Source organism: Seriola dumerili, unplaced genomic scaffold, assembly GCF_002260705.1.
Source record: "Seriola dumerili isolate Sdu_G_001 unplaced genomic scaffold, Sdu_1.0 BDQW01000002.1, whole genome shotgun sequence".
Lineage (NCBI taxonomy): Eukaryota > Metazoa > Chordata > Actinopteri > Carangiformes > Carangidae > Seriola > Seriola dumerili.
The window spans coordinates 7554141-7829302 of NW_019174257.1; the positions used below are offsets into that span (position 1 = coordinate 7554141).

General features: G+C 39.9%; 16 protein-coding genes across 25 annotated transcripts in view; 5 read left to right on the top strand and 11 right to left on the bottom strand.

Annotated features, from left to right (window-relative positions):
* LOC111236308 (receptor-type tyrosine-protein phosphatase C-like) overlaps positions 1 to 20763 on the bottom strand; it is a 32648-nt gene extending 11885 nt beyond the window's left edge. Inside the window, exons 1-9 of the mRNA XM_022765032.1 lie at positions 20725 to 20763; positions 8189 to 8329; positions 7297 to 7369; positions 5649 to 5663; positions 3823 to 3999; positions 3569 to 3676; positions 3310 to 3312; positions 2856 to 3122; positions 2405 to 2512 (exon numbers count right to left, since the gene is read on the bottom strand). Coding sequence (XP_022620753.1) covers positions 2405 to 2512; positions 2856 to 3122; positions 3310 to 3312; positions 3569 to 3676; positions 3823 to 3999; positions 5649 to 5663; positions 7297 to 7369; positions 8189 to 8329; positions 20725 to 20763 — 931 coding nt within the window. The remainder of the gene's footprint in view (positions 1 to 2404; positions 2513 to 2855; positions 3123 to 3309; positions 3313 to 3568; positions 3677 to 3822; positions 4000 to 5648; positions 5664 to 7296; positions 7370 to 8188; positions 8330 to 20724) is intronic.
* A 10503-nt stretch (positions 20764 to 31266) lies between these two features.
* LOC111221167 (receptor-type tyrosine-protein phosphatase C-like) lies at positions 31267 to 50632 on the top strand. Of its 3 annotated transcripts, XM_022744559.1 has the most exons (31): positions 31267 to 31573; positions 35518 to 35532; positions 37237 to 37413; positions 37560 to 37667; positions 37924 to 37926; positions 38114 to 38380; positions 38491 to 38718; positions 38808 to 38921; positions 39239 to 39373; positions 39493 to 39651; positions 40190 to 40333; positions 41293 to 41507; positions 41613 to 41673; positions 41834 to 41942; positions 42179 to 42216; positions 42519 to 42628; positions 42882 to 42972; positions 43457 to 43533; positions 43751 to 43787; positions 43903 to 44000; positions 44172 to 44297; positions 44540 to 44697; positions 45107 to 45242; positions 46137 to 46286; positions 46588 to 46678; positions 46845 to 46981; positions 47177 to 47311; positions 47459 to 47581; positions 47696 to 47838; positions 48605 to 48740; positions 49733 to 50632. In XM_022744559.1, exons 1-31 carry the CDS (start codon positions 31510 to 31512, stop codon positions 50057 to 50059), a joined length of 3912 nt encoding a protein of 1303 aa, XP_022600280.1. In that variant the 5' UTR covers positions 31267 to 31509; the 3' UTR covers positions 50060 to 50632. The 3 variants fall into 3 exon arrangements, with proteins under 3 accessions (XP_022600280.1, XP_022600358.1, XP_022600414.1); XM_022744637.1 differs by lacking the exon at positions 37237 to 37413; XM_022744693.1 differs by lacking the exons at positions 37237 to 37413; positions 37560 to 37667; positions 37924 to 37926 and adding an exon at positions 37427 to 37429.
* Positions 50633 to 53569: 2937 nt separating this feature from the next.
* On the bottom strand, positions 53570 to 60300 carry abhd8 (abhydrolase domain containing 8). The gene is made up of 6 exons (XM_022765136.1): positions 60277 to 60300; positions 56121 to 56506; positions 55700 to 56069; positions 55417 to 55587; positions 54747 to 54963; positions 53570 to 53854 (listed from the first exon to the last, which is right to left on the bottom strand). The coding sequence occupies exons 2-6, from the start codon at positions 56494 to 56496 to the stop codon at positions 53570 to 53572; spliced, it is 1419 nt and encodes a 472-aa protein (XP_022620857.1). The 5' UTR covers positions 56497 to 56506; positions 60277 to 60300.
* Positions 60301 to 62722: 2422 nt separating this feature from the next.
* dda1 (DET1 and DDB1 associated 1) lies at positions 62723 to 64565 on the top strand. Its single transcript, XM_022738430.1, has 5 exons — positions 62723 to 63037; positions 63612 to 63692; positions 63894 to 63945; positions 64155 to 64216; positions 64414 to 64565. Exons 1-5 carry the CDS (start codon positions 63029 to 63031, stop codon positions 64516 to 64518), a joined length of 309 nt encoding a protein of 102 aa, XP_022594151.1. The 5' UTR covers positions 62723 to 63028; the 3' UTR covers positions 64519 to 64565.
* A 5659-nt stretch (positions 64566 to 70224) lies between these two features.
* ano8 (anoctamin 8) lies at positions 70225 to 103816 on the bottom strand. Its single transcript, XM_022765257.1, has 19 exons — positions 103645 to 103816; positions 85338 to 85448; positions 84047 to 84179; positions 80115 to 80253; positions 79906 to 80002; positions 79494 to 79610; positions 79176 to 79303; positions 78903 to 79064; positions 78590 to 78742; positions 78221 to 78347; positions 77944 to 77999; positions 77749 to 77823; positions 75330 to 75577; positions 74754 to 74913; positions 74207 to 74611; positions 72767 to 72958; positions 72274 to 72405; positions 71406 to 71516; positions 70225 to 70983 (listed from the first exon to the last, which is right to left on the bottom strand). Exons 1-19 carry the CDS (start codon positions 103814 to 103816, stop codon positions 70225 to 70227), a joined length of 3477 nt encoding a protein of 1158 aa, XP_022620978.1.
* Positions 103817 to 106728: 2912 nt separating this feature from the next.
* On the top strand, positions 106729 to 122296 carry gtpbp3 (GTP binding protein 3, mitochondrial). 2 transcript variants are annotated; one of them, XM_022751308.1, is made up of 11 exons: positions 106729 to 107000; positions 107299 to 107570; positions 108130 to 108216; positions 109030 to 109112; positions 109509 to 109628; positions 112446 to 112518; positions 113601 to 113744; positions 115821 to 115986; positions 117987 to 118117; positions 118758 to 118944; positions 119623 to 122296. In XM_022751308.1, the coding sequence occupies exons 1-11, from the start codon at positions 106942 to 106944 to the stop codon at positions 119852 to 119854; spliced, it is 1554 nt and encodes a 517-aa protein (XP_022607029.1). In that variant the 5' UTR covers positions 106729 to 106941; the 3' UTR covers positions 119855 to 122296. The 2 variants fall into 2 exon arrangements, with proteins under 2 accessions (XP_022607029.1, XP_022607068.1); XM_022751347.1 differs by having other exon boundaries at positions 107302 to 107570.
* Positions 122297 to 123544: 1248 nt separating this feature from the next.
* LOC111226335 (plasmalemma vesicle-associated protein-like) lies at positions 123545 to 130742 on the bottom strand. Of its 2 annotated transcripts, XM_022751463.1 has the most exons (9): positions 130295 to 130742; positions 129732 to 129908; positions 129338 to 129428; positions 128549 to 128750; positions 128211 to 128430; positions 126019 to 126168; positions 125638 to 125766; positions 125008 to 125115; positions 123545 to 124516 (listed from the first exon to the last, which is right to left on the bottom strand). In XM_022751463.1, the coding sequence occupies exons 1-9, from the start codon at positions 130496 to 130498 to the stop codon at positions 124508 to 124510; spliced, it is 1290 nt and encodes a 429-aa protein (XP_022607184.1). In that variant the 5' UTR covers positions 130499 to 130742; the 3' UTR covers positions 123545 to 124507. The 2 variants fall into 2 exon arrangements, with proteins under 2 accessions (XP_022607184.1, XP_022607265.1); XM_022751544.1 differs by lacking the exons at positions 123545 to 124516; positions 125008 to 125115 and having other exon boundaries at positions 125629 to 125766.
* A 2360-nt stretch (positions 130743 to 133102) lies between these two features.
* babam1 (BRISC and BRCA1 A complex member 1) lies at positions 133103 to 137745 on the bottom strand. 3 transcript variants are annotated; one of them, XM_022738495.1, is made up of 9 exons: positions 137713 to 137745; positions 135553 to 135998; positions 135391 to 135449; positions 135182 to 135302; positions 134978 to 135056; positions 134833 to 134857; positions 134609 to 134738; positions 134348 to 134434; positions 133103 to 134029 (listed from the first exon to the last, which is right to left on the bottom strand). In XM_022738495.1, the coding sequence occupies exons 2-9, from the start codon at positions 135982 to 135984 to the stop codon at positions 133829 to 133831; spliced, it is 1134 nt and encodes a 377-aa protein (XP_022594216.1). In that variant the 5' UTR covers positions 135985 to 135998; positions 137713 to 137745; the 3' UTR covers positions 133103 to 133828. The 3 variants fall into 3 exon arrangements, with proteins under 3 accessions (XP_022594216.1, XP_022594208.1, XP_022594199.1); XM_022738487.1 differs by lacking the exon at positions 137713 to 137745 and adding an exon at positions 136735 to 136770; XM_022738478.1 differs by lacking the exon at positions 137713 to 137745 and adding an exon at positions 136652 to 136762.
* On the top strand, positions 137105 to 147355 carry mcc (mutated in colorectal cancers). The gene is made up of 14 exons (XM_022738467.1): positions 137105 to 137283; positions 138033 to 138247; positions 138474 to 138610; positions 138941 to 139104; positions 139398 to 139586; positions 139834 to 140081; positions 140544 to 140684; positions 140863 to 140951; positions 141100 to 141235; positions 141530 to 141764; positions 142463 to 142624; positions 143441 to 143538; positions 144378 to 144500; positions 144615 to 147355. Exons 1-14 carry the CDS (start codon positions 137278 to 137280, stop codon positions 144778 to 144780), a joined length of 2109 nt encoding a protein of 702 aa, XP_022594188.1. The 5' UTR covers positions 137105 to 137277; the 3' UTR covers positions 144781 to 147355.
* An 8839-nt stretch (positions 147356 to 156194) lies between these two features.
* On the top strand, positions 156195 to 165000 carry LOC111226460 (nuclear receptor subfamily 2 group F member 6-like). Its single transcript, XM_022751668.1, has 5 exons — positions 156195 to 157789; positions 158924 to 159018; positions 161609 to 161943; positions 162306 to 162552; positions 163408 to 165000. The coding sequence occupies exons 1-5, from the start codon at positions 157521 to 157523 to the stop codon at positions 163680 to 163682; spliced, it is 1221 nt and encodes a 406-aa protein (XP_022607389.1). The 5' UTR covers positions 156195 to 157520; the 3' UTR covers positions 163683 to 165000.
* A 2552-nt stretch (positions 165001 to 167552) lies between these two features.
* Positions 167553 to 185888, bottom strand: LOC111217390 (occludin-like). The gene is made up of 9 exons (XM_022739242.1): positions 185665 to 185888; positions 181534 to 182137; positions 179936 to 180127; positions 178953 to 179120; positions 173672 to 173835; positions 171221 to 171439; positions 170387 to 170558; positions 169376 to 169417; positions 167553 to 169029 (listed from the first exon to the last, which is right to left on the bottom strand). The coding sequence occupies exons 2-9, from the start codon at positions 182116 to 182118 to the stop codon at positions 168931 to 168933; spliced, it is 1641 nt and encodes a 546-aa protein (XP_022594963.1). The 5' UTR covers positions 182119 to 182137; positions 185665 to 185888; the 3' UTR covers positions 167553 to 168930.
* Positions 185889 to 187427: 1539 nt separating this feature from the next.
* LOC111217652 (major facilitator superfamily domain-containing protein 12-like) lies at positions 187428 to 196165 on the bottom strand. The gene is made up of 9 exons (XM_022739655.1): positions 195838 to 196165; positions 194667 to 194877; positions 193441 to 193573; positions 193104 to 193289; positions 192225 to 192317; positions 192017 to 192109; positions 191271 to 191444; positions 189931 to 190025; positions 187428 to 188477 (listed from the first exon to the last, which is right to left on the bottom strand). Exons 1-9 carry the CDS (start codon positions 196112 to 196114, stop codon positions 188339 to 188341), a joined length of 1401 nt encoding a protein of 466 aa, XP_022595376.1. The 5' UTR covers positions 196115 to 196165; the 3' UTR covers positions 187428 to 188338.
* Positions 196166 to 199309: 3144 nt separating this feature from the next.
* Positions 199310 to 236856, bottom strand: LOC111217745 (casein kinase I). Of its 4 annotated transcripts, XM_022740002.1 has the most exons (12): positions 236753 to 236856; positions 232738 to 233540; positions 216165 to 216234; positions 208543 to 208691; positions 207865 to 208099; positions 207074 to 207159; positions 204795 to 204879; positions 204551 to 204699; positions 204199 to 204282; positions 202703 to 202804; positions 201314 to 201420; positions 199310 to 200480 (listed from the first exon to the last, which is right to left on the bottom strand). In XM_022740002.1, the coding sequence occupies exons 2-12, from the start codon at positions 232963 to 232965 to the stop codon at positions 200426 to 200428; spliced, it is 1350 nt and encodes a 449-aa protein (XP_022595723.1). In that variant the 5' UTR covers positions 232966 to 233540; positions 236753 to 236856; the 3' UTR covers positions 199310 to 200425. The 4 variants fall into 4 exon arrangements, with proteins under 4 accessions (XP_022595723.1, XP_022595638.1, XP_022595489.1 ...); XM_022739917.1 differs by lacking the exon at positions 202703 to 202804 and having other exon boundaries at positions 204551 to 204696; XM_022739768.1 differs by lacking the exon at positions 202703 to 202804.
* A 1987-nt stretch (positions 236857 to 238843) lies between these two features.
* LOC111236558 (diencephalon/mesencephalon homeobox protein 1-B-like) lies at positions 238844 to 240873 on the bottom strand. Its single transcript, XM_022765379.1, has 3 exons — positions 240708 to 240873; positions 239818 to 239993; positions 238844 to 239350 (listed from the first exon to the last, which is right to left on the bottom strand). The coding sequence occupies exons 1-3, from the start codon at positions 240871 to 240873 to the stop codon at positions 238844 to 238846; spliced, it is 849 nt and encodes a 282-aa protein (XP_022621100.1).
* Positions 240874 to 249683: 8810 nt separating this feature from the next.
* Positions 249684 to 262917, bottom strand: rexo1 (RNA exonuclease 1 homolog). Its single transcript, XM_022739135.1, has 16 exons — positions 262670 to 262917; positions 259522 to 261392; positions 259304 to 259405; positions 257316 to 257526; positions 257036 to 257184; positions 256354 to 256491; positions 255959 to 256082; positions 255421 to 255546; positions 254395 to 254535; positions 254147 to 254260; positions 253956 to 254029; positions 253370 to 253480; positions 252946 to 253061; positions 252679 to 252817; positions 251573 to 251693; positions 249684 to 251078 (listed from the first exon to the last, which is right to left on the bottom strand). Exons 1-16 carry the CDS (start codon positions 262857 to 262859, stop codon positions 250990 to 250992), a joined length of 3816 nt encoding a protein of 1271 aa, XP_022594856.1. The 5' UTR covers positions 262860 to 262917; the 3' UTR covers positions 249684 to 250989.
* Positions 262918 to 270387: 7470 nt separating this feature from the next.
* Positions 270388 to 275162, bottom strand: part of mknk2 (MAP kinase interacting serine/threonine kinase 2) — a 13933-nt gene continuing 9158 nt past the window's right edge. Inside the window, exons 11-14 of the mRNA XM_022757753.1 lie at positions 272358 to 272552; positions 272049 to 272213; positions 271892 to 271932; positions 270388 to 271766 (exon numbers count right to left, since the gene is read on the bottom strand). Of these exons, the coding sequence (XP_022613474.1) occupies positions 271493 to 271766; positions 271892 to 271932; positions 272049 to 272213; positions 272358 to 272552 (675 nt within the window). The 3' untranslated portion in view covers positions 270388 to 271492. The remainder of the gene's footprint in view (positions 271767 to 271891; positions 271933 to 272048; positions 272214 to 272357; positions 272553 to 275162) is intronic.

Below are 275162 nucleotides of genomic sequence, written 5' to 3' on the forward strand. Positions count from 1 at the left end.
GCTCCACACTAACAGGGCTCTTCCACTTACAGTGATGAATAACAGAGTGCAAGGTACCTTTTTAAATCTTCACTGTCAATTGGTTTGGAGTGTGTAATGGATATACATTTTCTCTTTACATAATGAATGTTGGTATTTGTCTGTGCGAATTATTTGCTCTCTGATCAGCAACATTTATTAAAAAGGACAAACAGAAAGAAAATCTATAATTGTTAATTGTTTTATAAATGAGTAATACAAAAAACTCATTTTCAAATATAATTAAATATAATTAATTAAAGTATAAATAATATTATAATTATTATCAGTAAATATTGTGTTGAAGTTCCAAATTCAAATATTCATTGTAGGGACCAATATTCCTGAACAAGGTGTTTTAAGTCATCAGTACGTCACATGGGATCAGTTTTCTCCAAATACTGAAACAGTTTTCAAAGCTGTTTGGTCCATTAAGAAAGTGTTTCATACAGATACTCTTACTGCCACATGAGTAACTCAATTATTCAAATGTAGTGTGCAGCACAGACTGTCAGTGAATATAGTCCAATATTCTTCTTGTGTCATAGATTTTAGATCATAGAATCAGCTGTGATCATTTTTCATTGGTTACTTTACTTCCAGCCTCAGTCCACTTGTGTCACTGGAGTTTTGTTTAGCATCTTCTCTTGTTGTTGTAGATGGGTTTGACTCCACAGGTGTTATGTGGTGAATGGTTCCAGTCCAGAACAAGACATGTTTCCTCCTGATGGTTTAGCTTTAACCTGTTGAGTTAAAGTTTTCACAAGCTGTTAGTTTGTTTTGTTGAAATAGCAACACAACAGAGACAAAAATTAAGGGTGTACATCAAACAGCTGATTGTTTTTTGCACTTCAAGTGACAAGAAGAATGGATGTTAATCAATCAGTTAATATCATCAATGCATCATTGGTAGATCACCAGCTTTGGCCCTGCAAGCTAAAACTATTGTCCCACATTATGTGCTAGTAGGAAAGCAGACTGGGACCAATAAACATGTGAAAACTGAAAACCTTTGGTTTCCATGGTTTAATAACAATCACAGTGTTATTTCTGTGTCATATTTCATGTTGATTTTGTGAAAGCTGTGTTTTTCTTATTTAACACCTACTAACACTCAGGATGCTGAAGGGTTAGCATGGAGCGACTGTAGCTCCAACAATGACTCAAAATGTTCCACAGTATATTTTACTATTTAGATAACTGAATAGAAAAGGATCTCCAACAACTTCTCAGAAATGAATTCCTGTTAAAAGAATTAAAAACATTAGAGAGTTAAATCTGAATAATTTTTCACTTACTCCTGTTGTGTCTGATGGGAGGGAGTAGGACCACAGCTGCAGTCGTATGAAAGCTTAATCAAGCTCATGAAGGACTTCTTGACACTTGTCACTGGTTGTGCTCCACTTCAAGCCAATAGACGTATTGGTTACTCTGTTCTTTGTGGCGATTATGTTTAAAATCTGTTTGGAACATCAGACATCTGTAACAGACTTGAGTTCTGGTGGCTACACAGTAATTTCACTCCACAGTATCTGAGGATAAAAGCTTTCATTGCACTGAGGTGAAGTGAACATTCAACATACCACCAGTCAATCCTGACGTAAACAGCAGTTGTGGTTTTTAATGGTGACCATCGTTGTCCTTGATCTGAACCAACTACAGCTGTAGTCAGTAAAACGGGCTCCAGCTCCGCTCCAGCTTCGACTCCAGCTTAGGCTCAGTGGACTACCGCCACTGCTCTGAGGAGACACGAGGATGACAGCATTTCTTCAACAACTAGTATTTATACTGCAGAGCTCATGTAGCAGCATCTTTTCAGATTAAATCGAATTTTGACTCATTCAGAAAAAATATAAAAAAATCTTTTTTTAAGAACTGATTCACTGAGAGCACAAAGTAATACTTCACCTTCCCCTTCACTGACAGAGCAATTCAATATATATCTTAAGTTTTATTAAAACAGGGAATTGCAGAGTCAATCTCTATTTATTTCCATGTAAATCATTTATAATATTAGTAACCACACAATGTCTTTTTACTTAGTAGTCCTTTTCACTTACCCCGCAGGTGTAATAAGCAGAGAGATTTTTATCAGTTTTGGAGGTAATTTTGTTTCTATTTTCACTGGAAGTTTAGTGGAAACAATCTGATTGTATTTCACTTGCGTTTAAGAAATCTGTGGAAAAAAAATGATTAAAAATGATGAAATTTAAATCTAAAGCACATGCATTTCAAATAAAGGCAGACTCTTTTATAATACCACAGGGATGAAGCTTTTGGTGAGGCTAAAAGAAGTGTCCGGACACTTTTCTGGATGTGAACTTTGTAGTAAAATCTGAACAAATGTCATTGTAACCGAGTTTGACACAGAATGTTTTATTGTCACATCGCACAGACATTTGTGGTTGATAGTAAAGAGCTGATGTCCCAGTCACTCCGGTAACAAAACAGTGCCAGGGATTGCTAGCTGACATGCTTTCAATGTCATCTTTACCTGAAATACACAAGTGATGCATCAAATGTCTCTCCATTTTACACACAGTCTAATTTCTTCAATTAAAAGAAAGCGAGTTCATGACACCAACATTAAATTATTTTTAACTCACTTATGTCAGTCGTTTTAGTTTTTATCTTTCAGTGTGGCTACAGTGTTTTTCACCAAAAGCACCATCAATGTATGTGTCACATAATGCTCATATTCAGTGCAGGGCTTCAGGTGTTTGATTTCCTGTGATGAGCTTTTGACTGGACTGATGGTACGGTGGATGTGTCTTCCACGTGTCCTGGTCGGCCTTCTTCATTAATGCATGACACCAACATAAATTATTTTTACTCACTTATGTCAGTCGTTTTAGTTTTATCTTCAGTGTGGCTACAGTGTTTTTCACCAGCACCATCAAGATGTGTCACATAATGCTCATATTCAGTGCAGGGCTTCAGGTGTTTGATTTCATGTGATGAGCTTTGACTGGACTGATGGACGGTGATGTTTTTTCCAGTGTCTGGTCGGCCTTCTTCATTAATGTTTATGGTGTAGTTACGTGGGGTAGAGCTTTTAATGTCAATCTGGAAGCCAAACTTGATGGGTGTTACAGTGTAGGAACCTGCAGACATCAACAGAGTTAAGAAAATATGTTAGTTATGCGTAATACTGTAAAACACTGTAAAAACAAACTGTCACTACATTCATTGTAAAGTAAAAGAGGAACACAGACTCTGGATACCAATATAATTACTGCAAGTGTTTGAAAACATACTGTAAACTGGATTATCTTTCAAACTGATACTCACAGGCTGCAGGTGGGGAGGTCAGAGGATGCATTTCAAGGAAATTAGAAAAGAGTAAAACGAAACATTAATATATGATTATGCGACATGAGTCATTTGAAACACTTTTCCAAAGCATCTTGCAAGTACAGCAAGTACCTTTGATCTCTGAGTGACGAGTAACCCATACCTCAGCCGTGCTAATGCCATTGTCCACTGTCTACACTCATATGAATAAGACAATCTCATCATACCCCTGTATAATAAATGAGAAGATTCCAACCTTGCGTGGTAGAAGGCACTGTGGTGGTGGGCAGGGTGACTGCAGGTGAGGACTGGTTTTGAGAGACTGCTTGGATGCTGGTTTTGGGTGTGGGAGTAGGAGTAGTGGCTGCAGGAGGGAGAGCATGCTGGAAGTCATCTTCAGATAGAAATACTTCACTGCCAATAGTCTTACCTGACATGATGCTTAACTATACCATTTCAGGATTTTATCATGTAGCACAAACATGGCTGTATACAGGCTGAATACATTACCAGACGTGGTAGTTGAATTGTACGTCTGATTTGAGGGGAGTGAGTTAGGGGTTGGCAAGGTGAGTGGAGGTTTGAGGTCGGTTGTTTGGGTGCCTGATGTCATGGTGTGTGGAGGTGAGGAGGTGACAGATTCGTTGTTTACTGAAGGTATGCGTGGAGGTGAGCTGGATGAAACATCTGCGTTCCAAGAAAAAAAATAAATCAGGGCAAACACGGTATCACAATACTAGTTCCTATAACATCATAAATCCTGCTTCCTCTTGTGATAAAGGTAGTGTTGCTACTTATTTTTCCTTCTCCTCATTTACATCTACTACACATCTGTTTTCAAAAGCAAAAAGGAAAAGGAGTGATAAAAAAATGATAGCACTGGGGAAGAGGAGATCTGTACTTAGAGGAAGTAAGGCAGTGTTCAGCTGCATGGGTTCAGTAGGCCTCAACAGCTAGTGGAAACTAATCAGGTTGAGCATTAGTTGTGAGTTCAAATATTTCCTGTTTTTTGACTGAAGGCTGTCTCTCTTTGGAAAAACACTGCAAGATTATCTAAAGGTTGCCAACCTCATCAGGAGTATGGCAACAGTGGTAGAGTGCTGGGATGACCTGTCTTCGTTTCTTCACAGAGTAAATTTGAGTCAATATATAAACTAATCATTGACTAAACAATAGAAAACATAAATTATTTATAAATAAACCAGAGTGGTTGAACATTGAAAGACAAGTCTGACTACTCTCGTATATTTGCGTTCACATTCAAGAACATAGTTTTCGTATTAGTGTTTTCTCGTAGAGAATAAATGTTGCAGTTAAATCTTTCAAACCCAGGATAAGTTGGAACAGCACATGAAACAAGTCAACGTCATGTTCAAAAACATAGATTCTTTTTCTTGTCACTAATATTTGCAAGTGAACCCAATGAATAGAAATTATCAGGGTTCATGTTTAACTTGGCTGGATAATCAGTGACTTACTTGTTTCCAAATGATGGCAAAGCCCTTGCAAAACCTGACTCATCTAAACCCTAACATCGAGTCCATGGGACTACTGCTCTTTTCAATTCTGATCCCGTATGTGTTAACTAGAGATTTTCCCTAAATGAGTATTGTTGAATGCATCTAAATACCATTGGAACACATCTAAGTTACAACAATACAACTTGATGTATAACCTGGAAAGCTGTTGAGAGAAAGGAAGCAAATCACATAGCCAGAAGAGTCGGCTGCGTTCTTAGCTCAGACTCCACTTTGCAGGCACTTCAGACCACAGGAGGCAAATACAGTTCATTGTGTGTATGTGTGTGCAAGTAACCAGTTAATCATTATATATACTTAATAAATGTATTATGTATAAACTCTATGTCCCCTTGGCAGGAATATTTTCCTGTGATTTGTGGGTCTAATTTTGGAAAGAAATACAATTGTAAATAGTTTTGTTAATCAACGGTGTGTAGTTGAGGGTAACTGTGGGCAAACGTCATGTTAGGGAATGTTGCGGTACATGAACATCATTTTCACATGTATATCATGTGACTCATCAAGCTATTAAGTTTACTGTGGAATTCTTTCTCTGTGTTTGCAATTAAAGCCTTGATTGAAACAGTTTAATTAAATGGAGATGTCAATCGAACTGTTGAATAAGAGTGAGAATAGATATTTCTGTCACTCCTTGCTGCTGTGGCTATGGAGAGATGAGACAGCATAAAGAATAAGGTAGTGGGAGGATGAGGTGAAGGTACAGCACTGCTTGTGACATAATTAGAAATAAACATTTTATTCATGATAGTAAAATTAAAATGCTATATGTTAGGTAATGTATGTTTTGCCACTCACCTGTTGCACTTTGACCTGGAATTACAAAAAGAGAGAAAAAAAAAGTAAATCATCAATGCATCTTTTTTATCATAATAGTTTATACTGTATATGAATGTAAGGGGAAAGAAGGCAAGTGACATCAACAAACAGTGAATTCTTCATGTTAGGGTTTATTAAAACATCCACTGCCATCTGGCCAATAAAACTCTTCCTGCAGGGCCAAAGCTTTATCAGGTCAAAAAGAGGAAAGCGACCAGTTTCATCTGAGTGTGGTAGAGTGGTAGAGTGCTGGAATGACCTGTCTTAGTTCCTTTGCTTTGTTGAGCCATTCATCCATCCAAATCAACCTCTTACTGACGTGGACTTTGTTGCTCTTTATCCTTTATACTAACTACTACTAAAAGAAATACAAACATTGGATACTGATATAATTACTAAAAAATTTAATTAAATTGCAATAACTGAAATTCATTTGTGAGAACTGAATGTGGAAGTATTTCCACTGAGGATAAAATACAGTTTCAGAACAAATTAATTCAACTTTATTCATTTACATTAGCTTTTAATTTTAAGTTTACTGGAATTCAGTTCCAAGCTAATCTATCCAATTTCAAATTATGCTATTCACACTCAGTTTTTCAATGCAATTATTCAAATCCAACCAAACTATCTCAAATTATGTGATTCAAATTCAGCTTTTTAATGCAATTATTCAAGTTGAGCAATTCAATTAAAAAATGAATGATTCAAATTCAGTTTCTAGTTACACATATTTCTGCCCGTAGGAGTTGAAGATATGTAAATATAGGACAATTTATGGAACAGGTGATAGCATAATTTGAATGAAACATCATAATTATTATTAACTTCTTTGCGCTAGTCAACTGTTTGGTCTTGACTTGGAATTGCAAAAGAGAAAACAGTCTAAAACTTATGGTAATGTTAAAATGCTTAAACACATTGCAGCATTGATGATGTCATTTTTGGTTATAAAGGTACAGTAGCTACTTTTGGTTTAATACAGAAAGAATATTTACACTGACTTCAGACATAATATGCTTTATTACACTTAACATGTCATTCCCCCTCTCTCTCTGCCTTCCCATTTCCTGTCTCTCTCTACTGCACTATCAATAAAGGCATAAAACCCCAAAAAATATACTTTAAAAAAAAAAAAAACCTGAACCTTTCACATTGTGCTTTCCGAGAGGGCCATTTTTGCCCCTACTTTATACCGATCATTTTGCCTCAGCAGATTTTATGTTTAATTAGATAGAGAACGTGTCTGTGCAAATATAGTAGCATTTGTCAGAGTATTAGATCTGATTTAAAACAATTATTCTGTAAAGCTATTTCATCAAATAAAGTTTCATAGCTGTGTTTCACACATGAGCCACGGACCTGATTGGTTTTTATGCCCGTTTAACCCGTGGAGATCTCTGTTGTGTGCTTTACAAAGAGAGTAATCTAGATACTGTAAATATGCATGTAATCATAGCGTGGATTATTCGTTTAAAAAATGAAAATTAGAATTAGAAAAAATTCACTCAATTCACAATGTATAATGCAAATAATAATATATTTTATTCATAACACCTTAAAAGAATACGAAATTATTATTGCAGGAGTGATTTTAAAATAAATGAAATAATAAAGGTTTACTTACAGTTAGCCAAACCAATGAGCCCAGCCCAGAGCAGCAGCATCCTGAGACTAAAGAGACCTGCCATCTCCAGGAGCTGGGTGCATATGTATATTTGAGTGGGGACCCAGAGCAGATATGTCCAGGCCATAAAAAAGAAGAAGTTGTATTTCCTCTTTCCTCTTTAGATGTTAAAAGAAAAATTAATAAATTAAAATCATTATAACTTTGCCTCAAAATAGTAATTCATTTGTGCAATGAGAGGAAGATGCAATGTAATGTAATGTTTTATTCCTCATGTTTCAGCCTAATGAATCATTTTGTCTACTTACGTTTAACTGTGTTCAGTAGAAGTGTTTAGTATATGAGACTTTTAGACACATGTTCTGTGCACAGCTGGACACTGTTTGATTTCACTTTAACAGACGGATTAAAGAGATATTTTGTCGTCTTTTACACACTTCCAGAACAGAATTCTTCTTGTACTTGGATTTTTTTTCTAAGACAGGATTACTCTGGGTTTCAATAGCAAGGACGTTAGATTTGAGACACTGAAACATACAACAGGCAAATATTTTACTGTTCCCTTTTTTTTCGCTGACTCATTAGGCTTACTGTAAAACTAAAGCTTGTACCAGTACCAGCTTGTACTTGAAAACGCACAAGAAGCTGCAGTACCTTCACAAGAAACACACACTCTCTTTTCTTTCTTTTTTCTCAGAGACTAAACAAAGAAAACATTTGCTCCAGAAATGAATTTCTTCATTTGTGCCGTTTCATTAATTTCTGCTGTGTTGTTAGTGTGTTTGAGGTCATTAGTTGAGTGTTTATGGTCTCTTTCCTCCTTGTGTCCCCTGAGTAGCCCCCTCCCGCCACACCCTCACTCCATTTTGTACGTTCCCTCCACTCCACCCACCAAACTAAGCTGTCCCTCTGGGTCCTCTAAATCCCTCTTGGCCGGGGAGCAGTGGGGGTGTTCACTGGCTCTCTCCCTGTAATGAACTCCGCAGGGACTGCTGTTCAGTTTCATCACAGCAAAAATTGCTCCCATGGAGCCCTGAACACAGTGAAAACAAACAAAAGTAAATATCTGGAATTAATACATAAGTTGTTTGGCGCTTCCCAGCATGTATGGCCCCACCCTCAGGGACTCTTCTGCTTGAAAGTATAGAGATAAAACTGGCTCTACATTTTGGGTGTAATGATAAAAAATATTTTTTGAAAAAAAGTTAGGCAGCATGCAGATTTTTTTTCCCGGTTCCCTTACTATACATCCCAAATCCATGCATACCTAAGTCCATCTTGTGGTGAAACGTCCTCACTGCAGTTTTCTTCCACTGCTGAGTCCTTTTAAAATACTGTATTTATATAATTTACGCTGTAGCATAGAGGAGCTTTGTGAAATGTCTACTCAAATCATTTGGCCTCTTGCATGCATTTAGCTTTATATCAGTAACACAATGAAAAATAAACATGGCTTTTTTTGATTTATCCAACCTCATTTTTTCCCAAAGAGCATACACTTAAATATGTCAGTGCAAATGAAAAACTGTTAGATTTCACATGGGAAAATGCGCGTTCAAGTTTCTGCACTGATTAGTTTAGATAACAACCAACATGCTTAGAAATCTAAATGTGAAACCAAACTCTGCTGCAGAATGACTGGCATATTTGTGGCTTGCTCACACTTGAACTTCTTGAGGACAAGATTACAGAAAAAAACAAAGGCCTGCACCCATTCTCTAAATAGGGTTTGAACTGAAAGACATGATGATTTTTAAGTTACTTTATAAACAGCGGGTATGTTTGTGTGTTTATGTGTAGATTAAAGGAGGAGTGTGAAAGAAACAGCAGATATATTCTCTCAGCTCATCATTTGTCCCAGGTGATCTGCGTGTTCTGAGGCATAAAAATGGGGCCATTCCAGAGGACATTGACTTGGATTTTTTTTTTTTCGTTTGTTTGTTTTGTTTTTAGAAGCCTGGAATATCAATATTTTTTTGCACATTTGAAATAGCTTGTGGCGCATGCTTGGCAATGGCAGCCTGAGCATCAAACATATTAGTTTGCTGGGAGAGAAGAATCACCAGGGACAGTCTCCAAACACAAGCGGGAACAGCAGCACAGTCCTGTTCATCATTTGAAAGCTGCTATTGTTTGAACTTGAGTAACTTTAAACAGGTTAAACTCATATTTAGAATGAAACAGTTGTCTTGTAGGCCTGCTCGGTTTTCAGGTTAGAATATTTGTCAGCGGCTGCTCTCCGGGGAAAACGCTGTGAGGTTCAGGTAGAGAAAGACGGTCCCTGCAGTCATTTATCAGTTGGAAGCTACACCCAGCAGGCCGCAACTGGCGTCACTCATCAGCACTGTTCCTGACACACTAACATATGTGAAGGCAGGCACACACACAGTAAACACCACACATAATAAGCATGTGTACACACACAAAACACTGGTGTAATGAGTGACTCTTGCTCTGCATGTCCTTAATCTGCAACCACCAGGCCAGCACAGAGGGGGCACAGTAAAGTACAAGCAGCCTGCAGTGAGCAGAGCCAAAATAAAAAGCAAAGTGGCTCACTAAACCCGTCAGGGGCTCTTAAAAGGCACGCACTGCTTCTCCCTCGTCCGTCCAGCAGCCCTACAGGAGGTTTATAAAACACCGCCCCGCAAAACTAAACTGGGAAGCATCGGTCCAGCCTTCCGGAACGGGCGTTTTCACAAACTGTAAACTATTGGAAACAAATGCTGTCTTAAACGTGTTCAAAAGAAACCTGATCCTCAGAGCGAGGCTTTACAGGTGGCTGGGGGTGTGTCAGATGTGGACAGCCTTGCCCAACACACACACACACACACACACACACACACACACGTTTTTACTTCCTATGTGAGACTGTCATCCAACCTCCTCCCCCCTCTGTGTTGACCAGACTACAGCCTTTAAATAGAGAAAGATGTTAGGTCTGCTCTGGAGTGTTTGTGTGTGTGTGTGTGTGTGTGTGTGTGTGTGTGTGTGTGTGTGTGTGTGTGTGTGTGTGTGTGTGTGTGTGTGTGTGGGAGAGAGAGAGAGCGAGAGAGAGTATGCACAGTATGTAAATGTGTATTTCTACATATTGAAAGAAAGAATATAATGGTGCTGAAACACTATGAGTATTTGGTGCTGGGATACCACTATACACAGTTGTTCACTTCCTCATGTGCAAATTATGACATTAACACACGTGGTCACAACAACATGAAGATAATAACATTTTACTTAATATTATAATTTTTATATGGCTTCATCAATTTATTTGCTTTCGTTTTCTGAAAAATTGTCACTGCATCGATAACAGCACTCAGCTCCCTGTGAAATCCATACAATCCATTTGCGACTGTAATTTAATTAATTTTGGAATTAATTTCCATAATTTAAATTTGATCATCTAAACATTTAAGTGCAAATCAAATCCTAAGATCCTGTTGACAGCATGCTGGATTAAAACCAGGTTTTATTTTTCCCTGAATGATGTTTCAGTGAAACTTTATCATCTTGTGTTCTTGGACAAAACTCTGAGATTTTTTTGGTGATAAACATCAGGCAGGTTTTATGTCCTCTTAAGTCTCCTTTATTTCAACCGTATGCCAGACTTCCGAAAGGATTTCCCTCACTGTCACAGGCACATGTGCTCGGCTCTAGTAAAATAAGCACTCTGGCCATAAACTTGCCAATGAGCTGTCCCCAAATAACCACATCTGTCAGCTCAACTTAAAGAGGCCCTAAAGAGTCACTTTTAAAGATGAAGGGACCTCGCCGGCTGCACACAGACTCAGTCAGAGAAAATTCTTATTTCTGCCATGAAATAAAGAAAAGTAGACATCATGACAAACGATCATCTGCTCCTTAAGATAAGGAAAAGGATTCTTCTGGTGTTAAAAATGAAAAGATAGTTCAAATGTATTATAAACATTAAAAATATTCTTTGTTCTTTAGCTTGAAAAAGAGCTTCACTGATTAAAGTTGCTGTCTAAATCGATCACATTGTAGTTGTTGTTAACCCATACACTAAAGCAACATCATGTAATACTGCAGTTTCTCTCTAATTACCATGGTACTAGAACTGACTCGTTTTTTTATTACCAGCCAAGTTAAATTTAAACCATCACACACTTGCACACAACTTGAGCTCATAGGCAGTTGCTGCATCTCACCTCATAACAGTAAAAAGCGGGACAATAAACTGATTGCTGGTCTCAAATTTAGGCCGTGCAGTCTGCATCTCTGGAGTGATTTAAACACAGCTGCCGTGAGATGAGCTGAGGCCCTGTATGCAGGGGAGAGGAACTTTGTATGAGCGTGTGTTATAAGAGGAAGCGAGGGGGGGATGGGGGTTGTTCTACCTGGCCATCCTGCGTTTGCTTGTTCCCACGGTCCTTTCTGTGCAACAGCCCAACCCTCCACCCCTTGTACCCGACCCCCCTGCCCCCTGAGCACACTGACTGTACCTCCTCTGAAATTCTGGAAACAAAATGTCCTCCTTAAAACTCAGGTTTAAAGGTTGCTGAGGAGGGAGGAGAGGATGGATGAAAGAGCGCACAGGGAGTGGGGGCTGCTGTCAGCATATCCTGGATAACTTTTGGACGTCAACTTTAAGAAGCAGCTTAAAAATGAGACTTAAGACGAGGCATTGTCTGGTAAAATAACGGTAGTCAGTGTATTACTAGCTGCACCTGAAAGACAGGCGAAGAGCCAGACACACTTTTTCATAGTTCAAAAAAAAAAAAAAAAAAGAGGATAAAATAAAAACTTGGATCATTGTGAAATGCCGTCTGTTCTGGATATAATCAATAGCTAAAGAAGAATCCAGTTCAGGGTTGTCTCTCATATTTCAATCCCTTCTCTTCTGTGATCAATAAAAGTGAGCTGAAATCAAAGCAGGCCCTCTTTACTATTGTCTATTCAACGTTAGCAGACAAAGACTGAGGAGCCTTTGATCGCCCTGTCTGCAGGGCCCACAGCTAAACACAGACCCCATCCTCCCACTCCCACCCACCACCTCCAGGTGAGCAGTGTGTGTGTGTGTGTGTGCGTGTGTGTGTGTGTGTGTGTGTGTGTGTGTGTGTGTAAGCCAACTACAATGTTTTGTTTTTTCCGCACACATACACAAGCACACACACAAAAAAACAAAAGCACTTTTTATAGGAATCACAGAGAGAGAGAGAAGCTAAAAGGTTGTGTTGTTAGCTGGCAGGTCATCACACAAGTTGCTGGCCACTGTCTTACACTGTCTTACACTGTCTTACTGTCTGTTACAGTGTGTTGTGGTGTATTGTACTGATCTGACTTTTCTGTGTGTGGTTGTGTGGTGCTGTGCACTTCATGCCTGTACTTGTTGTGCTTCTTCGTTTTGTCCTCTTTGGATTTGTCGTGTTGTGTTATATTCTCTCCCCCTCTCTTTTTACTAATTGCTCCTGTCACGTCTTCTTCATTTTTATTCTCCTTTCTCCTTTATGGGTTTGTCTTCTTTTGTCCTTTTCCATCATCATTTGTTTTGTCTACTTGTTCCTGTCTTGTCCTCTTCCACATCTCTCTGTCCTGTTCCTGTTGCTTTCCCTCAGTGTTGTCATTTTCAGTCACCTGTTTCTTTTGTCTTGTCTCAACCAAATATTTTGTCTTTTTCTGTCTTTTGTTGTCTTCTGTTGAATTTTTGTTGGATTTAGCTTTGTACTCTCCTGTCCTGCCCCTTACTGTTTTTTCTCTTTTTGTTGAATTTGTCTTTTTTTCTGTCTTAAATGCTGCTTCTCTCTGTCTCTGTCTCTTTTTTGATTTAAGATCTCCTTTCCTGTCCTTTCGTCTTCTGGTTTGTCTTCTTCTGTCCTGTCCGGTTTGTTCTGTTCTATCATGTTTTCCTTCACTTGTCTTCTTCCTTCTTATCCTGTCCTCCTCAGATTTGTCCTCTGATCTTTCCTGTCCTGTTTTGTTGAATTTACCTCTTTTGTCCAGCCCATTTGTTCTTCTGTCTTGTCTTGTCTCCTTGAGTTTCCTCATCCTCTGTCATGTCCTTTTTGACTTCTTTTGTCCTGTTCTGTTCTTTTTGGATTTGTCTTCTTTCATTCTGCTTCACCCTGTTTTGCTTTGTCTCCTCCATCCCGTCATGTCCTCCAGTTTTTTCTTTTGTCCTCTACAAATTTATTATGCATTCTTTTTCTATGTCCTGTCCTCTTTATTATCCTCCCTCTCTCTCCTATCCACCTGTGCTTGTTCCCTTGTCCCTGTCATGCCCCCTTCAGTCCCCTTCTCTTGCCCTGTCCTGGCCCGTTCTCTGTTGTCTTTTTCTGTCCTGTTCTGTTTTCTTTCTCCTCTGTCTTGTTATATCCTAGCACTTTCTGTTTTATGTCTTGGCTCTTGCCATGACCTCTTATGTTTTGTCATTTGTCCCCATCTCTTTTTGCCTCCTTGTTTTCCACCATGTCCTCTTTGGTTTTGTTTTCTTCTGTCCTTTTTGGGCTTGCCTACTTTTGTCCTTTTCCATCTCCCCATCCTCTGTTGGTCTCCTTGTTTCTGTCTTATTTTGTTCAGTTTTGTTCCCTAATATTTCGTCACTAATATTTACTGTCTTTTGTTCTATCATGTTCGTCGTCTTCTGTCCCGTCCTCACCCATCTGTCTCTGTCCTGTTCTCCTCAGTTTCATCCTTTTCTGTGTTCTTGTTTACTGCCTTACTCTATTCCTGCAATTCCCTCCTCTGGTTTCTTTAGTCCTGGCTCCTTCTGTCTTGACTTGTCCTCTTCCATCTTTTTCTGTCTTGTCCTCATCTCCTCTCCGCCGCTCTACTGTGTCGTGTGTTCTCTGACAGCTCAGAGGAGACACCAAAGCAGCAGGACCCTTCGACTCTCAACACGCACCTTGTTTACGAGTCCTAAACGACTGACAGCCCCGCTGGAGCCTCCCGTGTCAGAGGGGGGGAGCGGAGGATCGGCTTGGGTTGAACACAAACACACAAACACTGTCTTATGATGACAGCCCAGATGAAGACACACAAGACGAGCTGATTATATCAGGGTGCACAAGTGAACACAGTTGCAGATTAAAACTGATGCCCTCTCCATTTGGCCACAAGTGCATCGCCACAGAGTGAAAGCATCACATATGTGTTGACACAAATGCTGTGGGTGATTAAAACCTCACAAATTGTGCACAGGGGAAAGTTTGTGTATATATATCTGTGCTTTTATCAGTGGTGGAGGAAGCACGCATCTTCTAAGTAAAAGTACTAATATAAGAAGGGTTTTGGTTCTCATGACTGATATTTCATGGTATATGACCTCAGTAGATTGTTAATACTTATACAGCAGTGCACAAGCAGCCTTTTACTGCTGTAGCTCGTTAGCAGCAGTCCAACACTGCTTGTTTGCACCAAATCATTTTGAAAGAGCACTCAGCCATCCAACCAGTGGTTTAACCTTATCACTCAGTCATGTGAGATTCAGCAGACCAATGGTGTAACTTGATCACTCAGTCAGTCAGTCAACCACAGACACATGCGGTCCAGCCAAAAAAGCTATAGCCTATATACCCCTGAAATGTAGTTGAATAGAAGTATAAAGTAGTATAAATGGATCATAATTACAGTTAAGAACATGTACTTTACTACTAGTAAATGTACTTAGTCTCATCCCACTTCTGCTTTTTGTGTATCTGTATGTGAGTTTACATGCTTGTGTAATACTGCATCGCAAACCAAAAACCAAAACTCTTAATTAACACCCTTGTCTCTGCTCTGTCACCATGACCAGAAAATGTAACTCTCCCACCTCTCACCAGCTTTTTCTCACCAGTCTGCCTTCTTGTTTGCTACTTGTTCTCTAACTTGCTCATCTGCCACATTTCTGTGTGAGTCTGTGTTCTCTCCGTATGCTTGTTAAATGTGCTGCCACCGAGGAGCTGAGAAGAGGAACGGACAGAGAGCTAAATTAAAACTGTGTGCATTTCCTTTCACAACCTGGTTTAGAAAAGGTGGAACCAAGTGATGCTATCAAAGAAACTCATAAACAGGAATGTTTAAAAAGTCACGTCCACAAAGCGGGATGGGACTGTTTCACTCATTATTTATGAAGCATGCCGCCAGGTCCTAGAAACACAGAGATGTTATTCAGATGCCTCAAAATTAATAGACGTCGTGAACTTTATAACATTCCTCTGTCGCGTCGTTGTGGAAGTCAGAGTAGATGTTCGGCGCAGAATAAGAATCATATGCATTTATGCAAGTGAACAAACATGAGGCTGGAAGTGTGTTTTGTGAATTTGTTTAAAGGCCAATATTAGCATATAGCGACAGACAGGCAGAGTCCTGACTTCCATTCAAAACCTCCGGTCCACATTGAGTTCTCTATTGCCAGTCAATCACCCCACACCTCTGAAATGAACCAAGGCAGACATGAAGTGAACCTTTCAAAGCTGGGTGAAAGATTATAACCTTTCAGCCACAACTTCTTCCTGTATTGAGGTAGTGGGGGAGCCTTGGCGAGCGAAAGAAGGAAATAAGAAGATACAAAAGTTAAGAACTCTGAGGCAGTGCAAGTTTTCCTCTCTCTCTATACGCCTAACCTTTAAGCCGAGTGCCCCCCTGTGACTCCTGGATTTCTGATTAGTTTACAGTATACTCCCAAATCAGCATAATAAAGCGTGTGATGAGGCTGATGAGATCTAACAGTCTGCTCTTGTTTACCCCGCCGCAGCACCAGCTCCTTCTCTGCATGTGTGTGTGTCTGACCCCGAGGCACCAAGTCACTTGATGCGTCTTGCATCTCTCTCTAACACACATTTACACGCACACACACACACACACACACACACACACACACACACATACACACCCACACAACCCCCCCACTGGTTGAAATCCTAGTTGTGCTGCCGGATCTCAGCGGAGGCCGGGAATCCACATCCCCTTTAGGCTAGTCCTGGGGTGCATTTACTCCAACACACACACACACACACACACACACACACACACAGACAGAGAGAGAGAAACAAACACAAGCCCATAAATACATGCATGTGCACATACACACACACACACACACACACACACACACACACACATACACTAACACAGACACATGCTGTATCTTAATGAGAGAAGGAGATGGTACTATGAAGGCGACAGCAGAATGAAACCTACTCACCAAGGACTGACCTGTGGTTCAGGGGCGGCAGCAGCTCGGCAGGGAGCTCCTCTCCCAGCGCTGATCAGAGGGCTGCACCGCCGAGGCTGCTCACGCTGACGGCACTGGAAAAACCAACTGATTAAACGCCACTGTCGCCTCAGCTCAGCTGCTATATGGAAAGAAAGCTTCCTCTCTTTTATATTTTTTTTTTCACTCACTGTTTGTTTGTCAGTCTCCTTTGTTTTCTTTGTCCTCTGCCGAGACAGCGGTGCCGGTGGATTGGAGCTGTGAGCGTGAGGGATTTGTGCGTAATTAGCTGAAACGCTCACCCAAGCAAGCACAAAAAGTTAAATTTTAAACTTTTTGAACTATACTCCTTTTTAACGGTATTTCACTGACACTGTGCTTCACTTCCAAGATCAAAACCTTGCTTCATGGTAGAAATATATTTTATTTGAGTCTTTGGAGTACGTGGACAGCAAAACAGTGCTGCCAACTTGCAAGTCCCATTAACAAGTTGTGCAAGTTGTGCAAACTTAAAACTGTGCAAAGTGCGTGCATGAAAAAAAGCCATAACTGTGAGAATATATGAATATATTGATGAAATGTGTGACAGAGAGAGTAATTGGATCCGTTGACCAATGTTTTAAAGATTTTGCAATCCCTCCCCCCCCTTTCCATTATGTACTGCTATAGAAGCTATTTTGACTCTTTGCTCAACGGAGAGGCTCAGTGACTCCACTGACATGTTCAAATGTGCCATATTTGTGAAGTGTCTGGGCCACATGAAGGCTTTAGGGATATTGTTTCACATGGTTTCAAAAGTAAATGTGTAAAGCAATACTTTCTAAGATAGAAAATGCAGATATTACTTTACAATGAGTTAGATGGAGGTTCCAGCAGCTGATCAGTAAAATGAGCCAGATTATGATTTAAAAAAAAAAAACTCAGATAAAAGGGTCATTAGATATTTGAGGGACGAGAGATAAGAGGCAACCCACAGGAGACATAGAAGATGATAATGCTCTGGGTCAGAGGTTGAGGGCGTCCTGATCTGGCCTGTCTACCCCACCTCCCCATCAGTGCCCAAGTCACAGTTCTCTGGACCACTGAATAATGATTTTTTTTGTCTGTTTGACCATATAAGGTGTGGATGTAACATTGTTGAATGTGGTGACATTCTGGCACAAATAAAGGGTTAGAAGACTCTGCCCATTATCTGTGCCCTCTGGCCTAGTTGGGCGAGTCATCCAAGGATGGGCAGCGACTCTGCCAGCCCGGGGCCAGACTTCACTGACTGCCAGCCCCCTCATGCCACATGTACAGTGTCAGCAAGCCTTTGTTGGTTGGTCTGTGTGATAGAGTGCAAAACAGTTGAGCTTTTTTTTGTTTTTTTTTTTTTTTACAATATATCATCAAATTAAATCATTACTATCAATGAATTTGAAGTTTGAAATATTGGGATAAGACTTCAGTAGAAATATGTGCTGAGGCCAGTGTTCAGTCAGCTGCCCTCCACCCGACTGCACTGTACCTCTCGCCCTTGACTGCCACAGTTTGGCCGGGACTTCTCTGGCCAGAACTGACAGATCATTGAAGGGCTGGAAGAAAGACAAGATGGGGGTAAACAAAGGAGGATGCTCACTGCCATGCCCTTGAATGACAGAGAGCTGGTCTAACGGACAGACAATAGCCACCTTGCATATCTAGCCAAGTCAACTTTTCATTTATCTTCCCCAGTTTTGTCTCCTTTTTTTTATAATTTGAAAGTTAGCCCCTCTCATTTCAAAGTCACTGTCCACCCTTGCCCTCAATGTGACAGCCAGGAGAGAAGCGAATATCTCTAGGCAAGAGGGAAAGAGAAACTGAGTATTATCTCATCTGGGCCCACTGGCAGCAGAAGGTAGGAAGAATAAGAAAGTAAAAAAATAAAAAAAGGAGGGCGACCGGGCAGGAGCAGCTTCGGGAGGGTAGGGAAGCAATGGCTGGCAGCACAAAGGATGGTTCTCCCTCTGTTTTTCAGCTCCATTAATATCTGAGCTCTAGCCTGCATATATCCTCATTCATTATTCATGAACCGACCAGGAAAGAACGCAAGCGGGGAGGAAGGTGGGAAAGCAAAGGCCAGAGATAGTTCCAATCAGTCCTGGTTTAAATGACACTGAGTGACAGAGCCTGGGGTTTTATGGCTCTCTGTTCAAATGAGACACTGTTCCGTGGTAAAAAAAAAAAAAAAGTCCACGTTTGCCCACCATTAATGACCAGCCGGACAAATTAGAGACTGCACCACTCGTAAAGCTAGCTACCACACTGGGTAGCAAATTTGCTCAAACTAACTTATCATGGTTCTACACAGAAGCTCTGTGTGAACACCACCACATACTGTACTAACCTGCACCTGACCTGAACTAAAGAGAAACTGGATACTGTTTGAAGGCTTGCAAAAATGCATAGAGCCTTCAATTTAAGGTCATTACTAAGACCTTCAGACCTGGCCAAAAGTGTGTTTGCATTCATTTGCCAACACACCTACGGTACACTCACAGGATAAGTAAATTCTATCCCACGAAAAGGCCAAAACCAACAATAAATTCATCCTATTAAAAAGTAAATAAACTGCAAATATGTTGTGTAGGAAATGTAATTGCTGTCTGGATTATGTTCAGAGGCAACATATTTTTTGAGTGACTGAAGTGCTACAAGCAGCAAAAGCAGCAGAGCCCTCAGTAAGCAGTTGGGTTGGATGGCGGGCGTATGAAGCACATGACCATCCAGAGTCCCGTCTATCGTTTGGTTTAGACAGCGTGGGAATTTTGGTTAAGGTCAGGGAAAGATCCTGGTTTTGGTTAAATGTAAATAAGCATGTGTTCACTGTGAACTTTTTCTGTATTAAATTTGATTTGATATATTTAGTACCTAAGTATTTGCAACGTAAATTAACAACATATCCTCGTTACGTTTACAGAAAACATAATCCGGTCACAATTACCTTTCCTACAAAATGTATTTTGCTGGTGCAGTTTAGTTGTATAGAGAAGGATAAGCATAATCTTTAGCAGACAGGGTTGCTTAAGTAATGACAAATGGGCTTGGGGCTGAGAAAAAGCCAAAAAGTACTGGGAGACAAACTAACACATTGTTGACTTTGTTCTTTTTTCGGGATCTGTTGACAATGTCAAAAATGTAGATTATCACAGGCCTATCCCTTAAGCACTCATCAGAACAAACCACTGTATCTTCCCACACAGTTACACAACATTCATATTGTTCCCTACATCCCTAAACTGTTATAACCTGCATAATTAACACAACTGGCAAATTAAACTGAATGTATTGTTTTATTCTTTGGGAGGAGCTCCGACCGAGTGAAACACTCAGCCATACTCCAATATTCTGTATTAAACCCTAACGCTTATTTATGATTATGTATATCGTGCAGTTCATATTAATACAATTCCTTTTCTCCTCTGTGTGTTTAAACCGTCTTGAATTGAACAGAATTTGGTGCTTAGTCAGATCAGTGAAACCGCTGTCCCTCAGGCACTGATGTCACTTTAACAATGCCTACCAGGATCATTGTTCAGAGATTAGTGAACAAAAATAAGCCTTCGATGAATATGTTACAGTGAAAGGGAATTTTTAAGCAGAATGTATAGTAAGCATTTTGTAAAAGACTCAAAAATATTTTATCATCTCATGGGGCATCTGGTGAGTATGCCTTCACTGTCTGTATGTGTTTGTGTGTGTGTGTGTGTGTGTGTGTGTGTGTGTGTGTGTGTGTGTGCTTTCCTGAAGTCTCAGAAATGGTAATGCCCTTAACCCCAATGCAGGGGAGACTTAACAGTTGGTATTGACTTTGTGAACATTTACCATTGAGGATTCAGACTATTCAATTCTATTTCAACTGAGGGCTGCAAACGGAGAGGGAGGAAGTCCCTAGGCTCCATGTTGCTCACACAAACACACACGCAGTCGCATACACAAGCACTCAGCCGCACACACACTCAGACTGCGTGTTGAATGTGTTATTCTCCAGTGATATCGACTCAATCGGATTTTAACCCCTCTCTGCTGGAGCCGTACAGAGACAAACGCTCTCAACATAACAAAGGCTGTGTGTGTGTGCGTGTGTGTGTGTGTGTGTGTGTGTGTGTATGTACTTTTTTTGGATTGTTGTTTCAGATGTGTAGCCCTTTGAATAGCCGTCACACAGGGGAGTACAAATGTGCCACTTCAATCAACACAAATCAAAATAAAACTACAATTTACATTTTTATGCACTTCTCACTTCAATTTCATACCTTGAAATTTACTTTGTCCTTAAAGAAATCGTTCGCCATTTTGGGAAATATACTTTGCTTTCTTGCCGAGTGTCAGATGTGAAGATTGGTACAACTTTCACATTTCTGCTGTAAATATGAAGTTGGAGCCAGTAGCTGGTTAGCTTAGCTTAGCACAAATACTGGAAACAGGGGAAACAGCCAGCCTGGCTCCCTCCAATGGTAACAAATTCAGCCTACCAGCATTTCTAAAACTCACTGATTAGCACATTTTATCTTGAATTCATACAAACAGTGAAGTGTAAAAACATTATTTTGCCATTTTGTGGGGGGTTGTATACTGGACCACTTTTACTCCTCTATTTTTATATGGACCAAAGAAATGAAATATAACATGTTAACTAGTGAGCTTTAGAGGTGCTGGCAGGGTTTTGTTGCTCTTGGGCGGACCTGAGCTAGCTGCCTCGCCTGTTTCCATTCTTTGTTCTAAGCTAAGCTAACCAGCTGTAGCCTTAAATTAAATGGACAGATGTAAAAGTGGTATCTCATCTGGTTAAATCTCTGCTAGAAAGTGAATAAGGATATTTCCCAAAATAGCGACCTGCTGATTTCCGTCAGTTTTTGACTGATGTTTGCTCCTCTCACTTCTCTGAGTGGATTCTGTCGTGGTGTGTGTCCTTGGCCTTTTTATTCAGTCTCTGGCCTGTTCTTACACGCCACCCATGTTCTCTGAGGATTGATTCCACACAACCACATCCTACCAGGACACCCCCCTCCACCCACCCACATCATTTATACATGTGAGCATTAGGACTTGTCAAAGCCTCTCAGTCAGGCCCTTCATCAGTCCAGGCCATAGATTCTCATTAAACGGGTGAATCCCCAGCCCCTGACATTTTGGCCATCACACGTCCACTCTGCCATCTCTCCACCACTGACCATTTGTCCGATTCAAGTGGACAGATAGTAGCGGAGCCACTGTGCTATTGTTTGCCTCTCAGGGTGCTAGTGTGGCATTTCTGTACTGCTATCGTATCATACTGGCAGGCACACACACAAAAAGATACCTCACATTCCGCAGTTGCAGCCAGAAATTGTTTTGCATGCACATCAGTGTATCTCTGCTTACTGTAACTGTAACATAGACTTGACTGGATGACGGGCTAATCAGTTTAAGCAGTGGTCAAACACGGTCAGGAGATAGCCAGCGCTGTGTGGTCACTAGATAAGAGGCGCTACTCCTCGAAGGCTGGGCTAGATGCCTCGTTAGTGCTGGGTCAGTGAACTGCCGTCCAGATTTTTAAATGGCCACTCAAAGCCCAGAACTGGATTTGTGTGAGTGTATGTGTGGGCGTGGGACTGGTGTTACTGCTGTCTCTCTGGACTTTCTCACTGAGGGCTCGCTGTTTACTGCAGTTAACCGAGTCCCTTCAGCATGTCTTCACAGGGTGGGGTGGGGATGGGGGGTGTTTAATAGGGATGTTTGTAAACCTGTGCTGCTGCTGACTGAGATTAGAGTCGAGCTGTGGAGTTTTTTCACCTTCAGCTGGGGATGTAAACACACACTCCTGAGGGGCATTGTTGTAATATTGAAGCAGGTAAATATCAGCAGCATACAGTATTTAGTAGACCTGAATAGAGGAGTCCTCCAGCCCCTTGACCCTGTGTCTCTCTCTCTCTCTCTCTCTCTATCCACACACACACACACACACACACACACACACACACAGACACACACACACACACACACAGACACACACACACACACTTATCTCCATCTCCTGACCCCCACAACAGAGAGGCAGTGAGGTCTATACAGAGCTGCTGCTGGATTGACTGGCAGTTCATGTGTCCACAGAGAGACAGAGCCTGTGTGTGTGTGTGTGTGTGTGTGTGTGTGTGTGTGTGTGTGTGTGTGTGTGTGTGTGTGTGTGTGTGTGTGTGTGTGTGTGTGTGTGTGTGTGCAGTATACAGGCCTAGTCTGGCAGCAGAAAGCAGGATCTCCTGGGACGGAGGGATGTTGGGTCAGGAAGAGAGGAAAACAAGAGCGAAAGAAGGGAAGAGGGGTAGGAGAGAGATATACATGGAAGACATGAATCCAGCTGTGTGTGTGCGTGCGTGCGTGTGTGCTTGTGTGTGTGAAATGTAAAAAATGGATCCATCCTACACCTCCTGCTGCATCAGGTATTTGTTTGGCATATGGGAATCTCTGTCTCCCTCAACCACATACAAACATATAGCGCATGAATGTATGTGGGGTGAATCTGTGATAGATTTTGATTTATACATTCATCCTCATGTGGTGTACATATATATATTTTTGATATTATACATCAACATTTAATGGCAGCAGGAGGGTGGGAGCCTGCACATTTTTTCACCTCGGTTTGAATGCACCAGATCTGTCACTACACGGGGGGTAGAGAGAATGTCATGGAGGAGGTATGTCTTTCTTCATCGTATCCATCCACATAGTATTTTAATTGGGTTTTTTCTCCTCTGCAGAAAAAAAAAGAGAGTGAACAGAGGTGAGAGGAGGGATGAATCATGAAAGGGTGGAGGGGGAGAGAAAGCATGCTGCTCCGGGTTTCCATCTTCACTTCCCCAGCTATGCCGTCTTATCATTGTGGCCCACAATAACTACACACCGACTCACACATCTATGTACGTGTAACTCCAACTAGCCCTTAGTAGTCTTGTGTGGTGTTGTAATGTGTTTGTGTTGAACCTATTGAACAATGGTGTAGCTGACATTCCTTCTGTGCTGGATAAGGCCACTTCATGGAAACATAATAATACTGCTAAACCCCAACCGTCTCCCAGTGACTGTCAAACACTCCCTCACCAATGGACAAACTGATTGAGCCTGAGAAATGGGACAGAGAAAGTCTGGAGAGAGAGAGAGGGAGAGAGAGAGGAGTGTGTGTGTGTATGTGTGTGTGTGTGTGTGTGTGTGTGTGTGTGTGTGTGTGTGTGAATATGGGAGTGAGCATGCATGCGCGAGTGTGTGTGTGTGTGCGTGCGTGCGTTGCATGTTGATGGTTGATGTACAGGCCTGGAGGGCAAACGCTCTAGGCTGCTCTCGTTAAGAACCTGCCAGTCATCGGCAGAGAGGAACCAAAAGGAGTCCAAATCGCAACACTGAGCGGGTGTGTATGTGTGTGTACACGTGTTTGCGTGTGTATAAAATGCATTCAGCCACTTGGCTATTCCCAAAAAACAAGTGAAGAGAGAGACGTGTGTGAAAAAGGGGAACGGCTGTGGTGCAACGTGAAGCCACACTGCCCTCCAGTGGTTTTTAGTTGTTTCACCACCACACACAGCACGGACATGTTGTGAAACTCTGGAGGTGGAGGGCTGACTTTGTTGATTAAGAAACACAGCATGGGGCCTTGTAGCTCACTGTAGAGATTTGATTGATTTGGCAGCAATATAAAATGTTTTTCTTAAGCAAAACTGAAAGATATGGCTTCATGTAAACTGTATTGTCAGTAGAGAGGATGCATAAAGCCTGACTGTGTTACACTGTGCAATGACACAATGTGCTAAAGAGTGCAGACAGGAAGGAAAAAGGGGAAGTGTAAAAAAGGTTGTTCTGACAATAATCTAACACTCTAACACTGCCTTTCTGATAAACACAAGTTGTATGTCTCCATTTAGTTTAACTCTGTGGCAAAAGATATCTGGGGAGAATCAAATTGTGAATGTTGTAGTTGTGCATATCTGTGTTTTTTTTTCTGTGTGTTTACGTGGATGATTTTAATTATTATGTGTTACTTACAGTACAGTAGGCCAAGAACTGACCATACTGGTCAATGTCTACGTTTTTATAGTTTAAGCATGGCTGGTATTGTTTTTTTAAAACTGGATTGGCTCAGTGCTCTTGTTAATTTCAAATGGTGTTGGAGTATTTTTGGAATCAGTAAGAAGAGCCGGATGTTCAGTCTACTGGCTGTAGTAACCAGTGAAGTAATGTGCACACAACCATAAGATGCCATTCAGAGCCTACCAGCTTTATCTTTCTATGGCTAAATGTGCAACAACCACAAAGCGCTTCTATAATTTTATGATTTTCATCATCTTTGACCCAAGTTTAATATCATGTACCTTACATATACTAACTTTATCTAAAATGATGATGGCAGAGGATTGATGAAAAGTCTGCTACAACTTTTAATAAAGATTTTAAGTTTACTCAAAACTTGTTTTCTTTTTAGAAAGCAGGTTTGAACACAAAAGTAGCAGAGTAGGATTGCATACACGGACATCATGGCTGCTATCTTTATAATACCTATCTTTATAATTATCTTTATAGCTATCTTTATAACTGAATGTGTTAGACATGTTCAAAAAACAACAGGCAGATGTTGAAAACGGTAAACTACAGCATGACAGTGACTGAAACCCTCAACCCACATACAAAGTGTAGGTGCACCGTGCAAAGAGTGGAGGAAAGACTTTTTGCATCTGGGTGTAGCGCGCACACACAGGCATACACACGCATCTCTTGCAATCCATTTTTATCTCACCTCCCTGTGGTCACAGCTGCGACTGCACAGAGGAACTATGAGCACAAACTTCAATAGACAGTCTATGGCCTCCCTCCTCCACTGCCCTCACTGCCATTGTAAGGAGCATTAGATATTTACAATAGAGAGGAGAGGAGACGGGAGGAGGGGAGAGAAAAGGAAAGGAGAGTATACAGGAGGAGGAGACAGGGGAGGAAGCAAGATAAAAGTTTTGAGCAACAATCCAAATTGTAGAAATTAAAGAGAAAAAAAAGAAATTGGGGAAGCTATGACACAGTTTCTCATCCAAACCACACCCCTTCCTCAACCCCTATATAAACTTCCATATCTTTAAATAGAGGCCAGAGACACTTTTACTGTTAACACCAGCAATTACGTATGTTAATTCTCACCATACAGTAGCTGAAAATCAATGAAAACTACCTGTCCTAAGTCAGCTTCCCATCTCTGCTTATTTTAGCTGATTGTTAATAGAGGAGGTTTTGGTTATACTTTTAAACCAACACTTTTCAATTCTTTACACACTTGAAGTAACATCAGGAATGTACCTAATCGAAGGTAAAATCAGTATTTCCCCTGAAGTCTTACCAAATAAAGGAAGTTCTGTTATGTGGAGGGAAACACATCGTCTAGTTTCCCTTCACCTTGTAGCCTCACAGGTTTCCTCTGATGGATGTGAAACAGGGAGCTACTAAAAAAGAGCTCACTGAGCCTATAGCAGGTGTTAAATTAGCTTACCTTCACATAATTATAGTTTTAGGTCAGTTATAATGGCATCACGACCTCCCATGGGGTCACATCAATTACATTTGTATGCGCACAAAAAGTACATTGAATATGTATATACTGCACAGACTGTTTATAGAAATTACCATAAGTCACATGTGACAGTCGTAACGATTTGTATCAAACAAACAGTGAATGGCTCCTGTCAAATAGCAACAATCACAGTAACAAGCCTTTATGCGGTGTATACTGTAATGAATCTTCTTCAACACGCTAACCAAACAAAGCTTATTTCCTACTGATGCATGACTCATCTGTGTATCGTCTCTAGTTTGAGCTTCCTGTCTTCCTATTTACTCTGTGTACCGTTTGGCGCTGGGTATGTGCAGTACCCCTTTCTGACAACAGATGCACATATGGCGTGGCTCCACTGCGTGTTAAACCAGCGGACCCATTCATATGAGGGTTAATGTGTGGTTTAACCTGTGACAGTCTGCAGTGTTGTGTAGTGTAGTCATCCACTCTTGTGATGACACTGAATTATTGTGAATAGTTATCAGATAAAAGTTAAGTCTCGGTTATTCATAAGCGTGCTCTTTCTCTTCTGCCCACATGTGTGTTCTTTCTGTTTCTCACGTGGATGTTGATGATGACTTTCATTGAGCAGAATGATGTCCGGTATGTACAGAGTTTGAAACTAGGGGGTCGAGGAGTTGTCACAATGGACGGTTAGCAATTAAACTAAAAGGCAACCAAACCCATTTGGATGAAGTTAGGACAACATGTCCCTTATAATGGAAGATTTTGGTCACTGCTTAATAATACAATCGTCAAAAGTGACTTATACTATGAAACAGTATATAAACCAAAAACACAAATGTTGAGGTCAAATACCTAAGACACCCATGCACAACACCAAACACCCCTTCACTTTTATTGTGTTATAGACTTTATTTTAAATGGATAAAATCGCCATCATCAACCTACACTCAATAAGCCATAATAGCAAAGTGAAAACATGTTTTTGAAAAATTCTGCAGATTTATTAAAAATTAAAAACTGAAATCTCTTATTTACAAAAGTATTCAAGCCTTGTGCTGCGACCCTCCAAACTGTGGTCAGGTGCATCATGTTTGCTTTAACTGTCTACCTGTGGCAAATTGAATTGATTGGACATAGTTTAGAAAAGGTGCACACCTGTGTATAAAAGGTCCCACAATTCATGCAGCATGTCAGGACAAAACCCAAGCCATGAAGCCAAAGGAAATCTCGGTAAACATTCTGCAATATAATTGTGGCGAAGAATAGATCAGTTTCAAGGTAAAAAACCATTTCTAAGTCTGAGTGTTTGCAGGAGCACAGTGGCCTCAATAATTGTGACATGGAAGTACCGGGACTCCTCCTGGCTGTTCCTGGCTGGAAGGGAAGTGAACAAGAACCCAACAGTGACTCTAACCGAGGTCCGGAATTGTTCTGCAGAGATGGGAGATGGCTGTTCACAGCTGTTTCCCATCCAATGTGATGGAGCTTGAGAGGACCTGCAAAGGAAGAATGGGATAAGCTGCTTAAATCCAGGTGTGCAAAGCTTATAGAGACTAAACCAAGAAGACATGAAACTGTAATTGCTGCTGAAGGGTGTCAAAGTACTGAATTCAGGGTCCTAATACTTTTGTAAATGCGAGATTTCAGTTTTTGATTTTTAATAAATTTGCAAAATCGCAGTTTTATCCATTTAAAATTAAATCTAGTGTGCAAAAAGTGGAAGGAAGTGAAACTTTCTGAAGTGACTTATGGAATGAGGAAACATTTAGGAAAAAACGCCATGCCATGTCTTGTCATGCTGAATCTAGCTGTCACACTAGCTGTTTTTCTAGCATCTGCACCAAGAATGTACTGTACATGTATTCCAAAGGAGGCTGAGGGGGCTGAACTATATATTGTGTTATGTTGTCACTAGTGGCTCTTCTCTTGTAACTTTGCCGAATGACATACAACTGGAGTTTCAACTAACAGTCATGTTCATCTATTTGTAGAGTAAAAAAAGTGTTGCAGAGGGATATTGTGGTTAGCTGAGTTTATCCAGTAAGTGAGTCATTTTTCAGGCCATGTGACTTCTGTTTTCAATTTGTGGTTAGTTTGTAATAAGGCAGTGAGAAACGCAAATGGACAAGTGCAAAACTGTCATTTTATCATGTGATACAGATTAAGAAGGAAAAAAGTCTGCCATTGACTATGCCAATTTGTGTTTGGGATAATAAGGGCTAATACCAATTATGCCTTAAAGTCTTGTTTGTCTACCAGGAAGTAAACAGAAACATAGATAGTGTTGATGGTCAGCGTGTGTCATGAGACGTAGACAGTTTCTCTGTTTGGTCGGTGGCGCGTTTCTGTCGACTTCAGTTTCCAGTTGTTCATTTCTGGCATTTTCGTCAACTTCGCAGCAACTTTTTTGATGGAAGTTGGGGCCAAAAGATGGAAGGCTGTCCGTTTTTTTACAGTACTGGCACAGACTGTGACTCGATCCCTAGAGAAGCTTTCTCTCTGGTAACACCAGCATGTATTCATTGTCAACAACACTGTCAACCTCATCCCACACCCACCTCCAACCGCATACACACACACACACACACACACACACACACACACACACACACACACACACACACACACACACACACACACTGTCAAACACTATTTAGTCCCATGACTTTGTTGTAGGGAATTTCCATCATGCACATGTGAATAGCTGAAGGAAAACTGTTGACAATGCTTACATGCTGATGCAGTAGGTATAATGTTTATCAACATCTTAGTTTAGCGTGTTAGCATTACATTGCACATATTACATTACAGGTTTTTGATCCAAAATTGTTGGACCTGATGATGGCGCTAGATAAAAAGAGGATCACCAAAGTCATTAGGATTCATCCACTTGGGACCATTAATGTCTGTATAAAATTTTATGACAGTCCAGCTAATAATTGTTGAGCTGTTTCAGTTTGGGCCACAGTGGTGGACTCACCAACACCTAGAGCCAGGCTGCTAGTCACAACATCCCCGGTTTTAATCCATCTGGGGACCTCATTTGCATATCTCCTAATATACTATTGTTTCTTTACTTTAATCTCTTTAATAAAAACATGAAGCACCCCAAAAAAAATTTTTTTGTCATCATACACATAAAACTATAAAAGTATTGGAAATTTGTTTCTTGCATGCAAATAAATCTTTAGGTCTGATTGTAGTGAAAGAGATCAGGAATGACCAAAACCATCAGGAATCATCCTCTGGGGACCATGATTATCCTTAATGATTTTTAGAAGCACACACAGCAGTTGTGGAGATAGCCTAACATCACAGGGTAAAAAAAATGTTGTCATGTTTGTCAGTATGAACCCTGTCACCGGTTGGCCAACAGCAACTAATGGGAAGTATAGTTGACGTCTACGTTTGCTTTTTCTACAGTGATAACACTCATGTTCTTTTTGACATAACATTAGTTAAGTTAGCTTTAGGAACTGATATGAACCACAAAACTACAAGACTAGAAATGATGAAAACTATTGAATACCTATGAAGTCATCTTATAATTGTATTCACATGCTACATTCTAGATATGGGAACCTGACAGCATTAAAAGACAGGGATGTACGGGGTTGTGTGACTTGACTACATGTAAGGACTCACATTAACCAAAAAAGAGTAAATACAGTTTCATTTGGATTGCATGAACATTATGCTGTTTGCTTAAGAGCCACTTCCTGATTACAAGAGTCTACAGTATACTCTCAGAAGTGGAAATAGCCAAGCAACATGTGTTTCACTGGTCTAGGAGGAAATCCATATTTAGATCATCACATTAAAAATGTGATGATCTTTTTTTGAGAAACACAGTATGTTCCTATTGGGTTTCAGATTCAAACTTATTTCCACTGAAAAACTGTATAAGTTACAGAGAAAGCAGCCGGTGTGTAAACACAAATGTTACTGAAGGTTTGACATGATCTATGTGTTCTTGTCTTTGTTTCTTAGTTTCATATCATCACGCCACACCAACAGTCTACTGTGTAACCGTGGTAGGATTAAGTTAAAACTTCTATCAGCTCAGTACCTAACTGTCTAAACTCAAAATGGGTCTGCTTAGTTTCATGTATTATTTTCATATGACTACATAAAATAGTTGACTGTGTTTCATCCAGATTCACATCAGCTCACCACCCAGTGTGTGAGTCTGCACTCCCTCGAGAATTTCTCTACTCCTCTCCTTCCTCTTTTATCCCCTATTTTCTTGTGTATGTAAACAGAAGTAAAGCATTTTGGGCTCCAAGGCAGGGCACGATGATCAAACACCACGCACGATCAATGACTTTGAAGAGATCTAACATCCCTTATAAATGTATTTCACACAGAATGAACAGCAGAAATGAAGAAATTCACTTCTGGAGCCAATGGTCACATGTTTTGTCTCTTTAGACTGAGACGGGGCCAAGCGTGCGCGCAAGCCGTCGCAGTCAATATGCTGATCCATATCAATCAAGGCGCGTAGCCTCGTTCCTGCTAAGGCGATCGTGTCGAGTCCCTCCCGTGAAGATCGAGCGGGCGTAAGTACCGTGGGCTTCATCCCGCTAGAGAGAAAAAAAAAAAAAAAAAAAATATATATATATATATATATATAGAGAGAGAGAGAGAGAGCGAGAGAGAGAGAGAGAGAGAGAGAGAACATAGTTAAAAAAAAAGAAAGGCTGCATCTCTTTTCTTGCACGTTGCAGTGCTAGCTTCTCATGTGTTTTGGCTACATGGCTGAGCGACTGAAGGCCTGTAAGCGTAAGAGCAGGGAGGAGTCAGTGTGAAAGAAGAGGGGCTCTATGAAGTTTCACTATGCTGTATGTCTCATGTCTCAGATGTAAAATTTCTCATTAAGAGTCTGATTTTGAACAGTCTAACAGAAATTCATCAGGCAGAAGACATTAACCTGCAAGCCTCAATGTGTGTCAACATCACTGTTTTCTTTCATTTCTGTGTCAGTTGATATAGGGTTATACTGTCAATTTGAAAAAAAAGTCATGTATTCAAGATGTTTCCAAAAGCCTAATATGTCAGTCACAACCCTTAAATTAAAAAGCTTCACTCTGAAGCTAAACTTCAGTCTTTTTATCATAAGTACGAGGGTTTTCACACTTGAGCAAAAGCAAGTGAAGATTAGATGAGAGACTTCCTGTTCTTGGTGGCGTAGCTGAAATGAAGCTTCCTGTCACTAAACGTTAAGGTGAAGGCAGGCTCTTTTGGTGTGACATCACTCCTACTTGCTTGACTTGAAACCAGAGGCGAACAAGTCCAGGGTTTGGGGAACAAGTCCAGGAAGCTGCGTCAACCGATAAGACAGAAAACATATGAAGCATAAAATAAGACAACGTTTAGCCTTTTTTCTCTCTTAGAATTCAGTTAGGAATTGGAAATACAGCTTCGATTTGGCGTCAGAACATCTGCCTTTTTGGTTCCTACGAGGACTATACTGTATGGTGTGTGGCCGTACACACCCTAACTCCTGGACATGGCAGGTCTCTGTGGTCTCAAGATCCTGCTGCTCTGGGCTGGGATCATTGGTTTTGGCGAATGTAAGTAACCATCTGCATCATTATTGGGGTTGCAATGCGGGGAGGAAGTGGTATTTTATGAAGTTGTGTCCTTGCATCTGTTATCTAAAAGACATCATGAAATAAAAATTTTAAAAAATGTGTAAATGATGCAAAACATGAATGATAGCCAGCTGAATTTGATGAGGTGTCTTACTCTAAACTCCTAACTTAACTGCTTTTGAAGTTGTAGTATACGGTTGTTGAGGGTTTGATCGTGTTAATGAGAAAAGGTGAAATAACTTCCATGCCCGCGATAGAGACATGAATCTGTCAGTAGAAAAGCTTGACAATTTGCTTTTTTTTTCTTTTTTTTTTTTTTGAAAACCTGAAAAAATCACCACTCTTTAATCGTAACCATTTAAACTAAAAACTGAGGGTAGAAATGACAAAACTACAGTATATCATGTCTTTGAGTTGTGTCTCTGTTTGTGCAACTTTGCGTTTCTTAAACTTTCCAAACCCAAGAACACAAGACAGTACAAGCGCAGACTTGTGATGTGATAAACCCGAAAGTGACAGGTTTCTGAGCCCCTTTGGCAAAAGAATAAACACTTATGTTCAATCAAAGACTGCTGTTAATAAGAAGAGCCTCCTTTAAACAACACTTTCATTTGGTAAAAAGCTATGGGAATTTTTGCAATCATGTTTCTGTTCTGCTTCGACATTGTGTGTGTGTGTGTGTGTGTGTGTGTGTGTGTGTGTGTGTGTGTGTGTGTGTGTGTGTGTGTGTGTGTTTGTGTGTGTGTGTGTGTGTGATGGAGTGATGGAATGTGTGTGTGTGCTTGTGTATTTGTGTATATGTGTAAGTGTGTAAGTGTGTGTGTGGGGGGGGTGGGATGTCTGTCAGAGATGAGAGCATTTTTAGGGTGTGTCCCTGCAAGCTCCTCACTTCAACCCTAGTGGCTGTGGGTGCTGTATATGATACACATCTGAGTGTGTGCATGTGTGTGTGTGTGTTTGTGTGGGTGCATGTGCTAAGTCAGACCCAGCTTATTGCCTCTAGCTTCACTCAGAGTTCTGCTACTGTTCAACACATCAAGCGTTTCCTGCTATTTTCAGTTTAGATATCTGTACATGAGTTAAAATAAACCCTTCACTCTATTTATTTCACTCTGTCATCTTTATAATCAGTCAGGGTCAGTATTTGTTCATTTATCTCCAACATATAGAATTTCTCATGTAGTTTGTGAGGTGAGTCATCATGGTACACCGCAATAACAAACGCTATTTATGCATCTTCACTTTTCCATTGACTAACCATTCTTTTCCATGATTGAAACACTGGTGAACGTTCCAGAAGCACACGTTTTAGAAATGTTGTATGGTACATTATACTTCCACTCCACCACATTTCAGAAGAATATATCTTACATTTTCTACAGTTACTTTTCAGATTAAGATTTTAAAAACCTCCAGTAACCATTTAAAATATGATGCTTTTTTTTTTTTTTTTTTACAGTAAATTAAACCAGCGTTTACATGTAAGAGCATCAGTAATAATTTTCTAGTAGTATAATATCTATCTAACAATATAGGGAGCTTTTCGCCTGAATACTAGGTACTTTATACTTCAGGTAAATGTTACTGGTGATGCTTATGTACTTTAACTTAAATACAGTTTTAATGCAAGCTCTTAACTTGTAATGGAGTATTTTCAGAGGGTGGTATAGCTGCTTTTAACTAAGTAAAGAATACGTCCACCACAGCATATAACATATGATAGCATTTAATTTATGTAGTTATTTTAACATAGGCTGTAACCTATTATTAAGAGGGATACCTGTATAGAGGGGGTGATATTTATTAAGAGTGAATATTAATCATGTCTATAGTGTAAAAGATAAAATAATTTTTGCAATTATTTAATCAGTCTCTTTGAGATGAAAATCACGTTATTGACAACAGTATTAAAATAAAAATGTCCCTTCTTCTGAACCTTGCAATATGTAACAGATTCACAACAAAGACCAACAACAAATATAGTTTAGTCCCAACATACTTAGTCAGTGTTAAATTTTATTCAAAACACTGCTCAACTTGTTCTTCTTTACGACTTTTACCTTATTGTTGTTCAACAGTTTGAACACACTCAGGGTCAGATCAACCCTGAAGGCGGAAGATCATGTGACCACCGATTTCATTTACACAAGCTGGTTTAGAGCTGCTGTGTCCCATTAAGATGAAGATTTTTAAAGCCTGCTTCAGCTGCAGCAGGACAGAGTTTTGTGATCGAAAAAGTTGACCACTTCCGCGTTCCATTCTGAGTTGCCTTCATTTCCTGGCAGAGCAGAGCAGATCAACACGGGCAAAACAGACTGAGACGAAGCACAAGTAAATGACTTGAGAATGTGTGAAAAAAAAGGGGAAGTGCAGTGTCTAAAATGAAGAAGTGAGGTCAGAAATGTTAAGCATGCTGCACAATTAAAGCAGTTTCTGGGAGGAGGGGGACAGTCCTTGTCACAAAGCAGGGGAATGCAAAATATCAGAAGAAAAAAGAGACATAAAAAACACTGATCGAGAGAAAACATGAAAGACGTGAAATGTCAGACGAGTAGATGGATTCAGGGACAGGGATCTGGGGGTATTCGAGCTGCGATTGCCACTTCACTATAACTGCTGTTATCTTTGAGCACTTGAATTTCTTACACTCTGGGAAAATGTTTGTGACCTTGAAGAGGCTGATATAACGGTGAATATCACACCTCTGTTTCTGACTCTCTCCCGAAGACACTGAAAAAGAAAGTACCTAAAGGACCAAAGAGGTGCCACTTAAAACTTCTTTTTTTTTTTTTCTAAACATTATTAAAATGGCGGCTTTTGCTTTACTGGGTTAAACGTGGCTGAAACAGTTGCAATTACCATACAACGACATTAGGCTTTGGATAAAGATTTCTCCTATCTGAATTAGTCACAGAGCACAATTGCATCTTTCAAACTTTTCATTGAAACAATTCAAATTAGTCACCACAAAACATAAAGAGACTGCACGGGGTGTTGAAATGTCACTGCAGAGAGCATGCATCTCTGCTCAGTACAGTGAAACAAGAACGCGCCAAACCACATCCTGAGACTCATTGTTTGACTGTCCCCCATCACCTCCACTCATCGCTCAATGCTACCATTAGAGATAACAAATGGACTAATTGACAAAGACCTCCTTACAGTACATTCATTCTTCAAATCAGAGATATAGTGACACACAATCAAACTCGATTTACAAACTTTTTTTTTATTCCATTTCACTGACTTGGTAAAACTAATGTAATGTCAGATCCAGACTTTGAAAAGCAAAAAACTATGAATTTATAAAGATTCAAGTTTGTTGAATAGATAAGATGTTTTTGGTTTGATTTTTGTTTTTTTGTTGGCTTTTATTGACTGCAGACAACATAAAGCATAAATATTATTATAAACAATATTTGGTGACTCTTAGTTTTTATTCGTTTGCATTTGTAATGACTAAAAACGAGGATACAATAGAGAAAATACACGGTGAAAGTCCATTTGTGTTTCAGTATGAGCCAGTGATATGTCCAAAACTGAAACCGGTTTAGTAAGTATGGGGTTGTTCTAGGTTTTAGTGCAAGGCAGGAAATAGTGGTTTGCCTTCTGAAATAGCAAATGTGGCTCTTCGTCACAATGTCATGGCAACCAGGTTTGTAACAGCACTACCTCATACAGATGATTTCAGATGAAACTGGTCGCTTTCCTCTTTTTGACCTGATAAAGCTTTGGCCCTGCAGGAAGAGTTTTATTGGCCAGATGGCAGTGGATGTTTTAATAAACCCTAACATGAAGAATTCACTGTTTGTTGATGTCACTTGCCTTCTTTCCCCTTACATTCATATACAGTATAAACTATTATGATAAAAAAGATGCATTGATGATTTACACTTTTTTTTTCTCTCTTTTTGTAATTCCAGGTCAAAGTGCAACAGGTGAGTGGCAAAACATACATTACCTAACATATAGCATTTTAATTTTACTATCATGAATAAAATGTTTATTTCTAATTATGTCACAAGCAGTGCTGTACCTTCACCTCATCCTCCCACTACCTTATTCTTTATGCTGTCTCATCTCTCCATAGCCACAGCAGCAAGGAGTGACAGAAATATCTATTCTCACTCTTATTCAACAGTTCGATTGACATCTCCATTTAATTAAACTGTTTCAATCAAGGCTTTAATTGCAAACACAGAGAAAGAATTCCACAGTAAACTTAATAGCTTGATGAGTCACATGATATACATGTGAAAATGATGTTCATGTACCGCAACATTCCCTAACATGACGTTTGCCCACAGTTACCCTCAAACTACACACCGTTGATTACAAATGTGAAAATGATGTTCATGTACTGCAACATTCCCTAACATGACGTTTGCCCACAGTTACCCTCAAACTACACACCGTTGATTACAAAACTATTTACAATTGTATTTCTTTCCAAAATTAGACCCACAAATCACAGGAAAATATTCCTGCCAGGGTACATAGAGTTTATACATAATACATTTATTAAGTTATATAATGATTACTGGTTACTTGCACACACATACACACAATGAACTGTATTTGCCTCCTGTGTGTCTGAAGTGCCTGCAAAGTGAGTCTGAGCTAAGAACGCAGCCAGACTCTTCTGGCTATGTGATTTGCTCCTTTCTCAACAGCTTTCCAGGTTATACATCAAGTTGTATTGTTGTAACTTAGATGTGTTCCAATGGTATTTAGATGCATTCAACAATACTCATTTAGGGAAATCTCTAGTTCACACATACGGGATCAGAATTGAAAAGAGCAGTAGTCCCATGGACTGATGTTAGGGTTTAGATGAGTCAGGTTTTGCAAGGGCTTTGCATCATTGGAACAAGTAAGTCACTGATTATCCAGCCAGTTAAACATGAACCCTGATAGTTTCTATTCATTGGTTCACTGCAATCATTAGTGACAAGAAAAAGAATCTGTTTGAACATGACGTTGACTTGTTTCCATGTTTTCCACTTATCCTGGTTTGAAAGTTTAACTTCACAGTTTATTTCTATGAGAAAACTATAGAAACTTGTTTTTGTGTGAACGCTATAGAGAGTTGAGGTCAGACTTGTCTTTCAATGTTCAACCACTCTGGTTTATTTATAAATAATTTATGTTTTCTATTGTTTAGTCAATGATTAGTTTATATATTGACTCAAATTTACTCTGTGAAGAAACGAAGACAGGTCATCCCAGCACTCTACCACTGTTGCCATACTCCTGATGAGGTTGGCAACCTTTAGATAATCTTGCAGTGTTTTTCCAAAGAGAGACAGCCTTCAGTCAAAAAACAGGAAATATTTGAACTCACAACTAATGCTCAACCTGATTAGTTTCCACTAGCTGTTGAGGCCTACTGAACCCATGCAGCTGAACACTGCCTTACTTCCTCTAAGTACAGATCTCCTCTTCCCCAGTGCTATCATTTTTTTATCACTCCTTTTCCTTTTTGCTTTTGAAAACAGATGTGTAGTAGATGTAAATGAGGAGAAGGAAAAATAAGTAGCAACACTACCTTTATCACAAGAGGAAGCAGGATTTATGATGTTATAGGAACTAGTATTGTGATACCGTGTTTGCCCTGATTTATTTTTTTTCTTGGAACGCAGATGTTTCATCCAGCTCACCTCCACGCATACCTTCAGTAAACAACGAATCTGTCACCTCCTCACCTCCACACACCATGACATCAGGCACCCAAACAACCGACCTCAAACCTCCACTCACCTTGCCAACCCCTAACTCACTCCCCTCAAATCAGACGTACAATTCAACTACCACGTCTGGTAATGTATTCAGCCTGTATACAGCCATGTTTGTGCTACATGATAAAATCCTGAAATGGTATAGTTAAGCATCATGTCAGGTAAGACTATTGGCAGTGAAGTATTTCTATCTGAAGATGACTTCCAGCATGCTCTCCCTCCTGCAGCCACTACTCCTACTCCCACACCCAAAACCAGCATCCAAGCAGTCTCTCAAAACCAGTCCTCACCTGCAGTCACCCTGCCCACCACCACAGTGCCTTCTACCACGCAAGGTTGGAATCTTCTCATTTATTATACAGGGGTATGATGAGATTGTCTTATTCATATGAGTGTAGACAGTGGACAATGGCATTAGCACGGCTGAGGTATGGGTTACTCGTCACTCAGAGATCAAAGGTACTTGCTGTACTTGCAAGATGCTTTGGAAAAGTGTTTCAAATGACTCATGTCGCATAATCATATATTAATGTTTCGTTTTACTCTTTTCTAATTTCCTTGAAATGCATCCTCTGACCTCCCCACCTGCAGCCTGTGAGTATCAGTTTGAAAGATAATCCAGTTTACAGTATGTTTTCAAACACTTGCAGTAATTATATTGGTATCCAGAGTCTGTGTTCCTCTTTTACTTTACAATGAATGTAGTGACAGTTTGTTTTTACAGTGTTTTACAGTATTACGCATAACTAACATATTTTCTTAACTCTGTTGATGTCTGCAGGTTCCTACACTGTAACACCCATCAAGTTTGGCTTCCAGATTGACATTAAAAGCTCTACCCCTCGTAACTACACCATAAACATTAATGAAGAAGGCCGACCAGACACTGGAAAACACATCACCGTCCATCAGTCCAGTCAAAGCTCATCACATGAAATCAAACACCTGAAGCCCTGCACTGAATATGAGCATTATGTGACACATCTTGATGGTGCTGGTGAAAAACACTGTAGCCACACTGAAAATAAAACTAAAACGACTGACATAAGTGAGTAAAAATAATTCATGTTGGTGTCATGCAACTCGCTTTCTTTTCATTGAAGAAATGAGACTGTGTGTAAAATGGAGAGACATTTGTGCATCACTTGTGTATTTCAGGTAAAGATGACATTGAAGATGTCAGCTGCATCCCTGGACGTGTTTGTTACCGGAGTGATTGGGACATCAGCTCTTTACTATCAACCACAAATGCTGTGCGATGTGACAATAAAACATTCTGTGTCAAACCTGGTTACAATGACATTTGTTCAGATTTTACTACAAAGTTCACATCAGAAAAGTGTCCGAACACTTCTTTTAGCCTCACCAAAAGCTTCATCCCTGTTGGTATGTATAAAAGAGTCTGCCTTTATTTGAAATGCATGTGCTTTAGATTTAATTTCATCATTTTTATGTGCATTCTTTTTTTTCCACAGATTTCTTAAACGCAAGTGAAATACATCAGAATGTTTCCACTAAACTTCCAGTGAAAATAGAAACAAAATTACCTCCAAACTGTAAAAATCTCTCTGTTGATTACACCTGCAGGGGTAAGTGAAAAGACTACAAGTAAAAAGACTTTGTGTGTTACTAATATTATAAATGGATTTACATGGAAATAGATAGAGATTTGACTCTGCAATTCCCTGTTTTAATTAAAACTTAAGATATATGAATTGTCTGTCAGTGAAGGGGGAAGGTGAAGTATTACTTTGTGCTCTCAGTGAATCAGTTCTAAAAAGAAGATTTTTTTATATTTTTCTGAATGAGTCAAAATTCGATTTAATCTGAAAAGATGCTGCTACATGAGCTCTGAGGTATAAATACTAGTTGTTGAAGAAATGCTGTCATCCTCGTGTCTCCTCAGAGAGTGGCGGAGTCACTGAGCCTAAGCTGGGGTCGCAGCTGGAGCCGTTTACTAACTACAGCTGTATTGGTCAGATCAAGGACAACAATGTCACCATTAAAAACACAACTGCTGTTGACGTCAGGATTGACTGTGGTATGTTGATGTTCACTTCACCTCAGTGCAATGAAAGCTTTTATCCTCAGATACTGTGGAGTGAATTACTGTGTAGCACCAGAACTCAAGTCTGTTACAGATGTCTGATGTTCCAACAGATTTTAACATAATCGCCACAAAGAACAGAGTAACCAATACGTCTATTGGCTTGAGTTGGAGCACAACCAGTGACAAGTGTCAAGAAGTCCTTCATGAGCTTGATAAGCTTTCATACGACTGCAGCTGTGGTCCTACTCCCTCCCATCAGACACACAGGAGTAAGTAAAATTATTCAGATTAACTCTCTAAAGTTTTTAATTCTTTTAACAGGAATTCATTTCTGGAAGTTGTTGGAGATCCTTTTTCTATTCAGTTTATCTAAATAGTAAAATATACTGTGGACATTTGAGTCATTGTTGGAGCTACAGCGCTCCATGCTAACCCTTCAGCATCCTGAGTGTTAGTAGGTGTAAATAAGAAAAAACAAAGTTTCACAAAATCAACATGAAATATGACACAGAAATAACACTGTGATTGTATTAAACCACTGGAAACAAAGGTTTTCAGTTTTCACATGTTTATTGTCCCAGTCTGCTTTCCTACTAGCACATAATGTGGACAATAGTTTTAGCTTGCAGGGCCAAAGCTGGTGATCTACCAGTGATGCATTGATGATATTAACTGATTGATTGACATCCATTCTCTGGACACTTAAAGTGCAAAAACAATCAGCTGTTGTGTACACCCTTAATTTTGTCTCTGTTGTGTTGCTATTCAACAAAACAAACTAACAGCTTGTGAAACTTTAACTCACAGGTAAAGCTAAACCATCAGGAGGAACATGTCTTGTTTCTGGACTGGAACCATTCACCACATACACCTGTGGAGTCAAACCCATCTACAACAACACAGAGAGAGATGCTAAACAAACTCCAGTGACACAAGTGACTGAGGCTGGAAGTAAGTAACCAATGAAAAATGATCACAGCTGATTCTATGATCTAAATCTATGACACAAGAAGAATATTTGGACTATATTCACTGACAGTCTGTGCTGCACATACATGTTGAATATTGAGTTACTCATGTGGCAGTAAGAGTATCTGTATGAAACACTTTCTTAAGACCAAACAGCTTTGAAACTGTTTCAGTATTTGGGGAGAAAACTGATCCCATGTGACGTACTATGACTTTAAAACACCTCGTTCAGGAAATATGGTCCCTACATGAATATTTGAATTTGGAACTTCAACACAATATTTACTGTTATTAATTATTTAGTTATTATTTAACTTAATTATATTAATTATTATTTGAAATGAGTTTTTTGTATTTATCATTATAAAAATTACAATTATAAGATTTTTCTTTCTGTTTGTCCTTTTTAATAAATGTTGCTGATCAGAGAGCAAATAATTCGCACAGACAAATACCAACATTCATTATGTAAAGGAAAATGTATCCATTACACACTCCAAACCATGACAGTGAAGATTAAAAGGTACCTGCACCTGTTTATTCATCACTGTAAGTGGAAGAGCCTGTAGTGTGGAGCCAGAGTAATTACTGACTTTCTTGGTGTAAAATCTTTACCAAGTGGTACATTGATCATTTAAAAGACATCCATTGATTGATTAAATAACCATTCATGTTAAAGGATGTATTAAAAAAACAACAATAGATAAGCATCAGCAAATTTGCCAAATAATTGATTTCATATGCTGTCTTTACATAATGACATTAAAAATATATCAACATCTAAAACATCCTGATGCACAAGACAACCAGTACAGCAACACTCTGATATTAACAATAATATTGTTGATAACTGTTAAAACTGCTGTTAGAGCAAATTAAAATCACTTTAACGGTGACTATGCTTCTGAAGATAAGTGTGTTTTTCTTCATTTTTCTTACAGTACCAGACGATATTAAAGACCTGAGGACGTCACAGCCAGAGCATAATGTGATTATAGTAACCTGTATTTATTCAGGAAAATTAAACGGTCCTGAAGGCAAACAGAGATACAGAGCAGAACTTCATCATGGTGGTGTCATTGTGAAGGAACTTAAAGAGAAAGAATGCAAGTTTGAATTCAGAGACCTGAGTTACTCTACGACCTACACAGTGAAGGTTTGTATGATCCTATTTTTTAGTTTCATTAGAATATGGTCACTTTACTCTTCATATTCCTCCAGATTCTGTAGAACCTGATGAAGGGATTCTCTGTCTTTCCAGGTCATTGCTTTCAACACAGAATTGGAGAGCAGGCCCAAGACAAAGGAAGTTTCTACTTTCTGTATGTACTGTTTTAATTAACACCACAAATTATCTCATGTTGTTTGGTTAAATCATTTCACTCATTTTGTTCTGACCTATTGTTCACATATCCATTTCTGTACATTGTGTCCTTAACATAGATGCCACCTCTTTGATATTCTTTTATTATCATTTTACAGATAATGACAAAGCTGTCATCGGTTTTCTCGTGTTTCTCATCATCCTCACGTCTTTGGCTCTGCTCTTGGTCGTCTATAAAATCTACATTTTGAGGCGCAGAAAGTCCCAGTAAGAATCATTCTACATACAGCTAATCTCCTGAATCACTTGGTTTCTGTTATTGCTTTGTTTTGTACAAATAAACCTGCAGGTTTTGTGCTACTGAAAAGGCAATGTCATCTCATTTACACTACAGGAATATTATTGTTACTGCATTTGAAATGCATTTTAGACAGACACATCATTACTGTCAAACAACGTTATTCCATTCTGTATTACATATAATTTAAATGGTTTCTTTTCAGTGACCTGAGTGAAAACATGATGCTTATTTCAACAGCAAGTGAGTAGATTTTAGTAGCAGACTTTCGATTTCCTGTCTTTTTTTTCTTCCTGTTGTTATCTTGAAGCAGATGATTTTAGAAGTCAGCTACCATTTTCAATTCATGATTTTTCTAATAATCAGATCAGAAATATATTCCTTGTTAGATAATGCAGAAGCACCTTTCAAGAGACATACCTCATTAATTAAATATATAAATATTTACAATAACTAGGGTAATGGATGATAATATTGATAATAGAAAACAAGGCTTTGCAGAGTATCTAGTTTGTGTCTTAAGTGTTTTTCATTGGCTGCTGTAGATGATGAGGAGAACCTGATGCCCGTCGAGCCGATCACAGCAGAGGTTCTGCTGGAGGCCTACAAGAGGAAGCTCGCTGATGAGGGAAGACTTTTCCTGGCTGAGTTTCAGGTATCTGTGTTCCTTTTTTGGGAATGCTTATTTTTGGTATGTTTTTCTTCATTGGATGGTTTACAATGAGTTGGCAGACAGGGACATGACGTGTAATAAATGTCCAAGGCTGGACTTGAACACAGGAGGCTGGATGTGCTTGTGAGGGGCCTTGGCTGGTTTCAGAGTAGAAAGAGTGGGACTGGAACACATACAATTGCTCTGTGTTGTTTTTTTCTCACTGGGAATTGACATCATTCATTTCTGCTTTCAGAGCATCCCCAGAATTTTCTCGAGGTTCACGGTGAAAGAGGCCAAAAAGCCATGCAATACCCCCAAGAACCGCTACGTGGACATCTTGCCATGTGAGTGGGAGTGTGTCCAACAACACATGAAGCTTTTCAGATAAATGAGATAAAGGAACTAAGCAGATGTGTGTACTTTTATCCACTCTTTGTTTTTTAAAATCACCATCAGTTAGTATAATACAATGTAACTATGGCAGTGTCAATTTGTCAGCCATCATGGATTTTCCATGCTGTATCTAATGTGGTAGCTATTTTGCTTTTAATATCTCTGGATTGGTTTCAAATCACTGTGAGAAATGCTGAAAATCTGCCTTTGATTGTTTTGTGGCAATACTGGACTCATAGGATTTTCACATCAAAGTGAGATATAACCTGAAATTTAGGTATGAAATTTCACATTTTATATCCATAACAGCTTCGTCGCTGAAATTTCAGAAAATTCATCAAATTTCACAAAATTATACACACTGTGAAAAAGGTTTTAACAATATCACCCACATCTAATATGACTTCTCTGCGTGTCTCCTCTGTCTTGAACCAGATGATTATAACCGTGTCCAGCTGACCACAGGAAATGGCGAGGCAGGATGTGACTACATCAACGCCAGCTTCATTGATGTATGGAAAACACCAAGATCGCACTACTTTTCCTATTAACGCTGCTGCTGCTGTGTTTAAGAATAAGGATAAATTTGAGCTTTAGATCATGAAACGAATATGAAATATCTCATTAAAAGCAAAAGCAGTCATGTTAAAGGCAACTCTTGGGGCTTAATAGACACAACGTTCATGACCTCTTTCTGACAATACACCCCTGCTTGTTTTCTTACTGCAGGGGTACAAGGAAGCCAAAAAGTACATTGCAGCTCAAGGTAAAGTCGTGTTCTCATATTCTTTTATACACTCTGTCAGTACCCCTGCATTCCTGTCGATACAAAGTGTGCATGGCTGTCTGTATATATACTGTATATTTTGTGTGTGTTGTAGGGCCGAAGGATGAGACTGTGGGTGACTTCTGGAGGATGGTCTGGGAGCAGCAGTCGTCTATCATCGTCATGGTAACACGCTGTGAAGAGGGAAACAGGGTAATTACAGCAGTTTTTTTTTCCTTTTTTTGACGTTGGTTATAACGTGTCACTATTTGCTGTCTGTGTCAAATATGCATTGTCTGCATATTTGACTTTTGGGTTAAAGTTAAGTTTAGCTAAAAAAAGGTTTTCACTCACTGTCTCTCGTCTCCACATGTTGTGTCACAGGTCAAGTGTGCGCAGTACTGGCCGTCTCCAGACCGAGAGACAGAGATCTTTGATGAGTTTATAGTGAAGCTGAACTCAGAGGACCACTGCCCGGATTACACCATCCGCCATCTCAGCCTAATTAATGTGAGTCTCAATTAAAAATCGAATAGATTAAATGGTGTAAATGTGCGTTTTTACTGCAGAACACATGCACAAATTTGGTGTGTGTGTGTGTATGCATGTGTTTGTGTAGTTAAGGCCAGCATTTCTATCCAGCTTTATCTCAATAAATATACTTGATTAAATATCAATAGATGTGTATGTTTTTATATGAGTCTTTGTGCATGTTTATATAAACATCTCTGTGTGTGTGGCCATGTCTGCAGAAGAGGGAGAAGAGCATAGAGAGGGAGGTGACCCACATCCAGTTCATGAGCTGGCCAGACCACGGCGTCCCAGGGGAGCCGCACCTCCTCCTGAAACTGAGGCGGCGTGTCAATGCTTTCAAGAATTTCTTCAGTGGCCCCATCGTCGTCCACTGCAGGTATACACAAGGTCCCATTCTAGGGTCGGCTAATGTTCACTTCAAAATATCAACATGAGCAACATGCAGTGGTAGAAAGTAACTACACACATTTACTTAAGTACTGCACTTACACATCATTTTGATGTACTTCTACTTTACTTTTATTTACTTTAAACTCAGCTACATTTACCTAATAGATAGCTAATATATACTTTTCATAATAAGATTTAAAAAACATATGACAAGCTTATAAAATACATTCTGAAAGATTAAAGCAGTGGCTGTTGTCACAAGTTTCAGATGTCTATGAAGTTTTTAAGTTAATTCCCATCAGATAGTCTAAGACCCTTCTGTTTGTGTCTCTGAACTTGCCCCTTGTGGCTACCAGACCAAATGTATTAACACAAAGTCATTCTGTCATGTGTAGTGCTGGAGTGGGTAGGACAGGTACCTACATTGGCATTGATGCCATGATGGAGGGTCTGGAGGCAGAGGGCAGAGTGGACATCTACGGTTACGTAGTCAGACTCCGCAGACAGAGATGTCTCATGGTTCAAGTAGAGGTAAAATATTGATTTAGATCTAATTTTTGAAACTCTGCATGTGTGTTTGTGTTTGTGTGTGCATCTGTTTGAATGTGTGTCTTATTAGAATCATAGTTACATTTATAGGCCAAGTATGTTGATACATGCAGGGAATTAGACCAAACTCTTTGTAGTTTTAAATGTGCTCAGCAAAAATCTAACTAACATGAACATACAGGTAAACAAAGAAGTACAAACATATTACACAAGGATGATATACAGTTATTCTTTACAACTAATAGGTGAACAAATAGGAATAAAAATGAACAAGAGGTAGACAAACAAGCATACAGTGAATACTGTATATAGAGCTGAAATTGTAATTGTACACTGCATTTGCAAGATTGTGTTCTGCTGGTAACTACAACATAAAATACAATACAAACAGAGCAAGAGTGCATGGCAATGCAAAGAGCATTTTAATAAAGACTGACAGAATGTACAGTATAAATATATAAAAGGTCAGGCAGGGAAAAAAATGATTGCAGTTTGAGTGTGACAGGTAGACACACAAGCATAGTAACAAAAAGGAAATTGTAAAGGCCTTTATAAAATTATTTATTTGATTCCAGTTAAAATTCAGTTATTAATTCATTAATTAAAGACAGAATAAAGAAATTGAATTATTAACTGACATGTGCACTAAACACTGAAGAGGTTAATAGAGCATGCATTGTTTCCTGCATTGAATCTAAACCATTCACAAAGGAGAATGCAGAGATAACAAGCTGTAAATGAGTTAGAAAAAAAAAAAGTAACCTTGGAGAAATCCAAAATATGGATTGTGCAGCTTGTGCAGTTTGTCTTTTGTGTTCTTATTTTATCCCTAAATTATATATACTTTATTTATTAAGTACATTTGTCCTCACATAGGCCCAGTACATCCTGATTCATCAGGCTCTGGTGGAGCACAACCAGTTTGGAGAGACTGAGATCGCTCTGTCTGAGCTCCACAGCACACTGAGCACACTCAAACAGGAAAACCAAGGCAGTGAACCCACGCTAATGGAAGATGAGTTTGATGTATGTCACTTTCTTATTTATCTTATTATTTATGAATTATTTCTTTATCTAAAAATAAATTCATTTTGGAGGCTGAAGGAAGCATTTTAAATAAAGTTTACTGTTTGATGTAACCAAAGCGAATCACTGATGTGTATGAAATTGTAGCAGATCCCTTTAAAACTTATTTCAAATAAAATATCCTACACTTTTCCATTTTCCTTCTCACCTCTCATTACTTCATAAAGGACAAAATCCAATCCTTTATATATTACTATAAATTACTTAATAATAAAGAATCGTATTTTTTCTCACAATTCAGCGACTCCCATCTTTTAAAAACTGGAGGACATCCAACACAGGGATCACAGAGGAAAACAAGAAGAAGAATCGCTCTTTATCTGTCATCCCATGTAAGTATCAGCTCAACGCAGGGACAAATGACATTTTACACTACAGAACCAGCAGCCACAGTATATTGGTGTATGTGCAGTATGTTTATATACATGCATTCATATACCAGAGTAAATGCGTTCAATGTCACTTTTGTCGAAACCAAATCAAACCTCCCACCCTCAGATGACTACAACCGAGTGTTGCTGAAGCTGGACGAAGGACGCAGTCATGATAGTGACCCTGATGAGGAAGATGAGGAAGAGTCATCAGATGAAGAGGACGAAGAATCCACGAAATACATCAATGCCTCCTACATTCACGTATGTTATTTTGCTGACACTTTAATTGGATTAAAGCCGTGTTCCTGTGGCAGGTGTTATCTCATTAACCCAAAACTAATTCCCATCTTTTATACAGTAAGTTGAGTCATAAAACAGGTGTAATTAAATTCCTCGCATCTTATTTGTCTGGACTACGCAAAACAATGGATGGATGTGTGTTCTTGACCCCCACAGGGCTACTGGGGCCCACGTGCCTTCATCGCAGCTCAGACTCCACTGCCAGACTCCATGGCTGACTTCTGGTTGATGGTTTACCAGAAGAAAGCATCCACTATTGTCATGCTCTCAGACTGCAATGAGGGAGATCAGGTACCTACAGTACCATGTACCATGCACATATAATGATATAGTATAACACTGTACTGTATGTGCCTTACATATGGAATACTACACAGATGCGTTCCCTTGGTACACAGAGTAAAGGGTTAATACAGCTGTTTTTTCTTGTGTTCACAGGAGTCTGACTGTGTGTACTGGGGTAAAGACAAGAAGACATTTGGGGACTTTGAGGTTGAGGTTGTGAGCACAGACACCACCCCAACTTTCATTAGCCGTGACATGCTAATCCGTCACGTCAAGGTAACACAAGAGCCACCTACTCTGTTTCCGTATGTTGTCAGCCTCAGCCTGTGGCGTGACTGGTCATTTCAACATCACAAGCTGCTTTAATCCAAACTCCACTTTTGTCAACAGAGGAAAGACAGTCGCTCGGTGAAACAGTTCCAGTTCCTGAAGTGGGTGAATAGAGAGCTGCCGGAGAAACCTCACGAACTCACAGACATGGTGAAGGAAATCAAGACGAGCAGCAAATCACAGATCACCGTGGTCCACTGCAAGTAAGACAGCGTCACAGTAAAATGTCCTCTGGGAGTCTTACAGCGACAGCATGTGTAGAACAGAAACATATCCAGTTTTTTCATTAGAATGATTCGTCTTTCAGAGCTTTCAAAGCTCAATGTTGGGCCGGTGTTCTTGTTTGGAAGAAAGAAAACTCCTCACCTACCGGAGCTTGATAAACATCATTGGTCATTTGATGAAATTTCAAGCTACACGAAGGCATACCTTTCTGAAATGAAAGTATATAGAAAGAAATACTGTCAGGTATCATCAATAAATTAACAATGATTTACCTTATGAATTAAGGGTAAATTTCTCACTGAAAATATGTTTAATCAGAGTAGCACTCAGTAGTTTGTAGTGTCACCTTATTACAAGGAAGACATGCATTTGACTCCCCTCTGGGCGGCATTAAGAATAATCTCTAAAAGAATTAGAGTGAGAATACTCTGAAGAGGTTTAGGAGTAAAATCTGTATTTGCTCACTATGACCAATAAATAATAAGCATATGCTAAGCTTATTTTATGTGTGTGAAGCAATTAATAACGGCAATATCATATATTTTTTTTAGTAGAGATGGTAGTAATAACAATATGGAAACAAAAGAAAACCTGATTTGAACAGTAAAGAAATTTTGCTGTCAAAAGTCACTTTTAGCAGTTTTATAAATACAGGCCCTGTACTACTGTATCCTCGGTTGTTCTGCAGCTCACTCAAAATGTGTAGTTAGAGAGATTTTGTGTTTGTGTGCTCCCTCTCTGCAGCAATGGCTCGTCCCGTACAGGGATTTTCTGCGCTCTGTGGAACCTGCTGGACAGCGCTCAGACTGAGAAGCTGGTGGATGTTTTCCAGGTGGTCAAAATCTTACGCAAGGAGAGACAGAGCATGCTCACCAGTCTGGTAAGAAAGACGAGCTCAGTATCTGTCATCACACATTGTTTCACTGCTTTAAGTTCCAACATCGCTCAGAGGGAGAAGAATTATAGCAGCTGACTGTTAAGAATGGACAGATGATGTTCCGTAAAGGTTGTTGTAATTAGATTTTATGTAACTCCTTGTATCTGTCTATAGGCTTATTGTGGTTATTTTTTAGCAAGAGATAAAGGTTTCTTAATATGTTGTTAATGTCAATTCATGTGAGCAGCACCGCACTTAAGTCTTACTCTAGCTCACTTTGAATGCTATAAAAAAAATCATCTCTCCACTTCAGTTCAGTTTCTTTGCTTATAATAGTGTTTTTAAAGAATTAAAGACAAAGGCTTATGATTTTCTACATTTCTGTCATTGTCAACAAAGCCCACGAAAGAACCAAAACCAACAATGCAGTAGTCCATGATCCCCCAGGACTTTCTGACTTCCCTGTGTGTGGCTCTCGGACATAAGCCCATAAGTTTCTACTGAAGATATAAATCTATTTAAAAAAAAGTTATTTACATATACCTTAATTTTTAAAATCAGATAAATAAGCAGTACACTCAAACAGACATCTTTTCTGGACTATTTTAGGCTTTAGGTTTTATGCTTTAGTGCGTTTACAGAAGCAGGAGGGCCTATGTGTGATTGACTCAAAATAAATTACAGTGTCCTTGTTCATAATGAAGGAAGATGTCACCCAGTGTGGCTCAATAGCTTCTGGAGGTCTATGTCTCAGAGGGGTCAGGATCAGGGTTTGGCTACACAGATATTACTAACAGTAGGATCAGATTGGTGTTTGTTTTTAATTATTATTTATCATTTAAAGCTGTTTTCTTGTGCTCTTATTTATGTTGATTTTGGAAAGTGTGTGAAAATGTGAACTTAAAGTCTAAAAAGAAAGCTTTGTTCAGATTAAAACCTACAGCGATGCACCATATCTTCATGTTTCCACTCAAATCTGTCTGTGTCACTCACAGGAGCAGTACCAGTTCTTGTATGACGCTCTGGAGGGGGTCTTCCCTGTCCAGAATGGGGAAGTGAAAGCAGTACAGGCCTCTGCAGCTGACTCCGTTCAGATTGTCAATGAAACCAAAGCAGCAGAGCAGCCAGCTGAGGAGAAGGCTGAGCAGCTGGCCAGCACTACCAGCAACGAACAGCAGGGGGCGGCAGAGATCATCTCTCTGGTGGCCGATGGAGGGAAGGAAGATAAAAAAGAGGAGCCTGAGAAAGAGTCCGGCGCTCCCACAGAGACAACGCCACTGGAGGACACCAGCAACGGTCCCACAGTCCCCGTGGAGGTCTGAGAGAGGTGGCAGGTGCATGGCTGTGCCTTTTAGGTTTGGGAATAAGTGCTTCGGTTGAATGCTTTCTTTTACTTTCTTTAAGAATGTATAAAAATTGTAAAGCTTTAATACAGTGTGTGGATCTCGTTGAGACATGCTAAAGAATTTGATCAAATGTTTTAATGTCAATTTCCAAAAATATGATTTAATCTAAGTTATAAATATTTTAGTAGGTCATGTGTAGGGATGCAAACAATCATCTCTATGAGCAAAGTTTACTAGAAATGCTGTCATCAAACTTGAGGCCTTGGATTTACTGTATATCAAGTGATATCTAAGAACTAAATTTTAAATATACAGTACATTAGGTAAGTTGTTGTTTTGTATCTCACTATCAGTGCATGTTGAGTTTGAGTTGTTCAGTGTTGTTCCTGCTGAATAAACAGATGCTATATTATCATTTAAATACATTATATATATCTGGTATATCTGAATAATTTAGTTGTTAAGTTCAAATATTTGTGATGTAATACTGTTGTTTCATTAAAAGAAGCTTACAATAAGTCTTATTTATGCAGAGTACTTAGTTATTAACCATTGTCATTTTGAAGTTTTGCTTCTCATCGTAGATTAACTTTATTAAGCTTGAGTTACATATCATAAGTCAATAATACATTTAACTGCTCTAAAAATAGAGTTTAAGCGTATAACTCTTAATGAGTAACACCCAAAGGTTTTTTTCTTATGAATAATTATTGTCATAGGGAAATGTGAGATCTGAAAGATGTGAAACTAAGCTTGTATTTTCAGGGGCTGTGAAGCAACAATTTGTGTTCTGTATTTTACTTTGATGACTAAACTGGGTCTTAATCATCAGCAACATTTTACTCTCAATTCACATCTGTGCTCATCAGAAGACATGACTGTAACCTAAAGTTTATAAAGGAGAGGAAAAAGAGTTTCCTGTCTGACGCATTCACCAAGAAATATCTGAGGGACTTAGAGAATAACTTACTATTCCCTGTGTCAAGAAGGCTGTTTCTGAAAAATAGGGTTCACATTCAGCAAACCCCCTAAGAACAGTCACTAGAAGAAGGTATAAAAAAAACACACACACACAGCAAAACTATTGAAAATTCACAACATATAATAATTTACTCTGATAAATTGAACATTTCTAAATCAGCAGTTTGTTTATGTAATCATTGTCAAAGGCAAACAGTTACAAAATTTAAGACACACACGATATAAAATGGACAGTTTTCTTCAGTTCAGGAAAGTCACAAGCTAACAGCCTGTTGCATTTCTCTGGTCAGAGCTCAGTGAATTCCCTGCTACAGTTTCTTGTCAATCTAAATATCCATCACAAATCAAAGTACAATGTATAAAAAGTACATTCTATGTATAAAAAAAAAAAACCATCAAATACAATGAACTAAGAGAAGAAAATGAAATCTGTGCTTCATCCACATCTTCTGAGTTTTCTATGTTGGAGGCTCAGAGAAGTTTTGTAAATGTTACAAATACCTGAACCACTGAAGTACTGAGAGCATGTCAGCTCATCTAAAGACATACACGCGCTTTTGCAGTGGTCGAAAAAACAGTCACAGATGTTCATAATAAACTGTGAATAGATACAGAGTGTTATGATACATGGATGCAGTCAATGTACTGCATGGGGACACTTCTCCTCAGCCTAACTCTTGGCCTCTCATGTGCAAATGCTGGACTCAACAATACTTAGAGATGTAACAAAATACAGTTTTCATACTCATAGACTAATATATTTACTACACTTACTACTTCTCAAGGTAAAAAAGATCATTGCAGTTTAGTGAAGTTCATCATTCACATACAAATCAAAAATTTATTATGAGGGCAAATCTTTAGACGGACTATTTCCTGGGTTTATCAAATAATTATGGTATATTGCTGCATACATGATATTCTCTGTGGGAGCTATAGGAACCATTAAAACAAGTTCTCTCTAACACTGCAAAGTTAATAGGTGTCAGTGAACTCTTGTTGTAGTGGGGATATTAATTATCAAAAATATTAAAGCACATGGCTAGATTAAAAAAATAGTGAATGTTTTTGAATATACTGTGTAGTGTCAGCTTGGGTGCAGTTCATGTGGACTTTTAAATCCTGCTTTCGCACATCCCTGATGCATCGCAATACAAACCTCACTATGTACATTTGATTTGTGCAAAATCTTTGGCTCATTCTGTTCACATAAAGTTATGATTCATTGCTGAGCCTCAACTACTGCTAAATTTAGCAGGGCTACACTTCACTGAACACACATTTCCCTGAATTCTAGGAAGTAGCACATTTACTTTCACTTCCGTCCTCATCAGTGCCTGATCATTTTTTACTTTTTCAGCTTGACAAGTCACAACGTAATCACCCACAAAAAACAAAACAAACAAAAAAAACACCCGTTCCTGTTTGCTCTGTTACTAGTGGCAGCTACGTAAATCCCTACAATGAGTCGGATGTAAGGCTACTTACATCTTGTAAGCTTCTAATGCTCCTGGCTCACTTCTAACAGGTGTTGAAGAATTTAAAAATAAAATAAAATAATCAATAAATGTCTGCATTAGTTTTCAATGCTATTTTCTGTGACATGAAAATTTCGTCATTTTGTCATTTTAAAACTCATCCCTAAAAAGGTGAGGTGTGCAATTTATCATTATGTGCAATGGAAAAGCTAGCTGAGAAACATCCCCTGACACACACACACACACACACACATCAACATTTCACGGCTAGGTAAGTGTGTCACTTAGTTTTGATATTGAACCTCAAGGAGACGAATACATGAGGCTTATTAACCATCCCGCTAGTTTTGATAAAGTTTAGGTTCTGCTGTTGCTTTACACAGAGCAGCGAAACAGGCAGTCAACCTAAAGCATGTGTCACACCAACCAGTTGGTTTTTTTTTAATTTTCTTTTCCAAGTTTTGGGAATGGCAGAAGTCAGACCAGGCATTCAAGTGTCATCCTTTTAAAAAATCTACCGGTCTGTGTAGCAGCAGACACGTCTTGACTTTCTCCTTAGATGTCAAATTTAACCACGTTTGCCGCTTCTATAACTATTTTTTTTCACCCTCGCCCTCATGGCTGTATATTACCAAACCCCGTCTCTTGCTTCGCCCACCCTAACATCATCAGCACACACCACTTCAAGGCACAACCATATGTTCCCTGCTGTATGTGGGACAGGGAGCCGTGCACTGACGAACAGACCATCTTTGTCTCATTACATTATTGGAGCTCCTTTTCCTCTGTCCTTCAGCTTTGTAGCTGACATAACTGGAATCAGATTTGAGCTCCCTGTAGTGTCGCACTTCCATTAAGTCCAACCTTTAGCTGGACCATTTCAGATAAACTGGCTCCTTTCATCATCAGGCTCAACAGCTCCAACCAGCTCAGTTCCCCAGGTGATACAAAGTGCACAGCCAGCCATGATTTAGTGTAAGAACCACTGGAAGTTTCAGCTTTAATCTCAGTCAGCTTTAATCTTCAGTCATTTTTTGGCCTTGCTGTCTGGCTTTTCCTCCGCGCCGCTGTTTGATGAGGTTTGCCTGGCAGTTGCAGGTCGGACCTTGCCGGGCTCAGACGAAGCCTTGGTGTCGTCAGATTGGGCTTTGGCAGTCTCTGGTCGTGCTTTGGACTCTTTCTTTGGCGGTGGAGGGGCGGCGGGCTCCCAGAGGATAAACTCATGCAGGAGTGTGTTGACAGCCTCGGGACACTCCATCATGACCATGTGACTGCCGTCCTCCAGCAGCTTCAGGAAGGCCAATAGGAGGATCTGAAGTTGAATTAATACACAAGTCATACACAAAACACTTTATATTTTGTGCCAAAGCAACAGCTTGGTGCCAGACCTCTGAATCACTGCCCACATCTCTGATTTTTCCCCCGCCATTTACATAGTATAATAAAGTGAAAAAAAACATTTTTGTCTAATTATCATGCCACAGAGGTACTAATGTAGCAGGAGGAAATTAAGTTCTAAGTTAGTATGGCTTGTCAAGTCAGTTTGGGAGGAACCCCTATAATTTTAGAGGAAGGCATGTTAAGTTGTTCAGTAAAGGGAACAAGTCCGGAGTCTTTTGTCTTCTGTGATTTTACGCAGCAGCCCCTAAAGCCTAGGTCGTTTTTCATTGTTTTAACCCTGTAGCTACATTTTTTTGGGACATTTTTTCCTTTACTTAATTTTCTACAGTCAAGAGACAGAAAGGAAACACAGAGAGAGGGTGATGGGAAATTACATGCAACAAAAATCCCTTGTTGGATTCAAAAAAAGGAACATTATGCTTTGCATGCATGTGGTAAGTGTGTTAACCCATGGGGGGGGGGGTTTACTTTTATAAACTGGCACTTTTATACTTTATTATTGACAACTGTTGACCAAAGCAGTGGTTGTTAATGTCTTAGAAGAGAATCTGTCAGGAGACAGACAAGTAAACAGAGAAAGAGAGGAGCTTATCCTATACGATTCTTCAGGGCCTAAACCGTCTGGAAATAAAATTATATCTTGGATCAGTTTTGATGTTAATTTCTTATTATAATTATGACCATCTGATTCTCTCAGGCCACTGTAACCAAATGTCTGCCTCATTCTAAGACATTAGTGTTTTTAGTTGGGTCAGTTTCTCAGTTTGGATCCGGAGCTCAGGGGGCTGAAGAAGCCCCTTTACCTCTGCCATGCGCTGGTCTTCTTCAACAGGAACAAACTTGTCGTGCATGCCGTGAACCAGCAGGATGGGCACTGTGAGCTCAGCATGGTAGACCTCATCCCCCTCGGGCCAGTACTGCCCGCTCATCATGGCGCGCAGCACAAAGGACGACACGTTGAAGGCATTGTTCTCTTTCAGCAGCTGTTTCTCCTTGGCACCCTGCCGAGCAAATCCAGCCCTGCAGGGGACAGAGCAGAGGAGATTTACCTGAATTACAAATTTCTAAAAAAAAAAAAAAATTCTGATGACATCAAACTGTGGGTGAAATAAACACACACAGTATCTGGTACTGTGTGTGGCCAAAAACACAAAGATGCCTCTGTCTTCTAACATGTTTATCATGCTTTTACCCTTTTTGTCCACCAAATTCAATTATTTATTTTCATCACTTCTAAATTAATGCTAATCCAAGAAAGTTACCTGCGGCAGCTTTAAGTTACATTCTATCTATATCCATTCTGTATTTGTAAAAAAACAATCAATTAGACGATCTAGTGAGTTCTACATTAAATCATTTGATCAGCCAGGAGACGGATCATAATTTTTGAATGAAAAATGAAAAATGCAACTATTTTGGCAGGTAAAAGTTGTCATCTTGTCTCTGTTGCTGTTCTGTTGCAGTCTGTCTTACTTGAGAAAGCTCCAGGCCAGCAGCGGGGAGAGGCAGTGAAGCACACAGGTGGGCAGGTTGAAGATGGAGCAGAGGCTGGGCTCCAAAGCTGTGGGACCACCTCCGTTGATCATCACCATCTTGTGGATCTGCTCTGGATACTCATGGGCCAGGAACGTGCAGAACGACACACTGTGGAAGCAGAACAGAAGGCTGGTTACAGGACAGGCCGGTAGAAACAAGCTAATCCTAGCTATTTGTTTTGTGGTCCTTTAATTAGAATGTACTGTGATCTTAAATTTACCCATAAGAATGTCCTATGAGAATATTCCTCTTGCGCGCATATCTCTTGAAGATTAGTCTCATATCCTCAGCCAGGGCATAGAAAGTGTACGCTGCGGCTATCTGTGGTGCTGAGCTGGCTCCGTGACCTGCCAGGTCCGGGGCGATCACCTCATAGCCCAGCCGAGAAAAGAAGTCCAACTGGCTCCCCCAGATGTCCAGTGAGCCTCCTACTCCATGGATGAAGAACAGAGCCACATCTGTGTGCGTCCCTTTACAGGATGATATCTTCCTCTCACAATCAATCACCACCGTACGCTTGGGCTTCCGCCTGCGCTTCCTGGGTTGCTGGGACTGGTCAGTTTGTCCAGCAGCAGGTGCCTCTCCTCCTGCTCCTGTTTGAGATGCTCCATTGTTTCCAGCTGTGATGGAGTCTGACCTACCCTCAGGGATGCTGACGGGCGGTGAGGAGTTACCACAGTCTGTAAGTTCAACCTCTACAGTGCTGTTAGGTTCTGTCTCTCCATTCGGACAGTTTTTCAGCTCTGCACTCGCCCTGTCGCCCAGGTTCTCAATGAATAGCTGTCCATTACGATATACTGTGATCTTTCGTTTGCAGCTGACGCTCCCACCCTGCCCGGTGGGTTCCTCCACCACCGCCCGGTCAGGAATGATATGTCGAACCCGCAGGACACGGCCTGGTTTCACCTCCACAAACTCGTAGCCATCGGCAGGTTCGGAGGTTTCTACGGGAACCACAACGTTGGCAGACTTTGAGGTCAGGCAGCAGAGAAGGCCTTCCATAAAGCTGGTCAGCATGGCTGCCAGGCTGGAGGGAATACATTCATGTAAAAACACACATAAGTCAGCACAAACTTGCAAACGTGAGTTAGACAAGGTCACAGAAAACCAAAGGCACATAAATTATAAAAGGACGCACTCTTACAAGCAAGTGCTCTATTTAACTTAAAGCTGTATAGACTATAAAGATGGTAACAGCTGGTAAAATATCGTACGTGGAGCCTGAGAGATGAACTAAATGAATCAACTCCATTTCTGTTCATTATTAACTTTAAATCAGGTTTTGAAAACATTTGCACATCAACAGATCAGGTGAAGTGTATGTTTATTTATTTTGTCAGATACAGTATATCTAAAAATGTATTTATTTAATACTTGTGATGTTTAAAATGCAACTTGAATGCTTCATATCAAAAGAAGTCAACATGAAACATGTACTTTAAAAGTTAAAGCTACTTCAGATTAAACAAAAGAGAAGAGAACCTAAAGAAAAGCAAACGCACCAACTTTATCAAAAATGAACACTACAGATGGTAAAAAAAAACAAAAACATATAGTAATGTATATCAGAATTTGTGAATATGTTGGTTAACGTATGATAGAGCCTGCTAAGAATATTTAAAGTTCAAATTGTGCATGTCTTCGTTTCAGTTCTCTGGTAACACTGTTGCTGAGATAAAAGCTGCACATTTATGTACACTGTACGCTAACTTAAAAAAAAGAGCATCACTCAATATATAATTCATCACATTGTTCTTGTACATGTAATTATTCAGAAGAACTTTAGGTCTCTACATCAAATGTGCATCAGGGAAACTTTACCACACGGAGAGGTAAACAAGTTGTTGTGCCTTTACAATCTGGCGTCTAATTACAATTTAAACCCTTGCGACTTTCTGTCAGACGTAACGGAGCAGCATCGTCCCTCAGTGCGGCCTTTGGGGGTATTTATAGACGGGGGCCAGTAATAGCTCTGTGAGTTAAAGCTGCCCGCCATGTGATCACTCTGCAGCAGCACACACTGCCACACTGTCAGTCAAATCTTCGTCACAGAAGTGTTCATGTGTGAGAATTGTGGAGAAATGCCAAACGTGCACATCGAGAATGATTCGATAATAATTATCCTGTAACAACCATCTACTGCAAACTGCTTCTTTTGAAAAAGAATGACCAATTTACAATTAGACAGGTTCATATCCAAGGAATGGATGAGACTACATATAATGCTTGTTAGTTGATTACCAGCCATGACAACAGCAGAGCAGCCCGGCAGGGTCTGCAAGTCTCTCTGCTGGTGGCATTATCCTACCTTCCTGTTGCTCCCCTCCCTGCTGGAGGGGATTACACTCCCTGTCCACACAACACAATCTGTCTATCTCTCGGTGAAAACAGTAACACTGTACGGCAACAGTTTCACCCTCTGTGTGATTTGTTGCATCTTTTTCTATACTTGCAGCCCATCAGCCACTGCTTTCATCTGGGGATTATGGACACAATGTAATACAGCGTTCCTGCTTTGCTGGCTATTCTCATGCCCTTTCTGCTTATACTTGCACATCCTCTATCCAAACAGCAGTGCTGTGCAGTGCTGTGTGTTTACTGACTGAAGGAGGCCGAGTAGGCCATTTTAATATCACTGGGGACGACACATTCATCTCTAATATTGCTCTTGCGTCAAAAGGCATCCATTAACCAGGCACAAGGTGTGACCTGTTATATATGCAATTCTTTTTTTTCTGTCCTGTTTAACACTGTTTAGTGATACTGTGATTCATAGTTTCCCTTCCGATTTAAAACATTGGCATGACTAAATATGTATGATTTATTAATGTGGTCTAAACCAGTTGAAAACCCTTTGTCTTTCACTAAAAGCTCTCATCCATCCAGCCACTCCCTCTCACTATTAAAGTGCTGTAATACCCTCATAAGCTTCAAATATTATAATCAACTTGAAAACAGACTGATTCTTTATGACAGTGCCCTAATAAAGAGATGGCGTTGTATAATGAGACTCTGCTCTGACATGAATGTCATACATCAGTTTTTCAGCACCCTCTCATTTTATTCAGGTCTGCATATATTATTTAATATGCAGGAGCAGAGAAGCAGGAGCAGAGATGCTGTTATGGTAAGATGCTAAGAAATGCTTGCAGGCTGGCCAATCACAGAGAAAAAGACTCTCCAACACAACCACATAAAATGTCCAATGAATGCTTGTCCCACTTGTAATATTGCCCATCATAATTCATCCAGTGGGGTGGAATACACTTGTCTTTCAACAGATCTATGATAGTAGTTATCAAACCCCACCATTACAAATCCAGAACACATGACATACAAAACTGGGGGCTCCGCAAACAGGGACTCTTTTTAAGTAGCACCTTTTGAAGGTGTATAATCACACTTGGAAGTAACTAGTAATACCTGGAAGCACTTCTAGTGTTTCCTCTGTTGGCCACTGGAGCAGTGTTAAATGCCTTGTTTAAGAGCACCTCAGAGCTTCCCATTCAGTCCTCACTTATCAGGCTGGTTTAATGACTGAAGTGACAACAACCGATCATGAGCCCCGACTAACTGAATAAAATGTTACTTATAGAAAGCATTGTTTTATCCTTCAGCAATATCCCAGAGATATGTCTCATAATTGTGTGGGTGTTCCTCCATGAAATGACATCCATTCAGACATCATGAACGATGCACTGCTGCCATCACCCCTATCTGTGAGTCTGCTTCCTGTTGCATTCTCTGCATGGCCTCTGTTGTCAGCGGCTGCAGGAGGCTGTTATATAATGATTCATGTGTGTCAGACACAATCACAGTAGGGACTGATGCCCAGAAAAGCAGAGCAGAGACTGTCATGGAGATTAAAAACAACTACAGGGCTGTAGCTTCGCTGTTGATAGATCCCGGCCTGCTAAATTATTTGTCACTGAACATTAAAATTAAGAGTATGTTTGACTTAGCTACTGCACTTCCTTGTTAGTATACCATCATTTCATCAATGAATAGTATCTATTTACCTGTGACAAACAGCTTTCTTAAGAACTGCATGGAAAAAAAATGCAGCATGGAAGAACTAGAGTTATGGCATTTTTTGACACACACCTTTAGACATATAAATCATCACTGTCTTGATGTTGCTTTGTAGAAGACAAGAGATCTAGACAGAAGTAGTGAAAAACACTACAGCTTTAAATTAGATAATAATTTATTGGGAATTTAGCCAAAGTTTGTCGATTGATTAGGTGATTAGAGTATGTTCTGCACAACGGAATTTATTCAAAAATAAACACATTTTGAGTCATTTGAGAAATGTTGTGCAAAACTGAATCGATTAGACAAAAACATCGACATAATGTATGATGATCTGACACCAATTTGAGCAAAAAGGAAAATAACTTTTCACAAAAGAAATAACAGTAGCTCGTCAAGGCCAACAACAATAGGCTTGTTGCTGATTTTAGTGGGATAAAACCTATTTTACCTGGCAACGCAGGTGAAGCTCATGGCCCCATCCATTCAATGACAATAAAAGCGAGTTGAATAGGCCACTCACTGTCGTCTAAAGCAGCAAATGAGGCAAGTGCCAGAATGTTTTCCTCTTTAGTTTAGTTTAGATGATTGGCAAATAAAAGTCAATTGTAGAATTTTACACTAAACAGACTAAATAACCTGTTTGTTTTAGCTGAAAGCAGCGACCTCCTTGCGCCTGCTGCCAGAGTGCACGAGCTATGGTGATCAAAACAATCACAGTACAAGAAAAAACTAAAATATGGTACAGTTAAGTAAAATACCTACCTTTATATTCCTGAAAACCCCGCGTGAAATATAGTCAAATTGATGTGGTTTTCTTATGAAGCATCGAGGAAGCAGGAGAGCTATAATCTGTTGCAGTCAATCCAATAATCTAATTTATCTGGATTCTGTTGTCCTTTAGGTGGCCTCCACATGGCGGCCACTGCCAGCCTACTGACAGCATATCTGACTGTGCTTCAGAGGAAGACCCGCATGTCTGCATGGTCCAGCTCTCCGGTTCCACGTAGGGAACAATGGTGACGGTGACAGCCCGGAGGAGACGCACCGGAGCTCAGCAGGATGTCAGGGTGTTTTCAATCCGTCAACTGTGGTGCAGTTTGCGGGTGTGAAGAGCTGCCCCCTGCTGCCATGTGACGCGAGACAACCAGTGGATACGTTCATGAAAAGAATAACCTGTGTTAAGTAGTAATTAAATAGATAAAGAAATTAAAACAACAACAAAAGGTTAGAGTAAAGGGTATCCCAATGAGCTGTAATTAATGGCTTTATTAACGGTTAATAAATAATTGTATGCTTTGTAGATCACTTGTAAATAAGAGCAACTTTTGGGTTGCCAAGTTGTAAAAAAAAAAAAAAAAAAAAAAAAAACTCCACCAGCATGAAACTTTGTTGATTTTTCAGGCCCTTTGAGTTCATAGTTCACAATAGGCTAATTATGTATAATATAACTATTATGGCCTGCTGGACATAATGTAGGCTACAACTTCTGATAGATTATTGTGAAACATCTTTTTAGTGTAACATGTATATCTCTAATGAATTAGTTAAGACAATGAAAAGACAAGCAAAGATGTGCTTGAGGAGGATTTTCCACAATGTGACAACCCAAAAGTTATCAATTGTTTATAACTATAAAGCATGAATAAATTATGTATTAACCATCAATAAAGCCATTAAGTGGGATTAACTCTGGTTCATAATCTTAATTGTTGCTTTTACTACCAATGTTGGTTTCTCACTTATCTGCTTGAAAAACTTTCTGCTGGTAGTTTTACTCATTTCATTGTTTCAGCAATTGCTTACAAATTAAGGTGCATTTTGCAACACTGATTTGGAAAACATAGTGATTGGTAGTAGGACAAAAAATAACTTGTGATTATTCAAACTTGTATTCTTTAAAATATAGTCTATAACCTGTTTTACTTGAATCCTCTCCATAAGCATGCCCAGACTCTCTCCATCTTATCTTAGCACTCCGTTCTCCGGTGTCATAAGGAGCTGGTGCTGTGGCAGTTGCCATGGCTGTTGTTGCTAGGTAGCTACTTGTTAGGAGTCCAAGGATGCAGGTGCCAGGGTGAGGTGAGGGCAGACTACAGAAATCAAGACCCAGTAAACCCACAAGCCAGTTACTGTATTGTTTAGGCCTCCCTCCAGCTGCGGCACATTAAGGTTCATCCCAAAGTTTATCTAGATACTGTGATCGACATAAACTATGATATATTGATATCAATAATACTATGTGTCGTAGCGTGAGAGAGCTGAAAATAGTGGAAATTAAAAGTAGAGTCACAAAAAAAGACGTAAAGATTGTGTGGCTTTAAAGTTCCCCTCTGCTCAAAAATGTGATCTGCTTTTGCACATACTGTACATTGAGAACGGTGTACAACAGTATTTGCCAGTGCATAGATTCTATATTCTTTAAATGAGGACAATCGAGTAAATGTAATATTAAGAATTTTTATCTCTGTAATTGAACTTTATTGCTAAAAAAAAAAAAAGATTGTACACAAATTATTATTCTAAGAGATAATATTGATTTGTCTTAAAACATGTCAGGAGATGATCTCTTTAAGTAAAACTAAAACGTGATGTGTGTTAAATAACAGTGGATCTCCAGGTTTAGGCAATATAATACTGAATTGGTGTATGGAGTTTGACTGCAATTCTCTTTCAGAAACTGACCTAGCATATCTATTCACAGATAGAAACATCTCATAATGTGGTAAACTCACCAGATGACCTACTAAGTTAAAAATACAGAATGTGTCATTATCCTATTCTGAAAACAAAACAAAAAAGGGATAATTGTATCCAACTCCATTTTTGACAGAATATTTCATACTACCTTGATGGTTTATGTTTTGTTTTATATTATTTTTACACTCTGGATTTTTATTCCCTGAGCCTCAGAGAAATTGTCGTTTTTTCAATTGCACTCTTGTATAGCTGGATTAGAATAGAATAGAATTGAATTGAATTGAATAGAAGAAGCCTTTACCATTGGCTTCAATGTGTTCAGATAAAGACCAATATACGTATGGATCAGTAGCTGCTGATGTTTTTTATAATGAAGCTCATCATGTGCACAGCAGATTACCTAGTCTAAATTCTGTTTCATGATTGGCTCTCTGGTCGAGCTGCTACCACGTGGGTGTAATGGTACACCAATGGACGCTCCCGGGGCGTGGCCTAGAAAGCATCGCTACCATCATGCTAGCTGAAGGAGTCCTGTCTAACTAGCTTTGCTAACTCATGCCATGACAACTTGGGTTATTTATTCTGATTGTGTTATCTCTTTTTTCATGGACACTGGGATTTAGAATGGAAACAACTTGTGCGTGAAGGTCGTTGTCTTGTTTGCCAAGAGGAGCCGATAGGATAGTTAACCTCAGTTAACTAGCCAGTAAGCTAGCGCGGCTAACTGTAACATACTCACACTGCCTGCCATCACGACCAGCACAACAGACACCAAGCCAAGCCCGCAAGTCGGCGTTTCGACGTTTCTACCATTATCATGGAGAAGGTACTTATTCCACACACACCACATTTCTAACGTTAACTCAATAAGCTGCTCTACACTTCTCAGAGGACATATAACAGCGAGCTTGCTAAGTAACAGTTAGCTGCTAGCCACACCTGCTCCTCCTGTTGGCATTCATTTACCACGGCCAAGCCGGCATCGCTTTGTGCTCAGCCACGACTCGCTAATTTAAAACCACTTGCTGGACACTCTATCAGATATCATCACCTCCATTAACTGGAGGTTACCGGGGACGTTACAGGGGGAGCAGCGGGCCCGTTGGTGTGCAGGGGTTGTTAAGATGAGGGAACGCCCAGCACCAACCCAGTCAATGTTATCTGGAATCCACAGACATTTGCAGGAACACCTCCGTCTATCTAACGTCTGTATTAGATGACACTTGACACTTACACTGTGGTAATGAAATGCCACAGGTGAATAACAACAGTCTGTTTGTTGACAGTAGAATCTTTGTAGAGGGCAGATAGAGAGACGGTGTGGGCTTGTAGTCTTTACGGTCGCATTACATGCAAGATGAAAGATAAGTCATTTGGTAAACCTCACCCTCTTCCCACAGGCGGATTTCTTGAAAGGACTTCCTGTCTATAATAAGACCAACTTCAGCAGGTTTCATGCAGACTCTGTTTGTAAAGCATCTGTAAGTAGCCTATGATCATTTTTATTTCCTCAGACTGTCATTAATCCCACCGAATATTTGTTATAGAGTAGATGTTTAGCAGTTGTGCTCATATATCAAGATCAAAAATGATGTGATAATTCCCTAAGTAAATACACAAAAACAGTGCATAAGTAGAATGCACAGCTGCAATTTGTAACCTCTCTTTCTGTGCTGTTGCAGAATCGGAGGCCCTCTGTGTACCTTCCAACACGTGAATACCCCTCTGAACAGAGTAAGTACCAATCTCACGGTAAATAGTTTGATAGAATAATCATATAAATATTAAAAGGACAGTCAGCTGTTATTAACAGAAGCCGTTGTTGTGGTTCGTCACTGATGTATTTTCAACAAATACATCATTCTGTGGTTTTGACTGTGCGGTAAACTGATCAGCTTTAAACATAATTTGTCAGTAATATGCTGGCTGTGCTTGCTCTACAGTTATTGTAACAGAGAAGACCAACATCCTACTGCGTTACCTCCATCAGCAGTGGGACAAAAAGGTGAGCATGTGCATTTCATTTGAGTTAATTTCCTAAGTCTAGCTTCATTTATTGACTGTCATTCTCTGAGTCTTTTTCAGGTCTGTTTATTATGAGCCTCATAATACAATGATTAATCTTTGGTCTTTGGTAGCTTGAATGTTATTAAAAAGAAACTGATTTTTACTGACTGATGTATAATCCTTTGTGTCAAACAGAATGCAGCAAAAAAAAGGGAACAGGAACAAGGTGAGGGCGACAGCCCAGCACCCCCAAGGAAGATCGCCAGGACAGATAGCCAAGAGATGAATGAGGACTCATAAGTGTGTGTGTGTGTGTGTGTGGTGTGTGTGTGTGGTGTGTTGTGTGTGTGTGTGTGTGTGTGTGTGTGTGTGTGAGAGTGAGAGTGAGAGTGAGAGAGAGAGAGAGAGAGAGAGAGAGAGAGAGAATGTGTGTGTGAGAGAGAGAATGTGTGTGAGAGAGAATGTGTGTGTGTTTGCGTATACAGGGTATAGCCAACAGAAACTACCAAAAACAAAGGATAATCCCCACCCGAATAGAGACTTCTGACCATTCTGTACTGTGGCAGGATGCCTTTTCTGTCATGAAATTAAGAGTCACTCATAAGAAATTAGGGAAATTCCTATCAACAAAGCAGTCATTAATGGTGAAAAGATTGAGTGCATGAAAACATCTCAAAGTCAGCGTTAGTCACTGACATTGACAGAACCATCACCAGGGAGGGAACTTTATACTGGTGTCTTTTAATTAATATTGGCTATTCCCTGGGTGGGTTAGTGTACGTGTATATGTTTGTATGCATGCTGAGCTGTGAGTGTGTGTGTTTATTGTGTGCTGTACTGTGCATGTGTATGAGGTGAGTGAATAGTTGTCAGAGTAGATTTAAGATCAGAGATGGACTTGACAGATAAAGTCAGACACTACCCTTATAATCAGTCTCATAACTGGTACATGACTTGTGTAGCCTTCTGTCTCCTGGAGAGTCTGTCCTGATTTGTGCAGAGATAACATTTTGTTACTGTTTTAATTTTATTATAACTATTATTGTTTATGTATGGCAATGAGCTTCCTGCCAGCCACAGTGCCCGCCCTCTCAGTTTCACTGCCCACTCTGCAACCACATGGGGGCATTGCAACATTTCTCCACACTGTTTGAATCAACAGAACCAACAATGCACTGTGAAGAACAGCACAAAGTAGAAGCAACTCTTCCCCTTAGATGTGTGTGTATGGTGAATATGCATATCTTCATTCTATTCTGGGACTTGTGCTTGTAGGATTAATGTTGTGTTGGTGTCTCTGAGATATATTTTTACATCTAGCACCACCATCTGGCCAATCGAAGCTAGTAAGAAAGGGTTTGGCCTTGAGTTTTAGCTTCTCTGTCATCAAAGGATGTAAAAGAAAAAGAAGGAAAAAGTTACATCCAACTATGAAAATGTTAATCATATTGTTGGATTTTCAGTTGCACAACTTGGAAACAGCACAGATAATGAAGCAAAATATGTATAGTAATGTATGGAAAAGGGAAAAAGAATACCTTATGTTGTGTGTAAATAATTACCATACAAGAATTAGTTTATCCAATGGAATATCTTTGTGTCTGCCTTTTTGTAAAATATTACATGCCTGTGGATACAATAGAAAATCACCCTTGTGAAGGAAAAGACAAGAGCCCCGTGTCCAGTGGATGTTATCTTGCCTTGCATGTTAATGTTTTCACGGCTGGGTTTTATATTCCTGGACCAGTAGTAAAACTTAAGGGGTGCTGGGGTTGTGGTGTTATCTCGTATGACTGTGGAAGGTATTAGCCTAGAGGCCTTACAACGTGTCGTCATGGTTCGGACCCTTTTGCTCCCCCAGCTCAGGGCCCGGGATAGCTGTACTGTTCGCCCTGTCTTTGTGACAGCCCCGCATGGTTTTTGTCTGAGAGCTGGCTTAGATGAACACACGGGGGTTTAAAGTGGTGTTATATTTTCAGCCATAGAATGCACAATAAGCATGCACAGCAAAGTGCAGTCGCCATCCTGCCTTGTTCCAGAGATTCAGTTTGTATTGGTGTCATATACTGTACAACACTGAATAAAGCTTTTTATTAAATGTTCTTACCACTGCCCATCAGAGTCACATCAAAGCCTCCTGTCCTTCCTGTCCTTTTACCGGTGGATGCTACAGTGTGGTCAGTCATCTTCCTAACTACAGTGTAAATACCCTGTCTGTTTTCGAAGCGTAAAACCGTGTTATGCTTCTGCTCAGATAGACTGTCGTACTACACCCTAAGCCTTGCCCCATCTCATGTGTGTTAGATAAGACATGTTCTTTTTAGCTTTGCTGAAATAAAACTGGACTGAAACTGGGTTTTTGTGATGTGGTACTTTAAATACATGATATATTATTCATTATATTTCTCAAATCCTTGACTTCAAGAGATTCTGTAAATCTTGAGGTTAATAATTTGTGCGGGTGAGAAAAAAAAAACACTGATAGTTTTGCAGGAACAAGTCAGTCACAACACAAAATGCATTTCAAATAGTTTTATTAACTATTTTTCAGGTCTTACAAAAATATGACAAAATAAATTAAAAGAAATAAATAGTCCCATTTCCCAGTATTTTTCTTTAAAAGATTTTTTGTACAGTGGTACATTGGAAGAGCAAATGATGTTCAGCAAGTGAGGCTTCCATGACGATGACTTATCTTAAACTTTGAGGTTAGGGTCAGGTTTTAATGTAGCTGGGGTGAGAGTCTCACCTGAAGTCCAGAAGACAGTACATTTACTAAATTCACTCAGTCCTTTCCCACTGATTTCCCATTAGACTGACTTGGAAGTGTAGATACAATAAGCCTAAACTCCTAAAAGAACTGTTGCTGCTGTGATCGTGAATTAAAGACAGCTGATGAGTCCTTATGAGAGGGACGCCTGTGCCTGGCCCAAGAGAACGGTGATGGTGTTGTCACTGGCATGGGATTAAGTTTTCAATGAAACCCAAAACTATTCAACATCTGTTACTTTACTTCAATTAATGCTTATTTAAAGACCTCCATTGTAACAATATGCAAAATTTGTTGCTGCTGCCAAGAGTGCAAGGATGAAAGTAGTGATAAGTTGGTTAATGGTATCCATTTCTACTCTACGAAGTTGCAAGTTTTCCCTGAATAAGGAGGAACTACATACATGGAGGCATGACCTAAACTCCACTGTGATATGTCAGTGTCAACAAATGCCCTTATCTCTGCCCTCTCTCTCCGGTTACCTCTACCTCCTTTCGACAAAAACTTTCAAATGATGATGAACAGACTCTATTGCATCATGGCGTCATTCATCCCTGAAATCCAAATGCTGCAAGAAAAAAAAGGTTTAGATGAGACAGTGCTCAGCTACGCTGTACCATCTCCATCTCTGCTATGCTGTTGTTCTGCTGTGAACTTTCCTTTTTAACAATGACCAGCCTGTGAGAATGATACACAAAGACACTGATGATCTTACATTTCTCCCAGCCTTGCACTTCTCATTTTACATGTATAATGAACAAGACTTCCTAATATAAAAAAAGAACGTACTGTAGGTAGCCAGCAAAATGATACTTTGACCACACAAATGTCCTACTTCCTTATTGCATTTGATGTCAGTAAGATCTTTTTGTCTCTCTGCGGAAGTATGTTTTTGTATTTTCTTTAGGCATGTGACTGAAAGGTGGACTTCACGCACTGTGAAGTTTTTATAGACACATGAAAGGAGCAACAGAATATACAAACCTGTTTGAAGCTCCCTAGAATCGTCAGATTCTGTAAACACAAAGCGCTAGATGGATGAGATTCTTGTTATTATTCTTAACTGGGTGTCAGGGGGAGATTCCTCACGTTAAATATGAGACAGGATGGGGCTGAGAGAGCTGTCACTGACGGTAAAAACTGAGGAGATACAAAGAAAAGATGCATAGAGTCTGGCTGGGGATAATGCAGGAGGAATTGGTGCTGCGGGTGGGGGGGGGGGGTTAGTCTAGACTTATAGTATTACATGTAAGTCTCCTACATCTTATTGCCAAAATCCTTGCCAGAGGTGATGGTGTGGGAATGCATAGTTAATGTTCCTGTCTCTCACCCTACAGTGCAACGGCCCCTGAAACTTTTTCTCACTGTGTACTTTATCTTATGAGACTCCATGATGCATTTCCCTTTCAAAGAGCTCTTCTACTGCAGCCAGACGCTCTAATCTCACTGCCCCTGCTGTACACTGATAACAAGACACTGATTTTATGGGTTAATAGTCAATAGTGAATCGAGATAAGTGGTTTAACAACACACTTTTCTGTGCAGGTAAACTGTGGCGCCACCTTCTGGAGGCCCTGCAAGAAGTGAATCACGGGTTAATGGCAGATGATGCTGATGCTGATGCTGATGATGATGATGATGATGATGATGATGATGATGATGATGGGCTTACTTGAGGAACATATTTTTCATAAACAGCGCTGAAGTACATGATTAACAGAATATACGGAACACACATGTTGGGATAAGAGTATAATCCGAAAAAATAACACTTTGGTTAAAAAAGGAAATCTCAATCATCAGCAAATGGTGCATATAAAAAAGATATGGAGCTCAACATAAATAAGAGCAACTATTGTTTTGTTTTTTGTTTTTTAAAAAAAGCCTCATTTGAATATTTTGGAAAATCCCGCAGTTGCTGAGCGCAGGGACGTGGTGAGGAGATAACATGTACTGTGTGGAAGGAGGAAAACAAACAATCCAGCTTTTGCATAATGTTATGAGGCAGGCTGGTGTCGGCTCTCTCTCTCTCCTGCAGAGAGAGGATACGTTTCTATGCAGGGCGTCAGGGTTTAGTGCAAATGTTACCTCTTTAACTCTGCGCTCGTTTGCCAAGTCTGGTTCGAGTGTGTGGAATGGAGCACCATCTGTGTTTACAAGGTGCTCTGCGGGCTTGGATGGAGAACAGCACTCAACAGGCCTCCATGCGCCACTTTTTCAAAATCATCCTTGTCTACTTCTAGTTTTATTTATTCATTTATTTTTTGCTTTTTCTTGTCTCTCTTCCGCTTGCTCTCTCGGGAAAAATACTGGTGTGTAACAGCTTGATTTTGTAAGCTCGTTACTTTCTTTTTGCACAAATCGGGAGTCTGGCGCAGGGTGGGAGGAAGTGTACAAAGCTCAGACATCACCTCTGCTTTGAAAAATAAAGCTGGTGATATATCAGGGATGCTTATTAAAGGGGGGGGGGCATTGTGTGATGATTGATAAGGATAATTATAACACTGATTGATATTGCTTTTCCATTTTTCCACTTCAATACAAAAGTGAGGGGCCCAAGAATTCCTCACGGTTAAAAATGAGACAGTATCTAATGATCACTTGTGTTGTGACAGCTAAAGAACACTCTCAGTAGTAATTTGATGTACAATCGGTGATCCTTTCTTACCACTGTATTAGTTTTTAAAATCTTTATCCTCCACAACAAACTGTTATGTCCTTAGTGGGAGGCCACTGAGACGCTTACAATTTCTGACTAGAAGAAATCAAGAAACACAGCTCTCTGCTTTAAAGGCTTAAAAATATTAGAAACGCAGCTCATGCATTTCTTCATGTATTGCAGACAAGGAAAGATTTGTATGTTTGTGTGTGTGTGTAAGGGAGTGTGTGTGTGTGTGTGTGTTTGTGTGTGTATGTAAGGGAGTGTGTGTGTGTGTGTGTGTGTGTGTGTGTGTGTGTGTGTGTGTGTGTGTGTGTGTGTGTGTGTGTGTGTTTTTTTCCGGTCATAATAGGAAGGCTTACTTCTTTCTTATAAAGCCTGTTTTTTGTCTCTCAGCAAAAAAGCAAACCAAAACAACGATCATCTCTCATCAGTTTCATCTTTTCCTCTCTCTGCTTCAAGTACTTCTACACACGGCCTACGACAATACAGAGGGTAGGTCAGGCCTTTCCTCACAGTAAACACATCACTTCTTCAGTTGAGATGTAACCAAAGACAAGTTTGTTCTCTGGAGCTACTACACTTTAGAGCCGGCCGTGTCCAAGTCTGTTGAATGTCCGTTCTCGGACTCTTCCCCTCCAGGCGAGGGGATCTCGTCCGGAACGCCGTTCAAGTCAGACCTGGAAGGTTGTCTTTCCGATGTCTGTGATGACGATCCTTCCCCAGATCTGGGCAGCGGAGCCCCGTTCACACATGTCCCTCCCTCAGATTTCCCAAAGTTAAACAGTTTCCCAGGGTTGAAGGCTTTGCTGGGTGACTGAGAACGCTCCTGAGAGCTGCTACCTGATGATGAAGATGATGATGATGATGATGATGATGAGGAGGCTGTTGCTGTGGCATTAGAGGCTGCAGCGGCAGCCGCTGAAACCGCAGCACCTTCCTTCTTATTCTCAGGTGACTTGAGGAATTTGAAGCTCAGGAACCCGGGCAGCTTCGGCTCATTGCCGGTGGGCGACTGCGGGGAGCGGGCGCCACCTGAGGAGAACTTGCTCTGCAGTGGGATGATCTGTTTCAGCTTCATCACATTATTGTTGGCCAGCAGAGAGCTGGGCCTCTTGGGTTTGTCTGACCCGCCACCCCCTCCTCCTCCTCCCCCGGGGCGTGATTTGCTGCCATGACTTTTGTCGTGGTGGTGATCCCCAGAGGAGTCACCCTTGCTTTCGTCCCGCTCCCTTTCCCTGCGGGCCATATGCTCCGCCTGCCTCTGCCTCTCCTCCTCCTCCCTCTTCCTCCTCTGCAGCTGCTGGTAATGCTGCTGTGCCTGCCGCTCATGCTTCTGCAGAGGAAGGGAAACATTCCCACAATGTATTTACTAGAATCAGCAGCAAGCCAACTAACCATTACCATACTGCAGTGCTACCATCTAACAAATCCCTTACTACAGAAAGAACTTTGCATCGGTACTGCAGGGTCCACTACAGCTTAATCTCTTTTCTATGTTCTATGTGTATTTCTCAAAAGTGTTGTTGCTAAAATATCACCAGAAGTGTTAGACAAGCAAATAATCTCCAGAAAGAAAGCTGCAGTGCTGCAGCACAGCATGTCTCCAGTAGAAAGTTTGGCTCACAAGCTGGCTATAGATTTTTTATTATATTACAGTACAGATGGAGTCTACTGAGGGCTTGTTCAAACTGCCTGAAAAGCTCTTCAACTTTATTCCTCTCAAATTAAACTTTCTCACATGGTCTCAAAATTTACCTTAAAGGCCTCCCTGCGCTGATAGTCCAGTTTAGCCATTTCCTCTCTGACCCAGGTAGGAATGTCAGGTATGGCCACATGAATGATGTACTTCAGGAGAATGGCAAAGTGCTGCAGACAGACAGAGAGATAAAAACAAAACAATGACTACGTGAAAGTTCAATCCCAGTCAGAAACAGATCACAGTGCTTCAGAATACTTTTTCCAGGGGATGTTACTTGAACTAATTCTTGCAAAACAACATTTGAGCCGTGAAATTCTCCTTCTGATGGGCCTGACGTCTTTACCAGGCCAAGACAGAGCTGTAGGCTTTTCCTTAATATATACAGCTGCACAGCTGACAGAACAAGTTCCAAAATATGTTAAAAGTAGTGGAAGAAACATGGAGAGTTGTATATTTCATGTACATTATTTTTGATTTGGTTTCAACAGCATTTCTCTTGTGCTATTTTCAGTCACTTGAAGAAATAGTTGTTGTAAGACACCTTCTGGTTTGGGTGTCTATAGATGACCCCACAATAAGAGAAGCTGGAATGCTCAGTTGTGCTCTATCAGCACATACTGTATTTACCATAAGCACACAACACACTATCTGATATTTGATATATGTATATAGTATTGATTGACCACCACATCTTCCTGTAAACAATTTTCTTTAAATCTTCTGGATCACAGGATGATGTGTTCTGTAATTAACAGAGTAACATGGACGTTCATGTGTGTTTGCAGTTTAAATACCACGCACATTTTAACAGTAATTTTGTGCTGGGTCATAAGAAAACGGGTGACTTGGAAATGCTGGTGCCCAGAGAAAAAGTTTGGAAAAGCACTGCTCTAAGCACTTCAGACCGACTCGCAGGGAACGAACCTCGAGGATGACGATAGAGATGATGGCCATCTCAGGGCTGAGCCACGGGAAGAGACGCTGTAGCTGACCACACTGACCAATCAGGTAACAATTCACTATGATGGCAATCAGGCCCATGGCTTCCATTGCAGTCTGAACAAGAGGAAAAAAAGAACCGATTTCAGCTCTGCTGTTTCTTAGAAATGGCTTTATGCTTTGCTGAGAACAGAGAATCATTTAATTAAGTTCAGTTCAATTTTTGTCATTAGATATTAGCAGCAATTTAACCGATTAAATCAGTAGATTGACTGAATTGATTTCATGCCATTGTTACATACTGTAGTTAACGTTAGTGCTGTTTACACGAGCATCGATTCTCTTTAACCTTCAAAGCCAGTTTTTGTGCATCTGGCAGTATCACTACTGTTTGGGTGAAAATGAATTCAGTCAATTTCCAGGAAAGGCAGAAAAATCTCATGAGCTCATGTTAACTTTCACAGTGGGTCTCCCTGACCTGCCACTGGCCGATGCTCTCCACTCTGAGTCCAAAGGGCCTCTGCAGACCAGTGCAGAGCTTAAAGGCATCGCTGCGGATCTCGATGATGTTGTTGATGAGAGCGCACATGGCAGCCAGAGGGAAGGCTGAGGAGAAGAGCACCACGTATCCGAACTGGACAAACATCTCTTGGTAGTCCTGGAAGGTGTCCTGAGAGGGACAAAATGGATCATTACACTAAAGCTCTACCCGGTACATACTGTATATACTGAATGCTAGTATTTGCCAGCTAGAAGACAAGACTGCATTTCTGTACAGTAAATCAATGTGCAGTAGTACTAAACAACGACATAGTCATATGTCATATAGTCAGTTATGATTTTTTTGTAACATAAGACAGTGTTATTCAGTTTACACTCTTGGCACTTGTGAGGTGTCATGTAACTGTGAAGGCTGAGGGATTGTGATGGATTCATGTTGCAGTGCTGACCTACAGTAAGTATGACGACTCAGTCAAGTGATCCCCATCTGGCAACATGTATGGCCAAGTTGTTTACCTACTATTATACAAGATTTTACAACCACTTCCAATCTATTCTGACTTGAACCTAAACCATCTGCAACTGTAGATGATGATTCATGTTAAGGCTATATTATGCGGCAGATTCTACAGAGGAAATCTTCACGATCTTAGTTTCATGAAAAAACTAAGTCAAATTCTGTCAGGCTGGATGTTTTTCTCATGCTTTTATCTATTATGACTATTAGTAATGAGAATTTCTACTCATCCATTTTAGAGATTTTGGAAAGAAGGATTCCTGCAACAATCAATCATCAAAAGTCAATCAGCTTTCCTAATAATCTACCTGAACACAAATCATCCGTTTTTGAATCAGACCATAATGAAACACAGGGACTAGTCCTTCTACCTGTTGCTGTGAACGTCAAAGAAAAGTGGATCTACTCCCTGGTCAACTTGCTAGCTGCCTTATTCTTCCACACACAGCGGTTTGTTTACAGTAGTGCAAAGTCGTGGCTCACTCTCTATTTAGCTTGTGTGTATGCTAGAGACATGGTAGCAAATGAGAGATGATGATTGGCAAGTTTTTAAAATGACAGGGTACACATTGTGCAGTTTCCTTTGCCTGCCACTCTACAATAAATGGATGCTCCTGATAGGAGTTTGGTACAACTGAAGTTTTTTAGAAATAAGTGGGACCTCTGTAAACCAATTAACATAATTTTTTCCTGAAATTGCGCTTCTCAAATGTCTGCAACAGAGGTGATGAGTAACCTGTTTCCATGACTAATAGTCATAATGGACAAAAATATGAGGATAACACCCAGGTTCAAAAATACTGGAATTTATCTTCAAATGGTTTCAAAGGATACAAAGTATCACCCTTTAAAACTCTGTGCACAGTTTACAGATGAGGTGAAGTATCCGGGCCTTCTTACAGCATAAGTCTGCATGCAGCTCTCCATCTCAGCCTGAGTGAGCGTGGTGCTCTCTCTCTCTTCAGGTGGGTCCATCCATGATTCCCTTTTCATTTTAGGCTCGGGTCTCTCAGTGCTCCGGCCTCTTCTTCTGTGTCGCAGCGACGTGCTGCTCTCAGACCCAGAGGGCAGCGGAGCGGTGCCGGCGGCAGCGGCAGCAGAAACGGCAGCAGCATTGACTCCCTCGGCCGCCCCTGTCCCTCCCCCACTGGACTCCTTCACATCATGGATGCCATTATCATCGTCGTCGTCACACATTTCAAACACAGAGGCAGGGTCCATTCCTTTTTCCACCATAGTGGGGCTCCCCTCCTCCAGGAAACTGTTGTCCATGGGGGGCCCACTGCAGACTGGCCTTCTGTCCACCTGAGCAACATCATCAGCAACTACCATTACTACTAATAACAATTGTTACTCTGATTGCATAGCATCTTTTTTTTTTAACAAATGATAAAAGTGCTACAGTATAAGCAGATTAACACATTTATGTTATCACACTGTATTGTACCTTCTCTATGAAGCTGACTTTCCTCAGCTTCAGACCACAGTCGATCAGACTTTCCTCCTCCGTCTCCCCTTCACTGAACCTCCCACTGTCAGCCTCGTCCCTCTCACCTCGCTCGTCTTCATCAGGCACCCCGCATCCCCCGTTTAAACACTTCTTCTCCCTGAGAGGAGTTGAAGAGACCAACAGACGTCAACGTGTACATTTACTGCTCACAGAGGTTCCCTGATGGTCTATTTACTCAGTGTCTGACCAGCATCAATCATAACTGCATGCAAATGGACAGACAAAGGCAGAGACAGATTAAGTGGCTTTTTATTTGAACTCAACCACGTCTGTTTGTAGTGACTAATACTCTGAGTGTTGGTGTAAGTGACAACTGCAAACACATAAATGTCATTGCTCATCACACTGATCGCTTCTCTAAAAGCATGCTGCAAATTGCATCAACAAAGGATTAATTTCACTTGTTTTTGACATCCAAATGTTAATACTTACTCTAGTGCACATGCATATTTTACTAAAGTGTATGTTTACTGCATTTATTAATTGAAACTGAGTTTTAATAATGTGTTTCACCTTCTTTCTGGCTGCCCCAGCCCGGGCCTGGTGCCCCTCAGTCCAGGTCCTGGCATGGCCTGGTCAGTGGGAGAGATCTGGGCTTTCCCAGCTGCCAGTCGGGCATATTTTAGCAGCACCGAGAGCAGCAGGTCCCACACAGCTCGCAGTGTAAGCTCTCCCAGCTTGTGGCGCTCATACAGGTAAGGCTGCAGAACCTCCTTCACATTTTGAAGGAACTGGCGTATGATGAGCAGAGTGGCCAGCATCTGACAAGAACGGACAGAAATGAGCTGCCACAGTGACTGAATAATCCAGAGCATTCGAAAGAAACGCTTCCCTGGAAAAAAAATGCAAACAGCTTCAGGTACAATGGGTGAGAGGAAGGTGGAGGGGGGAGAAAGAGGACCAGCGGGACAGAAGAGAGGATATGATCATAGGCTGAGAGAGCAGTGGGACACATCGTTATAGAACAAATCAATCAAAACAAAATTATATATGCAGACTTTATCCACAGGCAAATCACTTCAGACAGAAAACTGCTGCTGAACGTTTCCTAGTGCATTAAAAATGTCTTGACTGGGATGTGTCCACAGGTGTGATATGTTTAAAAGAACCAAGTGGGAGCAGTGCAGCTGCAGTTTCATGCTCCATCTAATTCACTGTTAATGCCATTTCAATGGCATGTGTTGAATTGAAGATGATGACTGATGAACATGGGCATCGAAGGCCTTTCAATAATACTCATAACCTCGAAGAACAGATACACTTCAAATGACAGACTTTAGGAAGCACCGATATGCTTAACTTAAAGGGTATTCCAGTTTATTAAAACTTGAGTCTATTTTTATAGTGTTGGACCTTATTGCAATTTACACAGCATGTCAAATACTGTCAGAGCTGAGAGACATTTTGGCCAAAAGAAAACAGAACACCAGACATATCCTTTAACTCTGAAAAATTTAAAGAACTGCATCACAAACCTTACAATCCTTTAATCTAAAAGCAATTGCCCCCAAGTCAAATAATGCTGACGCACAGAATGCAAACGCAAAACCACAATGAATTCCTGACAAGGACATGGACACAATGTTATTTTCACTCAATGATGGGAGACCTCGGAAATGGAGAGAAGGAGATGCTGTTCTCCCACGGCTACCTACTGGAACAGTCAGCACAGATATGTCAGAGTCAGACACTGGCAGAATCAAGCTGACAACACCAGATGGTTTTCATTTCAGACATTTCAGTGTTTTTGCAACGATTTAGCCAGGTTATTCTTACTTCAGAGGCAGCTATTTATTTACATTATGAAGATTAACTGGATCCAAGAAAAGTCATGTCTGCCTTTTACTTTTTTAAGGTTATTTTACTCTTGCGTATTCATGCAGTTCTTTAGAAAGTGGACCGATTGACTTAGCAAAGAAGTAAATATACTTTGACAAATATTTGTAGAAGCCGGGCTGTATCGGTCGGTACTCAGACTTGGGAAAACAATGAAGTCGGGTGATGCTAACACATTACAACGAGCTGAGTGAGGTGGCACTCCGGCGGAGAGTGGAGCAGAAACTGACAGACTGAGTGAGAAATTGAGGAATGAGTGGTGAGAGTTGTATCGAAAAATTCACACCTTCCCACTGCGTGGAAGGAAAAGACCTATAAAAAAAAAAAAAATACACATTGACCCCCATATAACCATGTCGATGAAAACGGAAAAGCAAAAGAAACCTACTCAAAGATTTTAACCAGGAACGATGTTGGTGAGGGGGCCTAATGGAGGGAAAATGGAAGGATGAGCTGTGAGGTTTCAGTCGGTCAGAAATGAAAACACCAATCATTTAAACAACCAGACATAATCTTCCACCTACAATTTAAAATATCAATACATGAAGCAGCTCATCTGTCACTGCTGTCTGGTGAAAGCCACGTTTCCAAATGATGTAGTTTTCACAACGACAGAAAAGACCAAATTTGCAGTTGCGAGCTTTTACCAGACAGAGACAATCAGAAGGCAAAAAACAATACTTTTTAAAAAAGCAGGCTGCTAGTTCATTGCGTGGTTCAAACGTGGCATGCAAAGGGATGACAGGGGGTGGTCAGAAATGGACCATTGACCTCCCACCCAGAGGATGTACAGGGGTCATACTTTGGACCTGAGCAAAGCCCTTGAGGACCAAGGGACAGAGACCACAAGCATCCGGATCTTGAGGAAGAGGGAGGGCAGCACATTCACCCGGATCTGCCGCTGCAGACTCCTTAACAGAGACAAGACCAGCAGCATCTTCCACAGATGGACAAATGGATGGATGCGTGGATGGATGGTTATGGAAATCAATGCATGGAAGCAGAGAGAGCAAAGTATTTAAGGATGGGAGACTGCAACAACACACGTTGGAAGCCAGGAGATTCACTGAGGCATTAGAGCCGGGATGTTGCTTACCTCCTTCAGGCGCTCCATGTCTTTGAGGTAGAATCCAATGTAAAAAAGGCTGAGATAAGAATTTACAAACTGAAACTGCAAGAGAAAGAAATGCCAGGTGTCATTAAAAAGAAAATGATATGAAAAGAAATGTTTAAAAAAATAATAAGATTCTAAATCGCATGGGTATTTTAGATATTATGAAAATTCACTCACAAGAACCATTTTGATGATGAGATTTTTCTCATAGGCACTCTGGAGTCTATAGTTTTCTGTGGAATAAAAATCATCTCTTATACCTCCAGACCCACTCATAAACAATGTAATACACTGTGAAATTAAAAAGTAAATTACTAATTAGAGTTTACAAGAGATTACAACTGATCCACGAAGAGCGTTAACCTGCAATTTTAGTGATTATTATCTGCTACAAGAGATGCTCTGGTCTTAATGTGAATGTAGATTTGGATCACTCCAGGAGCTTGACTCTTACCCATGTCGTTGAGCCAGCAGGCAATTTTCCTGTACACCTCGTCACATGCGGTCACAGTGATAGCTAGCATAATTTTGGGGATGAAGCGAGCTAGCCGGGGCATTTCCTTGATCCCCATCACAAATTCCTGCGGAGACACAATCGCAGGTGAGGTTGTTTTCTCTTGCTTTATTAACATTAGGTTCCACTCACTGTCTGTATAGTCTATATTATACAGCCGTCAAAGAAATTAACTTTTAACAGGTTTGTGGCATCACTACAACCACCCTCAAAAGAAATTTTCGACACTAAACAAGGACAGATACATGGAGAAGGAGATTTTTGACCACAAAAATACTGGTATACAACAGATGCTGACAGCTGACTGACCTGCAGCTCAAAGCAGATGAGCATGACCAGGAAGACAAAACAGAGACAGAGGATACAGATGGGCAGGCTGACCAGCCACCTGAAGACACGCCTCCGCCACGGAGGATAGTAGAACTCCTCACATCCTGTTATGGGACTACAGCGCTTGACTCCCTGCCGAGAGAGAGAGAGAGAGAGAGAGAGAGAGAGAGAGAGAGAGAGAGAGAGAGAGAGAGAGAGAGATAGACAAAGAGAGAGAGACAAAGAAAGTATAAACAGGGCCTGAAAGAGAAGAGAAGAAGAAAGGAGGACAGGAGGCTTTAGTTTCTCTCACCCGGAACTGAGGCCGTGGTTCCTCCAGGGATTCAGCGGGCGTGTCCAGAGTCCCCCATTTGTACGCCAGCTCGGCGCCCCTCCTCTTCCACCGCTCCAGAAACAGAGTGGCCCACACCACGTTGAACAGCGCAAACACCACACAGCAGATGTCACGGCTAGTCTGGAAGGCCCCAAACGCAAAAACACAGATGCTCAAGACTATGATCAAGCAACGTGATTTTTCGGTGGTGGTCGGCGATTAAAGCTGTTTGAGGCTATAACAGTCTCTCACCTGATCTGATTCGGTGAGCATCCACAGCACAAAGCCGATCACAGCAGGATACAACATAGAGGTGGTGTAGAACCCCAACCAGGCAAAATACATGGCGATCTTCACCCCAAAGTAGTCACAGATATCATCTGTAAATATCAGAATGAGTAAAATCATTGGAAACAAACATTATAATAAAAGGTTGTAAATATGGAACTACTGTATGTGCTAAGTATGTCACTCAAACTGTATCAAAAGCACCTTCTTTTGTCTTGTGGTTGTACAACAGTATTACATTAATATTAGTGTGTGTCTCCATTCGTGTTTTGATGTACCGACCTAAGGGCTGTTTCTCACAAACAGCCTGGACCCAGGACTTCATCAGCTGACTGAGGATCCTCTGCTCATGGAGAGGAAACACCTGCTGGATCACACCTCGCGCGCTCAGCTCTGGGACTGCAGAGAATAATAAAGCAAGATGGAATTATTGTAAATTTAATTTGTTCAAAAAGAGAAACACAGATAGATCAGAGAGGAACAGGTAACAGGGCAGTATGTAAAGACAAAACTAAAACTATCAGCTGCAGTAAACAATGAGATACATCACAGTCGTCTCCTCAGGATTTCAAACCCAAACCAACTGAGGGATTATTTCCAAAGCCCTTCAGGAACTGTCCTCTGTTTGACAAACACAAACATCGCCAGGCGTCTAGTGACACTGTTGTGATAAAGAAAAAAATAAGCAGCTTACTAATTGGCTGGCCCTCCAGGAAGTTGATATTATGAAGCACCTCCCCGTGTTTGGCACGTAGATTGTCCAGCCAGTACTTAATGATGCTCTGCCTCTCCTGCGGTGAACAAGAGGCGCGAGTCAGGTGAGGCCTTGAGAGCATGTTTACCTGCATATGTGTGTGTGTGTGCGTGCGTGTGCGTGTGTGTGTGTATGTGTGTGACTCTGACCTGTGAGGTGAAGAAGCACAACTCGCTTTCAATGTTCTCGTAGATGTAGTCCTCCTCACAGGAGAAGCTTCGTGTTCCTCCCCCAAACTCGGGCTTCACTGCTTTCCTCAGTGCCATCTCCTCAGCTCCTCGCAACAAACTGCAGGACACAGAGAGAGAGAGAGAGAGAGAGAGAGAGAGAGAGAGAGAGAGAGAACAAAAAAGACACTTCTTCAATCTGAGGTGTTCAGTTTTCTGTGCGTTACCTCAACTTGTCTTGACAACATTTGCGTCAGTGAGTGTTTGCCTACATACTGGTTCTCAGAATTGTCAATAACCCACAGATAATGTGCCTCAAGCTGCTGCACTCAGCTGACAGTTACACCGTTACAGCATGTAGGTGGAGAGAGCAGTATTGATAGTGACTGCATAGTAACAGCAAGAGTTATTTCGCCAGCTGACAAAAAGGAAGCAGTCATTCCCGTTATTCAGGTCATCTCTTGTAGAGGCAATGCTTTCTGGTCTACTTGGGGCTGCTGCTGGTAAAGAAACTGGTAACTTGACTTCAGAAATTCATTTATCCCGGTGTAAATTGTTGATCTTTGGTACAAAATCCATTTTTAATAATCTTGTGTCTTTGAATGTGAGGGACTTGTACATTTCTTGTTTAATGCTGACATTAATAAACACCTATTTTGATGATCGATTATTCTCTTAAGTAATTTATGAAGCCAATATGCCAAATACCAAATGCCTCTTGTTCCAACTTCTCAAATGTGATTGAAATGTGAGGATTTACTGTTTTATCACTGAAAATGTATGGTGAACTTTGGAGTGTTGGTTGGACAATACAAGCAGTCTGAAGATGTAACCTTGTACTCTGGGAAAGGTTTTTGGACATTTTATAGAATAAACTATTAATGAATTTGTCAACCAAAAAAAATTATTAAAATAATAGTTAGTCGTGTCCTTTTGTGTATGGCTGAACAAAATTCTACAAAACTCAATTTTAGCTGTGTAGTAAACATTCTACTGTAAGTTACTACAGTTATTTGGCCAGTTTTCCACAGAAAAAAGCAGAGATGGATGAACCCTTACAGCATTTAAGTCAGCTCAACTCTCCTCTAATGTCTTAACCTCATCACTCTCTCTCATCATCTCATTTCCTATCAACCCCTCCTCCATGTCTCCTCTCTTCCTCCTCCTCCTCCTCTCCAGCCACTGTGTCTCCTCTCCCCTCCACCCTCTCCATCCTCCTGTCTCTCTTCCCTCCCCCTTCACTCTCCATCCTTTTATCTCCCAGAGTCCTCTCCTTTGCCCCCAGCCCCCACACCCCACCTCCTCTTTTATCCCATCATTCCTTTCTCCTCTCCTTCTGTCCTTCCCAGCGGCTTTGTGCTGAAATCGCAGTAATAATGCAGCACCACGCCCTCTGTTCCCTACAGGCTGACAGCTCACCTCTCTCTCTCTCTCTCTCTCTCTCTCTCTCTCTCTCTCGCTCTCTCTCTGTCACATGTACATGTATATATAGTCTATACACACACATACAGGAATTCAGCCTAGGTGGGCTTGTAACATCCATCCATCAGGCAGCTCTGGGCACTTTGAGGAGCAGGACAGTGAAGTATGTTCAGCACTATGATGGATTACAGCAGAAATGCGATGTGTAAGCTTCTGTATCACCGCTGAATACTGCTTAGTGTGCAGCACTATCAAAATAAAAGTCCTTTTCTGAGGAAAAACAATGCCGTATCTATTTAAACCAACTGCTTAGTAATCTAAGCCAATAACTACAAGGCTCTTCAGAGGTGTGCAGCTCCTGCTGCTGCCAAGAATCTTAATGAGATCCCCCCCTTTTTTTATTGAATCAAAACCTTTATTGCTTTTTACACTCTCTTTCCAAATATCAGGAGTCTTAATTTGAAGATGCAGGCAAAGGCAATGTGTGGACAAAGCTAACCTTGTAAGAGAACAGAATACTGCTGAGGGGGAACGCTGCACATAAGGTTTATGCTAATTTAGCAAGTATCTATCAGGTGTAATGTAGAAACTCAGCAGAACAGGACGACATGCTGTAAAGTGCCCAGTCAGAGCTGAGGAATGAGTAATGGGTTGGATATCAGGTAAGAAAAAGAGGCTGTCACACCGAGTATGCTAATTGCCAAAACTGTGCTTCCTGCTCAAGTTGTTCTCAAAGCAACAATTGGAGCCATTCTGAAAATAAAACACAAAACAGCTCTGAACCCATGTCTCCAGCTGTTCCGATGCTGGTCTCATACCCCTCTCACAGCACACAATTTCGGCGCTGGTTACTGATCTCTTTCAAAACAAGAACATAGGGGAGAGAACAATGCTGCTTCAGATGATATCATGATAAAAACACAAGCCTGCATGCGGAGGGTGACGCACCTGGAGCTCTGGTATTCTCACACAGCTAAAAAACTCTCACTGCTTCAGTAGGCAAAGGGAACGACTATCCAAGGTGAGTGGACGGAATACTTTCTGGCTTATCTTTTCTATCACGTAAAATGTAGGTCAACCTATCCAACAGTAGGTGTGTGTATGTGAGAGTGGGGGTGGGGGGGTGGGGAGGGGGTTTGTGCCTCGTGTCACACAGGAATCATTTTTCCTTGAGCATTTCTTTAAAAATCTAGTAGCACACTTTCAGAAAGCACTCTCTCCATCCTCCCACCACATCACCTCTCCTCACTCCCTCCTTTTACTTTCCTGTCCTCATCCCTCTCTTTCTCTGTCACTCCCCCTGTTTCTTTTGTCTTTCCTTCTGGCCATCTGGCCATTTCTATTCTATTAAAAGGTTTGGTCAAGACTCTTTTTTTTTTTAGCTGAATGCACAGTCAGCAGAGAGGACTCAACATTTGTCAAGTGGTGAAATACAGTATGGAACAACGAGTGCTACCCCGATCTGCTGGATTGTATTTCTCAGTATTTATACACCAAAGTCATCGCTGAGATTAAAATGACCCTGGGCTCGTCCCCAGTTCCCCTGGGGATTTTTTTTCAAAACAAGAGACAATGGCTGGGTAGCATAATCAGAGCGAATACAATCCATACTGTTTAGCCTTACTCCGACCCTCTGCAAAACTTTAAATAACCTGCAGCACAGCAGCCAGAAGCAGAGCAGTGGTGCTGATACACCAGGCATCATGGCAGCTTCACTAATGGGTCACTGTGTATGAGCTAAACTGCTGTGCCCACTATAGCTGCAGCTAAATATAAAACCATGATAAATGAAGGTACAATTTTACACCAGCACAGAACAACAGGGATATTTTTGTAACTCCAGTGATAGCATTTAAAAATAAGTAAAACCTCAAACTACTCGAGGAAGTGATATACTGCATTATTCATTACCCAGTTTATTCATTTCCTGTCTCTGTGGAGGAAAGTTACAGCTGTAACTTCCTGCCTGTTTTCTGTCCAGGATGACAGGATGATTCATTCACATGACTACAGTAAACACAGCAGGAACAGCGCCACCTGGAAAAGGTCATGGGACCAAAGCAGACATCACGCTCAAGGATGTGTTCAGCTGACAGGGATAACATGAGCCATCAAAATGAAGTATCTTCATACATTTGGGGAATATTTTTTTTTTTTTATCATTTTGGAATTTCATTTTGGGAAATGAAAACATTGATTTCATTCTCATATCTCTCACTGTTGGTTAGAGCAATATTGATTGAATAATTGTTGGTTTAAATAATTTATCAGGTAAATCAAACATTTACTTGTTCCAACTTCTTAAATGAAAGGATTTGCTGCTTCTCTATCTATCGAGTATTTTGGACTGGTAATCAGACAAAACAAGACATCTGAAGATGTCCCCCCCCTGTGCTCTGGGAAACTGTGATGAACATCTTTAACTCACAAAAATAAATGACAGATAGACAAATGAATGAAATAACTCTCAACAGTCTGGGCAGATTTCTTACTTTTCATATGTAGCAGTGACAAAGAACGCGTAGACCCGTGTGTGCTTATGATGTCGAATTTGGATGATGAGCTCTGGGATTCCCAGCCGGATGTGGTTCAGTAGCCATAGCAACGTGTGGTCATCTGTAGTGTCTGTGGCAGGAAATAAAAAATAAAAATACATTTTTCAACCATACCCACGCATCACTGTACGCTGGAGCTGCCGAGTACTCCCACAGTCTTGTGTTATTTATTCCTGAGCAGCAGCTGGAGGTGAAGTGTCACACTCAAACGCTTGAGATTGACTTTTCTTCTCTGCTTTCTTAACTGGTTCAGAGGAGCTGCTACTCTAATCTCTAGGCCATGGCTAAGAAAGTTGAATATCATCAACATTAATATCATAATCATCCTTTTTGTCATCAACAGTGTATAACTAATGATTCATTCTGCAGCAGAGTAAGGCTGAAAACTTTCTCTGCTGCTCAGTGATGTTTTGGGGTTTGGAAGACTGAATAAAAGATTATTGCTTTCTTCCTAGTAATCCTGGAAATAGAAGGTATAATATGTGTTTAACTGTATAATCTTAAATGTGTCTGCATGAGTGTGATCTAAGTTTCTAACGAACAACATTTAGACCTTAAGAGTGAAGATACTGGAAAGTTTGGACATTACAGCCTGTCCTCGCTTCTTTACAGGGCGCTTTGAGGGCCAAGACTCAGCATTAGCGTTTGCTAGTACTGAAACAGTCAGTCGATAGGACAGAAAATTATTCTGCAGCCATTTTGTTAATTGTTTGAGTCACTTTTCAAGCAAGAATGCCCAACATTTGCTGGCTCCAGCTTCCCGGTTGTGAGAATTTGCTGTTTTCTTTTCTAAATAGAAAAGAAAGTACACTGATTAACTTTAGGTTTTAGACTGTTAGTTGGACAAAACAAACGTCATTTGAATGTGGCTCCTTGGGCTCTGGCAAATTGTGATTTGCATTTTTTTCTAGCGATGCATTATTTCTATTGATTCATCAATGAATTCTTTTTTCAATCAATCAATTTTATCATTTTTTTTGTTTCGTCCAACCAAGAGTCCAAAACCCAAACATATTTAGTTTAATATCTTAGAAGAGCAAGAAAATCCACAAATATTCACACTTGAAAGTCAAAACAATTAGCACATTAATAAATTAGCACATTAGGTTGCAGTAAGGGTTGACCTCAGGCATGTTGTTATAATTGTTAAGGTTGGGGTTAAGGACTAGGGATGTGAGTGACGTCCTCACATATACAAACGTGTGTGCTTGTGTGTTGAGCGCTTGACCTGCAAAAGTCATGAGGACATCACAGTTCTCTGTGGGCACCGTTTTCATCCAAGACTTATGAGACATGATGTGTCTTCCAGCCTGCAGCAGCCGCTTTCCAAACAACTTATCTGAAAGACAGAGAGAGAGAGAGAGAGAGAGAGAGAGAGAGACAGAGAGAGAGAGTGTCACCTTTTCAAAGTGAAACAGTATAAGGAGCAATGACATTTCTAACATTTTCGACAACCCCCCCCTCCAAAAGTCTTACCCCTGCTGCCCCAACACACACACACACACACACACACACACACACACACAAAGTCGTCCTTCTCGATGGGACAGATTTAAATGTCACGCCCCTTAACCTCTCAACACAAGACAGAACTAATCCTGCCCTGCCAAGGCCAGAAGCCACACATTTTCCACACTGTCTGAACTGCCACACACACACACTAACACGCACACACACGCACACACACACACACACACACACACACACAGACACTCATCTCAATCAACTCAACACGTTACTGCAGGTATTTCACCGTGTTGTGCTGTGTCCTGAGCCTCAGGGGCGCTCACATACAAGCCTTCAATAATAAAAGATCACTCTTCAGGTTTCATGGCACAATAGGTAAAAGTTTCAACTCTGCTGAATAAACAGCCATGCAGTCAGCGCCTGTGTAGAATTACCTTGTCTCTATTCCTGAAGTCAACAGCGCTCCAAAAATAGCTGCACTGAAGCCAAACAGTAATGTGACATTATAACAGTCGCCCTTAATGCAGCAGACTGAAGGTAAATAATACATGGTATATACTGTATGTCCTCTCAGGTTGGATACTGATACGTCATGGAAGAAATTATATTTTTTTTAAGACAAATCCATTTTCTGCCTCCAGGATCAAATGGACTCTTATCTTCACACCTCATTCATCTGTCACTGACCTTCTTCAGTCTCATATTCCCACTGATATGTACTTCAGAAAAGCAGCAGTGCCAATAGTTCAAACAGGACCAAGTGATTCTGTAACCAGTGTAAGCTTCGGACCCTGTTCAGCTGTCAGAGGACAGTTTGTAAGAACTGTTTCCTGGGTCCTGAATGATAATGACAGCCGCCCGGAGAGGATGCCTGTCCCACAACAGGCCTGTGATTGCTGAGGCGTGGCACGTCAGAGGAGGCAGAAAGTGGGGCACTTTCTGAAGATACCACACAGGCACATTTACTGTAGCATCAAAACATTCATCAAAAGGATATACTATTTGTTTATGTCTACATATTTGAGAGCAGTAGAAAATTTTGGATCTCTATGAGCACAAGAAAGAGACACAAAACCAAATTATAAAGGCTACATATTATTTTTACACGTGACCCTACTGTCGATCCAACTGGTTTAGGTGTTGCTTACATGGTTACAAAAGTGAATGCACACAACATGCACACTCACGAAGGTCAAAGCCATGGCGGGCTGTAAATTTAACCATGATGTCACCACTTCTAGCATGATGCTGTAAATCACCCTGCATCTATGTTCTGTGGAGCCAATAAACACCTGTCACATAAAAACCACCAGTGTGTCCCTCTACTTCCTGGAAGCACAGCGGCGACAGAGCGAAGATTTCCCAGAAATAGGCCTGCTGGTCCTTTTCACAGAACATTATTGGTTTCCATGTTGACATTATGTATGTACATGCACACCAAAGCACCAACATGCAACATAAAGCTGAAGCACGATCTCTGAGCCAACAAATTCAAGTCAGTGTTTTATTGCACTTGGGTTTATTTTTATAAAAAATAATGTCTGTTGGCAGAGTCTCTGTTTTTTTTGGTTTGCTTCCTTTATTTGGAACCACGTGACAGCAACAGTGCACAGTCTCCACTGTTAATTCCTTTTACAGAGTGATCAGTGCTTTCAGGTTTGTTTTTTTTTTTTTTAAATGTAATTATAAAAATGAACAGAACAAGAAAACAGGGTGTGTTCCATTGTGATAAAAAAAAACCTTAATAGAAATAAATAAATAAATAGATAAAAGAATTAAATAAACAAGCTTAAACAAAAAAGGGCGTTTCAGGGAAATATACATTTTCCATTCCTTCCAGATGTTCTCAAATTTGGTTTGCTGAAGCCTCATGGAGGAAGTAATTCTTTCCATTACAAATATTTCATAAGTGATATCGCACCAGTCCTCCAGATGGGGTGAGTCTCTGTTTTTGAAGCAGCATGAACTGATATTTATGTAACCAATGGGGAGAAAATTATTGAGCTTGATTGAAGATGGTCATTAGTAGTGATGAACACAGATTTTTCCCCCAACTCTGTAGTACCCTTCAGCTTTACAGAGCCCTGTAGTTGGATGGATGGTCTTTTGGTGGTCTGCTGTTTTCAGGTAAAAAAGTTGTAACATACCCTGTCGAAGGTGCCTGTCCGGCGCCAAACGGCAGACAGACGAAGTCAGCGACCAGCTAGTGAACCTAATGAAACATTTAGTTGATATTTTCCTCAGGAGTTGCTTGAGACCAAAACAGCTAAAAAGGAGAGGGAATATTTAGTTTTCATTTATCAGGTGGCCAGAAATACAACTGAATAAAATGAATGCAAATGTTGCTTCATGTTTGCTGGAGGTGCTGAATGGTAACACATTCACCAACACAACTTTATCTGATAAAAGTCAAGTAATGCAGCATCATATTTCCTTTTTTTTTTTTTTTTTTTTTAAAGAGTTGCACAAAAGTCATCATGACAGTGTTTTAGTGTCTTCTCTTACCGTCTTTATTTATTAGACTTGCATTACTGCTTTGTTATAATTCTGCTCTTTTTTATGCAATTTATAATCATATTCCTTCCATATCTGTCACTTTCATATTCTCTTTTAGACTCATATTTGAACATTACCTTCAAATATTGCACTTTTTATTTGCTCATCTCGCTCTTTTTGTTCCCCATGTCTGCCGTGGAAAGCACCAAGGTTTGCACCTAAAATGTTCTATATAAATAAAGTAAAAATAACAGACACAGAGACAACACCAGCACAACAAAAGACTTACCCAGTATACTGTATCTAAGGACTTGTCAACCTTTTCTTAAAACTCAACCATCAACATAGAGTATTTTGCTGAAGATGATATTTTCTGTCAAGACGACTCAAAACATGTCGCAGCTGCAAACAGAACTTGACTTGGATGTAGCATTACTATTTAAAGGAAGTCTCTTCAGTACTTACAAACAGGTTGTGACAACTTTATCTGGTTCCACACTGCTCTTCCCCTCTGAAGAACATTTTCAATCATCGCAACACGTCAAACGGGAAACAGAAAAAGGTATTTTTGACTTTTTAATCTCGAGTGGTACTTCTAGATACTGAAATCTGACTGCCCGCTCCACTGTGCTTCGGATGAAATGCTGCAGGCAGTGCTGCGACATGACAGCAATTCTAATGAGTCCTGTATTCTTTGCTGAGGGCAACACACACACACACACACACACACACACACACACACACACACACACACACACACACACACACACACACACACGCACACACACACACACTCCTGGAACAGCCAGCAGATTGGTTTAAACACTTCCACAATACTTCAATTTATAAGCCCCAATACTGACCGTTTGCACACATTTGTTGTGTTTGTTGTGTTGTTGAACATAAACAGTAATTCATACATCACCCATCAAGGTGTCACTGCACAGATTAGGCCAGGGCGTCATGTTTGTGTCTCCATGTCTGTGTTTTTGCACAGCACAAACAAACCCCCTCTCAGCTTCCATGGAGAAGGTTGTTGTTGCTTCCAGTGAAGTATTGAAATGACACTGATCACAATGTTGTGTGAGTCAGAAGAGTAAAGTTGCAGGCTCAAAAACAAAAAGCGCTGAATGAAGCTATAAAGCTCTGTACAGCTGAGGGGAGCTGCAGAGTCGGCTGATAACTCTGTGTAGGTTTGTCACTACAAATGACCCCTTTCACATTCAAGTAGCCATGTGATCCATTATTATTATAAAAAATATTGATCATAGATGTTTGGTTTTTTTTCTATATAAGCAACATGCAGCTCAGTGAAAACACAAAATACCAGGGGCACCTTCTTCTTGTTTTGAGTAACATAGTTACAATCCTTACTCTATCTCTCCTCCATTGATTTACCAAGGGTAATCAATGTGCATTGATGGTTTTCCCTAATTTTACCTCATTAGTACTCACCGTGAAAAGAGTGAGTGCCAGATGATTTGTGCATGCAGTGTAAGATGGATTTCACAGTGTAAACACATTTTACTCTCTTCCACAGATTGATCTAAAGTAAAGTTACAGGTTTAAAGAGTCTTCCCCCTTTTATCTATCTTTTAAATGACAGTCCATTATATCTGTGTATATAATGTACTAGCAGCTACACAGGAAAATGATCCCAAATGTTGTTTATGTTGGCAAAAATCTGAAAATGTCTGAGTTTGAATGCCCTTTTTAGGCCCGTAACAGAAATCAGGTTGCTGTAGAGCAGGTTGGCCCAGGAGTAGGGGTGATGCAGATAAAGCCTGTATTACTCACGGCCTTCACAGCGAGACGACTGTTCCAGGGCGAAAGCTTATCAGACAGCAGCCAGGCTGTCGTAACAAGCGGGGTGTCTTTCTCTGATCTGAGTCGCTCTCTGAAGCATTTCTGTGGGGTGTTTACAATGTGTGTGTGTGTGTGTGTGTGCGTGTGTGTGTGTGTGTGTGTGTGTGATGGTGCAGGTATTTGTCTATGTGCAAGTGTGCGAGCCGGAGATATAAAAGTAGGAGATTAATAGGGTGTAAGTCAGTGATGAAACTCAGGCGAAGCACTAAAAATGAAGGTCAAAGGCACTTAAGGAAAGACTTGATGATGCACTCACTGTCTTTGCTGGCTGTGTGAGTGTGTTTGATAACTGGCTGCTCTTTATGCCCGGCTGGAGCAGCTTTGGGTCAGCTTTGAAGATTTGACTCAGTCAGGTAGAAGTTGTTTAAAGTTTTCTGCTGAATCTTTGGAACTCAAGTTTGAAGGATACATATTGTAGCTGGGAATGTCAATCAGGTCAGTGATGTTGTTAACTACGTAAGCATGTACAGTGTACTTTCAGTTGAGGTTTATAATACTGAAAACAAACCAAACAGACATATTTTGAGTCAGGGTAATTTATGAATTGTTAGTAAGCACATTTTGTCTGCTACAGTCACCTTAAATCAAAAGGTCTTCACACAGTATACTGCTTTACTGAATATGGGAATGCTGTCTATCTATGAGAATTAACTACTGAAGTAGATGACGCCTTTAGCTTCTATGGTTTTCCTTTACAGTAGATGGATTCACTTTCTCATTCAACATTCATTCATCAAACTGATAAGAAAATAAAGAAAAACCCAGCTATAACTGAGTGGCAGCACTCTGTACGACAGACCTTCAGGGCCTACAGCATAATGTCATTCCTGAAGATACTGTACTGTGAAAGTCGTGGTAACACGAGTGGCCTAATGCAGTATGGTGTGCAACAGAAGGAAAATGTGTCAGCTAAAGTGATGACCTGCAAGGTTGTTTTCTTTTTTTTTTTACTGATATACACTTTAGTGATGAGCAGTAATTGCTTTAGGGTTTTGCACAGGAGCCAATCAGTGACAGGGCAGCACATCTCACCTGTCTGCTATTGTTGCTTCGCTAGTTATAAAACACATCACTTACTATAGAACAGAGGATTGGTGACAGTAAGACATTAGATTGTATTTTAAGTATCTAGGTCTTGATGAAATATTATACACGGAAGAAACCCTGGATTTAAACTGGGTATAAAGTTCCCCTGTTTGTTTAACCAAATATCCAATCATGAGATAGCATCATGTTTCCTGAATCACCACCAATGGTCTATAATTACAGGTGTAATCAGGTGATCACTTCACCTGATGAAAGCCTTTCTTGGTCACTGTGTGCACTCATCATTAAAGTGAAACAAAAAATGATTCACACTCACGAATGCAGTATATAGTTGGAACAGCAAAGGCGGAACTGATCTTTTCTTAGGTTCACTTCAGGTAAAAAACAAACAAAAAGACCAAAATACTTTTCCTTTGCTGCCTGTCATGGAACAGCTATTAACAGTTGCCTGCACACTGGAGACAAAATGTTTCCCTTTCTGACTTTCTGAGGCCTGCAGTGCACATTTACCACACTGGTATGATGCTGAGGACATTTGCCTGGTGGCAGCATGTATTTCCTAGGAGGCTGGAGACTGGAGCAGGACTTATATCTTCGCAGCACTGAGTCATTTTCAATTTTGACTTTTTTTTGAGCCAGTCTAATAGAGCGAGAGATAGACAGACACAAACACACAGCCATGAAGTAATAAGAAGGAGGAGAGACAGACAGAACTCCCAACAGACACAGAGGGCGGACCTCAAACAATAAGACAGGCAGGAAACATGTCCATCGTCACATCTACTGAGTGTGTGAATGAAACAAATGGCCCTATTAGACCGATTACATCAGTAAGTGGGACATGGAGACTAATCAGGTTCAAACACCCAACAATTTCCTTAATTAGAATCATCTCCGTCCTGTACAGAGTCCACACACAGACACACTACTGACGGACAGCGCCCTTTCAAAGCTGTTCCCAACTCCACGCCTAGCTATATACACACAAACACACAAACACACACACACACACACACACACACACACACACACAAACACAAACACACACACCAAAACACACACAGATATGCAAACAGAAAAAAAAAAGAACATCACATCACCACAAATGTACATACAGTACATAGAAAGGCGACAACAGTATGCATACTGAGTCATCAGATCATGTAGCTGAAACGTCTGAAATAAATACCAAATCAGACCGTTCCACCTGTGAAGATTATGTGAATCAAGCTGTGGATTCTGCAACAGCAGCCTACATGTCTTGAGGGAAAAATACAAACCATATAACCCACCTCTCCTCTTATCTGTCCCTTTCTCCTTCTCCCACTTACTTCCTCTCTCCTGCTCTCTTCAACTTCCAAAACACTGACTCACTTTATTGCTTGTCGCAACGGCCACCTCACATCACCCTCCCAATGCAAGGTATTGTGCACAGTCTGCATACATTCAGGCACCAAATCAGGTGCAAACATCTCCAATTCCACGTTGCATCTTTCTTTCCCACTGGCAGCTGCACAAACAGAGGAGTTTCAGATGATATGAAAGCCCGTCTTCCCACTGCATCAGAGCACTCCTCCTGTCTCTCTTCGTTTTTTTTTTTTTTTTTCCACCTCAGCCTGCTCCTCTCTTCCACACCATGGCCCTCTAAGTCTCTCCCTCTCTCTCTTTATATCTTTTTTTCTTGCCACTACCATCCCTGCCTCTTTCTCTCATCCAAATCCTCTCTTTTAGCCCCCCTGGGCAGAATCTTTCAGTCTCTCATTTCTATGCTTTCTTTTTTATCTCTTTCTCTCTCTCTCTCTCTCTCTCAGCTCTCCTCTTCCCTCTCACTCAGACCGTCTCAAGAGGTATTTGCCATCTTCGTGTAGCTTCTGTGGATGATGTCCTCAAACTAGGTAGAGGGAAAGAAGAGGGGGGATGCTTGACGGTGATACAGAAAAACCTGGGCCAACACAGTGCTGATGCTTCAGTGGTAAATACTGCCATTGAAAGAACTGAAGGTAAACAAACGTGAACAATCATATGCTGTGCGTTTCCTTTCAAAGACAAGCTACAGTCAGCAAGGTTCAATGCTAGCCGTGTTTTGCATTTTTGAAATGCATGAAATCACAACTGGTTTCCTGTTGGTTTCAAAGCCCTATTGCAATCAGGCTGTAATCAGGCCTGCTTCTAATTAACAAACCTCTTTCTCCGGCCATTAATAAATCCTGCTGAGACAGTCTCGGCATGACATTCATCCCAATTAATAACAGACACAGGACAGCTTCAGTGTAATCCTCCAAACGCAACTAAAGTGTATTCTTAATTCAGAACAGTAAAAGAAAGAGAAAGCCATGTTAGTGACTCTGTGAGGTGGTTCATCAGCATGCTAACATACTCACAGTGACAAAGTTAGCATGTTGATGTTGAGCTGGTAAAATCTTATGTTCATCATCTTAGTTCAGCGTGTTACCATCCTTACAAGAGTTAATTAGCATGTGCATGCATTCACGCAATATTAGCACGAGGGGAAGAACAGGTAAACCTCCCAACACTCCAGCTTGTGGGTGTTTAACATATTATTCCACTATGGTTTCCCACTCTGCTAGCTTTATAGTCATACCGGATGACTAGCCTAAATTAGCTCCTTTTGTGGTGTTACATATTTGTAGTGTTTTGTGAAGTCAGATACAAAACAAAGTTCAGCTCCTCTTAAATTAGCTGAATGATTTGAGTTAATGTTGGATTTTGATTAGATATAATTGTCTAGTGATGGCAGCTCTGCAGCCATGTTGTCCGCTGTTTGTTGAAGCTTCTATAGTTTACCAAGTGACAGATATTGTGGCTGCCGGAAAATTCCTCACATCTCAGACTCTGAATTACAAGTCGGTGGTTGGCGTGCACGGTTTTTCCCACTCAGATACTCGTAATGTCGGTCTGATTGATATGAAGTGAACGTGGCATAAATGCAAAGTACAGCTCAGACAAAACAGAAGGCCATGTCATTCGTTTAGCAGGTATCCCGTCATTAACCAAAGTATTGGAGAAATTGAAAATTGTTGTTGAGATATATTACTGAAAACCAAAAATGTCACTCTCAATATGGCACTACAGAGGAAAAAGGTAAAATCAAAGGAGATTCTGCAGGCTTCATCCTCTGGGGACCTGAGTGAATGTCTGTACAAAACATCATGACAATCCATTGAATAGGTTTTGAGATATGAGTCTGGATGAAGGTGGTGGACCGACTGACCGGCTGACACTGCCATCCCTAGAGCCACGCTAATAGCTTGGCTAAAAACGTTACTAGGGAGACCTGTTTTGAGATAAGAGAACCTGTATGTGATGCAATTGAGATAAGGAGTGTTTTTTTTTTTCCACAGTAGGGCGATAGGAGATGTCTGTTCTGTCTTTGTGACAAATAGGATGAAGATGTCAATGCTGGTGGATGTCAGAACTCTGGTTTCCTCATTAACAGGCGCAGGGAGGATAATAGAGACTCGTCCTTGGCTTCAAAATAACAAAGATTACATGTGACACCGGAGCCGCCCGTGGCTCCGAGCCAAGAGAGGGACGAGGCAAGACTATGTGGGAAGAAAAAGGACCACAGCGTTCACACAGCAGAATAGTTGAAGTATGACTTTTCCCCGTACGTTCTTCTTTCACTCTTTTACATCACTTTTTGTCTCTGCTGCACACTTAGTCTCGCTAAATCTGCCTCCTTCATTTCTCACTCTCGCTTTCTTTCTGCCAACTAGGCTAATCGGTGGTTCATTGTGGGTTAGCTGGTTAATTTGGGTGAGAAGCAGGGATTCAGCTGTCATATCTGCTATAAAGCTGGGGTTAAAGGAGGAAAATGATGCTGTGTGCTTTTCAGTCAGGTAATAATTATGAACGGAAGCCAGTGTTGAATCCTTTCATGCCTGGTCGATGCAGACTACTCCTTCAGACAACCACAGACTGGTTATCTAACTGGCTGAATTGAGCATTGTCAAAGCTTTTGGGGGGGGGGGGGGGGGGGGGGATTATGAATAAGCGAGTGGTGATGATGAATATGGTGGAGTGAATAGCAGCCTTTGTGGAGTGAACAGACCTCCTTGTTGAGCAGTGGGCTACTGCCAAAGTGGAGAGAGGATTTTCTGATGAACACATGGAACAAAGGGACCTGGATTACACACAGCAACAATGTGAACACACACAAGTGGTCATTTCTGTGTTGTCTGGACCACGCTTGAGGTCAATGCAGCGGCATAGCATTTTTGAAAACGTTTGATAGCTTTGAGGCAGCATGGTCAAACACTTTAAAAAAGTGCCAACGGTAATGTCTTAAAGGAAGAGTTTGACATTTTGGGAAATGCACTTAATCACTTTCACACCAAGAGTTCACTGAGCAATCTGATAACACTCTACTACTACCACTCTGGTAGTGAGCTTTACAGATGCTGGTGGGCAGACTTTGTTACCTTTGGTGAGAACCATGATAGCCGTTTCCCAACGTTTCCAGTCTTTATGCTAGGCTAAGCTAACTGACTACTGGCTGCAGCTTCACATTGAGCACAGGGACAAGATCATTCAACTCATTCGGCAAGAAAGCAAATACGCAACATACTTCCCAAAATATGTTACTACCTCTTAAACTTTAAAGTCTGACCTAAAGGCAGAGAGGACGGCCCGCTGCACTATAATGCAAATTGAATCGCTATGACACAAGTGTTTTTCTTATACAGAGCACACAGAGGGTCACATGGAGGACCAACCAACTCAGGCATTCAGAGAAAACAGACTCATACATTTTTAAGCAGCTTTAACAGAGAGCATTAGCATCTAATGTAGGCCTGTTACTGTACATCCGACTGACTATGCCAGGCTCAAACCTAGCAATCATTTCAGACAGACTCAGCCCTTTGTCTAGGGAAGTTGTGCTCACAACTATTTAGTGGAGGTTAATTGAATTATGGCAAGAAATATAGGAACGAGAATGCTTTCATCAAAATTGAGGGGATCCAGTGCCAGTGTCTCAGGATGTTGTTCATAATCATATTCATCACAATATGGCACTCTAGTGTGGTGAGACATTCCAATAAACATCAGGCAAACTGGGTTTTTCTACTCATATCCAAAATTAAACTGGGGACTATGGCAATTGTGGAAGAAAGGATAAAAAAAGAGTGAATTTTGCAATGAGTCAGTCAGTCTGATGGCTTTGGACTAGCCAATCTGTACAGTGGTATGATATTCTATTCCTGGGCAGGAAAGATGGGAGGGAGGCTCCGAGTCAGATCAATGCCCAGAGGAACCAGTGATTATTGTGTATTACTTAAACGTTCCTCCCATTTCCTTTCCTGCTCAATGACATGCAGAGGAAGATATTTATTAATTAATTAGTCTGCTCTAATTCATCATGCCTTTCAAAAAAAGAAACTTGAGGAGAATCAATGCATCATTTCATCCCAATTTGTTAAGCTCCGGAGTTTCTACAGAGGAATCTTGGTAAGGTAACAAAATAAAAATGAGATCAAAAACTGCAAAAATACATTTCAAGCTCAAGTAGCAGAAGCAGTATAGGAAGTGTAACATAGGTATTTTATTAAAACATACAATGACTGATTAATCTGAAATTAATGCAGGTTTGAGTAAATTCAACCCAATTGGAGCAACTGATTTTACAGTTTTTTCAAAGCCACTGCATCTTTACGTTGGTGTCGCCAAAGCGGCAAAAATTAATTACTCTTCTCTATGTGAATGGAGACACTCAAAGTCAAAGACCTTCATGCAAACAACAGGCTGTTGACTCTTATGCTTCAATGAACACAGATCAGGAGGAAAGTGAAAAACCGGAGATATTTCTCTCTCAAATGCAAATATGGGTGTTACAGCAGTGGCAATGCGGTTTATTTTCCTTGACAGCCAATTTTCCTCAGGCATCATCAGAAACACTGCTCAGCCCTCTCATAGCACTTTGCCAAGGGGAAGGAGCCGGAGTAAAAGCTGCGGCAAGAATAACACAGAACACCAGAGTCATGATTTTCTGACCAACTGACAAAAAGGTGAGCAGCTAACAAAACAGACCTGGTGATGTAGATGACACATAGTATATAGTATATAGTGTAAAGTATATGTTCTTTTACATGTGACGGTGTGGACTGTGCGGTAAATGAAAAGGCAAGGAGAAAAAAAAAACGGGGGGTTGAAGGCAGAGAAAATATACGAGAAGGAATCCGCAGTAAAGGCCTGTATTTTAGTGTTGTAGGTTTTCATCAGTCAACATTGGCGATGTGCAAATATATATGAGCTGGAACAGAATGTTCCCCCTGAGCTGTGGACAGACTCTCACCACATTCAAATTGTTATCAAAAGACAGGAGACAGAATCTGACGGGGCTTTTCAGACTAGGAACAAAAGACGCAAGCCAAAACTCAACAAAAAGGAGAAGCAGGAAAACTGAAAACTACCTCTGCAGGCTCTTCGAACCAGTGGTTAGGGTCAGCCAATACACACTCCAGCCAGACTTTGTTTAAACCCACAGAACTTTGTTTTAAATTCAGGTGAAGATCCCAACGTTTTCCAGGATACCAAATATGTCACGCTGAATTTGCGGGAAATGTGTATAAAATGATGTAGAAGATGATAAGAATATCTACTTTTGAGAGAATTTTGAAGCTATAAAAACGTGGAGTTTTGGGTTTGAACAGTTCACTCAGTTTAAACATGACACAGCTTCATAAATAAAAGAGCGAAACTGGATAGTAAAAAGGGGCTAATCCTGAATATTTTTGACACTGGATTGCTTTAATAATATAAAAATTGGAGGGATATTTTAAACTAACTTAAAGTCATAAGTAGTGCTAAAGCTCTCCAACACAGATCTCACAAAAGCAGTAGACTATGATCAGTTCCACTACCTGTATTTATTTTGTTTTGTTTCTCATATATACTTAACAAGCTCCCTTCCTGTCCTTCACTTTTACCAAACAAAATAAAAGCAATGAGCCATTCAGGACAAAGAGGGTGAAAAATAGCTAAATGAGAAAAGCGATAGAGGAGTAACTCCTGAGATATGTAGTCATCATCAGAGAAAGCCAGAGTGCACTGCAGCATTTTTGAGTGTGCATTACTGCGAACAAACAGATCATGCTGCTTTCTACTAAGGATTAACTTTGCCATTCAGCCTGCTAAAGAGGGTAATAAGGAGGAGATGATGAGGACTGATTGCATCTCTCTACCTACCCAACAAATCTAAAAGTATACAGGCTCAACAAAACAAGTCACAGGAGGGTTGTAAGAAGGAAAACAAGGATGATAGAGAGGACGAAGACCTACATTACAGACAGACGGTGGTTTAAAACTCCCTTGCTTATCATTGACTGGCTCTGTGCTAACACTGACATGGATGATATGTCAAGTTATTAGCTGCAGGAGAAAGAGCTTTTCTCCCCCATGTGTTGTACGTTACACTTTCATAGCCCTTTAGCCTTCTCTGGAGGCTGCAGAGTGGCTAATGTGGAGCAGTTCCCTACGACTGAGGCTAAAAACAGCCTTCTTCACCATGGTCATTGTATTTCTCCTGGCTTTGCTTAGCAACTGCCAAAAAAAAAAAAAAAAAAAAAAAAAAAAAAAAGAAACCAAATCCAGGCCTAGTCAGTACAGTCAAAGAGTATTAAGGACAGGGTGACCGAATACACTTCAATCCTACTTTTTCCCCCTCAGGAATGCAATATCAGTTGCACACTGGAGGAGGCTGGTTATTGACTCCGCTTTGATCACAGAGAAAGGAGCCTTAACTCAGCGATAAGGTCTCTGCGACATGTCACTGCTTCCACACAAGGCTGGAGACAGGCAACACCAGGAGCGCTCTCTCTCTCTCTCTCTCTCTCTCTCTCTCTCTCTCTCTCTCTCTCTCTCGCTCTGTGTGTGCTTGGAATGCATTAAGCTCTGGAGTGTGCATTATCATTTTTTGCTTACAGTCTGATAATCTTCATGGCTATAAATGGAAAAGTGTAAACTTCCAGAGGGCTTGAATGGGGATTTAGAAGATGGTTGGCTAGAGGCAAAGAGGCATTATGGGTGATATGATTAAGCCATTAAAAACTTGAGAATCTAGGACAAGTGAATCACCACTTGCAAGACAGATGGTTTATCACAACTCAGGGAGTGTTTGGAACTTCCTAAAACATCCCTCATCCAATGGTTGTGGACATAGGCAAACACAGTTGCATAGTTACAGCAGCGGTGCAATCCCCTGAATGTGTCTGACAGCACTGCATGTGGAAAACCAAGCCAACAAGAAATCAGGTGACAAAAAAAAGGCACAGCTGTGCAGCCACACAGAGCCGTCACTAAACGGATATAAATTGGGTTGCTCTCAGTTTGTTTTAGAATTTATTTTATACAAGACATACTTCTAATCTACTAATCTACTGACTAAACACACGACGGCAACTCTGTGCTCCAACCTTTTGGTCAGAGACCACTGTGGCGCTAATAACTGAGTCAACCCCCCACCATAACTGAATGATTGTTGATCGTGATTGATCGTTTATGGTTGCTACTCAATCCGTTTTATAAGATCGAATTGGCGTTAATTCTGCTCTGGCGTACTGGATCAGTGCATCCTTAATCACCGCAGCAACATAAGATGATAACCCTTATGTTTCTTGCAGCAAAAACATCAGGTTGGGTGGTTAGCATGAGCAAAACAATGCCACTATGCCCACAAATAGATTATGAAACGAGCACCAACCGCACAAATATCACCACCAGCAAATCAATGAAAATGATTGCAGCAATAACTGCAGTGTTTACCTCCATCTGAACAGCACCTACTTCACTGTAATGTTCTCAATTTCAGACCAAGTAGCTCATAATAAATATTAAGTGTTATGACAGTAAAGAGTCGGCCACTTAATTTTATAACCTGATGGTCTCCTTAATTCTAGCATGAAATGTCATCCCCCATCAAAGGCAGGTTACCAAAGTAATCTGTCAGTTGTGCGTTTGACCGATCAGGTGAGGTTCATAAAACCCTGATATTACTGACAGCAAGGTCACACCACAGTGAGGCGTTTTTCCTCAATCAGTAATGCAGCTAGTGTGAAGCTCAGCACTCTCTAGACGGAGGACGAGAAGGAGAGAAGGAAATATATCTCTGTGGAGCATGCAATGAATAAGAGTGAGATCCAAAGAGATCCAGAGAGAGAGAGAGAGAGAGAGAGAGAGAGAGAGAGAGAGAGAGAGCGAGCAAGAGAGAGAGAGAGAGCGAGCAAGAGAGAGAGCGAGCAAGAGAGAGAGAGACATTAAGTTCGGAGTCATTAGGCACAACACACTGCTGTCATTATATCATACTGCATTACATTCATCAGCCCCTTCATTTATGAAGCTGTGGGAGGGCAGAAAACCAATGGCTCAATCTGTCTGGTGCTGCAAAAAAAATGATCTCTTCTTTTACAAAGTTCAGTGTTATGCTCTTTCCTCTCATCACTGTCCTTACACTGCTGTATTTAAAGCAACCTGTGTGACACTGAACCTGACTAAATCTGTCTGAACCAAAGCTGAGGTATTCTACTTGCTTAAGAGGCAGTGCGAGCGAGAGAGCAGAGTCCTGGCCAAGAGTCTATGGATGAGTGCGGATCCCTGCTTAATACATTTTTCTCATGCATTTTGCAGACTGTAGAGTGCATTTATTAATGCCAAGCATCAAGGATGGACTTAAATAAGTTTACATAGATAAAAATGGACCCTTCAGATCTCACCACTGTCTCAGAACAGACTCGCACTTTCAGATCAGAACAGGGGTGTCAAAAGGGTTTGAAACTACAGTTTTAGACTGACTTTAGATGCAAAGCCTGCTGACTCTTTTATGTTTCATGCAGTGAAACCTAATTGGTATTCTGTAGCAGATACTGAGCTAAAAAGGTACAATTAGTCAATGACATGAAATGTTTTGCAAAAGGCAATCAAGGGCTAGTGTTATAGCTGTTGTGAAGCATGAAGCTACATTGCACTAACTACTGAAGTATTCTGGAGAAGGTCCCGGTGCCAGAAATTACACAGTTGTCATTAAGCCCCAAGTTGCAACTGCACAATGACAAACTTACTGCTAATTAAACCTGCTCAGAAAATACAGAATAAAATGTAAAAATGCCATTTGAAGTATAATAGGGCAAGTTCAAATCAGATCGGATTTACAGGAAGGTGTACAGAGGCACAAAATTTCAGGCTGCAGCCCATTATCATTGTATCTTTTTCAAAGTAAGAATGAATCTTGCCATATATCCCCACAAATGTCCTAAATCCTAAACCTCTGTGCTGGCTGATTGGGCAACCACAAATTACATGACCTGATTTCTGTAACACAGAATCTTATCAACACTGGCCTCAGAGGGAACGCCAACTAATTGGTGAGAGTTTTACATTGCTTTCTCTAATGATGGGTGCTTAATTAATCTTTGAAACACTGGCTTGTGAGTGTTGGAGCTATAAAAGAAGATGGCTGAGAGGATCAAAGTCATTCCAGTCTACTGTGGAGGGATTAGGAAAATATGGTGGAGGCACGGAGACAATCGAGCATCCAAGCCTCCAGTGAGGAAAATCCTCATGGGCTGCAACCAAAATCTCAGCCACTTGGAGAAATCACCCTGGCGTGCTGCTGCTGTGCTTGCTGACTGACACTGACACGTGTGAGGGCGGTTATGTGATATCATGGTAATCCCACTGACGTCCACAAACCCAATTCTTCTCTGCCATGACCCATGCAAGGAAATACACCGACAAGTAGGGAGCAAGAGGTTTCAAGAGGACAAGACAGTCACTGCTCTTAACAGTTCTGATACACCACCCACCTTTAATGCTTTTTAACAGCAAATGATTCAACTGTGATGGTGATTTTTTGACATTACATTATTCAAAAAACAAAACAACACAAAAAGCAAGGGAGGAGGCGCTACTTGGATCTGACGCCAATTTAACACAAAGTAGGAGGTCCGGACACATGGGTGGGCAAATACTGGCCACAGAAAAGGAATGGATTCCCTCTAAAAACATAGTGTAGCTACATAACCTAATAAAGGCTTTTTAACTCTTGTACTTTAACAGAGCAGGGTGAATTATTATACTTAATCAATACCCTACTTTCAGAACTATAAACACGTTTTTCTATAAACCCTTTACTTCCTTCAACAAGACATCAATGTTCACTGATGTTACATGTCTACAACACATGCAGCCATACAAGATCTTTGCCTAAATTAAATTCGCAAATGCCTGACGTCAAATCTGAAGAAGAAGATCATGAATCTGACCAGGCTTATAACGTCATCTTTCAGTACTTGACAGTTTTGAAAGCTTGATGATACCAATACGTTTCGGTCAGCAAAAAGAAAAGTATTGAGGTTCAATACTTAGCTCTACACATCTTAGACGACTAACCCCCATTTATTAGGAGTCTGGCACCAGTGGACTGTTTGTTGCAGGTTTAGACTCCCAGTCCATCTCTTTGCCCCAGTGCGGCTCCTAGCTAATGAAGTAACAGTAAAAATTAAACTCATCTTCAGTTTGCTGACCCACCAACCCTGTAACCCGTTCAAGGACCCAGACTGGGTGCCAGCCTCTCAACAGGATGACATCAGGCTGCTCTGCCAGTCAGCAGCAGCCTGCTCAGGTTACCTCAACCAAGTGTGGAAAGGAGCGCTCAACCGCTGACAGCCCACTGCATCACTCTGCAGCAGTACTCGCAGGGAGCGCAGGAAAACAACCCTGGCCTGGCAGCTGAGGCTCTATACCCCGGCTAATATCGTGGTCTGTTCCAAAAATAGACTCACGCAATTCTTCCAACGGGACAACTATGATACGGCCTATTCATCCATTCATATATCAGTGTCATGGAGTGTAAACAGAAAGCATGTTTGTCCTGTTTACCCTTTCAAAGGGATTTATAATGCCATGATTTTAAGGAATAATTCAGGAAACATACAGTTAAATGTAAGGAGGTATAAACCACACCACATTCACACACTGGAACAAATTATGGGCATATTGTTATGAGAAGGGCAGCCTTTATGGCCTAACCCTCATCAAAATGACAAAGCATGCACCTGCCCCGTTTTCTAATAGCATGGCAACTGCTACTGAGGCAATAAAGTGGAAGTAGACAGCAGCCTGTAGTAGTCTGGTCTGGCCTCAGTAGTTTAGAAATCCCGGGTTGACATCATGAAGTTATTGAAGATTTGGTTACCAGGAGGAAAGGCTGGCAGATCTTAAACACAACACAGAGCTAGACGGAACCCCTTCAGCCAATCATATCCTACCAGCCGCCTATAAGGATGCTGTGGAAAACTATAGCAGCAATGACTACAACTGACCAAAGAAATACTGTGGCTTGTGATGACGGGAGATAGGCTAATAGGCTATACAATAACCGGGTTGAGCCAAAATGTGGCCATTTCCATAAAGAAAGGATATAACATCAATCATTTTGAAAAGCCGCCGCCATGCGAACATTCAAATCCATAATTTACAGGCCTGTGGTCTAATCAATTGGTAATTTTGGGACGCCCTCGTGGAGACAAAAGAACGGTGCCGCGAGGTGTCTGATGCACGTCTCGTTTCCCAGCATCACGTTCACCTGTCCTCTCTCTTCCTCCTAAACCGCATCGTCCTGAGGGAAAGAAGCACTCTAGACTCACCCAGCACACCGGAGGTCTGTGGTGCGGAAGCGCCCGGCTCCGGCCTCTCCGCGTCTCCCTGCTGCGCTCGGTGTCGGTGCCGGGAGCTCTCGGGGCCGTCGCCGACCGCGGCCGCACCACTGGCGGTCGCCGCGGCTGCAGCGCCTGCCGCTGCCGTCCCCGTGTCGGGCATGCTCTCTATCAGCGAGGAGCGACGGAAGATGAAGATATTCTCCGGGAAATCGTGCAGTGGTATCGCATCGCAGGAGGAGGGCAAAGCATGGGGGTAGTGCGGGGGTCCGAGTGAAGGGTTAAATGAGTGTGAAAGTGAAGTGAAGGTTGTCGGTGACGGTGCAGCGGCGGATCATCCTGTTGGTACTCTGGAGTAGGATGCGCGGCTAGATGGAGAGCGCTCCTCCGACGACTATAGAGGAGGGACAAAGAGAGGGAGGGCGGGGGAGGGGGGCTGGTTGACACCACACACACACACACACATACACGCACACACCTTACAACAACCCAGTGTGTTAGGCTGATAATTGTATCAGGACTGTAGCTTCAGCAAAATTATTTGGCTTTAATTTCTTCGTGAGAGATACAATAGCTTTTAATAAATAAGTCAGATCAGACAATTAGCCTATTATAATCCTATAGGTCATGCACAGTCCAATTGAAGGTTTTAAAAGCCCAAAGGAGTTTCTTGGAAACATACTAGTTTTTTCATGCATGCATGTCCCGTAGTCCTCCAAGAGAAATGTGTATGTATCGCCCGACAGTGACCCCTGCCATCAGACCGGCTTCAAATTGATCCCAGAAATAGAATCTGCTTGGCAACATTGAGGCAAAACTCAGACAAACAAATGCATGGCTTAAATGGATAATATTACTTAATTGGCAAAATGCCCATTCATGTGGTCACACAAGTGCTGGTAATTCTCTCTTCATCACAAGAGTTTTTTCAGTTTGCACCTACCTTTAATTTAAAACACAGTCATCCTTTCAGCAGCAGGCAGGTTTCTGCAGTCCAGCAGGTAGACTGTTGCTCTCCTGTGAGTGTGACTGTACTGTGCCCTGTCCTCCAAGATTAAATAGACTATGACTTATTTATTGATGCAAAAAATATCATCATAGATTAAATTTTTAGTGACACAGGTCTAGGGAAAAGTGACAGCCCACCGGACACAATACACACTGTGTATGCAGCAGCTGTATTGCATAGCTGTTATTGTATAAATTTTGCACATCAACAAATTATTAGCATGATGACCTACTTTAAAATGCAAATTCTCATGTCCGCTTCCAGTTGTCATATGTCTTTTTTCTTTTCAAATGAGCAAACAATAGTCAACCAATTGCAAAGTGAGACTACACCCTACACAAACTCACATCCTTCAAAACAAATACTGATGCTGCAGCCTCAGCCTGATGGTCTTCTACTGGTAAAATATGCAATATTGTCATAAAGAAACACAGGATGCAGTTATACAAGTGGAAGAGTTTGAAACACTTGCTATGTGTGTGTGTGTGTGTGTGTGTGTGTGTGTGTGTGTGTGTGTGTGTGCGTGCGTGTGTGTGTGTGTGTGTAAGGAGGGTGGAGGTAATGTGTTCCTAACAAAAATAACGTCATCGTCTTTAATCAGATCCATGGACCAGTTAACCGTGTTTTTGGTCAGAAGAGACAAATGTGTTTTGATGGTGCTCAACAGCTGTAAGGTGGCAGCTGTCAAGCTTTGTGCACACACTGAGTAGTCTATAAATTATTGAGATCCCAGGTTAAAGATTGCTCCTCGGGCCTCAGGCCATGCCTCTTCGGCATGCACACAATCTATCTCCTCGGCCGGCCGTCCTGGATGCTGTGTTTCACTGTGCAGTCACACAGGCAGGCTGGCAGCCCTCCCCCTTCGTGTGGCTCAGAGCTCACAAGCACCTCAAATGCGAGCAGAAATTGTGCTTACTCACCACCCTCTGGGCTGACAGCTGCAAAAAGCTGGAGTGGGGCACACACAGCAGTGCACATGTAGTCTATAACCTGTGTTTATAATCTGTGAAGAACTACAAGAAAAAAACAAAAACAACAACAACAACCGCAACAACAACAACATAGTAATTATAGTAATTTAACTTAACTGAAAATTAACATTGTGGCAGTGAAAAAAAATAAAGATCAGTTAACACAGCATGTAGCCTCCTGAGAGATACCTCTAATATTTAGTCTACCCTCATTGATATAAATAGGATGACATTAGACACACCTCTATCTAAAAATAATCACTTCGCATATTTACACTGGTTGGCACGTAGACAAAAAAAGCACACTTTTTGCCATTCTCTGTTATATGGTTTTACCCACCAATCTATTTTTTTAAAATTTCATCATAAAAATGAACAGATCTGCTATTAGGAAGAAACAGTTACCTGTCCCTTGCAAACTGATTTATCTGCATCTTCATGATACATCTGCATTATGATTCAAATTCATTTTACTAAGTAAATAAATAAATGACAATAAGAATAATAATAATGAAAACTATTCGTATATTTAACAATAATTACAAAAAATAAACAATCAAATAAAGAAATAAATAAAAGTTAGAGTTGTTCAGGGAGCTCTACAAAGAAACAAATCTTCATAATTTGGTAGTAATGTATGCAAATGTTTGCAGTCCTAATGAATCTATATAAAGGCTAAAATTGCCATTTAGGCCTACATTAGGAAAATAATTGAAAAGTTGCTCTGTGCAGGTTTACCTATTAAGAGTATGATAATTACAGTAAAATGTTAATATTAGCGTCAGTTTCAGATTCATGCAGATTCATGCAACAGAAAAGCCACTTTTATTGAAAATAAATTCCTGTAGAAAAATAGATAGATAGATAGATAGCTAGATAGATAGATAGACGGTAACAGATGTAAGAGCGACAGTAGCCACACGGACTCAATTTAACGGTGCACTGTGGGCGGGTCTTAGTCCAGATCGACGGGTTGTAAACGAATGGGATTCCAGAAACTGGCGCTGTTGTAGAAATCGTTAACCAATCACAGTCAGCAGGGGGAGCAACACACCCATCGTGGTAAATGTAAACGGTAGTGGAGAGAGGCATGAGTTTAACGAGGAAGCGCTCACAGAGAATGAAAACATTCACGAATAATGAATTGCCTCCATACACCAGCTGACTTTACGTTCACAGGTTATCCCGACATAGGAACTAAGGGGAAAAGGTTAACGTAATGACTTCGTCAAGGACAGAGCTTGATTTGCAGGGTCAGTCTGTAAAACCAGCCACACGAGAAACGTTTGGTATTAGCGTGCTTTAATTATGTTTCCATTTATCTATCGTGGGATATGGAGATCGGCCGTCCACACACTTAGGATAAGGTTTGTTACCAAATTTCAACTGCAGTTTCTGTACACTGGCCTCTATTTCATCTTTTCCTCGTAGTAGATATATACACGAGTGACAACCGACAATCGCAGTAAAGTAAAATAAAGTAAATATGTCTGATCATAATTTCAATAAAAATAAATAAAATATTTTTACCTTTAACTTTACATTGTTTTGTAAAAATGAGAATTTTTTTTCCAGTCTACCTCCAGTCAGCTGATAAAATATATTAAGATTAGTCAAACATATAATCAGAGGTTACACTGTGTTTTATCATTTCCTTATCTCCAGCAGAGGAACTCCACTGTGCAAACCACTGTCCACCTGTGATGGAGTCCCAGCTGGACTGGCTGATGCTGACACCATCTTTGCATTGTCATCGGGCCATGGCAGGTGTGGGGTGGCTGTGGTACGAGTCAGTGGTCCAGCATCGGCTACAGCACTGAGGCGTATGGCCGGCCTCACACACAGCCTACCTCCTCCACGCACTGCCCTGTTACGCAGCATCACAGACGCCCAAGCCAAAGAAGTGTTGGATCGTGGACTTGTCCTCTGGTTCCCAGGTCTTTTCCCTTGGACCATGATCACGCACACACATGCACACACACACACGCACAATCCATAGGGTGTTGTCATATTAGAATTCGTCTTGCATTAAATAATCATTTGTTAAGGGAAACAATGAATGTTAAACATAAAATATCTCAAGCAACTTTCCAAGTGTCAGCATGTGATGTCGAAAGTTGGTGTAACACATGCAAAAGCTCTGTCCACTGGTGAGGGAACCACTTCACCTAAAAACTGTGATATGAGTAAAATACAAACCATGTGTGAGCACCTTCTCATACACCAAACCGGCTGGATTGCTAAATGTTAATGCAAGTCCCAGTGTGTTAAACAGTTTTCTGTCACTGCCATTTAAAACAAAAACCTAACATACAAGCCAGAGCTGATCTAATTTATTGTATCACAGTACTGAGTCTTGTGAATCTAAAATTCGATCAGTGTCATCCACTTGCAGTTTAATTAAGGTATACCTTAACATTTTGCCCCTTGTAAGTATTTAAATGACTAAGCAATATTCAGACTGTGTTGTTGTTTCTCTTGTGTTCGTGCCATCAGCTCCTCACAGTTTCACAGGAGAGGACAGTGTGGAGTTCCACATCCATGGTGGCCCTGCTGTCATTACTGCTGTCCTACAGGCTCTAGGTAACATCCAGATATCAAACAGAGTCAGTGCTATACAACTTGATATAGTGCAATATAACACACAAATTTACAGTCTCATTTGACGCATCATTACTTTGCGGGTTGTGTGTTTATGGCTTCATAGCTTTGACTTCTAAAGCTCTAAGCCTGCATGAAAAGTCTAAGCACAGTAGCTAGCCGAGTCATGTAATTGTCCGTCACTGGGACTTAAAAGAGAAAACTGACACATGCATTCCTATTTCAAGCAAGCGTGGCAATCCTCATGTGATTGACTAGTAATATTTTTATTGCAGTTCTCCCGCAAACCTTCTAGAGGGCAGTGTTGTATAAATCAGCAATGTTAATGAAAGTTTGTCACTATTTAATATATGGTTATCTGTAATCAGGAATAATTCAGTTTTAAAACATTGCAGTGATGTACAAGACATTTTTGAGTAATTCTTGTTTTTTAAAACTAAGAGGAAGGTTTTGTTGGTGAGATGATAACCAGCCAGCAGGGTGTAAAATAGAATATTTTGCTCTAGTTAACAGATCATGACCTCCATTTGCCAAATGGTTTTGTGCTCATTGTCTCCTCCTGATGAGACTTGAAAAATGGTTGAGTAAACTAAAGTGAAAATGTAACCTCTTTAACTTGCACAGTTGTGCCTGTTTTCATTTCAGTTGAACCCTGAGTGACACTTTGACCCTGTGTTTGTCCCTCCTTTGTTTGTGTGTGTGTGTTCTTGGTGTGCATGATGCATGACGTCCTCGTGCCTCAAACATTTTTCCATGTTCGTATGCTGTGGTGGTGTGTGTGTGTGTGTTTCTCAGGAAGTGTGCCTGGCATGAGGCCTGCTGAAGCCGGAGAGTTCACGCGGAGGGCCTTTCAAGCAGGGAAACTGGGTTTAACAGAGGTAGGTCAAGAAGTACATGTAAAAACCCACAGAAAAATCTGTGCAGATTTGTGTATCAAGAGCTCCTAGAGGAAAGTCAAACGGTAAATGTGGAATAAATGGGGTCAGACACGCTCAGGGATTTCAAGTTCATGAAATGTCAACGGTGGAAAATTTTCACATTTCTCTCATTGAGCAGCCAAATATGCAGCCTGACGTGTTAATAAGGGACTATTGTGGATATTCTATGAACAGCATATAACACTATATCACAGTAAATCTTAGCAGTAGACAGTAAATTGAGTTTTTATTTATCATAAGCAAATGTGTTTTTACAATTCAGATATTGCAGTGTGATAATGCATGATAGGTACTTTTGTTATACTGCAATATTAACTATTACAATGCCGCTTGAAGGTGGAGGGACTTGGGGATCTGATCCACGCTGAGACAGAAGCCCAGAGGAGACAGGCTCTCAGGCAGATGTCAGGAGAACTGGGACGCCTCTACCAGGACTGGAGCCACAAACTGAAACGGGTAGGTTGTCTGGTTGTACAGAGGCTGGTGGTGTAGACAGAGGTGTTCATACATGTTACGCATGTTTTTCTTGGATTTGATTTATTTTAGTGTCTGATGCTAAGAGATTATTGTTTTGATACAAATAATATATATTATTCATGTTATTAGTCATTCAAATGATTGAGTAATTCATATGCATTCTTGAAACCTGTTTGTGTAATGGTCTTGCAATTTCTACACGTTGATTAGTCAGCTCAGACACAGACTCAAATGTTTGAAGATCGTACATCTCTGTCTCAGACACTCTGTTTGCTTTTTGGTATCGACCTGTGATCACATTTGACTTGCTCCGGTCTTCAACGTGACTTGATCTCGACCGCCTTTAGTGACTCAAACCCAGCCAGAGTTTGTCTTTGAACTGACATGTGAACAGGGGGCATTTAGATGTTCCTATTGGAAAAACAATGTTCTGTCCAGTTCCACATTTGCTTGACAGCAGAAACAAGCTGGAATCCTGGAGCTCTCCCTGGAGAGACGTTCGTGTCTGGAATTTATCCGAGAACAGTGTTTGGAAAGAACCTGTCTGTACTCTGCTGTTGGACAGGCCTCAGTAGTTTCACACCCAAACAATGCTTTCTGTTTTTTTTGCATCTCTGCAGCTGCTTATGAACCACACTGTTTGTGGATTAATTTATGGGAATCTGAGGCTTCCTGTTTTTATGTGACCATCGCACGTGTAGTGCGTGTGTTTTCTGTTCAATACTGAGAACCAAAGTACTAATATGAATGGTACATGTAAACACTTATCTCAAATCCTATTCAGCACTGGATAAAAAAACTGAAGTAAAGAAAAAAACAAAACCAAGAAAAACAGGGAAAAACTGCAATCAAGTCAAAGAGAAAAAAGAAATAAATTAGATGTGATTTCACTCTACAAGGACAAACAGTTAACATACTGATACTTTATCAATTGAGGATATTATTTTATACAAATATCATTAGTATATTACTCTATTCAACCAACCGAACAATTTAGACTGGGCAGAATTTTTGACATATTTTATTGAATGAGATACTATTACTACTGCTACCACTATTAGTAAGTAGTAAGTAAGAACAGTGGTTTTTACAGTAAAATGTAATTGATCATATAATTGTAAACCTTTTTTACATCCCTTCCAGTGAATCTTTGAAATATAGTTATTGTCCAAGGAGATAAGAGAAAGTTTTTCTACAACCATCATGTTTGTTCCCTACTAGTTGCTACTGAAGAACTAAGCTGTTTAAACTTTACCTAATTTGTTTTGAAGGTTTGTAGGCTGTTGCTCATGTTATGTGATGACTGAGGCAGCTGAAGGGATCAGGGTTTGCGACCTCTGGCCAGCACTGTGACTTTTTACTGTTTTACTGTCTTAGCATCAGAACCACAGACTGTTTCCCTTTCACGGCTTGTCGAGGCAGTTCATAGCAGGAGGTCACTGACCGCAAACTGTGAAACTGTTTTGGAGGGATCTTGCAACACTTTGGCAGCAGTTCAGACTAACCGGTCCAGGTGTTCTCCCTTGAGAAGCTCTGTTATGCTACTTGTCAGCAGCTTTTTTGAGGCAGTTCCTAGAAGCAATTTGAACGTGCCTTTATTTTGCATTTACATTTCGGGGAATCCAGTCAATCAGAGGTATACCATCTGTATGATGCTATGGGTCAAAGCCTCGTCCGACACCCAAACAATGCCGCTTTTTTAACCGGTGGCTTCCCACTTTTGTCAAAGGATTAAAGTATGGGAATCTGTCGCTTCCTGTTTTTGTGCAGCTATACTACTATTGTGTTTATGTTCTGCAATGTCAATCAAGATACTGATCGGTGCTGTGGTTCATACGCTGATGCTCTGTATTCTAGATTTAAATGAATGTTAGTTTAAGATCTGGCAGTGATGTAAAGTAGCAGCAAGACTTTACATGTTATGAGATTAGTTGTGGAAAAAGACCAGAGGAAGCCATTTGAATTTTATTATCCAGTGTTAATGTACACCAAATACATACAGGGAATAAATGGACACTAAAAAAAACGAAGTCTGAAAGCCTGAAATGTAAATGAGTCGTCCTATTGGTGGAGAAGAATAACAGAAACATCAACTTCAGTCAGTGTGTGAAATACCTCATGACATTTGGGAACTCCCATGCCATGTTTAAGAGAATACTTCCAAAACAGAGCAGGCAGCATATGTTGGATACTTAATCAAAATTGTGCTTAAACAATTGATTGATTAGTCAACAGTTTTGATTATAGAGAAATCATCAGCCATTTATCAAGGATAAATACCAAATATGTGCTTGCTTAAGGTTCTGAAATACAGTGATTTGCTGCTCTTCTCTCATTTATATCATTTATTAATTGACAGAAAGTAGCTGCAAAACAACACAGCACAAATGAAACTTCCTGCAGTTTATGCAATGAGAACTTTTATTGGAAATCCTTTATAAAGTTTTTTTGTTTGTTTTTTTGTAAAATTTTATGAATAATGGATAATGAGTAAAAAAAGCAGTAAAAAGTATAAATAGGGATTTTTAAATTGCATGTTGACTGGTTTATTTTAAAGAATGTTAACTGAATTAGTTTGCCTATATTTGAGTATTACCTGCAGCACAATAATATATCCATGATATGTGCACTAGCGAGATATACTCTGTATTAGTTTCCTGTTCACTGCCAGTCACCTTTTCTGTGCTGTTTGCAACATTTCAACACACAAGCAAACTGAGCACCACTTTGTTCAGTGGTGTGCGCATGGATTTCAGCATCTTCTCATCTCTACTCTCTGTTTTGCATGTCTCACAGTGTCTGGCTCATGTGGAGGCCTTCATTGACTTCAGCGAGGATGAGCTCATTGAGGACGGGGTCTTAAACCAAGGTATGTTTGCACTTTGTCCTCTGTGCTGGAGAAAAAAATAACAGGACAGTCATCTCTGGGGCTTCAGGGGGAGGCGTTGGGGTCCGCGGGCTCTGTTTCTCTCTAAAGAGAGAGGAGTCGGGCTGTTTTCCTGTTTGGATCTTCAGCTGCCATCGTGTGAGTTTGCTGCACAGTAGGGGGAATCCATAGACATCAAACTGCTCAAAAGGCAATTTCCTGTAGGAAGTGTGGATAGAAGGCCAGGGGGACAGTAGAGGCATTTGTCTTACCTTCAAAGGCAACCTGCCATGTCACTCACAGGAATAGTGCTGTCAGCAGCACCGTCCACAGCCCAACTGTTGTCTGTATGCCCAGGTTTCCCATGCTCACAGTGTGTGTGTGTGTGTGTGTGTGTGTGTGTGTGTGTGTGTGTCTGTGTACGTGTGTGTGTGTGTACGTGTGTACGTGTGTGTGTGTGTGTGTGTGTACGTGTGTGTGTGTGTGTACGTGTACGAGGGACATCCCCCCTGAGTCTGTCGCCTGCTGTCTGGCACTGGCAGGGCTCTTCAGAGAGCCTCAAATGTTCTGAAGTTTCGACACAATAAAGCCTGGGAACTAGTTTGTTTTAGTGGCATGGAATGTTGGCTCACGCTTCCAACGAATAATAATAGACTGAGGCCCAAAAATAGAAATTCTGGCACAAATACTTTCCATTGCCACCTGCAAAGATATAGCAAATTACATATTTAATTCCAATTCTGAAGTTTTATTAAGTTTTCAAGTCATCCTGCATTTAATGTGCGTAATGTGCTTTATACTGTCAGGATCATTAAGAATTTGGATTTATTTCCTTTAAGAAAAATTATGTAAAATGACGTATTGAATTGTCAAAAACATTTTTCCGCTTTAGTCCTCTGCGTAAAGAGACAAGTCCATGACCCATTTTTTTTTCGTCCAGACGAAGGGTGTCAGACGGAGGACAGGCCTTTTTCCTTCAAAGGGCAGAAATTCCTTTAACAAGGCCATGAAAGTGAAGTTGAACACGAAACCTTCGTCATGTCCTGTTCCCTCCTCTGTCTTTATCACCCTCTCACGCCCCTCAGTCGACAGATCGGTGTGCGATTTACAGGCAGAGATGGAGCGACACCTAAAAGATGAGAGGAAGGGTGAGCGGCTTCGCAGCGGAGTTCAGGTGGTCATCGCAGGAGCTACTAACGCAGGGAAAAGTAGCCTACTGAACACACTCTGTAAGAGAACCTGAAAAACCAGCACACACACACACACACACACACACACACACACACACACACACACACACTGTGAAGGGATTAATATTAAAAATATGACTTACTATCTTGTAAATACAGACCTTACTGTTGAATCATACCGCTGTCAGCCATGGTTTGGAGGGTGGAAGACGGCATCATCTGTCACACCATTAACAGCGCAGACTCATAACAGTTTTTGAAATGTGTATGATTCATTTAAATGCAAATACTCTGTAGAAATGTGTGTGGCTGACAAGACGCTGAAGACAAACCTAGAAACAAGCAGCAGTCTGAAATAAGACGCTGTTAAAGTAGATAGAGGGGTTAACAAAACAACCTCTCGTCAATGTCCATTAGTAGCTGTTCTGGAGCTTTCAGTCAAATAATCTTCTTCAGCAGCAGTTGTCCTGAAATTGTAGAATTTCCATTTTTCTTCCAGCTTCTAAGCTTGGAAATGGACGTTGTGGTGAGATTGTTTTTGAAACTGCTGCTTCCAGCATGTTGTATTTTCCCTAAATTTTACTATCGGAGGACAAACGTTTTCAGGTGAAAGACAGCAAGGTCAAAGACATCTATCCCATTTGTTGTGCATATTGTAATAATCTCCTCATAGTGCAGGAACACAGAACACCATCTGTGAACAGTTGAACCTGCTCTCAGACACATGAATTACAATTACTATTTTGACTTTTCCTGATACAGATGTTTTGATTCTTGCCTTGCTCCAGATTGCAATGGAGTCAGTGTAAAAAAGTTACATATAATCTGTATATAAATATATAAGTAGACACTCAATATTTTCACCTCTCATTCTAAATCACTTCTACTCATGTTTCTAGAGTGTTTTGGTATGAGCTAATGAAACCCTTTTGTTTGGTTTAAGGTTACGTTTGTTTATGGTATTGCATCCTGAAATCATTAAGAATCACATTCTGTAAACTACCCCGGAGTGGAGCTTGGCTGTGGCTCCTCACAGCTTCCTATCAGAATAATAGGGGTATTTATCAAATTTAAGATAAAATCCTGTTATCCTTTCCTGTTCCGATTGGTCTTCCCTGACGGCACAGATGAGTAATAATGAGCTGTCAGTGCTCCATGACGTGGGATTCGTTGGGACGGTCAACCCATGAAAGTCCTGAATAGAGACTAAAGAAAGGATGACTGAAAATATCCCCTGTTGAGTTTAGATGGTGCAGAACTTTAGTACGTATAGAGATTTCTATATTAGACAGATGTTATTCAGTTATCACAGAAAGATCCTTCCTTGTTTGTTGCAATAACTGGCATTGTCCTTTTGTAAAGTACACAGTCTTCTTGAGTAGGTCTTGGGTATAAAAATCATTTTTTTTCCTCCTGTTTTGAGATCTTGACACCAGCTTTGAAAAATTCTTTAAACCAATGAAACTGCAATTTGATAAATATAAACATAAACAAATGAATTAATTCTACAACTTAGTTAGTTGTTCACCATCAGGACCCATTAGATACTTCTATGTCATTTTGTTCAGGTCTTAATGGATAATTTGTGATATATGTGATAACACTGAATTGATCCTAGTGCCAGTGTCAAATGTAGCTTTATTGCTCCGTTGTTACCCACAAACTTTTAAAAACACCTCAATGAGCCACTCTGTTGCACTGGGAGACACGCCTTCATTATGATTAACATGGACACTGTTGTTTTCAGCTCACACAGACCTACTGCCGGAAATACCCACTAGAGCACAAAATGTGTATTATTCCGTGGCAGAAAATAGTGCCGAACAAATCCTGTTCTACTTATATTGGCTAAAAATAACAGTGTCCAGCTGGAAATTATTAATCCTTTTTCAAAATGAAGTTGTATATTTTTAAACCGTTTTTTTTTTTTTTTAAAGATTCACGTCTTTAGTAGGAATGAATGGCCTTGGGTGTGACAACCACAGACCTGCAGGTGAAGTGAGAAAGTTTGGAGAGATGGATTAATAGATGGCTGATTGTGGCCTCCTCATGGGATTTGTTGACAATGAGAAAGTATCTCCAGCATCAGCTATCCTTTAACCTTTTTAAATCCAGGCCAGAGACCTGCTGCCATTGTGTCTCCCATTGCTGGGACCACCAGGGACGTAGTGGAGACAGCATTGGACATCGGTGGTTTCCCTGTCCTCCTAAGTGACACAGCCGGCCTCAGAGACAGCTCGGACCTGGTGGAGAGAGAGGGGGTCCGCCGAGCTCGGGAAAGGTAAGGAGGAGAAGCAAATAAAAAAAATAAAAAAAAATGTTTGCTTTCAAGATTTAGATGAAGGAGACCAACAATGCTAAGAAATGAAGGCTAGTCTTTTGAATGTTTGACTTCAGTACGGGACATTAGTACATAATAGTAGTAGTATAGTACTGCTAATAGTACTGCTTTGCTGCCTCAGCGACTGTTTGTATGTATATAACACAGAACAAATTAGCCTGGGGACCAATGGAGCATGTCATTGAAAACAAAGAAAGGAAGAAATAAGTCATTGCTTTTGCCCTGTACATCGTGCTATATTTTTGTAATGTCTAGACTGCCAGAGTTTATATTATTGCTGAGCCACAGTTATAAATACATGGGACAAACACACTCAGGAGGTTGCGTAATGAAGAGCCACCTTTCCCCGTTGTAGAGTTTCTACTATTGAGAGGTTGTTAATGTGAGATGTGGAGAATAGACATTTATGGTCATTCACTAACAGCCACTTCCACTGTTTACACCAGGGAAGAATAGCACAACTTGGAGGACTTGTCATCAGCACTTTATCATATACAAACAGGCGAACACACGAGCAGAAGATGGTGCTGGCTCATACACACACTATTAAATCATCTTTGATATACATATTTGTGCAGTTACAAAGAACAGAAGAAGAATGAGCCTAACAACACACCCCACATTGATTATTAATGATTTATTGGTGAAAGTTTCCTGTCTTTGTAATTACATAAATATAGCAGCTGCAAAAGTAAAACAGCTCCATTTTTTTTTAAATGGCAATACAGTAAATATTAGTGTGTGACCAATTCAGTGTGTTGCTGACACTTGGCTGAAAGACTTCAAGCTATAGAATGTAAGGACTTCAGTAAATATTAAGACTGATATTTTTCATGGCAAAAAAGACAAATGTCAAGTATTTCCCCAAGTGCTTGTGTCCTTGGCAGGTAGAAAAGCATCAGACAGAGTAATGAGGTATTACTGCGCTGAAATCAGTACTAATGATATTTGTTAAGTGGCAGAGAATAGAGAGATGTAGAGCGACCCCACCTTTTCAGTGGGAACTTATGCTGTTGGATATTTTAAACATTTACCTTTAAAAGTATGACTATCTCACAATTGTTTGAGTCACGGCTGAATCAGACGAAAACTATCAATGTATAAAAAAACAGATGAAAATCCGATGACAAAAATATCATTTTCAATGCAAATGTTCTGTAGTTCTTTTACTGTTTGTTTTAGTTAAGTGTAGGAAGGGTGGGCAGTGTGCGTTCTATAGGGAACTTTTTGTGCAAGGAGCAGGTCAGAGGCTTGTGACCTGGGTCACTACAGGAAGGACATGGTAAGTACAAGCATCCGCTGCTGTTGCTGCTGCCACTGCTGTCGCTACTTCACTGTGGGACGGAGGTGCTGGAGTGCACAGAGTATTTAACTTCAAATACCATTTAGATAAATGAATGAAACCCATTATTCATACTGCGCTGTTTCTGCTGCAGTGGCAGGAAAACCTATTTTGTAGAGTAACACTGTTTCTCAGGACACTTCTCTCAGAGTACCACTAGGGTATGAAGTAGAAAATTTACCCAAGTTGATTTAAAAAATCTTAATGGGGTCTTTGACAGCCACTGACATCTTTTCTGTGGTCCAAAAATGGAATATGGTCTGTAATTTAAAAAATTAAGTAATGTAAAGGTAGAAGTAAATATTATTTTACCCAGTTAAATGCATTTAGGAAACTGCCATTCAACTATTTTGCAGCCTTTGGATGAGAAAAAGACAACAGGTTTAATATATAAAGATAATCATAATTAAAAATAATACCTAGTCTCATATCATCAGTATGATTTCAGTGCTCCAATCTCCTGGCTTGAAATTGGAGCCGACTGATTTACAGTGTGTTAGTTAAAAAAGTACAACATTCTTGACAAAATACTGTTGGTATCATGAAGTTAATTAATGAAAGTCTAAATGTGCATCTGTGACTGCTTTCTCTTTTCCAGGGTGGAGCAGGCAGATCTGACCCTGGTGGTTGTGGACAGTGCTCATCTCCCCACTGATGCTCAGCAGGCTGCAGCCTTCCTTCAGGGACACCTGAGGAGTGTGCTGGCCACCGAGGAGCAGCCTGAGACAGGTATCGTATCTACAGTATAATGGTAATAGTGATGATGATCTTTATTTGTAGAGCACTTTTCAAAATCCATGTTTTAAAGTGCTTGACAAAGTACTAGACATCTTCTGCTTCTGCTGCGGCTGGACTTTTGCTGAGACTTCCAAAGAGACACTTCACAATAAAACACAGTAAAAATAGGTGTACTTGTACTGACCCACACACAAGTCTCTGTGCCTTTTTAAGTAAAAAAAAAAAAAAAAATCACATTGAACAGCGACTTTTTGAAAGTGGTATTTTATCATGACCTGAAGTTAAACTGCTCAGTTGTTTGATTTTTTTAGGTCTGGACTGCAGTGTGTTGTGGCCACAGTCACGTGCTCACAGCTCCATCTTTTAGGACTAAATGGTTGGGTGAAGGGTCATCCAGGTCAGAGAGTATAGGCTGGACAGTGAGTTTTAAGTCATTAAGAATAATCAAACAGAAATGTCAGTGCCTGAGGGAGGAGTAGTTTAGTCATTGGTATTGATTAACAACTGTTTTAAACCCCTGCAGAAAACACAGTGGTGACTTTGTGCTGTGGGACATTAACAATTTGACTTCAGGATTTTGTGTGATTATCATTTACACTCATTAGAATTTCTTTTTCTTTCCTTGTGATAGTATTTCCTGCGGACAGGTATCTCCTGGTGCTGAATAAGACTGACCTGCTGCCAGATGATCAGAGACAGAAGCTGGACAGGGAGTTGAGACAGGTGTCTGAACTTCCTCCTGTCTGTCTGATCTCCTGTCACACTGATGAAGGACTGCAGGACTTCCTCACAGTGCTGCACAGCAGTGTCAAAACTCTGTAAGTAGCGATAACTTATCATGTTCTCCTGTGCTTGGGCTGAGACTACATGTTTCATTTAAAAGTTCCATCAGAAAGACTGATCTTCTGCAGGACCGGTGATAGATTTGACCTAAAATGAATGACAGAATAGATTGATATTAACCAAACATTGGTTATGACAAGTTTCCAAAAGTTTCTATATGCATCCTAAAATTGCCTTTGTCCTATGGTGAATAACTGCGCTTGGTAAGTCAGTTATTGCAGTTAAATTTGTGGCATTAATATGATAAAAAATGTGGCATGATATATTACTTATAGTGCGTAAACTTCATATCTATATCAATATATTTTAATATGGATGCAGCATCTGCCTCAGATGTTTGTGCGCATGGTTTTAAGGCTCATTGTTTTCAGTTTTAACTGATTAATACCAAGACCAAGTTTTGTGAAATCTAGTATTCAGAGTGGTTTAAACTGAACAGTCACCAAAGTCAGAAATATTCAAATCCTCCTCTAAGTTGCCTCAGATAAAACAAATAAAACCAAAAATCAGATTTTTTTTTTTTTTTTTTTTTTTTTTGTAGCAAGGCGGGGGATCTGGTTTTCACCCTCTCTAAACCAAAAATGCAAAATAAAGCATGAAATAATGAGAATTTTATTACTGTGGTTCATTTTGTTCTCTAACTTCCTCTCTAGGTGTGGCGACCCTCTGTCTGGTGCCCCCACCCTGACCCAGGCCCGCCACAGGGCCCACCTGCAGCAGTGTGTGGCAGCCCTGGCTCAGTACCAGCGATACCGTGACACCGACCTCGCTCTGGCAGCTGAGGGTGTCCGGTTGGCTCTCACCAGCCTGGGCCGGATCACTGGACGGGTTGGGGCAGAGGAGATCCTGGATATCATCTTCAAAGACTTCTGCATTGGAAAATAATCAGATGAGTTGGAGTGAAAACATGCAATCCATGTGATAATAGCCTGCTTGGAGAGGAAAGCTGCGCTCTTGTTCCATCCCAGAGTATCAGTAAAGAAAGCGGGACAAAAGGGCACAGCCTCGGCACTGCGCCAGGCTTCTAGGCACAGCCACATTAAAAAGAATAATATTCGTGTTCTTGGCTACAGAATGCCTTTGCTCCCAAGACACAAACATGCTTGTTTTCTGTTGATGCTTTTTAACAAACTGAAATAGTTTAAGCGTGACGACAGGTGCCTCAGAGGCCCCATATGCTGGACAAGTGTTTGGCAAGTCTTGAGTCGTAATTTAAAAATAGACATTGAAACCCTTTGATAGGTGGGTATTGGGCTCTTGGGTTGCAACATAACAACCAAGATCATTTAAGATAAAGCCAGCTGCAGACCTCTGCAAGGTCACGGACTCAAAGTTTTGATGTTTACTTGTACTGCAGGACAATGAACAATTTTTTTTTTTTTTGGGAGCAGGTCTCATTTCAGTCGTACCCCTCTGTGTGTCGATGTGTTTGCACATGTGGTCACACAGTGTCACCTGAAACTTGTTGCGATAACTCAAAATCCATGTATAATTTTGATAAGAAATTGTATTACTCTAAATGTGTTATTTGTTATTTTACTATTTAAAATTTGGACAGTTGTTTCACACATAATGAATACATGTCACATTGGATCTTTGATGTGAAACTAATGGCATAATGTGTGTTTTTGTAACAAATCAGATTTATTTTATGGGCAGTTGGGGCCAGTGCAGCAAGCTGCAATTTTACAATGCAATATTAGCCATTCTCACAAAGATTGAATTGGTGAGGTCTAAATTCTTGCTACACAGTGGCTGGTTGTTATTTATTCCATTGTGAATGTCCAGCTCCCACCATAAAGCATAATGGACATACAGTGTGTAGAGAAAGTCAGAGCGACCCAGACCCCCTCTCTGCTCTGTGGGAAAGGTATGCTTTTGGAGGCAATGCGCTCTGTGCCCCTTTGTTCGCCTGTCAATCTTGCCTCGATCAAATATTTATGTTTCCTTGTTGAACTCCTCACCCTTCTTCCCCAGTTGGTTTCTTGCCTCCCAGTCTCTGACGGCATTTGTCCTGGTGTACACCAGCACAACTGCCCATCTCCCTGTCTATTCGTCTCTCTCCGCTCCGTCTCTGCTACCTGACCTTTCCTCTTTCCGCACTGCTCTGTCAGCCTTTTTGTCCTCTTTCATGTGCTCCCTGATTAATTACAACACAGGGGGAGTTCGAGCTAAAAGTGGTACTTGCTGTCATACAAATTAGAGGTAGTAAATTTTGGGTCCTGGTTCATCTTTAGTGCCCGTGTGTAATGTCCTTTATATAGCAATGTTTACCACAACTGTGAAAATCCATTGGACACTAACTCCCAATGCAATCCTAGTTTTGCATATTGATACCTAGAATATACTTTTTTGATACCTATTATTTATAGCGTTGCTTGCTAGCAGCTTGGCTTTATGAATGGTGAAATATCTCAACAACTAACAGATGGACTGACATTAAATTTTACACTCACAGTCCCGCAAACATGAATTTAGTTAACTTTTATGATTCCCTTTTTGTCTAACACCAGGTGAAAATTTTAAACTGTCCAATATTTTTTATTTGCAGCTGAATACCTGCAAAACTAATGACATTCTCCCCTTATTAGCAAGTGTTAGCATGATAAACATGAAATACATGCTTAACATCAGCATTAGTTAGCATTGTCTATGTGAGCATGTGAGCATGTAGTGTAGGACAGCCATACAGAGCCACTAGCATGGCTTTAAGCTATTGTTATACAAAACAGAGGAGCCAGCAAGAGCTTTTCCTAATTGAAATATTTAATAAAATGAGCAAATCTGGAACAATCTAATCAAATAATTAGTAAACAAGAGTATAAATGTGACCAGATATTCAATGCAATCTCCAATCCAATATATGTTGGATATACAATTCAATAAAAAAGCACTTCAGATGCAGTGCATGCAATAACTGTTGAAACGTTTCACCAAAAACCACAAATGTCAACTTGATGGTAGCTTGAGGAAAAGCCAGTTGATCTACAAAGTCAGTAGGATTAATTCTCTGGAGAACGTGAATGTCTGTACAAGATGTGGAATTTCATTTAATAGTTGTTGAGATTTCAGTGTGGACCGACCGACCAACATTGTCACCCATAGAACCATGCAGCTAGCGGAGCTAAAATAAGCTTAAATGTAATAAAAACTAAACATGAGTAAAATATTATTTGATGAATGTGGAAAAAAAAGGGCCAAATGTAACTCAATAAAGGGCTGTGGCGAACAGAAATGTTTTAAGAATTTTAAGTCTGACAATATTAATTATTTGATTATGAGAATAATCAATTCGTATTTAAATTAATAAAATAAATGAACTTTGAAATATAACACAGATCAATGCTTATCGTGTGTTACATTCTTCTCTTAATTTTGGAACATGACTCAACTCATTTGATGTCACAGTTTTGTTCAGAGCTGACTGATGTTAGGGACTTTTAGATTTCTGTCTTGTCAGTTTCCTGTGCTTTTGATTAATGGCTCTCCTGAGATGTGGAGTGTATGTAACCAGATCCAGTAGAGCCAACTCCACCCTGTACCCATTTGACTTTATGTCATGGTGTGTGTGTGTGTGTGTGTGTGTGTGTGTGTGTGTGTGTGTGTGTGTGTGTGTGTGTGTGTGTGTGTGTGTGTTTGTACGTGCGTCCAGGTCTATACTGTACATGAGACCAAAAACACTTTTTAAACAAAGGATTTCCTGAGGACAGGAGGCAGACTGACTCACCTGTAACACTCACATCCATCAGTACAGTCAGCCTGGGAGTTTATCCTATGTGTTTTCTTATGCAACATTGAAGGCATCTCAAATATTTGTTTTGTCTAAAAGAGAGTGTAATTTTTCTGTGTCCGGCTCACGCTCGTCATAATTGTGAAATTGGAAGTGAAGTCGAGTGTTCTCAGGAATTATAAACTTTGATAGGAGTAAGAAATGCATGATTATGATCATATCAATAAAGAATAGCTGAAATATTACTTTTGCTAATTATTTCAGACAATGCAAATGTATGATGAACATGAACAGTTATCTGTTTTTCTTCAGATGACGGTGGCAAATTAAAAAATGAATATTTGATGTATCTGCAAAATCCAGAGTAATCTAGTTTTTGGCACAGTGTAATAAATTATACTTTCAAATTTAAACAGTTAAATTTATGGTGAAGATAATTTATGATTCAGATACAGTATGAAAAAATAAAGAAGTTGAAACACCCAGTGTAGGAATAAAAATGAAATGAGTGAGTAGGTGACAGGCATTTTTTTTTAAATATTTTGACTTATAAATAAAAAGCAGTGATAAGTGATAATTAAAGTATTATTGACATAAAACATCGATGTAAGCTAATTTCAACTGAATGGCTTTTTATATGTCATATTTTACATGAATGATTGTACTACAGTAAATTATAAAGCAGGTAACATAAATTCACACTTTAATGATGTAAGTGGCACTTTCAATATCGCTTTATAAAGTAAATTATATACAAATAAGAAGCTGTAATGATACTATCTTCTGCAATCATTACAGCATTTTTTTAAATTTTATTTTACATTTTCATTTCTGTCTTCATACAGAATACACTATTATCACAAAAAAAGGAGTTAATTTTATGGATACAAGGTGAACACATTTAAACACCAGCCGTCTGCAGCTACAGTACTGTATTTGCTCATCGCCTTGTGCTTAAAAAGGAAAAGGAAGTAGTAAAGCTTGAGAGCAGTTCATATAACAGCTCCTGGGCTTGTAAAATGCTCCATAAAAGTGGCAATTAATAAGCGCACAATCGAAACTATTCTTTGTTGCGTTAGTCATAAAAACTAAACAATTTCAATTTCTAATTCATACCAAATTTCCTGCTTCTTATTTTTGATATACTGTACATTGTTTAAGATTGCTTATGGCTGTGATGATGTGTTTATGACTTGGTGGATGTGTGTATTGTCATCCGGGCCATGGTAGAAATTCAAACGTGTGAATCACTAGGAAACATAAATGCAGCTATTTTAAGAGTATTCTGTTTATAGCAGACACGTTAGCAGCTGCTGCCCAAACTCCTGTCTGAGTCTTTGTTGTATATTTAATGCCAGGAAGACACAAGAGACCGGCACTGGGTTTCTTTTTTTGGTTCATTTAATTTTAATTGCATGGTAATAAAAAGATTTTCCCATGTTGGTTTTCTTAATAACACAAACTACCATGAGTGACACACAAGAGAAAATATTTACACCAGTGTCATGGAAATTTTTACATTTACCTGAGTATAAAGATACAAAAGCTTTTCACAGTAAATATTTAAACTCAAACTCAAAGTGAGTAAAACGCAAATGAATCTTCAGTGCCAAGTAGAGCTAAACAAAGCATGCACAAACCAACAACAATACCTATATCATTAATATGCAATCACAAGTATTTACAGGTTGAGTTTGAAATGTGTTGCATCAGAAATATATACATGTCTTTTAAAAAGTCTTTAAAGGCCAATGTCGATCACTGTGGTGCACCACTAGTGCCACCAGTTCTTACTCTGCTGCTTCATTTCATCTCACCTGAAAGACAAAACATTAACAATTATAATTAATGGCAGCAATGAGGTGATATAGCAATGTTTTAACATTTGAGTTCTGGATTAAAGTTGATGCAGTTTGCAGATTAAATTTCAAATAGTTACAATATTTTCATTTGCCCAACGGTGCACAACAAAACCCCTAATGACGCACCCATCAGCCTCAGCTGTACTTTGTGTTGCGCTAATTGGCAAATGTTAGCATGTTAAAATGCTAAACTAAGATGGTGAATATGGTCACTGTCATACCTGCCTAACATTGGCATGTTAGTATAATGACATGAGCATTTTAGCACAAAACACTGCGGTAGAGAGCTGCTGGCATGGCTGCACACTCTGTCTTGTTTCAGCAAAGTTTCATCATGAAGATCACCAAATAACAGATGGATGTTTGAGTATTCTCTGCTAAGTAATCATTTGTAAATTAAATCTCCTGCTCAATAGTGATCAGGTGGGTCTCTATTTAAAGTTTACCTTCAGAGTTTTGCTGATGCCCTGTGCTCCAACAAAAGGCCAGTTAGCCACAGTCCCTCTGCCCTGCTGTGGGGCGGCCTGGAGGCCGGAAGCTTTAGGAACACCAGACTGCAAAACAAGATCATTTCAGTATTATTTAACACCTCAAACAGTGACCATATTTGTACAGCTTTTTGTGACAGTGCTTGGACACCTACATCGTACACTACGTATCTGGGGAGTTTGAAGTGGGGTGTTTTGTGAACCTATGACTCCTTAAAAAATGGTTTCCTTTTGTTATCTTGCCTGTCCATTCTTCCTGCTCCTGCAGCCCTCAGATTCCTCTTTTCTGCTAAGTCCACACACATCACCTTACCTCTGCACTGACGTCCATATAATCAGTGGAGTAAATCTTATTTAAAGGGCACCCTCAAAAAGTCAAACACAAGATATTACTTTGAGGACATAATGACCTTAAGATTATACAAGTGGAAATTTTAACCAACTCTTTAATTAATGCTTTACATGAGCACAAAAATGTCTCAAGCGAACAAAGGTTTGAAAGCATTTGTGGGCATCTCCTTTCCCTCATTCCCTTTCATATGTCTGCAGAGCAAATGACTGGGACTCTATTCTCTGTGTTTATTTTACCTTAAAATTAGGCTGAGCAGGGAGCATCTGCTGGAGGATCTTAAGTTCTCTCTCTCTCAGGGCCAAACTGTCGTCCTGCAGCTTCTTCTGTTCTCTCAACCGGTTCTGCTCCATCAGTAATTTTTCCACCTGGACAAAATATTCATGTGTTATTTTAAGTGGAAAACAATGTCGTCCCTTATATGCTACTGTATAATTAAGGCTCTTGTTAAAACAGATAAAACAGGAGTAGGTTATCATATACAGTACATTTTACAATGCCAGTTGCCAGTCATAGTTTTATAACCAAGTAAATTAGCTTGTTCCATGGATGTGTTCCCACTTGCCAGCCACACATGTACAAATGCACATACTGTACATCCTTACTCAAATGTTATCTACCTGGTCATCATGAGTCTTTTGCTTGAGCTGGAGCTGCCTGGCGGCCTCAGCGACCGTTTCACTGCGATTTTGTTCACACTGCTGCAGGTCGGACGTCAGGTGTGAGTTCTGCACCTCTAGACGACTGGACATGGCTTGGATCTCTGCCACCTGGAGGAAGAAAATACATAAATATTTTTTAATAAGTGTGATAAACGTCTAATCTGATTTGCCATATATTCCCTTTTAATGATTAAAACTTGCTTTCATAGACACTTGAAAGGGGCAGGCCTGTATGCAAAAAGAGCGAGATAATGGCCTGTGGTTGAAGAATGAGTCGTGTTCTGCTGAACCAAATGTGTTTCCAGATGGTGCCTTTGCATAATTGTACCTGTTTTTGTTTACCTTGTATCTATTTCTATCCGTAAGTTGACAATGTGAGTGTTTGTTAATGTTCAGTTTCCTCAGTGTCGTGCTGGAGTACATGCTGTACAGCTAATGTAAGAATGAATTTACACTGAACGTCTCCCCGAGGGACCAATGTTGCTCTATATCAACTGTCAGCAGCCTCGGCCACTGATGGAAGCTGATGTTGTTTTACTGAATATGGAGCTGAAGCAGTGGAATGTCACATAATCAAGAGGTTTTGTAAGTTTTAATGCGTTGTTTAAAAACTTGTGTCACTTTGCTTTTCTTCCAAGGCTCGGCTCAAGTCAGAACAGGTTTCAGAAGTAAAATGTCTTGGCTTTAAGTTACTGTCGATTCCCAACTAAAATGTTTGAGAAACATGTTAAAATGGAGAGAAAGGTTGCAAAAGCAAACTCACCATCGATACATTTAGAGTCGTTTGAGACTGTTTACCATGTTCTGCCTACAAATCGTTTTATGACTTTCATGATCTTTTCACATTTAAGTTATTGTGTTACTTCTTGATCACATCAGCATCTTAAGACGAGTCAATATCATAGAATTAAAATACAGACAGTAAAATTTCACCAATGCAGTAAGGAACTTAATATATTAGGATTTGATAATTTCCCTAAAATTTCCTAATATTAAACTCATCTATAAATGCCTCAGTAACTATGCTCCTCAGGTGACATGGTGGTACAGTAGCTCTCGGGGTTTCTGGCTCAATAACATGGTGTATATCTATGGTGATCTGTAAGGCAGTAAAATTCCCATCCACAAATCCTCATTTTGAACAGATGTCTTTTTCTGTTCAAGAAAAAAAAATGCTATATATCCTCTGGTTCCAGCTTCTCCAAGATGGGGATTTGCTGTTTTTCTGTGTTTTATATCTGCATATAAAATGTATGTCTCTGTAAAATTAGTGGTTTTGGATCATTCGTTAGAAAAAATGATGACAATGAAAATTTGATATTTCATTATTGACCTTTATTATTGACGATTAAATGATAAATCCAGAAAAAAAATCAGCAGCAGCATGATATATGACTTATTTCTGTTCATGTATGATTAAATGTGACAGTAAGTGTGGACAGCCACAGTGAAGACACATTCAGGCAGGAAAGCAAATAATGATTCTTGACCCTTTTGTGAGTGTGTATCCAAATGAAATATTGCTTTAAGCAGTAAAAAAGGTACTTGCTGAGGGCATGTGTTTTTGTTGTCCTGCACAGTGCTGCTGTATCAGCAGAGCCACAGACTTTACCTCTGCTTTGACCCTGAGTTCGCCTCAGAGGATGTCTGTCTCTTTAGCTAGATTTATCACGAATGATGCAGCGGATAGACTTCCTCCCTTGAGAAACTGGTTTCCCATTCAATTTGTTCCAAACCTTTGGAATATTCCATCAACTTCAAGGAGAAAAGGAAAACTTAAAGGAGGGTTAGCTAGAAAGAAGTATTAAGTCTGAATATTAAAAACCCATCTAAATAGGTGTGGTAGCCGCATTTACACAAGTACTGTAAAATACAGCTACTAAGGTACTTTATTTGAGTGTCACCATTTTATGCCACTTTATATTTCTACTCAACTACATTTTAGAGAAAAATATTTAAACTCTGCTCCATTTATCCGACAGTTTTACCTAAAACCATATTTAGAGCTTATAATGTATTGTAAAGACTAAGCCACTGCTTCCCAACCTTTTTGTCTTGTGACCTCTCACAAATATTATGTTTAACATTTTTATGAGTTATTAACAAAGAGTGAGTCACACACCTATTTATATCACAAGACACGCACTCACCTTGTTGCCAACGTTGTCGAGATACAACTGGAACTTATTCTCCACGTCTCTGGACAGGTTTGTGCAGCTGTTTCTAATCTTTTCCATTTGTTCCTGCTGGCTGTCACAGGTGAGGTGAAAGGTCAGCTGGTGAGGGAACAGGTTGTTGATACGGTTCAGGAAATCCCTGGTCACCGCTGTGATCCCGTTCAAAGACTGGGCAAAGTCTTCTTTGCACTTCCTGGCAAAAAAAAAAAAAAAAAAAAAAAAAAAAAAAAAAAAAAAATGAAACAAAAACTTGAATTAATGTTGATATTTTCAGTAACAGACAGTGAGCAGACAGACAGACGGAGCTGTACCTGGTGTAGCTGGTGAGCTGCTCTTTCTGCATTGTGTTCTCCCTGCGCAGGGTGATGGCATCCTGGTGGTGTGTGTCTCGGTCTTTGAGGGCATTGTCTCTCTCCTGGCTCAGGTACTGAACCATCTGGGTGAAGTTTGCCTCAATGAGATTTATCATAGCTTTCTGCTGAGCGTTGAGGCTCTGCATTGTTTTTAATTCACCTGGAGAGTTCAGATTTCAGTTAGATTGACACATATACTTTTATTAATTTTCCGCTACCACTTTCTAATAAGTCACCCTTTACAGAGGGTTCAAAAGTACTAATGGCATTATTAATTGTTAAGAAATAATTTTGTAATGCCTTATAGATCAGTTATTAGAGATTAATAAGAATAACTTTAGGGTTGCCAGATTGTGAGCAATATGTTAGTTTCTCGCTTTCTAACAAGTCTGTAGTTATAATTGTTTTATATAGTTTAATAAGTCATTAATAAAGGTTAACAGACTATCAACTAAACCATCTGTTAAATAAAAGCCAGAGAGATTATTCAGAAACCTGTGACCCAAAGGTTTATTAATGTCATATAACTGATTTATAAAGCATTAGTATATAATTTGTCAACCATTAATAACAACTTATAAACTCTTATTAGAAAGCAGAACAGATTCTTTTCTTAAGCACATCTACTTTAATTTGAATTTACACATGCATTAATCACTGTTGGAGTAATCTATCACAGTGTTTAAAGAGCAGAGTATTAGAGCATCACACTAAATCTACCAAAAAGTATGGTATTGGAGAACATACTGCTGGTAGTGAGCAAAGGAGGGGCCTGGATGGGAGGGGTAGGACGACGCATCATGCTCAGTGTTGTTGCACTCATTCTCTCACAGTTTGACTGTAAATGAAAAAAGATCACAGGGTGATTCATGGTTTGTGGCTTATATTTCATTACCAAGGAAAAGTACAACAATGCCTAAGGAAATAAGGAAATAGTCATGTTGAATAGTTTGCACATTATGAAAACATTACCTTTTAACCTTGATTTGCTCTTGCAGAAACATTTCTCAGCTGATTAAAAGCTGTTAAAAACTACTTGACAGCTTTACAAAACGACCTGCTTCTCAGTACGTCTTAGCAGAAACACGCTGTTCACTTTCCTTATCTTTTGATGTCTTTTCCATATTAATCATCTACTTACCAATTTCATTTTTAGCTGATATTCTGTGCTGTTGGCATCGGTCTTCAGCTTCTCCATCTCTTTCTCCAGAGCAGCCTTCTCAGCTGTGCGAGCTTCCAGCTGAGCTCCCAGCTCGCCTTTCTCCTTCCTCAGCTGGATGTTGTTCTCACTCAGCCTGTTGAAACTCAGCTCCAGATCCTTCAGAATAACATTCAGATAACTCATCACTGTGACTGTATTTTATAGCTCTGAACACGTTGACATAATGCTGTGAAATGAAATGGTAATATGGCAATAAAAAAAAACATATCGTGTCAGACAATCAACAAACTAGTGATGATGAACTTGATCAAAAGCTGCTGCATATAAGTCCATCTCATTTTTGAAGCTTAATTCAGTCTCTTAAAGATCTGTTCCTCTACAAATTATGTTTTGATTATTGTTACTTCACTTAGAAGTCAATGTCATTTTAAGATTTTTCTGTGTCAAGTGAGGGGCCTCTAATGTCTAACAAACTCAACTACAATTATTTTACAGGGGGATCTTGTCTTTACAGATTTTCTGAGCAAGAAGAAACCACTGACCTCTACCCTCTTCTCCTCTGCAGATTTCTCTGGCTGTCCATAGATGAGGAAGAGCACCAGACTGACGATGATGAGAGACTGGATCAGAGAGGAAAAGAAGAAGACGATCCTCATGTAGTAACCACAGCTCTTTCCCTTTGACTTGTGCAGGGGCTCCCTTGCCTCCAGGCCAAACTTGGCCCGGGAATAGCTGGAGCTGTACATGCTTGTTGGAGGTGAAATGGTGGCAGCTGGTTTTTGGAAGATCTAAACAAGAATTATTTGGTTGCAAAAATCCACAAAGTTTCCCCCTCTGATGCGATCTTCCCTGCAGAACAGGTGCTGAGTCTTCAAGATGAACACCGACAGGCAGAAAAAGGAGGAAGCTTAATAGTGAGATGTTTATTTCTCTGTCTGCTGCAGCTCTGCTACACTGTCAGGGTGTAGGAATGGCACGTAAGGATGGATGTAAACAATGACCCTTAGGTGTGTAAAGGGGCCATGTTTATAAATGCTGCTGGAGGCACACTTCCGGTCCATCCTGGCCCAGCCCTCACCTCGCCTCCCCTCCCCTCCCTTACCCCTCCCTCCCCTGTTCTCCCTCATCGACCTCTGTCACAGTTACAGCCTCATGCTGCAGCACAGCCCAAATCTCTAAAAAATTTTCCAACTGTTTGGAATGAAAAATTATTCCCGTCATGGGAAGATTAAAATAAAGTTTAAAGATGCCCTCCGGTCATGTTTTTTAGACATATAAAAATACTCTGCTTGGAACAGTAATTTTTTTTCTGGTATGGTTTTTCCACAAAAAAAGTTTGATAACCAAATTAAAAATCAAAATTATAATAACAATTATAATTATAATTACTCCCTCTCTCTCTCATTGAAAAAGCCAGAATCAGAAGTCAAAAATGTCTACTTCAGAATAGTCAATTTTCAGCATATGTGCACTAGGTACCAATATACACTAGGTACCAAAGTACCAATAATACTGATACTAAGTCTTGTTTTGAGTATGGGTCCTTGGCTCAATACTAAAAGAATGTTAGGTCACGGTCTGACTCATGAGTACTCTTCTTAGTCGTTCCCATAAAGTCCACATAAGAGCAGATTAAAGGAGACAGTCACATTTTTTCAAGTCTGTCTTGTCAGGTGCCTATATGTACACTCAAACAAGTTTTGCTGTTATTATTTCTCATGTTCATATTGGCCATTAAGAGATCCCTCCCTAATGTGCTCCCAATGTAAGTGATGGGCAACAAAAATCTACAGTCCACGTTCTGTGTGAAAATGTATTCAAAACTTTATATAAAACCGATATGAGTAATCTGAGTTAGTCAAATTAACTGGATATCTTCTTGAGGGATAGTCCTTTGTGTTTCCACAGGTAGTGTATTCATGCTGAGCTGTTGAAGAGGCAAAGTAACAAAAAGAGGGAATTTCACATTTAAAAAAGCCTATTACCTTCACCTAATATAATTATCTTATCTTTATGGCTTGTGAATTGGCATTGTGTCAAAATCTAGTTTTCAGACTTAATTTTAGTTTATAATGTGCTCACATTATAAGTGAGAGTACTGGTTGGTCTCGGGGTGTTGGGCATACAGTGAAAATAAATTATTTATAATCATATTTTAAAAGTAAAATCTGAAAAGTTACCATAACTGCCAGGTAAGTACAGTGGAATAAAAAGTACAATATTGACCTATGAAATGTGATGGAATAGAAGTATAAAGTAGCGTCAAAAGTAATGTAAATACTAAAGTAAAGTACAAGTATCGCAAAATTGTTAAGTACAGTACTGGATGTCCCTAGTTATTTTCCAATACTGTCTGCACATGACATACAGGAAACCAGGAAAGATCACCCATCGGTGCCACGTTTAAATATAGTTCCAACAGATTGACACAGAATGATCATATTTCCCTGGTGGGGGATGAACAATGTAAACCATATAAGGAGTAAAAGCTGAAAAAAAAAAACAACCCGAAAAAAAAAAAAAATTCCACCATATCCTGTTTCAACAAGCACGGAAAGGAGTCATGGCGGTGGAGGAGTGAAAGAATGAAAACAATAGGGACCTGTCATTCTTCAGGGATGAGGGAATAACAAATCCTCCTTGCAGTACAGACGGACTGCCCCCCCCCCCCCCGCACGCTGTTATCTGCGGTGATGACGTGAGGAACAGTCAACTCTGCTGGGGAAGGGTGTGAAAGGGGAAAGGTCCTCTGAGCCCAGGGTTTTCCTGCTCCTCATTGTCCCCCTGACAACCTGTCCTCTCCGGAAAAAAACTACTTTATGAAGGTATGTTAGTCATTCATCTTCTGTCACTCTGTCAGGAGTCAGGACAGACGCTGGATCAATTTCTGAACAAAAACAGGAAACCTAATGGTTGCAGACTAAGATAAAAAAACCTCTCAAGTCCAGACACCTTTAGGGTGACAGGAAAATATATATCTAACATTGAAGTAATATTCATGCTGTAGGTGGATAAGAGATAAGATTTTCCACAGTAGGTGCTTAATCGTGCTGTCATACAGGCCTGTAGATTTAGAAATTTGAGTGACAGTGATTACGAACACTTACACTTAAACTTAAAAAAGTTTAGCAAGATCAGTTCAAAACTGATCAAAGTCTGATCAAAATTTAGAATATTAAATATAGTTTATACATATATATGAAACTGCCCCCTACTCTCACAGACCTCAGTAGCACTTTGACAAAGCCTTTGAATTCAGAGTTGGCTTCATCTCACGAGGGAATCTGCTGCCATCTCCTGACAAAACAGTAGAAAGCACAAAATTCAGTACATATATGAACAATGACAAATATGATTAAACATATCTTTTTAATACCCAGAAACAGCTTCGAAAAGCTTATCTATACAATGCGTTTCAAGTGCAGCTAGACCGGCCGTACAAGGGCCTTTTTCACAATCAAAGCTTCAACGCCACAGAGATCATTGTCAAGAAAAGTTTTAAATCAAATGAGGCCACATCTATATTACTGTACATTCTTCCATTGTCTGTGTAACATACAAGAGTGACAAATGAACAAATGATTAAAAACAACCCCTTATAAAATAAAAAAATACATTAAAATAGGCAACAAAGGTGGAAATTACCAAAGGGGAAAGAAACATTACAGAAGTTGTAACTTCCATGATACAGTACATCATATTACAGTTCATTACTTGAATGTCCCAAAAGGCCTGCTATGGAAAACTGTCATGTGTACTGTAGTTTGTTTGATTTCCTCCTTTAAGACTTACTGCTCACAACTGGATCATTGTATTACTTCCGCAGTTTAGAACAGTGAATGACTCATTCATTGTTTTACTGAAACACAATGATAGTGTTAATAGAAACCTGCAGAAATACCTTTATAACTACGCCTAGTTTTCCTAAACATTTTTAGGAATTATTGCTCTCTAGCAGGAAATGGAAAAAACTCTTAAGTAATAAAGTGTACTTGGAAAAAACCCCAGCCCCCTATCTGACAAACTACAGTGTGTAAATTTCACAGAGAAGCAATGCTTTGTGAGTGCGTCAAAGTTTAGACTGTTGCCTCAATGTCCTGGGGGTCCTCCCCCTCCAGCAGGCTGTAAGAAGCATGACTCTGGAAAGGTCTCTGTAAAGGGTGAGCCAGAAGTTTGGCCATGCAGTTGTGCAGCTCGAGAGCGGGTCCACTCAGGGAAACCTCGAAGCGATAGCAAACGCCCTTTGAGTCCAGGTTGCAGAAAGAGGTATAGTTGTCCTAGCACAGACACAGAAAATTTAAATTCAGCGAGTGTCAGAGAAGCATTGATAGTTACAATGAAGCACCAAGGGATATTTTCATGTAAAAAAAAAAAAATTAATTTAAAAAAAGCTTTAACTCCACTCTTCATGCTGGATGGACAGAAGCACTTAAATACAGTGCAGGAAGATATCTCCAACAGGCAAGTCACAAATTAGTACTGAGAACAGATGTGCAACTGAGGAGTTATAGTACTGCTTGAGTAATCTAACACAGCATTTTGTCATATAACTACTGTATGCAACCAAAACCCACTTCATCAGCTGCTCCACTCACCCTCCAGCTCGTCTCATCCCCCTGCTCCTCCACCCCGTTGTGTAGGTAGACCACATCAAAGAAAAAATATGGAGACTGTAGCATTTTCTGCAGCAGGACACAAGAACAAGCAAGACTTTCACTTCAAATTAAGGTTAGCTCAAAGCAGCCAACAAGATACTGGAAGATACTGCATATTGAAAAGACTAATGGTATATAGCACTGATGCTGGGTATGAAGGACAGAAAGGAAAAGGGGATATCGCAGCAGTGTTGTACTTACACTAACAGCCTCAGAAGGGTTGAACTGAAGCTGTCCTGCATGTCGGCTGTAGATGAGCACGGTCCGCACCACATAAGGAGGTGGGATGGTCTGAACGTTCTCCATCAACGGTAGCTCAATCTTCTGGCGACTAGGAAGACAAGAGACGATGGGATGACCCTCAGCTAAGTAACTTTTCATGTGTTTTATGAGACCATAAAGGATTGTAGTCAGAATCTACTTACATTACATTAAGAAGATCCTCCAGGTCTACAAAAGAAAGTTAAGGCTACAATTTAAGAACTAGAATTCCTTTAATATCCTATGTATCGCTTCATGGCATGAAACTTATTTTCATTGTTTTAGAATTTGTTTTAAATGAAAGGATACTGAAGGACTCGCACACGTTGGTCTCCAGATCATACAGACAGCTGCACAGCTCCCGGGGGTCAGACGTGAAGCCCGACAGCTGACAGACATACACATATACATAAGAAGAGGAAAGAGAAGATAGTATAAAAAAGAGACATGTTGCATCGATACACCACGTAGGCACTCTATGTAATATAATAATATAAAAACTACCAGACTCACCCATAGGGCATCATCATTGACTACAACCAGGGCAAACTCATGCCGTTTGTCAATCTTGTGTTTAGTTCTGACAAACATCTCAATCATCTTCTGAGAAATGTTCAGGGCATTTGTTTTAGACCTAAATAGAAAGATAATCAAATCAGGCAGAGGTGACAAACATGAAACACTACGACTGGGAAATATTGATTCACTTTACTGTAGCTTACCCATTAAAAGATTCTAACTTTGGCAAAGACATCTCTTCGGAAAGGTCTAAGCAGATAATCTGTAACAATGAAGACAACATCAGATAAAAGAAACCTTATGCTGAAAAGAAGCTTTGATTTTAATGTGGAAGCTCATAAATCAGAACTGTAATGTAGGCCTACCACTTTCTCTGGGCAGTTGACACGGGGAACTCGGAGCTGGTACTCTGCTGGTGGAGGGACAGAGGTTGCCAGTGGGGGCTGCTGCTGCGTAGGCTTTGGCCTCTCTTTGGCTGCAGCAGCTGCAGTAGATAGAGGCACTGAAGCACTGGCTGCAGCCGCCACTGCAGTTGCAGCTGGAACTACAGTCTGAGCAGCAGCTGTTGAGACAGTGGTGGTGGTGGAACTCGGAGGACTGTCGCTGGTTGAAGCTTCGCCCTCCCCCTCCACACGACTGCCCACAGCAGGCTGAGATATGTTTGGGTTACTGCTGCCTCCCAGGCTGCCCGTGCTGCTACGACGGTCCTCAGCACCTTCAGGGTTGGAGCGTGTCCGTGGTCGCAGCTCCACCAGACGCTCCTCGCCGTCTGCTGGACCAGGCTCTGGTGTCTCCATGGATACAGAGGTTACTAAGGATGTGGAGATGAAGTGTTAGTTTGGCCATGCAGAGAAACTTTTTAGACAGAATATCCTTTACATTAACATTAACATTTAACATTGGCTGGCACCAAGTGGTCTTTCTACCTACCTCTCAAAAATGATCAACAACAGTTAAAATTACAATTCAACTGTTTTTTAATACTAAAAATATCTAAAGAGTTTTTTTTTTTTTTTTTTTAATTGAATCACACTACTTGTCCTTATCCTGCAATGAGCGTAAGAAAGCTGCACGAATTACCCCAGCCCACCCAGTCTGCTCCAATCTAATAATCATACTTTCAAAAACATCCCAGTTCACAAAACATAAAAGCAGTGCTACACAATACAGGTGCGATTCTGTTTGTCTGAGCACACAGTGGAGTGTGTAGGAAACTGAAGAAACAAAACTCAAACTTTGTAGAATGTAGTATTGGTTGAAAACTGCGTCTGGAAAGCCTGACAGTCAGCCCAAAGGAGTAACAAACATTTTGTGCAGAAAAAGCTGGTGGAGCAAGGTGATGTTTGGTGACAGAGCAGTAGCGTCTTAGCTGTTAGCATTGGTTAGCTTTACTGTAAATTACGCTAAATCAGACAAATTGTTAAGCATGAGGTGCGTTGGGTTTAAATGAAGAATCTGACTTACGTGAATAACAAGTAAGACGCGTCTAGGATTTAATTAAGGTAAAACTCATTGGAAGTGCAAAAATATATCAACGATTAGCTTACATCTGTTTTGAACGTACAGCTTCCTATCCGGAAGTGATTCAATCCGGAACTGCGAAGTCGAATGGCAATGTGGGTAATGAAGTTTATGGGGTTAGTAAACTTCCGTTTCATCTTCTCTTATTACTACCACATTTGTGTTTATGTTCTCACTCGCGTCTGTTTATTTGTCAGCAGGAAAACGCAAAACGTAGTGAGGCGTTTTGAGAGCAGCTCTGGATATGCAGAGTTCACACACTGGTCATTGTCTACTAAAAAAGCATGGAAGTTAACTGTGGACAAAACAGGAAAGGACACAACGTGACGGAATGGGTGGGGATGACTGTCTAAGTGTTTTCCACTTACTTCATTCATCCCAGTAAACAGGCAGACATGCAGAAAGCAGACTGTCGCAGCGACTGACTGACTATTGGAAAATATAATTACAGCAGATCAAACTAGCAGAATAGAAGAAAACACCTCCTCATTTTATCAAATGTTTAATTGTAGGCAGTGAACATCACATCAGGAACTCAATCACTGCTGCAGGCATCAAGATCAAGAAGTATGGAGGTAAGTTGTGATGAAGAGTCCCTGTGTTTACCTTGAAAATATGTCACTTAACATAAGGGGTGTTGCATGACCTGGAGCACTGGTATACTTGACAAAGTCTGAGATTGTAATGAAGATCAAATGTATCACAATGTGAAATGCCTTATACAGATGCAGACTGTCCGACATAATCTACAAAATAATGACTACTGTTTACAGAATTATAGCACTTTGTATCAAAGTTGTACATTTTCTGACCAGTGTCAATAAGTATCAGAATTTTTGATGAATGATTTTACTGATATTATCCTCCCTACGTTCAAATACTCAAGTGAAGTTGAGATACTCAATTGCCATTTTGGAATATTTCTAGGCATTATACATAGTTTATGGCAGTATAAAATAGAGATATTTTGTTCTAATTTCATGGTTTTTAGGCATTTAACCTACCGTCTTTGTGCAAAACAAAAGATGGTCTGGTCCAAAAATATTTGCTAAGCAGGAAGTTGGATCTCAGGATGTTTTAACTTCCTCCTTTTCCGCTGCTCAAAACAATAGCGACTAAACAATACAGCAACAATGTCTGGATCAAGACCATAACAGATTTTTAATGTGGATACATACTGAGGGATTATTAAACATGAGCCACTCGTCAGTGAATGATTATTCCGTATGTATTTGGCAGTATGAGTAGAACTGTGCAAAAAAGTGATGATGATTTTATTGCCTTACAATCTAAATTATCCACACACCTCCCCATGCTTCTGCAGGATTCCAGCCTGGTCAGATGTGACAGCCTGGATACTGGGTCAGGGTGTGACAGGGAGGTGATTGACCATATGACCTTTGACCCTGAGGGCTCCGACTCCACAGCAAACCTCGAGCCTTCACCAGCAGAATTGGCTCAGTGTGAGGCGGAGGTGGGCACACTACTCAGCATCATCGCTGAACTGAACAAGAAGATGGGGTCATTAAAGGCACCGAGGTAACATTAATGACGTGTGTGATGAGACATGTAACAGCAGCGATGTATTTAACTTTAGTACTAATTACGTCCATAAATTAAGTCTGAAATAATGTGCTTGGCTTGACTCTGAATTCAAATGTTTGTGGGACCATGATTATTGTATATTCTTCTATAATTTATAGCATGTCTCCACATGATCACAGAGGTATTAATGGCAGAAATGTTCTCTACTCTTCCTCTGCAGTGAACCAGGGGACCTGAGACCACCAGGACCATGCAGGCCTTTGGTTCCTGACCTTTTGTCTCACAGACTGGTCAGAAGCAGCCCAGAGAGACATGTTGTCTCTGCTGCCACATCTAAACCTGCACTGATTGACCGAGGTTGGCACCAGCACTGTGTTACTTTGTCTTCGCTCAGTAGACCTAATCCTTTGATCCTGTGCAGCTGTACTGTATATAGGTGATCTTTCCTCCCAGCAGGCAAGACAAGAAACAATGTCCAAAAGAACAGCTGATGCATTATTTTAAATATTCGGTCTAAGTCTGTAAAATACTGCGAGTTATCTTGAGGAAAAACACAGTGAGATTGGAATGGTGAAAGCAACTTTTATATTTTCCTATTAAAAGAAAGATGCTATTCCTGCACATAAAATACATAACTGTCTCTCACTTCGTCTATGATTGACTGGACCTCTACTTTACATCCTCTAGGGGGCAGTGGTGTAGTGTGGACAAAGCTGCAGGAGGTTTTATCATCAGTGGAGGACTCCATCAGCTGTAGAAGGACCTGGGCCGCTCCCATCACAGCTTCTGACCAGGACAAGCACGAAGAGCATCTGAGAGCAGCGCAGGAGAGCTGGGTTAAAGCAGCTGAGGTGTTAATGCAGCAGCAAGTTCATCATGGTTCAATGACGCGTTTGAATTTTTGTTATTACCTCTGCACATTAGACAAAAAGACTAATGTTAGGTCAAATTTACTGACAGATATTTCGAAACCAACTTGATCTACACAATCTTTTAGTTTTAGCTTTTCTCTGATAAAAAAAAAAAATGTCCAAAAATGTCATAAAGAGATTAGGCATTGCTGTCTCAGTTGAACAGAAAAATGTTACAGGCTCTCTCTAGATTCCCATCAGCCCCTTTAGTAATGTTGGCTCACTGGTTGCAGATGTTGGAGGAGATGGAAAAAGAGTTTGGGATATCGTGCCCATCAGCCCTGCCAAAGGACCAGTATCAGAGGGACACCGTGGATCTGGAGAAACATGACTCTGCTCTCAGAAGCACCTCTCACAGTCACCAGGAGGAGCTGGAGAGAGCACAAAACACAATCAGCCAGATGGAGGAGGAGAAGAACAAGGTGGGAGTTATTCCTCCATCAGTTATTTTTTATGAATGGTTGAAGGCAAAATATAAAAATGCCAATAAGATGATGACAATGAGTACAATTTATGAAGCCAAAGACTAGATCTTATAATATAATTCAGTTTGACCCACCTCTGGCTTGGAGTTTTCAGTCATAGCGATGTTTGAAATAAACAATAATGTGGTTGATTCTGTGTGTTCAGACAATAATAAATGTAGTACCCTTTCCTCTTGTCTTTCAGCTGGCTGGTCTCCATAAGGCCTGGAGGTCAGGCAGTCGCTCTCCTTCCTACCGTCCCACTGCTGGGCCTCTTAGTCCAGACTTGGCCTCTCCTCCCTTTCCTGGTTCTCCTTTACTCCACAGAAGAACAGCCAGAGGTCCGACACCTCTGTCTGCTGGGGGAGGCGGCTCTCCACTGGGCTCTGTTAACTCTGGCAGTCCTTGTCCCAGCCCCATCAGCCTGGAGTCCGAGACAGAACGACTGAACAGGTGAGTCTGAGGAGCAGCCTGGGACGTTTCAAAGTGAGAAAAAATCAGCTCCGGCATACTGTGGAGGAAGACTTGATTTAAATTTATTGACCTTTGTCTGGTATTTCACTTTGTAAATAAGTCAGAAGTAATTACAGTGCATGGGAACTGTAAGTTATTTAGTCCAGTTAGTGACCATCCAAGATTCATATCATGAAAAAATAATTGTAATTTATTTTTTTTATTTATGTTTTTTGTTTACATTTTGAGCAGTGACCTATTCAACTTTGACACTTATTTGACTGGAATAATTACACTGAATATCCAAATAGCCAGAAACTAGTGACTGGCTGAGGCTTCACTCAACCAATACAGTAAAAGTGTTTCCTCCTCCACAGCAGCTTTATTATTTGTATAATTAAACTGATTTGTGAAACAAAATACTTGCTCTTAAACCCCTCATCCTCCCTCCCATCAACCCAGGTACATCGAGAGGCTGAAGGCTAGAAATGAACGTCTGACTGCAGCTCTGGAGCGAAGGAAGGGAGAGTCGGAGCAGATCACTATCACACTAAACAGACTTGAGTCCGACTGCTCTGCCCTGCAGTTGGCTCTCAAATACTGGTACGCACATAAAACACACCTGTCACACCACTACAAAGGCCTGTCTGCACGTATATGTATATTCTTTGTCAGTGTTACAATGTTGTTTGACGTGTGTCCAAATAATAGATGTGCATGGGTCAGCATTCTAACAGCGTTAATTCGGGTTCTTCTCATCTTGTGTGGTTGTGATTGACAGTGAGGAGTGTGAGGAGGCCTACAGCGAGCTACTGTCACTTTATGAGAGCAAGAGGCAGCAAAGCATTCCTCTGCAGACAGACCCAGCAGGTGTTTGAATACCACTTTTTTAATACTGCCTACAACCCAGTGCACTCAGACACTTGCATATATAATAGGTATGCATGTCATTCACACAGATACACACACACACACACACAAACACACTGTCGGACTCACAGTTTTGTTCTCCCATCAGAGGCTGTCGGTGACAGGCAGCAGCCCGACAGTCCATCATCTCAGCTCAGGAACATGGGAACTGAAGAGCTGTCCACCTCCTTCTCAACAGCAGGGGTCACAGAGGAGACGGAAACACGGAGTTACACAGGGCAGAGGTGATGCTTTAAATTACTGTTACACTAACAAGCAACATCATAGGAATGGGCAGAAAGGAAATTATGTCTCGCTGATGACTATAGATCAGACTGACGGACTTAAATTACAGATAGAAAGATTAAAAGTTTGCAAACATTGCACATATCATTCTTTCCCTCCACCAAAGATCAACATGATATTGGCTAGATTTTTCAATAGCTATTAGAGATGACTCAGTGTAGTTTTGCATTTGAAATGTGGACATTTCCTGGACCAGATTTATGGCTAGCCATTCACTACCTATAACCCCACAGGACACCTGAGCTGGTGAATCGAGAGGCTGCTCTCCGTCAACAAATTGAGCGTCTGAAGAGGGACCGGGCAGCCATTTGCCTCCCGAAACCAAGCCCAGGAGTGGAGAGCAAACTGAGCCCTGAAACCGGTCACCCAGCTGGGTCACGAGGGGGACATGTGGTTAAAGATAACGTCAAACCTCCTGATGTGAAGAAAGAGAAGGCTTCCCTCTTCTACGAACTCATTTCTGTCAGGGTAGGGGCTTTGCGTTCATGGCCTTTGTTTAGATTTATGGGAAAAGTGGAAATTCTGCCAGAAAATGAAGAAAAAAAAAAATTAAAATATCAGCCCAAAGTTTGCTGCAAAGACATGCAAGAAAATGTTTGGCGCACATTATTTGGCGTGTACATACAGAGAAGTGTTAGAGACACTGCTGGAAGATCTTAGAGGTCAGTGAGGGCCAGTAAGGCATGAACTGAGTGACCCTTAATTATCAGTTTAATTCATCCTGAGCATTGATTTTAAGACCGGGATTGACAAACATATATTTCCTCATTATATCCAACCCTTTAACACCCGACCTCCCCTGGAGCTAGCGTATTTTTAAGGTTCCAGTTGTACTTTGCCTTGCATTGTACCTGAACTGCACTTCTTGAAAGTGTACACTAACCTATCAGTACATTAATTACATATTCATATTATCTTACATTTATTGTGTGGTCTGTAAAAAGGCAGCCCATGATGCTCACTGCAAGCAACTCTTTTTTTTTTTTACTTTGGTGATTCATGGCAGCGATATTAAATCCAAATTATATCATCTATTAGTGATGGTAAAACCTGTCATGATGAAATTTCTGCAACTTGTGCTTATAATATTAATTTAAACATTCCCCCTCTATGATTTTATTAAGTCTTTATATACTATGGTTTATGGTTTAACTGTTTTGGTTCAGGAGGAGATGTCAGATCTGCGAGCTCTGATCCGCCTGAAAGAGAAAGACCTGAGGTGTCTGGAGTGGAGTTTAATGGCCCAGAAGGCCCAGGAAGCAGCTGGAGTTTTCATCCCTGAAAGTCTCAGAGAGGAGCTGGAGGAGGATCGTAAGACTGAACAACAGGTAGGACAGACTCTTACATCAGCAACATAGGCTTTTTTTTTTTCTTTCTTTTTAATTTTCCAATAATATAAAGTCAAGGTGAAATGAGCAAGAGGGAGCAGGACTTTGGTCTACTGTGACAGACCCGATTCAAATCTGGGTGTCCCACATGGGAAATCATACATCTACCAAAGCAGAATCCCTCCAGGCCAAGAAGGATATTTTGGTTCCACAAGGTCTTCTGCTGGGCTGTCCTGTCGCTGCAGCACAGATTTCTGCCGCACCACACACCTTTATCTTTGTCAAATGATGGAGAACTGAACAGCTTGAGGTTAACACGGCTTTATGTGTAGCTCTCTATGACTTCAGACTCCACATGTTAGACTATCTCGATGTGCATAAAAATGCCTCAAGGATTAGAATCTCACTCTAAAACTGACTTCTTTTCTTCTTTGTGGTTTAAAAGAACCCACGTTTTATAGATACACATGATCAGATCTGATCTCTACTTTATCCTGTTAACTATTTTAGCCAAAATCATCCCACTCGGCTTATAATAAATAAACAATAATGTTCCTTCCCCTCAAAAAAAAAATTCTACCAAAGGAAAGTTGATTTTTTTTTCTGTAAATATTAGATATGTTTATGTCTTCATGCTTCTAAAAATGTCTATGAGGGAGGAAAAATCATTATTCGGTTGAACTGTTGACCTGCTTCACTTTAGATGGTCACAGGCTGAAAAGGTTTGGACCCACCATGTTTTCTAATAGTAAGAGAATTGAGTAAAAGGGGCTTTTTTAGCTTTAAAGATAATCCTAAATGAATGTTATATTTCAGAGGCTCTGTGAGACCACAGCTAAACTGGGTGGTGATGGGGACATTGCCGGACCTCGAACCAGGCCCATTCTGAAAGAGCTCCAGGCCGTCCTGCAAAGGTGAGGAATTCTGTATGTCCCAAACCGAGGACTCTAAATACAGTTGATGTGCAGGTAAACTGTCCATGCAGAGGTTGTGAGACAAAAAAAAAGGAGTCTGCTTTCTCTTTGTGAAGTTTGTATTCACAGTTGACTGAAGTCCAATGTGACACATATTGTATTTTTCCTATTTGTGTAAAATGGTTGAGTTGGTTTTGATTTTTTTTGTGTACTAACTGCTAAAGTAGTATACTGTGACTATTACTATGCAGTATATAGTGTATAGAATTACAATGCAGTATGGAAATGGGAGAGGGTGACAGTAAAATAAATCATCAGTAAAATCATCTAAGAGGGAAAATACAGAATTTGACCGTTATGAAGATAGAAATAACGATTAGATAAACATTACTTGAACCACCCCCAGATGAATGTAATGTCACCTGGTAATATCTGATTAAGATTTAAAACATATATCATATATAATGAATGTAGTCAGTGTAAAATGAATCCTTAAGGCGTCTGTTGCGTGGTTTCAGTAGACACCGCTGGGTTTGATCTGTTGCTTAGGAACGATATCAGCAGAGATGCAGACTTTGGACATAAAGAGCTTCTAGTTCTTCAGTCCATTTTCTCACCTGACCTTGAGTTGTTAATGCTCCTAAATAAAGCACTGCTGTAAACAGTCCTCATCACATTTGTCTGAGGTCAATGACACACCTCCATTACAGCGTTCATGATTCTTTACATAGATTTTTATAGGATTTCTGTGAGGAAATATCTTCAGTGCCTCAAGCAAAAAGAATATCTTGACAGTATATTCTCCTTTCTGTTTCATCTGATCATATGTTTGTTTTCAGGGAACAAGCCCTGAAGAAGAGATTAGCTTTAGTCCATGACTCATTGAGCACAGCTCTCTCAGACAGCGCCTCGCACAGGAGGGACAATGGAGAGCAGATTGCACGGCTCACACAAGCTCACAGGTAAATAGCTCTAGAACAGTATTTGATAGGCTGTTGTCTTTGTTCATCATCATCCAAACAGAAGCTCACGTGCAAACGTGGATGAACTGAACTGGGGTGTGTCTTTTGTTCCAGTAAAGCCTTGAGCTCGTATCGGCAGATTCGCAGGAAGTATCGGGAGCAGGTATGGCGGCTGGAGCAGAAAGTGGTGGCCATGACGGAGAGTCACCACAACCAGAGTGGAGCACCAAAAACGGCAGAGGAGGCCGTGGAGTGGAGGAGGGAAGAGACTATTTTGTGACTCTGTGATTCTCCAGTAGTCAGCAGTCAGTTCAGGCGTTCTGGCTCTTGAGAAGTAAATCTAGAGTATGTAGGCCAATAGAACATGGAAAACGCCATGAATTCCAGTATGTGAGTTTCCAGTAAACCGAACAGGATTCCAGATCTTAACTTGTCCAACAGGACTCACGCATCAGAACGAATTCCTTATTTCAAAGAAACAGCTGTCATGCAGTCATGAATGCGTGAGGTTGACTCAAGGACTCATCCCACTGAGGACCTCGGGACTGACCTCGACAATGCACATGTCCTTTTTCCCGCACAAGCAGACTCAATAAAGCCTCTCGCTGGCCGTGCTGTCGTGACAATGCTCTGAGAAGGGGGATGGGGCCCAAACAATGGCTGATGTGCACACAAAATGTACAGCCAGCCCGTTTGTCTTCTTTGCACTTTCATAGTTCTCTCCATCTCTCTGTCTGTCTCTGTCTCTCTCTCTCTCTCTCTCTCTCTCTCTCTCTCTGCCTTTCACTCTTTACATTTCTATTAAAGGGTCATTTCACCCAAATTGAGAAAATAAAATCTCACTTATCTCTGGTGGTATCTAGCCATGCACATAGATTTGTCTATTTTTGAGCCCTTCACTTTGTCACAGGTTGCATGTCAGTTACATGCAGTACAACTCAGATCGTTTCATTCAAAGAACTATGAAGAAAACTATTCACTGTCACAATAAAGAAGTGAGCATTCGAGTGAAGTCTGACAAAATCAAACAATTTTTGCAGCAGAAAATGTTTATTTCCTTATTTCCAATCTTGTTAATAATCTCAAAACCCCTCAGATTTATTCTGTGAGGTCCTGACCCCACACTGGGAGTCACTGGATTAATGTTGGCCTTGATGATTTTAGAAACATCTGCCTTATCCTTATGGCAAGTATAGCAATATCTTAACACATGGACAAATCTAAAAATAAGAAAAATAAAAAACTCAAATAGTTTGTTTTTTTATAATTTGAGTGAACCAACCCTTTAAAACCCCACCAGTTTATCTCTTACCTTCTCCTCATAGCCATCTTTTACTCTTTACATCTTACATACACCTCAGTTTCTCCGCCTTTAACCCTCTCCCTCCATCTTCTCTCCCCGCTCATCTCTCAATCATCTTTGCCCCCTCTCCCCCCTCCAGCCGACCCTGTGCCCTGACCCGCCCGAGCCGGTCAGCTGCAGCTGTGACCGGCGGTCAGGAGGTTAAGGCAAAGGTTGAGTGTCACACCCCCCAGGGTCACAGCGATGCCTGGCTGTTGTGTTAGCCGGTGAATGGAGGGTTCATAGTGCCAGACGAGGTGGCGAGCCCCCGACGCCCTGACTCTTGCCCGAGCTTGCCCTTTCCCGAGCAGAGGTCACCGCAGAGGGCCTGTCCTCCGCACTGCCCCCATACCTCCAGGTCACCATCGCTATTGTTGTAATAGCTGCCATTAGAGCAGATGATACAATTATCGTTCCATTTTGTGTTCCCTCTCTCTAAGGTCTATGTTGAGCTTCTAAGCTCTTCAAAGGTTTTTTAGATGACATGACTGTTGTAACCTCTGGGTGACTCTTGCATCAAAAGAGACAAAATGTCTCAGAAAGAAAAAGGTATTTTAATCATGATTGCTCAGTGTATGTGCATCCATACACTGACGGGAGAAGTATTCAGGTCTTTTTACTAAGGTGAAAGTATCAACACCAAGTAATCTTACTCAAGAAAGTGTATTAAAAGTATCAATGTAAAAGTGCTTCTTCAGAGAAATGGCTACAGTGACTGATATTGTATTAAATATCACAGTATTAGATTCCTGTGAATGTAGCATTTTACTGTTGTAGTTTGTTAAGCTGGAGCTAATTGCACCTACCTTATATACAGTTTAGTTTAATCTGTAACAATGTTCTGTATTTTATGAACCCATCATGATTATTTATGTAAAATACTAACATGTAAAGTATCTTGTAAGTATAGATGTCAAATACATTTAGTAAAAATTATTTTATTATTTTACTATATTTGCATCTACCTTTGGAGTAAAAGTATAAGTAAGAGTAGCATGGAACTAAGTGACATACTTGAGTAAATGTATTTTGTTTCCTTCCATCACTGCATCTACATCAGTATTGCAGCTTCGTGTTTATGGTAATCTATAATTACTGCTCAGTCTCATGATTTTAACAGTGCCACTGCATCATGGTGAAAAACTATTTAGGTCTTTTCCTTAAGTAAAAGAAGGAACACCATACTTTACAAATACACAATCACAACTAAAAGTCCTGGATTGAAAAGAATAAAAGCATATACTTATATATACTTTTAAATATTTGATTATTTGATTATTCCTGCTGATCATAGACGTGATGTGACTCATCATATGTTTTGTTTGTAAAAAGTTAAATTTGAAAAGTAACTAGTTACCATAACCAATGTGGAGTAAATACTATATACTACAATACTATGAATGATAGTACAATTCTGAGATGTATGGAAATACTGCAGTAAAGTACAAATATTTCAAAGTTGTACTTTAATATAGTATTTAAGTAAATGTACTTATTCCACTGCTTGAACTCACTAAAGTGCTGGGGCTTTTTAAATAGCTCTAAAATAAATATTCTTCGAACACACTTTTAAATTTCTGTGTTGAATTAATATCACATTGGTTTAACCTTGATCCCACATGAAAGTTAATGGTTTAATCTAATCTAGCTCAGGATACAGTTATTGCAGATACGTCTGGGATGAAATATGCATTGAAATACAGTTTTGTAAATATGCACTAATGACTGTGTAAGATAAGAAAGTCAAACAAAGCACATGAGAGCTGAATGATTCTGGTATTTAAATGGTCACTTTTTTGGAAAGGTATAAAGACTATAACAATCTCATCTGGCAGATTTTAAGATCCACATTTCTGGACACATTTCTTCCCCCGACATGTAACAGCCAGTGCTCGGGCCTGTGGAAAGGAGAGTTTTTCAGTGCCTGGGAAAAATACCCAAAGCATTATTAGACAATGACAGAGGCTGTCAATCAGTGTGGGGGTGGAAGCAATCACACACACAAGCACATGCAGGGGGGTAGTGACCCGGGGGTTTTAGGTCAACTCATTTACTCTCTGTATCTGTTCCTCATTTTAATAAGTTGTCCCTCTGTAAGCTGTATAAAGAGATCACAGCCTGTGCCTTCATCCCCGTGCCCTTTCTTTCTCAAAGCCATTAGCTCACCTGTCACAGCCACTCCATATCCCCTCTCATCTCCTCCTCCTCTCTATATCTCTCTGTTCTATGCTCTGTGCTGTGGGATGCTGACATGCTGACCTGACACCTCTCTCCTGAGCTTTCTGACACCAGTCTGCCTGTGGAGAGGTCGGGATGATGGGGTGCTATCGGCGTTGGAGAAGTGTGAAAGAGATTTGACCTCAATCAAACGGCCTATCACATCCGCTTTGTGCTCTCACCCACTCAAATAATGACAGCAAACAGCTCAAACCAACAGGCCACCACGGCATTACACTGCCCCCGGATGAAGAGGGAAGTCTTGTTGGATATTATTGTTGTCCGTTGAAAATGCATTTACATGCTTAAGATCCTATTATAGGATTGCACGCACGCTTGTCAGTAGGTTGAGAAAGTTGTTTGATGCCTGAAATTCATCCCATTGGATCGATGCCACAATGTAGATCAAGCTATAATATTAATACTTTCTAATTGTAATTCCTGAAACTTTGACATTTTAAATGTTTACAACTAACACTCTCAGCATTAGGTAGACTATGTGCTTGGATAACATACAAAGGCCTTGCTTTATTTTGTTATTTATATCATGATTTATGAAAGAAATTATGTATTAGGGCACAGGACACTGCACAAAATTGTTTTCTATTCCAATTTTCAATGCTGCATTTCTGATAGAATTTTCTGATTAGACAGTAGAAAGATCACAATAAATGAGGGGAATGAGATATGGAGAATTACGTTTGACAATGGTCCCTGGCCAGACTTGAAAGAGGAATGTTGTGGTTCATAGTTGGTGTATCAAATCTCCAAACCTCTAGGGCACCTCTCAGCTTTTCAGAGGAATGTATGTTTTTCCAGTTTTTCAGTTCACACCTGAATGAAACCTAACACTCATCTGAGATGAATCTTCCATAATGACGCCACCCTGTTGTAGGAAACTGACAGTCTGGGTGTTTTTTAGTGGGAGTTGAACACACAACAGATGAGTGTCCAGACCAACAACAAAAACCTGCAGAGCAGATGAGCTAATGAGGTCACTCAACTCGTCAGCTTGTGTACAGTAGATTACAGCAATAAGGTGTTTAGAGGGGAAAGATGGCTGGGGGAGTGGCCTTGGCCTAATCCTGTTAAAGCATTTGAGTCGTCTTCACTGAGCTGATTAGGTTAATTTTCTGTCATCCTAAGCACCTTCGTTGACCTATAGGCAATGTCTGGCTGATAGGAGAGGGCACAATCAGGGAGCAACAGATTGGACACAGATTTACAAGAGATTGAAGCTGGTGATTGGGAACTCGATCAAATTGTTGTGGCTGCAGAAAGCGTTAGGTTAATGCCCTGTCTGAAAATGTCAGGCCTCTTGGATGCTAAAAGCAAAGGAGTTCATCTTTCAGATGGGCTATCTGCTGACAACATATTGACAGCCTGTCAATGGTAATCATTTTACATCTGAAGCACAACATTGAGCTAAACAGTTGTCTTAAGTAACGCTAGCCTCCTCAACCCCACAGATCCTTCAGCTGGTCCTATAATTACAAACTTACAATGTCTGCACAATCACAGTTCAAATCATCAGAGCTTAATTTTAAAATCAACTCAGGATTTCCAGAAGTCTTGTTGAATACACCTGTACTGAAAGTACTGTGATTGTTGTGATGTATTATTACATTATGATTAGAAAACAATGCATAAAAGCAATTATGATCACGATGGCTTTCCACACAAATCAACCTCAAACGCTTCACTTGATGAACTTGAATGGCTGCCATAGAAAATCTGCATTTGAATATATTTTGAATATTTAAACTTTATGTGATAAGTGGGAACAATAGCATCACAGTAGACACAAGGTCAAAATTTGCAAGTGGAGTCTGCTGAACTTTCACTTATGTTGGACAATAAACACATGTGCTGCCTGGTGACGATTCATTGCTTTTACTGGGAGTCAACTAACACTGGTAAACGGGCAATTTATGTTAACAATGAGTCAAATGACTACAGCACATGTACTGTCAAAAGTGTCACTTGCAGTGATGAACCCACAGAGCGGTTATCTGCAGTTCCCGTCTGCTCCACTGAGTGTTTCAGCATCTTTCAGCTCATTCTGTTTTGGTTCACTCTCACTGCTCATCAACTTCACTTTTGGCCACAGCAGGTGGCTGATAAACCCACTGTGCTCTACCTGCTCAGCACCAAATAAGAAAGAGGGGAGCATTTACCAACTTACGTAAGTGCTAAGACCTACAATATTTCCCCAATGAGTTTGATGGAGATCAAAACAGAGCTTCTAAATGATCATTTATTTTGTTTTATTTGACCTTAATTAACAAGGTTAATCCCATTAAGGTCAGAAACCTCTTTTTCAATGGAGACCTACAAGTTTGAAAGAGGACAATACAACATCAAGCACACAAATAAAACAACTGTAAATACCAAACGACAATGTATGAAGGCTCAATGGAGCTAAAAACAAAGAAAAGTTACTGAACAATTGTGAATTTTAAGAAAGCTAAAATGAGCTAAAAACAAAGGCAGTCAATGTTGCTGTGCGTCTGCTGGATGAGAGAACAAGCAGCTGTTTTTCCAAGGTTTAAAATATATACAGTGTGTTGCCAAAAGGTGTTGAAAGAGAGAAAAGGAATAGGATTATTGTGAATGTCAGGGATCAAGAGGTTGAGTCAGAGTAAAGCCAAGGCTTATTTTCCATCTCAGTTTAACATCAGCCTCATTCAATAATGTCTCTTATCTTTACAGCAGACAAACAGGAAAAAAAGGCTCCACTGCCATTACAGTACCTAAATACTTCTATTGACTCCTCTTCAAACAATGGGTTGATACCTTGTTCACAGAAAACACTAGATAGCTGATTTGAATGACAACAAACACACACCAAATGGGAAGTTTCCCACCACCTCCAGCAGGTCCTGGGCGAGGAGGAGGGCAAATATTGATTGGACACCGCGTGTTGCTCTGGAGTCACCCCAGCAGATGTTTTTCTTTGGCAGGTTCCACTGCCCTGTTTATTTTAAATTGCTCCGTCATTCGCTCGAGGTCAAAGGCCTGAGGATGGAGAGAGTGTTGTGAGAGAGGGGGAGAGAGAGAGAGAGAGAGAGAGAGTGGAAAGAGAGAGGAGAAGATGATTTTTCCTCTCTGGCCTCTGGGCCAAAGGGCAGTGGGGCTAATGAGGAAGGAGCAGGGAGTCATGTGCTCATGTGCTTGTTCGCCCGGAGTTACTCCTCAGAGTTAAAGTTTAACCCCAGTTTTCAAATTCCTCTACACAGCAGCTAATGCAGTTAAAACACATTCAGACTAATATTCAGTCCAACATTTACAGAGAACTGATTCAGTTTCAAACGGGGGTCAAACTCAGGGAATGTACAAAAAACATGAAACGCGTTGAGTTCTACATTAGCTGTAGGTTATGTTTCTGTCATTCTCTAAAAACAGAAGCAAAACGTCAGCTCTTGCAGCTGCTTAGTTTTTAGCAGATGAAGATGAATCTGATCTAATACTCTTCTCTCTTGAGAAGATTACAGAAGCAGAAATGTGAATCCCTGCTAAACAGTTAATCACAATGCAGCAGCTCCAACAGCCTTCAAGGGGTTTCAACTGGTCAAACCTATCATATCATAAAAGTATGTCTGTCTCGCTGTCTCATGTTCTTACCATGTCTACAGAAGTCCTGTGTCTGTGAATGAGAAAAGCTGCATTTTCACTTCATTCCTTGATGATGTAAATACACCTTTTTAGCCGTTTAATTGCTTATATGTGAAATATTTTCATTTCATTTCGCAAATTCCCTCCATGATACTGTTAATGCACATACACTGACCGTCCCACAGATGGGTGTAACTTTATGTACCTAAAGATAGCTGAAGCTGGATTTTTACAGTATTTTGGTTACTATAATTATCAGTTTCTGATAATACAATTCACAACAACAATCAGTTCTTTCTTATATGTAAACATAGCCGGGAAAGTAGTAATTGTCATTAGAAAATATTCCAGTATGGTTGCATTTACGGTATTTACATTTGAACTAAATGTGCAGCCGTGTTAGAATATCAAATTTAAGTATCATATACTGTAGCTCCAGTGAAACGCTGGAACAAGCACAAACTAAATATTGTATGAAAATCATTTTCTAAGGAGAAATTTAAGCAGAACATTTGGGTTAATCAGAGGTACATGTTCAGGTCCCTGTGCAGACAGTGTGTGTATGCATTGTCCAGGTGAGTGTAGTGAAGGTTAATCTGCTTCACTCTGGACTCCTGACTGTGTTGAGAATGCACAGACTCCGCCACAGTCAACTTCACGCTGAGAGCAGCTGCATTCCTGACCTGCAGTTCAAAGAGCACAGAACACACACACACACACACACACACACACACACACACACACACACACACACACACACACACCAACTTACTGCCAGATATGTAAGGCATATGTGCAGTTGCACAAGGCCACGTGCACACTGCCACAGACATGAAAAGAAACACATTGAAACACAGCGATACTTGTGTAACTGCTACGACATGCCGGCACACTCGAGCTCATATCCAAACAAATGTGTTGTGAGTCTGTTCCTTCAAATACAAACACTGCAGCTGCAACAGGAGAGCTGCAGACATGAACACTGCTGCTCTGATCTCAACCCCCAAACCCGCAGAAAGGTCAGTGATCTGACCTCTAAGAGAGGTGGTCTTCATCTTACTGCATTTATCAAGAGGACATACTGTGGTCTGCTTTTAATGACAAACTGATCACACCTCATTATTTCACTAATTGTCACCGTCACACTTTTCCACGACCAAATCCTTTCCATTTCCTTTGATTCCACACGTTTCAGAAGCAGCGAGAGTCTTGTTTTCATGTTTACTGTGTCAAAGTTTTTGTTTACAAAATTCAAAGATTAAATCAAGTCTGTACAACGCCAAGACACACTTTACACAGAGTATGTGCTTGTTATACAATAGCAACATTTCCAAGTGACAAATACACACAAAAAAAACAAAAAAAAAAACCACATATTAATATTTCTTGTCAGGTACTTTGGTACATGAGTCACTTTTAATTTGTTTATTGGAATCAATGAATCAATTAGTAACAGTCTTAAATCAAAAGGAGTTTACTTTTCAGTATTTAACTGATCAAAGTGTTTGGTTTGCCACACTTTAACAGCTTTCATTTTGGTCACAAGGAGCCTTAATGTTGTGACTGGTCATGTGTGATTTATTCTTCACACTTCAATATTTAGGGGAGTTGAAAATATCAACAAGTTTAATTTTCTTTTACAATAAAGTTAATTTCCTATTACAATAAAGTTACACATACACCATTTTACTCCAGGCTTAAGCATGTACACAAACATGTACAGACTCTGTACACTAGAGATCGCCACAAAAATCATTTCTTTCTTTGTGTGTCTCTATGGAAGCAGTGGTGGACATTTTTCCTTTTTATCATCCTCAAAGGGCTTATTCAAGTCTTCCCTGGTTAGTGTTCGCTGTTGTCATTAAACAAAAGTGATTGAGAGCTGTTAAAAAACAACATCTGACATTTACACTTGAGATTAAAGTTTCACCCTACACACCTCTTTAAATATCTAAAGTCTTACATTATACTGTTTCATGAGAAAATATCAAACACTACTCCTCATGGTCTGACCACTGCTAATACACATAGACAGAGGCTTAAAGGAAAGCACTAATTCAACTTACAGCAGCTTAGCTTGGCCCCTGATAACCTCTTAACCAAACAAAAGGCCTATCCATGCACAATGAGTCTCGCTGTGATGGATGTGGGTTAAAGTTGCCTTATGCTCACATTTAAAAGGCTGAATTAACCTCACTGACTAAACGTGTGTAAGAGAACTTATTTCCTTTCCTTCCAACCCTCTTTTAATCAGCTTTTAACTCAAGGCCTTTTGCTCCTTTGATATTTGTACATTTTTGTGAGAGACAGCATATTCTTTTGAAGCTACAATGGACAAAATGTTTTGTCACTCAGGGGGAATTCCTGTAAAACCATGTGATGAGCAAACAGTTTTTGGTACATAGAGGTTCTTTTAAGCAGGCATGCTTGTAAGCGCCAGTGAATACCTCCTCTGTGGGTTTTTTTTTTCCTGCGTTTGGAGGCTGTTATTGGAAACCTTGGTTGCAGGCTCTGATTGTTTATTTTGTCCTCCCTTTTTTCGAGAGACCTTCACATGACAGTGCTGTTGGTATGACAGACAAAGCTGCCAGAAATTCCACAGGAGCACTGCCTTCTGCCAAGACGACGGACGGGTTACACAGCAAATTATTACTGGGTTTGTAAAACAGAAGCATTATACATACAGTACTTCTTTTCTTCATACCATGCAGTCTAAGTTAAAGGGCACATGATGACCATTAGTTGTCATGAGTAGCACTACACACTGTCAAACCAGCAACCCTGGCTCCTAAATTACATTTATATCTAATTCATTTGCAATAGCAAAGATATTTTGAAGGAAACATAATGCCACCATGACGATGTTTTTATCAAGGTAATGAGGAAATGTTAATTAACAAATAAGAACGTATCTGCAAAATGCTGTCTGATGATATATTTCAATCATTAACCTGTCTGTGGTTGTGTTTAGACAACTCAAAGATTGTGGATGTGGTTTTAAACTGACAAAGTCAACAGTGGCTTTAAACATGACAAAAAGTTATTTAAGTTCATTAACATTTCTCCAAAACATTGACCTTTCCTGATTCTTTTAAGTGATTTTGTTGCCTTAACCTCCTCTAAACACTTGACTCAGGATGCAAACTGTGTGTCGGTCTTGCACTTTGTATGTACAACATCCACAGCATCCATGTGCTGAAGCTGACAAAATGTGGGGGAAAAAGTGATATATCATTTCTGTCAATGGACCGTTGTCAGCACAACTTACAGGACATGTAGTTCTAGAGACACACACAGGCAATCAGACGGACCTAAGATCTGGTTGTGACAAATAAAACAGGGTTAAGATATGGTTGTGGTTAGGCACCTGAAACACATGGTTAATGCCGGTGCCAAAGACTGTGGTTACGGTTGATAAAAATTCAGTCATTAAATGCAGGGCCTCCACGAAAGCTCTCCCTTATGAAAGTACATGCTACTCTCCTGTGCACTACCCCAACCGCTACACCCTCGCTTTCTGCCTCACTACGTATAGGGCTCACTACTTTCTGCATTTGCACTGAACATTGGCATTGACATAGGCTTAATCGTGAAACACAGAAGTGTCCAATACATGTGTAATTCCTAAAGATGGTCGGGTTTCAAAGATGTGGACTAAAAGTCACAATATCTTGATCTCTGTTTCACTGATTCTTTTTTTTTTTTTTTTTTGATCTGTCTCTAGCAAGTCCAACAATTTCATGGACATACAATACAAAATCACCCTTCTTAAAATGTGCTTACAAATGTATAACCAGTACCATCCAGGACCCAGCAGCTACCGTGGATCTTTGGCATCCTTCACACTGACCTGTGAGTGTGTGCAGCAGGTGTGAAAAGGAGCCGGTGGCATATCATATAACCTTTAGACAAGTTACTCAACAACAACAGGCCCTCCCTGTTATTATTGGGTCAACAAAGTCGGAGGAAGTCTTAAGGATTAGAGTGGAGTGGAGAACATGAGTGCGAGTGCCATGCGCTCGCTGTGTGTCGACCCGAGGCCCCCACCCCTCTTTGTCTCATGGCAGTGTTGAGGTCAACTACCCCTTGCTCGCAGGCCCGCCCGAGGTCAGGGGGGAAACAGGCAGCCAGTCAGGCAGCCAGGCATTCATTCTGTGTGTGTGTGTGTGTGTGTGTGTGTGTGTGTGTGTGTGTGTGTGTGGCTGCAGCCCACTCTGTGCTCTTTGACTCCTCTGGCCTTATAAGGCATCCAGTGTCATGGCAACGGCAGGGCTTGAATAGCAGTGTCAAATCCCTCAGCACACAGACACAGCTCACTCTCCCTAAAGGAGGGAGCGAGGCAGAGACACAGAGAGGGGATTGAGAGGAGCAGGAGAGGAGGCTATCTCTGGGCTGCTCTCCACTGCAGCGTCTGGCTTTCACTAAAAGGTCTGTGACCGTGTTTTTCCTGCGCTTGTTTGCCTAATTTATTCCTGCCGGGGCCAGCAGAAGAAAGACGGAAAGAAAAAAAAAAAAAAAAAAAAAAAGGACAGGCAGAATAGTAAAGAGTGCAACAGTACACCCTGACTCGCTGACAGGGAATGCAGAGAGGTTCTGGCCTCTGGTTGTTACTGCTGGATGGACAAGCACTGACAAAACAAGAGAAGGGGGAGAGAGACAACACTTTGTGGAGCTTTGAGAGAAGAGAAGAGAACTGCGACTAAGGAGATTACTCAACTCTGCTTTTGTTCTGGCTTGTTGTTTTTTCTGTGACATTTGAGCCTCTGACACCACAGACTCTGAGGAGTTGGAGGAGCCTGGAGAAAACATAATTTCACCACAGACAGCAGAAGAGGAGGACGTCTTTCAAGAACTCTGTTGCTGCAGAAACCAGATTTTCTGGGAGTCAAAGGAGTGTATTGTTTTTCTCAGCGCGCTTCTCATTTTAATATCAAGTGTGGGATCATCGTCTACATATGGTTATTTTGAGGGCACAAAGGTTCCTGAGCCAAAATACTTGTCGAGTTGTCTTTTATTTTTCCTCTTCATCACTATCACCTCTGCTCCTATAACAGCCTCGACAAGTCAAGAGTGCGTCTGGACTAGAACTGCCTCAGATCAGCAGATAACACCTCTGCACGGCAGGAACTGGTTGGACTAGTTTATAAGTTGGAGGAGAGGGCAGGGCAGTTTAACCCTGCCTGAAGGAGAGCTGTGTTTTATTTTCCTCCCACTTGTTTGTCCTTTTGGGAGAAAGTCGTGCACCGAGGGAGAGGGGCTGAGCTTCTTCTTTTATTTGGAGAGCAACTCTTGTTTTGTCCCTCACCACTGTGCTTAGGGATTTGTGAGGTGTTTTTTTTGTTTTTTTTACCTTCTTCCAGGGGGGAGACAGAGAGAGAAAGTGAGAGGGAGGGCGAAAGAAAGAGGGAGTCAAAGTGTAATTTATTGTTTCCTGTGAAAAGAGCAAGGCTGCACCCTTTTCTCCTGCTTGAACTCTGAACCACTAAATGTGTGTCTGAAGTTTTCTCAGACCTTGGGAGCCATTGATCAGAGGTCAGGGCAGAAAACAGAGGGGTGAAAGACAAGAACAGAGACAGCAGAGGGATTAAAGAAGAGAGAAAAAACAGCACTGGGAGGGACCTCCAGGTCAGTCCAAGCAGACTGCAAAGGGGGTAAAGGTCAACACCGTGGAGCCGTGGAGGACAACTTTTCATCACATTTTTGGACGAAGCCTGCCCTGAATTACAAACCTGGAGCCACTGTCTTTGAGTCTGGAATCAGTTTTTAGACTCTGAAGGTAGTTGGAAGCTGGGGGACAGGGCGGCGCTGTGTATGATCCACTCACTGGACTGCGTGTCTCAGAGAATATGGCCATGGTGAGCGGGGGATGGGGCAACCCCAACGGGGACACTAATGGACTGGGGGAGAAGGCTTACCTGAGGAGGGAGGAAGAGGACGGATCGCCACAGGCCGGCAGCAGCGATGTGGACGTTGGGGACGAGGACAAGGCCTGTGTGGTGGACTGTGTGGTGTGCGGGGACAAGTCCAGCGGGAAGCACTACGGCGTGTTCACCTGCGAGGGCTGCAAGAGCTTCTTCAAGAGGAGCATCAGACGAAACCTCAACTACTCCTGCAGGTAGGGGCTGCTGGGAGATTAAACATGATATCTCATTGTGTTCACAGCTTGAACAGCTATAAATGTAAAGTTAAACAAGGCACATTTCATTTATTTTGCTGCCTTTTCTTGTTGGCGAACTTGTCTTTTTGGTCACACTTTACTTTAAATGTTACTTTACATGTAAATTAACAGTTTATAACATATTACAATGTTTTTGTAAGCACATGTAAGTGTTTATTAACTTCTCCTATGGGCACACTTGACTGGCTGCTGTATAAACAGAGAATGGATGACAATATAGTAAAACACAGGTGTAATGATATAAAAAAATATGTCTTTATATTAGAAATGATAATAGTTGACATATACTCTATATTCACTTACATTTTACCTCTGCACACAACTACATTATAGTGTGTTATTAATCATTTATTGAAGGTTTATAGGAAAAGGTTAGCATCTTTTTTTACAAACCATTATATGTGCATTCACATTCATGACGGAGACAGCAGATTACGTCCATTTCTCACTCGGGAATGATTTGTTCCAACCTTGGATACGTCTCACAAACAGCCCCGGGAAAAAATAAAAGAAATGAAAAGCCCTGAAGGTCAGTCATGTGAGGATGGATTGCCTCAGAAGGTCAACATTCCCATTATTCTTCACCACAGGAACACAATGTTGCAACTCAATTCTCTGCTCTTACACAAGGAGCTCTCAGCTACCGAATATAGTCATTTCTTCCACATAATAATGCACTAACTCTGAATGGGAGGTGTCTTTGTAGTCAGTTTGTCATGTCCAGGGCTGAAAAGGGCTCTCTTTGAAATGTTGGCAGACCTCGTCCTGCTGTAAATGGCAACACAAGGGTGTGTAGAGCTGATGATTTACAAAGGTCACAGCCTTGATAGCTTTTCAGCCCGGCCAGCTCACACAGTTCACTCATCGTAGGGGTCAGTGAGAGAGTGAGAGAGCGAGAGAGGGAGAGGGAGGGAGAGGGAGAGAGAGAGAGAGAGAGAGAGAGAGAGAGAGAGAGAGAGAGAGAGAGAGAGAGAGAGAGGAGAGAAAGCTCAGTGATCAATTTACAGGTTACTATCATCAAATATTATATATATTTTATTGCATGTTCAATATTTTGTTTCCTTTGTGCAGATCAAATCGTGAATGCCAAATCGACCAGCATCACCGGAACCAGTGCCAATACTGTCGGCTGAAGAAATGTTTCCGAGTTGGGATGCGCAAAGAAGGTATTATCCATGTACACAGCAGGTTAAAGGTGTTTTTTTTTCAGGGTTAGTAAACACACAAATGAGTTTTCCACTGCCAGAGGTGAAGAACTGAAGAGTGAACCGCGTCACACGAGTAGCTGAGGCTACTGTTCAACTTTCAAGATTTGACATTGGTGGAAAGTCCTTTACTTAAAGCTAAATTAATCGATATTTTCATATTGATAATAGGGGTTTGTTTCACCTGACTCTGCAGCTTAACTGGGCATCAGCATCATTTTAGCTCATTGTCTAGGTTTCACAGCCCACTATTTTACCGTTCTGGTTTACTCTCACCACATTTGCCTCTGTAGCATGCAGCTGTTCTCAGAGAAAACGCTCTAAAAACGTATTACAGCAATATAAGGTGATAATATATCAGTGTTGTATTTACAGTTTACACTTTCCCCAAGCAGCCAAACATAAAAAAAATCAACTGATGTGGGTTATAAGAAACACTACAGTGTAAAAACATTAAATTAGTAGTAGTAGTAGTAAAAGTTTTGAAAAATATCACTTAAATCAGAGCACATGTATGCACTTAACAAAAGATACTTAAGAATGTGTGAAGTAGTAGGTATTAGAAAAAGTAAAAGTAATTTGCTTTGCAAAATGGCCCCTTTTATTATGATTTTTTCATTATTACTGATGAATGAATGTATAAACAGCATTTTAATGTTGTAACTGGTAGAGGTGAATGTAATTTAAGTGATAAGTAATTAGTCATAAGTCATCTATTTTTATATAATATCTGTAAATGTCGTACAGTGCAAAAAGCGAATAAGAAAAGAACCACATTTCCCCTGAAATGTATTGGAAAAGCATAAAATAGAACAAGTAAAGTACATTTACATCAAAATGTATTTGAGTAATTGCACTCAGATACTTTCCAACACTGAGGTGTAAAACAATCATATCCTCTCTTTTACATACATACAAACAGACTGATTCATGCCCGAACACCCTGAAGAAAGACAAACACACACAAGTTCAAATACTCAGAAACACGCATACAAATACATAAATACCAGGAATGAGTAATTCCCAGAGAAAGTGTAAGAAACAGCCACTGACATTTGCCAGTGAATATTTATACTGTCAACCAAAGCATGTTTTCACCCTGGTGTTTGACTCCCTGCAGCTGTTGGGCTTCAGGGACAATGGGGCAACTTGAGGCAACCATGTTTGATTTGCATAACAGGAAAATAGAACAGCAAGTGGACATATTTGGTCAAAACACACTGAGCTGTCGGTCGCTGGTGAAAATGCCATATAACTAGTTAATTACAGTTTCAAATTTTCCACAACAGTGACTCCTATTTGCCTGGTGTAATTATTTTCATTCCAGCTATTCAACCCTCATTATCACATCACAAAATATTTCAGTGTTTTAATTTACTGCCATGGTCAGTATGACGTCTATTGATAGTGAAGTCTGTAATTGTATTCTAGTGTAATTTAACTCCTCTTGTATTTCAGTCTGTGTCAGTGGATACCACAAGCTCTCCCATACATAATGTGCAGTGAGGTGACAGTATGCCAGAGGTTATATTGGGCCTGGTTATTAATGAACCATGCTGACTGTGGCCATGACGCAGGTTGCACTGTTTCCACATTACCTGGAAATGTCTGTTTCACCTTTAACCCAGACTGCTTCAGTGAGATTTTTTTGGCACAGAGACTGTATTCACTGCCACTTCAGAAATACATCAGTGTTAATTAATATTTAGGGCAGTACAGGCAGAGCACTCACATTAGGATATTGGCCTTAGCTTTCAATCACAAAGAATTAGAATGAAATAAAGCCTCACTGTTAATGCATTTAACTGGTGAAAGCGAACCTATTTCATACTCTTACCAGGAGTTAGTAGGCTTGATGCTATTTGCGGGACCCCGAGGTGGAGGAAGTGTGTGGTACACTACAACAGCAACGACCTCAGTTCATTACCAGCCGAGGACCTATGTGCAAGACATTCACCCTGCTTTCTTCCCTTATGTTTGCTGTCTATCTCTTCTGCTTGATGGAAATCCACACAAATATCTACATTTAAAAAGCAGTGGTTACACTTACACATTGCTTTTCTTGTGTATCTGTACTTGCAATATAAAGTCCTTATTTTTTAAGTAAGTAAAAGTAAGTAAGTAAGTAAAATACTACAATGTAAAATACCCTGTTACAAGTAAAAGTTCAGCATTCAAATTGCCACCTAGGTAAAAATAGATAAGTATTGTCAACCAAATGTACTCACACAAAGGATGAGAGGGTAACTAACTGTCTGACAAATGTAGAGGAGTAAAAAGAACAATATTTCCCTCTGAAATGTGGTGGAGTAGAAAAATAAAGTAAATCAGAAATACTCAATTAAAGCACAAGTACCTCAAAATTGTACTTAAGTACAATGCTTGATTAAATGTAATCAGGTACATTTCACCCCTTGTCTCCTGCTTCAATCAGGCATGATTATACTCTGAATTTCTCCTTGGAGTGAAGCAACAGTGCAGCAGTGTAAGAAACATCTAATGTTTTGAGGCATGCCATCAGATTCGCATTCTCTTGGTTCCTTTCATGCAGCTGTCCAGCGGGGTCGGATCCCTCCGTCTCACTCAGGTATCAGTCCAAACTCCCTGGCTGGTGGAGTTGGAGGTGCAGGGCCAGGTCACATTGGGGCAGATTATTTCAACGGGCAGCCGGTTTCAGATCTCATCTCACAGCTCCTCCGGGCCGAGCCGTACCCCAGCAGCCGTTACGGGGCCCCTTACAGCCAGACACAGATGCAGGCATCTGCGAGCGGAGGCTCAGTCATGGGCATCGACAGCATCTGTGAGCTGGCTGCCCGGCTCCTCTTCAGCACCATCGAGTGGGCCAGAAACATCCCATACTTCCCAGAACTGCCTGTCTCAGAGCAGGTATGTTAAGACTGGAGACATCTTCTTTCTTTTTTTTTTCTTTCCTTTTGAAAACCAATTTAGATTTTCACTGCAGATTATATTTTAAAATTCAGCTGCAAACATTACAGCTTGAACAACACAGCTAATATTTTTATGTAAAATTATACCTGTCTTTTCAGCCTTAACCACAAACTGTGACCCAGGAACTGTGACCCCATAGACTTACCCAATAGCCCAATGTACTTTACTGAAACACTTGATTTTGTTAGTGACACCTATGCTTTTCCTACTATGACAAGACAAATTGTCTGCTGTGACAAAGGCCTATTTAGACCCACTACTCTAAGTGACCGTTTCCTAATTTCCAATCCTTCCTGCAGGTGGCTCTGCTGAGGCTGAGCTGGAGCGAGCTCTTCATCCTGAATGCTGCTCAGTCTGCTCTGCCTCTGCACATGGCTCCTCTGCTGGCAGCAGCTGGGTTTCACTCGTCCCCTATGTCTGCTGAGCGCGTGGTGTCCTTCATGGACCAGGTCAGGGTTTTCCAGGACCAGGTGGACAAGCTGAACAGGCTGCAGGTGGACACAGCCGAGTACAGCTGCCTCAAAGCCATTGCACTGTTTTCACCTGGTGAGTTTGGTAGACTTCTCACAAGGTTATCTATGTGATGAGAGCTACTACAACTGGGTGTGTTTACTGTACACTGACCCCAAGTGTCTTTAGAGAAAACCAAAACAAAACTGTCTGTGTGAGGTATTGGATAGGGATAGTTTCTGGACCAGCAAGAAAAACTAAATTAAATCCCTACCAGTTGTAGGGCAATTTTGATATGAATGAGTGTGACCTCTGACCTCACTGAAGGAGGACTAGCAGAGAAGAGAATATCCTTGAAAAAAAATGGTTTGAATATTAATTAAATATAACATTAAATATGAAACTGCAGGCATGGGGTGGTTAGCTTAGCATAAATACTGGGAACAGGTGAAAACAGCTAGTCTGGTCTGTACAAAGACTCTAAGGCTCGCTAATTAACTTATTAAATCTTGTTTGTTTAATCTATGTGAAAACCAAAGTTGAAAGACAAGTTGTGATTTTACTGGGGTTATGTTTTTAGGCCAGGTGAAGTGACTTTTTTAGCGGTTGTGGTAGGCGGATTTAGCTTCCTTTGGATAGAGCCAAACTAGTGGTTTTCCTCTTGTTTCCAGTCCTCGTGCTAAACTAGGCTAACTAGCTGCTGGCTATAGTTTAATTTTTACCATACAGACTTGAGATTGGGATTGATCTTCTAATCCAACTCTCAACAAAGCATATTTTTTCCCAAGATTTCAAACTATTCCTTAAAGGGACCAAAATTTACTTAAATTTTTAAATTTACAAGAGTAAAGAAGCCCTGAGTGTAAAAAAGACAATATTTCTAGGAAACAGGGTTGAAAATAGAAACAAAATTTAAATTGTGACAACATCCTCTGTGTCTTTGCCTTACAGATGCATGTGGTCTGACAGACCCGGCCCATGTAGAGTCCCTGCAGGAGAAGGCCCAGGTCGCCCTGACAGAGTATGAAAGGTTGCAGTATCCCAACCAGCCTCAGCGATTTGGTCGCTTACTGCTGCGTCTCCCTGCTCTGCGTGCCGTGCCGGCCAACCTTATCTCCCAGCTCTTCTTCATGCGGCTTGTGGGCAAGACACCGATCGAGACGCTGATCCGAGACATGCAGCTATCAGGGAGCTCCATCAGCTGGCCCTACGCCCCGGGACAGTAAACCCCAGTGACTCCTGAGTGAGACGGACTGAGATCAGATTGGGGAAGGATACAGAGATCACAAAGATAACACACAAACTGAATGTTATGAATACAAACTGGGATCCTATTTGTGAGTGTGGAGGTCAGTTGTTCCTACTTTAGCCCTGGTAAAGTTTGGTGGTAGTCAAACCAAAGCTGCTTTCAGGGAAACAAAAATGTACATTTATCTTCATATATGTTTGCCGCACTTAGTTTTCTCTGACCTTCATCTGCTCTCTCTTTGTCTCATTCTGGACAAAAAACAGGGCTTTAACTGAAATGCAGACTCTAACATGAGGCCATGTGCCCGTACTACCTCCTCCCATATCACCCCTTATGTGACTCAGTTTGAACCCAGGCGCTGTGTCTTTTCCCTCTGCTTTGTTTTTGAGTCATAATGAAGCCATAGCAGTGCCACTTTTACAGGCAGAGCTTTATATCGTCACAGCTGGTACTTATTGTGCAGGTTGTGTAATGTTTGATATGTGGGATGAAATATCAGACTTTGTTACCAAATGTATTTGTGAAGACTGCAAAGCATCAGCATTAAAGCAAAGAAGAGACATGAGCATTGTACTATATATTGCACTATATAAAGTACAATCAAGAAATAGTTTGTATGTTATATACTTAAAGGAATAGTTTAGCATTTTGGGGATTCTGCTTTGCTTTGATTGATACCACTCTCATGTCTGTATGGTAAATATGAAGCTAAAGCTAGCACCTATTTAGTTTAGTTTGAAACAGCTAGCCTAGTTCCGTCTGACGCTGACAAAATCCACTCTCCAGCAACTCTAAAGCTCACTAGTTAACATGCTATCTCTTTTGGTTAACATGTACAAAAATCAAGTGGTAAAAACAACAATTTATGGTTTTAGAGGTTATGTGCCAGACTGTTTTTTGGCTCTGAGCAGTTGCCAGAAAAACCAGCAGAGACATCAGAAAGTTACTGGGCCTGGCAAAGAAATAGCACATAATCCCCGTAAACCAGTGAATTGTTGTTTTTATGCTTTTTGTTTTTGTCAGAGATATAACCTTTAAAGACAATCTTTAGCAGTGATAGCCATGATAGGTGGATATTTTACCTTTGAACAAAGCCAGGCTAGCTGTTTCCCGTTTCCAGTCTTTATGCTACGCTAAGCTAACCAGCTGCTGGTTCCATCTTTAAAATTACTGTACAGACATAAGAGAGGAATCGATCTTCTCATCTAACCCTTTGGCAAGAAAGCAAATAACTGTATTTTCGAAAATGTTGAGCTATTCCTCTAATATTGTATATTATACAACACAAACGTTCTTGAAATTGGAGGTGAATGTGCTCAGACACACCCTGGCTCCTCAGACAGTCACATCCCTGTCTAACATTATTACCTCATGTTTTATACATCAAAGATTGTGTAGTGAAATATTCATGAAGTAAAGATAAATATAAAGGGATCAAGTTATCACTATCACTATCATATCAAAGACCCGTCTATCCACCAGACTTACCCAATATATATTTGAAAATGTTTTAAAATGTAAAGTTTGATGTAACAGGACTCCTAAAGTTTGACAGATCATTCTCAGAAAGCGACACTGAGTCAAATAACTCAGATAAACATAAATATATGTTTTTCTGCTTAATCTCTGCAAACGGGACACTGTTTTCTTGTTGTTATAAAGGTAGAGGTAGTTCATTTTGATTTTTTTCACATTTTCGATCCCCTTTTAAAAGCACGTCCTAACGGACAGAGGTCACTTTCAAGCAATTACTACACTTATGCAAGGTACTCTGAGTTGTTAAGGTGTAAAGGTTATAGTGTTTGTTGGTACTGAGATGAAGGGTACTAAGTAGTTCAGGAGTGTCCGTGCCATGAACCGCAGCTCAATGTGAGCTCATGATTTTTTTGGTATAAATTTTTGTATTACCTGTTATTATATCATAAAAAAGGCAACAATGACCATGATCCTTGATACTGTCAAACAACTTCATCAAAAGCTCATCATGCTGTCCCTGAATCACATTGTGTTATTGTCAGAATATAAACTATAGTGATTTGACTGTGTAGCTTTACATTTAAAAGAATCATGTTTCTATGACCATGCCAAAGCTAAAAAGAAAAAAATGCAAATGAAGTTCATATGGCTGACTGGTTATTTTTGCATTTCTGGAAATAAAAGTATGCACATTCTGTCTGTGGATGACTTGAGTATTTACATTCGTATACGTACGAGTATTAGAACCTGCACACATCTGCAAGAATCAGAAACACTTTCCCAGTCATTTTGATCGTCAATCCTGATTAGAGCTGAAACAATTAATCGAATTAGAAATTTTTCAATAGGAATTTCAATCATCATTTAATCAAGCAAACGTGACAAACATTTGCCAGTTCCAGCTTCATGATGTAAGGATTTGGCGCTCTTCTCACATACTTATAAACTGAGGTTGGATTGTTGGCTCTTACAACTTGTAATAGGCATTTTTCATTAATTTCCATTGGCTAAATGATTAATCAATTCACACAAAAAGGAATGAGAGATTTACTGATAATGAAAACAATCAATAGCCGCAGCTCTATTGCTGATATTTGACTTAAACATTGCATTAAACAAATGTTTACAGGCAGTCACATGTCTTCTGAATAAATTTCTTTAGTGAAGACTTGCCATGAAAGTGTAGTATCTATATATCTGAGCATTTATTTATTATTTATTTACTGTCAACTACTTATACTGTGCTTGTTTTATAAAAACTGACAGCATCACACTGTTATTGTTTGTTTAAACTTGAGAGTAGCTGAGGAAACCATTAAACTTATTGATCAGATTCCTGTTTTCCAAATTGGCGGAAGAGCCTTTGCTGATTATTTTCATCTCATCTAGTGGAAATAAAAACACCAGAAAAAGCCACATTTCAATACACAATAATAAATTCTAGTGCTACAGTAACAGTGTCAGTAGACTTGTAAAGAAGTACAGTATTAGTAGTTAGTAGTTCTATGAAAATGACAAGTTAGTTTCAAGAGCTGAGTCCCAATATGTTAATACATATTTATTATCAGCACAATTTAATCATGTGTAGTGTTCACATTGTAAAAGTGACAAATATTCTCAAAGCAGTCAACATGCATACTAAATACAGTTATTTACTGATTGATTGAAGTGTTGTTGTTCCATAATCTTGCACAATGCAGTGCACACGGAAACAGGTGCTACTCACAGCAGAAAATGAAATTGCAGATGGTGGTGAAACAGCTACAGAAAGATCTATGATGTTTAGTACTAGTAACTAGTGTTACATTTGTTTAATTATAAAATGTCCTTATATCCGCATACACTATAGCGTGTTATTAACCATTTATTAAATGTTTAGATTGTGCTTATGAATGCCAAATGGCCAAAGTAAAGTGCTACCAGTGCACATTGTGTATTATTTCTTGTTGGTATAAAATGATATAGTATGTTGATTTTTTTTTTGTATATTAACTGCAATAACTGCATGTTATGACAATTAGTGGCAAATCTGTAGAAGGTTAGTTTAAAGTCTATAATAGTGTAATAGGATGGTATGGAATCTGGACACAGAAAATGACTGTACTGCTGGAGAGCTATAGAAAAAATCTTTTAAACATTGTTTACCAAAAGAGGGCAGTAACAGCTTACCTTCAATTTACTGGGATCAACACGGCCTCCTGCTCTCCCTGCTGGATGATCACTGCACATGCACACAGCTACAGATTCCTCCAAACCAGGAGGGTCCAAAAAAAAAAAAAGAAAAAGAAAAACAAGAGGTGGACTATCTGTAACAAATTTTTAGAGAATTAGAATTTTTTATTACTTACTGTATTCAATACTTTTTAGACATCATACCATATGGAAGTATACAGTTACAAAAAATGGTCTTTTATAATAGCATCAAAGAAAATAAATTCATATAAAAATAAATGGCTCGCAGATGGTTTGTAAAATGACAACAATGTTCTTCATAAAAATACAAATGCACGACAAATCAAAGGTATGTCTGAACAATTTCAAAAGGTACAGTAGATCCTAACACTTTGCACATGAAGTGAATTAATACAAAAATTACTGATGATGATGATGATGATGATGATTTTCATTGGCAAAGAATCAAATGAGAAGATGCACTCAGCTTATAGACAGTCAGCAAGACATGTTTTCCAGTTTATTGAGGAGCATGCATGATAAACAATATAAAAATAGTCTATTTTTTAATATTTTGCATAGCTTAAGCATATTTTGAATGACTGATTAAAAAAAACCACAAGCCCCGATGGGTCTTTAGTATGAACACATAACATAACGTCATCACAAATGCTAAGATATCTGCTGAATCTAACAGTCAGATACATACTGTAAATTTGATCTTGGTACGTAGTATGAGCACGATTCATTAAACGTATATATAACACAACATCTCATTGGCCAGTTTATCCCCTTTTTGGTTTCACTGCATCTACGACAATCAGTATCAACATCTTAGTGCAGACAAAAAGCTGGTATATGGGAAAAACACACACATGGTCCCGGCGGAGAGCAGTTAACTTCACTGACACTGAAGTTAGTTACAAACACTGACACACGATGAGAAAAGCACAACTAAAGTCCATTTGCGACAAAGGTAACGTCATGCCAAGGGTTAAAAGAAACAGCATATTTGCTCGCAAACAATCCCAGCAACCTGTCTCACCCTTCACTACGTTCTCTACAATACTGTTCCACCTCTTATCTGTGGAGATAAAACAAAGAAAAGTTGCCAATCTGGAGAGCAAACACAGCCACAGAAACCCAGCACAGTGTTATCACAGGTGACTGAAGGTCAGGTGACTTTCAAACAACCTTTCAAGTGGTTGCTTGCTTCAAACAATGAGCTGGACCTTTTAGAAAATGGCAGTGTTTGCTGTGGAAGTGGCTACAATTGAGGCTCCTGCTTCCATTTTCTTCCAAAAATTGAGTTATTCATACATTTCTGATCAAAGAGAATGAAGGAAACACATGTTTGGATCATTATTATTAACATACAATATGTTCCCTATGTGTGTGTGTGTGTGTGTGTGTGTATAAATGTGCCCCTCTGTATCCAGTGTGTGTAGGTGGTGTTCAGGTAACTTTGGTCTCAGCATGCCACAGTCTTTGCAGTATTTTGGAGTGTATCTTGGCCCGTGTCTGTGAGTGTTTGCTGTGTAGACCACAGAGCTGAGAGTCAGGACTGAGTGGATTCACTAGTGGTTCTTGTCGTAGTCCTTCACCATGCGTTTGATGTGGAACAGTTTGTGTCTCAGCCTGCGGCACTCCTTCTTCTTAGACCGGTAGTCTGATGTCTACAGAGTAGAGAGAGCACAGATGAGTCATTTAATACTGCACAACAGTGTACATATGTGCATTCATTACCGACAGCAATGAGTTATTAAATAATACTAGACAGTGACAATGTTCTGCTTTACAAAAACAGCAATAAAGCTCTATGTTAGACCATCTAGGAACAAGGTTAAAGAGAACACAAAGCAATCACAGAAGATCTATGAGCTAAAAAGGACTGTGACATTTTGAAGCTGTAGGTTAAGAACAAACTCTGTAAATGCATCCATAAATAGATGAAATATATTGTTAATAAAGGCTTTAGTAAGTTGAGTTTATAAAATGTTATCATCAGAGATGCGTCCTCACCTGCTTCAGATCCTTCAGTTGATTATATTCCTCTGCTACTGCCTGAGAAAATTAAGGAACAGACATGTTATGATCACGTCTTCCTCGCATTCAAACTGAATGGTGAAGGAATCTTGTATTTCCCAGTTTTACATGTTTTTTTGTGCATGACTGTGAATGATTTGAGAATAATTTTTGGAAGTCTGTCTTGGACTAGAGAACATCCTGAGACACTCAGTTGTGGAGAGGGATCATCTTACTTGAAACAAAGTCACATAAGTTGGATGTTTGATCTTGTGGAACTGATCAGTGTGGCGACTCAACAACTCACAATCTAATAATGAAAGTGCTGAAACTTATAGGTGCCTGTGAAACTTTTATTTTAATGATTTCTGTCGTTCTCTCTGTGCAACATATTAACATCGTTTCCTGTAACGTTTCTCACAAACTTCAGCACATTCACCACACAGACAGATTTCTTAGGCCTAACTGTGAACTCTGGATGTGGCAATGACTGTTGAGGTTTTCAAAGTTTCCATTTTTATTATAATTAATATTCTTTTTGTCTTTATCATTTATGAAGAGTTCTTGCTTAGTGGCCCTGGACAAAATGGAAAGTTTTGGCTCCAGGAGTGAAATCTGAGTGTTACACACAGGTAAAGAGCATACCTGGGATGACACAAATCTGAGTTCTGGCACTTTTGAGGGCGGAGGAAGGTGGAGTTTGAAGAACTTTTTGCAGCATCTTTTTGTAGCAAGATCAGCATCTCAAGATCAGCGCTGTTTATTATCAAATCGAGCATTTCACAATCAAATTTTGATCTGTTACTTTTTTTTCAATTAAAGCCTTCATACACCAAGGAAAAAGGTTTCTTTTTTTTTTTTAATTTAGGGTGAAATAACAGCATCTCAGTTACTGTGGATGTGATCCCCCCCCCCCACGTGTAGTCCTCAGTTTTTGGATTAAGGCCGATCATGCTTAAACTTTGCCTGTCACGTGACTTTTGGAGGTGAGCTCTGTACATATCTGACCTGGTATTTGGCAGAGGTGTCGTCCAGTGTGTCCAACTGACGGCTGAGTTTGTTCAGCTGATCATTAATGTCATCCATCTCAGCACACAGGCGCTTGTATTCCCTCAGGTCGGCATCAAACTCTCTCTTATAATCATGGCGCTGAACATCAGATGTAATCTCTGGATACATACTGGAAGAGGAGGAAGGAGAGCAAGAAGGAAAGATGACAAAAAGGATGCAGATTTGGGAGAGGAGAGAAAGACAAACAGACATCAGCAAGAGAGAAACCTGCGTAATGACCAGAAGGACCTGAAAAGGACACGTGACGACCTTCACTGAGGTTATCAGGTTTACTGCTGAACCACAGGAACACGCAGCAGAGATCAAGGTGCTATAGGCCTAAAGGTGTGTCCAACCACAGCCAAATAAGAATACTTTCTCATAAACTACATTGACTCCCATGTTTCGTACCTTTGGCCTAATTCTCTCATTATGCCTGACTACAGTCCATGTGAACTGGCATGCCTTAGAGGATTAACTACTCTCCCGCACAGAGGGAACATACAGACTATAGCCTTTTTCGTGCTTTGTTGTTTAAGCATCTGTTTATTTACTGTTTTATACTTGCATGTTTCAACCCAAAAGATATTATAGCTGCATTGTCTTGTAAATCAAGTCTTTCTCATGTGAGTCTGATTTTGTGAGCTTACAGTTTGATTCGGATCAGTGAATTTAGGTCTGGTCCTGAGGGAGTGACAGTGTTTGACTGCAATTTACATCCTGAGTTCTTGGTTAATGACATTTCCGTCTCTAATCCAGAGATACAGTGGTGCAGTCGTCTTTAATTCTCACCTCTCCCACTCCTCTGCGTCAAGTTCATTGCCTGTCTCTCCTCCTGTGGTGTACTCCGTCTCATACTGAGACTCGTCCAGCTCCGGGTTACGTCTGCGTCTCTTGCCCCTGTTGGCCGAGGGTTTGCGGCCCCCGCCCGTCTCCTCTGAAGGGCTGGAGCTGGTCCTTCCACCGGGGGAGAAGACCTCCAATGGCCGGCTGGTGGTCCTCTCCGAGTACCTGCAGGACAGCAACAAAGACATAAGAAAATTATTAGAAAAACTCTTGTTCATGTAGTCAGCATAAAGACGGTGGTTAAGTTTAAAGGCAGTGAAAAATTGCTTTTACTATCAGCTTTTTACTACAAGTGACATGAACACACTGTTTTCTGTTACTTCACATTAGAGATTTCTGCATGTGTTTTTGTCCTTGTGTTTCTCACTGGTTTGAGGTGTGAAATATGATTATGCCTCTCCTACAGAACCATGAAAAAGCAGCAGAGCTTTTGACTGTTAAACCTTTAATAAATACATCAGTATGTTTTTTCCCCTGAGACTTTGAAAGATGTCTTCTTCTTCAAAAAAAAACACTTTCTCATCTAGAACAGTAACTGTTCTTGGGAGCTGTTCAAAATATTCTACATGGAAAAAAAATACTTGTCTTAAAGGAATAGTTCAACATTTAGGAAATGCATTTATTTGTATATTTCTGGAAGACTCAGACGAGAAGATTGACACTACTCTCATGTCTGTACGTTAAATATGTTGCAACTGTTTGGTGTTTTGTGACTTGCAAAAGCCACCTCACTGTGCACATCGGATCCTACTGACCTTTGTTCCATTATAAAGATATAGGCAGTGAGGTTCTACAATGAATTTAGAGATTCTCATACAGTACAATAAACTTCTTACAGGCCATATATGTCATTTTCTTTGCAAATGAAAACAACATGAAATTGAAACATTAATTTACATTAAAAAACGTAAAGAATGAAAGTAATTAACCTCCAAGAATATAATGCTATATATAACAAGAGGAACTATAGATATGGTTGAATATGAGACGGTGACTAAATATAACAAATATTTACTGACATGACCCAGACAGATACAGGCATATGGAGGACGTAGACACCACTAATGATTATTGTTGCTCACAACCTACAATTTGCCTCTGTGCCATGTGGAGGAATCAGGTACAGCTCTTTAATAACAAGGGGGGAGGATGTGCTCAATTTTGTAGGTTTGCAGGGATTTGTAGAGGAATCCAAATCCAGTGGAGCAGATATTACAAGTTCTTACAAAAAAAAAGAAAAAAGGCTGCATTATGTCAGCAACAGAGGACATGGCAGGTCTTCAGGCTAACATTCTTCAGCTTATGAAAATGCCCGCTCTGTTTACTTTGTGAGAGAGGAAATCATCAAAAATAACAATATTCTGTGCTTTGAGCCAGCGGTGTAAAATACAACGATTAGTTTATTTTCTCTTGTTAACCGCATGCTCTGTTCTGAGGTCTTAACAAACTATAAAGAGCAGCGTACTTCAGACACACACACACTCAAGTATTGAGGACATTCATGCAAGCTTTGAAGAAAAATCAAATAACATTAGTTCACAAACATCCGGCTTTTTCCCGTCCTCAGAGAATTCAATGAAAATGAGAGAAAAAAAAAACCATAAAAACAAGAGAACGTTAATCCAACAAAGGCTCAAAGGTCACACACACAGCTCTCTTGTGTGGGCAGGGCAATATGTCTTCATGGGCTTTTAAACAGAGCAGTGATTAGATACTGTTTGAGTGTATCACGTGTTTGAACGGTTGATTGTGTGGAGTCTTTGCTTTACAGTGAGCAGAGGGAAACGTTGCAGCTTTTATCTTAATAGAAATTTTATATTTAAAAACTTGAAGACACAGTAAAATGAGAAATACAAGTTGTAATCCTGCATCATTGTGTTACTTGCTCAGATACGTATCTCTTGTTATATGCCTGATATTTGGGAGTATTTCTTTATTATAATGCCTCTCTTTTCTCTTCCTGAAAAAAATGTTTGATGGCTTATCTTGAGCTCATGGGTGTATATGTAATCTATATATGTACACACATCTATAGATTTATCAAATTAAATGTGATTTGGGGCAACTGGCTAACCCCAGTCACCATATATACCCACACTTGTTTCACGGTGACTGCGTTTAGAAACATTTAATCAGTTAAAATGTGGCTCATCTGATTTGGATGTAGAATGGGGACTGAGAATTTTGACCCACTTGCTGCGAATATAAGGAAATATTTTTGACAAGGATTTAGAAAAGTGGATCATTCATATTAAACATGATGCTGAACAAGTAACTTGTAACTGGAAGTAACTGGAAAAGAGATTGAATATACAGTACATGCCCGATTTGTTTCAACCCTAATGAAATTGAAAGTATAAAAAACAGAAAAGGGTCTGAGAAAACATGGTCACCCACTCGTTGTTGTCAAAGGTGTCTCCGTCATAGGAGCCGATGTCCACCTTGGCTGGGGGGTAGGAGATGAAACTGTTCGCTGAGGCGTTGAGCAGCCCGCCTCCCTTCTCTGACACCAGCAGGGTAGGAGCGTCCTGAACACTGCGGCTTTCCTCCACATTGTTCACCTACAGCAGGCAGGAAAAAACACGAGGAACAGACTCAGCAAACACAAACAAACAACCGAAATACTGACAAAGAGCAGGACCCACCACAGGCTCATTTTCTGACTGACATCCTGTTTAGGAAGCCATCTTGACTTAAGGAGGAAAGAGAGGCTATCTCTACACCACAGACAAGAGTATGGTAATTAGCGCTTAAAGTTTGAGAGAGCAGTGAGGCATGAAATTGGACGGCACAGTCCAACTCCTCTGTGAAATGTGGGTTATCTGCTCGAAAAGGTCAAGAAAATTAAAACACTGACTAAAGCCTAATTGTAAAATAAACTCAAAGAGACCAAAATCTTTGAGTCTAATATAATATATTGATGGTTTCTTCCATCTGTTTCTGATAGCCTTATGACCTAAAACGATTAGTCATAAGGATACATACATTAATGTCTATTACTGGACATTAATCGCAGCTTTGCTTTAACTTCTTTCTGTTATTTCACATCTTCATGAACACCTTGAACGGATATGCTCCTTCTTCATTTCTTCAAACAAAAGGAAACACTGTCTGTCATGTAAATATGTTCGCCTTAATCTGTGTTTCCAAGTCCTTCCTGTAAGGACAGATGGTCTACATGAGGGAATTCCTGACAATGAAGGCCTCAGGGGGGGTCACTGTTTCTTCCAGTAAATTTATCAATCAAGCCAAACCTCTACACAAGCAGTAGAGTCAAAAACTTTCAATGGCTCCTATTGTTTCTCTACTATCTGGAATGCTGACTGACTTACTGGCAGCAGAAACTCTTTGGGTGTGAGGCCCCTAAAAACACAATGAAAAGATTGAGTTTATTAAATATTTAATACATAAGTAAGGAGGTTTTAAGTAAAGGTCAAAATCTAGGTGCACCATATCTGCCTTTGTCCATAAAAAATGGGGCGATGCTATTTTTAAAAATGCATATTTCTGAAAAACGTTAAAACTGTGCAGGGCCCGATTATTTTCCTCTGAAATAAGACATTTTACATCAACTGCCACTGAACAGGGACAGATGAATACTTGCTGTACTTGTCTATAATGTGCATTCAGCACCAGGCCTTGTCTAGTGAGCCAAAATTTTCTTTTGGGTGCTGGTCAGAGCTGGGAATTTACTATTCTCCAACCCTGGGAACCTTTACAAAACATCCTCTCTGCTGTTTTCTTGGGTGGTGCATTACTGAGCAAGTTCCTAAATTCCTCACAGTGCAGGAGCAGATCTGAACATCAGCCTAGCCCCCAAAAAACAATAATCACTGTGGGTGGAGTGTTTGGGTGGGGGGGAGTTGCCCTTTTTGCAGCTGCAGGAGAGACCTGTTTGAAGAGTGAAGTGCATGTAAGAATCCCAACAATGCCCTGTGAGTGTGCAGCACAGCAGCTGCCGGACTGGAAGCAGAGTATGTGAGAGTGGTGGACCTGCTGAAGCAAAGCAAGGAGGCAAAGAAACACATAGAGATAGAGCGGTGACTGTTGATGAGGAAGGGAGGAATTAAGAGGAAGCAGGAAAGGATGAAAGTGTGGATAAGGCAAAGTGAGGAAGACGTGCAATAAAATAATAATGGGAAGCAGAAAAGTGGCAAGGACAGAGTGTCATGATGGAGACAAGTACAAACCAAGGAGAAGGTGGTGTAAAAGGAAAAGTGAAGCACTGTTAAGAGTGGAAAAAAGGAATGATCAAGTTTTATGTAAGATGTAAATGTAAATTGTAAATTAATATTATTTAAATTTGATGTAAAAAACCGCTATTAATTGGAAGCATTGTGCTTCACCATAGATAATGGCACTTACATGTTGTGAAACTAGTGTGAACACTTACAGCAAATTACATTACATTAACTGACATATTTAAAGAAAAACAATTGGAAAGAGCTCTACTCAACTCAACTCTACTCAACTGTACTTATATATTATATTATATATTATAGATTAACTGTACTTAAACATATCAAGTTTCATCTCTGAAAAAATGGAGGTAAAGGTGTAGGCGGACAACTTGCTTTCTTCTTCTTTCTCTTGTATTTAACTCTCTAATGTTTTTTGTGTGTGTGTGTGTGTGTGTGTGTGTGTGTGTGTGTTTTATTTACGGTCTCACTGCCTTGGATAACTAAAGCATCGGCTGTCAAATTAAGCCAGCTGTAGCTAAGCAGGTTTATTAGCTAAGTTTAACCAGTAAGTTGTCTTTTCATCTAAATGACCAGTTTGTAAGAGGGAAACCTGGAGGTCTTCAATGACATGCAATGTATAATTTGATCTAATTTTTGCACATATGTTCTTCTCTTTTCCTTTCACATAAAAATACGTTTGACTAAACTTGATACAAATTTGCTTGGATATTTTGCAAATCACAATTTCAATTACAATCACACTATTGGTCAGAAAAATCAAAAACTGTAACTAGATATTTTCCTCGAAACAGTCAGACCAGAGATGAGAATTTGTAAGAATGAATTAGATCATCTTTTTTATCCATGGTTCACCAGCATTTTGTTTCTTAATACAGTATTTATTAATCTTGTTTAATGCCCAGACCTTTTTATACTATACACTGTACAACCTTGTTAAATTTTTGCTTAGATTTACTCTCGACAGTAAATGGATGTTTTAATTCACGTCTATGGAACCGGTCCAGGGTGCGTTCACTCTACATCTGTGTAGCACTTCAGTGTTTACAGTGCACAGACAGCCATGCAGAAACCAACTCTTGATGACCTCATGCAGCAGACACAATGCAGCCCCCCCACCCCTCGGGTGAGCTGAATGAGGCCTGTGTGTGAGGTCATCAGAGTGAGCCTGGCCTCCCTGAGCTCAGCAACAGAGCTGGGTGCAATCTCAAACACCAACCACCGCCTTAGACTGTCACTGGCCTTGTGCTTAAAGGAGCCAAACAAGCCCCATGACTCATTCTGTGGCACAGAGACAGGTACTGCAGCAATGAAGGAAAAAAATAACAGCAGAGTGGATCATTGGAAACATGAGGAAACTCAGGAAAGGGCGGCAACCCTTCCAAGTGTTCTGTTTGTTTAGGCTGTTATAAAAATAAAATATGTATGTAGGCCATACAGTTAATACGACTTTACAATAATGACACACTTAGGCTGACCTGCTTTTGTAGATAATACCGTCTTCAGGCAGCAAAGTCATATATGTTTCACAACCCACATGCAATTTGCATGTTTTTTGAATAAATAATTATCTATTTGCAATGACAGTCATCAAATCTTCTCAGATTCCTCGTCCTTGGAAACTCTTTCCCCTTTTATCCAGACTCTATAATACCAGAACATATTTCTTACTCTTTTTTTACAGCTGCATTTACATGAAAAATATCAGGATTTGTTACGTTTCTAAATGCAGAGGCAGTGTACAGTTAATTACTGCAGTGTACCTACAATAAGTCTGATGACATCAGTGAGCATGGCTCCATTATTAGACTCTAGTGCTGGTCATATAATTCACTCTGGGCTTGTCTCATGTCCTCTGCTCTGCCTGTAAACCTCTGCCTGCATGATGCCATGTTCTAGACAATGACAAGCACTTTCATAAACAAACAGCTCTATATAATCCAACATAACACCATGTCTGTTCAGCTTTTCCTTTCTCAGTCAGTGCAAAAGATCCACTGTGACTCACTTCAACCTTAACTGACTAATCTGATCAAATCAAAAAAAGCTAAGCTAGTGATTCTGACTTTAAGTCAAGATACATATTACAAACTGCAGTACATGGAGGGCTAGGGATGTTTAGCTTAGCCTTTTATCACCTTAATAAAATCCTGAAGACAAATCAAAGTTTAATAATTGTTTTCTTGAATGCGTAAAAATTTTAAATGAGTTTTTCTGTTTATTTGTATTTCTCTCACTTGCAAATAGCACATATTTACTTTAATCAATGTGTCTGCATGTATTGATTTGTGTTCTTGAACTCGCCTGCACAATGTTTGAACAAACACTCGAGGTCGACACTATGTACTGGGGAGGATGCATCATTTCAGACCCATGTGACATTTAGTTTTAAGATACAAAACAATAGAAATTGTTCAGAAAGAAGTGTACACATATGTTAGTGTTTCAAACTTCCTTTACAAAATGTCAAACCACCCGACTGGTGCTGTTTCTGACCATCAATTAAATTTCAAACCTAAACTTTTGATGTAAACTAATTGTCACTTCACTGTGTGAAACAGGCATCATTTGAAAAGACGCAAATCGAGTCAATAATCAACCCATATCTCAGGTAACAGTCCCATATGACTAGAGCACTGTTGACATTTAAAAACCCCAAGGCAGGCTCTCCAGAAACCACCTGCCTGCCTACTATCTTCAGGTGGTTAATGATTACTCAGAGTGAAACCAGGTAGTAGGTCATGAGTAAACAATCACCGACTGCTATCAGCCCTGGCCCTGGACAAAGTGACTCAGTCAAAGGAAACAGTCTTATGGTAGTGTGACTGTGTCCCTGCTGCATCCTATAAAAGTCTATATATGATGATGCTTTTGGACTTTAACCTCATAAAGACAAGCGGTGAAAGCATATGAGAGATGTAAACTGGTACACAACATTACAAAGTCTGTCTGGACAAACAGCAGAGTCACATATTAAAAATAGCACAGCAAGAGACAAGCCAACCATGGGAATGTGCAAGTGTCAGTTTTAGTTATTTACTGCATCTGCATCACCACAATCACCTAACCTGTCTTTACAACTGATGACTACCTCACTGATGACCTACCTACTTAACCTACTTAGCATCGTAAAAAGGCGTAGAAACTAATTTGACACGTAACAACAAGTCACACAATGTGGTGACAGGAGGGGAAAAGCAAATGTCCATCCGTTTTGGTGCCAGAATCTTCTACGGAGAAAAAAAAAAAAAACACTGCAGTTGATCATTTCATCTTCGAATCAAATCTGAATATTGAACATTGCGTTCCATCAACCTTTCTTTAGGCTGGATTTAAACTCATTGTGACCCTGTTCATTTGACTGCAAGCTGTGCATGCACAAACTCAAGGTCAGTTTGGGTCAAAATGTGATTTTTCTTTGTAAATCCCATGTAAACCCAGTCTTATTACACTGTGAATACCATCCTGTTGTCTCTTACCCATTCCTCTACATCTCTGCCTTCTGAGGCCTTCCCTCCGACAAGAGGCTCCTCCCAATAGATGTTTGGTTTCCCGTAGCGCCAGATCTTCCCTCTAGTCTTGTGTGCAAAGAAAGCTGCAACACCCCAAGCGATTACGACCAGGAATCCGCACACCATGGCAACTCCCTAGAAAAGCAAAAACATGGGGATGAAATTTGGAAAGTTCTCAACTAGATAAGCTCTGAGATAAAGCTGGTTTATCCTGGGACAAGCAGTACACAAATACACATATGTGACGTCACTGGGAGAAATACATATCACAATCTGCGGCGTCATGTACCACAAATATAACAATTGTTTCACAACAGATACCATCACAATAGAGTACAGATATTTCTCAAAAACAAATGATACACAAGTACACCCCGAGCAGTTACAGTACACAGTCATTTTAGTACTGCAACAATATTTTCAGTTAATCTAATAGTGAATCAGCAGAAAGCTAATCAACTATTTTGATAATCAAATGACAAAATCAGCAAACTTTTCTTGTTCCAGCTTCTAAAGTGTCAAGATTTGCTCTCTGTACATTGTATATATTTGGGTTTTGGACTGTTGTTCAGACAGAATACACAAAAGTAAATTGACAACATCACCTTGAGCTTAAACTCCAAGAATTTTTGATGGGCATTGTCTGACAATTTATAGACTATAGAAAAAAAATGTAAAAAAAGAAATGTCACTTGCAGTCCTTATTACTTTATCTGTGACCCTTCACATCTTGCAGTCTAAAATATACATACATTTTCGGGCATTTCATACTCATTCGGCTTAAAATACCTTCCATAAAACTATTACACCTGGAGTCAGATGAATTTAAAATGATGTTATAAATATACATTGTTACACAATGTTAAACTACATCTACATGAAATTATCCTGGAGAATGCACTAACTCAACCCTTGATATCTGCAAAATATGTTCAGGAAAAACTACAAACCTCCTGTGGATCCACAAAGCAGTAATGGTAGAGGTACTGGTTGTAGATGGGGAAGCCTCCCACTCCACCCATCTGTGAGTAGCTGGTCTGGTAGAGGTTCTGGCACATCATGAGCATCGGATTGTACATCATACTGGAGGAGCCCTGGGCCATGGGGTTCACTCCGACAATGTAGACAATGCTTATGATGCCCTGAAGAAGAAATGGGTTTAGTACATTTACAGTCGTATTAATATCTACAATTATATAATCTCTTATTGAAAAAGACTTTGTAGTATTTATAGTCGCACTCCACAGTATTCAAATCAAATATGACTAAGACAACACTGTCAGATCATGTGAAGACAGCAGCAATTATATCATCCAAGTGGACATACTGTGAGTGCAAAGGGGACAGGACAACAAGCAGTTAACTGACTTAAGGCTACTCTCTAGTGTTTTCCATTCTATCTGTAATAAATACTTTACTGAAGCTTAATCAGCTGGAAACATCTAAAAGCATCCAGATTGTTATGGATGCTTTGTATAATAAATGTTCTGCCTTTATCTACACTGAATTTGATTATGTGCTGAGCAAAAATAGAATATAATAAACACTCCTGCAGGTTTATGGAAATCATGTAAACTCTATTTGACTCAGAACTTGTAAATTTTCAGAAATTATTTAAGAGCAGCACAAAAGAAAGTCCCCAGATTGAACATCTTTAAACTCTAAATCCCCAGCAGGTTAGAAATTAAATTAACAGATTGGGTCCCAGTAAGAGTAGTAGCACTGTTTTATACCAAACACTGCATAAACATCTGGATGTGATCTTGGATGAACATCTCTATGAACATGCACTTTAACCAACTCAACAAGATTTAAACTGTGTACACAGAGTCCTGTTTCAGGTTATACTTCTGGTATTTAGGGTTTTTGAAAAAAATACATATTTGAATACCATTCATAACAGAGCTCAGTGTTTACAACAGTTTTGACTGTTTGTTTGAAGGTGGGATTGGGAAACTCCAAATATTGGACATCACTGTGAGATGCCTCAGCTGGGAAATGCTAATGCGTTGCTTCTATTGTAAGGTGAAATCAAATTTCTCACATATTATATCAGCTACACTGATGAATATAAATGCATGATCTAAACAAAGCTTAACACTATCTACGTATGTGTGCTCTGTGTAATTTAGGTGAGACTGAAAATTACTTGCAGTAAATGTTTTATATACTTAAAGACTTAAGTATATTGTTCTCCATCTGAATTTCTTTTAGATGGATCATAGGAAAAGACTTGTTTTCGTGTTTGTTCTCCCCAGACACCTCTGAGGAGGTGGGTATTTAGTCTGAATCTGAGGATAGTCATCCGTGCTCTACTTCTAGACCATTGTGTTTTCTGTAATATTTGTACTATTGATCCCCTGTTGGGAAATCATTTTGGCTCCAATGAAGGAGTCATCAATGACATGATATGACAGCAGCGCCTGATTGGGCCTGATGATGGGTCAAAACATCATTTAACACTAAAACTGGGTTAACCGCTAACTGCTGATACCACAGAAGAAGATAAATAACAGAAATGTGAAACTGAAATATGAATGAGGTTTACCTGCAGGATAGCCATGATGATGCTGGTTACCAGTAGGGCCAGAAAGAACTTCCTGCTGCGGACCATGTTGGATTTAGAGAAGCTGGCGATGAAGAATGCAAGTGCTGCTATGAAGGTAATGGCCGCCATGGCAATCATAGTGGTTTTGGCTGAGTAAGGTGAGATGTAGGAGCCGTAGTAGTTTCCGTAGCCTCCATAACCCCCATAACCCCCATAACCTCCATATCCTGAGCCATAGCTGCCCCCACCGTATCCGCTGCCATAGCCCAGTCCAGAACCATAGTAACCCGAACCGTATCCATACTGGATGTCCCACATGAGAGTGGAGGCCACACAGGCAAATATCACCACACACAGCACAATCACCACAGCCATCATGGCCTTGATGATCCCGGGAGGTGACAGCCATTTGTAGAAGTGCTGTGGTTTTTCCTCAATGTAGTAAGATCCCGGCGGAGGTGGATACGCGTTGTAATCGCTCTGAGGGCCATGGAAGCTGCCCGGAGGGCCAAAGCCGTTATTGGATGGTGGGGTGAAAGGAGGACTGTAAACAGGTGGACTCTCATAGTGCTGCTTGTCAAACATCGCTCAAAGATGTCTGGAACTGTGAACAGAAACAACAAAACAAAAGGTTTGTGGACAAACTGGGAGAGCAAAGTGCACCGCACAAGGCTGGGAAGAGCTGTCTGGCTCTGTTTTTCAGCAGCACTGATATGAGTACCAGTAATAATGTTGAAAGTTAGGTGTGAGTGTGTTTAGTAATGAGGCTTAGGAACTGAACAGTGTAAATGTTTTACCATATCCAAGGGAATGTGATTTATGAGAGTACAAGTTATGTTGTTTTTGCAGTTTCTCTCTGTCAGGTCGAGTAAATTAGGTTTCACTGAGACCAGAGTGTTTATCACTTATCATACCTGCTGGCTTATGTTAACAGCAAATAGAAATATCAGAGGAATGACCTTAGCTTTGAGGTCTCTGAAGCATTAAAATCAGAATCGCTGTGGAGATGTCGGTACCAGGACAGAGAGCGCAGCCAAACAACAATACTTTCCTTTTTGCCTCTTCAGTGGCTGTAGGAGTCTCTCTCCCTCCTCCACAGTGTCCAGCCAGACTTTGAACATTTCACATGCCTCCCTACAGCTACAAATTTTGGTTTCTTTATGTTACATATTTGACAGACATATCCAAGACCACAGTGTATACGACTTAACAATGCCCATTCTTCTAAACAGAGCCCTACAGGGAGTGGGCTGCCTACATGTTGGAGTGAAAAGACACAGAAACAGCAGGGCAACGTTACTGTGAGGACAAAAATTGTGATTTTCCAACTGTTATCTCACTGATATGAACACAATACTGAACGCAACGTGTTTGCAACAGACTGTAACATTTCATCTGTTCATACACCAAATAACAATAGGGAAGTCCATTGATTCATGGGCAGCAACTAACAGTTACTTTTGTTTTTGGTTTATCTTATTTTCCGATTAATTGATTAAGTTATATATATATATGGTTTAATCTATAAAAAGTCAAAAAATTATGAAAGAAAAGACATTTGCTAGTTACAGCTTCCAAAAAGTAATAATGTGCTGCTTTTCTCCGTTTTGTATTGCTGTAAGTTCATCCTCTCTGGGTTTTGCACTGTATATATGGAACTGAATATGTCGCATAGGGCTCTGTGAAGGGCAATTTTTTTATTATTTACAGACATTTTATGGACAAAATTATTAATAGAGAGAATTGACAGCTTAATCAATAAAGACTATAAGTGTTTTTGCCGGCCCTATTCATAAATTAAATGCAAATTATTCTGTCAACTGAGGTCTATCTTCCAGTGGCACCACAGCTCTGATTTTTAAAAACAAAAACGCCTCTTTAATCTACAGACTTCTTCTCTTTGGGCATCTTGTGAAGGAGGTAATGGCCAAGATGGCCGGCCATTCAGACATTTAGACACACAGACAGAGAGACGGTCCCTGGCACTGCCTACAGTCTACAGTCCCGGGTAATAACTCTCCTCTCTTTATGCGACTCTGGCACACACAGCAGTGGAGGTCTCGCCTCAGAGCCTCCATCCCAGACACCTTCCCATTATTCCCTCCCTCATTCCTCCATATCCTTCATCCCCCTTCACGACCCCCCCCGTCCCCCAACTCTCTCGCCCTCCTTCTCTCCATCCCTCCATAACTTCTTGCCTTTGTTTTGAGAGCAGGAGGGGCAAAAGTCAAGGCTGCTCGTCACGGGAACAGTGTTGCCATGGAGTCAGGGGGGAAAAAAAAGAAAGAAAGAAAACTGGGGCACTGTCCAGGGAGGATCAAACAAGGGCTCCTCTGTGCTGCTCCTGAGTGGAGTCAGAGGGGAGAGACAGAAAGAGGGGAGGACAGGTGGATGGGTAAAGTGTGTGCTGTGGTGTCAGGTGTTCTTTATTGTTGATCAACAGGCTGTCCCGTAAGCTACTGGGTCTTAGTTTATTTCCTAGTGCAGTGTTTGATTATATCAATTACTGGCAGGAAGCAATCTGAAGGTCAAGGAATTTCCAGAAGGCCCAAACAACTACCCCACAACTCCCTTCAAAATTTCTACTTTAATACATTAAGAAACATACAATATTTCAAGCTCAAGCTGGCTCTTCTTCAGGTTCAAAGGAATCAGAGGCTTTAAAATCTTCAAAATCAAAATCTTTACCTCTTCTAAACCTGTCAAAGACAAAGGCCAATTCGGCCTTTGGTGGTTGCAGCTTTTCAAATGGAGGAAATTGCTGTTTCTTTTTGTTTTAACATTATAATAAACTGAATATGTTTGGGTTTTGGACTGTTAGTCAGATAAAACAAGACATCTGATGATATTCACTTGGGGTATTAGAAAACTAAAATGGTAATTTTTTTTATAGTTTATTATCAAAATAATAACCAACAAAATATTTTCTAACATACAAGCTAGACAAGAAACATGTGCACAAAACCATATGACATTTTCTTATTACGGAGAAGCCTAGTGTACTTTTACTCAAAGCACTTGCTGTATAATAGTAGAAATAGTAGGAGTAACAGTAGCAGCAGCAGTAGTAGTAGTAATAGTAGTTGTAGTGGTAGTACAGTGGTGTTTGTCTAACAATGGCTCACTAATGTAATTTTCAAGCTGGGCCGAAAGCTCAGTTTTTGGACGACTGTCACAGGTCAGGTCAGACACCCACCAGCCGCAGCCTGAGCACCGCTACAACACAGAGACTCTATCATCTGCTGCTGATAATGGAATTCCAGTCAAACAGTCACATGTCTCACATCTGTCAAAAACAATTAAGCCCCTGCCCCATGTAGGCTGAGACCCACTGGCATACACACAGGAGTCAGCCAAGACGTCCTGCCAAAACACCTACCCAGTGAAAAATCTCCTCAATCATAATAAACTCATAATAAACTGGATAAATGTTGGATGAACTGAATATGGATGAAAATACTACTAACAGAAACACCTCTCAGTGTAATGCAAAGCAATCAAATTAAAGATAACCACAAACTACAGCTTCCACAAAGTTAGATCAATGTCTCTACAACAGAAACTGAATATTATCACCTTCATTTACTGCACTGCTGCTGCATTGGACTGCATTAGTGTTGGCAAGGTGTATACCTAATAAACGGGCACCTGGGTGTGATAAATCAGTCGATATAGTAGCTATTAATCTGTAACACAATTCAAAACAGATGAACAGATTGCAGATTGTGAACCTGTGTTGTGAGTTTTGGTTGTTTATGATCACGGGTTGTCTCTTTAAACTTGAATTTCTAACGCAATTCAATTCAAATCATCATAAATATTATTTACGATGGTTAGAATGATTTTTCCTGATGTGATTCTCTAGATTTCTGATATAACTCGTTATAATCAATAACAAACAGTGAACCATTCATGGTGTTATAGCTAATGGGTTAAATGCTTGGAAAACAACATGAGGGACCCACCTGTCCAAGTTACAAATCTACCGTTATAAAAGCTGCGTTCACTCACATATTTCAGGAGCACACTTCTAAGAAACACATCCATGCAGGTTTAGTCTGACAGAATGAGTTTAAATACAGCTATTATAATAACTTAACTTAACTTACTCCACCTTAAGTGTTGCCTTACCTGAGGGTCGTGGAGGGGAATGAAAACTTCAGCTCTGTCCGTCCCTGTTTCCAGGGAAAACTCTCCTGGCTGTGAAAGTTTGAGAACAGCTGAGGAAAATAGGTGTCCGGAAGAAAAATAAAATGTTTCTGTGCTGACTTCAATATGGACTTCTTTCTCTGGGGCAAACTTTGAAAGTCGTGACCCCGCTTGAAGCTCCTCTCCCGGGCAGAGACCAGCGACAACGGTTTCCGTACAGGCGACTGCCTCTGAACAAGTGCTTTGTCCCGCCTGTCCGCGGTGATGAGGCCGCCGCACAACAGCCACACCGCCGCGATTCAACCGCCAGAGGTCGGCCTTTCTGCGGTTCACACATGGACAGATTGTGAGATACTGGGCCCCCTACACTTCCACTATAGGAACAAGACCCCCAGACTGAACCACGTGATCAGTTTGCGTCTCTTCAGAGTTGTTTTGTATCTCTTTTTGGTCGTTTCACATCTGTTTGATGTCCTTGTGCACATCTGTGTAGTCATTTTGAGACTTTACTGCTGTTATGATTTTTGTATTTTTTTTTAATGTAATTTTTTTGTCTCTTTGTGGTTGTTACTAGTCTTTGTGTCTGTTTTGCATCTCCTTGGAACTATTTTGTCTCGTTTTTGTGGGCTAAAAACGAGACAAAATTTTGTGGTCTAAATATCTTTGTGTTTTGAGTCTTTGTAATAGTTTTGCTTTGCTTCTCCTTGGATGCATATTGCATGTATTTGTTATTTTTGTCTCTTTTTGTAAGCTAGTTGTTTGATTTTTCAACAAGAAATATTAACATCCACTTGAAACAGAGGCTCCAGGGATCCCCTGACCCTTGGGCTGCTGGTGCCCAGTGTGCCCATGTGTGCTCAATAAACCATACATGGTTTACAGCAAGCATATGGGACTGAGACACTTTTAAATACAATCAATCAAATACAAAATCCTAATAGATAAATGATGACCAAAAGTAAAAAGATAAATATAATCATAAATATAACCATCACTGTCACCATAGTGTTCTACCAGACAACATATTTGTTAAGCAGCACTTAAGTAACAGTATTAGCAATAAGACAAACATTTATGGGGATAAGGTGTTAGGTTTAAATTCAAGTTTAACAAGAAATCTCCTATAACATTTCATGTTGGTGTCAAATCATCATCTGTGGGTTTTTTTTATCTTAGGACACTTGCTACATGACTTTTGTCATCTCTCTGTTTCGCAGTCAAGTTGCATTGTCATTAGTTTGTTTCAGTGTATAAATTCAATTGCATTCCTCCATGAGGGTGTAGACTCCTCTGTATGAAACAAAGAAACTGAGCTGCCTCTGATTTCCTCACTAGCTGTACAAGGAAGGGAGTTTTTGAAAAAATAAACCTGCTTTCTTGGTCAAAATAAAACACTGAGGCTGCACAAATAAAGCGCAACATCATATGCGCAAAATGAGACCATAAAATTGACAAACCTCACATCAGATTAATTGTGATTCTTAACACGGTGACGGTGACAGATTAAAGTTTAACAGTGAAATACAAACTCTTGCCACTCTACACTGCAGTGAACCAGTGTGTGTTTGAGAGAGAACAGGACTCTGGACCTGCTGGAATTGATTTTAAAAAAATTTACAAAACAATAAGAATTTAAATCACAGAGGTGTGTAACATACTGATGAGGTCACTCATTGCCCCCTTGAGGAACAGTTATGATCAGCTGGCTCTTAAGGCCAAATTCTCATAATCAGTAAGTATACTGAGCCATTATAACATTTACAAATTTAAACACAGCAGGCATTCATGAGACAGACAAAGACTACAAACAAACAACAAAATAAAGAACAAAAATAAAAATGTGTGTGAACATTATTAAATGATTTTAATTAGTAAAAGGATGCATTATAAAGGAATTAACACAATTTATACTTTGTGAATCTCTGCAGTTTCTCTGCTGTGCAGGTTTCGTCAGAAGTCGAGTTCACCCAGTTCACTGTCTTGGAAAAGCGCCACAACTGCCGCCAGATCAACTAAAACACTTGGCTTCATTCACAGTGGAAAGCAAATGTTATATTTATTTGATGCAATTTCAGTGTAAAGCATAAGTATAAATCATTATGAAATATTGCTATGTGTTGTATTTAGTCCATGTGTTTGTAAATATTTCAATGTCTAAATTCTTCATTAAATTTTGTTCCATTCAAGGACCTTGAATGTGGATCTCTTAACATACTGTCATTCTCAGCTTTAAAAGCCTTATAAGCCCTTACAGTAAAGCAGTGTAGTTACATATTCATACACTAGATGGTGTCATGGCTTTATCCTCTGCACCATTTCCCTTGTCCAACCACAAAGGCATTCCTATTAAAACTTCTTATATGACTCTATTTATGGAGAAAAGAAGTTCTGTCCAATTCTGTCCAAATATGTTTATATATTAATAGGCCTTGTCTAAATGCATCTGCGCTTGGAATCCAGCTGACCTTTTTACTTCTAGGTTTAAGCATAAGAGCCAAAATCTACAGACAATGTCAATGAAAATCTAAAATACACCTGTCTCTAACATCATGTAGTGACTTATTAAATTCCTGCTATGGTGTGAATGGTTGTTTTCTCTGTGTGTGTTAATGTTTCAGACAATAATGAGCAATGAGTGTGGTATACATTTTGCAACCTAATTTCTCCGTATCCTGATAGGCCAAATGAGAATTGAGAAGAGGCAAAGTGCCGCAGCCACGGCGACACCCCCGGTAACAATCGCCATGATGTCACGATAAAACCACACACAGTCCGGGCAGCATGACTGTGTGCTGCTGGAGAGAGAAAACGGAAAGAGCTTTTGTTAAAGTGAGACAGAAAAGTAGTGAAGTGGAGTTACTGTGTTTGAGAGGTCAGAGGTCAGCTGTGTGCAGTAAAGCTAGATTTATCTTTTCACATCTTCAAGTAAGAGAAATCCACCATCAAGTCATTTCATTTTGTAGGAAAAAAACATAGGAAGCTAATAAATATAACTATTATAGTAGACTACATCTTGTTTCACCAGCAGGAATAGAGATCCTGCTTGTCTATAGATCTATTCTTAGAGATCTATTCCTACTGGTATAATATAACTACAGATATATTCATTTGCTACATTATTATATACAGCTTGTCTTTCAAGGTGGTGGATGTGGAGTTAATAACTCTGAGTTTAATGTTGTAAATATTGTAAATAATTTGATGTAATCGACAGGGATCCACACTTGGGTTGAATTAGGCGAAGTCTATATATGACTTCTCGGTCACTGGTTACATGAAGATGTAAAGTGATTGTGTTCAATAAATCATTGCAGATTAAATGGATCATTGATTAAGCCTTTTAGCTTACACATCTGCTAATGTGTTGGAATGTGCATTCACTATCATGAGGCAAAGGGAAAACATAGACACAGCCATAAGTTAAAGGATAAGGCTGGCGTTAATCTACATGTTCCTTATTTTTAACTAAAATCGCATGGAAAGACCAAACTCAGCAAGTTTTTTCAAATTTCCTGCCCTGTGGCTCTCAGTCTCACGCAAATGTGTTTCTATTGAAGACATAAATCTTTAACAACAGATCACAAATACATAGTTTCATTTTTTTTTCTTTTTAAAAAGGCACAGCATTTCTTAAAACAGCTGGGTGCTGGAGTTTTTAGCAAATGTCACTGAAACAGGAGTAAATTGTTTATTTGTTGGGGACTATTTTCAGCTGTGGATTAATACACATTTGGCACTCGTGAGTATTTCAGGCAGCAGGATGGGGTATGTAGAATTTAAAATAAACTACAGTTCATTGTATTGAAGGATCATATCACCCAGTGCAACAATGTGGCTCTTGTATGTGTTTTTTATCAAAGATCTGTGGCACAGAGGAATAAGATCGAGTCTTCTCGTGTCCAGTTTTGGTGAACCTGTGCCCGCCGCAGCCTGCGGCCAGATTTCTGTTCTTGGCTGAAATGAGAAACATTTTTTCCCTATTGTGATGTTTGATGTGAAGATTAACTGAAACTTCTTACATGTATCTGCAGGATTTTATGTATTGCAATGCTGCCACATGATTGGCTGATTGAATAATTGCACATATAAGCAGGTGCACATGTGTTCCTAATAAAGCTTGGTGAGTGTTTGTTGTTGAGGATTCCTTTGTATTCTGACAAGTGGAAAAACCTAATCTTTCATTTTATGGGAGGGTACGTAAAAAGAACGAGCAGAAGGCAGCTGGGTGTCAGTCACAGAGAGACTAACCTGCATGGCCGGATCGTCTGGATGATGATGACCCCCACACCATTAGCCACCTTGTCTGTGAGGCTCATTGATCCATAAACAAAGGCTCCACTTTGCTGCCAAAGAATACAGAGATCAAAGATTGTTACAATCACAGCAGCAAAGCACAAAGGAGTGAAATCTATCCAGGAAGCCCACACAATTCTTCACAGCATTTTTTCTTTCTGTAAATAAGATGGACAATCGAGCCTCTGTCTGCATTCATCCAGTATTTTCATTCATCTCTTTTCACACAATATGATTGATGAAAGACAGACATGAGAAGAGATGTGACAGCAGTAAAAATTTGCTGGGATTCAAACAACACCACAACACCCCCATCCTTTCATTTTTTACAGCTTATAGCTTTCCCAGAGCATCTTCTAACACGACTTTGATCCAGTGGCACGAGAACAAACTGGCTGAACCTTACTATTACAACACGTATTAATACAGTTATCACACTGTAGAACTTCAGTTAACCCTGCTGTGACGGGACAGCTGATTCTGATTGAGCTGATCCTTGTGATGAGGTTTCTCTTGACCTCATTTGTTTTCAGAAGTGACCACAAAGTGAAAATTACATTTAGTAAAGACAATAATGGGCATCTGAATATTGTCCTGCAGTTTGGCATGTGATTCTGGTATTGGTTCCCTTAAAAGGAGCAACTTTAATTTTTTTCAAAAAGCAATTCCTGGCAGAATAACAAACTGCTGTTGTAACTGTCAACTCAGCTATGACACTATACTGCAGAGTGGACTTGTTACAAGCTTTCACTGTTTAAAAATGTAAAGGATAAAGCTGGCTTAACTCAGTATTATTGTTATTGTAAACAAATCCCATGAAAAGACCAAAACCAACAATATCTCACTCTGTTTCTCAATACTTTTTATACTCTATCCTGTCTGTGGCTCTAAGTCCTGAAGCCATTTTGCTTTACTGAAGACATGAATCTTTAAAAACAGGCCATAAATAAATAGTTTCATTTTTTGTAAAAAGGCTCAGTGATTTCTTAAACCAGCCGAAACAACAGGAGTAAATGGTGCATTTGTTGGGGACTATTTAAAGCCACTGATTAACACACATTTGGTGAGTGAGAATTGCTATAAACAGCAGTGGCACAGTGTATGTAGGATGGGAGCTTTGCAGGCGTTGATACACAGGCAGTACCTGCGAATTGGATCGGTTCATTGTTGGTATTGTTTTTTTCGTCAGAATAACAAGAAAAAAATTGAATATGGCAAGTCTTATCCTTTTAAATTCCTCCATGCAACAGCTACAAAGGCGTCAGCTGTTGCAGGTTAGTTCCTCTCAGACCTACCGTCTGCTCTCCGATGAGCGTTGCAGTCATGGACAGAGACATGACCAGGATTGTAGCTGAACCGCTTCCCAGCAGCACCGCCACTCCATAGATCCTCTCAGATCCCATCGTCTTGTCCACAAACACCCAGGTGGCAAAGCCGAGCACCAGCAGCAGGCCCAACAAATAGGTAATCTGACACCAAACAAACACATTTCAGTTTTCTTTCAAAGAACTAATTTATCAATCATATAACAGATATTAATTCATAACATAAGAGTGTTGTTGCTAATATGATAACAGAGTTTATAAAAATAGATGTATCCTATTGAATAAACAGGAACTATCCTCACATCTGCCTTCTTCCCACACAAATGTATATGGAGCACTTTCACAGTAAAACTAATTATTATATAGGATACATATAAATATATATATATATATATATATATATAATATATATATATAAACTGTCAAGAAAACAAATACAGAAATTTTTTTTTTTTTTTTTTAAAGTAAAAAAAAAAAAAGCTCAGTTTGATAATTTACAATTTCCAACATCCACCTTAAAAGCAGGTTTATTTTGTTGTTTTTGGATCAGTTATTCTGGGCACGCAGGTCGACTGGCTGATTCCAGATGGTCAGTCTCCCTCTGGATACACTCACCGCTTTAATCCATTGATGTTACTTCCATAAACTAGAGAAGCATTTATCTGAATGATGTTGGAGATTTTCCTGGTGAAAGCCATGAAAACCCAGAGACTCACACTGATGCCTAAGCACTTGCTGACTGGTTTCATGACCAGAGACCACACAAAGCTGCTGACATAAATCACCAGAGGAATGATGGCAATGAAGTTCTGAGGGGAGAAGCAGGGGAATCAGTATTTCAATTGAAGCATCCCACAAATAGAAGCAACATAATGTCTGAAGTATGTTCAAACAGAGGTGTGAATATGAACAGTGAGGCCTTACCTTTGGTAACATCAGTGAGTAGGTGAGGTAAACCGAGATGTAGGTCTGAGACAAGTTGACTATTAGTCTGGTGCACATGTACAGAAAAGCCACCTGGTTCAAAAGCAAGAACAGGAAACACAATCTAAAAGACCATTTAGGTATTTTTTGCAAGTTTAAGCTTCTTAAGCACAAGACAGACATATGATGCTGCATATAATTCAAACACTTTGGTCCACACTGAAATATCAACTATTGGACGGAGACCAAAGCATCACTGTGCCTGAGTAGAGCCTCACAGAGCTGCCAGCATGACTGTAAACCCTCAGTCTTCTTTCACTGAGGATTATAAACATTTTAGGGATTTTGCTTAGAAGACTGATGCTGTCTCACATGACCACTAGAGGCCGCTAAACAAATTAAAAGTAAATGTGAGTCGTAACAGCAGCTTATTACGACCCGGTATCGGACAGTCTTGATTGAAGATTAGTCAGTTTTTGGTGCTTGAGTTGATGTCAACCTTTCCTTTTTTTAAATGTGACATTATTATTATGCAGTATGCACAAAGCAATTTAAGTGCACTTTGATTTGGATCATCTACACTGCATTAAATCCTAATACTAATATGACTTTGACAAAAAATAGTGCAGACTTCATGTTCACTGTGATGGATTAAACAACCCTAGTAGGTTCTAAGTGTGTGGTAATGGACTGGGAAACAATGAATACCAGGATAGCACATTTTTAGAAAACAGACTACATCACACAAAACCACTGATCCATTAAGGTTAAACAGCAATCACCAGCAAACTTTGCCACCACAGACTTCCCAGAGAGAAAGAGGAAGCAAAAAGGAAGAGAAACTCTCCAAATAAGCAGAAAGTTACGAGTAGGAGTCACCTGATAGAAGGAGGGCTCCTTTAACCACTGGTTCCACTGAAGTACAGGACGAAGCAGAGGTTCCTGTGACGAGAAAGGTGTGATCAGCTGATTCTCTGGCTCTGAGGCTGGTGCAGCCTCTTTTGTACCCACATGGAATATCAGGGAGAATAATGCCCCAGTACCCAGCACAATGAGGGCCAGCACCTATGGACAGAGACAGAGAGAGAGAGAGAGAGCGAGAAAGAGAGAGAGAGAGATAGAAAGAGAGAGAGAGAGATAGAAAGAGAGAGAGAGCTCTGGTGAAAATAGTGATTTAACCAAAGTGATTTCATCTGTCTAGCACCTCTCTTCTTACCCTGAACAGAGGGATGTCTTCCTGGCCCAGGTTGCCTGTGATGGCTGGGTTCACATTGTGCTGAGCCTGGAAATGAAAGAGCAGCCAGGCCACAGTGTAGACCGTGATGTTGGCCACCACAGTGAACGCATACCTACGCAAGGAGTAATATGTTGAAAAAGATTTAAATACAGGGCTGTGGTTTTTATAATAGCAATAGCAAAACTCACTGCAGACTAAGGGCTATTTCTGTTTGGTTCCACATTTGAGCTGCTTTGGATAATATGATGAAATCACACAGCAGATACTGTATTTATTTCCCTTTTCTTTGAAATTTGAGTTCCTCTGTTGTGTTTTAACCAGGAAATAGACATCACTGATTGCTGCTGTTGCAACTGGCTGAGAACAGTGTCGTCCTTCTATTTGGACAGTGCAGTGGAAGAAGTCCTATTACATTTCTAATGATGGAAGTGAAGCCTGGGTTGTAAAAGAGACTTGAGTAGGAGACTTGACGGACGTGAAGAGCACAGACAGTGGAAGAAATTATCATATTGTGTATGTGTTCACGTTCAAATTAAAATATTCTGGTCAGAAGATTCAGATGTTATGATTTTCTCTGCCCGCCAACAGGTGATTCTCCTCATCTGCTCTTTTTTAATCACACATCCAGCTGATCTTTATAATAAGGATTGGGAATTTAAAACGTAGAGCTTTTTATGTGTTCCTGGATAAGCGAGGCGTCACTTCTTTGCAACAATGCAGTTAAAAGGACCATTGCCTTGTGTGAAGCCTTAGCTTCTCTCCTGCCTGTGTCTGTGGTTGCTCATCTGCCATGCTCTCTGTTTAGACACAGATTTTTTTGACTTATTATCGGAGGTGCCGGTTCTGGATTTAACCTCTTCTGGTGAATCTCTTCTGGGGAGACTAGCGATTTATCCAAAAAGTCGCAAGATTTGTTGCTATGTGCCTTTTTGAAAAAAGTCTCTTAATCTAGCAACAAATGCCCTAAATTGGCAACAATGCAAGCCCCCCCCCCAATTTGTGCCAATTCATTTTGAAAGAGCAACAGCCAATGAGGATACTCCAACACTCGGCTGGCCGCCCGATGGTGTAATGTCAAGTCTTTGTCACGTGGCATTTGGCTGACCAATGGTGTTATCACTCACCCACTCACCCACTCACTCACTTACACTGTATTTTACAGTTAAACAACTGGAGGTACTTCTGCCATGGTGACGTCACCTCACCTGTACGCAGTGAGCTCCACCTTGGCGCCCTCAGTGGACACCAGCTCTGGGATGAGAGAGAGGTGTGAGATCTGAGTGGCGGCCCAGCCGAACTGGAAGATGATGATGAAGGGAGAGAAGTAAAGGATCTCAGCCCACTGAGGAGTGTTGGCATTACAGGCCAGGCAGGGGTTGAAGATGAAGGGGAAAGAAACCAGAACACAAACGGTTCCTGGAAAATAAATAGACATGTTTGAGAAAAGTCACTTTGATAACTGTAGAATATCATTAAAAGTGGATTTTGTTACAACATGGTGAGTTTGGAGAGACTTTGCATGTTTTTTTTTTTTTACCAGTGGTGAAAAGTAACTGAGTAAACATATGCAAGTACTGTATAAGAAAATTTTTGAAGTACTTGTATTTTACATGAATATTCCCAATTTATACTTTATATCAATGAATATCAATTAATTCAGAGGGAAATATTTTAGCAAATTTTTACTTCACTGGCAACTATAGTTACTTTAATTTTTACCAACAAAACATAAAATCAACTTATAAAATATTATGCATTATTATAAGGCTCTGCATACCCTCACTTTTGCACAAAATACTAAAACTGTGACCATTTTGCAGAATGTATACTTTTGTTTCTGATGCTTTAAGTACATTTTCCTGATGTTTCTGTACTTTTACTCAAGTAAAATTTTGGGTGCAGAACTATTTAGTAATTAGATCCTTAGTAAAGGACCTAAATCCTCAGTAAATGATCTAAATACTTCTTCAGCCACTGGTTCAAACCACTTAATACTTGCCTATTAAGCCACTAAAACATTCCTGTAGAGACATTTACCATCATATTTCAATTGTGTTCCTTTAACACCAGTAAAGTAACTAAGCACTTTTACCATACTTCTACTTGAATATTTCAACTGTTATGCAACTTTATGCATCTATTCTACTATATTTCAGATGAAAGAAAATCTACCCAGGTAAAGCTTCAACAGATTTCTTAAAATTAGCTCCACTTGGACCAGCAAAGGGCCATATGCATTTCAATAACTTTTACTGTGGATACTGTACTTTGTTTTCAGGGAGGTGAAATTAATTTGAAATTCAGGACATTCATTTGTTTTAGAGTAAAACATATGAGCTTGTTGCAGGACACACCTGCGTTATTTTTCACACTCACCCAAGAGATGCCAGGTTTTTCTCTTGCCATAGCCCAGCACACCTGCTGTTCTGTCGGATTCATACCCAACCAGAGGAGTACAGACTCCGTCCGCTATTTGACCAATCAGCAGCAGCACACCTGCATAGGTGCTCTGGAAGCCGAGCACGGAGTGGAAGTAGACCAGCAGGTATGTGAACCACATAGAGGCGCACAGGTCGTTTAGGAAATGTCCCACTGCGTAACATAACCGCTGGCAGACTGATAAAGATCGATCAGCAGACACAAACTGCTCCATGACTGATTTGACTCCTGTGATAAAACTTCCTTTATTCACAATTATAGATCTGCTGTTGTCATATTTACAAATACATGATGCAGTTAGTTACACTAACAGCCGGTGAGCAAAGACTCAGTGCAACTTGGTCTGAGCATCTCCAAAAAAAAAAAACAAAAAAAAACAACTCCCCAATTACAAATCATATTATAAACGCAATGTAATGGATTACGCCAAGCTGGGTCCCCACGCCGGTCAGCTGAAGCGGTTTAGCATTTTAGCATTAAGTGGAACAATTTACTGTGCAACAAAAGCTTCTCTGAGCTGTCAGCGCCACTTCGGAGACGCTGATGATGTGACGCCTAAAAGCGCGCTGGAGATCTGTTCTCTCTTGAGGTTATTATACAGCGCTGCAGTGTGCACGCCTCCCATGCAGTCTACATTAGATGAATAACCACGCCGTGGTTATGAGTGGCTTTAGAACTCGTGAGTTGCAACACTGTTACCAAATTCAGCTGGTTCCTCTTTCTGTTCTTCACATGGCGAGTGATTCAAGCAGGGAGCCCACTTCAGTTTCCAAAACATGTTTCCCCTCCTGCATCACTTAACATGAATTCTGTTTGTAGGTTTTTTGAAACGTGATTTTCATTTAAAAAATAAATAAATAAATAAAAAGCTGATCACCTTACATGCATGCCAAGTGTCTCTCCATCAAATTAGCGACTTCTTTGTTTCAGTGAATCTTGTATAAATTTACACTGAACTGACATTCATTCAGAAATGTATTCACATCAACTGCTCTCTGATGTCAAGTATTTGCTCCCAATAATTCATTACTATGGATTTTGTGCATTTGCAGTGTTGTTTTAGTGGAAAACAACCTAAGCTTCCCTTTACTGGTTCATGACACACACTGTATGTTCACATGGTCATCATTCACATCATATACTGGTGACATACTGGCCAGTCAGTCTTGTGCAACAGGTAAATCTAAAGTTAAACTAAAGGACCTGATAATTCATAATAGTAAAGTGGTTCAAGTGGGTCTTTAAAGGAGCAGTCTACCGATTTTACACATCAGGTTTAGTTCACTCATACACAGTAGTATTAAGCCAATGAAAACAGCTGTATAATGTGCTCTTTAGCTCTAGAAGAAGCTGTATGACGTTTGAAAAATAACCCTGAGATAAGCAGGGTCATCTCTGCTTGGGTTTGAGACTTCAAACTTTTTAAAAAGGACCCTGTCTCACAAACTGAGTGCATGGCATTTGGAAGAAGTGTACTTTTAAGAGTCAGTAAAAGGTCAAATGAAAGATTCAATTGAATTATGGTAAATATAGGATCCCATGTTTTTAAGAGTTTGACCCATAGGCTACTATGGACTAAATTTGCACCACATTCGACATCCACTGGAAGCAGTTCAGAAGCAGTGCATCTGTTAATTGAGAAACCACATTTATAATACAGTTCAGAGTTGTTCTGTTGCCATTTTTTATGCTTCTCGAGCACAAATGCAGCAGTTCATTTAGACGTAGAAACAGCTGTTGTCATTGCCCTGTATTTGTTTACTTTGTCTAAGGATGTCATGACTATAAAATAATTTGCGGCTCCGCAACTTGATTATGACTGCTGGTCAACGTAGTATTTTTTAAGCCACACAAACATGTAAATGAGAACAATTATATTGTGAATTCATCTGCATTAAAACACAGTAATGGTGAAGACAGTGGACTGACTCATGCACGGGCATCCGACTCCTCTCACTGACAAGTAGTTACGCCAGAATACCAACCAGGCGGAGTGGGCAGAGCCCCCACACCCCCAGGGGCACCAAAACCGCAGGTTCACCACAGTAAACATATTACTTGGACTTACATAACTTAATTAATTACAAATTTGTTTGGAATTTGCACCATAAAGTACAATATAAACTCTGACCTACAGCCCCCATCTTGTGTCCCTGGTCTTGTAGATGGACTCTGTCAAAAACCTACTTTAAAGACCATCTTTTTTTTTTATTGTGGTTGTTTGTTGTAGTGTTTCATCAAACTGCTTTTAACTTTTCCTGTGTTAATTGTTTGACAGAGAAAACTTCAGTATGTATAATTCCATCATATGATTAAACTGTTAAAAGTCAGAAAAAAGAGGGAAAATGAAGCAGGAGTATTCAAATTGCTGACAAGAACTAGCAAATATTCATGTGAAAGAAGAACGCTCTGGTCATGGAACCAGTGGACACTCTGGCTTGAATGGCTGCAGACTGTCTCCAGCAGCTGCGATGGATAATGCACAGTAGCCGGATGCTATGGGCATTAGCCATAAAAGTCAGGGTATGTTGGCTCCTGCTGCTTGGATTTTAGCTGTTTTTTCTTTCATCCGTTTCTTGTGAGCCTGCCAATAAAATATTAAAAAAAAAAAAAAAAAAAAAAATCACTGGAGTGCTCCTTTAAATAACACAGAGCCATAAAAGTTGCAATCTCTGATGACCTACAAGCTTAAGGGGAGATTTAAACGGGCTGCGCCTGAACACAGAGCAAAAAGCCATCAGAGCAGAAGGACACATAAAATAAACCATCAAAGAGATACATGAAACTACAGTTGTTTGCAGCAGCAAGGAGCTAAAAAAAAAAAAAAAAAAAAAAAAAAATATCGTTATTTTATTTTTCCCAATCCTGTGCATGTTGAATTTGGGAAGGATTTTTTCTTTCCAGGCTGAGAAATACTGGCCCACTCATTTCACAGACATGATGTACCTTATAAACAAGTAAACCTCAATGAGCTGCATGTCTGTTTGTGACCTCCTGACAAAACGAAACAATAGTTCAAACAGATTTGGGTTGTTTGTCAGATCATTCTAAGCTACACACATGCACCCACCCACCCACCCACCCACACACACAACACACACACACACACACACACACACATACACAGTCCTGATCTCTCGCTAAACTGAATATACCACCACTGTACAGATATGTTGATTGTCACAGCAGAAGGTCGAGGAAAAAGGGATGTACAGTATACTGCTTATGAGTGATAATAAGGGATGTGTACAGTGATAACATATCTTCACTTACAAAAACCTCCAGAGTTTTTTCACACACACACACACACACACACACACACACACACACACAGAGAGAGAGAGAGAGAGAGAGTAATCCAGTGAGCATTTGGGACAGATTAGATAAAATGTCATAGCGGGACACTCACTTGAGCTTTAAACATTTTACTTAGAAAGGCACAAACTATGATTTCCTGGTAAATTATTTTGATGTAAGAAATAAAAATCGAAAGACATATCTTTTTTTTCATGTAAATCGACAACATTTTTCGGCCATAACTCAGATACAAGCATTGTAAAGGACTCTTCCTAGATCAGTCTTTATTAAGTTGTTTTCTTAATTGTTAATTTCAAACCTAAAGTTTTCCACTGTAATTTTCTTTTTTTTTTTCCAAAAGTGCAATAATAATAATAAGAGAGCTTAATATCTGTTTCTCTCAATCTTCCACAGTACCTGAGGCCAGTGACTGTGCTACAAAGTCCATGTTGACAGACAAAAAGAAAGCCAGAGCGAGGAAAAGAACTGAACTCCAGAACACTACAACATAAAAATAAGTTTTCAATGCAGGGATTTGACTTTGAAAACTGAGGATTCAATTACAAAAAAAAAAAAAGAAAGAAAAATACATAAAAATCCTCCAAATTCTGTTTTATAGATGAAATGCTTCCTGTGTCTCTCAGATTTAACATCAGCATAGTTCACCTTTTCCTCTTTACCTTGATCCCAAAACACACACCAAAGGAAGAAAAAAAAAAAGAAAAAAAGAAAAAGAAAAAACAATTTCCTAAGGAGCAGATTTCTTTCACTCGAACCACTTGAGTGGTTCCCCTGATCAACAGCTGACTGTTGGAACAATACACGTTCTTTATGGAATCTAGAATACAACAACTGTTTCAAACAGTATCTTTTTTCATATTCACGCCACGGTATTCGAGTTTCATTGTTACAGCTTTTTTTACTTTTTCTCAAGCCCCCCGTTGTAATGCAGGTACGTTTATTTTTCGTAGATAAAGGAATCAGAGTCTGTTGTGGAGTCAGTAGGACTGCAACATTCCTTTACCTCGCCAGTAGCCAGGGAGCACTGAGAACGAGAAAGAGAGAGCGCGAGGGTGGGAGGTACAGAGTGACAGGGGGAGTAAGGTGAGAGGGGTAAAGAGGTGAGGGGGAAGCTGGAAAGAGATAAGGGGCAGGGGGTCTGTGTAGTTGCTTCCATTTAAAACTTGACAGTGACCACAATGTTTCAAGTTCTCTCCGTTCTCTTCTTTCACTTGTGCCTCTGGAGGGCTTTCCTCTTTCTCCTTTTGAAGAAACAACAGCACCTGCAGGAAAACAAAAGAACACTTCATTTAAAAAAAAAAAGACATTAACAGACAAACATATGCAAATGAGATATTGATCTTACATGACAGTGGTTAGAAGAATAATTCAACATAGTTGTAAAGGGGGTCAAGTTAACCTGCCTGATGGCTGTAGCTTCATATTTAGTGAACAAGTGAGCATTTTCCAAAATTAGCATATTCCTTTAACGCACTTCTAGTCAAGGTTGAGTTCAAATAACTGCTTACACTTTGAATTCAGTTCCAGGCTGGTAAAACAGCTGGATCTGTAGGCTCTGACACTAACGGCTCGCTGGTCAAACTGGTGGGCCTCTCATTTTAAGGTGGCACTGACTGCCGCTGTCATTGGTTGAAAAGACAATGTCGACTATATCACGAGTGGACTGTGTGTTTTTGTAGAATAACACTGGCCAAAAGAGTGGCAACTCTAACGATCTAGCTGGTCTCGTCAATTTCACAAAAATCTCCCAGTTAAACCTTTACGTGCGTCATATCAATATTTTAGGCCTAAGCATCAAAGCCTCCTACATTTACAGCAAATAGCTTTTGAAATTAGTTACACCTTCACATTATTCTTTTGTGTCAAATACATTTCATATCTAATTTTATTTTTCATAATTGTAGTGTTTCTTCCTTCTTTCCTAATTAAAAAGGTGATTACAGATAATTAAGTTTTAGATACTTTCAAATATCAAAGACTAATGAGATTCAATTCGATTTGCTTTCAATTCAAAACTGGTTTTGGATCCAATAAAGCTAGCGGCACTGGTAAAGACAGCCAGATGTTTTCTGTGTATCTGACAGCAGTTTCGTACTTGGTTTCGTCAGCCACTTCAACCTCAGTGGGAGCAGTGATGGGAGCGTTGGAGTGTCCGGCCGTGGGATCATCAGTGTTCAGCTCGCCATTCGTTGAGCTCATCACCTATATGAACACAAAAGGACACCAGACTGCTCACACACACACAAACACGCTTTAAGCCACTGACTGCAGGGTGGAGACGAACATTCACATAAAAATATGTAACTTTGATTATCTTCATCTATCAGCCCTCTCAGATAAGGACAGCAGCTGAAGGTGTAACCTGAAATGCCCCAACTATAGCAACTTCATAGAAGTTTAAAGGATAGGACCACATTTTTTCATGTCCATCTTAAAATAAAAGTCAGGTGCCAAAAATGGACACTGAAACAAGTTTTGCTTTCTGCAATCATTCCTCCTGTTTATATTGGCTGTTAGAAAACCCTTTTATAATGTGCTGTCAGTGAAAAAGCTCGGGGGACATAATGTATAGTCCTTAAACACTGGAAAAATACATTCTGAAGTGAGTTTCTTTCAAGAAGCTCCCTCTTTGTATTACAGTCGCTCCACTGCAACTCAGCACGGACACACTGTCTGTGGAAACGCAAAGAGGGAATTTCAAAAAAGGAAGGACTGTAACTTTGTAAGATACCCATTTTATTAACCAACTCTGACAGTTGAAAGCTTATACTAACTTCAGATGAACTTTGGAGAACATAGTTGGAGAACTGTGAATTTTGCCCCCATTAGTAGTGCATTATAACAGTAATGACAACAGCAAACAAATCCTGTTTCAACGTACTTGCGAGTTTGTAAATACCATTTAAGAGACTTGAAAAAAAGGGAACCTATCCTTTAAAAGCTGCAATTTTCTTACCCTACACTAGGTGGCATATTTGTGCCACATTTACTATGGAGGCCACCAATTTCTGGTGCTACAGAAATGGCCTTCTAACATAATTTACATAAGGATAATATCAAGAAGATTTCACTTTACAGTTGAAATTACTCTTCTGTATTTTTACTAATGTGGAATCTGATAAAAACAAAGATCAACTGGTCATACTATTTGTTTTTTTTTTTTTATGATACAAGAATCTGTATTTCATGGGGTTTGCATGACAGTTGCTGCTGGATGTCACCTTTGCATGGCCCTTCCTGTGAGCAGCCTACAGCAGATTAGGTGAATGAGAGCAAACAGAACAGGCGGCGCACTGACACACTGGGATTCAGACAGTCTAATGCAGACACGCAGAGTCGAGAGAGAGCACCTGACAGGACAGGCAGTGTGAAGTCGGTGAGGGGGGGGGGGGGGGGGGGGGGGGGGGGGGGTCAGACACATACAAAACTATATGGCTTCATGCATTAGCCATCTGAGCAGCAGCAGTCGCAGCAGCAGCAGTACCTGAACAGAGCCCCCCAGCCGCTCAGCTGTGAGGTGCGACCCCAGAGTCTCCTTATTGGTCACGGGAGTGGGCTGAGACTCACTTCCTTTGGGCTCAGGCGACTTGACGCAAAGAGCAAAAAGGGTGGAGGCAGGTGGTGGTGAAGTGGTGAGAAGGAGGACGGTGAGGGGAAAGAGAGTTGTGGGGTGAGGGGTCGGGGGTGAGAGTGAGACAATGTGGTGGGAGGGGGTGAGGGTAGAGGTGTGGAGGAAGGAGGGACAAAGGGGAAGGGGAGTGAATAAAATAAAAAATAAAAAAAGAAACAAAAACGAAAAAATTATAGAAGACATCTCCCAAGCAGAAGCAGGCTTGTTAAGACAAACTATGTTAATAGAGGAGTAGAGGGAAGCAAAAATTTATGTGAAGCACAGATCAACACACTAATAAAGTCATGCAGGAGTAAAGGAAAACAGCCTTGATCACCTCAGCTAGCACTGCATATTGAATACAACACAGACAATTATCTATGATACCAGGTATTTGCATAAAATAGAGGCTTTGTGATCAGTAATGGAATCCTGTTATACTTCAAGTCTTTTTTTTTTCAGAAATAAAAACGTACACCTTTTGTCCTAACTCCAACAAATATAACCTGTCACTGCAGATATTTCTTTTATTTGATATGGCGGACTGCGTTAACCGGGATGTTACAGGTTTTTACAGTCAATGAGCAATAATCATGGTACAGAGGGTAAGTTTCAAAAGGTGGCAAGTTTTTACCAAGCCAATCACGATAAATGCAGAGTCATAAAAAAAGGCTAGAGTCCATGGTAATAAGTCAATCATAAAATCTAATGCACTCCATGTATGGCTTAACAGGAAACAGTGACTCAGCATGACTTGTACCATGATTTCTGTCTATCAGAATAATTTCATTGTTGTTTTTATATAATAAAACTCTTGAATTATTACCCTCTTAAAAGTAACAACACAAGGCTCGGATAGCATGCCAATAAGAAGGAATTAAAAAAAAACAAAAAATAAAAACAACTCTACACTTTGTCACACACTAAGCATGTACCTTGTCATTACTGGTATGAAAAATGCAATTTGCATTTTCAACTCATGCATGCAATGACTGGAGCTTAGAGTGGCAAGGTGTTAAAACGGTGCTTCGTTTCACAGCTGGAGCAGCAGATCTGCCTGATGACTGCATGTTGGTTAATGTACTACTAAAGCATCAATTCTAGTCTTAGTCTTATTATCTGACAAAGTCTTTGAGGAAAGATGATGCCACAGCCAAGCAGTCAGACTGTAGAGAGGAACAGGAATGAAGGAGCAGTGGAACTGAGCAGCAGGTATTTTCTCCAGGAAGTTGCTTACAGTTGGACACAATAAGTGTAGCCTGGCAGGCGAACTTGAATGGCAGGGTAGATTGGTTGGCTGGTCGGTCAGTCAGAAGATAGGCTGGTGGATGGGTGTGGTGTTTGTTGTGTTTTAATGTTGATGACCTCACCTGGTTTTTGGTCTGCTGTTGTGCTTTGTCTCTGCTGCTGGGCTGCAGGGGTGTGTCACTGGGGATAGGGCCTATCGGTGTGGGCTGAAACATAAGGAAAGCAACTGTGTTGTCAAAACAAAGACAATTGAAGAAATAGAATATAGACAAAAAACTACAGTGTTAAATTCCAAGAAAGATAAGATAAGATAAGCCAGTTTGCAAAAAGAATGGGTTTGGATCTAATGACAAATGAGAGCGATGACAGTGAGAGCGATAAAACTGCATAAAACTACAAGATCTGATGGTCCAATCAAAGAGTTTCAGAGGGAAAGGAGGGGGAGGACAAGTGGATTCAGTAAGAGGCACTCACAAGTGATTTGCCAACCCAGTCATACTCATAGTCAAAGACATAGCCATTCCTATCGAACAGATCAGTGAAGAGCTTCCTCAAGTAGTCGTAATCAGGCTTCTCAAAGAAGTCCAACCTCCTCACATAGCGCAGGTAGGTGGCCATCTCTTCTGTAACCAAAGAGAATATATTGTCAAATGAGAACATTCAACAAAAGAAGAACTTCAGTAACTGTAAATATAGGAAACCGGCTGGTTCCACTGACCAGGGAAGCTTTCACAAAGCACTTCAATTGGTGTCGCTCGTTTGGTGTCCCCAATTTTCTGATACCTCTCCTTCAAAGTGTCAGCCTAGAAGGAAAAGAAATATACATATTACACTCAAATTTTCAGCAAATACATAGCTACAGGTGGTGTAAATGAATGGGTGTCATATTCAAATGCGTCTTATATTGAGTACTTGAGTTGCACACAGATGCAAATCCTTTCGTTAATCATTCTGAATTCTTGAGTCACAATTACACAGATATGTACCTCACTGGAGCCTTGTGTTGGTGAAAACCAGCTTTGCAAGTACATTGCAAGACCAATTTTGCCAAAAGCTTAGGTAGTGACTAAAACAAGGACCTTTAGCGTACATGTTTTTTAAAGCTATTTAATTGGTGGTACTTTGCACAAAAATCCCCAATGTTTTCTCATCAGTGGATTCTGGGGTCAGTTCATATCCATCATGTCATCTGAAGGGTCTTTCATCTTTCTCAGGATGATTCTTGTATTACGACAGGGAGTATTATCTTGTGGAAAGTCTCCTTTGAAGTACAACCTCCTTGGGAACACATGACGGCTGTGAATAGATATTTCTTGTGTGTTTCAGAAGTGAGGCATCAAAGTGTCAAGCAACAGGCATTAACAGACCCACTGTATGCCAGGGGCAGGCCCTTAAAATGTTTACATCAAGTGTTATGTACAAATGTATCACCACAGTATGTTGTCTTATTTTGTTTAGACTGAAATTACTATTATCAACTTGCAACTTGGATTCATTAGACCAGACAGAACTTTCTTCCACTTGTCAACTCTTCAGGACTGTTCTACACCTACAAAGAATTAGAGTAAAAGGTGCCCTTCAGGGTTTTATCAATATCTCGTCACTATACTCCTATACTCCTGTATTTTGATGCTAACTGTCATGTTGTGTGTTGGTGAGAACTCGTTTTGGCCTGAGCCACTCAACATCCCCCACATTCATACATCTCTCACATGCATCTACCAAGAGCTTCCTCCCACATAGCAAATGTTCAGAATGAGGTGTCGTGTCCTCTTGTCAATTCTATGTACATCTTTGATATTGATAGCTTTAAAAAAAAAAAAAAAAAAAAAAAAAAAAAAAAGGACTAGCAACTCTGCAGCCTGCTATATCCTACCATTTAAGTTCTTTCTCAGCAAACTGTTCAAATGCAGAGGAAGTTGATTTTTTGTAGCATCTGGCTGTTTATGTAGCAACACATTTGCAAACGAAGAGGGGGGCCTGCTTCTTCAGGAGCTGAGTGTTTGTATCTCTAGTAGCCATGTGTATAAATTTGATTGTCAACACCCGTAGTGGATGCCATTTTTAAAAGAGAAACAACAAGTGTGGCCTTGATGTACAAAAACTGATGACAAATTACTTTGTCACCTTTAAAGTATTACTGCTGGAATAATAATTTTAACATTGCGTAGCATGTTATCTTCCACTACTCTCTGTTCTTGTCTCTCCTGTTCATGGTGTCATGACAGCTCATCAGTAAAACTTCTCTTTACTTTAAATTTGTAATGAAACCCAGTTTTAAGTGTTTAAAACTCTGTGGGTGCCTGCAAGGACCAGTTGTTTCCTTCACTACCATCAGCTGTTCTAACACAAGCAGAGGGAAGTTAGGAAACATATTTCATGATCTTTCATAAGCAAGCAAGATCATAAATTTGTTATATAATGTAAATACATTGATATGATAACATATTGCTGTTTGTTGGCATTTGACTGCTGTAAGTGGGATAACAACAACACTCCAAAAGGTAATCAAAATAACTCCAAGGACTCCAAGGTGTCTGGATAAAGACAATTGACTACTAAAGGAGAAGAACTGCTCAGCTTCACGTTGTCTCTTGCCCTGTCATTTGTATGATGTACACCTCAATATTGTGCATAATCACTATAGATGATATCAAGTTTTGTTTGATGCAACAGCAGCAAATTACAAAAAAGGACTAAATGTTTTCTGTGCGTGGCTGAGACTAGGGGTGCTCCTTAGTTCTTAGTTTTAGGTGCAAAAAACAGACACATCAATGAGGAGACCTTGAAATGTCCCCAGTGTGAGGACGGTGTCGTAAACACTAGGCTGTCTGTACCAAAGGTCATGTGGATAATAGATATGAAAAGAGATACTGTACTTAGGAGTGCAGCAAGAACAGGTACATCTCTATGCTAAGCATTAGGAGGATAACCGCATTCTGATGTAAATCAGTATGTGCCAGCATTTGGATGATGTCAAACAATACACTACAGTACCTTTAGGCCCTGCCACGGGAGGCTACCGCGGAGGAAGTACATAAACATGTGACCCAGCGCCTCCAAATCATCCCTTCTGCTTTGCTCTGAAATTAACAAAACAAGATGGGAAATTAGGTTACCTGTGAAAAACAAATTCATTTTATAACCAGCTGACAATGAAAACAGCTGGGCAAAAGGAAATACAGCATAAACGCACAATTATCTGGGAGTTAAAATTCACTAAGTACAGTGTAAAAGGCCACGATTAAGCCAAAGAGTAGGGGTGGCCAAATCATGTACCATGGAGAACCAACAGTCTGCAGGCTTTGATTCCAACCAAACTCTCCACCCGCTTACTAACAATCCTTCAGGTTGAAGGGATAACACTAATGAGTGAAACCACCTCGTGAGGTGATTGGTTGGATCTACATCGTGCAGATTGTTGACTCTTCGTGGCATGTGGTTGGCCACCCCTACCATAGACGAAAAACAGCAAAGTGAATAAAGAGGAGATGCTCCAAAATACCTTAGAAATGAAGCTATACGTCAGAGAATCCTAACAATTGATGAAAGACAGATAAAAATTTACAGCAAACCCAAAATTACACTGCTGATCTTAAATACCTTAGCTACAATAACTTGCAATGGTTTAACAAATAACTAAACCGGCTTTATGGTGTTTGTTTATAATGCTGTGAACAGGGTGGTGATGTGTTGGTAAAAAGAACAGAACATCGCCATTAAACTGAATGTAAATGTGAGCAACGTTTGTCTATGCAAATTTAAAGGGCTTCCTGGGACGTTCATACCTTTTCCCAGGTGTGTGTTAATGCTCATGTAGCGTGCCGTCCCAGTCAGACTCTTGTGCTCCCTGTAGGGGATGTGTTTTTTGGTCTCGGGGTCTATGTACTCTTTGGCCAGACCAAAGTCAATGATGTGGATGGTGTGCTGCCTCTTGCTTCCTGGTCGCCCAACCAGGAAGTTCTCTGGCTTCACATCTCTGTATATCAGACTCTTGGTGTGGACATATTCCATCCGTGTTATCTAGATGAGCAATAAACAGATCAAGATTAGTCTATGGGAACTTCAGTCACTCAGTTATCAAGGCAGTTTTCAAACAACAGGGAATTAAAAATAAGATAACTCAGCAATGTTTTACCTGAGGTTACAATAAAAACAGACAAAGTAAACATGAGAGCTTTATTACATTACTACTTTCAGTTGAAAATATTTTTTATGATTTCTAAATTCAAGCATTAGAGAGAAGGCAGCAAAAAATGCTGGGAAGCTTATCACCTATTATTGTCTATTGCTGTTCTTTGGTTTGCACATTTGTTAATTTTTGTAAAGTTTTCTCCTTGCTTTGCAAATTGCACAAGCACATTCTCTCCACTATAGAAAATGTACTGCATTTTCTGTAATGCTTAAAATCACTGATGCTAGCTTATCTAACTGTAATGTTCCCATCACCCTCTTCCGAGCCTTACCAGCTGTATGGCTATCATGAGGACGGTCTTGAGGGAGAAGGTGCGGTCACAGAGGTCAAACAGGTCCTCTAGACTGGGTCCGAGCAGCTCCAGCACCATGGCATTGTATTTCCCGCAAGGACCAAAGTAGTACACCTGAGGGATTCCCTCTGTAGAGACACACACACACACACACACACACACACACACACACACACACACACACACACACGCACGCACGCACGCACGCACACACACGCACGCACACACACACACACACACGCACACACGCACACACACACACAATAACAGTTAGTGGACTTGTAAAATCTACCTACAATTATAGATACTGTACAACTGCTGTAATGTACACTATTATTCCACTTGCCTTACAATGAGTTTGGTTTTTAAAGTCGACATGTGTATAAAATAGCTACCCTTTGAAACTTCAGCATCAGAAACCAATAAGCCAGAGGTGCTCTTAGGGTCACTTTATATGCAAACAAGGGAGCAGAGGTTTATAAAAATGTAAACACACCAATATTTGTGATATATTTTCCATTTGAAAACCTGAGTGTACAACACTTAAGTGTTTTACTATAAACTTGATATCATAGCATGAATAACCTACTGCAGTCATTCATACTTGGTTATGTAAAAATGTGGTCACTGCAGTGTTTTGCAACTTTTTGTTGCAGAAGCTCCATTTCCTTCTGTGTTGTCTCCGCATCACATGAACCAAACATGATCCCCATTTTGTAATTAACTTAAAACCTGGTGCAGAAACACCACAAGTCATGTGAAAGGTGCCTCATTGGCTGAACTGAATCATCACTCTGGTGTGTTGATAAGAAATGCAGTGTGGGAGGAGACTCTTCACTCACACTGCAGTAGTTATGACGAATTGCATTTCAGTTAGCTTCCTCTAACAGGTTCATCAGACACGGGCGTGGTTGTGTGTTTGACTTCTGAAGAATGTGAATGGATCAACCCGGCAGGATGTACTATCTTCAGAAAGACAGGTGACAAATGAAAGGACCAAACCAACATAAAGTGTCTTAGTAAGGAGTTGGGCCAACATGTGTCGCCAGAATTGGGTTTGGAATCAAGAACCGGTTCCAGTGACCAGCCACTTCCAGGGCTGTTCTGTGACTTTGCGCCTGGCAAAAGTTAGACTGAAATACAACTATTTATTACGTTTGAGAAGCGCCAACAGGCAACTGTGTTTATAAACTGCAGCTCGAAAGAGATAACGCGGCGTGTGGAGATGCATCCATGCGCACGGAGATGCATCCATATGCATGCGCACCAAGTAAAAGTCACACCTGTATGGCAAAAGCTAAGTCAAGTGGGACTGTGTGGCAAAAACCTGTGTAGGCCTACATTTTTTTTCTTTCCCCACACAGAAAATTGACCAGGATTTGTTAAGGGAATAGATAAAGAATTGGACTGATGAGCAGAATCCATAATGGCACTGGTATAAATAAAAAAAATTTATCAATTCCCATCTCTAGAACAACTTCAATCCTATATGTCTTTGGAACGCCACTTGAGAGATGGAACGCCATTCTTCCACAAGATATTCCCTCATTTGGTGTTTTGATGATGGTGGTGGAGAGCACTGTCTAGCAGATCAGTTCAAAATCTCCCACATATGTTAAATTGGGTTGAGATCTGCATATGCATATGATATTATTATATTGTTGTATATAAAAAATAGCTTTCTTACAACAAAAGAAGTCTGAGTCTGAGATGTGTTTTTGAAATACATCGTATTTCATCTCACTGGGAAAACAAAACAAGAAAAAAAAAAAAAACTAATGCTACGTAGACAAATCCCAGACTCTTTTATCTGGCATTTTTGTCAGCTCTTCCCTACTGAAATTTCAGAGGTATTGGACTCGTTTGTCTGAGCATGCATTCATGTCAGATCCACTGACAGAAGATTTGTAGCCTATAACTTGTGACACAATCAAAACAAAAATGGAAAACCTTCTGGCTCAGTCCCCAGGCTCACAGAGTTCTGGGTCAGACTGTCCTGAGTTGGTTCTCTCCCCAGGCAGCCATCCCGTGACCTTTGAACCATTCTGTGCTGCCAAAGGCGTAGTTATCCACAAGCCAGCCATATCCCTGAAACCCCACTAACCATAAGATACCACATCAGTGCTGCCTCCACAACAGGCGTAGCATGTGGTGTGTGAGCTGAGAGAAAAAGACACAGTACAGTATGAATCTGAGGGATTAAAATACAAATTAAAAAAGGAAAAGAGATTGAGAGAATGGGGAAGCACATTCATACTTGTATGCAAGAAAATAAATAAATGTGAAATGGAGATAAATGAGTTTTGTAAATAGGCATAGCTCTGTGTGCACAAGTACCCTGTTTGGTTTGTGTGTGTATGTCAGCTGCAAACCAACGGGTGGAGAGGTTATAGTCGGATTTTCCTGATCACCCCTAAAAGTCAGTCCAACAAGACACACTGACAAGACAAACTGCGCATGCATGCTCACAAACACACACACACCTGTCTGCACTTTAGTGTCTATGATTTTCCTGGTAATGATGCCCATGACAGATGAGGCAGTGACAAGAGATCACTGGAGGCTGACTCATCAAAGCTTGGCCCAAATCTAGAGGGCATTCAAAGCATAGTCATCACAAAAGGAAAGCAGTGTGTATTATAATCTGCTGGTGGATGTGAGTAAAGATTGGTGCTTACAGCAGCTGTAAGCACCAATCTAGAAATGGCTGGTGGAATAAAAGCTCAGAGCACATTTTGGTATGATTTCTTTAATATATACTGTGACATAACTTGCCAACAATAGTTGGCAAAATAGGATTTGAGAGAATTTCTGTCACTGTCACTAACTCAACCATAACAAAGGAAACAGTGAGCACTTCAAAGGAATGAATGATAAAGAATGACTTTTGATCAGACATTTCATGTTATGTTCTTTCCAAAAGCCAAAGGACAAGCAAACCATTTCAGCAGATGGATTCTCTACATGGAACACAATAAGCAAACTCAATCATCTTTGTTAAGATACATAGCTATTATGTCAAACATTTGTGTCAAAAAAATACATCTTACAGCTGAGTTTAGCATTGTGGGAAATGCTTTGCCTTTCACTGCAAGCCAATGTAAGTGGTGCTCTGACCCCTGCTGTCTTGACAATTTGAGACAATCCAACCTATTGTATCTGCAGGCAGGCCCTCTCAGGCTACACAGTGTAAGAGGGAAGGCTGCATCATGGCAGCTGAAGACAATGTTGCCCTACAATGAAATGTCAGAGTTAAGGGCCAGAGAGGAGAGAGCTGGAGAAAAGAGGAGATGGCCGGAGAGAAGAGGAGAGGGAATGCCTATTAAAGATTTAGATTATGGAGTGGAGTGCACTGAGAAGAGGAGGAGAAGAAGAAGTGACTTCCATTAGGCCCAGTGCTCTGGAGATGTTCTCACAAGGCTGAAATATGATCAGTGCTCAGACTTGCTCAGACTGAGCCTAGAGCTACACATGCAACATAGCTCATAAGTACAACAATCCCAAAAGACACCACAGGGTTATATGCTCATCAGGAAAAATAACACAGCAGCACTTTTGTCCTTATTTAGTTAATCACTAATTCGACCAAACATTTGCAGCCTTTAACCTTTGCCGCTTCCCCTTCACAAGAACTCACTCAAGCAATGATTTGTCTGATTTTAGAAAAACTAGGGTAGTTGTTCTATTTTCACTGACTCTACACAGGACATTCTTCATTCATGCATGTGTGTAAACCAGTAGGAAGTAAGCTAAATTAAGTTATTTAGCCTTGTTTGTTTGTCCTTAAGATTAGTCATGAGAAAATTGCTGTCATTCTTCATCATGCAACCCATTGGTAAATGTAATGTTCCACATACACTGAGATGTAGGTGCTGAAATTATCCATCATGCAGCCTTGCTAACATACACTTAAAATTTAGTCAAGCCACAACTGAAAACATATTACTGCATCATCATAAAACTAATCAATTAAAGTAAGTAAATTTCATCATTACACATTTACATTACACACATTTCTTCTTTTTTACCATGATGCATGTGTCTCGTGTGGCATATGATGGCACCTCAATTTTAGAATTCAATCTATCCTAGGATAATCCTACAACAGTAGTAAACACATGAACAGTTTTTTTCAGTAAAATTATCCACATGGATAAGAGTCTATGATTTGTATGAAATAAAAAGATCAACATAGATCCTATGTCACTGGCACATCATATCATGCCATCAAAAGCCTTGATGGGGCTCATGAATATTCACAGGCACGCTGATACCCATCATTGAAAAATATTCAAGAGGAATTCATTCATCATTCCATGATTGCATGAGCTAAGTCTTCCCATGAAATATCATTAGCTAGCCCATGAATACTGGGGGATGTATCTGAAGCCATTCTCCTGACCAAGATGCTACAGCGTGGTAGTGTAAGACTCACTTTGTTAACTACTAGTAATAGTACTGCTATTACTACAAAGAGCAACTAAAATATCAGGTCAATTGTCAATTTTTACAATAATTTGGAGAGTGGGAGGCAGTATTCCCAACAGCTGGGATGTGTTCAGGACAAGAGAATTAACAGTGTGCAGATAAGCTCCTCCTGGGCGTTAAGCGCTGAGCAGTCCACACTGTGACATATTTGAGGCTCCTGGGTTATGCAGGACTAACAGGGTCACATGTCCCCATTTAGGCAAGTTCAAAACATAAGTAGATTTAATCTACCGCCTTGATTCCTCCCATGTTAGACAGTCAAGTGAGCTTTCCTGTCATATTATCATGTCATGGCCACTGGCCAGTCATCAGTTGGAGACAAGGCCTCTCTGCTCAATTGCGCATTTAATACACTCTAGTTCATTATATTTAAACTACTGAAAGTGGTTCTCTTCCTGGCTCAGTAAATGAATGTCTACAACCTTTATATCAGACTGACTCAGATCTGGCTGAATCCACTGTAAATGATTTTGCTTTTTAAGTGCTTTATTTTGGATTTCAAATTCCACCTCCTATTTGAAAAACTGAGAAGTGAAATGCTAAACATAGCGGGAAGGACATGTCATTAATTGTGTCCTTTACACTATGTGTACATCACTCCACCTGTTGAAACTGTTTTAATTTTCTGATGATGACAAGAGGTTAAATTTGAGTAGCTGTTTCATCCCAACTAAACAGGTCTTAAAAGGCCTGATCAGAGACAAAAAAACATATCCAGCATGTATGTTTCTATTTTTAGAAGATAGAAATACAATAACATAATAGGTGCAGCTTAATGTGGCCTACATGAATACTTTCTGTTTGAACAAAGCTAATGTACATCGTAATAAAGGAAATGCAATGACTGTGATACAAGATGTGCTGAGTCATTTATTACTTCTATGGATTCACAGTACAATATCATCGAGACATGATTCAGTCAAATTAAGGGTCGGATCTTTATTATGCTATTCTGTATATTTATATTGTTTTACAAAGAAGGATGTGCCTACCTAACCATGATAGTAATGAAATTCAGTGAGTGAGGTGACTCATGTCAATCTTGTAGACCATTGTTGACTTCCAGTATACTTCTATAATAGCAGCAATTATGTTCACATTCCAAGTGAAATTATGTAAGGAATTGTGTAATTAAGTGTACATTTTCCAGTGTGTGTTTAGAAACACTATAGTTGCATCACATTAGTTTGCTCTATTAACGTGTTTATACTGCCTGTCTCTAGTTCCATGAAAGGGCTAAACAAAATTTACAGTTCAACCCCAGACCTTGGTCAATAAGTTTAAAGCTAATGGCCAGCAGTGGTTTCAATGGAAGAGGGGATGGTTAAGGGCATATTTAATACACAGGAGGAAACAACCAAAGGCAGAGAGAGACAAGCCTTGACTGGAGGAATCCTCTGCTATAATCAAGGGAAATGGCACAGGAGATGACAATTACAGTTACAGTACGGTTTATGTATGTGTAGGCATGCATTGTGTGAGATTAGCTCACAGATCAGACAGACCAGCTTAAAACAAGTGTAGCCATAAAGAAAAATAAGCCACACCCTGTTAGCAACCCATGTTATTGAGTTTCCCTGCACTCTCTGCAGGCAGCACACAGTCAGTCAGGGAGGCAGAGGATACTGTGGCTAAGGAAGCTATCCAAGTACACACCATAACGGCCCAACTGCTTGTAGAGGGCCATCTATAAATAGTCAAGGACTGCCCTAATGCCCCACCTCCTTATCAACAGTGGAGGGTTTTTGCTCTGGCACAAGGAGCCAAGAAGTTGGCATGTGTCGCTAAATTAGACCACGACAGACACACTTGTCAGGATCAACAAGATAACCAGGCCACTTCCAATAGTTGTGGAATAACAAACTCACATATATGTACAGGCATATCCACAGATATATTTACCATATGAGTTTTCAAATGTATGTTGTTATACTGTGATCATCATATAGCTCGATCCGATTAAGCCAACCTTAGGCTAAATCATATAATTAGATTTAAACTGGGACTTGGTCTGGGATCAGGGACAAAAGAATATAACTGATTGGGACATCAGTGTGTGGAAAATGGCACAGATATTTTGTCTGTACCTTTTGCTCTCGTCGGCTTTACCAGTAGCGGTGACATTTGCATACGGATCTGAATTCATGGTTGAGAATGCAAGCTGGCACGTAAGCTGGCACATATGCACCTACACACACTTGCTGAAACATGACAGGTGATTCTTTCCAAACAGCCAGCCAGCCAGGAAGTGCTGTGAAACAAATCAAGTCCCAGTTCCTCCCTCCCACCCACCTGACTTTGCCACCTCCCTCATCCTCTGTAACTAGCTGACTGGCCAGACCAGATCAAAGAGCTGCTGATCCGGAGCCGCAGCTACACATCATAGTGCATTAACATGTTCTGAGCTGTGCTGTGGGAGAGTAAAGATTCAGGGTACTGTGGAGGTGGTTTTAGAAAATAGGAAGGAGGCTTCCACAGCATCCATCGGCTCCCACAGGTGTAGAAAAGATAAAACAACAAATACTGATGGAATGGAAAGCCTTGCAGTTGTTTTCATTTGTCTGTTTTCCTGATGTTACATGTCCACACTTATGCAAACACATTTGAAAATGCAATCTTTCCCCTCAATTTTTGCTGCACAGCAACTAAATTTCACCCCTGGCTTAACGGTGAAATTAAGTATTCACTCAATTCCAGTAAGATAAGATGGCAGTTGTTGCAATTTGGTGTATAATCCTCGATGTAAACAAATGATCTTACACAAGCTGAATACTTGGCATAAAAAAAAAGAATTAGCATCTGTTTCTATGCTGCCATTATTCCTTGACAACCAGAAGCAGTGCTCTCTTAACTGAACCAGTCACACTCACAAGAGCAGGTGAGACACAACCTGTTCAGTCTTCCACAAGCTCTGAAACAGATCAACCCTTAGCCAATTTAACTAAATAAAATCCATATCGAAATCATTGTGACAGTGTTGCCTTCTTAAACATCTCTATCAAAACGAAAACGACCATGTGAGCGGAAGTCATTTTCACATGTAAACAATGTCAACTCATCATTATGTTGCTGTTTATCAGTGACTAATAATCTACAGGTGGCATCTTTCTTACCTGAATTTCCCAACTGTTTGTAAAATCTATACTCCAAATGGAGCTGTGGTGCCCTGGATTTTATAGGTTCCTGAGAAAGAAGAGAGAAAAAGAAAGGAGTGTTAAATAGCACACAAACCAGATAATGCACGTCAACAATCTTTACAGGGTTAAGTTTAAGACATAAAAATAATTATGTAATCCTAAAGTCACACTGGCCAAAGAATTAAAAATGTCTTTGCTATTCGTTGATATTCTTTGTACTTTTCTTGCACTTGTACTATGTATTTCTACTTAACATGTGCATGAATTTATTGATAATCATATCCCATCATTATCAGTACTTCCCAACAGTATATAATAATAATTCCTAGTAATATAATTCATTAACTATTAAACACGACCTGAACCAAGATAAAAACAGCAGAAAATGAACAGGTAGATGGATGGATAAATTAATTTAAAAAAAATTTAATTGAAAATTTAAATGTAAAATTTTGCATAAGGCCTGAAACCTTATGCAGACAAGTTTTTGATAAAAAAAATAAAAAAAAATAAAAAAAATCACATACAAAAACATTTCATAAGTAACATTATTGCCAATGGCAGGATAGAAAAAAATATTCAAGACCTCAGTAAATTAAATTTAAGACTTTTCAACATCTTCTAAGGCCTTTATTTGAGCAAACTGAAATTGGTGTTTTTTAAGCCAAATTAAGCAAAATCTGCAGATACACTGCTTTATCTACAATGACACATTGCTCGTTTAGCTCAGTTAACCCTGCCAGGAAAATTAATGAAGTAAACATAACATGGCATACGAAAACGAAAATGAAAAAAACCTAATGTAGTGTATTTGTTACAAAAAAAAGCTAATTTGAAGTAATTTTGAAATATTAATACTTGTGTGGCTTTCACACACTGAAGGGAAATTATAGACTCATTACTGCACCACAAGTGCCCAAATGACTGTTAAGAGTCTTACCCTTAGGGAAGAAAGTAGTTTATGAGTGACAACCTTGCATACACATCACCATGATTGCTTCAGCCTGCAATTTACTTAAATACCTACAGTACAATGTTTTCCTTATTTTAATGCCTAATAGAACTTTAATTAAGTCTTAGGTCAGACTTTGGGGATGTGAGAGGATAAAGAGCAGTTCCAGCTGGTGAACAGCAGGCTTTAGTGATGACATGGCTGATAATCAACCCACCAGGACATATTGTTCATTATATCGCTAGCTTCAGCTTTACAACCTAAAATGTAATCTGATTAGCCCCACTCTCATGATGACAAGGGCATTATAGACAAACGTGAAGAGGAGAGAACAAACACACAACCAACTTAATTCCTTTCCTTAATCTTCAATAGCTGTGCCATAGCCTTCGCTAAAGCCCTTCTCCACAATGTCAGCATGCAGTCCCCTTTTTACACACTGCCAACCAATACTGGCTTTACATTAGTCCAAAGATGTATTGAAACAGCCAAACATAGGCTTTACCTCTGTTGTAAATCAGTAAAATGTAAATGTTAGTGATGTTTACATTTAAGTAAAACAGTAACACACAGGGCTGTAATAATTAGTTGATTAATCACTGACTATGTAAATAACTGAATAATCGTGTCAGTCCTATTTCAATTCGAAATACCAAAACTTAGTTGGTTCCAGTTTCTCAAATTTAAGGAATCAGTGTTTTTCTTTGTCATCCACAATAAAAAGTAAAATAAAAACAAGAAACTAATATTTGAAGAAATAATCTTAAGGCTGTGGTGAAGCAAAACAGACTTTTTAACTATTTCCTGACCTTTCAAAGATAAAACAATGAACTGAACAATGTAGAAAATAATCAGCAGATAACTCAGTATTGAAAATAATGTTTAATTTCAGCCCTACTTATCAAAGATACATGGAGAGTGAAGCTACTCCTCTGTGTAATAAGCTTGCTACTCTACATACAAAAATATGAAAATGCCTAAAACTTTATTTAGCTGGGCAACTTCTCAAGAGGTGCTTTAAGTGAGATTTAATCTTGAAAGTTATCTCCCATGTGCATCTAATTCCAAAGCACTTCTATTTCAAATTACATAAACTGAAAGCCGAAAGGCTGTTAAGCTCCCACATTCACTCCATTAGGCCTTTATCAGGATCATTTTCTCTTCTGGTGCCCTGCTAGTATGGAGGAGTGCACACACACAAAGTATGAGCCGTGTTCAACACAGGGAGGGACTTTCTATCCTTTTGATGACCGTTCTCAGTTCAATACAATAACTTCTATGGTTTTAGGTCAGGATTCCATCAGAAGTTTAGCAGAGGTGGTAAAAAAGAATTTACCAACCTTGCTTTACTGCATGCCTGTGTGCCAAAATATCCCTCACAAACAGTGCATTCTGAAAGTATTCAGACCCCTCAATTATTTCCAATTAATGTTATGTTGTAGCCTTACCCTAAAATAATTATTCTTTCTCACATCAATCAACACTCAATACCTTGTAATGAGGCACAAAAAATGAGTTTCTGCAAATTTAAGCAAGATCTCAAGCTCCTGTGCAGAGATGGGAGAAACTTCCAGAAAGACAACCAAGTATAAGCACCATATCTGGTTTCCTCCCGACCTGGCAGCCAGCTCTTAGAAAGGTGTGTGCCTTTCCAAATCATGCTTAATCACTTGACTTTACCACAGGTGGACTCCAATCAAGGTGTAGAAACATCACAAAGATGATCAAGAGAAACGGGAGGCTCCTGAGTAAAATTTCAAGTGTCATAGGAAAGGGTCTGAATACTTCACTTTTTTCCTTTTAAACAAAATTGTAGAAATGTCTAAAATTCTGATTTCACTTTGTCATTATAAAGCATTGATTGTAGATTGTAGACTTACTTATATTTTGTTTTGGGGGTGTGAATACTTCCTGAATGTAGTATAGCTCCTGATTTTAATCAGTGGTCCTAATTAAAAAAAAAAAAAAAAAAAAAAAGGTTCCTCAGACTATCTTCAGACAATTTTCTCTCTGCCTGCCTTCTACAAGACAATAACAGCGGACTGATTAATCAAAATTATTGGTCCAATAAAGAAAGACCTCAGAAAGTCTCAGCATCTCTTTTTTTATCCAACTGGTCAGTGGTGTTTAGTTTTATATAACCAGCTGCTATATTCTGACTGCATGATTGCATGAGTCTGGCCACCACATATTCATTATTCACACATATTCTGTTATACTCCATTCATTTGCTATGTGTTAATCTACTGTTAATTTACTACTACCAAGCTTCATTTACATTACATTTCTAAAAGATGTATCAATTAAGTCTATCTAAGCGTTTTAGACTATTTACTTATATGCATGCATTTTTATACATGCTTTTCTACAAAACAATGGCAGATACATGCTCCTGTTCCCACATGAAACCAGTGTGGAAAAAAAGAGAACTAAAGTGACTTCAAAATATTACTACAAAAAACTATGATGATCTCACATACACAGTGCAAACATGTCTTTCTAAAATCTACGGAAAAAATTATTTCAGTATCACGCTCCCACATGATGCCAACACGAAAGACTGCCAGAGAAGTAAGAAGCTACTGTGCATACGAGGAGGGAGAAATTGAGAGTGGAAGAGAGGAGGCAATATAGAGGAGTAGAAGCCAGTGGGAGGAAGACATGTGACTGGTCTGAGAGGCGGAGTGGGGAACTGCTGTAGCATCATCCACCTCCTACATGAACATGGACAACAAGCACGTCTCACACGACTCAGGCCATGGCAGAAAGGAGAGGGAAAGAAAATATAAAATATATAAATAATGAGTTAAAGCAGATGGCACCAACCCGCAGGACCCTTTAAAACAGCTTACAATAGGAAACAGAGGCTTATGGCAGCTTTACGTACTTAAGAGTCAACTCTATTCCCAGCAGATGGGCTAAGCTATGGCTGTGTGAATGACCAGGGCCAAGCTGCAAATGTCTGATGTAACATCTTTGCATATGACAAGGATTTTTCTCAGCTCCTGCACGTAGATATTTTTTGATCTGCTCTCTGGCTTGGCGTGCTCAGAATTAGAGCCCTCCCCTGACATAGCAGGGCCGCCCCCGCAGAAGCAGTAAGCTACAAGGGAATGGTATTTAGGTTTTATTTTTCCTAAAACTATACTTGCTATACTATACTATACTGGCTATACCCTTTATCTCACTCTCTTATGTCTCAAGACCAAGAAAAAAAAAATTGTTTTCCATGAAGACAGCACTGTAACATTTTCTGTACAAAACTGAAGCAAAACAGCTTTTTCTAGATTCCTATCTTTACCTGACCATAAAAAAGGGCTTTTGATAACCTTATGATTCACCGATAATGTCAACTTGTTTATAATACTTAACTCAATTGCAGGAGAAGTTGTGGTCACCCTATGTGGTGTCATGCAGAGAGCAGCTTTTAGCCAAGTGTGCTGGCCTATGTCCAGGACAGCTGACCCACAGGCCAGAAGGGCCCTTCCCTGTCTGACCTGCTGCTACAGTAACCTCTCCACCTCAGCTGTTCCACACTGCAGCCGTCTTGCGTTTCTGCGAATCTTGATTCAATGTATCTGAAACCAAACTGTCCTTGTAAGGTGGATCTCTGCATGAGAGCCAGAACAAGAAATGTTTTGAATGTAGGAAAGTTTAAATTCCAGCATTGTGAGAACTTATTTTCAAAACCACAATGACATTCTCCAACAAAACTTACAGCTGCTGTATTATGGTGGAATGATGCAGATTCTCTTGCTTATTCAGTTTAGGGACTTCAATGAACCTTTATCAGATACTGCCATGACATTAGCTACAAGTACTATAAGAAACAACCAATACAATAATATACCCAATATGCGTATTGTGATGTATTGCATTGCAATAATAGCAGTTTCCCAGAGTCCAACAGTCTAACAAAGCCAAACCAAAAACCAAAGGACATTCTGTTTGACAAAGAAAATCAGCTAATACTCTCATTTGAGAGTCTAGAGCAACAGAATATTTGGCCTTTTGCACTTTTTTTTCTAATGATTGAAGTTATTAATTGATTATCAAATTAGCTGCAGATTATTTTTCTTTCAAATCAACTAATAGATTAATAGATAAAAATCATTGCAGCTCTACATGTTACCATTTGTGTGTTGAAAAGGCCGCGACCTGATATAAAACCTAAATTTTGGTCCACACATATTGTTAGTATCATATTGTACTTATCAAATGACAGCAAAATGCTGTGCCTCTAATTAGTGTTCTTTGTGCTTGTATACTAAGATGTGTAACAAACACTTTGTTGTTTTAAGACCTGTTATTTTATCTTGCATGCCTCCATATTTATAGTTTTGGGTTGCATTGTGCACTGTGTCTGTGCGTCCAATTTTTGTTTGCCATGAAGTCTGTACACTTTGTAATTTAAACTTCTCAGAGGTTTTGTCAAGTGTTTGTTACTGTAGTTTTCAACTGCTACTCAAATCAGTATTAAACTTAGAAACTCATCCTAAATGTTGTCAAAAGTGTGGTTTGTTGCATCTTATCCAATATTCACATTGTTTGTGTCGGTAAACAGTAAACATCATGATCAAAAATGATGAGCCAGCCTTTTCCACAGCACAAAGGCCAATCAGATATGACCAGTTTTACAGCCACCATTATCGGCTGGCTTCTCAATCAAATTACGACAACGATTTGACAAGAGGGGCACAGAAATAGTGATAACTTACTTATACTAGCTGCTGCTCACAGCTAAAAAGCTTACAGATCTGTTGCTAATAGTGCTACCAGCAAATATTGCCCTAGTGAGATCAAATCCTGACACTGGGGATGGGTTTGAGAGGAAATGTTACATGCCATTTCAAGGATCTCTCTTAGAGTAAAACACTTGAAGCTTGTACAAATATGTGATTATGTCATCGCAGATTAGGTGGTGGTTTCTGTATTTTAACCTGTGGTAGCCTCCGTACACTTGTGGGGATGGAGCAAGCCATCAGCACCACATAAAGTCCTCTTCCTGGGATTAACCAACTCTGCATATGATGTCATCTGGGCTAAATCTGATCTCCAACACAGCTGAGAAAGATCAGAACTGACCTCAGTGACTGGATGGAGTAATGACATGAAGAGGAAAAAAGAAAACTATAAATGATAGATGTAATCAGAAGAGCATAAAAGGATGGCAAAAAACAGACATGCAACAACAGTAAACCACAGTCTCAGCCTAAATACTTTGTGTTGTGTGGTCAAAACTTGCATTACGAATTCAAAATGAAAAAAACAAAACACAGAAATTTCAATAATCGTGATATTGCTGGAAACAAAGCTATGAAAAAATTGTCAAGCCCTTTTTTCCTATGCAAGCACACCACTTAAAATATAATGTCCAGTATTTATGTTCATGTCAATAATTACACTTATTCTGTTGATCACTGCAATCGTAATTATTCATCTTATAACTTGAGAAACATTTATTTTGCTGCAGTTTTCACTTCTATTTGGGAGGTCTGCCAATTTCAACTACATTCATCTACAGATAAAACAATTTGTTGATCGGTGGGAAAATAAATAAACCACATTTTGATGATGGATCAGTTCAGACAATGACGTTGGCAAGCAAATGCACAGATTCACCAAGCTCTGATGGGAATTATCATTATTAAGTAGCTAAAATGACAAATGTCAGCAATGGAAGCTCATATCAGACATCACTAATAACATTAATACCATAAATAACTTGATAGCAGGCAAAAATTTCTTATTGTCTAGTTAAAATGCTCTCAGCATACAGTGTTTGTACTCAAACAACAATCATTTGAGAGGAAAGAAGCTCCATAAGCTCATCAACTTAATATTTTTGAACCAGGTATTGACTAGTGTTGTTTTTGACGGCCTGTTTTAATTTTAGTTTTAGTCTAGTCTTTGTGTCAAGCTGTCATTTTAGTTTTTATTAGTTTTAGTCATGTTCATACTCTTTTTAGTCTAGTCAAGTTTTAGTCGACTGAAAGTCTGAGCATTTTAGTCTTATTTTAGTCAGAATCATCCATGACTATTTTAGTCTAGTTTTAGTCGACGAAAACTGATGACATTTTAGTCTAGTTTTATTTTTTATTTTAGTCTCTTTCTAGTAATGCAATTCTATTTAACCCAGTATAGTATAATTACCTAGTAGTATAGACAAAACCAAAATTTTCTTTTAGCCAAACCCATTTCACAGTTCAAACAAGGTTATCTTATTATTATATTATTGTTACCTTATAGACTCAAGAATACATCCATTCCAGACACACAAGACGCTCTGATTTGAACTTACAACATATTTATTTTACCAACCAGACATGTTTTCCTGTGATTTTGTGGCCGCATTTCTCCCCATCTTTATCCACAACACATTCTGGTTTTTTTTCCACCTCTATGTAATGAAAGTGTGTCCAAATGTCATTTCATCTTTTTCTTCCAAAGAAGAACCCCGACTGGCTGCCGGCCATCGGTCCTTTTCTCTGTCGTGTCATGTTTCTGAAATTGTCGTTCAATCGCAGCTGCAACTTCTAAATGCCGCCCACGAGTGGGGATTGAGGAAGTGACGTCGCATGCGTCGGTGCAGTGCGACCTGATGAAGTGAGACACAGGAAACAGAAATACTGCAAAATAATAATAACTCGACTAAACGAGTCAAAATGACGTTATAACATTTCGTCTCGTCTCGTTTTAGTCAATGAAAATGAAGAGACATTTTAGCAGAGTTTTTATTTTGTAAACCATATTTAGTCTCGTTTTTATTCGTCAAAAATATTGCATTATATATTTAATTATAGTTATCGTCACATGACCAGCATTTACGTTGCGTCTCGTCTCGTTTTCGTCACGTGATAAAGGTTCGTTGACGAAGATATTTAGTCATAATTTTCGTTGACGAAAGCAACACTAGTACTGACAGAACCAGTATTTGTATCAAGGAGCGCATTAATAATTATCTTATTCTTTTTAATGTTATCCTTGGTAAATTCGCATTATGTCAATATTCAAAAATGACTGACTTCACACGTTCAGTTGTGAGGTGTTACACATGATGCCATGTATCGATGAAATACAAGAGACTGCCCTCTAACCTGATGAACAAGATCCTGCATTTTAAAACAACATGGTGCAGTAAAACAGACAGCTGATATGTCAGAGCTGGGACCACTTTCCCATTCACTTGAATGGGAAAGCGGTCGCAGAATTTTGGACCCCACTGTAAATAAACATCTGTGTTGTTTATTTAAAGCCAGTGTGACATTCAGCATGCGCATATGTATGCCTATGTGTGCCATATCCAGGGGAACAGACCCGGCATTATGCATAAGGACCAGAATAGACCCTGACCTTTGCCTGACTCCCAGTAAACCATTTCACAAAATGTAACTGGCTATGTGACTCATCTCATCTTAGACAGAACAACTCAAATGTCAACATAGTGATTCTCTACTTGGCAGCCTTCACAGAGGTATTAATGATGCTAACTGTAAGACTGACACAAATGGAGAAGACTGAAGTGTGTTTCTCTATTCAAGCAGTCTTTATGATGAGGTGTCTATGGTTGGGAGGTGGTGTTAAGGAGTGAGTGGAGTCAGAGAGCAACAGCTGGTCTGTGTCCAGCACTTCTCCAGTTTCAGCTCAGATTTAACATACCCAGATGGAGCCATCAGCTGCCTCCAAAACCCAGTGTGATAATCAGTCACTGCTTGAATCAGCCAAAATAAGAAATCAATTGTATCTTCTGCAGCAATTTTTGTACATGACTGGAGTGGGGTAATTATGACCATTGACCTAGGTTCACTTAATATGCTAATTCAGAATTATCGGCATGATTCAGGCCAGGTGATTAATTTTTATTGTGTTTAATTTTTTTTCTACCTGTGAAAGGCTGCGGGAGAGGTGTGGCATAACTAAATGAATGGAGAGATAGCAACGGGACAATTAGTGGTGCATCATGTCATTTCATTGTCAGCACTCAAGATGGCTTCCACAGCAGTTAGAATACAATGTATGGTATAATTATCAGGCCTTGGAGTGTACTTCTAGAAATGACTGTGAATAAAAACTGTACTTCTTCACATTTTGATGTTATCTGATGTTTATAGTAGAAATATGTATTGACTAATCAACTTCCTTGGTCAATACCTATTTCCACTATAATGTAATGCATCAGCTTTCAATGTTTTTTCCCCACAATTTATTTCCACAACAACATTACAAAAACACTATAGCAGCCATCTTACAGACACCAGTGAAATTAACAGGTTTCAAATTTCTGTGAAAGTTGGACTGGCTCTTTAAAATGTGCTGAACTCAGCTGCGACAGTCAGAGGACGGCAAACACAGCAACACAATGTTGCCAGTTATCAACACAGTCATGGGAAGTCCCACTGACATGAACCCAAGAGGCAAGTCTCCTTTGTCATTTAACAGAGGAGTGAGGCGTGGCGTAAGTATAATGTATTGTATTGTGTACTCCATGATTTGTTTAACTTTGAGCCTGTACCCAATATAAATTGTTCTGTTGGGTCCTGACATAGCTAGGAGTAACAGCATAGTACAGTCACAAAAGACTGAGACAGCAAATTATTTCCATGAAGTCAACAAAAAAGGAAGAACATGTCACTGTCTTATTCCTTCTGTTCTGCACTACATATCCTTACAAACCCAGGCAATGCACCAACAGATTTTAAATTTCTTACATGGTATGAAGCTGCTTTAAATCTAACCTCAAATCTCGCCATTTTGTCTTGCAAAGCAAACTCTCAAAATAGACCTGAGGTCAATTTGGCTTCAGCTCTTTTTAAATTACCATCATCTGATTCTGGTTTGGTTCTTTGGCTCTAGTTTACCACCTCAATTATGATGCTAAAAAGAAGGTTAAAACAGAATAGTGCAGTGTAAATTCATGGCAGTGACTGTAATCAGAAAAAGAGAAAATGTGACAAACTAGTTAACTATCGCTAAAGCTAACATGCTAAACATTACATGTCATTACATGTGAGCATAACTCCTTAAAAAAAAAAAAACATGTAGTGCTTTGCCATGTCCCAGGATGTACAGTTAGAGGGTACAATTACACAGCATGCACTTCTCTACAGGCACACACCCTACACCATATTTTAACCTATTTTTTGTGCAGTTACAATTTACACTCAAAGGCTTCTACATAAAACACCGACACTGTTTTTGTTGCTACTGTGAGGTCACCGACATTAAGACTCTCCAATGCAGGTTGTATGACTGCTACTATATCATCCTCAAAGCAACAATGTGTGTCTGTGTGAACACACTGTGTTGCTGCTGGCTACTGATTCATTTGGGGATTAGCTAGTTGACTGAAGGTAGGATTTTACATGCTGTTGACATCCAAGGATTTATTCATTCAGCCTGCCCAGTATGCTCTCTGGAGAGCCTGAGCAGGGTAGGGAAGAACTTAAATCGTAAAAATGTCACTTTAATTCCAGCCAAACATGCTGATAGAGCTTTTGTGTGTTCACAGTTCTTCGACAACTGCCTCATGGCGAGCTGGTGTAAGCTGCTGCAACAGGAGCTGCTTATCAAGCTTCAGTGGGAGGCACAGAAGAGAGTTGGATACAACACCTCAGATTTCCTTCTGAGAATCATAACTGACCAGCACTGTGAGTGGCTTTACTCATATTAACTGCCTTACTCTTATGCCTCTGCATCAGTGACTCAGGCAGAGGAAACAAAAGTCTGCCCGAGGCAATCCACTCTTTTCCATAAATACAGTACAATTACATACAATATAGTTTTCGGACGCAACATACAGTATATGAACTACTTAAAGCCCAATTTATGATTTTTCTACTTGGGAGCAGAACTCCACAACAAGCTAACACCACAAGCATGTTTTACATATTGCCTTAAAAAGGTGTTATGGCTAACATGTTAGTAAATACGCCTATCCAGCAGACATGGAGCTATATTAGCATTCATTTGGAGTGGAGTGGCAACCTGACAAACAGTAAGCCCAATATTCACACTCCTTTGTAACTCTGTTTAAGTCTTTACCAACTCCTGAGAAACAAATCTGTGCCCCACTTTGTTCACCTCCTAAATGGTAACTTTGTCAGTGTGATGCTCTGGGCTAAGTAGTGAGCAAGATCGGAGATTTTTTGCTGGAAACAATGCTGATGAGAGTGGTGAGAGCGAACAAATCAGTAAATTCATGCACTGTAAAACAATGAGCTAAAAGACACTATATAATCCAAAGAGCTGAGGGAAACTGCAGAGCCGGGAGATCATTCTTTGCGGGTTCGTCAATACAAGCGGCACCACTCATATTACACTTTTTTTTTAACCCGTTGTTATTCACTAGACTACAAACTTAGCTAGCTGTAAACTAGCTAGATCATTTCCCCAGCAACCCACTCTGGGTCCAACCCACCACTGTCTTTTTTTTTTTTTTTTTTTTTTTTTTGAAAGAGTGGTGTTTGTATATCATTGCAAACATATTTGCTCAAGTGTAAATGGTAGAGGCATCAGCTGAGCAAATTTACCAGTCACACAACAATCAAGACTTAAATTTTGTAGTTTGGCCAACTAATGGAATTACACCTAATTAGCTTTGGCTGATAAAGTTCGCCTGTCATTTCAGTCGGAGGAATCAAGGTTGCAGGCTAAAAATAAGAAGCCAGGACTACCATTATATTTTAGAGTGGCAAAAGGAAATCTCTCTCAAGTCTGGAATCTATCCTTGCATTGAATAAACACTGTCAACATACATAGGGTAAAACACTGCTCTGAATGTGCATAGGTGGCACACCATGAACAGTAAGTCTCTGTGTTTACTGTGTTACCTAGATGGTCACTCCAATTTCAGCCCCTTCTCCCTGAGCAATAGGGAGGCACCATGTTGTACAGTAAGTCTCAGCACTATAACATTCACTTATTTTCTCCTCCCATGTTGGGAAAATATTACGGCAACTTGTCAAAGTCATCACAACAAAGAGGAGCCTCCAACTGGTTTATAACTTATTACTGATAATACCAGCTTTGCAGTGGTATGTCTCAGACACCTCTTATCTGTCAATGAATGACTGACTACATGAAAATGGGCTATAATGAAATACAAACTGTAAAGTTTCAAGCTAACTTTAACAGAGTGGACTGGTAGAAATGTCAGTGAAAATGGATGGATAATCGGTGTGTGCATGTGTCTTTAAACCAAGGTAAAAACAATGACGGGGTTAATAGGGGGCCGATGACCTTGATAAGACAAACTCCTGAAGATAGTACAAGAAAGAGAGAGAGATACAAGATAACAAGTGTGTTAAATAAAAAATAGTATAACAGTAATGTGCAAAAAAAAAAAAGAAGAAAAAAAAAAAAAAGAGGATTAAATGGTCATTTTCTCAGTGGACAGTTATGTCACCATGCTAGAGAGTGTATTGACAGAGATGGTGGTGTCCCTTTACCCTTTAAATGAGGTTGATGGTTGCTAGTTTCTACAGTGAGCCTCGACAGCAAACAGAAATTAAATGCTGCTGTTTCTTTAAGGCATTGGGATCTCCCCTTGGGAGTTAAGCCTGCAGTGTACTTACAGCATTGGCTATACGGTCCTGCCTCCATCACACAGGCGTTTGTCAGTGTGAGAAAGCACCCAGCTGAACCAAAGACTGAACCACTGTGTGTCGACAAGGCCTGCTAACAAAGACGACCTTTCAGCTCTCTGCAGTTACCCGTTCTCTCTTGCTTTTTGCAGCAACATTCACAGCAGTTCCAGATCCACTCACAGAGGATCTAGTGCACTGGCTTGCCATACATCCATCTCTGCTATCACGTGGTGAAGCAGGGTGACACCAGCATTCACCTTTGTCCCAGGTTCAGGCAGGCACCACCCAAATGCTCAACTCGGCAAGTTGGTACACAAGACACTCTGCACATAATGTATCAGCTCAACACTTAGTAATCACTGTGTACAATAATCAGGAGCTAAACATTTTCAATTCATTACAAAAAATAAGAGATTAAACTAGTTTCAACCAATCAGATAACAACTTACACTTCCATTTCCACAAAGTTGAATGTAACCATACCACAGCCTTATTGGTTTCCTGGTAGATCAACAACCTTTATTCAACAAGTCACAAAGTAATAATTGACATACTCACTTAGAGTTTCACTGAGACCAACAGTTGGTCAGTTAAGAATTTATATTTGTCCTACTTGACTTAATGACTGGGGGAGTGTTGGAAGGAGTGTAGTCTATAAGGGCTGCAACTAACAGTTGTTTTTATTACTAATTAAGCTGCTGAGTATTTTGTAGATTAATTGATTAATCATTTAGTCTATACATTTTAGAAAAAAGAGCAATTTCCTCTATCCTAAAGTTATGACCTCTAAATGCTTGTTTTGGACAACCAACAGTCCAAACCCACCTTCACATCTGAGAGCCTGGAAGCAACAAGATTTTATAATTTAGATGAAACAATCAATTAATTAAGAATATAGATACCAGTTGTTTTTTTTTTTAACTGATTAATCAAATAATATTTGCAGCTCAATAGTGTATATTAGAGCTGAAATAATTAGTTTGTGAACTGGGAAGTTGGACAACTGAAAACTTTTCGTAATCCAAGTCTAAGTCTTTAGTTTTCTTCTTTGGTTCCAGCTTCATCTTGGATTCTTGGAAACTGTGATGGGCATTTTTCACTATTTTCTAACTTTTATGGACTAGTTTTGTTATTAAATTATTAATTTGATAATTATTAATGAATCGTGTACTACATCAACATCATCATTAGTTGCAGCCCTAATATACTACTTTATTTCACAGAAAATTTCTTATTTAGTCTTATTCATTTAAAAGGGAATTCTATGAAACTGTACAACATATGTAATAAGCAAACTAGCAATGGCATTTTTCCTGCACTTCACAATACCTACAATTATATTAGGTTTAAAAAAATTTACAAGTGTACAGTTACCATTGAAATGACTGACAGACAACGGAGGAGGCACTCATGTCAAGCATGTGTTAGCAGGTGGTTGTAGATAACAGGGTTGTTGTTTTAGTCAATAAGCAGGAGCTCAGTAACAGCCTCTGACAAGACAGAAGCTCTACTGGACAGGCAGTGACATTCACTGGGTTACCCCAGGGAGCTGTGAGACCAGGGACAGACAGAAACATGTGGACAGACAACTGTGCTAGGGTCTGGGTTAGCCCGAGAACCAACAAGGGAGAAGCCCTCTCCATGTCAGGCCCAGCAACACCAGTATACAAGTCAAAAACTACTGTAACAAGAGTCAGATTTTTTTGTTTCATTTTGAAAATCTAGGCCTAAAAGAGATAATTATTGTGAATATTAAAGGAAGCAATCATTGCAGCTCCAAAAATACAACTGACAAGAAAACATGGATCGCTATCAGAAATTAGTCCTCATAATGAAATCCTAAATAAACCTGATTCCTCACAATCAGGCCCCACTATTACCCAGGCCTTATCATGCTTGTTTACACCATTAGCACACTTCCTCCTCTCACCATTATACATTCAGATAAATATTGGGTCCAGTGAGCCACGAGATCTATGGAGCAGTGTTATGGCCCTAATGCCAGATCCAGATATAGCTGGACACCATGGGGATAAAAATACCCAAACAGATGGGAGGGTTCACAGGCAAGGGGGGGGGGGGGAGGCAGCAAGCACAACTAAAGATTTTAGAGGAGAGGAGAACTGCAATTACAGCTGTTTGCGAACCTCTGCCTTCTATGTGGTTCGCAAGGCCTTCAGTGGGTGCCCGTTCAGAGATAATGACCTCCCTGTGAGATACAAATGTAAGGATAATCATACACAGACCAGTGTAGCTGTGGTGGAGGTGACGCCTAGCTCCCATCAGTTTTTGTATGACTACTTAACTGGAGTCTGGGTTAGGCCTTGCTTGCATTGAGGCATTGTCAGAGAAGAAAATATTATTATCTGCCTTACCTTCAAGTGATCAAAGCGCTACAAGTGGCAACACATTTATAGCAAAGAAAAAGATCTGAGGTTTATGTGCAGAGGAAATGGTTGAGCAGTCACTGGCTGCCCTAGAATCTAACAATCAGTAAACAAACAGGCCTTGACATTTCATGTGGTTTTTCATAGTCTAAGTGCTACTAAACCAGTGGCTCTGGAAAAAAAAACATTCATGCTGACACAAATCAAAAACACACAGTAAATTATTGATTGCTCATAAGGTCTGGTGTGAACTTATTAAAAGGAAGAGCTTCCACATGATTTGACATTATCTCTACTGACTGTGGAAAATGTAGAATAGGAAGGGAGGAAGTTTGAAAATTCATCTTTTACAAAGAATATTGTTTTCATAAAACCTTTAAAAGGCATCAATTTCACCCTAATTCACCCCCACCCAATTCAAGAAACTAACAAGACTAGGTCAAAACCTTGTGTATGGCTTGACCACGTTGTATTTGCATTCTGCCTTGTGTCAGCCAGTTTCAGCCATTTATCTGTTTGCTTCTCTCCTACTCTCTGTGCTCACATATGGAGTATTTTCGCACCACCAAATTCCCAATAAAGCTGTTCTCATTTACATGTTTTTCTGTTCCTGATGTCAGACAATGGCCCAACAATGAAATAGTGACTGAACTGTTGACACTTAAAAGCCCTTTCCTGGCTACTGCTCTGCACTGTCAAAAGTCTTATATTTTATAGATATTATAACATTATAACAGACATCTTCTGACAAATTCACCATTCACATTAAGTTGAAGACAACGGCTGTGCTTTGATTTCGGCTATATTTACTTGTAAAATGATCACTCAAAGAGAAAGTTAAAAGCTCCTTCACGTCAGCTGCCATGCAGTCAGCATAAAGAGGTGTGCCTGCAGAGGGAAAGCCCAGCCTTGTGCTTACGGGGCAATACTGGTGCTTTCTTCTACAGAAAGTAGCTAAGGTTTGTCCAAAAAGTAAGAACCAGAAAGATTTGTCGCTAGTTGCTTTTCAGAAAAAAAGCTGCAGGGAGCTGAAAAATTGGTTAATGTAACAACAAAGGCACTAAGTTGTCAACACTGTTTGTTCGTGCCAAATCACTTTGAAAAAGCAATGATCAATGGTGAAACTCCAACACTCGGCCGGCCGGCTGACCAGTGGTTTAAGTTCATAACTAAGTCATAAGGCATTCGACTGACCAATGGTGCCACATTCACATTTATATTACTGTTGGAAAAAGATGGTTTACTTTTAGTTGACCTTTACTTTTAAATGCTGTAAGAAGAAAATAAATGCCTGTATGAAAAAAAACACCAGTCAAGATACAACTTAAGGTATCCAGTCTAATCTGAGTTTTCTCTTCTTCATGTCTTGACAAACACAAATAGAGCATGGCTGACACAATGTCAATGTCACCAAGCTGTGGAAGAGGGCGTTGGACAGTTCCTATTTACTTCCTGTGTCTGTCACTCTCAGGTCTACTGCACTAGGAGAGTCTGCTACACATTAAAAATAAACACTTAACATAACTTTAACTGCTAAAAGGCATGCTTAAAAAAACAAAAGGTACGTAGGATTCATACATACATGAATTTTTGACATCATAAACAAACTTCAAGGTTGCACTTACCAGTTTGATGGCCACATATTCATTAGTATAGAGATTTTTTCCCAGCCGCAGCTCTCCAAAGTTCCCGCAGCCAATTTTTTTACCCACACGGAAGTTTGGGCCAACCATAAGAACTCCAGAATTGGTCCCAGAACTCCTGCCCCCATGTCCAGTCCTGCTGCCTGCTGTCTTAGACATCTTTTTCCCTTCCTCTGTCTCTCCCTTGCCCCCTCTCTTGTCAAAATCCATAAGCTTGTGATACCCTGGCCTCTCCACGGTTATTCTCCAGCCATGCAAACCATAGAAACTCCAATGACAACGACAGAGGATGCTTTAGGGAGGGGGAGGGAGACAAATCTCACAGGACAGAGGAAAGGTGTTGCTGCTAAAATGTGCAATGGTTCACAAGATAGTTAAATAACTTGAAACTACAGCTGAAGTGCCCCGTGTGTCAATCAGACAGCTCTTTTGCTGAGTGCTTCCCTTTTCTCTTCGTGTTCCTTGTTTACCAGAGGGGCTCCTTTCTTGTGTGTTTCTCCAGCTTCAGTCTCAGAGTAGCATGTCCCTGCCTGAGGAATAGGCAGGTTGTGCTAGGATGTGCCCACAGACACACATACAATACTAGTCATAAAAAAGTACTCCGAAACCCAGCTACTGCATCCACAAGGCCACTTGGGAACATCTCCTGGAGTGCCTCATTCCTTCTGGTCAGCCTTCAGTGACACAGTGGACAGACTCCATGTTGCAGGGCCACAACAGACGAGGCAACCCAGAGTTTGGAGGAAACAGCGACAGCTAACAGATGGGACTGATGTACTGGATATCTGCAAAGAGTAAAAAACAGACAGAAATCAAACCTTAGGTTGTGATGCTGATTTTCATTCGTGTATGGCATGTAGAGTGTGGATCAAATGTCATACTAAAGCTTGTACACTAACCTCACTTTTAACGTTTTTAAGTTTATAATATCTTGTGGCTTGTTTGAAGATTTAAAAAACTATTTAAATTATTATTATTATTATATTTTAAACACTTGTTATATGCATCATGTTTACTAATTGCAAATGAGATTCCTTCTCCAGTGGCTACCCCGTTATATACTTGCAATGAAATGCACTGTCAAATACTACATATGCATCATTCGGGAAAAAAAAAAAAAAAAAAAACTTAAACCTTTTACTTGCAGATCAAATTATGTCTACTGTGGCCATTCCTTACTACAGCTGAAATGAGATCTTGCTCCAGACCGGTGCAAGGCAAATTCAATAAAGTAATCAATATGAGCAGAAATATTCCACAGTGGACCTCAGACATAAGAGAAAAGATCTCTTTTACAATTAAACCTATTTTTGAAAGCTCAAAACAGAGTGCCTTACAGAGATTTTGTAGATCACAAAGTTGTATTTTAGTATAGAAGACTAATGTATCTAATGTTGTGAAACACTGAGATAAGTTTCAAGCTCATTCTTCAACAGCTTTTGCAGGTGTGCAGATCCTCAGATAAAAAGAACAGTGAAAATGGATCTGCACAGGCCAGGATCAGAGACAAATACAATAGAATGTATTTCTTCACTTTTGTAAAGATGTTTAATGGTGCAAAAAATGATCAGGTAAAAAGTGACAAGATAGCAAACTACACTATTATGATTATTATTATTATGACATTGAAGCAATGTCAGACACAAACAACACCAACCATAATTTCAATTTTCATTGGCAGTGAAATTCCACCATCTCTGTGAAGCTTTTTGAAAACAATTACAGGCAGACATCTCTGTCCAGAACAGCTTTCCCAACTCCCCCATGTCCATGATCTAAGATGTTGGTGGTTCTGAAGAGAGCAGGTAATGCAGGCACTACCAATGGGCAGCTACTCTTTCCTATGGAAAGGCACTTACATGGATCAATGACTGCTGTAATGCCTCATCTCATCACAACATTTGCATCATTGGGAAACATATTATTGAAAGGATTTGGATACAGTCTAGTCTACAGCTAGCTCAGCTGTATCTGACAGACTAAGAAACTACTATCGCCTTCAGATGACTAAAATACAGCATTATCAGACATAGGTAAACCGATAATGTGTGCATTATTTTATGTTACATATTTATTAAAACCATTCAAAAATAATGTCACTGTGACTTTAATGTGTTCTACACATGTTTATTCTGCAAACAATGGAAGAGATTACATTTCCTTGGGGAGACAAAGCTATATTAAAATTACAGTTGCAACTGAAGCCTACTGAAGAGCACATTTATAAGCCAGGTATGCAGTCAATCATTACACAGTCTTGTCTTCCTTGTAACATAACAATACTGTACGACTTGAGAAGAACCTAGCCCTCTTGGTCACAAGATTAGAAGTAAAGACAAGGTGGGTAAATGCTATTACAGCCTGTATGATGCTCATGATCATAACAACAATTGAAATGTCAGTACACTATGCCAATAAATCCTTTTCTCAAGATGAGCCAAGAAAAAATATATGGTATAAAATGCATTCAAAATACAAGTATGACCATATTTGAATATAAGAAAGCATGTACAGTGCGGTCCAAAAGTCTGAGACTACTTACCCTTTCCAGTGAATTGAAATATGGTCTCAGACTTTTGAACCCCGCTGTACCTAAAAACCAACAAAGATCTAAATAAGTTTTTGTCTCAGGTAACTTTTTTGGCAATAATGGTCATATCTAAACTGTCTCATTTCAGGAAGTTGTGTATTGTTTTTCGCGTCAGCTGTTTGGTATAGCTACCAAGATGTTAAAAACATACTGAGTAGCTATATATTCCAAGTACTGAATTTGCCTTCACAAAAACAGGGATAAATTATTATGAATGATATCTCATAAAAGCTCAATTCTGAGGCAGACAGTGGCTTTAACGACAGCTTGCTAAAATTGTCGTCTGTACAGCTAGCTTGCACTGACACGACGCAAGACGATTTCCAACGTTCAAATATGAATCCAGCTACAAACAAAAAGCTTCTGGTTGACATTCAACAGTAGTACCGTGACCATATTGCCAAATTTTACTCGCATGTGGTGCAAAAATACCTGCCTTTTTAAGCTTATGTTAATGATCGCTAATAGCTAACTGGCTACCGAGTAGTGGCTGGCAGCTGTCATTTAGCGACAGTTTCGGGTGATCATAAGTACCTGCTTTCTCCCTATGTTTGCACCAAGTTTGTTTTCTGATACGAGACGAGGAATGGAAAACAAAATCTTACAAGCAAACCCCGTCAACAACTGTGATCAGACAACCTAACGGTAACGTTAGACTAGCTGGTTCGGCGGACAAGGCCAAATATTCTCAGGCTATCCTGGCGTTAGTTAGCAAGCTCAAGTCATCTTGATACCGTTCAATCGTAGCCAATTCGTATCAGTTAAGCGATTTTCTTGTGTTATATACATGCAGCAATGTCGGAAAAGCAATCTAAAGTACAGGTTTACCTTCATGTTTTAGCTTAGTCGACAAGTCACACAGCTAACCTGGCTAGCACCTACCAAAAACACCGTTCCTCTCGGCCCAACGTCTGATATAAAACTGATGCAACGTTAACCAGTCTGTTAACGACACAAGCAAGCTAACTGTTAGTAAACTAACGTTAATGCAAATTGAACAAGTCGAAGCAGGACAGAGTATGAAATATTCATTGATTGACATTCCCTGTGCTAGCTGGTTAGTTAGTAAATGCTTAATAACAACGTCCCTAGCGACGTTGTTACTAATGCTATCTACTGGAGTAACGTTATAATAAAACAGTTATTTGTTTCACCTGAAAGTGTCGTTTTTGCTCAGATTCCAGTTATATTCATTAACCTGAGCACTGCGGGGCAACTCCTTAATCCTAACCAACCGACTGCTCAGCAACAGCAGCCGGGGATCTCTTACCGCTTAGCTCGGTAGCTAGCCACTTAGCAAGCTAGCACACGAAACACTAGTGAGAACGTTAATATACGGCGAGACGGTGTCTTTTAAAAAACAACAGCTGTCGATTGAATTTCTGTCGCCAAAGCAAAGTGTGTTACCTGTAAACGTTAGCTATCGAAACGCAGTCCAAGACATGGTTTTATGTTCGTGGGTATCTTTCTCATTCCGTTTCTCTTGTCCTCAAGTTGCTATGATTTCGCTGTTGTCTCTTTAAGCCTCCCGATACCAGGACACAGCGTCACTGCGCTACGCTGAAAAACTGACGCAACTGGTTTGGCGAATAGGCCTAAAGCAAAACATCAGACCTGCGTAGCTCACTGAGTTCCTGCTCCAGACTGATCGATTTGTTTGACAAAGTTGCGCTTTTCACACTAGTGAAACTAAGGTAGTGTGAAGACATTCACACATCTACAGTCCAGTGAATGGGTGCAACACAACTCTGTTCTTTGGTTTGACAATTAAACATGAAATAGGGGATTTTTGCCGCAGGTATGATCCCAAGTATGGATTTTTTTATGCCACAAGTGGATCCCAATTATGATCAGTCAGTATTTTGAGCCAGTACTGCTATTTACACTATTATCTTCATCATATTTTGAACAATCAGTTCAACATACTGAAGATTTCATCCATACCACAGTGAAAATGTCAATGAAATTATTTGACAATTCAGCAGCAGGTAAAATTACAGAAAAATAACTGGCTTAATAATTGCTTAATTGGTTAAGTAATATTCTATGCAAAAATGCCCCCCAAAAAATCACTTGTTCCAGTGACATTCTGTAATGTTGAACTACCTCTAGGCTTAATTCAGACTGAACAAGTAATGTGAGTGTGTTCGCTTTTGATGGGCATTGTTTTACTATTTTCTCACAGTTAGGCTAGTTATAAACTAAATGATGAATTGGTAAATCACTAAATTGACGGACTAATCGATAATGAATATGATCATTAGTTGCTGCCATTACTTTATACAAATTTCAGACTAATAACGTAAGAGAGAGATCTCTGACTCAGGAGCTGAAAAATATACCCCTGTTTAAAAGGACGAAAATCCATATGAGACTGCATAGACCTTATAATATTTGTCCTCTGTCTAATAAGATCTAAAAGCTTGTTCCTATCATCTGCTGCCCAGAGGATTCAAACACTTTGGGAAAAGTCCAGACCTCTTTTGTTTCTACTGTCAAGTGTTTGTTTTCTGCTGTACCACAAAACACTAAAAGTCATGTAAAATTTGCAATATGGGGTGCTATGAAAAAAATGTCATAATGTTGCTATTTTTCTAATATTGATATACAGTATATTATAGTGTGGCAAATATATACAAAATCACACATTAAGTAATCAAACTGACTGAAGTGATAACATGTTATGATCATATAATTGCAATACAATTCCATTCTCTATACATGATGGTACTGAATCATCACTCAGCGTTAAATCAAACAGCTTACATCGTTTTCTTAATGAGTAAAAATACTGTACATAATCTTATTCTTGCAGTCTTGTAAATGTGTCACAAAGTACATTTTAAGAAAGTGAAACCCATCCTACTGGCAGTACTACTAAGCCTCACAAAATCCAAGAGAAAAAAACAACAACAGAGGATTCAGCAATATATAATTTTATTTCACATTTCTATGTTGCAGTGCTTTGTTACAATAAGGAGCTTTTCTCAAATGCTTACCATTGTTTTTACCATGTAGCTACTTCGCATTGTAGCCAGCTAAATAATGCTGGAAGAGACAACAATATCTTTAAATGGAGTGTACACACTGCTTCTTGTCTGGAACCAAAACATGACGAAATAAACATCAGCCTCTTTCAAGCAAACTCATACCACTGTGAAACTAAAACCATCCTGTAGATGTTATTTAAAGCAGACCCAAATTAGACTTTGTCTACTAAAAAGAACCTCAGAAAGTATGTGACTGTACAGCTTTATGTCCTTTTAGACCACTGTTACTCACTGTACAGCTCGCATCTAAAGTCTAAAGTTTAGACAGGCATTCAATAAAACTCGCTAGATAAAAATTAATGTTATGTGCACAGTCTATAGTCCTATTTACAGGAACAAGGCAGTAGGTGCCTCTCTACCTTGTTGTCCTGTCTTCTCCCACCCAGGATTTCTTCAGGAGAAGGGGAAACTTCTGCCTCTAAGTGTCAGGTGTATAAGTCCACATCAGTTACAGCCCCAGGTGAGGGCGAGGCACAGCTTTACTGGAACAAGCAGTCTGAAGGGAGAGGCTACAGTTTTTAGCAACTGATGATGGAGGAACCCCCAGGGTGGAGCTGTGCTGCTGTATGATGGGCCAGAACAACGGGGGGAGGGCGAGCTCAGTGGACAGCACTCCTACAACAGGCTGGTGAGGTGGGTGGCTGTAGCACTCCCCTGTCATGACAGGGAAAAGTGGAGGAGAGTGTAGCCGGAGGGGGCACCGTGAGATACCAGAGTCTGAAGGGGCGAGGGGAGGGCAAACATCCCTAATTTTATCCACATGAGGAGGAGGAGGAGGAGGAGGAGGGATGTTGCTGTCGGTGCATGATGTGATGACGTCCTGTTTGTCTTCAGTCCTGACTTCCTCCTGTCCCACCTTCCTGCAATGTGGTGTCTCCTCCAGACCGTTGTCTCTGGAGAGTGGGGAGCCCTTCTGACCTTTACGAAACTTTGCCCTCCTGTTTTTGAACCACACCTGGAGGATAGAGAGTAAACAGCTGAGGTAAGTTTATTTATTTGAGGCAGTTTAAAAAAAACTGAACTTTACAAAACTGAATTAGAGTCTTTTAAAGGTTTTTTCGGGAGGTAATCTGGATGTAAAAATGAACTAAAATGACATAAAAACAAAATAAAATCAATAAACATAACATTATAAGGCAGCAGAAAATAACAAGATTGTCAACAGTAACATCTATGTGAATTAGTAAAAGATTTGTACTGTATTATTGCTGAAAATAAAAAGTATTTCTCTTACGAGACATATTGCCCACGTTCCCCTCTCATCTCATTAAAGTTACATGAATTAATATTAATATGAAAAGGTAAATGCAGCAGGGTTTTATTTGTGCTTTCGAGCTCAATGTTCACCATTAATGAACACTTGTCATCATGCATTATTGGTTTCAGGTTTACAGTCAGCTGCTGGATGGAGTGTTCTCTCACCTGAATGCGAGCCTCAGGCAGGTTGATGCAAACAGCCAGCCTTTCTCTCATACCGACATCTGGGTACTGTGTCTGTTGGAAGGCTTTCTCCAGCGCCTGCAGCTGTGTCACTGTGAATGCTGTGCGGCTGCGGCGTTGTTTCTGCTGGTTCCCATAGCGAGCCTCCAGAATCAGCTCTGGTGGGAAGGAGAGAGCCCAAAAAAAAAAAAAAAAAATCATCAAAACTGAGTCAACAGAATGTCTGTCTTCAGGTGACGAGGAGTAACCTGAGTAATTTGTTATTCTCATTTACATTTCTCTTTTGTTTTTCTGTGTTGCAGGGAGGCAGTGGTGTATGGAGGACCACATGTGTGATGGAAATAGTTATAAAGCATTTGGTTTTTCCCCATTTTACCTCTCTACTAGACCAAAATGACTAAGTATTTCATCAAGTGATGTTTTAATGGGTGATTAAAGGAGGAATTCTAAAAACAATTTACAAATGAAACATAAATTAATCAATTAATAGTTCAAATTAAATATGGATTTTTAAAAAAGAGTAAAAATACATTCATCGATTCCTAAATGAATAATGGAAAATCAATATCAATTTGAAAATGTCATTTCAAAAGAGAAATAATTTACTGAATTTACAAACTGAATTAACAACACAGGTTTTAATCAGGCATTTGAATGAACAACTCCCTTTCCCTTTTGCATTTCCTATGTTTTCCTTTCATTTTAGCTTTTCCATTTACTTCATCATTTAGCGTTGCCTTTTTGCCTATGTTTTTATTTGTCCAATTAGATATCAATTAATGAAATGAACATCTATTTCCATGACACTCTTGGTCCTCCACAGATTCCCGCATTGTCCCTTTGGGGGTCTGTTCAGGACCCTGATGACCCACCTGCCAGCCTCTCAGCCACAGAGAGGGTGTGCACCGTGGGGCCTGCTGCGGAGTAGACGTGGTACTGCTCCGCCATCTGGTGGTGCAAGTCGAACAGCATGGAGTTGACACCGTGGAGGGGATAAACACCACCGCTGGACGGCCCGCAGAAATTCAAAGAGTTCATCGTGAATCTAAGGGAACAGAAAGATTTATTCAACTGCCCGAAAGGTGTATTTTTAATATGAATATCATTAGAATATATTGAAGGAGATATTTAAGTCCCTCCCCCACCCTCAAACCTCTGGCAAAGTCTCTACATGTATGTCTAAAACTTTAAATATACTTGTTAACAGCTAATTTCATTGGGGGACAGGGCAGCAAATAGCCTACTGAAGAATGAATGAAGATATTTGTTAATTTGATCAATTGAAAAACAAATACTATTAGAGGAACCAACATTAGGTCTGAATACTCCCAAAAACTATTTTTTGTTATTGTCCCCTTTCCTTTAATGTCTAATTTATTAGTCACTGTTCAGACCGTGAAGTCTCGTTTTATAAGTTAAAGAAAATGTCCGTATGAATGGCTAAAGACTATGTTGGGGGAGGTGGATTAAAAATATTAGGTTTTTCTTTTAAAGGCAATATATTTGCTCTTATGAAGGTTTGATTTAAGATCACTTGAATCTTGAACCTTGCACCCATTTTTACAATTATTTTGCATCTCACAGCGCAAATCTTAAAACTCAAAAAACCTGATTTCACTGATATCCACTATACAATCAACACAGCAGGATCGCCCCCTCACTCATTGTATTCCTCACTGTTTACCTGAGATCCAGACCCTGAGCAGAAGCGTGAGTTCCAGATGCGTTTTTACGCACAGCGGTGGACCCGGTGAGTCGTAGTCCAGTATGTCCTAGTCCTAGTTCGGGCCTTATATCCTCGCACAGCAGCGCTCTTTGTCGTGACGCGGATCTGATTCTCCGAAACCATTCTCACCCACGACTATTTAAGAAGCATTTACCCAGGCTCCCCTCAGCCATTAGCCAATAGAAAGAAAGGTATTAGCCGGGATTAGGTGGGATGAGGGAAGAGGGGGGGGTTGCAAGGGGCTCAAGTTTTTGAAACTATTGAACTTGAGAGATTTATGCCAAGGATCCCCCTATAAGCGAGCGTTTCATTCCCTCCCGTTAAAACAATTAAAACAATGTGGTGGGCTAATCTCCGAGGCTGGGCAGATTAAAATAACAGCCTTTGATTGTCCTCTCCTTCTCAGTCCTCTTTCTCCCATACCGCTGGCTTTGACAGAGGGGGTTTTCTCTGTGGGTTTGTTTTGCTAACAGCCACCATATTTTGCCTATAAACTGTCACCATGTGAAGTTAATCTGAACCAATTTCTTAAGATGCTGCTGAGCTAAATTACAAATCTTTCCAAGAAGAGAAAAAACATCAAATCATCACTGAAATGAAGTCCTCTCATTTTGCAGCCGCCAACATTACATCACCATTAGGTCACTTATGGTACATTTTATAAACCATATTCCACTAATGAAAAGTAGCTGTAGCCTACTTTTTAAAAATGTATTTATTTATTTTATTAAAGGCTTCTTTTTTTTTTTTTTTTTTTACAATTATCTGACAGTTGTAGTTACAAGTTACTTTGCATATTTAATTTTTACCCACAAAATAAAAAAAATATTAAAAAAAAATGTATGTATAAAAGAAAGTGTGTAAAATGTGATGCACTGTTATAAATTAAACTGTTCATTAGAACATTAAATCACTGTTTATGCACTGATGAATTAGTAATAATGATCAAACACTATGTTTGAAAGGGGTCATTTTCCATACTGAGTATTCTTGCTTTTGATACATAACTATATTTTGCTGATAATATTTTAGCGATTTTTATTTTAAGTAAAAATCAGAATGCAGAATTTCCGTGAAATCAGAGTAGAGGCTGAAATATTATTTTTTTTATTAGTCCCATTTATTTGGGTAAATCTCCACGCACTGGTTCTTACATGTCCCATAATGCAACTGAACAGCATCTTTCATTAGATCTTTTATGCCTCTTATAATCCCACTTCTTTCAAACTCCACACTTCCAGTTTATCATGCAGGTTTTCTGTGATCTCAAGGTTTTCTTTAGACATTGGAAAACTCCCTTCAGAACAACAGAGGTGTAAAAGTGGTGGAGTGCTCTTCTGAGTAAAATAAGGAAACGCTGCATTATTGTCAGACCATCTTACTTCATGTTTAGCTTAAGGCCAGTCAGTACACTTCCCTGAAGCCCCGACCTGTCTCATCCACACTGATGGAAACACCTGGGAGGAACAATCACATCACTCACTGAAATAATAGAACTATACTTCTAATTAAGTTAAGTAATTTTTACTTCTACAGCCCCAAATCACAAATTTGTCTCAGCGGGCTGCATAACACTCAACAGGCTCCATCCTCAGATGCTCAATTTGGATGCGAAAAATCTCCATGAAAAAACAACTTCACAAGAAAAAGGAGGAGGTCAGAAGTGCTGTAGATTGGACCATTAAAGGCAATGATAGTTCAAATGGTGACACAACATGTAGGGTTGACCTCAGTCTTTATTTTCAGGAGTAGATGATAATGTAGGGTTTTCCTGACAATTAAAGCAGGCTGGGACATAAATGGTAAACTTTCAAAAGTTTGTTTGAATGAATATTGTTCCCTGTACAATCTGACTAGTTGGTTAAACTCTCAGATGGTAATTCCTTTGACAAAGGTGATTAGTTTCAAGGTGCGTTTACTTTATATCTACTAGTTAATTTTATTTAAAAAGTAATTGGATTTACTTACTTCATTTATAAAATGGAAAGTGAAAAAGTAAAAGCTTAAACTAGCAAAACAGCAAAAACAACTCACATCAAACCACGCTGTCCGTCATATTCAACCACTTTTCAATGTTCCTGATGTAACTGAACTTTTTTTTTCTTAGCATATAAAGCTCTCTTGAATAAGGCTTTGTAGTGAGTACAGTACAACTTGCTGCTTATCTTCTTCTGTCATTGAATACTGCAGAGCCAAGTCACATCCTCATCCAACACTCACGCACAGTAAGATGCTACAGGTACATTCCTGCACCGAAATCAGCTGCATATAAAGAAACTGTTTAATTTTTTAAAAATCAATATTCACAGATAAACAGGGGAGACGTCTCCAGCGCTGTGTACTTTGAGGTTGTAGACCAATAACCATGGTTCACTTCTTCCTCTCACACTCGCACACAATCAACAGCTCAGACTTCCAAAATATGTGAAAATGTTTGTGCTCTTTTTTCCCCTGGCCTTTTTCCTCCTCCTTTCGCTGTTCTTGGCTGTCAAGCTATATTAGTGTCCGATAGAAATAAGTCATTTAGAAGAGCCTCTGTCGGCCAGCCCCTCAGCCCCACTAAAAGCTCCAGGATTAGGTCCCAGAGGCCTTTGTCTCCGCAGCCCGCAGGATTAGGGGAGATTTACTGCGAGGAGAGAAAAAAAGTAGTTATTTCATGGCACTTTCATGATGAAACCTGGCCAAAGCTGTGTTGGCTGGGGGGATTAGAGGCACACAAAGAGTGTGGTTGTGTGTGACCCTCCCCATCCCAGAGCTGCTACCACTGACTCACCGCCCCCCTCCCTCCTTCTGATCATTTCCCCTCCTGCGGGCCAGCAGGGCTCGGCCGGGTTCACCTCCTACCCATCAAGACGACCAGGGTTCAGCTCCTCACTTCTCAGTCATCCAAAACTTGCTGCTTCATCTTCACATTCCCCACAACAACTCAAAACAACTCTACCATCATATTCCAATTAGCCTTTAAGTTGATCAGCAGTTTTATGAGGTAAGAAAACAGGCCTTGGTGCAGTAAGTCTAATCACCAGGCTATGAGTATGTTGCATTAAGAGCCTGAGGTGCAGTGGTAAATGAGAAGTTAGTGGATTTTAGTCCCTCCTGTAGTGTTTAAAACCGCTTGAAAGGACTTATCCTGCTCTTAGAGGATCCACTTACACATGCATGGATTACAGTGAATAAAACACAAAGGTCTAAGCCACATCACTGACAACAGTCTCACCGCTGAACAGGTGAAAACTCGCGCAGGTTTAATAACGGTTGTCACATAGCAGAGGGAATTTAACAGACCTCACTGCTCTGCCGAAAGTAAGAAAGTGACAACGTGAATAGTCACTGTCCGAACATCCAGCCTTTATCCTGTGTGATGTCAAATAACATGAAGTTATTAAAGTTCAGCTGTTATAAGCCATATGCAACATATTTTCATGTGCTGTTGCAAACATACAGTAACTCGCATTTAGTGCAAAACATTTGATGCCCGAGGAGTTTTAACAAAAGGCCAATGAGGAAAAAAAGCTAAGAAACCCAAATTGACTAGTTTGTTTGTTTCACTCTTTGAGTATCAGGTTATTGGATCTTTTTTGTTTAAAGTTCTTGGATGCTGCTGTTTGGTACCACTTCCTAAAAAAGGCATCCTTTACAAAGGGTTTATAAGTTGTAACTAAAGATTTTATTACTGGTTACAGATGCTTCATAAACAGGGTATAGGCCAGTAATAACAACAACTTCTGAGTTGTGAAAAGTCCCTTTTAGACAGTTACGTCTAATGACTTATTAACATTTCTAAATGCGGATTTGACAGTTCATTAGAAACACTGACATATCAATGATTAATAAAGCCACACGGTACAACTTATAACTTATAAAACACTTTGTAGAGTGTGAAAGCTGTATTAAAGGTGGTAATGTAAATTATTTTGTAGGACCTGTGAGGTTTAAAATGTAATAAAATCATCAATAATCAAAACCAACAAACGGTGAAAAATGCCCGTCATAGATTCATTAAGTCCAAGGTGACGTCTTCAAACTGTTCCTTTAGTACACAGAACAATCCAAAATCCAAAGCTTAAAAAAAATGTATTAATTTGTTTAAAAATTAATTTAAACTACTGATGACATATTTGTTGACAGATTAAACTGAATATCAGTATTTTCACTACTGTACGGGTGACAGCTTCAGCTTGTTAAACTGAGAGAAAAGATGAACAAACTGAATCAGGTGTTGAATAAATCCTCAGCTGTGGCTCCTCCTGCAACATATTTTGCACCTGCAGAAAATAATTAGAGCTGTCATTTGTGTGTTAGGGTGAAGAAACACTGCTGGTGACTGAAAAGTATGGACTCGAAATATTGAGAAAAGCTCCAGAACCGAAACAGATTTAGTTTATGATCACACAAAACAAAGGGCAGCAGTAAACCAGAGAACGTCTGACCATATTTTACCTCATTACCTAATTTTCCATCATTTGACTAATCGGTGAATCAGCTGTAGACTTGATACACCTGTTGTTCCATTTAAAGTGTGCTCATTCATTTGATATTTGATATAAGTTATTAACGGGACGGGACCTGGAAATCTGTTGAAAGAAGTGAGGGTGGAGGGGGAGTAAATATTCTTCTTTTTTGTCTTCTCTTTTTGTCATTAAGAAGTTTTTGTTAATGTCTCCTGTTTAACAGATGTTTTAGAAAGCAAAACCCCTTATGTTCAGGCTTTCTTTAATTACTTATCAATAGTGGAAATTTGTATTGACAAGGGCCTGTCAGGAGGGGACCTTTGTAGTTGTCAGTTATCTCAAAGGAAGGCCCCCTCGGACACCAACTGGATCGATCGGCATGCAAAACACAACTGAGAGGCTTTCTGGGGGCCTCGATGTTAGTCCGGGAGCATGTGGGCCTAAGAAGGGAGAGCAGGCGGAGGAGCTAAAGACTTCTTCACCGGGGGAATCAATAGGGCCGGCTGGCCTTTGACCTGAGGGAGACAGGGAGAGCAGGCGGCAGGTCAGTTGCTCTTCTTAAGCCTCTCTGAGTGCCAGGATCACGCTGTGAGGCCTGACACCGGCTATGACACACTCAGGGCTTAGAGTGACATTGACCTGGCCGCAAACAAACCAAGTTCACACGAAAATCTCAAACATACACACACAGAGATGGGCTTGGTTCAGAGTGTGGAATTTAAATGACAATTTAATTTTATAACAGCCAGAAGCAAAGTAACTTCTACATAAACAAACCAATCCATTAGTGTGATTTGATTGATCTGAAATGAAGAGCTGTGAGTCTGTGAGAAATGCATCAGACTATAATAATTCCTCCTTTATACGGCCTAGAGACTTATCAGCTTCCAATTAGCTTCTTATGATCTGCTGCGCAGCCCTTGGGAGCATGGCAATAAGCAGCTACACCAGCAGATCAATACGAGGGACTGAGTAAAGATCAGACTCTTAATTGGGCCAGAGTGCTATAGATTAAAGACAGAGAGAGAGGGACAGGCAGCTGTGGGTGTCCCCGGGAGTCAGGGGCACCCACAGTGGGCTGGAGTGGGGTGCAGGGGTGAACTCAGACCACAGAGAGAAAACAAACCCTGAGCCCCTTAAAGCCCAGTGATAATACAAACTGTGTAAACAACGGTTTTGTTCCATTTCCGAGCAGGTTTGATTTTCATTCAAACTGAAGAGGAATGAAGTTACACAGGAAAAAGCGGGTGAGCCATTGAATAAAGGGAAGTGAGAAGATTTAATTTACAAATGTGCAGGCACTCAGTGGCATGTAGAATTGATTTTGCATGAAGAAGAGCACCGAGCTGACATTGAATACCTTTATTTGGGCACATATTCATTAAATGTTCTCACTTCTCTTCTGTGTATTATCACTGATACATTTTTGAAGGCTTTAGCCTCTCACTACTCTCATGGTCTTTGCCTGAAGTATTAAGATTATTTAAATGCATTGTCAATCATCTTCTGCAGTTTATTCTGACAGTAAAGCATAAAGTCCTTTTTTGGGATCATGTCTCTCAGATTATGTCATTGTTGAGTTATTTAGGGAGGCAACAGATCAAAAACCTTTCCCTAAACACCACTAGAGCTGAAATGACTTGCAGCTTTTCTTCATCTTATGTGACAAAAAAACTTTGAGTTGTGGACTGTTCTTCAGACAACACAAGACAGTTGAAGGCGTACCTTGTCAGCTCAGGGATGTTTCACGATTTTCAGACATTTTACAACATCCTAAATTTAAGTATCTGATAAATCGATAAAGGAAAATAATCATTAGTTGAAGCCCTAGTCACGATGAGCAGCAGGTTCAGGATTAGAGGTGTAACTAATATGACTAATGACTATTTTTCATTAATTTGTGCTTTTTTTCTAATCGATAGACAAGTGCTTTTAAGGTGTTCTTTCCTAAAGTCTTCCTTCTTCTGAGGAAGACTGCAGGAAGACAGCAGGCGAAACATGTCAAGGTAAAAAAAAAACCACCTTAAAAGCATTTGTCTATCAATAAGAAAAAAGCACAAATAAGTTCAGTGGAGACAAAATGAAACCTTTTTGGAATATTTTTCATGAATCCAAAAATCTATAGATTAAATTCTTGATTAATTGTTTGGTCCAAGAATTGTCAGAAAATAATGAAAGATCTGAATTTTGGGTTCACGGTGACGTGATCAAGTGTCTTGTCTGATCAAAAGTCCAAATGCCAAACATGATATAATTATAGAGAGAACCAGAACAGAAGCTGAGGCTGTGAACTATTTAATCAATAATCAAAATATTTACAGATTCATTTTTTTCTGTAGAATAACTAATTGATTAGTTATTTCAGGTCTATTGGGGATGAGAGCAGCAAAGTGTTTATTTGCTCAAGCTCTCACAGAGATAATGCACCTCTCCATCTCCCAGCATGGGGTCAGTTTCAGAGCCCCGGCCCGCAGCTTCCCCCTCCTGACCCCCACTAGTCAAAGGTGATCACAGGGGACAGAGAAAGAGAGGCACTGATCGAATTTGATAATGAAGACGACCTCTCTAAGCTGCTTTGCTCCACATGTTCAAAATCTCTGCAACACTCAATAAACACTAGGAAGCCCCCCTCCCTGTCACTGGAACATTGTGTAGGTATTGATCCCAGCTAACTGGCTCTTTTAATACCTGGGGTCTGTGGCCCGGCCGGGGGAAATGCATACTGACATGTGACGGGAGGAGCTTAATAGGCAAACACACCGAAGAAAGGATGGGCCTCTCAGTTTAGCATTTCTCTCCCATTTTTTCCAATTTACACATCTGCTGAAGAAAGGAGAATTACAGCCGCTGCACCTGCTGTTAAACAGACATATAGACCACAAGAGGCCCAGCACTGTACCGAGAGAAAGCTGTCACACTGTCACAAACTATTTGTGCAGCAGCAGTGGAAGAAGTATTCAGATCTTACTTTAACTGAAGTAAAAGTAGCAATAAAAGTGTGTGAGAATGCCCCATTACAAGTAAAAGTCATCTTACTTAAGTATAGGTAAGTAAGTCATCAGCAATATGCACTTCAAGTATCAAAAGTAAAAGTATTTGTTATGCAGGCAAACAACATATTGCTGTTATGACGTATTCATGTGGAGGTAGCATTTCACTGTTGTAGTTGGTCAAGTTGGAGCTAATTTTAACAACTGCATTGCAGCACATCATACATGAACGTAATAGATTCAACTGATCTTTTCTAATTAACTTAATATAGGTTTTATTGATTTAAAATTCATTCAGCTATACAATTTCTGATTTTTATATTCAGTACCTATAAACAAGAGTTTTTCTGAGCTCACTAAACTCGTTAACTTTAACTTTCTAAAGAAACATGACCGGCATACTAGCATACTACCCAGCATGCATTGTTTGGGAGGTAAAACTTCTTCTAAGATTGTTCTTTTTTTATAGTTTAAAGGGAACATACAGTTCAATGCAAAGGTTTTAAACACTTTAGACGTTTAGATTTTTATCCATCATGCGACACCATCAGGAAGGCATCCGACCCAAATTCATTCTGCAGTACGAGTATGCCTCAAAGATACAGCCACAGTCATAAAGAACTAACTAGAGACAAGGAGAACAAGGAGTCCTGCAACAGATGCTCTGGTCCCCACTGAGCCCTGATCTCAACATCATGGAGTCTGGGATTAGAAGACAGACAGAAGATACCGTGACAGCCTAAACCCACAGAACAACTGCGGCAAGTTCTCCAAGATGCTCGGAACAACCGACCTACCAAGTACCTTGAAACATTTCATCAATGTTGTGCACAGAGAGAGTGCTGAGATGTAAAGACAGAGCAACATCTTCTTTTAACTAATACATTTTAATAGAAAAAGGATAATCAACCAAAAATACAAAAGGAAACTGCATATTTACAGCACTCAGTATTTTTTCAGTCATTTTTAACATAAAACAGCGTGGTTTAGCTGATACACACTAAATGATAATTGTCTGTAATTAATAACCCTGGCCTAATTCAACAATACTAAGTCTATTTTTGTCTTTATGGAGGAATAACATGTCATACCTGCTATCACTGTGATTCCTGTAGTTTTTATTTCATGCAGTGCACGACACGGAGACAGTGGTGGATATAGTCTGTATTTTGTCTGAACTATAAAATACAGTGATATCTTCCATAAACTTAACCAGTTAGGTAGTAGCAGAGAATTTACATGTCTGCTGAGGTTCTTTTTAAATGATCAAGTATTATAGGATTAGTCAGGTTTGAGAGCCAACCAACAAAATGAACTTGATAAGAACCGCTGTATAAACAGAGCATCAATGACAAGAAACGAGGTGCAATATGAAAAGTGCATTTACATAGCAATGCTCAACAGACTAAGACAATCAATGCACTTAAGTGTAACTAAAACAAGTAATGTGTTATTCATTAGAAGTGAATGCATTATAACACAGATGAGGTACTCAGACTTGGGCCCTATACAACAAGAGCATTTCTATAGTGCAAGTTAGGCTGAGGATACAGCCTGGCATGAATATCATATTTATCATCATCGCTCAGCGGACAATGCCCTGGCATTTTAAGTCGTTTTTCTGTTGAAAGGTTTTATTCATAAACTGTTTGAGGCCTTAAAAGACACCGCTCAAATAACAGAAATACTTTTAAACTAACATTATTTAGAACTGAAATACAAGCAAATGAAAACACTGTTAATTTTGGCTCCTATTGCTTTGAAGGGGCTTTCTGTCCTCTTCTCAGATACAGGAGGTAATAACAACAGTAAGCTCTTCTCAGGCTTTTCTGCTGAAAACTTACCACTGTGTTGAACTAACCCTCCCCCCAGGACTCTGACCTAAACTCTCTGAGAGCAGGTGTAGGCCTCCTCAACTTCTGCCTCCGTGCATCCAACATGAACGCAAGAAGTGGTGCTGAGCAAAGTGGAGTAGAGGGGTCAGGGGTCATCTTTTGACCTTTGCATCCTCCTTGATCTTCCAAACCATTAGTTCCATGCAGGCAGACGCATCTTCACTCGAGTCGTGGCCCTCCACTGGAAACACATGAACAAATGACCATAGAAATTATTCTTTTTTACCTGCATATTGTATTTCCAAACCAAAGTTACAGCAGCATGACAATTTCAATTTGATTACTGGAGATAAATGGTGCACAATATGAACAAAGTAAAAAGAGAACAGTCATGCTGGCAGCTCTATGCAGCTGTACTTAAATAGGCCGACATATAATTAGGGTTAGGGTTGGGATGCCCCTCCCCAGCAGATCATCACACAAGGCAATGGGCTTGTTAACTTTATTGTTGCAGAAGAAGCGACGCCCCGCTTATGGCACTATATAAAACACAGCAACAAAAATGGTTCCTCAACTTGCTGAGTTTTTATTAGTCTACAGTGCTCTAATTTTTAGGCAAACTATCACATCAACACACAAATTCATGGATAATAATACACAATTAAAATAACTCTTATTATAGAGCTTACAAAAAGCAACAACACAAATGCTGGTAGTTCTGTGTGATTTTCTTACCGTTGTCCTGGATGATGCGTTTGAGGTGATCAGCCATCAGGTTCTTCAAGGCACGTTTGTAGGGCAAGCCAAGGCGGTGAGGGAACACAATGGCTGTGTCTACAACTGAACTGTGGATTAGCTAGAAAAGAGAGAGTGAACTGTCTTTTATTTCAGCTCCATAGCATACTCCACAGTGTCTCAAACTGGAGGCCGATGAGCAAACTGATTCTCCCTTTAAAGCTAGTCGGCTACAGATACCTCCTTATTATGACAGAGAAACACAGATGTTTAACAGAGTTAGATTTCATTCTGTTTGTCCACACTGCTGTGGTTAACTTAAAAAACGTCTTTGTACTTTACAAGAGAAATACTCTAACACCTGTGTAGACTTCCTCATATGTTCTGAGTTTCAGTTTTAAGTTACTGAAAATAAAGCCACAGAATCACACTCACTGTACATCATGTGAACCCTATTCATTAACATGTTTCAGTCCTCAGACTTTCACCAGGCAAAATTCATACACAAACAGCACCATACATATAAAGGCTATAGGCTTTCACCCAGGATAACCTGCAAATCAGAGGATGCCAGCAGCACCTTGTACGTACCACTTCAGCTCTTACATTTGTAATAAACATGCCAATTATAGAAAACCAGTTCACCTTACACAATCACTTTAGCTTTAAGCTACATTAACTCTTAAAAGAAATCTGTCCCATATTACACCATGTAGCCTATAGGCTTTTAAAAGAAGAGGAAAGTGTTGCTCATGTTTACTAGTGGGGTAGCTGTGTGATGTTTGTTGCTATGATATTCTATTTTGAGTAATAATTTCCTTTCAGAAATGTTATTTGGGTTCACTGTGCATGTTAATAGGTTAATATGTTAAACCCTCCTCTGTGTCATGGTTGCACTCTTTTTACCATAAAAAAATCTTTTCCTACTTCATGTTTTAGGATAAAATATGTTTTATAGTTATTTATATTCTCACTCAGTGTTAATTTAAGCTGCTTGGCAGTCAGACATCTTACAAGCAGTAACAAGTATCATAGAAAGTATCACTTCCAGACCAATCCAAATTGTTACGTATAGTGTCTTGACAATGAATGAAGAGCCACGGTACCTTCAGAGCGAGGAGGTCGCTCTCCAGACTGTGTCCTATGAGAATGGACTCAGCACTGAACATACTGAGCAGCACGGCCTGAACATCTCTCAGGGTGATGGTGGCGCTCTCCAAGTCCTCCTCTGTCACACCTGAAAATCTGTGAGTCATGTGTGAGACACATATTAAATTTACAACACTGTGATTGTTTTCAAAGACTACAACTGCTCACCTACAATAATTTAAGGCAGGGCAACAACTAACAGTTATTTTCAATACCAAACTGACCGTGTGTTGTAGTCGACCACTTTGCTCTCAGGTTTGACAAATGTGTCATAGATAACTTTCATCTCTGAGTCAATGACCGTCACCCTCGTCAGTTCCAGGCCCTGTTTTGTGTAACACTGTTTCCAGGGAGGGGAAAAAAGAACAAAAACACAAAATAGAATGAAAACCGCATCGGGCCTGTGAACTCAGGAAATAGAGCAACACACAACTGTGTGTTGAAAATAAAAAAACATTTCTAAGGACTTAACTTCACCAGCTGGAACTAATATTTGCAGTTATGAAAGAATGAGTGACTCTCTTTGCTTGATATGAATAAAACAGGCCTATAATGAATTAACTCAAGAGTAGGGGGTTAAGGTCAATTGTGCATTTACATTAGAGGTTTTCAGAAGGTAAACATTTTGGAAACTTCTGTCTCACTCACCATCTCACAGTCCAAAGCAAAGACCCCACCATTGCCGCCTGGTGGTAGAGGTTTACTGAACGTCGATACATAGCCGTCTAATGACTCTTTACGTCCATCCTGAACATGTTGCTGTGGGAAGATGAAATGTTTGAACACAGAGGATGATCGTCAAAAGTAAAAAAAAAAAAAAAAAACTGTGACATATGGAAATAAGAATTTATTCTGTAAGTCTTTAAGTGTTTTATTTGCATTTTCAACTGGAAGGCACTGAAATAAAGGAAACAGACTGACCCCTAGTGGTTAAATGGCAAGTTGTCTTCAGTACAAAGTCAAGTACTTCAAGTTACACAAAAGACTTAACTGTAATTCTGATAGTGACATACATGCCACAAATCCATCCCAATGAAAAGAAAAACATATCTCAGAGAGAATAAAAGCGGGAGAAAGAAGAGTTGGAAAAAACTGAACTAGTTGCTACGCAGAGACACATCACAGTTGAGGGGTTTTATAAAGTCTGAGCAAAGCAAAGTGTAGGACAACTCAAAGATAAGAATGCTTTTGGTAGCATGTTGTAATTTTCTTCTGTGATACGTTCTTATGATACCTTTGAAACTTGGCAACCTGGAGAGCCAACAGCAGCAGCACAGCAGCTGTAGTTGGTCTCCCAGCCTCCAGCGACTGATGCAGAGGAAGAGAAGAGTCAGAAACAGACAAATAAAAGTTGGGGATGGCAATCAATGATATAAAACTGATGATCATCAACCATTTACACTAAATAAATGTGAACAAATTTACCTTTATGTCTGCGTAAACGTCCCCAGTGAAAACTACATTCCTCTTTCCGTACACAGTTGCCATTGACATTGATCTTATATTCTGCTCCACATCTACAGCATATCTTGCTGAAGGCTGGAAAAACATGACAGAGCCTGTCAACTGAAAGTCAAATTATTGCTGGAGCGTATACTGTATATCCATGTCACTCATTTAGAAATGAGCAATTGTCAGTGGTGAGAGAGCTGTGGGGACACGTTGATACTTACAGTCTGCAATGGCCTTTTTCTCTGGGAGGTTGTATATGACTGCCTTGCCAGCAGCTTCTGGGTTTGTTCTTGGGTATCCGTGCTCCTGGAGCTGCTCCTCTGTCATCAAGTATGCCTTCAACTTCCTGTACAGTGTGGCTCCTACAGGGAGACAGAGCAACAAGTAAAAAGATGTTGTCTTTATAAAATAATGTCATAAAACATACACTGAACAACAGTAGTGGTGGCAGATTTTTACTGTTTTGACTACTGAAGACACAGTGTTTGTGCATCACTGGGACATCTGTCCCAGCTGAGCAGGTGTTTCCTGCAGCTGTACTGACAGTAAACAATGCACAAGTCACTCCCATCATGTAGATGATGTTATTGTTGTCTTTCAGCTGCTCCTGTGAGGGGTCACCACATAAAACCGCAGTCTGCTGTCAGGAGATTTGGGTAACCTGTTTCATGTTTATTCAGTGATTCAGTGACAGGTCATTTACTGTTGAAGGGTGCAGCCCTCTTGATGAGGGAAAAACGGCTCAGACTTTAGTTAATTGTTAGATATGTCTATATAATGTATGTTCTCCAATGTTTAATACTTTGGATTTTGACTGTCCAATCACTGAATAGCAACAGACAGAAGTGGAAGCTCTGCAATTTAAAATGAAATCATTCTTCTGTGTTATTGAATTTTTCATTCAAGTAACTTGGTGTTTACTTAATTTGTTCCTTAAATTACTAATTTACTCTGATTTGCAGTGAACACGGGTCATGTCAGTGGTTAAAAAAGGTTTTATTATGGAATAAGACCACTGTATCTCATAAACTGTTAACAATTAGCCAAGAATTGATTGTTAATGTGGCCAAATATCAAGTCAAAGTGTTTGTCTTTTTTGCTCGATAAATAATTTAAAGGATTTCCTGTTAATTACACAAATTAAAAGTGTTTTCAGCAATACTAAAGTATCCTTCATGGTATCATGACTGAGACCTTCTGTGGTTGGCTCAGTCTAGAATAAGGACAAAATTGTATTTTTTCCTCACCAGTGAGTTTCTCCTCCTGCTGTTTACCCATCCTGTTGACAGTGAAGCTGGTTGTAGCAGCCAGCCGACCCCCAAGAACTTCCTCATGGGACTGGGCCCTCTTGTTGGCAACTACACCCGGGTCCTCTGTAAACAACACACACACACACACACACACACACACACACACACATACACACACACACACACACACAACACACACACCACACACACAAACCACACAAACACAAAACACACACCAGACAGACACAGACAGACAGACCTAGACACAGAGACAGACAGACAGACAGGAGCAGACAGACAGACAGACAGAAGGAGGGACAGACAGAGGGACAGTCAGATAAAAACCATTGCATCTCTTTTCAGATGCTTGAAACTTGTTTCCATGCTCACATATGCACAGTACAAAAACTGATATGTTAATGTTCAGTGTATCATAATTATCAATTTCTTCATGTATGTAAACAAAAACACTGTGTAAATACTGACTGACAGTAAGTATGTATACTGTATGTTGTGCTGCACTGCGCTGACATACTGGTGACAGGCGATGGACAGGAGCTGCTCTTGCTGCGCAGCTTCTTCAGAGTGTTGACAGCTACGTTGAGGTAGATGTTCTTACTGCTACTGCGCTCATACACCAGCCTCTCCTCCTCAAGAGCCTAAAACAAGAATTACACTTCTGTCAATGCCTAAACTTCAGCTTGCTCTACTGAAAAACAATTGAGGAGTGAAAGAAGGGGTGTATTTGAAGCCTGAATTTTTATGAGCAACCATCTTCTCTCAAACAATTTCCAAACGATACACAGTTCTAAACTATTAGATATGTTAACGCACAAGAAATGACTCAAAACAAAACAACACATCACTCTGTTAAATGAGGTCAGATCACAGTACAGGGTGGAGTTGCTGGAAAGTGAATGTTATTCATACCATCTGGAAGGCAACTTCCTCTGATGGGCAGAATTTGACACATTCATCTATGAAAGTGTTGAGGTAGCGCTGGCGGATGTTGGTGGGAACTTTGGCCCCAAACTCAGTGGGGATGACAGGGCGCTTCATTGAAGAACTCTGAAAAAGTTAAAATATAGAGAAATTGACATTGACACACCATAGATTAAACAAACATTTCCCACACCTACTTAAACATCAAATTCAAGGACTTTCCAGGCCAAATTCCCTCAAATTCAAGAACCCAACATTGCATAGTTTGAGACACGGATCAAAGTTAATTACCGTTACAATACCTAGGAATTTTTATAATGAGAACTAGCAGGCTATACAGAAGCTCCCTGACAACAGCTAAAAAGAGAACACTTCTCCATTGTGCTGTGTTACAGTGATGACGTAGCCTATTTACAAACTTAGGTAAGTTAAAAAAAAGTATCCAAAGAACTTCAATTTCTGTTTTTGCACAGAATAATAATAATCAATTCAAGCACTTTCAAGAACCCATGTCATTTATGTCTATTTTAAAAAACTTTGCATTGATTTTTTTCTCAAATTCACAAACTTTCAAGGGTATCAATGACCCATGGGAACCATGAAGAAACAAGATGGCCATGAGAAAACAGTACTAACTAACAATAATAGGCTATGCAGAAACCTCAGATACCTTCATGGTGGGGGTGTGTGCCAGCCTCTTCGTCATTACAGTGGACGTGGTCTTGGACAAAATACCGGCTGTGGTTTGAGCCTTGACAGTCTGATGAGTCTGGCTGGGGGATAACACTCGACCGACAGCTGGTTTAGCATCTGCAGAACCTAGTTAGACAATCACACAAACATAGATGTGAATTTGAAAGTCAAAATGGTTCATTTTCTACCGCTAAGCAACAACAAATACAGACTAAGCTATATCCTGCTACAATATAGAGTGGTGGAGGCACTCGTACTTGTTTTGGGGGATGCTATCTGTGGGTTGGGACGGTGTGCTATCCTCTTCCTCTCTCTAGAGAAGCTGGGGCTGGAGCTCTGAGAGGCAGCTTTGACTGAAGCAGAAAGCTGAGCAGCCTGCTCCTGTGCCATCTGCATACGCTGATAGCAGACCTCCTGGGCTGTGGGTCTCTTGTATGGCCGCACCACAGTCTTAGAAGGTGCTTCAGTCTGAAAAACAAGAACAGGTTTTGCTAAAAAGTTTACTACTGTGCTCTTAATATGGGAAGTATGATAATTAGTCATTAGTTATAATAATTAAAGCAATAACTGTAAGATGGTTCTAATGGGAACACCCAAAATGTGGCTTCTTGTCCATATTGTAATTATACATACAGTCTAAGCTAACTCCCTGTGGCATCTCTGACTGAAAGCCTGGTAATGAAAATCAGAACACAACTGTATGTTTTTCCTCTATGAAAATGAAAATATCTGGTAGCATAACAGCTCATACAGTACTGTTCAAAAGTTTTAGGTATTATAGATTTTCAAATTCTTATCTATCACGCAAACCATCAGGGAGGCATCTGATCAGTCCCAAATACATTCTGGAGCATGATAACAACCCCAAATATACAACCAGAGTCATAAAGAACTATCTTCAATGACAAGAAGAACAAGGACTCCTGCAACAGATGGTCTGACCCCCTACAGAGCTCTGATCTCTACATCATGGAGTTGGTCTGGGGTTAACTGAAGAGACGGAGACGCTGAGACAGCCTAATTCCACAGAAGAACTATGGCATCCAAGATGCTTGGAACAAGCTACCTGCCAAGTACATTGAAAAACTGTGAGCAAGTGCTGTTTTAAAGGCAGAGAGTGGTCACAGCAAATACTGATTTAGGTTTTTTCCGTTTACTGTACTTTGTCTGAAGTTAACTGATAAATAAAAACTATTCTTAGCACAGGTCTACATATAGTGTCACATCTGTGTTTCATTTACTGACAATGCTGATTTATTTTTAGTGTATTGGGCTGGTAGAAATAGGAGTAAAACATGTCTATAATTTTAATTATGGTCAGTTGAGAAATACACAAGTTGATGATTATTATTTAAAACATAATATAAACTTGATTATATGAAACATTTTCAACTTCATGTGGACAACAAAAGCTACAGACTGGGCCTTTAATAAAGCACCCTGAGAAAGTGATGGCCCACTGATCAGACTACGAATACCTCAGCTGACTGATTAGCTCACTACCCATTTGAAAAACACAGATAGCTGGTTGTTTAACATCACATCAGATAAACTGGAAAACCCCACCGCCACCACAGCTCTGCCACAATATTTTCACTTCATGCTTCTTTGCTTGTTGTAATGCCTCCTACGTAAGCACTCCCTGCCTTTGGCAAAGATTTTCTATTCAGTCACTATTTCATTTATTTGTCTGTCCAATTCTCTTATTAGCTTCAAATATAGATGTATTGTGTGTTTTCTTTTTCAGTTAAGTCTGATTTATTTGAAAATGAATAAATATTTGATGTGAACAATTGCATCCCCTATTGATGATATATAATGTCTTATATGTAGATTTCCATTTTTAGGGGGTTCAAAAGTAATGGCTTATTTTACCCTCAAGGACCAGCTATGTTGATCGACAGCAAGACAGGCCAATCGGTTAGTATATAAGCCCCACTTACACACTAGGACTGATTAACACTAGAGTTGTGTGACCAAACTGCTTCTCACCCAAAGGGCTGTGTGCAACTGTGGGCAGATTTTGTACATTCACTCCTGTGGTAAAGCTGGATTTACATTGTAACAGAATTTGTACTCCTCTTAAATACTAAACCAAACATGATTTGTATAAAAGAATTGAATTGAATTGCTACATCCTGTGATAAAGTTTTATAACACAGGAAGAGATATAGTGGGTTCACCCCTGCCTCGTGACAGCATTGTATGACAGAAAAAAACAATAAAGTGAAGGTGACAAACTTACATTTCCTTTGGCAACAAAATGAGAGACTCTCTTCTTTTGACCAGGGAAGAGAGTGGTTAAAGTGCTCTCTGTGCTTTTCTCCTCCTCCGAATCTCTAGAAGGCTGAGAAGGCAGAACATAGCATGCTTATTCAAATTTCACTGACTGGCATGAGAAAATCATGTAGTGAATGAAGAGGACTACAGCGCAGCAGTATGGCAAGAAAGAAACATCAATACCTGTTTAGTTTGCCTTCCCTTGTCTTCCCTCTTTACATCCTTGGATTCATTGAAGATCCGCAAACACTCCTCCATGGGATCTGAGTCAAAGTCCAGATCATCCTGGAAACTGGAGAAGTCGATTCCAACATCGACGACTTCATCCTTACCTGCACTGCTGCCCTCCACACCACAGTCACCCTCATCATCGGAGGAAGACGGAGTCAACTCTGATGCTTTCCTCTTGTTCAGACGCCCCCTCTTTAAAGCATCAGCGGATTTTCTCACCAAAACTTCCTCTGCTTCTTCATCATCGTCGTCCACCTCCATCGCTTCCACCTCATCTGGACTCTCATCTCCAAACAGGTCAGCGTGGCTCAGATTCAGACTTTGCCGTTTGTCCTCAAGCCTTTTCCCATTTGATGAGCTGATGTTTTGCTTCACCTTATTGCTGTTTGCAGAACTCCCTTTACTATGACTGCTACTGCTCCCACTGCGAGAACTGCTTTTACTAATTTTCTTCACATCCTTTTCTCTTTTACTACTATCAAGTTTACCATTTTTATGTTGGTGGTCCTTATACTTGTTGTATTCCTTTTCCTTGTCTAATGTTTTGGGTTTCTTGTTTGAACCATTTTCTGTATCTTTATCTCGTTTGCTTGAGTCTGTTTTAACTTTTTCCACAGCTTTGATCTTACCGTCACTTCTCTTTTCGTCTCTGCCCTCCCTCTGAACTTTATCACTTGTCTTATTCTTTACTGTGTTTTTTCTATCATCTCTCTTCCCAAGACTCTTGTTCTCCTTTTTTGCAGAGTCCTGGTTTGAGTTCTTTATTGAACCTTTGTTCTTACTACTGCTGCTACTACTCTTACTACTAGATGTTTTATTTATGTCTTTGTCAAGTTTATGCATTTTCTCAGATTTGCCAGTTTTCTCGTGACTAGTTCGACTAGACACCTTCTTTTTCTCTAGATTGTCCTTTCGTTTAATATCTTCCTGGATGTCTGAGTCCTCTGCCAAGTCCTCTTTATTCCTCTGTGTCAGTGCATTATGTACACTTTCAGTTCTCTCTTTTCTCTCCTTCCTAAAAGAGTCACCAGCTGATCCAGTGTTGCCTTTTCTCTGCTGGAGATTGCTAAGAGAGGTGGGTCGATACTCTGTTCCAGAGCTCTCCCCTTCAGAGTCAGAGAAAGTGTACTTTTTTGTGTCTACACTCTGCTCCCGTGGCTTTTTCACAGCTACAACATACTCATCATCTGACAAATCAGACATGGGTAGTTTGTGTGTCTTGCTCCTGTCCGTCTTACCAGCTTGTGCACTCTCGTCCCTCTTGCTTTTCACTGCAATTCCTGCCGAGTAGTTTGAGAGTGGGTCATATTCCATGTCTGTTGATGGTCTTGAATTGTCCACAGTGTATTTACACTTAGAGGAGAATGCGCTGCTTGAATACTTTGGGCTGGGAGGGGGAGAGGGGAGTTGGTGAGCATGTGTCCGAGTAGGAGGTTTTTTCAATGAAGTAGGAACATATTCCATGGAGTTACTGTTGTTCCCCTGGTTGTCTGAATCCAAGGTGTACTTGCTGCAGCCAGGGGTGGGATTATAACCCCCTGATGTTATCTGATAACTCCCAGGATCATATGCCATGTGTGAAGCTGCTGTTTTACTTTTAACTGCACGAGATGAAGATAATCTAGTATTCTCACTGGGATCATATGGTTCATCCCCAAAGCGAGAGAGCTTCCTCTTCTCCCTTTCCACCTCACTGCGGACCTCCTCGATGGCCTTGTTGACCAGCTCCAGAGCACCAGTGATGTCTCCTGAAGCAGCCGGCTTTCCATTCTGCTGCTCCTGTGGCCTCACTACTTCTGGGTTGAAGGGATCATAACCTTGTTCTGCAGGGATACAAGGAAAATGGTCTTAATAGAATGGAACTAAAACACTTCTTAATATTAGAGCTATCAATTAGAGATGCACCGAGCCAATCAGCCCCAATACTGAGCTCATTAAGATGATTAGGTACCGAGTATGATGTCATTGATGCATTAATTATTTTATATGTCCATTGTAAAGTTTACTGTGGACTGCAGAGTTTGGAAAAATAGAGAAATGGTATCAGATGTGTATGCAATATAGGCAGATACCTTTAATTTAGGTACTGGAATTGTTATTCCTTCTTTTAAGTACAATATCACTAAATACTCTCAAGCAAACTCCATTGGAAGTGTTAGAGGCAATTAAAAGTTCTGGACAAAGCTAGTTACTTTTTTTTAATCAAACCACCATGTCAACATTCAAAAACTAACTTTAACACTCAATCTTAATAAAGCATCTTAACAATCATGCAACTAAAACATGCTCAGGAGGTCTATGGAAGAGTTTGATAGGGAAACTGTACGTCGGTAGGTAGGTTACTTTATTTGTACACATAGGTAAATTTGTTTTACAGTAAGAGTCATAAGTCTTACACATACACACTTGAATGTTAATCACACCTCTGAGGGCCATCAGGGGCCAGGAGACATATGTATTTTAAGTCCTTTGCACTACTGCCTTGTCTTTGCATTATGAGACAAAACACTGTTATGTGCAGACACCAGACACTTTATTTTTCAATTATAACTTCCTTGTCTTCTCAATTTATTTGTGACTATTTTGTCTCAATGTACAGTTACCATTTACACAGTTGTCAGTTTATTAGGTAGACCTAGCTAAAACTAATGCAGTCAAATAAAACATTCCTTTAATACATTCATTAAGGTTAAGAGTTTTTGTTTATACTATATTAAAACGCTGTTAATTCAGGTATATGATCATTCAGACTGAATTAGTTTTATCTAGGTGTGCCTAAAAAACTGACAACTGAGCATGTTGCTGCCTACAATATCTGGTACCTTATTTTGTTTCTACCATGTACTTCCTATCGATACCTACGTTTACAGAAATCGTGGGGTGACAAACTGAGAGGACGCACCATTAGCAGATATCTGCACCATGCAAATATAGCTAACGATAACAATCACTTTACACGGTTGTGGTTTCGTTTGCCTATTTCCTCACAGTTTCAACACCGAGGTCCAGTCCACACGTCTTTACCTCCTACTCAGCCGGCTGCGGCGTTAAAGTATTAACGCATAAACTCTGTGTTTAATATTAAAAAAAAAAAAAACACCTCTCTGTGCGGAGTGGAGGTCTCTTTGCTTTTTAACGTCTGCTGGTGCTCCGTAGGACGGCCGTCTCTGCTGGCTGTGCCTGAAGTGACAGTACGGTCTGTTACACCCATTTCTGCTGCCTTTGCCCTCGCTGTAGTCCGTGTAAAACGGACAGTCAATCCCTCGGAAGAAGCCGGTGGATCTTAACATTATCTCCAGATGTTCCTCTCATGCCCGCATGAACCAACTTGGACGTTTTTCTGCGTAGTTTTCGTCGTACTGCTAAAGCTTGAAGGGGCGACGGAACAATAACAACGTCCCTACGGTGCCATGTTGGATTGGCAGGGGAGGGGAGGGGGGTGATGAAATCTCGCGTGAAGGTCCACGTGTCTCGTTCCCTGACGTCACTGAGTAGCGGAAACGGTTAAGGGCCCATGTAGAAATTAAGAAATTAAAGTTTTGTAGTGTGTATGTAGTATGTGCTTAAATATGTGTAAAGTTGGCTAAAGTAAACCTCAATACTACTCCCAAAAATCTGCCCTTAACTTAAGGCGAGTGTTATCAGTCATTAAAACATGAGTTTATGGAGAGGAACGTTCATCTCTTCTCAACATTATTCCGTTTATCAGGTCCCCCCCCCCATGACTGTTGCTAAGCGCTTCAGCAAAGCATTAGCCATGGAACAGAAACACCTGGCTGTGTTGCTCATAGGATGGTTGTGATGTAAAAAGGGAATGCTTTGCTCGTGTTTACAAAGGTAAGAGACAAGTGTTTTAACATTTTATTTCTCAAGACTCCAGAGATGGGTTGTCAAACGGTCTGTAAACATGGTCCAAATAACCACAAGCATTTTGACGTCATTTCGACATTAAGGGAAATGCGTTTATTTGCCTTCTTGCCAAGAGTTAACTGAGAATATCAATACCACTCTGCTTCCATTGACTGGTGGACCTGAAGCCTATTAGAAAGTGAACAAATGCATTTCCCCAAATATCTAACTAGGCTACTGCGTCACATGTCAAAAGGATCAATTACCAGTGTTCACTCACGGCCCCCGAACACATGCTAAATAGGCGGTTACATTTTTCAGCATCTCAAAATTAAGAACACATTAGCTAGTATTTTTCTCTTTTTAACTTGAAATAAGCAAGTCTTTATAGACTTATTGAAGGTCAAGTTAGTTAAATATTTCTCTCCAGAAAAAAAAAAAAAAGGAAAATGTAGAGGCAGACCAATTCACAGTACAACCCATCTGCTATATTCCTATTCTTAAGTTACTGCATCTGAACAATTACCTTTTTTTTTTTTTTATTCAGACTAACCAGCAACAAAATGTCTTAATTCCTAGTTTTTAATCAAATTCACAGATGTTCAAACAGGACCTAAAACAAACTTTACAAATCCTAAAATCCTTCATGATACCTACCTCCAGTTCGACTCTCAAATTTCAGACTTACAGGTGCTCAGGATTTTTGTGCACTCCATACAGACACCTGATCCAATCAGCTCCAGTCGCAATCATCATCATCATCCTCAGGTGTGCTGGGCAGCTAATCACTGACATAGTAATTGAAACTCAGTCAGCAGCTAATCTTTTTGTTTTTGATGCACAGGCTATGTTTTGGTTATTTAGATATGTATATGTTTTGTTTGTTTGTTTTTTGCACACAGGAAGTAAGCTACTAAAGGGCACATACATTTTCCAAGTTTCTTAGCTGAAATAAATTCTTTACTCAACATAAGTATTTGGACTCATGGCTCTTATCTTTTTTTGAAGCCCTGATGCCCTGATGTCAAAATGTTTATTTGGTCCTTTGGTTCAGTACATTTGTACCTTTGCTTTATTATTGACATCATGACTTTTTCTGTTTTGTTATTGTCAAGAATCTTTTTTGTTTAGTTTTATTTTATTTATATTTACTTTTTTATTATCATATTTAAACCTTTGAAACTTTCTATACATTGTAAGAAGAATACTGTAAAATGTACAGTAACTAGCTGGCAGCAATTAGCAAGTAAGTTGCCCTAGTACATTCCACAATATGCTTACTGTAAATTTAACCACAGTACCTATAAACTACTGTAATTTTTATTACAGTAATAATTACAGCACTGTAATTGTCATCACAGTAATAGGGTGCTGTATTGTTTATCACGGTAAATATTAGACTACTGTAACAGGCATTTTTGACATTTTAATACTGTATAATAAATAACTAAAATAATTACATATTTTAAAATGAAGACACTGTTTTCATCACAAAAAAATAATTTATTGTATCACTTCATTCACCTTTCAATGTTTTACATTTGATAATACATAGGCACTAAACAGGTCTTATTTAGCATTTTTCATTTTGTAAACATTTTTTTGTAAACAACACTGCACACTTTCCTGAACATAATATCATTTATACTGCTGAATTCTTGTATTTTGTAGTGTTTCTTATGCAATCTGTGACTTCAATCTGTTTTGTCTTCTAATATCTTGGGAAAATGTCACTTTAACATGTATTCCATTGGATTTTTTTTATGTCTGCATCCATAAATAAATCATATTGTTCTACAATATAAAAATGATAATCATTTTTCAGGTGGTAAAATATAGTTTGTATATATTTGCAGATACATATTTCTAACAAGTGTCAATAGCTGGGTGCTAATTATTTAACTTCAAAATTTACCCACCTGATATAACTGTTTCACAAGTAGAAAGTAGCCTAGTATAAAAATACATGTCTTTAGAGAATTTGGAAAGTCACCTACACCTAGACAATAGCTGAATGTTTTACACAGAATATATACATGTCTTGCAAAGCTTAAAAGATTGGTTTCAAGCATGTTTTTTCCAGCCTGCTGTTGACAATAACATTATAAAATGCTTTTGTATGTGATTTTTTTGCAAAAGCCATCTTGAAAATGTGCAGTACTATTATTCCAGACCTTTGACCTTATGTAAAATTCAGATGTAGATATGTAAATCAATTAGTTAATTGTGAATGATTAGTCTGTCTATTCATTTTATTCATTTTCTGCTGCTTATCCAGGTCTTGGTTATGTTTAATGATTGATTAATAATATTATTAGGAATTGTTATATGCTGCTGGGAAAACAAAAATGTGATTGAATATCAACACATTCATGCAATTGGGTAAATAATTCTAGGCCTTACTTACACTGGTTTTCATTTCTATTTTTATATATTGGCTGGTATTTTTGTGAAGTGAGTATTAAATTGCATTTTTTTGTGTTTTTAAAAAGGGTCCTAAATGTAACTTTGATGAAAACCGAAGATACCATGTTTACAGCTGAAAGTCTCAGGCTCATAGCAGCTGTTACAAGTTCAGAGAGAATAATAAGAAAACAAAGGCAGTCGAATAATTAAATTACAGGATCCATTTAATTTAAAAATTCTGCAGTGAGTGTTAAAGACTTTCTCATAGCAACATCACAAGTGCAGGTGTAAATAATAAAATTAATGGCTGAATTTAATTCAGCTGCTTCCCTTTCAGGGTCCTGGTGTTGTGCATGCTGGCTCGTTGTCGCTGTTATGACTTACCAGGACACTTGAATAGAACAGAACCATCATTAATGTTATTAGTAACATGTGCTTTTACTACCACAAGAAGGTCAAAGTGTCTGCCATGAAAAAGGCCCATTGCAGACATCTTAGATCAAGTGAAGTTTATATCTTACCGTGTTTATTGTAATTAAACTCAGTGCACGTGTATAGGCCTACATATTGTTTGTCTGTGTTTTTCTCAGACATGGCTGCTATTGTATTGGTCGAGTTAAAAGATGTAATGAAATGGAAAGCCAGGTAACTGCATTGCTACATTATTTCACACTGTTCTTCTTGCCATTTATGATTTGAAATGAAGACCAGAACCAAAAAGGATCTTCAGGCTAAGATGATCTTAGCCCATAGACTTAAGATAGGACTAAGATCACCTTAGCCCTAAAATGCTTTTGGGAAATAGTATCCATCTAGTGAAGCACTATGACAATAAAATAATTTATCCAGGAAGGGTTGAGCATATTCTTTTTTCTTTGAAATGTGCAAATAGTTTATTATTTATTAGTCTCCAGTCTCTTGGATCATATCAATATCCATGTTTCATCAGGATGAACTTAATTTGTTTTCACTTTTCTTAACTAAGTTACAAAGAGCTTTAAAGGGGAAACAAAATTAGCTAAGACAATTAGTGTCGGACAAAAGACAATTAAGTCATAGAGGATTCCTGTTGTCTAAACATCCTGTTTTCTAAACTATCTTCAAATAGAACTCACTTGACCTTTTTCAGATCTAAGAGTTGAATCTCATGACTTGAAATCTCATGATCTGTGGCTCACAAAAGGTTGATTTGTTCAGACTTTTATGTAATGTTTGGTGTCATCACATTAGAAATCAATATTTACTTTTTATCTATTGACCGAGGACATAGTCTCCTATATCTGTATTAGATTAGATTAGTTTATCATAACTGAATACCCAGAGGATACATTTTCATTTGAATCTTTGCAGTGTGTTTACGCATGCAGCTGTTAAACACTCCACTAGAGGGAGACAATTGCCTGTGAAGTTACTCAGCAATCAAACATGTTTTGCTGGAGTTTGTACAGAAAACACACTGCTGTTGCATCATTTAATTTCCTCCTGCCATATGACGTTAGCAATGCTGAAATAGAAGTTATGCAATTGACACTTTTTTTTTTCCTTTTGTGATTTGTTGAGAGCTTTGTAATTTGTTTCTGTAAAACATGTAGAAAAATCAAATTAAAAGGGAATAATAGAGGAATCATCATGACACAAAAAAATGTTGTAAATGTATACAGTGATAAAAGTCAGTCAACTAACCAATTAGCTGACTAACAGAAAATATATCACATATTAATCACACATTTGCTGACGCCACCTATACAATGTAAGGATTTGCTTCTTTTTTATGTTTCACATATTTTTAATCATGTAAAAATACATGGGTTTTGTACTGTTGGCCAGATGAAACAAGACATCTGAAATCATTGTGCCTTGTGATCTAAGAACTTATGATGGGCATTTTCCACTATTTTTGACATTTCATAGAAAAAACTATTTATCCATTACGCAAATAAATAATTAGCATATTAACTGATAATGAAAATAATTAGTTGCAGCCCTTGTTGATGGGTCAAGGGAACAAATCTCTGAGGTCGTCAACAGTATCATTATTATTATTATTGTATTTATTATTACTATTAAATTATTATTATCATTATTCTCTTCAGTGCTCTCTTTGCTCATTCACTTAAAGATTATCATTGGGCCAAACCCATGTTATTTTTAAGTACTTGAGGTAATACCAATAATATTCCTACTGACATTATTTCAGTCTGCACAGCTGATTTTAACCACAGTATGACAAATCCTGACTAGTAATAGTGTTGAAATGATACACTGGCATTCAGTCAATTCAGCAGAAGTCATTTTTTATCTCCAGGGAAACCATGAGGTGACTTACAGGAGCTGTAGCTCTTGCAGCAGGTTGCATCAGTCTCATCAGATTGGGCCCAAATTGCTGCGAAGAGCGCCCCTACAGCCACTCTCTCAGCATGACTAATGCAAGGTGAAACTACCGTCACATTTCAGTGTGTGTGTGTGTGTGAGGAGACAACTGAGCTCATATTTACCATCAGCCAAGGACATATGTGACATAGTCAGCTCAGATATCAGGGAGTGTTACTGATAAAAGGATTTACAGCACTGAATCAGATGAAACAGCCTCAGCCGAGAGATAAGACTGGGTTAATATGGAACTAGTGATACAGGAGAACATCAGGGAAAGTACAGTTGTTTTCACTTGAACCTTCCTGGCTTTATGAAAAAATATCAAGATGTTACAGAAACCAGACAGACAAGTGTGTAGTTCAAAACATTTTATTGCATTTTTTTTTTTTTTTTTTTTAGAAAAACAATACAAAAATCTGCAACTGTCATAAATGTTGCCTTGAGTGAACTGCAATCATTCACATGGTACAGTAAAGTGCTTATTTTAAATCAAAATTCTTTTTGTACTTAAAGGATGTATTTATTTCAGATTTCTTCCCAATGAACACAGTGGGTTTGGGGTGATTCAGACAGTGTTAAAAATCAAAAAATTGTTGGAGGACTATCAATTTAGACAGAATAACCCCACACCATGTCCATGAAATGAACTGTTCATAAAACATTTGATCAGTGTTGCTGGATTGTAAATGCTTTTGCCTTAGGGCTACATTCAAATTGTGGGGAGGTTGATGAACTGTCCATTTGAATAAATGACTGAATGAATTTTAACACTTCCTTACGTCAAAATGACATACAATATAAAAGTTGGTAGGCTTGAAGATATCATTTTGTCCCATTATCCCCAATAAAAGGCAGTCCAGAAAGCTACTGCCATTTGACAAAAAGTAGAAATGGTCATGACCAAGAAAACTCTCATATACCATTCAGGATATCACAGAGTATGGCCAAAGTCTGTGCGTTTCTGAGTATCCAACCCTATCAAAAAGTAGGGACTAACTTGTGTGATGCTCAAAGGGGAGAAAAAGGCAGAATACTGAACTGTATAGGTATTTTAAAACCCCAAGATTGCCTTGATCATCAGCTTAATGCTTTGAGATTACTGATAGCAAAGTAGTTTCCCAAATGGAGAAGAAACAGCTGCATACACAAATTCAAGTAAGTCTTATTATAAGACATAAAACCCCATAACGATGCATCTGTAGAAAGGTATTTTTAGAACTATTACAGTGTCCTAGTATCAACATAATGGGTCCTTTGACACCATTTCCAGAGTACCGTCGCTGCAGTGCTGGCAACAGGACATGGACAATCAGAAGTTCCCCACTTCTCACTGCTAGGTGATGGATCACATATTCAATGTCATGACTTGAACCCTCTTTGGTGAAATGGCTACAGTGTTGTGAGACCACCTCATCACCAGTCCATTACCTGTCAGTCTTAGAATGAGCTTTAACTTAATCTGAACAATAACAAAAAAAGATTATTGCCAAATCTTACATTTATAAAAAAAAAAAAAAATTAAAAACTTGCCTTCACTGGGCATGAACGCTCCAGATGAACTTAAACTCTTCTTTCGATCTTCTCACCTCATACACCACATACTCTGAACTTTTAAAAACACAAAACATTAAAAAAAAGAAAAAAAAAGAAAAAAAACAAAGGAAAACATCCGGTGTTTCACCTGAACTGAACAGCACCTGCATGGAAATCACCACATAGAAAATAGAAGCTTATTAACAGCCATACAAAAAAGGGGAGGGGTAGAGGGGGAGAAGAAAAAAAGAATAAAAAAAAATAAAATAATCAGTGTGGCACATTGACATGGAGTTCTCAAACATCAAAAATAAAGTAAACTTAATACAGCTACACATCCTTGGAAGACTTTTTTTTGTCGTTTTTCTTTTTGTGGAATGTTTTTCCTTTTTTTAATGTTTCTTTTTAGAAAAATCTCATCTGTCTTATTTTGTAATGAGAATTTATAATGTCATTTTTAAATGGGTGTGTCATGAAAAACAAGACAATGGTGAACCCTGGAAAAGAAATGATGGTCCAAATAAATATATTTGATCAATAAATGACACTGATCACATTGGCCAAAATGTGCTTTTCAAACTCCTGATAGGAGCTTTAACCTTTACTACCAAGATATTTAAGGTTAAGTCTTATGCATAAATTGAGTTGTAGAAAAAAAAACAAAAAAAAAAAATATGAAAAAGGAAAAAAAAAAAAAAAAAAAAAAAAAAAAACACAAGTTCTGGTTGTGGCAAGGGGACATGTCTTGATTTCTCTACAGTGAAAGTAACAATGACCCAGTTTCACTTGCCAGTTAACATACTGTATAGTCAGCCTCTACCAACATACCAGGTATACTTCAGAGCAAGCTCAGAAGTCTTATTTTGGGGCAGGCATGCATCATAGTTTAATTTAATACCATTAGACTTGCCTGATGGTGTCATAAACACTATATATATATATAACAAACTGTATGAATTGGTGCAACAGTAAGTCATGGCTGGCTGGGTACAGACAAACATTCTTTGCTTTCAGAGCATTAAGTGCATGGCCACCAGGCTGGATGAGTGTGTTTCATCTCAGACATTTACAGAGGAGGCTCAGTTGTGAGGAATTTGTCTTAAATGAAGGAAAAAAAAAATCTTTGATGAGTCCCCAGCCACACAATGGACCGCACCAGGCACGGACAGCATTGGCTTACAGCCCTTCCAGCCCCTTATACTGAATCCCTTCGAGACAGGAACAGCCTTCATCTTGGCATATTGCATAAGCTTGTACGTATCTGCAGATGGACCATTCATGCATACACATACAGGCAAAGAGAACATTCCAGATAACTTAATTCACAGTGGATCCAGTTGTAACATGGGAGCAGCACAACAGGTTGTCCTTTGGTGTCTGAGCTTAGTTTCGAAGATAAGTGTTCTGATTTCTTCTGAACTGAGTTATATGAAAAAAGAACATAACAAAAATACTTCTCTCTCTCCCAAATCATTAACTGGCCCTCCTCCCCAACCTGGACGAGCACATATTTGTGTGTTTGCTATATGCAGGCCCTGGGCTAATGTGCTTCAGAAGTGCTGCAGAAGGGCAGAAGGCATTTAGAGGAAGGGCTGCAAGCAGCATCTCCCTTTACAGAGAGGCAATAAAGCCTGAATGGCAGAGGAACCAAGGCCAGCTAGAGTCAAAGAGAGGGGCCAGAACTGGGGAGGGAGAGTCTCAGGGGAGTCTTAGATCTGGACTTGAATCTTAACGGAAGGTTGGAGGTCAGGGCTGACCAACTTCAGGCACAGTCTCCCACAATAACCAGAGGGGCCAAGAGCTGACGGAGCTCTGCAGCAGAGACAGGCCCTCCCTTGGGCTGGCTGCTTCGCTGCCTGCGCCTGGCCAGCTTGGAGTTGGAAGGAGGAGAGAGGCGCATAGAAGAGCCAGTAGCAGTAACAACAAACGGGGCTTCTTGCTGCTGCTGATCTTCCATGCCATCCTGTTCAGCCAGCTGCCGATTCACAGCCATGGCTTTGTCAGCAAAGAATGTCAGATCCCTGGCATTGCTGGTTCTAATGGACAAGAATATGAGACAAAAACAGCCAAAATGTGAACAACGTACATATTTTAAGTTGCAAATATATCAGTGTCAGAGGGAATAGAATCTTCTGTAGCTGTAACTCTAATGCCTTCTCACCTTTGATGCAAGATAGATGTTGGCAAAGTGTCAGACGCACCCTGAATGAAAAAGATAGATATGTTTATTGGCTAGAAACAAAACTCTTAAACCACAACATGAGAAATGTGTGAAAAAAAAAAAAAATGAACAGATGGCTTGGTGGTTTTAGACTTACCCCCTGCACCCAGGGGTGCTGCAGCACCTGGCTGGCACTCAGGCGGTTTTTGGCATCCCGAACCAGAAGTTTGGATATTAGGTCTTTGGCACTTGAGGAGATGTGAGCCCAGTCTTTCTCTGGAAACTCGTATTTTCCTTCCTGGATACTCTCAAATAAAGTGTTCTGAAAATGGACACACATTTATTTATTTATTTTTAAATCAATTACCTTGACCTGAATGGAGAAGATTGATAGTGCTAAAGTTTCACTCATGTCCTGCAAGATATAGGAAGGGTGAAGGACTAAATGAGTGTGTCAAATTCTTACCTGGCAGGTGTGGCAGGGCTCCCCTAATTCCCAGCCACAGTCACCACCACAGCGGCCTACAAATGGTGGGTAGCCACTCAGCATGATGTAGAGGATGACTCCAAGGCTCCACAGGTCACAGCGCTTGTCATAAATTGTAGCCTCCTCACTGAAGGCCTCAACCACCTCAGGTGCCATGTACTCTGCTGAACCACACTGTGAAAAGACATGAATACAAAAAAAAAAAAAAAAAAAAAACAGTGGTTCAGTTTGTCAGGCCAGAGGGTGACAAGTGGAAAAAACAAACTACAGCAGAAAAAGAGTAAAAAAAAGAAACACAGGTTCCTTGGTTCCTTTTGGCTGCTATCCACATTCCTTCATTCAGCTGATACCTCGTGGTTGAAACTCTAAAGCCTTTGGGCGTACTCTTTGGTTGTGCAGTGGTGGTCTGGGGCAGCCTATGTGACAGTCACATGCTTATCTGCCGTGATGATTTGTTCAAAATGTACTATATAGCTATTCTAGCCTCTCTTCATGTTTTGAAGACACAAAGTAGGAACGTTGTGTACAATTGCATATCAAGGGTAGAGAAAGACGGCTGAGCTATAATGAGGCAGGTTAGTGTGGGTAGGTAACAGCAGTGAGTCACTGCTATGACCATCCAGCTGTACAGAAGCCAGGCTGAACTGGCTGACGGCAAGGATAGGCTCAGCTCTGATGGTGCCTTGTTATGTAGCTAAGAAAAAAAATTAGGCCAAACACTGAGCAGGGAAAAGAGGATTGGCTGTCCTGCAGAGACTGGGCTGAGCCCTTGCCTGTTACATAACTTGGAAACACAAACACCAAATGCTGTTTTAATACGTTAGGAACAGAAAAGAGGAGCAGGTCGCTAGTTCAACAGGACACAGATATTTATGGATAAGACATTTTAATGCTGCCTTATTCTATTAACTTAAAAAATAACATTTATACATATGAAGTGAACCCTGTTTCACTTCAAGAGTTGGGATTCTTTGAAATGTGTAGAGGGTGTCCTAACAGACAGCATCTGGTATAAATTCTGAGAACCTGCTCTGAGAATACCTGTTCATTCATCCATCCTTTGATTTATTATTATTATTATTATTAAATTATTTTTAAAACTATAGTATACAGCAATGCACATTTTGAAATATTTGTAAAACCTGCATCCTGACAAACCCCTCTGGCCTATATCCTTCTTTCATCTGTGGAGGTGCATGTTTACATTGAGCAGGCATCTATTGTGTTCCAGTGCTATATCCCAGCTGTCTCCTAACTCCACCTCCACCCCACTGCACCCTTATGTAATGAAATTTGCTGCACAGGAATCTCAGACAAAGCTGCTTCAGTCGGAGAGAAAACCCCAACCCCCACATTTCCACCAACAACATCGTGTCTGGGGCGACTGCCTCCACAGACAAGCTTACAGGATTCAGGCCAAATACTGCTGCCACACACAGACAAATAAAAAGACACAAGCACAAAGGATATTTTTGCCTACCAAGGTGCCCTAAAACTGAAATGCAATTTAATAGCTGTGCTATCAAAAACAGCTATCAGGGCTAATCTTGTTTAAAAGCCACCCAAACACACTGCCAATCAAAGACAATTCAAGATTAAGAGCCTGTCCAGGACTGGCTGCAACTGTCACCAATAAGAGCTGAGAGAAAAAAAAAAAAGAAAAAAAAAAAAGAGAGGGGTAAACAGCAATCATGGTTCTGGCACAGCCTCAAATTAAACTCACATTTGTTCTTCCTGTGCTGCTGTTGCAAACACCTTGTGCACTTGCATCAGTCACATCCTCCTCAAACCTTCCTGTAAGATGCAGATAGTTAGCTAATCAGCTGCTGTTATCACAGGGTTGGTTGGTATTGCAACCTGGGGCTTTCCTGAAACCATGTGACTAGTCAGACCATATAGACAGCACTGATGACGCACACCTCTGCTGTTTGTCAACTACAGGATTATCTGAAGAGGCTTAGAGGAAGGGGACCTGTTCTGTCATTATACAGCTGTACCTGCATCTGTGACATGAACAAATAACTGATGCGGTTCCTTTAATTCTCTTTAACTGTCTAAGCTGCTGGTGTGGAGTGTCTTCGTGTTGCAGTTCCATCCAGTTCACTACTGCTGCACATGAGCATTGACATTTGAACAGTCAGATTTATTTCATGCCGAGCAGATGGGCAGGCAGTCACTTGTGCAGTGTTCTTAGTAAACTAAAATTAGCCGTTTCCTAGAAAAGGTCCTTCTCCCGTTCCCTGCATTCCTGGTGCTTATACTGGAGAGCACAAACACATTCACAGTAAACATTTGTTACAGCCCTTCGATAAAGTTGATTCAATGGGATCAGGAACTTGAGCAATAAATGCGCAACCACATTATATTGTGCAACAGCAACTGTAGGAATGTGGGCAAATGAGGGGGCAGGGTGAGAGTGCCAATAGTGAGATGAAAATCAGATAACATTGTTCCTGTGATCAAGGCAAAGAAAACAAGCCAGAGCGCATGAGCAGCCTGGGTATTTGTCCCTCCCAGTTACCCTCCCCCTCCCACTGTTTAGCCAATCACATCTCAGTTGCTAGGTGTGGGGGGGGGGACTGTAGGAATGTGGGCAAATGAGGGGGCAGGGTGAGAGTGCCAATAGTGAGATGAAAATCAGATAACATTGTTCCTGTGATCAAGGCAAAGAAAACAAGCCAGAGCGCATGAGCAGCCTGGGTATTTGTCCCTCCCAGTTACCCTCCCCCTCCCACTGTTTAGCCAATCACATCTCAGTTGCTAGGTGTGGGGGGGGGGGGGGGG

What these genes read in the sequence shown, in the direction of transcription:
- babam1 (XM_022738495.1), bottom strand. Translation starts at nt 135,984, where the DNA reads ATGGAGACACCAGAGCCTGGTCCAGCAGACGGCGAGGAGCGTCTGGTG. An exon ending in TCAACTGCCCAGAGAAAGTG is followed by an intron (nt 135,450 to 135,552) that starts GTAGGCCTACAT and finishes TCATTGTTACAG; the next exon opens with ATTATCTGCTTAGACCTTTC. An exon ending in AAGTTAGAATCTTTTAATGG is followed by an intron (nt 135,303 to 135,390) that starts GTAAGCTACAGT and finishes CTTTCTATTTAG; the next exon opens with GTCTAAAACAAATGCCCTGA.
- ano8 (XM_022765257.1), bottom strand. Translation starts at nt 103,816, where the DNA reads ATGCCCGACACGGGGACGGCAGCGGCAGGCGCTGCAGCCGCGGCGACC. An exon ending in TCATCTGCTTTGAGCTGCAG is followed by an intron (nt 78,348 to 78,589) that starts GTCAGTCAGCTG and finishes GTGTCTCCGCAG; the next exon opens with GAATTTGTGATGGGGATCAA. An exon ending in TCATCATCAAAATGGTTCTT is followed by an intron (nt 77,824 to 77,943) that starts GTGAGTGAATTT and finishes TTTCTCTTGCAG; the next exon opens with TTTCAGTTTGTAAATTCTTA.
- abhd8 (XM_022765136.1), bottom strand. Translation starts at nt 56,496, where the DNA reads ATGCTGACCAGCTTTATGGAAGGCCTTCTCTGCTGCCTGACCTCAAAG. An exon ending in GCCCGTCAGCATCCCTGAGG is followed by an intron (nt 56,070 to 56,120) that starts GTAGGTCAGACT and finishes CTCAAACAGGAG; the next exon opens with CAGGAGGAGAGGCACCTGCT. An exon ending in CTCATAGGACATTCTTATGG is followed by an intron (nt 55,588 to 55,699) that starts GTAAATTTAAGA and finishes CTGCTTCCACAG; the next exon opens with TGTGTCGTTCTGCACGTTCC.
- mcc (XM_022738467.1), top strand. An exon ending in CAGTTGGCTCTCAAATACTG is followed by an intron (nt 140,685 to 140,862) that starts GTACGCACATAA and finishes TGTGATTGACAG; the next exon opens with TGAGGAGTGTGAGGAGGCCT. An exon ending in ACGAACTCATTTCTGTCAGG is followed by an intron (nt 141,765 to 142,462) that starts GTAGGGGCTTTG and finishes GTTTTGGTTCAG; the next exon opens with GAGGAGATGTCAGATCTGCG.
- dda1 (XM_022738430.1), top strand. An exon ending in ACTCTGTTTGTAAAGCATCT is followed by an intron (nt 63,693 to 63,893) that starts GTAAGTAGCCTA and finishes GTGCTGTTGCAG; the next exon opens with AATCGGAGGCCCTCTGTGTA. An exon ending in ATCAGCAGTGGGACAAAAAG is followed by an intron (nt 64,217 to 64,413) that starts GTGAGCATGTGC and finishes TGTGTCAAACAG; the next exon opens with AATGCAGCAAAAAAAAGGGA.
- LOC111221167 (XM_022744559.1), top strand. Translation starts at nt 31,510, where the DNA reads ATGGCAGGTCTCTGTGGTCTCAAGATCCTGCTGCTCTGGGCTGGGATC. An exon ending in CTACGTGGACATCTTGCCAT is followed by an intron (nt 42,973 to 43,456) that starts GTGAGTGGGAGT and finishes GTCTTGAACCAG; the next exon opens with ATGATTATAACCGTGTCCAG. An exon ending in TGCTAATCCGTCACGTCAAG is followed by an intron (nt 47,582 to 47,695) that starts GTAACACAAGAG and finishes TTTTGTCAACAG; the next exon opens with AGGAAAGACAGTCGCTCGGT.
- gtpbp3 (XM_022751308.1), top strand. Translation starts at nt 106,942, where the DNA reads ATGTTTCCATTTATCTATCGTGGGATATGGAGATCGGCCGTCCACACA. An exon ending in GTCCACACACTTAGGATAAG is followed by an intron (nt 107,001 to 107,298) that starts GTTTGTTACCAA and finishes CCTTATCTCCAG; the next exon opens with CAGAGGAACTCCACTGTGCA. An exon ending in GGAGCCACAAACTGAAACGG is followed by an intron (nt 109,629 to 112,445) that starts GTAGGTTGTCTG and finishes CATGTCTCACAG; the next exon opens with TGTCTGGCTCATGTGGAGGC.
- LOC111217390 (XM_022739242.1), bottom strand. Translation starts at nt 182,118, where the DNA reads ATGTTTGACAAGCAGCACTATGAGAGTCCACCTGTTTACAGTCCTCCT. An exon ending in TCATCATGGCTATCCTGCAG is followed by an intron (nt 180,128 to 181,533) that starts GTAAACCTCATT and finishes TTTCTTCTTCAG; the next exon opens with GGCATCATAAGCATTGTCTA. An exon ending in GCTTTGTGGATCCACAGGAG is followed by an intron (nt 179,121 to 179,935) that starts GTTTGTAGTTTT and finishes TTGCTTTTCTAG; the next exon opens with GGAGTTGCCATGGTGTGCGG.
- LOC111226335 (XM_022751463.1), bottom strand. Translation starts at nt 130,498, where the DNA reads ATGTACAGCTCCAGCTATTCCCGGGCCAAGTTTGGCCTGGAGGCAAGG. An exon ending in CAGCTCACCAGCTACACCAG is followed by an intron (nt 128,431 to 128,548) that starts GTACAGCTCCGT and finishes TTTTTTTGCCAG; the next exon opens with GAAGTGCAAAGAAGACTTTG. An exon ending in TCGACAACGTTGGCAACAAG is followed by an intron (nt 126,169 to 128,210) that starts GTGAGTGCGTGT and finishes TTCTTCCTCCAG; the next exon opens with GTGGCAGAGATCCAAGCCAT.
- LOC111217745 (XM_022740002.1), bottom strand. Translation starts at nt 232,965, where the DNA reads ATGGATTTTGACAAGAGAGGGGGCAAGGGAGAGACAGAGGAAGGGAAA. An exon ending in TCCCGTGGCAGGGCCTAAAG is followed by an intron (nt 204,880 to 207,073) that starts GTACTGTAGTGT and finishes TTTTCCTTCTAG; the next exon opens with GCTGACACTTTGAAGGAGAG. An exon ending in GGCTGGGGGGCTCTGTTCAG is followed by an intron (nt 201,421 to 202,702) that starts GTACTGCTGCTG and finishes GTGTTCATATAG; the next exon opens with GTGATGAGCTCAACGAATGG.
- LOC111217652 (XM_022739655.1), bottom strand. Translation starts at nt 196,114, where the DNA reads ATGGAGCAGTTTGTGTCTGCTGATCGATCTTTATCAGTCTGCCAGCGG. An exon ending in AAAAACCTGGCATCTCTTGG is followed by an intron (nt 194,878 to 195,837) that starts GTGAGTGTGAAA and finishes TTTATTTTCCAG; the next exon opens with GAACCGTTTGTGTTCTGGTT. An exon ending in CAGACGATCCGGCCATGCAG is followed by an intron (nt 188,478 to 189,930) that starts GTTAGTCTCTCT and finishes TTCTCTCTCCAG; the next exon opens with CAGCACACAGTCATGCTGCC.
- rexo1 (XM_022739135.1), bottom strand. Translation starts at nt 262,859, where the DNA reads ATGTTAAGATCCACCGGCTTCTTCCGAGGGATTGACTGTCCGTTTTAC. An exon ending in GATAGCATCCCCCAAAACAA is followed by an intron (nt 257,185 to 257,315) that starts GTACGAGTGCCT and finishes TTGTCTAACTAG; the next exon opens with GTTCTGCAGATGCTAAACCA. An exon ending in TTGCTTTGGACTGTGAGATG is followed by an intron (nt 253,062 to 253,369) that starts GTGAGTGAGACA and finishes CCCTGGAAACAG; the next exon opens with TGTTACACAAAACAGGGCCT.
- LOC111226460 (XM_022751668.1), top strand. Translation starts at nt 157,521, where the DNA reads ATGGCCATGGTGAGCGGGGGATGGGGCAACCCCAACGGGGACACTAAT. An exon ending in AGTTGGGATGCGCAAAGAAG is followed by an intron (nt 159,019 to 161,608) that starts GTATTATCCATG and finishes CCTTTCATGCAG; the next exon opens with CTGTCCAGCGGGGTCGGATC. An exon ending in CATTGCACTGTTTTCACCTG is followed by an intron (nt 162,553 to 163,407) that starts GTGAGTTTGGTA and finishes TTTGCCTTACAG; the next exon opens with ATGCATGTGGTCTGACAGAC.
- LOC111236558 (XM_022765379.1), bottom strand. Translation starts at nt 240,873, where the DNA reads ATGAACTCTTTGAATTTCTGCGGGCCGTCCAGCGGTGGTGTTTATCCC. An exon ending in TGTGGCTGAGAGGCTGGCAG is followed by an intron (nt 239,994 to 240,707) that starts GTGGGTCATCAG and finishes CCTTCCCACCAG; the next exon opens with AGCTGATTCTGGAGGCTCGC. An exon ending in TGCCTGAGGCTCGCATTCAG is followed by an intron (nt 239,351 to 239,817) that starts GTGAGAGAACAC and finishes TCTATCCTCCAG; the next exon opens with GTGTGGTTCAAAAACAGGAG.